The sequence below is a fragment of the Engystomops pustulosus genome, chromosome 11 (assembly GCF_040894005.1).
Source record: "Engystomops pustulosus chromosome 11, aEngPut4.maternal, whole genome shotgun sequence".
Classification (NCBI taxonomy): Eukaryota; Metazoa; Chordata; class Amphibia; order Anura; family Leptodactylidae; genus Engystomops; species Engystomops pustulosus.
Genome location: NC_092421.1, coordinates 3,077,735 through 3,342,335, shown reverse-complemented (window position 1 = coordinate 3,342,335; position 264,601 = coordinate 3,077,735). Strand labels below are relative to the sequence as shown.

General features: G+C 45.3%; 2 protein-coding genes and 1 long non-coding RNA gene across 6 annotated transcripts; 2 read left to right on the top strand and 1 right to left on the bottom strand.

Moving 5' to 3' along the window:
- Positions 1–23,027: 23,027 nt before the first annotated feature.
- On the bottom strand, positions 23,028–208,996 carry RASGEF1A (RasGEF domain family member 1A). Of its 4 annotated transcripts, none has more exons than XR_011850763.1 (14): positions 52,552–52,762; positions 39,386–39,565; positions 37,403–37,531; positions 34,876–35,013; positions 33,102–33,323; positions 32,906–32,980; positions 32,395–32,487; positions 30,017–30,119; positions 29,235–29,314; positions 27,566–27,757; positions 26,770–26,893; positions 26,553–26,625; positions 24,166–25,367; positions 23,028–24,119 (listed from the first exon to the last, which is right to left on the bottom strand). XR_011850763.1 is itself a non-coding variant. In XM_072130740.1 (14 exons), the coding sequence occupies exons 3-14, from the start codon at positions 39,557–39,559 to the stop codon at positions 25,343–25,345; spliced, it is 1,428 nt and encodes a 475-aa protein (XP_071986841.1). In that variant the 5' UTR covers positions 39,560–39,565; positions 126,086–126,179; positions 208,686–208,996; the 3' UTR covers positions 23,028–25,342. The 4 variants fall into 4 exon arrangements, 2 of the variants coding, with proteins under 2 accessions (XP_071986841.1, XP_071986840.1); XR_011850764.1 differs by having other exon boundaries at positions 23,028–24,351; positions 24,383–25,367; XM_072130740.1 differs by lacking the exon at positions 52,552–52,762 and adding exons at positions 126,086–126,179; positions 208,686–208,996 and having other exon boundaries at positions 23,028–25,367.
- Positions 136,054–138,132, top strand: LOC140106281 (uncharacterized). Its single transcript, XR_011850758.1, has 2 exons — positions 136,054–136,390; positions 138,046–138,132. It is a non-coding gene; the product is annotated as an uncharacterized lncRNA (long non-coding RNA).
- A 45,805-nt stretch (positions 208,997–254,801) lies between the features above and the next one.
- Positions 254,802–262,204, top strand: LOC140105907 (mannose-binding protein A-like). Its single transcript, XM_072130036.1, has 5 exons — positions 254,802–254,829; positions 254,904–255,175; positions 256,587–256,685; positions 259,470–259,553; positions 261,695–262,204. Exons 2-5 carry the CDS (start codon positions 254,917–254,919, stop codon positions 262,039–262,041), a joined length of 789 nt encoding a protein of 262 aa, XP_071986137.1. The 5' UTR covers positions 254,802–254,829; positions 254,904–254,916; the 3' UTR covers positions 262,042–262,204.
- Positions 262,205–264,601: the final 2,397 nt, after the last annotated feature.

Below are 264,601 nucleotides of genomic sequence, written 5' to 3'. Positions count from 1 at the left end.
GCGAGGTGCAGCGCAGTCTGTGGGTGCGGGCGGACTCCGGCACGCCTCCGATCCGAAGTGGAGGCGTGTGTGTGGAAGGGCGGCTGAGCGCTGGCCTCTTCCTCTGCGATGGTCTTCCCCAAAATGGCGCCGACTCCACTTCCGGTGAGGACCGGAAGTGACGCGCCGCCCAGCGTCCACATGGGAGATGACGTCAGACGCGGTGATTTTAAAAGGAGATCCCACACAGGAGTCCTGTGTGTTGTTTCTAGCACCCACAGCCAGCCACAGGAGTTGCTCCAGTCGTGGATGGAAACGGAGCTGTATCCTCACCACTGAATAGGATGAGTTCCAATGAAGGTGGTAGAGAGTCGGTGGACACCGCTACGGTAAAGTTTGAGTAGGGGGATGGTCCGCTGATTGGTGAGTGTGGCCTTACCATGCCTTTAAACTGGTTCTGATGATGTCTTATGTGATTCTTATTTTAGAGGGAAGAATCTCGTAAGGGGAAAGCCACTGTAAAGTCTAAACATCATGCATGTAGAATCTGTGGAGATAATCTGCCTGACTCTTATTTAAAACCTAACTGTGACCAGTGTGTTCAGCGCCTGTTAGCACAAGAGCAGTCTACCTTGTTTGAATCCATGCGTATGCTAATCCAGCAGGAGGTGCGTAGTTCTGTGCAAGAAATAAGGAGGTCCCTCAGGTCAGAGAATTCCCCAGGCACTTCCAGGCAACTTGAAGATTCTGGCCCTAGTTCGGGAGAATCATCTGAGTCAGAGGAGGAGGACAGGTCAGGCAGACCCCTATTTCCTATAGAGGATATTGATCATCTAATAAAATTAGTAAGATCAACTATGGAATTAGAAGATGAAAAAGAAGAACGCTCTGTAACAGACGTTATGTTCCAGGGTCTAGGAGAAAAGAAGAGAAAGGTTTTTCCTATCCATGAGAATATTTCCTCCCTTATCCAGGCAGAATGGCGCAAGGCAGACAAGAAGGTTTTTATCCCTAGAGCTATGAAGCGGAAGTATCCCTTTCCTGAGAAGGAGACAGAGATTTGGGACAAGGCGCCAAAGGTAGATGTTGCCGTGTCTAAAGTGTCTAGAAAGAGTGCGCTTCCAGTGGAGGATTCAGGTGTGCTTAAAGATCCTATGGATAAGAAGGCAGATGGCTTCTTAAGGCGTTCCTGGGAGGCAGCAGCGGGCGCATTCAAACCCAATGTCGCAGCTACATGCGTTTCTAGGTCTCTTTTTGTGTGGCTTTCCCAGCTAGAGGAGAAGATTAAGGCTGGTGCATCCAGGTCACATCTCATCTCGGAGGTTACCACTGCACAGAAGGCCTCTGCCTTCTTAGCCGATGCCTCGGTGGACGCCTTAAGGTTATCGGCAAGATCGGTAGCCTTATCTAATTCTGCCAGAAGAGCCTTATGGCTGAAGAACTGGACAGGTGACCTCCCATCTAAAAGTCATCTATGTAGTATTCCTTGTGAAGGGGAATTCTTGTTTGGGTCTGCACTAGACAACATCTTGGAAAAGGCAGCTGACAGGAAGAGAGGTTTTCCTAGTACAAGGCCTCAAGAGAGGAAGTTTTTTCGCCCCTCACGACGATTTAGATCTCCTCAGAGATCCGGAGACAAGAAGGAGGGGTGGCGACCCTCTAGGAGGTCTAAGGGATTCATGTTTTCCCGGCCTCAGGATTCCAGTAAACGTCCCGGTCAGCAATGACGCCAGGGGTCCTGTGGGGGGAAGGCTCTCCCTGTTCAAGGCGGAGTGGAGCAAGATTTCAGGGAGCAAGTGGATTTTGGGGATCATACAAGATGGCCTAAAATTACCTTTTCTATCCCCTCCCCCACAGCGTTTCAAGATAACCTCAGTGGCCGGAAGAGCAGAAAGACAGGCTCTAGAGACCGAAGTAAGATCCCTATTGGAAAAGGAGGTGCTACGGCAGGTGCCACTGCAGGATCGAGGGACAGGATTTTATTCAACCCTGTTCCTTATAAAGAAACCGGACGGAACATTCCGGACCATTATAAATTTAAAACCACTAAACTGCTACCTAAAAGTGGAAAAGTTCAAGATGGAATCGATAAGGTCAACCGTAAACCTGCTCTTTCAAGATTGTTTTATGGCTTCCATAGACTTAGCGGATGCCTATTACCACGTCCCTATTCATCCGGACAGTCAGAGATTCCTGAGAGTGGCGGTGAGGATGGACGGCAAGATAGAGCACTTCCAATTCAGGGCTCTGCCCTTTGGAGTGGCGATAGCACCGAGAGTTTTCACAAAACTAATATCGGAGGTAGGAGCCTACATACGGAAATATCAGGGCATCTTTGTGCCATATCTGGACGACTTCCTGCTGATAGCAGGTTCGGCAGAAGAGTTGCAGATCTTAATAAAGGTGGTGATGAAGATCCTACATCGCCTGGGCTGGATGGTAAATCTGAAAAAGTCCTCCCTCACTCCGGCCAGATCAAAGATATTTCTCGGCATCACATTAGATTCCACTCAGCAGAGATCTTTCCTTCCTCAGGACAAGGTGGTGAAGATAGTAACCTCGGTGGAGAGGCTGTACAGACAGCCATCCCCTACCATAAGGGACATTATGAGGACTCTGGGTCTCTTTACAGCGGCAATCCCAGCGGTGTCTTGGGCGATGTATCACGCAAGGCCCTTACAGCTCTTCATGTTGGAGAACTGGAGGGGGGACCAGTCCTCCTTGGACCAGAGGATTACACTTCCTCAACAGATCCTGGATTCCCTGAGATGGTGGCTAAGAGAGGAGAACCTCCAGGCAGGCCGGCCTTGGAGAGAGGAGAACCCTCTATCCATGATTACGGATGCAAGCTCTACGGGTTGGGGAGCCCAGGTCAGGGGCCTCTTATTCCAGGGATCATGGAACGAAGATTCCAGGAAAAAGTCCTCAAATCACAGAGAACTAGAGGCCATCCTGCAGGCGATCAGACAAGCTCTGCCGATGATTCGGGGGACAGACCTGAAGATTGCCTCGGACAATGTCACAGCGGTGGCGTTCGTGAATCGCCAGGGAGGTACCCGAAGCGGGTCCTTAATGAACCTCTCGCATCAGATTCTAGAACTAGCGGAAGCCAATCTAAGATCAATATCGGCGGTTCATATAAGGGGCAAGGACAACCTGCAGGCAGACTTCCTAAGTCGTCATCTCTTACGTCAAGGAGAGTGGTCCCTGAATCAGAGGGTGTTCTCCAAGATAACCAGGCTTTGGGGTCAACCAGAAGTGGATTTATTCGCCACAAGAAAGAACAGACAGGTCAGGCTCTTCTGCTCCCTAGACCCGAGAGACCGATCTTTAAGTCTGGATGCCTTCTCAATCAGGTGGAACTTCAGCCTAGCATATGCATTTCCACCCCTGTCTATTCTTCCAAGGGTTCTGAAGAAGATACGGCAAGACCAAGCCAGAGTTATTCTTATAGCCCCCTTCTGGCCCAGGAGGGCATGGTTCTCGGTACTGAGAGAGCTATCGATATCAGACCCTTGGATCCTCCCAGAGAGTCACGATCTCCTCTCCCAGGGCCCAGTATTCCACCCGCAGATTACGAACCTCCATCTGACGGCCTGGAATTTGAGAGGCGCATCTTGAGGGAAAAAGGCCTCTCGGACAAGGTAATTACAACCCTGCAGCAGAGTAGAAAAGTAGTTACCTCTAAAATCTATTTCAGGGTCTGGAGAGTATTCTCAGATTTTTGTGCCCCAGATAAAATAGACTTAGCTCATCCAAATATAGCTAAGATATTAGATTTCCTGCAAGCAGGATTAGATAAGGGCCTAAAACCTGCCACCCTTAAAGTTCAGATCTCTGCTCTTAGCTCCCTGTTTGAGTCTCCTTTAGCCTCTCATCCCTGGATAGCTCGGTTCATAAAAGCGGCATCTCGTATGACCCCCTTTAGGAGATGTACGGTGCCCCCCTGGGACCTCACTCTGGTATTAAATTATCTGATAAGAGACCCTTTTGAGCCCCTGGAGTCTTGTTCACTAAAATGGCTGACCATTAAAGTTGTATTTTTGGTAGCTATCACTTCAACCCGTAGGGTTGGAGAGATATCGTCTCTGTCATGTAGAGCGCCTTTTCTCAGGATCTTGGATGACAGGGTAGTTCTGATGACAGACCCGGCCTTTTTACCAAAGGTAGTCTCTAGATTCCATAGATCCCAGGAGATCAGGCTCCCATCCTTCTGTAGTAACCCTTCTACGGATAGGGAGAGAGAGTTTAACAAGTTGGATGTTAAGAGGGCCATTGAGCTTTATTTGGATAGGACTAGAGATTGGAGAAAATCTGATAGTCTTTTTGTTCTTTTTGGTGGCAAGAACAGGGGGCAGAAGGCCTCAGCGGTAGTTATAGCTAGATGGATTAGGCAAGCCATTAGCTCCGCTTATTTAGCAGCCGGTCAGCCGATACCAGAAGGTCTAAAAGCCCATTCCACTAGAGCAGTTTCTTCCTCATGGGCAGAATTTAGAGAGGTGTCGGTTAATCAGATTTGTCAGGCTGCCACCTGGTCTTCTCCACACACTTTCTATAGGCACTATAGGCTAAATGTAGCAGGTGCACAGGAGCTTTCCTTTGGGCGAAGGGTTCTTTCTTCGGTTATCCCTCCCTAAGGATTTCATCTATGTTATTCTCTCTGGTTGGGTGCTGTCGTGGTGAGAGGGGGAAACCGGTAATTACTCACCGGTAATTGTGTTTCCTTGAACCACGACAGCACCCTGGTTATTCCCTCCCTTGTAAATTCTTTTTTCACACTTGGGTGTTCAGTGTTATGTGTGTGTCACAGAGGTGTGAGATTCTCTCATTGAAAGTGATACTGAATGACACGGTGGTCAGAATTAATCAAGAACATTAAGTCCCATACAGTCTCTGTAATCCACTGAAGGAGATGGGGCGTACCGCAGAATTTGAAGTCTGGGTTTCCTGTCCCTGGGGGCGGATCCCTCTCTCTGGTTGGGTGCTGTCGTGGTTCAAGGAAACACAATTACCGGTGAGTAATTACCGGTTTTTACTATGTGAATTTAGATAATTTTGGTAAAACTTCAAAGCAGGGATTATCTACAGCAATATAGTATCCTGCACTGATGAGGTTAATATTCCCCGCTGTCAGCATTAGGATAAGGACATATCGTCATAATTTATCGTCCATGGACATTGAACATGACATAAACCAGCGCAGAAAAGGGAACTAAACGGTACTTTGAGGCTCGGTAGCATAAAGCTCCTTTGTGCCTTAACTTGGAGGGTGCAGAGAGTCTGACTCCCTGCGGTACAATGTAAGTCCTGTAGATACTGTAGGTACACGCACATCACGTCTCTGTGTCTCCAGTGCACAATCTTTTTGTATTCTTTATATGATTTTTATTTTATTTTTGCTTTATGCTGCACATTCCCCTTGCTTAGGGTACCAAGGATACTGAATTGCCTGCCCCTTGCCCAAATCTTTAGCTGCAAAATGTGAACATTTGTAAGTCACACAAGTAAAGCACATCGGCAATGGCTGTGTGGCACGGGTACCATCGGCAATGGCTGTGTGGCACGGGTACCATCGGCAATGGCTGCGTGGCACGGGTACCATCGGCAATGGCTGCGTGGCACGGGTACCATCGGCAATGGCTGCGTGGCACGGGTACCATCGGCAATGGCTGCGTGGCACGGGTACCATCGGCAATGGCTGCTTGGCACGGGTACCATTGGCAATGGCTGCTTGGCACGGGTACCATTGGCAATGGCTGCTTGGCACGGGTACCATCAACAATGGCTACATGGCACAGGTACCGTCGGCAATGGCTGCGTGGCACAGGTACCGTCGGCAATGGCTGCGTGGCACAGGTACCGTCGGCAATGGCTGCGTGGCACAGGTACCGTCGGCAATGGCTGCGTGGCACAGGTACCGTCGGCAATGGCTGCGTGGCACAGGTACCGTCGGCAATGGCTGCGTGGCACAGGTACCGTCGGCAATGGCTGCGTGGCACAGGTACCGTCGGCAATGGCTGCGTGGCACAGGTACCGTCGGCAATGGCTGGGTGGCACGGGTACCGTCGGCAATGGCTGCGTGGCACGTGTATTATAAATATCGCAATCATCGTGAAAACAAGTGAAGGATTTTATAAGAAAACAATGAGGTTGCAGTGTATATTTTTAGTACTCGCTGGAAAATGCAGCAGAAAGCAATAAGTGACATCTCGCAGTATTAAGTAACACAATGTGGAGGAACTTCATGTATTGGATTGATTCATATTGCGCCTGATATGAGGCTTTGATAAAAGAAGATCCGTCTCCTGGGTATTTTAATATTTCTCTTAAATGTTTTTGTTTCTTATTTGGCATAAATATTCTTATGTTTTTTGTTTTTTAAATAAATGGGTAAAATGTATTCCCAGGTAACTAATTCCCTCTTTAAGATATTGATGGCTTGACCAAGGACGGACAAAACTTGGATAGACAACGAATGGCAGATGTGATAAAATCTTGTTGTTTTATGAAATAGTTTTGGGTGTGAATTAATGTCAATCACTAAATCATGGTAAATGGGGAGGGGGCGACACTGAAGATGGATAAGGGGGCAAATTTACCAGGTTCCTGGTGGACAACCCCTGAAATAGGCAAAATTCACTGCACCTATTTGCCCTAATGCCACCTCCTCACCGGGTACATATAAAGGGGATCTGCCGGGTGATGATGTGACCTAGTGGAGCGCAATTCAGCCCACGCCGGGAGGCCGACGACTTGTGAATAAACCTGCTGCGTGCGGGGGAGTGGGGGACCAACCTAATATACACCCCCCCCCCTATGGTGTCATATTTACACAGACCTAGCTCAGAGCCCGGGAAATGAATTGGGATGTCCGAGTGTTTGGGGGTCATAGACCTGGGGGGTCTTCTGCTCACTGAGTTACAATGTATTTTCTATAGACCGGCACAATTCTCCATCAAGGGATCGCGTTGCTTTACTGTTCCACCATCTTTCTCTCAGTATTAAGGTAAAGACAATGAAGACTGGAAGGATGTGAAGTTTTTTGTTTTGTACTTTCTTGTATTTTTGGATTTGTTGTTTTTTTACTTGTCTTGGACGAACTGTTCTAAAACATTTACCAAAGAGCTTCAGCTTTTTAGTAAATGCCTGTAGTAGACGCCTGTAGAGACTCTGCAGACATGACAAGACTTCTTTTGTTCTGTGTCGCCAGAAGTACATGAAGAAGTAAAATTATTTTTTGCTATGGACTGAGTGTTGTTACTTCATGAACAGTAAGACTTATTCATTTTCTATTGGTCACACATCTGCTGGTGATCTAATCAAAGGGAATCTGTTCGCTCTATAAAAGTATTGCCCCAGTACCGTATTTTTCTGACTATAAGGCGCACAAAAAATCCTTTTGATTTTTCTCAGAATTTAAAGGTGCGCTTTATAATCCGGTGCGCTTTATAATCCGGTGCGCCTTATAATCCGGTGCGCCTTATATATGATCCGTACTTACAGACAACAGCTGCCTTGTACTGTGCACAGGTCTGCCACCTGCTGGTCATTCATCCTTATACGCAGGTGCACCTTATAATCTGGTGCGCCCTATGTATGAATCTAGACATTTAAGCAGGCATTTATTGATAGTGAGCCTTATAGTCCAGTGCCCCTTATATATGAACCATACTTACAGACAACAGCTGCCTTGTACTGTGCACAGGTCTGCCACCTGCTGGTCATTCATCCTTATAATCAGGTGCGCCTTGTAATCAGGTGCGCCTTATATATGACCCATACTTACAGACAACAGCTGCCTTGTACTGTGCACAGGTCTGCCACCTGCTGGTCATTCATCCTTATAATCAGGTGCGCCTTATAATCAGGTGCGCCTTATATATGACCCATACTTACAGACAACAGCTGCCTTGTACTGTGCACAGGTCTGCCACCTGCTGGTCATTCATCCTTATAATCAGGTGCGCCTTATAATCCGATGCGCCTTATATATGAACCGTACTTACAGACAACAGCTGCTTTGAACTGTGCACAGGTCTGCCACCTGCTGGTCATTCATCCTTATAATCAGGTGCGCCTTATAATCCAGTGCGCCTTATATATGAACCGCACTTACAGACAACAGCTGCCTTGTACTGTGCACAGGTCTGCCACCTGCTGGTCATTCATCCTTATAATCTGGTGCGCCGTATAAATGAACTTAGACGTTTTTGCAGGCATTCATTGATGGTGCGCCTTATAGTCTGAAAAATACGGTAGTACAAACCTTAGACCAGTGATGGTAGACCTTTTAGAGCCCGAGTGCCCAAACTTCAACCAAAAGCCACTTATTTATTGCAAAGTGCCAACACAGCAATTTATTTCTCCTTGTTCATTGACAACTTTCAATCGTTCAGCCTCCTAAAGACACCAATGCAGTGTCTTCTTGAAAGGAGAAGGGCAAATTCGCCTATCATTGTAGGAAGATTCTTTGAGTCCTGTTTGGTGAACTTCATTCTGGGGTGATGGCCTGAGTGCCCACAGAGAGGGCTCCGAGTGCCGCCTCTGGCACCAGTGCCATAGGTTAGCCATCACTGCCTTAGACTGTATTCACAAGTTCATGTTCAATGCTGCAGTTTTCAAAGCCACAAAGGGATGGGCCTCACTGCACTGGTTGTGTCCCCCATTTGTAGGGTAAGTCATGTGCGGCAGGATATACTCACACCAGAATATTGGAAATAAAGAAGGAAATAAAAGTAGCAAAATACATTTTTTTTTTTTTTTACATGTTTGGTAAATCCAAGAATCCAATCAGAAGATCCGCAGAATGTGTCTGGTGGTTGTAGCTTTGTCCTGTTATGCTCACATGACTTCTCCCTACAGATCCCTATAGTGTGAGATGTTCTGTACATTACTAATTATTTCTGATAACGAAACATGTTTGCCAGGGAAATAATCTCCCTCTGATGGTTCTCGGCCGGTGACTCGCTCCCATTTTGCTTTTCAGATCACAGATTTTATAGTTAGCTCTGCTAGTTTCTAAGCTTCTCCTACAACAGGAGAAGCTGCATGTGAGTGCTGATCTTGCGACACAAATTCTTTTTTTAAATTCCTCGGTTTTTCCGAATGCGTCGGCTTGTTCCGACGGCCACGTCCCCCGATTTCTGTCAAGCCGGCGCCGATGCGCCAAAATCCCGGGGCAATTCGGTGCAAACCGGTAATCGTCAGGAAACCCGGCGAAAGTGCGCGATTCGTGCCCTTAGTAAATGAGCCCCAATCTGTTGGCAAGTGACGGAAAAGAAAAGTAGAGTTGGGAAAAGTTGCAAAAAAGGTGCAAATCGACAGATGCAACAATTGTGAAACAAAGTGATGGAGAATCGTGATGACCGGAGATACTGTGTGGATTAGGGCTAGTTTTGGAGAAGGGGGCAGTTAGCATTTCCTTGGTTCTATCCCTAAAATATAATTCTGGATACACCCCAGCTAATGGCTCTTTCAGACTAATGTGCTATTGCTTTTTTCATGAGCCTGTTGACGTTTATGGTCTGCAGGTGAGAAAAATATGGGGATTATTTTTGTGCCCTTGCACCTATGATAAAGGCCACACCCATCTGTCCTGCCAAATACTTCAAGAGACTTAGGCCTCTTGAATCGGTCAGGGGGCAACTACTACCGTAACTACGGCCTTAGCAGATGTAGCAGTTGCTATGGGGCCTGGCAGGATCATGGGCCAGTACTTGGCCATTTGTCCCGGGCTCCTCTTGGCTGTAGTTACGCCCCTGTAATGGGCAGCACAGCGGTACCGCAGAGATGCAGGGCTGGATTTAGGGGCGGGCACCATCCTTCTGCTCCGTGTAGCCTGCGGAGGATCTTGCTATCAGGACGGAGAGAGCGAGGGAGGAGCCCACCTGCAGCCAATCCCTGCGCTGCCTGTCAGCAGTCCGGGGGACTCAGCTTGAGGGAAAAGTCGTCACCTGAAGAAGATGCAGCAGCCTCCTCCATAGCAGCCAGAGCCAAGCAGTCAGTAATAAAAGTGATGCAGTCAGTAATAAATGTGATGCAGTCAGTAATAAATGTGGTGCAGTCAGTAATAAATGTGATGCAGTCAGTAATAAATGTGATGTAGTCAGTAATAAAAGTGATGCAGTCAGTAATAAATGTGATGCAGTCAGTAATAAATGTGATGCAGTCAGTAATAAATGTGATGCAGTCAGTAATAAATGTGGAGCAGTCAGTAATAAATGTGATACAGTCAGTAATAAATGTGGTGCAGTCAGTAATAAATGTGGTGCAGTCAGTAATAAATGTGATGCAGTCAGTAATAAATGTGGTACAGTCAGTAATAAATGTGATGCAGTCAGTAATAAATGTGGTGCAGTCAGTAATAAATGTGGTGCAGTCAGTAATAAATGTGGTGCAGTCAGTAATAAATGTGGTGCAGTCAGTAATAAATGTGATGCAGTCAGTAATAAATGTGATACAGTCAGTAATAAATGTGGTGCAGTCAGTAATAAATGTGGTGCAGTCAGTAATAAATGTGATGCAGTCAGTAATAAATGTGGTGCAGTCAGTAATAAATGTGGTGCAGTCAGTAATAAATGTGATGCAGTCAGTAATAAATGTGATGCAGTCAGTAATAAATGTGATGCAGTCAGTAATAAATGTGATGCAGTCAGTAATAAATGTGATGCAGTCAGTAATAAATGTGATGCAGTCAGTAATAAATGTGATGTAGTCAGTAATAAATGTGATGCAGTCAGTAATAAATGTGATGCAGTCAGTAATAAATGTGGAGCAGTCAGTAATAAATGTGATGCAGTCAGTAATAAATGTGGTGCAGTCAGTAATAAATGTGGTGCAGTCAGTAATAAATGTGATGCAGTCAGTAATAAATGTGGTACAGTCAGTAATAAATGTGGTGCAGTCAGTAATAAATGTGGTGCAGTCAGTAATAAATGTGGTGCAGTCAGTAATAAATGTGATACAGTCAGTAATAAATGTGGTGCAGTCAGTAATAAATGTGGTGCAGTCAGTAATAAATGTGGAGCAGTCAGTAATAAATGTGGTGCAGTCAGTAATAAATGTGGAGCAGTCAGTAATAAATGTGGAGCAGTCAGTAATAAATGTGATACAGTCAGTAATAAATGTGGTGCAGTCAGTAATAAATGTGGTGCAGTCAGTAATAAATGTGGTGCAGTCAGTAATAAATGTGATGCAGTCAGTAATAAATGTGATGCAGTCAGTAATAAATGTGATGCAGTCAGTAATAAATGTGATGCAGTCAGTAATAAATGTGGTGCAGTCAGTAATAAATGTGGTGCAGTCAGTAATAAATGTGATGCAGTCAGTAATAAATGTGATGTAGTCAGTAATAAATGTGGAGCAGTCAGTAATAAATGTGATGCAGTCAGTAATAAATGTGGTGCAGTCAGTAATAAATGTGATGCAGTCAGTAATAAATGTGATGCAGTCAGTAATAAATGTGGAGCAGTCAGTAATAAATGTGATGTAGTCAGTAATAAATGTGATGCAGTCAGTAATAAATGTGGTGCAGTCAGTAATAAATGTGGAACAGTCAGTAATAAATGTGATGCAGTGAGTAATAAATGTGGAGCAGTCAGTAATAAATGTGGAACAGTCAGTAATAAATGTGGTGCAGTCAGTAATAAATGTGATACAGTCAGTAATAAATGTGATGTAGTCAGTAATAAATGTGATGCAGTCAGTAATAAATGTGGTGCAGTCAGTAATAAATGTGGAACAGTCAGTAATAAATGTGATACAGTCAGTAATAAATGTGATGTAGTCAGTAATAAATGTGATGCAGTCAGTAATAAATGTGGTGCAGTCAGTAATAAATGTGGAACAGTCAGTAATAAATGTGGTGCAGTCAGTAATAAATGTGGAGCAGTCAGTAATAAATGTGAAGCAGTCAGTAATAAATGTGATGCAGTCAGTAATAAATGTGGAGCAGTCAGTAATAAATGTGGAGCAGTCAGTAATAAATGTGATGCAGTCAGTAATAAATGTGGTGCAGTCAGTAATAAATGTGGTGCAGTCAGTAATAAATGTGATACAGTCAGTAATAAATGTGGAGCAGTCAGTAATAAATGTGATGCAGTCAGTAATAAATGTGGAGCAGTCAGTAATAAATGTGGTGCAGTCAGTAATAAATGTGGAGCAGTCAGTAATAAATGTGATGCAGTCAGTAATAAATGTGGAGCAGTCAGTAATAAATGTGGAGCAGTCAGTAATAAATGTGGAGCAGTCAGTAATAAATGTGGTGCAGTCAGTAATAAATGTGGAGCAGTCAGTAATAAATGTGGTGCAGTCAGTAATAAATGTGATACAGTCAGTAATAAATGTGGAGCAGTCAGTAATAAATGTGGAGCAGTCAGTAATAAATGTGGAGCAGTCAGTAATAAATGTGATGCAGTCAGTAATAAATGTGATGCAGTCAGTAATAAATGTGGAGCAGTCAGTAATAAATATGATGCAGTCAGTAATAAATGTGGCGCAGTCAGTAATAAATGTGGTGCAGTCAGTAATAAATGTGGAGCAGTCAGTAATAAATGTGGTACAGTCAGTAATAAATGTGGAGCAGTCGGTGATAAATTTGGAGCAGTCAGTAATAAATATGGAGCAGACGGTGTTAAATGTGGAGCAGTCAGTAATAGATATGGAGCAGTCAGTAATAAATTTGGAGCAGACGGGGATAAATCTGGAGCAGTCGGTGATAAATGTGGAGCAGTCAGTAATAAATATGGAGCAGTCGGTGTTAAATGTGGAGCAGTCAGTAATAAATGTGGAGCAGTCAGTAATAGATATGGAGCAGTCAGTAATAAATATGGAGCAGACGGTGATAAATCTGGAGCAGTCGTTGATAAATGTGGAGCAGTCAGTAATAAATATGGAGCAGTCGGTGATAAATTTGGAGCAGTCAGTAATAAATAAGGAGCAGTCAGTAATAAATATGGAGCAGTCAGTAATAAATGTGGTGCAGTCAGTAATAAATGTGGAGCAGTCAGTAATAAATGTGATACAGTCAGTAATAAATGTGGAGCAGTCCGTAATAAATGTGATGCAGTCAGTAATAAATGTGGTGCAGTCAGTAATAAATGTGGAGCAGTCAGTAATAAATGTGATACAGTCAGTAATAAATGTGGAGCAGTCAGTAATAAATGTGATGCAGTCAGTAATAAATGTGGAGCAGTCAGTAATAAATGTGATACAGTCAGTAATAAATGTGGAGCAGTCAGTAATAAATGTGATGCAGTCAGTAATAAATGTGGAGCAGTCAGTAAGAAATGTGATACAGTCAGTAATAAATGTGGAGCAGTCAGTAATAAATGTGATGCAGTCAGTAATAAATGTGGAGCAGTCAGTAATAAATGTGATGCAGTCAGTAATAAATGTGGAGCAGTCAGTAATAAATGTGATACAGTCAGTAATAAATGTGGAGCAGTCAGTAATAAATGTGATGCAGTCAGTAATAAATGTGGAGCAGTCAGTAATAAATGTGGTGCCGTCAGTAATAAATGTGATGCAGTCAGTAATAAATGTGGAGCAGTCAGTAATAAATGTGGTGCCGTCAGTAATAAATGTGGTGCCGTCAGTAATAAATGTGGAGCAGTCAGTAATAAATGTGGAGCAGTCAGTAATAAATGTGGTGCCGTCAGTAATAAATGTGGAGCAGTCAGTAATAAATGTGGAGCAGTCAGTAATAAATGTGATGCAGTCAGTAATAAATGTGATGCAGTCAGTAATAAATGTGGAGCAGTCAGTAATAAATGTGGAGCAGTCAGTAATAAATGTGATACAGTCAGTAATAAATGTGGAGCAGTCAGTAATAAATGTGATGTAGTCAGTAATAAATGTGGTGCAGTCAGTAATAAATGTGGAGCAGTCAGTAATAAATGTGGAGCAGTCAGTAATAAATGTGATGCAGTCAGTAATAAATGTGGAGCAGTCAGTAATAAATGTGGAGCAGTCAGTAATAAATGTGGAGCAGTCAGTAATAAATGTGGAGCAGTCAGTAATAAATGTGATGCAGTCAGTAATAAATGTGGAGCAGTCAGTAATAAATGTGATGCAGTCAGTAATAAATGTGGAGCAGTCAGTAATAAATGTGGAGCAGTCAGTAATAAATGTGATGCAGTCAGTAATAAATGTGATGCAGTCAGTAATAAATGTGGAGCAGTCAGTAATAAATGTGGAGCAGTCAGTAATAAATGTGGTGCCGTCAGTAATAAATGTGGTGCCGTCAGTAATAAATGTGGAGCCGTCAGTAATAAATGTGATGCAGTCAGTAATAAATGTGGAGCAGTCAGTAATAAATGTGATGCAGTCAGTAATAAATGTGGAGCAGTCAGTAATAAATGTGATGCAGTCAGTAATAAATGTGGAGCAGTCAGTAATAAATGTGGAGCAGTCAGTAATAAATGTGATGCAGTCAGTAATAAATGTGATGCAGTCAGTAATAAATGTGGAGCAGTCAGTAATAAATGTGGAGCAGTCAGTAATAAATGTGGTGCCGTCAGTAATAAATGTGGTGCCGTCAGTAATAAATGTGGAGCCGTCAGTAATAAATGTGATGCAGTCAGTAATAAATGTGGAGCAGTCAGTAATAAATGTGATGCAGTCAGTAATAAATGTGGAGCAGTCAGTAATAAATGTGGTGCCGTCAGTAATAAATGTGATGCAGTCAGTAATAAATGTGGAGCAGTCAGTAATAAATGTGGAGCAGTCAGTAATAAATGTGGTGCCGTCAGTAAAAAATGTGGAGCAGTCAGTAATAAATGTGGAGCAGTCAGTAATAAATGTGATGCAGTCAGTAATAAATGTGATGCAGTCAATAATAAATGTGATGCAGTCAGTAATAAATGTGGAGCAGTCGGTGATAAATTTGGAGCAGTCAGTAATAAATATGGAGCAGACGGTGTTAAATGTGGAGCAGTCAGTAATAGATATGGAGCAGTCAGTAATAAATTTGGAGCAGACGGGGATAAATCTGGAGCAGTCGGTGATAAATGTGGAGCAGTCAGTAATAAATATGGAGCAGTCGGTGTTAAATGTGGAGCAGTCAGTAATAAATGTGGAGCAGTCAGTAATAGATATGGAGCAGTCAGTAATAAATATGGAGCAGTCGGTGTTAAATGTGGAGCAGTCAGTAATAAATGTGGAGCAGTCAGTAATAGATATGGAGCAGTCAGTAATAAATATGGAGCAGACGGTGATAAATCTGGAGCAGTCGTTGATAAATGTGGAGCAGTCAGTAATAAATATGGAGCAGTCGGTGATAAATTTGGAGCAGTCAGTAATAAATAAGGAGCAGTCAGTAATAAATATGGAGCAGTCAGTAATAAATGTGGTGCAGTCAGTAATAAATGTGGAGCAGTCAGTAATAAATGTGATACAGTCAGTAATAAATGTGGAGCAGTCCGTAATAAATGTGATGCAGTCAGTAATAAATGTGGAGCAGTCAGTAATAAATGTGATACAGTCAGTAATAAATGTGGAGCAGTCAGTAATAAATGTGATGCAGTCAGTAATAAATGTGGAGCAGTCAGTAATAAATGTGATACAGTCAGTAATAAATGTGGAGCAGTCAGTAATAAATGTGATGCAGTCAGTAATAAATGTGGAGCAGTCAGTAAGAAATGTGATACAGTCAGTAATAAATGTGGAGCAGTCAGTAATAAATGTGATGCAGTCAGTAATAAATGTGGAGCAGTCAGTAATAAATGTGATGCAGTCAGTAATAAATGTGGAGCAGTCAGTAATAAATGTGATACAGTCAGTAATAAATGTGGAGCAGTCAGTAATAAATGTGATGCAGTCAGTAATAAATGTGGAGCAGTCAGTAATAAATGTGGTGCCGTCAGTAATAAATGTGATGCAGTCAGTAAAAAATGTGGAGCAGTCAGTAATAAATGTGGAGCAGTCAGTAATAAATGTGGTGCCGTCAGTAATAAATGTGGAGCAGTCAGTAATAAATGTGGAGCAGTCAGTAATAAATGTGGTGCCGTCAGTAATAAATGTGGAGCAGTCAGTAATAAATGTGGAGCAGTCAGTAATAAATGTGATGCAGTCAGTAATAAATGTGATGCAGTCAGTAATAAATGTGGAGCAGTCAGTAATAAATGTGGAGCAGTCAGTAATAAATGTGATACAGTCAGTAATAAATGTGGAGCAGTCAGTAATAAATGTGATGTAGTCAGTAATAAATGTGGTGCAGTCAGTAATAAATGTGGAGCAGTCAGTAATAAATGTGGAGCAGTCAGTAATAAATGTGATGCAGTCAGTAATAAATGTGGAGCAGTCAGTAATAAATGTGGAGCAGTCAGTAATAAATGTGGAGCAGTCAGTAATAAATGTGATGCAGTCAGTAATAAATGTGGAGCAGTCAGTAATAAATGTGATGCAGTCAGTAATAAATGTGGAGCAGTCAGTAATAAATGTGGAGCAGTCAGTAATAAATGTGGAGCAGTCAGTAATAAATGTGATATAGTCAGTAATAAATGTGATGTAGTCAGTAATAAATGTGATACAGTCAGTAATAAATGTGGTGCAGTCAGTAATAAATGTGGTGCAGTCAGTAATAAATGTGATGCAGTCAGTAATAAATGTGGAGCAGTCAGTAATAAATGTGGTACAGTCAGTAATAAATGTGGAGCAGTCAGTAATAAATGTGATGCAGTCAGTAATAAATGTGGAGCAGTCGGTGTTAAATGTGGAGCAGTCAGTAATAAATGTGGAGCAGTCAGTAATAGATATGGAGCAGTCAGTAATAAATATGGAGCAGTCGGTGATAAATGTGGAGCAGTCAGTAATAAATATGGAGCAGTCGGTGTTAAATGTGGAGCAGTCAGTAATAAATGTGGAGCAGTCAGTAATAAATATGGAGCAGACGGTGATAAATCTGGAGCAGTCGTTGATAAATGTGGAGCAGTCAGTAATAAATATGGAGCAGTCGGTGATAAATTTGGAGCAGTCAGTAATAAATATGGAGCAGTCGGTGATAAATTTGGAGCAGTCAGTAATAAATATGGAGCAGTCGGTGTTAAATGTGGAGCAGTCAGTAATAAATATGGAGCAGTCAGTAATAAATGTGGTGCAGTCAGTAATAAATGTGGAGCAGTCAGTAATAAATGTGATACAGTCAGTAATAAATGTGGAGCAGTCAGTAATAAATGTGATGCAGTCAGTAATAAATGTGATGCAGTCAGTAATAAATGTGGAGCAGTCAGTAATAAATGTGATACAGTCAGTAATAAATGTGGAGCAGTCAGTAATAAATGTGATGCAGTCAGTAATAAATGTGGAGCAGTCAGTAATAAATGTGATGCAGTCAGTAATAAATGTGGAGCAGTCAGTAATAAATGTGATACAGTCAGTAATAAATGTGGAGCAGTCAGTAATAAATGTGATACAGTCAGTAATTAATGTGATGCAGTCAGTAATAAATGTGGAGCAGTCAGTAATAAATGTGATGCAGTCAGTAATAAATGTGGAGCAGTCAGTAATAAATGTGGTGCCGTCAGTAATAAATGTGATGCAGTCAGTAATAAATGTGGAGCAGTCAGTAATAAATGTGGAGCAGTCAGTAATAAATGTGGTGCCGTCAGTAATAAATGTGGTGCCGTCAGTAATAAATGTGGAGCAGTCAGTAATAAATGTGGAGCAGTCAGTAATAAATGTGGTGCCGTCAGTAATAAATGTGGAGCAGTCAGTAATAAATGTGGAGCAGTCAGTAATAAATGTGATGCAGTCAGTAATAAATGTGATGCAGTCAATAATAAATGTGATGCAGTCAGTAATAAATATGGAGCAGTCGGTGCTAAATTTGGAGCAGTCAGTAATAAATATGGAGCAGTCGGTGTTAAATGTGGAGCAGTCAGTAATAAATATGGAGCAGTCAGTAATAAATGTGGTGCAGTCAGTAATAAATGTGGAGCAGTCAGTAATAAATGTGATACAGTCAGTAATTAATGTGGAGCAGTCAGTAATAAATGTGGAGCAGTCAGTAATAAATGTGATGCAGTCAGTAATAAATGTGGAGCAGTCAGTAATAAATGTGATACAGTCAGTAATAAATGTGATGCAGTCAGTAATAAATGTGATGCAGTCAGTAATAAATGTGGAGCAGTCAGTAATAAATGTGATGCAGTCAGTAATAAATGTGGAGCAGTCAGTAAGAAATGTGATACAGTCAGTAATAAATGTGGAGCAGTCAGTAATAAATGTGATACAGTCAGTAATAAATGTGGAGCAGTCAGTAATAAATGTGATGCAGTCAGTAATAAATGTGGAGCAGTCAGTAATAAATGTGATGCAGTCAGTAATAAATGTGGAGCAGTCAGTAATAAATGTGGTGCCGTCAGTAATAAATGTGATGCAGTCAGTAATAAATGTGGAGCAGTCAGTAATAAATGTGGAGCAGTCAGTAATAAATGTGGTGCCGTCAGTAAAAAATGTGGAGCAGTCAGTAATAAATGTGGAGCAGTCAGTAATAAATGTGATGCAGTCAGTAATAAATGTGATGCAGTCAATAATAAATGTGATGCAGTCAGTAATAAATGTGGAGCAGTCGGTGATAAATTTGGAGCAGTCAGTAATAAATATGGAGCAGACGGTGTTAAATGTGGAGCAGTCAGTAATAGATATGGAGCAGTCAGTAATAAATTTGGAGCAGACGGGGATAAATCTGGAGCAGTCGGTGATAAATGTGGAGCAGTCAGTAATAAATATGGAGCAGTCGGTGTTAAATGTGGAGCAGTCAGTAATAAATGTGGAGCAGTCAGTAATAGATATGGAGCAGTCAGTAATAAATATGGAGCAGTCGGTGTTAAATGTGGAGCAGTCAGTAATAAATGTGGAGCAGTCAGTAATAGATATGGAGCAGTCAGTAATAAATATGGAGCAGACGGTGATAAATCTGGAGCAGTCGTTGATAAATGTGGAGCAGTCAGTAATAAATATGGAGCAGTCGGTGATAAATTTGGAGCAGTCAGTAATAAATAAGGAGCAGTCAGTAATAAATATGGAGCAGTCAGTAATAAATGTGGTGCAGTCAGTAATAAATGTGGAGCAGTCAGTAATAAATGTGATACAGTCAGTAATAAATGTGGAGCAGTCCGTAATAAATGTGATGCAGTCAGTAATAAATGTGGTGCAGTCAGTAATAAATGTGGAGCAGTCAGTAATAAATGTGATACAGTCAGTAATAAATGTGGAGCAGTCAGTAATAAATGTGATGCAGTCAGTAATAAATGTGGAGCAGTCAGTAATAAATGTGATACAGTCAGTAATAAATGTGGAGCAGTCAGTAATAAATGTGATGCAGTCAGTAATAAATGTGGAGCAGTCAGTAAGAAATGTGATACAGTCAGTAATAAATGTGGAGCAGTCAGTAATAAATGTGATGCAGTCAGTAATAAATGTGGAGCAGTCAGTAATAAATGTGATGCAGTCAGTAATAAATGTGGAGCAGTCAGTAATAAATGTGATACAGTCAGTAATAAATGTGGAGCAGTCAGTAATAAATGTGGAGCAGTCAGTAATAAATGTGATGCAGTCAGTAATAAATGTGGAGCAGTCAGTAATAAATGTGGTGCCGTCAGTAATAAATGTGATGCCGTCAGTAATAAATGTGGAGCAGTCAGTAATAAATGTGGAGCAGTCAGTAATAAATGTGGAGCAGTCAGTAATAAATGTGGAGCAGTCAGTAATAAATGTGGTGCCGTCAGTAATAAATGTGGAGCAGTCAGTAATAAATGTGGAGCAGTCAGTAATAAATGTGGTGCCGTCAGTAATAAATGTGGAGCAGTCAGTAATAAATGTGGAGCAGTCAGTAATAAATGTGATGCAGTCAGTAATAAATGTGATGCAGTCAGTAATAAATGTGGAGCAGTCAGTAATAAATGTGGAGCAGTCAGTAATAAATGTGATGTAGTCAGTAATAAATGTGGTGCAGTCAGTAATAAATGTGGAGCAGTCAGTAATAAATGTGGAGCAGTCAGTAATAAATGTGATGCAGTCAGTAATAAATGTGGAGCAGTCAGTAATAAATGTGGAGCAGTCAGTAATAAATGTGGAGCAGTCAGTAATAAATGTGATGCAGTCAGTAATAAATGTGGAGCAGTCAGTAATAAATGTGATGCAGTCAGTAATAAATGTGGCGCAGTCAGTAATAAATGTGATGTAGTCAGTAATAAATGTGGTGCAGTCAGTAATAAATGTGGAGCAGTCAGTAATAAATGTGATGCAGTCAGTAATAAATGTGGAGCAGTCAGTAATAAATGTGGAGCAGTCAGTAATAAATGTGATGCAGTCAGTAATAAATGTGGAGCAGTCAGTAATAAATGTGGAGCAGTCAGTAATAAATGTGATGTAGTCAGTAATAAATGTGGCGCAGTCAGTAATAAATGTGATGTAGTCAGTAATAAATGTGGTGCAGTCAGTAATAAATGTGGAGCAGTCAGTAATAAATGTGATGCAGTCAGTAATAAATGTGGAGCAGTCAGTAATAAATGTGGAGCAGTCAGTAATAAATGTGATGCAGTCAGTAATAAATGTGGAGCAGTCAGTAATAAATGTGGAGCAGTCAGTAATAAATGTGATGTAGTCAGTAATAAATGTGATGTAGTCAGTAATAAATATGGAGCAGTCAGTAATAAATGTGATGTAGTCAGTAATAAATGTGGTGCAGTCAGTAATAAATGTGGAGCAGTCAGTAATAAATGTGATGCAGTCAGTAATAAATGTGGAGCAGTCAGTAATAAATGTGATACAGTCAGTAATAAATGTGGAGCAGTCAGTAATAAATGTGATGCAGTCAGTAATAAATGTGATGCAGTCAGTAATAAATGTGGTGCAGTCAGTAATAAATGTGATACAGTCAGTAATAAATGTGGAGCAGTCAGTAATAAATGTGATGCAGTCAGTAATAAATGTGATGTAGTCAGTAATAAATGTGGAGCAGTCAGTAATAAGTGTGGTGCAGTCAGTAATAAATGTGGTGCAGTCAGTAATAAATGTGGAGCAGTCAGTAATAAATGTGGTGCAGTCAGTAATAAATGTGGTGCAGTCAGTAATAAATGTGGAGCAGTCAGTAATAAATGTGGTGCAGTCAGTAATAAATGTGGAGCAGTCAGTAATAAATGTGATGCAGTCAGTAATAAATGTGATACAGTCAGTAATAAATGTGATGCAGTCAGTAATAAATGTGATGCAGTCAGTAATAAATGTGATACAGTCAGTAATAAATGTGATGCAGTCAGTAATAAATGTGATACAGTCAGTAATAAATGTGATGCAGTCAGTAATAAATGTGATGCAGTCAGTAATAAATGTGATGCAGTCAGTAATAAATGTGATGCAGTCAGTAATAAATGTGATACAGTCAGTAATAAATGTGATGCAGTCAGTAATAAATGTGATGCAGTCAGTAATAAATGTGATACAGTCAGTAATAAATGTGGAGCAGTCAGTAATAAATGTGATGCAGTCAGTAATAAATGTGATGCAGTCAGTAATAAATGTGATACAGTCAGTAATAAATGTGATGCAGTCAATGATATATGTGGAGCAGTCAGTAATAAATGTGATGCAGTCAGTAATAAATGTGATGCAGTCAGTAATAAATGTGGAGCAGTCAGTAATAAATGTGATGCAGTCAGTAATAAATGTGGTGCAGTCAGTAATAAATGTGATGTAGTCAGTAATAAATGTGGAGCAGTCAGTAATAAATGTGATACAGTCAGTAATAAATGTGGTGCAGTCAGTAATAAATGTGATGCAGTCAGTAATAAATGTGATGTAGTCAGTAATAAATGTGGTGCAGTCAGTAATAAATGTGGTGCAGTCAGTAATAAATGTGGTGCAGTCAGTAATAAATGTGATGCAGTCAGTAATAAATGTGATGCAGTCAGTAATAAATGTGATGCAGTCAGTAATAAATGTGGAGCAGTCAGTAATAAATGTGATGCAGTCAGTAATAAATGTGATGCAGTCAGTAATAAATGTGATGTAGTCAGTAATAAATGTGATGCAGTCAGTAATAAATGTGGAGCAGTCAGTGATAAATGTGATGTAGTCAGTAATAAATGTGGAGCAGTCAGTAATAAATGTGGAGCAGCCAGTAATAAATGTGGCGCATGTTCAGACTAGGCAGTAACTGCCTCTTCAGGTGACTTTTTTTTCTCTCTTGTCGGACACAGATCAGCTGTGACACAACACTGGTGCAGACACTTTATAAATGTGGTCTCTGAGTTGTGTATTATAATGTTCTGCAACAGCTGGCGCTTGTATTAGGAGGTTCTGCAGCAGCTTAAGTGTAAATAGGGAGGTTCTGCAGCAGCTGGTGCTTGTAATAGGAGGTTCTGCAGCAGCTAAAGTGTAAATAGGCAGGTTCTGCAGCAGCCGGTGCTTGTATTAGGGGGTTCTGCTGCTCCTGTTCCTGCTTCTTAGTTAATTTATTAAAATGATGCAAGGAGTCCGGAGATGTGACTCTTCCCCTGCTTTCTTGCGGCTAATGGCTCTTCAGACAAGCAGTGTAAGGGTTAAACCTCCGGACTAGTCGGTGCTGAGGACACACGGCCCATTTACTGGTTCTGAGCAGGAGCCGCCATACTGATGGTTCTCACCACTATCAATGGTTTCCATTATCTTCTTCCATTATGGAGAATATCAGGGACCGGCAGTAAATAGAAGCCCCTCCCCCAGCGCCAGAACTTCTACCGCTACTTATAACAGAGGAACATGCGCAGCCGCCGGCGTTATTATACAGGAGAAGGAAACCTCCTGCAGGGCTTCATCCACTGCTGCTCTATGTTATTCTCCTCCATAATAGGAAAAGATAATGGAAACCCCCCATGTAACACTGAGGACCTGTGGGGGGAGGGGGCCCCGGACAAAACTTTGCTATGGGGCCCCTCACTCCTAGTAACGCCTTTGTTCATGTTACAAATTGACACATTTTTATTATGGACAAATAATTGTGAAGCAGAAAAATGTTCCTTCAGTTGTTGCGTGAACTTCTCAAGAAATAAAAACCCGAGACTCTTCCGTTCATTTTGTAGCAATTCTGTATTTATTTCTGCAAGCACATTGGGTCACACACAGAATCCCGGCGTCACGGTACAGGTCCGATGGGAAGAGAACATGGTAACCAAATAATACAGATACAGACTGAGTGTAAGAGGTGTGGATGAGAAAAGGCTCACGGAGCAGTTTACTAGGACTGAGGAACAGAAGCTAAAGGAGCACCCCGCCCTGACCGAGACCCCATCACTCCGGTGATACAGAAGCCCCCGTACACATGGATACACAGCACACAAGCTCCATCCATTTGTCTTGTTGCATGAAATGGCCGTGGTTTTAGGATGTGCGGTCTCCAGGCCTCTCCGTTGTCCAGCGAGTGTCTGCATGCGGCGGCTCAGTGTAGTATGGATCACACTACGGTCACTTACGGTACTTACTAGCTCTAGAAAAGCAGCGAAAGGCAGATACTAATACTTCAACCACAATGATGCCAAATGTGTCTCAGCCCTGACACCGAGCACTGAAACCAAATGGGTTTTCTGTCTCAATGACTTGGGTATCAAAGAGACACCGAAAAAAAAGGAAACCTGATAAAATGATGAAGTTTTCTTTGACTTATAAACCGATGCAATGTTAATCCCCAGGAGATGCAAAATGTGCAGATAATAGATGTTCCAAAACTAAAAGGAATTGGCCAGTTTTGGTGGCTTGATGCAGATTCTATGTCAGGTGGAGGCAGCAGTGTGGATGGATGAGGAGGAACATCTTATATAGGCCTAATACACACGACCGCTACGGGAGCCGCGACCGGGCCGCACAAGTGCACTGGTCTATGGCACCTGGCCGCACCAGTCCATCGGTCTATGGCACCTGGCCGCACCAGTCCATCGGTCTATGGCACCTGGCCGCACCAGTCCATCGGTCTATGGCACCTGGCCGCACCAGTCCATCGGTCTATGGCACCTGGCCGCACCAGTCCATCGGTCTATGGCACCTGGCCGCACCAGTCCATCGGTCTATGGCACCTGGACGCACCAGTTCACCAGTCTATGGCACCTGGTCGCACCAGTCCATCGGTCTATGGCACCTGGCCGCACCAGTCCATCGGTCTATGGCACCTGGCCGCACCAGTCTACGGCACCTGGCCGCACCAGTCTACGGCACCTGGCCGCACCAGTCCACCGGTCTACGGCACCTGGCCGCACCAGTCCACCGATCTACGGCATCTGGACGCACCAGTTCACCGGTCTATGGCACCTGGCCGCACCAGTGCACTGGTCTATGGTACCTGGCCGCACCAGGCCACCGGTCTATGGCACCTGGCCGCACCAGTGCACTGGTCTATGGTACCTGGCTGCACCAGTCCATCGGTCTATGGTACCTGGCCGGGTGGCCGTCTCCTATATTTTGGACATGTTCTATACCTTGCTCAGCTACACCTGGGTTACGGGGGGGGGAGGGGGAGCATACCCGGGCATAGCATACCGCCGGCTGGAGAAGGGGAGGGTTATTTCTTGAAGCTTCTCCTCTCCATCGGGAGCCGTACACCATACCGTGCCGCACACAATACACTTCTACGCTAGCTTCCCTTCATATGGCCCGCATACAGCTGCCATTTACGTTCCTGCGCATGGGGCCTTAAGGTTTCCAAGTCAGAGAAAACGTGTCGGATTGGCTTTTGTTTAGTGTAATTCTATATTCCAAGGCACCTTCAATGCATCTGACTCACATCAGACTAAGATACGTGGGTTTCAATGTCTCTAGAAATGGTCGATGTTGCTTCTACATCTTTCATATTAATGAAATGAAACAAACTACTTATTTCTTTGTTCTTTAATTTTTGCTTTCGGCATGACCTGGCGTCGCGCTCACTTAAGCAACCAGCACTTTGTGCCCAAGAAAAAACCCACATTTATAAACCCCCTTCAATTAGAGAAATCAGGGCCCTGCCCTTGTCTTCTTTTCAGTAGCACAGACCCCCCCGGGGGGGGGGGGACCCTCATGTTGTATAATTCTGTGATTTGGTGGCCATTCCAGCAGCATAAGAGTCTTTAATATAATAAACCATAAAAAATAAGCAAACACGTCTCCCTTTATGATTTCTTTCTTTCGTAAGTGCTTATAGCATGAAATATATATTTATATCATTAGATTTATATACTAATAAGTCTTCCTTTTTTTTTTTTTAAGTCTTGCAAAAGATTTTATGTACAAAAATCAGCAGACCCCCCCAACCAGCGAGGACTGTCTACCGGACCGGAACATTCTGCACAATACAAGAAAAAACAAACATAAAAAACGCAAAGACACCGTGTGCTTCGGGCATCCGGAGAAGCTTCTCTCAGGCTCGGTTTAAAAGTGTCGACCTGTGGGAAGAGAAAAGATGTGAGGATGCGTCTGGCGTGACAATAAATGGCGCCCTGTCCTTATTCCCCAATATCTGGGAGTCTAGCTTATCCGAGGGGGGCGGGTCTGTATTTGTCATTTCTGCTGCTACTGCTTTAGGCTACATTCACACGACCATTGGGGGGACCTCTATACGGCCGCAAGACCTCTAAACGGTTCCCCATAGGTCGGCAATGGGCGCACGGAGTGGTACGGAACAACACACGTGCAGCACCGTACCCAGGGAATAGATAGGGCACATCCATCTTTCCCCGTATTACGGCACCGTCCTCTATGTGTCTCTATGGAGAGGGGCGAGCAGCGATCACCACCTCCTCCTCTCCCGTGTGCCATCGCATGCCCGCCGTGCCGCACACGTTAGTGTGAATGTAGCCTTAGACAGTTTTCTTACAGCCAGACAGAGGACTGTAGGGGGAAATAAAGTTGATGTCTTGCTATACAGTTAAAATTTCTAAGACAGGAAGGCAAAGAAGGTTCTCAGGATTAAATGAAATCTTCCACCAGGATGAAGGATTGTAAACCAAGCATACCGGTGTGTGCCCCCCTCTAGCAGGATCCGCTCTTCTTTGAGATTTTAATGCTCTCAGGGTAATTTGCATAGTTTTTAAAAACCAGGACATAAGAACCTAAAAGAAGAACAGATCCCGTCAGATGGGACACACACCAGTATGTCATTGTGCTTGATTTACAATTCTTCATCCTGGCGGTAAATTTCCTTTAAATAACCAAAAGATGCCAAAGATATTTCTGTATGTGCTATCATAGGACATGGGTCATGTACAGGCAGTTCCCAGGTTACGTACAGGATAGGTTCCATAGGTTTGTACTTAAGTTGAATTTGTATGTAAGTGGAAACTATATTTCATAATTGTAGATCCAGACAAAATTTTTTTTGCCCCAGTGACAATTGGAGTTTAAAATTTTTTTGCTGTAATGGGACCAAGGATTATCAATAAATCTTCATTACAGACACCTTACAGCTGATCATTGCAGTCTGGGACTATAGTAACATCCAGAGAGGTCACCAGAGGTCACAGGGGGCAGAGGGGGCCGTCTGTAACTAGGGGTCGTCTGGAAGTTGGGTGTCCTTAAGTAGGGGACTGCCTGTATTGTTATCTGCATAAAAGCGAAGGCATTGCATGTACCTGAGAGTCTTCCAGCTGTCCTTTTCCATGTGATTATCTGGACCCTCATTTTCAAAGGAAGCCACAAAAAGAGCTAAAAAAGGAGTAAAGATCAGAGAACATAAATACAATACAGTGTCGTGGGAAAGGTCATTTAGGAGTTTATATAGGAAATAGCAAAAAATATGGCAGCATAAAAAAACCCCCATGTGACCATGTTCTGAGTTTGGGTACCTACCTTCTTCAGTGTAGATTGGAGAGGTAAGAAGGTAGGTGTGAATCTTCTTATCCTTTTCAAATGGACATTCCACCTGTTTCCAGGTCAGGAAATCGTGGATTTGCCGGGAGATTTCCATAAACTTCTGCAAAATACAAACACATGGATTATATTCTGGAGATGATGGAGATACCTAATAATCAGGGGCGAGACGGTTTATTTCCCTGAATGTCCATTCCTCATTTTTATTACTTTATTTCTTTTTATACTATATATAAGATATTTTTAGTAGAAACTAATTTTTAATAAAGAAATGGATTGATTTGGCCTCCGGCGCATCTTTGTGAACCACCAGCAGAGGGAGCAAGAAGCCCATGGAGACTCCACAGACCGGGAATAGTCAGTATTTATAAAGGAGTTGGAAAATTTAGAAAATCCATTCCTTTTGGTTTTCTTTTATTTATTTATTTAAAGGAAATCCACCACCAGGATGAAGGATTGTAAACCAAGCACCCCTGTTGTGTGCCCCGTCTGGCAGGATCCCCTCTTCTTGTAGCTCCTTATGTCCTTGTTTTTAAGAAATAAAGGTTTTAAAAATTATGCAAATGAACCTGAGGGGCTTTTGGATCCATTGATGTCAATGGAGCCCAAAGCCCCTCAGGTTCATTTACATAATTTAGTTTTCTTAAAACAAGAGCATACGGAGCGACAAGAAGCGCAGATCCTGCCAGAGGGGCCACACACCAGGAGGTAATTGTGTTTGGTTTACAATCTTTCATCCTGGTGGTAGATTTCCTTTAAAATAATCAGAATTTACCTTAAAATTAATGTGTCCATTTGGTAATCGATTGGCGTGGATCTTATGAAGGAAGAAGATGTCTTTGATGAAGAGGTTGAACACTGGGATAACGATCTTCTCCCGGCTGCTGTTGGCGCTCTGGGACCTTTGCGTCGCTCCTTGAAGTGCGGTGCGGTAATTGCAGAAGTTGCTGGATGGGTCCATGTGGTGCTGGAAGGAAGGTAGGAAAAACATTTGGTAAAAGTGAAGCGATGGCTCCCTGCTCCTCCCGGGTCACAGGTCACGGGTCTTATCACAGGATTTAGGGACATTGTCTTGTATAAACGTAGCTTCCCATTCAGTGCTGACTCATGTGTCCCCATAAGGGGCGCTATAGAGCCCGTCATTGGCCTAAAGATGTCATTGAAGAATAGGTGAAAGGTCACCATCCCTTCATAACCATAAATGATGAAAAGGTCAGGGGTCACATTTCCTTCATCTGGAAACAAAAGTCGTGTGCGCCGCTGCCTTGTGCGATTCCTCGGACCTTCCTATTAGGAAACCAGTTACACTACGGAGGAGTTTAGTAATGGACTATTGTATGGTTCCGACATCAAAACTGAACGGAACTTCCCAGAATTCCCTGTACTTCTCTTAGGCTATGACTTCCCAGAATTCCTTGTCCTTCTCTTAGGCTATAACTCCCCAGAATTCCTGGTTCTTCTCTTAGGCTATGACTTCCCAGAATTCCTTGTCCTTCTCTTAGGCTATAACTCCCCAGAATTCCTGGTTCTTCTCTTTGGCTATGACTTCCCAGAATTCCTGGTTCTTCTCTTAGGCTATGACTTCCCAGAATTCCTGGTTCTTCTCTTAGGCTATGACTTCCCAGAATTCCTTGTCCTTCTCTTAGGCTATGACTTCCCAGAATTCCTTGTCCTTCTCCTTGGCTATAACTTCCCAGAATTCCCTGTACTTCTCTTAGGCTATAACTTCCCAGAATTCCTTGTCCTTCTCTTTGGCTATAACTTCCCAGAATTCCCTGTACTTCTCTTTGGCTATGACTTCCCAGAATTCCTTGTCCTTCTCTTAGGCTATAACTTCCCAGAATTCCTTGTCCTTCTCTTTGGCTATAACTTCCCAGAATTCCTTGTCCTTCTCTTTGGCTATGACTTCCCAGAATTCCTTGTCCTTCTCTTAGGCTATAACTTCCATTTGCTGAGGGAGAGTTTGAAGACCTCTTGACATATTTCTTGGTTGGCTCCTCCCAGTTGACTAATGGGATTAAGCTCACATGAATCCCTGTGTATTGCTTCCTTTATGCTATATGAAAGGGTTTGGCCACTTTACATCATGTTATTTGTGATGTCTTTTACCTCATCAATCAAACATTCCTGATCATAAAATGGCAGCAGGTCATGTGATCTCTATCTGTCCATGAGCAATCACCCTGCCAGGACCTTAGGATAGTAATCATGAATATAAGATCACGGTCCTGGCAGGGTGATTGCTCATGGACAGATAAGATCACATGACCCTCCATAAATGATGGACCTCAGATATGACGGACTGAGCACAGCGCCGGATCTATGAGCATTGTGATACACAATGCGAGGAGTGATGTATATCACAGTACAATCAGGTCCATGATTCAGGACTGACCACACTTTGACCTTCTATCCTTAGACCTTTAAGTTTTCTATATACCAACCTCCAAGACATCAAACTTGGCAGTTTTGACTTTTGACCATGTTTTCTTCAGCCGAGCCACCGGACTGAGGTTCATTCCAGCTGAAATACATCACAGAATGATTTCTCTTCATTATGTTGTACAATGTATCAGGGATTTTATACTTGATAAAGTGCAAAAGATACTTTTTCATCAAATCAAACCGTATGACAGTGAGAATTCACAGCCCCAAATCTGACGGGTCACATATATTCCCGAAACAGCGGCCTATTCTAGAATTCTAGAAATAATTGCACAGTATTCAGAGAAAATTCATTGATGTCTCATGAATGGGCAGTATAACGTCTCGTTTCAGGGAGTTTTTATCTTCTGGTTCTAACAGTGAATGATCCCCATCTGGAAAAATGCTGAAACCCATTTTTTACACAAGTAATGACTTTTACCCTTTTGTCCTGCCCCCATACAGCCTAAGGGCGCATTCACACTGCCGTTGCCCGCCGTACCATAGCACGGCGGCGCCGGGGAGAGGAGGAGGAGGAGGTGAGCGCCGCTGACCCCAGCCCCTCTCTATAGGGATATATGGCACATGGCGCTGTATGCAGAGAAGAGATAGGACATGTCCTATCATTTCACAAGGTACGGAATGGCACATGGGCGGCACCATACGCCTCCTGTACGGCGCCAAGCGCTATTGCCGGCCTGTGGGGGACGTATATGCGACCGCCGTGTGATTGAGGCCTAACAGTGCACTGTGGGTAAGGAGGTAAACATGGCAGACACATCCCATGCTGCAAAAAACTTACAGATAATGGCCATCATAGAGTTGAAATTTCCAATATTGAAACATTCCCGGGCAACATCTATGAAGAATTCCATGACTCTTGTCCTCTGCTTCTTTTTCACCACCTGTAAGATATTAGATAATACACGTTTACTGGAAAACTAGAGGGACCACCATGAGAGCATGTGATGGGCATGATGAAATGTGTTATCCTTTCCCAATACCATGTGCTGGGGCTGAGAGGATCCCATCCAGTGACTGCATGTGATGGGCATGATGATATGTGTTATCCTTTCCCAATACCATGTGCTGGGGCTGAGAGGATCCCATCCAGTGACTGCATGTGGTGAGGGGCATTGTATCCCATCAGACACTTCTGTCCCTCATATGGCTACAATCATGTGCAGCAAACAGGGAAGGTCATGTATCTGTTTTTCCTTCCCTGAGCTCTTTTTGTGCCTCATTTATCTTTTGTAGTCTCAGTTTTTTGGCAAATTCAATTTTTTTTTAGAGACTTTAAAGGTGCAAATTTTCACCCAACCCTTACCATTGCCCTTCCTACCCATGGTCAGGAATGGAGAGTTTTTACTCAATTATTTGCATCTTTTCAGGCGCAAAACCATGTTAAATCATCACAAACATCAGAGAACCGGGCAAATTAGGCACAGACCACACACTGATCCCCGGGGCACTGCCTGAAGAAATTGTGCAAAAACCCCGATGTGCCCAAAAAGTCACTAAAATACAACCAAAAAAGACAAGATCAAACTAAGATAAATCTGCCCCATAATCATCTCAAGAGTTAGGAATCACAATCTGACACAATGACAAATGTTATAAAGCTCTGGAGGACAAGTCGTAATCCTGGTAGATGGGTGAAGGACAAGGAGAGGACGGGACTACTTCCAAGGAGGTTACTGTTTGCAGTCAAGAAGACATTGGGGGGGGGGAGATTTATAATTTTTATTTTCCTGAAAACTGTGATTTAGCCCTCTACATGGGTTGGGCAGGAGGGGTGGGTGGCAGGCTGTGCAGTGGGCCGGCGGGGGGCATTCCTGACCTACCTATAGCCTGCGCAGTCCTACCAGGCATAGAAGTGCCCCTCCAGCGCATCCGGAGGCCGGAACCTCAGGCGGGTGCCGTACAGTGGGGCAATTATTGCCAGTTTATGGTAAGTGCACCCCATTGAGAGATCTGCCTAAAACATCCATCAACTGAACTTCATATAGAAGAGAGAGAATGAAGAACAATTTAGAATTTCACCTGTGGATAAATGAAGCCTCTTACAACCATGATGTGTGCGTTTTATCACCAAAGGCGCAATTTACAGCAAGTTTTAGCTAATATCTACAGAACATATATTCTGCAGACTGGTGGTTGACATTAGTGTTAGCGCTGAGCTGCAGGTATTCTAAGAAAATGTACGAGGAGGAAGTTCAAGGCTCGTCTATTTGTCAAACCGCGAGAACTGAGGTCCTGATGGTACAGGAAGCTTGTGCTAGAGCAGGAGGCCGGAATATACTTTATAGGTAACTCAACATATTAAGTATTGTATATGCAGAATGAGAAAATACAAGTACAGGCAGTCCATGGGTTACATACAGAATAGGTTCCATAGGTTTGTTCTGAAAGGGAACCTGTCAGCACATTTGCACATATACAGTCAATGACAGGTTCCTATAGAGCTCTAATAACTGACTGACCCCCTTCTTTTAGCTAATAATTGTTTCGCTTACATTCACATAAATCAACTTTATCTTTTATTACCTGGCATCAGAGGGGGCGTGTCCTGCTTGTCCAGTCCCTCCCATCTACTCCTCCCCATGAATTATGCCTCCTTACTGGTCACAGTTCATGTCATGTGACCAGAGTGACATCATCTCAGGTCCTTTAGACTCTTAACAATAGCAAACTGTACCCCATGGACTTCTACAGCTCTCCATCCTACATGGAGGCTGCTGTGATTTCATATGATCAGATACATGGTGTACAGTTTGCTATTCTTAGAAGTCAGAAGGACCTGCGATGAGGTCACTGGTCACATGTCATGAATGTAACCCATCTGTACCTAGAGCTTTATATATCTGTAGTTGTATATTAGCAGATGGTCCCTAAGTACAAGGAGGCAGAGCAGAGATGTGTACAAGTGAAGAATTGTAACCCTGCTGATCATTGCAGCCTGGGACTATAGAAACATCCAGAGAGGTCACCAGAGGTCACAGCGTCCTTAAGTAGGGGGCCGTATGTATTCCAGGATGGTTGTACTAAAATCTTGCAGACTTGTCCCCTCCACCACATAATGTTGATGTATATTGATCCCTCAACAGATGAAAGCACTGAATCTCACAAAGAACGCCCCAAATAGTATCACGATGAATGCACATTCCTCCCGGATCTCACCTTGCAGATCTCTGTAGCCACCAGCATGCTCAGGCAGTTAAACCAGTTATCGTAGGCTTCTAGGTTATAGGTCTTAGTGACATCACTTCGGCACTGAGGAATAATAGGACACGAGAGGATTGTGAGCAGGAAGGAGACATGACATGAAAAAGACAGTGGGGACATGTATCCATCTGATCGAGCAGGAAGGAGACATGACATGAAAAAGACAGTGGGGACATGTATCCATCTGATCGAGCCGGAATACTTCAGGGATTTGCCATGAGCCACATCTATTAAGGGTTTTAGACAATTTTTAGTGGCGTTTCCCAACTTGTCCAGAAAAGGGGATGATGTTTTGGGCTTCAAAAAATACATTATTGTGGCACAGGAAACCTGACCAACTAATAGGAGGTGCAAACCACGAGTCGCCCGTCTTGTACTGCGCCACATTAACCATCCGGAATCAGACCATTGACGTATTCGTTGTACCATGCGGTCCAGTCTAGGCGGATCTCTATCAGTTACCTACCTTATGGTTGTCCAGAGAGTCCATGTGACTGATTATCTGCATCAGATCTTCAGGGTAAATGTTTCCTAGACGCTCCTGTTGCAGAACAAACAGGTAAAGAGATATCAATCTGTTCTTACATTATGAGGGCGTCTACACAAGGCAAACAATAGCTTTACACAAGGTCAACTGATGAGTGATGGAGCCAAGTACTCACTAGTTCGATTGTCGTGAGCTGCTGGGCCAAGATGAGTGGGTCTCCACATACACTCAGGATATCTTTCTGTGCGGACTGGGGCTTGGCTTTGAGAATGGTTCCTTTGTCTGTAACTGGCTGTCGGATCTTCTCTCGAATCTCCTGGTACTGTCCCCTTGTCGAGAGGACAAGCAGCACATTTTGGGTCATCTGACTAATGCTCTTCTTGATTGTACCATTCTCCTACATGAAGTAATAAATCAATATCATGATGCAAATGAGGATTGAACTATTGATTTTTAGATGTAGAATCTTATAGAATGAATAGAACTTCAGAAATGATTATGTTATAGGCACATACAGTGGGTATGGAAAGTATTCAGACCCCTTTCAATGTTTCTCTTTGTTTCATTGCAGCCAATTGGTAAGATCTAAAAAATGGGTTTTCTTTGCTCATTAGTTTGTTCCGGATTCCAGAGATGTAAATATTTTTGGTTAATTATTAAACAAGAAAAAACGGAAATATCACATGGTCATCAGTATTCAGCCCCTTTGGGAGCAGATGATGTGGGGTACAGCACAGATATGTCCACCACAAAGAATTGCGTCCGCTCACCTGGAGCGTAGACTTAATCCCATGTGGATCACGGATCCTCCAGCTTTCTTTAGAGTTAGGCAACCACATACAAAGTATCCAGTATGTATAAATTCAAGACACAGCTGATAGTATGTATTTGGTTACAGCACAGATGTTACAATTCACAAGAGATGAGCCACCGTTAGACCACGTGTGTATAGGGATGGCGGTCAAGAGCATCAGCTGTCGGCCAAACCAACTGGATCCAGAGTTTACATAGGATTGCACATTGATGGAGGAGGCCACAGCACACAGAAGATTCCAAAGAATGAAGGCTTTATTCACATAGAAGGCATAAAATTCACGACGTTTTGATTTGCAATGAATCTTTCTCAAGCATGCGAATCGAAACGTCGCAAATTTTATGCCTTCTATGTGAATAAAGCCTTCATTCTTTGGAATCTTCTGTGTGCTGTGGCCTCCTCCATCGATGTCCCGTCTCTCAGGTTTGTGTACCAGAACCTCTGGCTGCGAGCACCACACCTTATGAACCATCGTGCAGGACTCTGATTGCTGTCTCTCCTCTTCTTTTTTTACATAGGATTGCAAACACTATAATATCAGGGTCACAACACCTACTGCTTGGCCATCTAAAGACCATTACCATTACGGTAGAAGCCACAGGTCGCCCATCTCTGCTGTGAATGCCGTTTTACATAGCGAGGTCATGGCTAACTATATAAAGCATATTGTTTAGTGAATTGCAGAAATCCGCCTGTGAATACAAATGACGGGATTGTTTTCCAGTGGCCTGCGTGCATTATGCTTCGCGGCTGGAGCACTAGAAGGGGCAGATGGTACAATGATGATGTCCACGGACAGCGCTCTGCCTGTAGGAGCTCCGAAGCCCAGAACAAAAGCCCCTTTCTTATTGCTTGGCTCATGCAGGCAGCAGGAAGAGCAAATGATGGATGAAATGGAGACTAATTGCGGGAAATTATCTGTCTTTCTTCATCTGAAGCCGCGCAGTTCTCTCATTTCTCCGAGTGATAGAGCTGCTAACCCACCACCGCCATCTTCTCTAGATTATCGTCATTAAAAACAATCAACTGGATTAACCCCCTCAGTGATTCTTATAATAGACCCGGTTATGAAATTAGAAAGTCACCAGGCGGCAAAGAACATCCGAAAATAACTTGTGTCTTATCACCTTCTCACCTCATCACATTGTGTGATCCTTTGTGCAATCTCCTTCAGCTCCTTCCTCGCCCTCTCATCCTGGAAGTCAAAAGGAAACGTCTCCGTCCATTCCCTCAGCAACTGGATGATCTTAGCAGCAAAAGACTTCAGTTTCGCCTAGATAGAGGTAAAGTATATACAGGTATGTAAGAAAATATACTGTGCGATGGACACCTGGAGTATCATAAGTAACACACATTGGGGCAGATTTATCAAGTGTCTGAAAGTCAGAATATTTCCAGTTGCCCGTGGCAACCAATCACCGCTCAGCTTTCATTTTACCAGTGCTCATGAATATTTTAAAGGGGAGTTGTGATTGGTTGCCATGGGCAACTAGAAATATTCTGACTTTCAGACACTTGATAAATCTTCCCCATTGCATTATAGTCTGTAATGGATACATTAAAGGGGTTTTCCCACAAACTAAAGTTAGGCTCTATCCACGGGTTGGCCCTAACTTGCTGATCAGTTGGGGTCTCAGTGCTGAGATCCCCACAAATTGGGAAAACGAGGGGTACATCAGACGGCTGCGCATAACCGTTCTCCATTAATCTCTACGGAGCTGACGGAAATTACCAAGCGCCACGCTCACCGATTTCTGTCAGCTGCATGGAGATTATTGGAGCAGAACAATCATGTGAAGGTCCAACAGACCCCTTGTTTTCGCGATCTGTGGAGGTCTCAGCAATAAGACCCCCACTGATCAGCACGTTAGGCCCCATCCCATGGATAGAGCCTAACTTTAGTTTGTGGGAAAACCCCTATAAGGTTCACTGGTTCTCGATGAAGAGACACAGAAAATATGTAAATGTGCACATGCAAAGCTTCATGGGAATTTGCTAATGTCGGCACAACTAGAGGCTTCACAAGATTAAATGCCCCTCCGGTTTGGGTGAGCTCTTAATAAGGAATAAGGATTGACCTCTAGTAAGGGTCTAGTATGGAATTGTCCATAGACTCATTCTTTGGTTAAAAAGTAGCTGGTTCAGAGAACGGGGCAGGATACGGATCCTCAGCTGGGTGATCTAAACTAATGGCATCACAAGGAGCAGATGGGACTCTGGGTTTGGCATACTCTCAGTGGCCGCTATGTCTAGCAGCCACGTTACTTATGACAGACAATGGCGGGTGGGTACAATATCCATTATCAGTAATGGGGATAGTCCGTGCCTGGTGAGAATTAGAGAACTGACTTTCCCCGGAATTTCCCTTTAATAAATCCGTAGAGAAGTGATGTATAACCTCCAGCGTATGGCACTCGGTACAGAACTAGAGATACAGATAAGGCAGAATGAAGGAAGTTGTGTGGAGGCAGCTGAACAAGTATAATATCTGCTCTGCTTCCTGTGGAGCGACACTTGTCACACGACGTAAGCCACATCATCGGTCACCCCCTCAATCCCCCGCCGCCTGTACGTCATATAGCACAGAGCACAAAATAATCAAAAGGGGCGAACGGGAAATCCACACAAAACTTTCACTTCTGCAGGTGGGAAACTCCCGAGTATTGTCATTATAGTGTCACCTATGAGCCACGTAGAAGATCGTGTGGAAAGTCGTGGGCTGCCTACGTAGTGTAGCCATGAGAATGTGACGGAGCTGTCCTGCTATAGACGATCCTTCCCCAAATCTGTCAGTATAGCACTATTCACCTGGGCTCACAAATAAGATCAGGACTACAATGTAAAGCGATCTACAAAAGGGAGTGCAAATCCATTTGCCATACAGAGTCTACGGAAAGCTGGATAATAACTGGTATTAGCACTGATTATTTCCTCATACACTATGGGTAACATTTATCAGGGCTTGTACGCCTCAAATGATAATTTCCCCCATTATGTCACCTCCACACCAAGTGGGCGTGGGGATGATGGATCAGTGGGCCGTGCGCACTGCCTCTAGCCTGCGTTCAGCCCTGGTGTACATGAGCCCTCCAGGTGCAGCACTGAAGCCAGCGGCACCCTCATATCATAAATGTGCTCCTATATGTTGTGGGGGAAACTAATAAAGCAATGAGATATAGGAGACAGTAGATAAGGGTTTCAGTACAAGTAGTGGAGCTCGTTATACATATCACCGATCATTTGATGTCTATAAAAGCCAATTTTGGTGGCAATGGGAAAATTTGTAATATAAAAGGTGCTGTCCTGACTTTCTCCTGGAGACAAATGTTGGGGTAAGGATAGATGAGGCTGTGGGATTTAGGGCATGCCCCACTTTTTTCCCCAAGGGAGGTAAACAGTGTCAGACGACCCCCTACCCCCTGACGAGCTTTCCTGGATGAATATGTATGGGAGGGTGGACAGGAATAGCAGCTGGCGAGCATCGGAAGCTTGGTAATTATACTGTATGGCACGTGTGACTGACCCGTCATGGATGAGGGATTCATCGTACCTGAAGAGAAAGGGGTGGCTTTGCTTGCTCTAGTTTTGCTCCGGCGTGACCCAGTGGCCCAGAAGACTAATGGCCCCCATGGTTCCCGTAGACCTGCTCGGAGCCTCCTTACCTTGTCGGCCTCTGTTCCAGCTTCCAGCTGTTGTTTCTGTTTGATGCAGATCTGTCCCACTTTTGCGAGAATCTCATGGGGGTGGATGAAGACGCGCGCGCTCAGCAGGAAGGTGAAGATGTAGGTTCTCTGTGGGGAAGAAGAAGAACAGGTTTCATTACCTTGATATACGATGACATGAATACACAAATGTGTAGATTACTCTTAGTCGGCAGGTTTCATGGGTTATTCCAGAATTTTTTATCAATCACCTTTGGATAGGGGATTAACGTCAGGTTAACATCAGATCGGGGGGATCCTGCCACCATTTAGGTTTTATAAGAGACAAGCGCTGTGGCTTCTTCAGTGTTTATGAGCCTACAAAACCTGCTAGTACTCAGGGCCGCTCGGTATCAGACCTTTACATTTCTGATATAGAAGACCGATCCTAAGGACACATCATAATAAACCAAGTCATAAGAGAGAATATGGCTGAACCTGTCAATGAAGTAAGGACAGGGGCGTAACTTCCGGGAGTGCAGAGGTCACAACTGGGCCCAAGGCGACTGGGGGGCCCATGTGGGTTACCTTTACCATACGGGAAGACTAGTACATTATACAATATATTATAATTGGGAACCCGGCAGCTTCAATTAACTGCTAAGGACTAACAATACCAATAGCGTATACAATACTATATACAGGAAACGTATCACTTGTACCAATGACCACATGTGTTGTCACCCAAGAGGACGATTCAAGGACATGATTTTTACACACAGCACAAAACACGTAGTGCGAATTTGCCGGGTAAAGTGAGTAACCTTCAATGTTTTGCTGAATGTATTCCTTTTTGTAGACAGGAGAGCATTCGGGTATTTCGGCAGCCCTGGGGGGAGTTGCTCTACAGCATGGGATTATTGATAAAGGGCACAGTGAAGGATTCTGGGTAAAATGCTAATGTTTGCGTTACACCTGTAACGTGCCCTGAGGGTGCAGGTCCTGTAAATGTGTGGGATTGCAGATCAGCCGGCATGAGACGGCCTTGTGTCTGCTCGGCTTCTGTCTGAATTTGTCTTGGCTCCTCTCCGCGCTGTGTGTTTGCTTCCAGTTTGTTTGCTTTAAAATGCTTTTTTCCCACAGTCAGCGTAACAAACCCTTGGCCGCGTTTGGTTCCCCTGTGATTTGAATGGGTTTCTCACTGCTGCGGGCTGCTCGGTTTTTCAGCATAAAAATGACTTTTTATTCTCGATGCTATTTCATTATTTATCGGAGCCGTTCCATCTACTAATGAGCAGTCAGCCATGTGCCTATGGGACACCGACGCTCCTTCTATTTGTCAGTCTTCACTATAGTTCTAGCATTATATTCACAACAATCACATTGCTTATTATAGTTATTCCACGCTCGGATATTTGGAGAATGGGAGTAAGACTTCTCGGGAGCAGATACTCCTCCCCACTTGTTGCCAGGTCCTTGTTTTGCAGTGTTAATGAAGCGACGAGATCCTTAAGAACCATAAATCGCAATGTTTCCTGGCAACATAATCAATCACATGTGATAAAAGAGGGAGACGTTAGACAATTTGGAACAGGCCTATTGCTGTACGTGGGCAGGAATTCGATGGTGTCTTAGAGAAAGCATCGCTGACCTTTCACATCCATAGGATATTTGCAGAACGGGTTCAGAGACGGCACATTCTGTTCTGAGAAGAACAAGGGACAAACAGAGTCCCGATAAACAAAGAGGCCGTTCAAAGGGTCACAGAGCAAAATATGGGGTTATCCGAAGGATGAGCAATTGGAGGAAATTATAATAGACTTTGCACACATCAATATTTCTAGGACACGGAAGATGAAACAGAAGTAACAGCCGGGGAGCAATATGCAAAAAACATCTGCTTTGGCCTTCAAAAAACGGAATTCAATCGTACGGAAGACACATAGAACAGATCAAAACACAAAAATGTGATATTATATGTAGCAAACAAAGAACACGACTTACATCGGGATAGTAATCCAGCGTAGGCACCAAGCGCTCAATCAGGGCTTCCAAGGACCCAGATACCAGACAGCCATCTTGAAATACAGGGTCTCCACATTGCTCCCCCATTTCTGGCTGAACCTGTCCACTACAGGCAGAGCCGAGCATGCTGGGGAATATCGGTGTCTGTGGCATGCTTTCCTAGGAGACAAGAAAAAAAAACGCTAATTAAAACAAATTGAATTTTAGGTTGTTGCTGGTTATTCTTGAAAATCTGATCATCTGACATGTATGGGGTCCCCCAAGATGTCAGTGGTAGCTAGTGGTGGCCTATGGGATGGATGGTGCGGATAGTGTGTGGCTATTTACCATACATATTTAGCTGCTGCCCTATAGAGCCTAAATCTATTAGTATCACATTAAAATTACCAATATTTATGTCTCACAACCTTGGAAAATAATGAGGACAATCTTCCCCTACATTATAAAAATCTTAATTTTATTACAGGATATCAGCTTTTCCATTACATAAAATTTGTTTTTGGTTAAAAATTATTGTTAAAAAAATAATGAAAACGATAATTTTCTCCCGTTGCTTGTGTAGTGGGTCCTAGGAAATCAGGTTCCATCGCAAAATCCAGGGAAATAACAATCTTTGTTGCTCCCTAAAAATGGTTCCTAGGGTCTGAAGTCAGATTGACTACCCCAACGATGGGACGAAATGCACTATATGGAATGCAAAAACCTGTATCAGTGATGGCGAACCTATGGCACGGGTGGCAGAGGTGGCACTCTGAGCCCTTTCTGTGGGCACTCAGGCCTTCACCCCAACACAGTGTTTGCCAGATAGGACTCAAGGCTTTCTCCTGCCATCCAATACAGCCCAGGACGTGATATTTGGCTGTAAGGATCACAGGAGGAGCGAGAAGGTGTGGATAGACATGATTGTCATTGGAGCTCCTGCTCTGGGTCTCCTGATTCTTCCTCTTCAGGGGACCCTTGAGGGAAGCTACAATCGAAATTTCTCCATCATATTTCTATTGTATTGGTGAACTCAGGACGCCAATACGATTAAAACCTGTGATACAGCAGGGATCAATAAGTTACTGCTTATATTGTCATGTTGGCACTTTGCAAAATATAAGTGGGTTTTGGTTGTAGTTTGGGCACTCTGTCTCCAAAAGGATCACCATCACTGATCTATGATAGTCTAAGTATCTACTGAGCTGAAGCACAAGGAACAGAATGTCCTTAATATCTGAGGGAACGTATTTGTCCCAATATCACAAATACTTTGAAGATCTCGTTGAGTGTTACAGAGAATATTTTACTTGTGATGTCTGAGAACTTCTTGTCCCACCACATTCCATCTTCCATCTATGGCGCTAGAACAAGACCTGAGATGTCGGGACATTCATTACCGTCTTGTTTAGTGATGAGATCCTGCGTCTGACACTGACTCCACATGTGACATATAACCCGATTCTTACGCTGAAGGAATTCATTCTGTTTTCATTGAGGAGGTTGGAATGTAGACTGGTTACGGTAAATAATAAGCCTTCAAAGGCCAAGGTCAGGAGCACAGTTTTGTTTATGAGCACCATGGCACGTTGCTATTTACAGCCCAGGAACACAACAGCTTGTCCTCTCCACCAAAACTGGTCCGGAGAATTCCACCTCGGCGACCAGCAATTGGTTATGTAACGCTGATTTTATAAAGCGTTACATAACAAAACTTACACATTCACTTTGTAGCATCTTCTGTGCAATGTATAATAACTTATAATAAATGTATCCAATGTTCCTATTCCATGTAATGACACATTAGAAACAATAACATTTTGACCTTCTGTTATAGGTGAACCTTTCAAAAGCGCTAAAAAGTGATGGACACCAAGATCTCCCCATTAGACCACATGAAGAATAGTATCACTATCAATAGTTTAGTATTGGAATAGAATGAGCATGAACCAAATATCCCTCAGCGTTCTAATCTAATGGGTTACATAGGGGTATATATAATAGGGGTATAATATAACAGGGGTATAATATAATAGGGGTATAATATAACAGGGGTATAATATAATAGGGGTGTAACTGGACCAAGGACTCTTCAAAGTTACAACTTCTTGGCTTGATGGACAGAAGACTTGACCTTTAGTGGTCAGATGATGATACTGCTCCCTGCACACAATAGTGACTCAGACGCAGTAATATATTCCATTCTCCTACTCGTCTGCCTACATTATGTCTCGAGACAATTGCATATTTATAGTACAGCTATAAATAACTTCCTCCGGGATTGAAACAGGTACTTTAAAATAGCTTCAGGCTGCAGCAAAGCAAAAAAGTCAAACATTTGGAAAACCAAAAAAAAAAAGAAAAAAGAAATTGAATTATATTCCATTTTTTTGTTTTTAATTTAGAGGGATTATCATATTCTGTGCAATTCTGTATGATATCACTTGTATACTTACTTTAATGCCACATTTGGTTTTATGATGACCCTTTGGCTTGTAAAGATAAAGCGCCCTGAATATGCTATTAGGCAATTATAAAGGGGTTCTCCAGTGACTACAAGTTATTCTGTGGATAGGGGCAAACTATCGGATTGGTGAGACCCCACTGTTCTTGTGATCCATGGGGGTCCCATCACTGAGCCCCCCAACGTTTAGCACGATAGCATCAGTGGATAAACGTTGTCTCCGGAGAACCCCTCTACTCATTTCTATAAGAGAATTATTAGCTCAGTTCATAATCATTACCTCTTGGCCAACATTTGCCCTGGAGGACCTGTATTCTTCTGCATTATACAAAGAGCCTACTAACCTGGATGTGCTGGATGTAATACTTTGCTTCACCTGAGGAGGTGCTGCAGGGAAGTTAAATACTTTGTCAGGTTTCCCTATAGATTAAATCTGATCATTGCGAGATTATTTGTCAACTCGTAGTCAATGGGGCTTATTTACTAAGGGTCCGAACGCCGCAGTTTCGTTGGGTTTCCCGACAATTTCCGTTTTGCGCCAAATTGCCTCGGGATTGTGTCGCATCGGGGCTGACTTGCACGCAACAAAATCAGGGGGAGAGGGGAGTCGGACAACCCAACGGATTTGGACAACGCGTGGGATTTAACATTTAAAATTGCGTCGCAAGACACGCACTTACATGCACCGGGAAGAAGAAGGTGAACTCCGGCGGACCTCGGGGCAGAAGCGACGGATGCAGGAACTCGGGCGCACAAGCCTGGTGAATCGCACCGGATCCGAATTCTCGTCGGACAACGCACCGTGGGATCGCGACAGGAGCGGGTAAGTAAATCTGCCCCAATGTAGTCACACAAATCTGTTTTCCTCTGATCTTGCACTTGTCTACCCTGACACCTCAAGTCCATTGGGTTTACCACTCAGACGGGAACAATTAAGGTTATGTAATCAGCATCCTCTTTATTACATATTAGACGTACAAGGTGTGTCAAAGCTTTAGACTCTTGGCTGGAATCCTGATTGTATATTAAGAACATGTGTTCTGTACGTCTAGGCAGATGCACCTTCAGGATCTGGGGAACATCCTGTGTCTCTGGGGAAAGGTTGCAGGTACCTGCCCGGGGATGTTCTCTGGAGACAGACGATCCCAACAAGACTCGGCACATTAAGCCCTTTCCACTAAAACCTAAACTCTAATTGGAGGTTTAGAGTTGAGTGAAGCAGCAACAATGTGTCCAGGAAGAACGGCTTGTATCTGGGTGTGTGAGGCTATTAAGTAATTTTCGTAAAGCCCATGGAGTGAGGACTTAAAATCGAGGACTTCATGTGCTTGTTATTGTCAGAGGCAGAACACTCCATTCACTTACTAACGTCCTCACAGACCGACACGTACAGAAGCCACTTATCCAGTGTTTCAGCCGACGCACGCGGCGCTGCTCAACAATACAGGAAAATTACGTACCGCTACGGAAAAAGTAAGAATAATAATACAAAGGAGACATTGACAAATCCTGCGAGTCTCAGGCTCAATGTGATGAATTGTCAATATAAAATAGTTAGGAGCCTCGTATCCTCATATTCCTCCTGTGGGGGTTCCAGTGACTTTGGATCTGATCGATTCCAACTTTAACAATTTTCAGCAGTTAAGAAAAGGCAGAAAGTAAGAAATGAAGAAATGAAACCACATGACATGTTTGGTCCTTAGGTCGGTCACCACAAGACGTTTGATCCCTCCAACTTGCAGCAAGTGTTGGCCCAAACGCTGAGCCATCAGAACTGAACTCAGGCTGCTCAGCATTCGGGCCGGACGATCCGGACAACACACGAGCGGATTTAACTCATTTGTGTGTAACTAACCCTAATGGCTAACAATGTGACACGTATGTACATGTTACTGCTGTAGCCAATCACTGGCCTCAGAAGTCACGGGAGGCCAGGGATTGGCTACACTGGTCATGTTTCCATGTATAGTATGTCATAACTACAGACCAGTAAACCAAAATCATTCGGTACCAGTGAAGATGTGGGATTTTAATTATTTATTTTTTGAGTTTTTAATATATTACCGTATTTTTCGGACTATAAGGCGCACCATCAATAAATGCTAAAACGTCTAGGTTCATATTTAAGGCGCACCGGATTATAAGGCGCACCGGATTTTAAGGATGAATGACCAGCAGGTGGCAGACCTGTGCACAGTTCAAGGCAGCTGTTGTCTGTAAGTACTGTTCATATATAAGGCGCACCGGATTATAAGGCGCACCTGATTATAAGGATGAATGACCAGCAGGTGGCAGACCTGTGCACAGTACAAGGCAGCTGTTGTCTGTATGTACGGTTCATATATAAGGTGCACTGGACTATAAGGCGCACCTGATTATAAGGATGAATGACCAGCAGGGGGCAGACCTGTGCACAGTACAAGGCAGCTGCTGTCTGTAAGTATGGTTCATATATAAGGCGCACTGGACTATAAGGCGCACCTGATTATAAGGATGAATGACCAGCAGGTGGCAGATCTGAGCACAGTACAAGGCAGCTGTTGTCTATAAGTACAGTTCATATATAAGGCGCACCTCTAATCTCTGAGAAAATCAAAGGATGTTTTGTGTGCCTTATAGTCTATGGTACCTTTTCTGGAGGTAATATGACAGTAATGGACGGGTAGTTGTGAATGGAGGATCATTCTGCAATGATAAAATCCATACTAGGGGCAGAGTGATCCTTGGAGCCAACCATCAATATCAAAGGAGAAGCATAGAGCGTGCACCCTGCAGAATAAGGATCTCAAGCACACAGGGTGCCTGAAGGTATTAACCACTATGAAGATGAAGACATCCCTGATAATTGCTCGTAGCGAACGCCTCGTTTTACATGTCCTATAATCATTAGTAACACAAAGAGAAGTCTGTATTTCCCACATTTTGTATTTACCATCGGAGGATAATAGAACAAGGATTGTGGTTTTGAACAACTTCCAAAGACATCAGAGAAGATGTGAACCCTCCCGGATGAACCACTAAGACGTCTCCTGCTCAAGTTCCCACACAAATCTCTTACATGTGTTTACGGTACAAGCAGCTCCGACTGTCGGGTCTGATGTAGAATAACTGGACCTGTTATGTACTGGACATAAACACTTGATATCACGCGGCTACGTCAGGCGTATGTGATACAAGGACAATCCTTCTATGACCCCTAAGGTCAAATCTGCTCATGGAGTCTCCGACTTTTGGGACACATTGTTGGAAAATGAGGATATTTAGTTACAACACGGGGGATTTTTTGATGTGGGGCATCAGTTTCCCTGTGCTAGAGCTTTACCGCATGAAGCTGGAGGAGAAGGGTAAAGCGGGGGATGGTATCCTAAGTAAATACTCGTTACCATCCATGTATTCTCATCGTTCTAATGGGCTAAGTAACTTGGACGTACTGAAAATCCGCGGCTTAATCTCAGCAGATGAGCTAATCCCCTCTGTAGAGCTTTTGTGTAAACCTGTGGAAACGCTAATAAAGTGCAGCACAATGATGGGACATGGGAGACAGATATTACATGACAAGGACGCGCTGGCAGGATTTGGGTTTTTCCTTCCTAGGAATGTGCCGTTTCATCTCAGGAATTCCAAGCTACTTATAGCCGAGAAGACGAGGACTCGATGTAAAACATGTAAAACATGCCTGGAATGGTAACGCGGGATTCCTGATGATTGTCTGTGTTATGACATAGGGAAGGGTTACGTAAGCCGCGGCTCGGGACACGGTGCAGAACCTCTTGTGTTCATTAATCATTTACTATGCAGGTTTCATAGAACAACGTTGCCAAAGACGCCCTGGTGACAGTATCTGGTGCCAATGCATTTTGTAACCTTCTATATATAACATTTCAATGGGAGATGGCGAAAACATGGAAAACGAATAGCACTTTGGTCTATTGTATAGTGTTCCAGAAACATATACAGAGTCCCGCGGTTACTCAACACCAATGTGGTCTGGTAATGGGGTTATATATATATAGATTGTCATGACTACTGTGATGGGTGCTATACATGACAACCCATTCCTTCTGGTCATGTATATCTGGGGTCTATTCTGAGATGAGGTAGTTAGGTTGTATCCTAAAGCAGTGATGGGCAACCTTTTAGAGGTCGAGTGCCCAAATTGCAAACCCAAACCTGCATATTTTTTGCAAAGTGCCAACACAATAATCCAAGCAGTAACTTATTACAATCTTCTTGCTCCGTCCTGTACCACAGCTTTCCATGGGCCTAAGGGCACCGATATCTTTGGCAGATGGAGAGGAAATTTGGGTTGTCACTGGAGCTTCCCTTGACAGCCCCCTGAACAGGAAGGTTCAGGGGTCACACAAAAGGAGCTCCGGTGATAACCTGACCCTGTCTACACCTTCTCTCTCTTCCTGCAGTCTCAGGTAGACCGCGATGCTTCACATTAAAGGAAACCTACCACTTCTGATGGTAGGTATTAGCTGTAAACACCGGGCACATGCTCAGGGTGAGATCAGGGTGAGCTGGTGCCGGAGCTTACCTTTGCTAGTGTTTTAAATCGCTATATCGCGGTTTAAACACATTTTGATGAACAGACCCGAAGCAGCCTCGGCGCTGCGCGCGGCCGTGCGCGCATGATGCCTCTGACACTTCCTATGGAGGCGTGCGCATCAAGCCCCGAAGCTGCTTCGGGTCTGTTCATCAAAATGTGTTTAAACCGCGATATAGCGGTTTAAAACACTAGCAAAGGTAAGCTCCGGCACCAGCTCACCCTGAGCTCACCCTGAGCATGTGCCCGGTGTTTACAGCTAATACCTACCATCAGAAGTGGTAGGTTTCCTTTAAGCTTGGCCATGGGGCAACAGCCTGAGTGCCCACTGAGAGGGCTCTGAGTGCCTGTCCTAAAGTGGTGTCTGTAATGAAGTTTTATGGATAATCCTTGGTCCCATTAAAGCCAAAAATTTGAAAATTTTGAAACTCCAGTTGTCCCTGGGGCAGAAAAATTTTTTTGTCCGGAACTACAACTATAAAATATACAGTTTCAACTTACATACAAATTCAACTTAAGTACAAACCAATGGAACCTATCCTGTACGTAACCCGGGGACTGTATGTATGTATATATTTTTTTTAAAGGACTAATAAATATCATTGCTAATATAGAACTATTATAAGAGAGCAGTCATAAGAGTTACGTGAAAACTTGACAACTAAAACATCTGCTGGCATTTACAAAGTATCTATTCACACTATAAAGACACTTCATAACCATAAAATGGGAATATGTCAATGCAATGAATGTTTGATGATGAAATTCCAAGGATTCTTAGCACATCGGCATTTCTTTGTTGTAATAAGCAAATCATTCCTACTCTTGGGCCGGCGCTGTGTGTGAGATGACAGCTCGCTGGCGCCAGGTGGATTACAGCAAATATGCTCCATTTCAGTAAGCAAATGTCTGCTGAATGCCTTGTGATAAGCCTCTGCCCAACTGCAAGGCATCTCGAATAGTGGTGGCATGTGGAAACAATGGCATCGTTCTGTTACCAATACTCAGGCGGCCCCACCCTCCATACACAGGGGCGGCAGGGTCTGTATATATGGAGGAAGTGCCTTATCTCTCCCTAAGAGATAAAAGACTATACATTTATTATACTGGGGAGCTATGAATATCAACCTCAACCCACCCTACAAGTTTCCCTGCACAACCACTTTCCGAAATCCCAAATACAGAGAATGGACTGAAGTTGTAAAATGTTGGGTTTGAGTGTTTCATGCTGATATATAACGCACACACTTCCCGTACAACATGATGCTCCAGTTCAGTGAATTCAGAAATCTGTAAATTATTTACTAAGGGGAAAGCAGGAGGGATAAATAATGTAAAATTATTTGAGAAGAAGAGACAGATGAGAGAAGTGAAGAGAACTACTAAGTGCAATAGACGTGGAGAAACAATGTCACACAACGTCTGGGGATACCGGAGGCTCTGGAGCTGGAGTGTTCATGAAACATCAGTGTTATTTCAGCATCTGGGGTTCAGATTATTGTCTTACTAATGTTTGATTGGTCCAGTGGATATTTTGGCACCAGAGCCATCGGAGCTTCATGTTCAACACTTCAGTCCGGATTCACACAACCGTTTCTCAGTCAGTGATCCAGCCACACAATCCACAGCCAGATCACACTCCCCATAGAGGTCTAGGGCACCTGGTAGTGTGCGCACCACTAAATAAGGTCACGGTCCGGCCAAGTCCCCGACATCAAGCATCTTGATTGGGTAAAAGCACTGACAACAAACCATGGAAGTACAAAAGCGTCAACGCGTTTCAAGCTGAACTGCATTCATGATTAAGGGCGGACGTTCCGCTTGAAACGCGTTGACGCTTTTGTACTTCCATAGTTTGTTGTAGGTGATTTTACCCAATAAAGGGCTCATTCACATGGCCGTCTGCGGGGATGTACATGCGGCAGCAAATTTGCGGCCACATGTACATCCCCATAGACAGCTATAGCGGCATGGCGCTGATACGTCGCCACACATGTGTGGCACCGATCTGGGCCGCACACCGCTAAAAGATAGAGCATGCTCTATCTTTTGGCGTGTGAGCGGCCGTGCGCCGCTATTCTCTATGGAGGGAGGAGGGGCCGCCTCCTCCTCCTTTCCAGCACGGCCGGCATACCGCATGTGAATGTACCCAAAGATGCATGATGTTGGGAACTTGGCTGGACCGTGACCTTATTCCGTCTTTCCTGAGCAGAAAGGTGGCCCATGCCTCATCCGATTAGATTATAGGAAGTGGAGCTGGTGTTCCAATATATAGAGTGCGCACCACACCATGACCAAGCCGGGCGCAGACTCTCAGCTTTCAATGGAGAGGGGAGACCTCCTCCCCAAGATCCGGTCTAGGTGAGAACACGGCCGTTTGAATAAGGTCTTAGTCATTGTGCACAATATTCCCCCACTGTGACATCAGTGTATGTATAAATATATATATATCTCACTACTGTGACATCACTGTGCCTGGGCAAGTGGAATCCTACTCTTGGTTTGGCTGTGGAGTACAATAGTTCCATCCACACTATATAATAATAATAATATATAATAGATGTTGTACTCCACACCTATTGTGTGTGTAACCCAATCACTTTCAATCACAATTTGATGAAAACCCCTTTTCAAGACCAACATCAAAGCAAGTTCTAAAGTAAGAAAGTTAAAGAAGATCTTCCCTTCCTCCAGCAAAACAAGTGAAAGGAGCAAAGGTCAGCGGCACTTAAACCCCGTGTGAGAACAAAACACCTTGAATGGCTTCCGACCCCACAGGACGCCCAGGACAATAATCCCACGCTTTCCATGGAGCCTCGGAGAACAAGGCAAAGCAGCTGAATATAACACAAAGCGACAAAGGTCAACGTGACCCTAAGCAGACCGGAACAAAAGTTCTACATCAGCGTCGCGAACCCTAATCTCGGGTCTACATTCACAATTTAGAATCAATGACATTCGGAATATTGTGTTATATGACGTCTATTGAGTATTTTTGTCTAAAATACGGATTGACATCCCTATTATATCCCTATTATTTTTGGAATGAGGAGTCCGGTGGGGGGTCCATCTCACCGCCTGTCAGTTATCTATAGATGATGGAGGGCGGCTGTCAATCACAGCTGAGGATACTCCCAGAAAAATACACGTTACAGAACTTTCTCCTATATCCTTATCCTGCCTCTCCAATGTGACAGGTCCCCTCCAGGCCTCTGACCTATATTCCATGGTCATGAAGACGTCTAGACTATACAGCGAGCGATTATGGAATAAACGAGTAAAAACGCTGCTTATAATCAAATATTGAAGATGTTCTCCATCTAATGAGCAGAATATACGCTGCTCCTCGAGAACAGACACTTAACAGCATCAGACAGACAATTACAACATCTTCGCCAGACTCAGGAAGTCATGTTCACCCGTCAGCATTAACCCTTTGCAAGCGAAGCCTCGATATTCGGGCCATTTATTTGCAGCAAGTATAATATACACAATTTAGCCATATGTGTGGTTATCTAACACAACAGCCTGTCAGCTACATTCAGCATCAGGTCCACATCATTATCTCCTGGAACGAGGGAACGTGCATTGCGGACAATGGGGGTCATGTTCACAGTTGTCAGCACTTATTCGCTTTATTGCTCCTGTGACTGACCCAGTGGTCTCTACAATGCGACAGAACGTGAAAATGTGTTACTACAGGGATCAAGTAGTAGCCAGAATTTGGAAAACATACAACTGCCACCAAAGCAGTACATAATAGTGACCCCATACAGGCAGCAGAAAGCATGGTCCCTTATAAGATTGGGACATATAGGACTCTATGCAATGTATTGTACAGTAGCTGAATGCTGCAAAGAAGGACTGCGGCAAAGGGACAGATGATGGGGTTCACCACTTAAGTTGTCAGTGTCATCCAGGGTCGGATTAAGACCACCATAGGCCAAGGGCTGTATGATTATTATAGCCCCTACAAGCCTTGAATTCACTTCTTACATAGGAAGGTCCTGCAAAAGGTCCTGAAATGGCTCTTTTAAATGTGTATTTAGAGATGTAAGATTTAATGGGTGAAGGTCCTTCACAGTATAGAATTTGAGGGGTGGTTTGGATGTTCATGGGCCCCCTAGAAGACTTGGGCCCATGGCTACCACCTATATCATAATCCACTACTGGTGCCCCCCATCGCCATGATCCCAGCAGGTCACTTCACCTTGTACTACGTACGATGTGACTAGGTCCAGTCTAACCCATTTGGACTCTACACAGCACATCTCTGCTGCCATATCCACCTAAAATCAGCTTTATTTTGGCAGATCCCAAAAGATAATTCATTGCTTTCAACCTACGTGAAGATGAAAAACTACATGAAAACTTACATCATAAATAAAAACACATTTGTACATGAAGCAGATGACACTTTCCATCAACTCTTCATTAAAACACGTCCTGATATCACAACAGGTTAATGCCAAGAAACTCGTTTAGTCTGCTACATCTAATGCACTCGCTATATTGTAAAGACAGATTCATTTCCCAATCCCTTCTTGCAGTAAAAACAGGATTCTCTGGAAAAGTCCATCAAAACAAGAAGACAGACGTATTGTCTGTGTGTAGGTGGAAAACAAGGGAGTCGGAGGAAGAATGGGGAAATTCCTGTCGTGTTTGCTATGGGACTGGATGTGAAAAACAGAGAAGAGGCAGCACCTGCTCCCTGCATCATCATCATCAGCTCAAGTGTAAGGCACAAGGACAGTAAACAAGCCCCTGCTATGGGGGTCTGTATTCTGCACCTGCTACCAACATTTCAGGAATACCAGGAGATCCTCCTCTGTGCCTTCACTTTATTACACAAGACACAATTGTAGCTGAGTTGTAATTATTCAGTTCAATCACTGGAACATGCATGAGATCTACACCAATGACACAAGAGCCATCACTGATATCATGTGACAATACTAAGGTAAAGTCAGGGTTTGGTAAATGTCATATGAGGAATTAGAGAAGGATACATTAGACATCACCTTCTACATCTGTACAAAACTAAATATTAGTATAGACAAAGATTCTAACAGGGGAATGACAGTCCTGCCTATACAACATCACCGGCCTCCTCGTATTTACTAACATCAAGTGCAAAGAGCAACACAACTTTCCAAAAACACTGGGACCTGACAACACACATCATACAACCATAGCTCCCATCATGGGGACTGAGATACATAGTGGATACATACTTAGATACTTTAGAGAGATATGATGATAGATACTTAAGATAGAAAGATAGAACGTAGAAATGACAGATACTTGGGTGAGAGATATTAGATCACAAATAGATTCTTTAGATAGATGAAATGATAGATAAATAGTCATGACAGATAATAGATACTGGATCATATATAGATACTTAGATGATAGATAGGAGATAGATAGATAGATAGATAGATAGATAGATAGATAGATAGATAGGAGATAGATAGATAGATAGATAGATAGATAGGAGATAGATAGATAGATAGATAGATAGATAGATGATAGATAGATAGATAGATAGATAGGAGATAGATAGATAGATAGATAGATAGGAGATAGATAGATAGATAGATAGAGATAGATAGATAGATAGGAGATAGATAGATAGATAGATAGATAGATAGATAGATAGATAGATAGATGATAGATAGGAGATAGATAGATAGATAGATAGATAGATAGGAGATAGATAGATAGATAGATAGATAGATAGATAGATAGGAGATAGATAGATAGATAGATAGGAGATAGATAGATAGATAGATAGATAGGAGATAGATAGATAGATAGATAGGAGATAGATAGATAGATAGATAGATAGATAGATAGATAGATAGATAGAGATAGATAGATAGATAGGAGATAGATAGCAGTGTGTCTCCAGGGCTCTCCTGCTCCTCCTCATCCGTGCACAATCCATCCATGAGATTTCCTTGGAGCATGGACATTTGGCTGGGATGGATCCTGCTGTAAGATCTCACACATCACAGAAAAGACAATTCTCTCCATGGATTCTTCAAGATTCCCTCAGCAAAATTCCCTGTTAATCCCTGATCCTAGTGAAATCCGAGACAATCCTCCTCTCCGGGCAGGGATCGCTCACCACAAGCTGCTGCTGCTTACCCGCATTTTTGGCACCATGCGCATCAGGGTCGCTGGAGTGTGTTCAGATTAGCAGGGTGGGAGATGCGTTTCCCTGGCAGAGGACCCCTACACGGTCACCATTATTCCAGAAGTGTTAGAATAATAACCCAGGAGGGACAGAGCCTTGTCCTGCCGGTGTGACAGCTCGGATGCGTGTGGCTGCTGGTTCTGTAGCTGCTGCTCTATATCCTCCCCTGTCCCTCCTCCTGCCGTATATGGAAGCTCCTCCGCTCGTACAACAGGTTACACCAGACCTCCCCCTGCTGTGTGCAGAGGATGGGAGGCACAGGCACAGCAGTGACAGACATCCCGGGACCTCCCAGACCTCCAGCATCATCATCATCATAATTATTTATATAGCGCACACAGCTTGTCAAATTGCATCTATCATCTTGTATCTATGTTGTATCTATCTTTTATCCGTCTTGTATCTATGTTGTATCCATCTTTTATCCATCTTGTATCTATGTTGTATCCATCTTTTATCCATCTTGTATCTATGTTGTATCCATCTTTTATCCATCTTGTATCTATGTTGTATCTATCTTTTATCCATCTTGTATCTATGTTGTATCCATCTTTTATCCATCTTGTATCTATGTTGTATCTATCTTTCATCCATCTTGTATCTATGTTGTATCTATGTTGTATCTATGTTGTATCTATCTTTTATCCATCTTGTATCTATGTTGTTTCCATCTTTTATCCATCTTGTATCTATGTTGTATCCATCTTTTATCCATCTTGTATCTATGTTGTATCCATCTTTTATCCATCTTGTATCTATGTTGTATCTATCTTTTATCCATCTTGTATCTATGTTGTATCCATCTTTTATCCATCTTGTATCTATGTTGTATCTATCTTTCATCCATCTTGTATCTATGTTGTATCCATCTTTTATCCATCTTGTATCTATGTTGTATCCATCTTTTATCCATCTTGTATCTATGTTGTATCTATCTTTTATCCATCTTCTATCTATGTTGTATCCATCTTTTATCCATCTTGTATCTATGTTGTATCCATCTTTTATCCATCTTGTATCTATGTTGTATCCATCTTTTATCCATCTTGTATCTATGTTGTATCTATCTTTCATCCATCTTGTATCTATGTTGTATCCATCTTTTATCCATCTTGTATCTATGTTGTTTCCATCTTTTATCCATCTTGTATCTATGTTGTATCCATCTTTTATCCATCTTGTATCTATGTTGTATCCATCTTTTATCCATCTTGTATCTATGTTGTATCCATCTTTTATCCATCTTGTATCTATGTTGTATCCATCTTTTATCCATCTTGTATCCATCTTGTATCTATGTTGTATCCATCTTTTATCCATCTTGTATCCATCTTGTATCTATGTTGTATCCATCTTTTATCCATCTTGTATCTATGTTGTTTCCATCTTTTATCCATCTTGTATCTATGTTGTATCCATCTTTTATCCATCTTGTATCTATGTTGTATCTATCTTTTATCCATCTTGTATCTATGTTGTTTCCATCTTTTATCCATCTTGTATCTATGTTGTATCCATCTTTTATCCATCTTGTATCTATGTTGTATCTATCTTTTATCCATCTTGTATCTATGTTGTTTCCATCTTTTATCCATCTTGTATCTATGTTGTTTCCATCTTTTATCCATCTTGTATCTATGTTGTTTACATCTTTTATCCATCTTGTATCTATGTTGTATCTATCTTTTGTCCATCTTGTATCTATGTTGTATCCATCTTTTATCCATCTTGTATCTATGTTGTTTCCATCTTTTATCCATCTTGTATCTATGTTGTATCCATCTTTTATCCATCTTGTATCTATGTTGTTTCCATCTTTTATCCATCTTGTATCTATCTTGTATCAAATTCAAAGAAGCTTTATTGGCAGGACCAAATACAATTTAGCATTGCCAAAGCATTTATAAAATATTGTATGAAGGGGGACATGGGGTTTGGGGAATATTATAGTCTATGGCAGGCAGTGACATATTGGGGGGGGGGATGTATTAAAGTAGTGCAGGGCTGTAGGTAATTAATCAGTCGGGCACCATAAAAATGCAGACACAAATGAGATGTGCTTCAAAATCTTACATGGACTGCACCTTATTATTTATTTATTTTTTTACAACTTAGATTTCAGACCATTTTTTTCCTGGTCTGTGTCAATTCCACATGAGATGAGTCAGATTTAGTTGTGTCATTCAGGGACCCCTATCTTTGGTTCTATAGTACCTATAATCTTTTGGTTTCATATTAACCCATTCCCGCTCTGCGTGGATATATCCGCCGCTGAGCGCAGTGACTTAGCTGCTGCCGGCTCAGCTCTGGATCCGAGCCGAAGCTGCATCGGGATACATGGGGTGCCAGCTGTAACTAACAGCCGACACCCCAGTGTAACACCCGCAGTCGGAGTGGGCTCCAATCGTGGGTGTTCAACCTGTCAAATGCCGTGGTCAGAATGATGCCGGTGCAAAGTACAACATGTCCCGCAAAAAACAAGCCATGAACCAGCTCTGTAGCAATAAAAGTAAAAATGTTCTGCCACTTGGAAGACGGCAATGCAAAAATTATAGATTTTTCCCACATTAGGGATTTATTTGGCAAATTTAGTAAAACATAAGAAAAAAATATTCATGTCTGGTATCACCGTAATCGTATCGACCCATAGAATAAAGATAAGATGATTATTAAAAATTAACAGATAGAACACTATATACAATCTTCTCTGCTCCTCCTGCTGTATAACATGCCGCATACAGATAGAACACTATATACAATTTTCTCTGCTCCTCCTGCTGTATAACATGCCGCATACAGATAGAACACTATATACAATCTTCTCTGCTCCTCCTGCTGTATAACATGCCGCATACAGATAGAACACTATATACAATTTTCTCTGCTCCTCCTGCTGTATAACATGCCGCATACAGATAGAACACTATATACAATCTTCTCTGCTCCTCCTGCTGTATAACATGCTGCATACAGATAGAACACTATATACAATCTTCTCTGCTCCTCCTGCTGTATAACATGCTGCATACAGATAGAACACTATATACAATCTTCTCTGCTCCTCCTGCTGTACAACATGCCGCATACAGATAGAACACTATATACAATCTTCTCTTCTCCTCCTGCTGTATAACATGCCGCATACAGATAGAACACTATATACAATCTTCTCTGCTCCTCCTGCTGTATAACATGCTGCCTACAGATAGAACACTATATACAATCTTCTCTGTTCCTCCTGCTGTATAACATGCCGCATACAGATAGAACACTATATACAATCTTCTCTGCTCCTCCTGCTGTATAACATGCCGCATACAGATAGAACACTATATACAATCTTCTCTGCTCCTCCTGCTGTATAACATGCCGCATACAGATAGAACACTATATACAATCTTCTCTGCTCCTCCTGCTGTATAACATGCCGCCTACAGATAGAACACTATATACAATCTTCTCTGCTCCTCCTGCTGTACAACATGCCGCATACAGATAGAACACTATATACAATCTTCTCTTCTCCTCCTGCTGTATAACATGCCGCATACAGATAGAACACTATATACAATCTTCTCTGCTCCTCCTGCTGTATAACATGCCGCATACAGATAGAACACTATATACAATCTTCTCTGCTCCTCCTGCTGTATAACATGCTGCCTACAGATAGAACACTATATACAATCTTCTCTGCTCCTCCTGCTGTATAACATGCCGCATACAGATAGAACACTATATACAATCTTCTCTGCTCCTCCTGCTGTATAACATGCCGCATACAGATAGAACACTATATACAATCTTCTCTGCTCCTCCTGCTGTATAACATGCCGCATACAGATAGAACACTATATACAATCTTCTCTGCTCCTCCTGCTGTATAACATGCCGCCTACAGATAGAACACTATATACAATCTTCTCTGCTCCTCCTGCTGTATAACATGCCGCATACAGATAGAACACTATATACAATCTTCTGGCTAAGCTTTGCTGCTGTAATATAGAGGTGTATCCCCTGTATCAGTACCTTGCTCCCCAGTTTGTGCCGCCTGCGTCTGAATCACAAGTCACTAATGATGATTCATAAGTAGATGCAGAAAAACATCTGGATATATGGGATAAATGAGGAAAACGTGGTTATTTTTGATATGCTGCTAGTTTGGTGTTTAGTCGCAAAACTGGCGCAAAAGTGCTACGAAAAAATAAAAAGTCGCTAGAACAACAACAAAATCAAGTGATACATTTGGCCCTATGTATCATCTGCTCTGCCCCCCCGCTCTATAACATGCCGCCTACAGACACAGTATACACAATGCTATAGCTGTGGTCCCTGGAGCTGTGCAGTGATTGTGGTGCTGGAATGATGGAAATGCCGGGGCTGATATAAATGTTGCCTTATAGATACTTTTGTTTTCATAGGGAAGTGCTGAAATTACCACCACCGAGATCTGGACGAGGGCGATAACGTGACTCATATTGTTGGCAACGAGGTTCTGCTTTCCCCCCCCTGAAGCTGAGTCACCAGAGGTTCTTACTGTCACAGCTTCTGGGGTGGAGATTTGGGGGCCAGAGACAGAGCCCAGTGAATGCACATGAGCCCCACTGATACCTTTCTGCTCCGTATAGCTGTCCATACTGTCCCATGGCCGCTATATGGGCCAATACATGGGAGGTTTGCAGGACTTTCTCTCTCCAGAAGAGGCAGGACAGGGTGAAAATGACCTAATACTCTAATCAAGTATGTAAATGGGAGTACAGGCAGTCCCCTACTTAAGGACACCCGACTTACAGACAACCCCTAGTTACAGACGGACCCCTCTGCCCCCTGTGACCTCTGGTGACCTCTCTAGATGTTACTATAGTCCCAGACTGCAATGATCAGCTGTAAGGTGTCTGTAATGAAGTTTTATTGACACCCATTTTCACTGGGGCAAAAAAAAAAATTTGTCTAGTACTACAATTATAAAATATACAGTTTCCACTTACATAAAATTCAACTTAAGAACAAACCTATGGAACCTATCTTGTATGTAACCCGGGGACTGCCTGATCTGCATTGTCCCCATAGACTACACAGTGCAAAACTAATATTATTTACCCCAGTAGCGTCTCTGTAACAGGCTAAAAATAATTACACACACGATCCCCACAGAAAATCCGAAACAAGTTCTGGTGCGTTCTGCAGCAGAAATGAACAAGCAGTAGATTTTGTAGATTTTGGAGGTTGCACGTGTCGGTTTCTCTGTGGAAATAACCCACTCTATGTGCATAAGATTTTTTCAACTTTGCTGAATCGGTTTGGGGATTTTCCAGCTATACCACAGTTCAATAGAATGAAAGGTGGGGGGGGGGGGGCACTATCGCCTCGACTCCTATTCACTTTTTTGGATCGGGCAGGTGTTAGATTACTGAGGTTAAAGGAAACCTACCATGTGATGTGATGCAGTATGAAGCAAACATACCCTGAGACTGCTGTAGCTGCACTGATGCAGGATCAGATCTTGGTTAATCCCTGAGCTGAGTGGTTTTGCTTAAAAAACTATTATAACATTCAAGACCTTGGGAAAGCTGGGTCAGCATGGCTGCCAAAATAAGCACAACATTACACGGGAGCTTGGAATTACAAATGGAGATTAGTCAAGACATGACTAATCAACCTGAGCTGGATCACCCATACACAGCAGCTGGGGGATGGTGCAGTAATTAATTATTCTGTCTGGCAGGGAGAAAAGTGATTGCATCATCATCTCCTGCGGAGAAAAACTCACAGGCTAGGAGAAGCGCGGAAGCAAGTGCTGGAGCAGCCATAGAAGGGACAAAGCTTCATTATCATAATGCAATATGTGTTTTATCAGCAAAATCTCTCAGCTCAGGGCTTAACCAAGATCTGATCCTGCATCAGTGTAGCTACAGCAGTCTCAGGATATGTTTGCTTCATACTGCATCACATCACATGGTAGGTTTCCTTTAAAGATGTGCACAGCTACAAAATATCATAGCAATAGCAAGATACTCAACCCAGTTAGAGATAGGTGCAGCACTCACCGTTTAGAAGACGTCCGTTTTATTTCATCAAACAGTAAAAAGTGTGTAACATACCGGGCAGGACTAGAGCCCAGAGAAAGTGCCGGACTGTCGCTGCTCAGCCTCTGTGCTGCCCAGTTTGTTACAGACTTTTTACTGTTTGATGAAATAAAATAAATGGCGCACCAGGATTTTACAGCAACATATATGACTGCCGAATCTGCAACATTTCTATCCCTTGTGGACTTTAAACCAAATTGAGTAAAAGAAAGTATCTGCCCCCATCTGCCCTGCGCTTACTGGTTTTTAAGTTAAATCGTAACAATTCCATTGAAGAACCAATAATGTAATAGAAAATGTATCAGGTGAATAATGAATAATCCCTTGGAATCCCCCGATACTTTATGGTGATTACACTTCCCAGGCCATATAAGGGTTTAGCATCGTACACCTATTACTACGCTCATTAGGGAACATTGGTGACATCACTGGGGCCCCTGTAACTGACAAGCAGCACAATAGCGCAGCATCCACCGTACATTGGTGAGAGTCATTATTTCAGCGCTTTATTCCCAGTTATTGAATTCATTCCAGAGAGCCGAGGATTTCACAGGGGGAGCTTCAGCCCACAGACACATGTGGGAAGGCGATGTGGGGGCGAGAATGAGACCAGGCTCTGTAAAGACGCCGTAGTGGAAAGAGGAACTGCAGATTACCATGCAATGGAAACGCCCTCAGAAGGCAGAAAGGGGATTTCTCATCTGTACTCGTTGCTTCGTTTCTGGAATCGCAACATTTTCAAAAAATTCCAGAGCAGAATCGTTAATTGAATAACTAAATATTTGTGTCGAAATTGTGAAGTGAGAATCTCGGCTTCTTTCGTTCTTTTTCGAGTATTGAGCTCTAGAGAGAAGTCTTATGCTTATAATTAACAAGGGAATGGAAATGATAGTCTATGACAGTGATGGCAAACCTTTTAGAGACCGAGTGCCCAAACTACAACAAGACCCACTTATATATCGCAAAGTGCCAAAACAGAAATTTAATTTGTGATTTATACTCCCTTCTCTGTCACAGTTTTCATTGATACCAGCACCTGAGGCACCAATAAAGCAGAAAATAGCCCCAGGTAGAGCTGTCACTTTAAAATATGTCTGTGCACAGCAAGTCCTGGGATGTCTGGGACTGCAGGAAGATACCTGGAGTCATCTCTGGTGATGGCCCTGAGTGCCCACAGAAAGGGCTCCGAGTGCCACCTCTGGCACCAGTGCCATAGGTTAGCCATCACTGGTCTATGAGAATTGTAGCCAATGTCACTACGCAATGCTGGGATGTAACAATGTTACACGTTGGGAGATGTTATAACATGTATTATTCTCTAGCTGCCTCCTACTCTCGTATTTATTCAATGGACAATGGGCAATGGACCCGCTGTGCCATCTGACTGGTCTGACCTAAGGCACATCCCAAAGGTTTTATCAAGGTTACCCTGTAATTTTGTCTCCCTTCAACCCCTGTACAGATAACTGGTCCTTACAAGGTCACAAGCCGCCAGTTGTCATAGTAGTAACGTTACAGATAGTAGCTGGCCCATGGCGATACAGGGGCTACCGGTGGAAAGCTAAGGATAGGTCATGACCGGCCAATGTCTGGGTAGAGATCAAGAACGAGTACAAACCAAGGGTCAGGATGGGTCACAGGAGTCATGTCAAGCGCAAGGCGTAAGCAGATCAGGATTCTACATGAATTATTGAAATAATAGCATCAAGTACAAGAATAAGGGGAATGGAGGGTCTCAGTTATGAGGAAATATTAAAAGAATTACATTTATTTAGTCTGGTAGAGAGACAACTACGAGGGGACATGATAAATGTATATAAATATATGAATGGTCCATACAAAGAATATGGTGGAAAGTTGTTCCAGATTAAATCAAATCAAAAGACGAGGGGGCACTGTCTCCGTCTGGAGAAAACAAGGTTTAATCACCAGAGGCGACAGGGATTTTTTACTATGAGAAGTGTGGAATAGCCAAGCTCAGGCGCTGGTCACAGCAGGGACAGCAGAGAGCTCAGGCGCTGGTCACAGCAGGGACAGCAGAGAGCTCAGGCGCTGGTCACAGCAGGGACAGCAGAGAGCTCAGGCGCTGGTCACAGCAGGGACAGCAGAGAGCTCAGGCGCTGGTCACAGCAGGGGCAGCAGAGAGCTCAGGCGCTGGTCACAGCAGGGACAGCAGAGAGCTCAGGCGCTGGTCACAGCAGGGACAGCAGAGAGCTCAGGCGCTGGTCACAGCAGGGACAGCAGAGAGCTCAGGCGCTGGTCACAGCAGGGACAGCAGAGAGCTCAGGCGCTGGTCACAGCAGGGACAGCAGAGAGCTCAGGCGCTGGTCACAGCAGGGACAGCAGAGAGCTCAGGCGCTGGTCACAGCAGGGACAGCAGAGAGCTCAGGCGCTAATCACAGCAGGGACAGCAGAGAGCTCAGGCGCTGGTCACAGCAGGGACAGCAGAGAGCTCAGGCGCTGGTCACAGCAGGGACAGCAGAGAGCTCAGGCGCTGGTCACAGCAGGGACAGCAGAGAGCTCAGGCGCTGGTCACAGCAGGGACAGCAGAGAGCTCAGGCGCTGGTCACAGCAGGGACAGCAGAGAGCTCAGGCGCTGGTCACAGCAGGGACAGCAGAGAGCTCAGGAGCAGAGCACAGCAGGGACAGCAGAGAGCTCAGGCGCTGGTCACAGCAGGGACAGCAGAGAGCTCAGGCGCTGGTCACAGCAGGGTGAGCAGAGAGCTCAGGCGCTGGTAACAGCAGGGACAGCAGAGAGCTCAGGCGCTGGTCACAGCAGGGACAGCGGAGAGCTCAGGCGCTGGTCACAGCAGTGACAGCAGAGAGCTCAGGCGCTGGTCACAGCAGGGACAGCGGAGAGCTCAGGCGCTGGTCACAGCAGGGACAGCAGAGAGCTCAGGCGCTGGTCACAGCAGGGACAGCAGAGAGCTCAGGCGCTGGTCACATCAGGGACAGCAGAGAGCTCAGGCGCTGGTCACAGCAGGGACAGCAGAGAGCTCAGGCGCTGGTCACAGCAGGGACAGCAGAGAGCTCAGGCGCTGGTCACAGCAGGGACAGCAGAGAGCTCAGGCGCTGGTCACAGCAGGGACAGCAGAGAGCTCAGGCGCTGGTCACAGCAGGGACAGCAGAGAGCTCAGGCGCTGGTCACAGCAGGGACAGCAGAGAGCTCAGGAGCAAAGCACAGCAGGGACAGCAGAGAGCTCAGGCGTTGGTCACAGCAGGGACAGCAGAGAGCTCAGGCGCTGGTCACAGCAGGGACAGCAGAGAGCTCAGGCGCTGGTCACAGCAGGGACAGCAGAGAGCTCAGGCGCTGGTCACAGCAGGGACAGCAGAGAGCTCAGGCGCTGGTCACAGCAGGGACAGCAGAGAGCTCAGGCGCTGGTCACAGCAGGGACAGCAGAGAGCTCAGGCGCTGGTCACAGCAGGGACAGCAGAGAGCTCAGGCGCTGGTCACATCAGGGACAGCAGAGAGCTCAGGCGCTGGTCACAGCAGGGACAGCAGAGAGCTCAGGCGCTGGTCACAGCAGGGACAGCAGAGAGCTCAGGCGCTGGTCACAGCAGGGACAGCAGAGAGCTCAGGCGCTGGTCACAGCAGGGACAGCAGAGAGCTCAGGCGCTGGTCACAGCAGGGACAGCAGAGAGCTCAGGCGCTGGTCACAGCAGGGACAGCAGAGAGCTCAGGCGCTGGTCACATCAGGGACAGCGGAGAGCTTCAAGAAGGGTCTAGATGCCTTTTTATACCTAAATAACATTATTATATTATGGTTATGTTATAACATAGAATCGTTTCCCCTAAATCTCATTCCCATCCTTGGTTGAACTTGATGGACAAGTGTATTTTCTTTAGTAATCATGTAAATATCCAACCTGATACAAGTCATATGTCAGACATACACAACACAGTGGGGCTTATTTACTAAGGGTCCGCAGATTGCATTTCCGTTGAACTACCCGACATTTTCAGGACAGGTATTTAGCAGAGGATTTTGGTGCAGCTTTAATGCTACAGAAATCAGGGGCGGGCCCAGCACATTATACACAGACAATGCAGTTACATGCACCAGGAAGAAGAAGGTGAACTCCGGGGACCTGAGTGGGGAAGTGACACATGCAGGATATCGGGCGCACGATCCTAATGACTCCCCGCACAGCGCATTATACACAAACAATGCACTTACATGCACCAGGAAGAAGAAGGTGAACCCCAGGGACCTGAGCGGGGAAGTGACACATGCAGGATACCGGGCGCACGATCTTAGTGACTCCTCGCACAGCGCATTATACACGGACAATGCACTTACATGCACCAGGAAGAAGAAGGTGAACTCCGGGGACCTGAGCGGGGAAGCGGCACATGCAGGATATTGGGCGCACGATCTTAGTGACTCCCCGCACAGCGCATTATACACGGACAATGCACTTACATGCACCAGGAAGAAGAAGGTGAACTCCGGGGACCTGAGCGGGGAAGCGGCACATGCAGGATATCGGGTGCAGGATCTTAGTGACTCCCCGCACAGCGCATTATACACGGACAATGCACTTACATGCACCAGGAAGAAGAAGGTGAACTCCGGGGACCTGAGCGGGGAAGTGACACATGCAGGATATCGGGAGCAGGATCTTAGTGACTGCCCACACAGCACATTATACACAGACAATGCACTTACATGCACCAGGAAGAAGAAGGTGAACTCCGGGGACCTGAGCGGGGAAGCGACACATGCAGGATATCGGGCGCAGGATCTTAGTGACTCCCCGCACAGCGCATTATACATAGACAATGCACTTACATGCACCAGGAAGAAGAAGGTGAACTCCGGGGACCTGAGCGGGGAAGCGGCACATGCAGGATATTGGGCGCACGATCTTAGTGACTCCCCGCACAGTGCATTATACACGGACAATGCACTTACATGCACCAGGAAGAAGAAGGTGAACTCCGGGGACCTGATTGGGGAAGCGACACATGCAGGATATCCGGCGCAGGATCTTAGTGACTTCCCGCAAAGCGTATTATACACGGACAATGCACTTACATGCACTGGGAAGAAGAAGGTGAACTCCGGGGACCTGAGCGGGGAAGTGACACATGCAGGATATCGGGCGCACGATCTTAGTGACTCCCCGCACAGTGCATTATACACGGACAATGCACTTACATGCACCAGGAAGAAGAAGGTGAACTCCGGGGACCTGAGCGGGGAAGCGACACATGCAGGATATCGGGTGCAGGATCTTAGTGACTCCCCGCACAGTGCATTATACACGGACAATGCACTTACATGCACCAGGAAGAAGAAGGTGAACTCCGGGGACCTGAGCGGGGAAGCGGCACATGCAGGATATGTGTGGTAATACAGCAATACAAGAGCGGAGAAAACAAATCCAGTCTTGGTAAATAAGAGCGGGGAGAGCGATGTCAGCAGCACTTTCGATTTTCAGCAACTAGTGATGTCTGCATGCACAGTTTCCATGGAAACAGCATCTTGACAGCGTAGGTTGGCCATATACTTGGGTAAGTACGTTTCTCCTTGCTTATTTTTAACCTCTCGGAGTTGAGCCGTTCTGCAATTATATCCTGAAAATGACAGGGTAACAAGCTGCGCCTTTGTGTTTGCTGCTGTTTGGGAGATGGGAGAGCGCAGGTTTCCACCACACGGATCATCCGCATGGAGTACGCCAGGTGCCGGAGAGAATTTCTCTTGTTCCGGCTTATGGATTCTGTTTTATAGGTTTTCTACAAATACTTCTCAGTAGGTGACAGATGCTGGAAAATCTGAGCGTTTTTCAGTTTGGAGCAGAATATCGGATCTTCCCCGATGTCACCGGCACCAACCATCCTACTAGTATTACCGCTGCGTATTCCGGAATAATGATACTAATGACTTATCCACAAGATGTGTCATCAGAGCAGTAAGGCTCCAACACTCCGGACGCCCGTGGTTTATCTGATACCGGCGCCTGCTGTGCTCCCATTTATTTCAGTAGAGACTCCTGGTCCCTAGTCAGGTAACAGAGCTGGACCTCCAGGTAACAGTCTCTTCTAAGTGACATATCTATACATATTGTGAGTATGCTCAGCGGAGGCAGACAATGGATTCCATTACAGTTGCATCTGTCCCCCATAGTCTCTAATGGCCTATGCTGAGTACAAGCCACTTTTTGCACTTTCTCATCCAGCAAAAAGATGTCTGACACTACGGGGCTTATTCACTAAGGGATTTGCGCTACTGTGACAGGTATTTAGAAAGGGATTGTGTCGCATGCGATAGGATTGCGGCCCGTCGGGCTACAGCTACATAACAGTTAAATATGAGTTACAGCCTGTATAATGCTGGATTTGCGAACTGATGACTTAAGGGCTGACGCTCCAACCACACCTCACTAAAATGGTTAGTAAATTGTATCACGTGTGGTATTTCTGAGGTTAGTTTGGATTTTGGGACCCAAGGGATAGAAACTAAAGGGATAGGGCCTAACTTGTCTTCATGGGAAAACCCATTTAAGTCACAGGGGTTGGGCTCTGGTTTGGATACATTTCAAAAAACAACATGTGACTTGTCTATGATACTCACTCCTCATCTCTCAGCCCCCTTCCTTTGTGCTCCTGTAAAGCTCCTCCCTCCTGCTCCTTCACGGAGGTCACAGTCTGGGGGAGAGAGGAGCTGTACAAGAGCACAGAGGTGGGGGCTGAGAGCTGAGGAGTCTGCAGCACAGACAAGTCACATGTTGTTTTTTTTAAATGCATTCAAACCAAAGCCCAACCCCTGTGACTTAAATTGGTTTTCCCATGAAGACAAGTTGGGCCCTATCCCTTTAGTTTCTATCCCTTTGGTCCCAAAATCCAAACTAACTTCAGAAATCCCACACGTGACACAATTGACTAACCATTTTAGTGAGGTGTGGTTGGAGCGTCAGCCCTTAAGTCATCAGTTAGCAAATCCAGCATTATACAGGCTGCAGCTCATATTCAACTGTTATGTAGCTGTAGTCATATTCAGCTGGAGTAAAATATTTAAAGGTGACAATAAAACCAAAGTGTTACAGCTTATATGTTACATGGGAACCTCATCTATGACAGGATGGCATTGTACATCATGAATTGCTACGAGATCTTTTCTGTCATTTTGCCTTCTTCACCCCCCATTTTTGAGCAAATGAGCGACTATTAAGGCTCCTTCCACACTCGCGTTGCAGATCACGTCAGAGTCTGATCAGGGTGCGATCAGGGTCTGGTCAGTGACTGACGTTTTGCATCAGAGTTCAATCAGTTTTCAGTCAGAGTTTGTTCAGTGTTCAGTGTTTTTCACTCGCGTTTTTGATGCAATTTCAATGCGTTTTTTACTCACAGAAAATGCGCATGAAATGGACTCAGGACTGATCTCTATCTTTTCTATGGCAAATGATGCGTGAAAAACGCATTGCACTTGCCTGTGTCTCAGAGTGCGATGCGTTTTTGATGCGTCTCCATAGACTTGTATGGTGCGTTTTTCACGCGTGTGACTTGCAAAAGTAGAACATGTCGAGATTTAAACGCGCGATAAAAAAAAACGCGCATGTGTGCATGAAAAAAAAATGCAAGTCTGAAAAATCCCATTGATTACAATGGGTCGGAGTGCAGTGCAAGTTCTGCACGTCAAAAGCACGAGCAGAACACGCACGTGAAAAACGCAAGTGTGGAAGGGGCCTTAGGCTCAACTCTATACTGCCCCAGGCATCATCCAATTCCAACTCAGCACAATCTCAGCACAATCTCAGCACACGGAGTCTGCAGTTGTTGCAAAAAAGAGACAAATGAGCCAAGGATACACACTGTCCAAAAAAAGGGTGGAAAACTTTCATACAAGAAAAACCAAAGATACATTTGCCCCAATGAGCAACAGAGTCACTGATACAACAATTTTGTCTTTACGTGGATAAACCTCAATTCATTTTGGTGGAATTCTGCTTTAAAAACATCTAAAATCTCAACAAATGCATAAGACGCTCTCTGTCCGTGACCATGGATGACGTTCTGATAAGAGGGAGTGTGAATATTCTTAGCTGTGATGATTTATTCTTCACACCCCGGACGCAGCGTCCTCACAGCGGCTCAGGTGATTCTCTGCTTACGTACCAGTCACTTGCTATAGCACCCGATTGTTGTGACGAGGAGCTAAATATACACCCGGTGCCTTGGGTGACCGTTATGTAACACAAAGCTTGTTGATAAACAAAGTAACAAATTCATTAAACCTTGTCAATCTTAAAGGAGAAGGAATGACCACAAACTCCTCATTCTAACATTGGTAACCTCTAAGGATCGGTGTTTATCAAGATTTCTGGAATATCCTTCTGGAAAATAAATAGGCAGTCAACAACCTGATTGCGGATTTACAACGTTTGCTTGACACAATTTTTTGTATCCTCTTATCTAATTTAGTCTTTATCATATTACATGAAGCATTTGAGCCTTCGAGTGTCCCGGCAACTACAGGACCTTTATCACGAATCACCTCCTGATCACCCGGCTGTGGAGAAGACCCGGCTGTGGAGATGGCCCGGCTGTGGAGATGACCCGGCTGTGGAGATGACCCGGCTGTGGAGATCGCCCGGCTGTGGAGATGACCCGGCTGTGGAGATGACCCGGCTGTGGAGATCGCCCGGCTGTGGAGATGGCCCGGCTGTGGAGATGGCCCGGCTGTGGAGATGACCCGGCTGTGGAGATGACCCGGCTGTGGAGATCGCCCGGCTCTGGAGATGACCCGGCTCTGGAGATGACCCGGCTCTGGAGATGACCCGGCTCTGGAGATGACCCGGCTGTGGAGATGGCCCGGCTGTGGAGATGGCCCGGCTGTGGAGATGACCCGGCTGTGGAGATGACCCGGCTGTGGAGATGGCCCGGCTGTGGAGATGGCCCGGCTGTGGAGATGGCCCGGCTGTGGAGATGACCCGGCTGTGGAGATGGCCCGGCTGTGGAGATGACCCGGCTGTGGAGATGGCCCGGCTGTGGAGATCGCCCGGCTGTGGAGATCGCACGGCTGTGGAGATGACCCGGCTGTGGAGATGACCTGGCTGTGGAGATCGCACGGCTGTGGAGAAGGCCCGGCTGTGGAGATGGCCCGGCTGTGGAGATGGCCCGGCTGTGGAGATGGCCCGGCTGTGGAGATGGCTCGGCTGTGGAGATGGCCCGGCTGTGGAGATGGCCCGGCTGTGGAGATGGCCCGGCTGTGGAGATGGCCCGGCTGTGGAGATGGCTTGGCTGTGGAGATCGCACGGCTGTGGAGATGGCCCGGCTGTGGAGATGGCCCGGCTGTGGAGATGGCCCGGCTGTGGAGATGGCCCGGCTGTGGAGATGGCCCGGCTGTGGAGATGGCTTGGCTGTGGAGATGACCCGGCTGTGGAGATGACCCGGCTGTGGAGATGACCCGGCTGTGGAGATGACCCGGCTGTGGAGATGGCCCGGCTGTGGAGATGACCCGGCTGTGGAGATGGCCCGGCTGTGGAGATGGCCCGGCTGTGGAGATGGCCCGGCTGTGGAGATGGCCCGGCTGTGGAGATCGCCCGGCTGTGGAGATCGCCCGGCTGTGGAGATGACCCGGCTGTGGAGATCGCCCGGCTGTGGAGATGACCCGGCTCTGGAGATGGCCCGGCTGTGGAGATGGCCCGGCTGTGGAGATCGCCCGGCTGTGGAGATGACCCGGCTCTGGAGATGGCCCGGCTGTGGAGATCGCACGGCTGTGGAGATGACCTGGCTGTGGAGATCGCCCGGCTGTGGAGATGGCCCGGCTGTGGAGATGACCCGGCTGTGGAGATGGCCCGGCTGTGGAGATGGCCCGGCTGTGGAGATGGCCCGGCTGTGGAGATGGCCCGGCTGTGGAGATGACCCGGCTGTGGAGATGCCCCGGCTGTGGAGATGACCCGGCTGTGGAGATGACCCGGCTGTGGAGATGACCCGGCTGTGGAGATGACCCGGCTGTGGAGATGACCCGGCTGTGGAGATGACCCGGCTGTGGAGATGACCCGGCTGTGAAGATGACCCGGCTGTGGAGATCACCCGGCTGTGGAGATCATCTGGCTGTGGAGATGACCCGGCTGTGGAGATGACCCGGCTGTGGAGATGACTCGGCTGTGGAGATGACCCGGCTGTGGCTCTGATGTGTAGTTAGTAGGTTCATAATTTTGAAAAAAACAAGAATATTTATTTGTCTTACACTGAGGCACAACTGTCTTGATGGTTGTAGTCACGTTAAAGGAAACCTAACAGCACAGATCTAAGCATTAAGGTAGATCCGGTGGCAGGTTCCTCTAATGTAGAGTAGAAGAGGGTTTTTGTGGCCCAGAACTTCTATAAATTTTAATTCCCCCAATATTCAAATTTCCTAAAGAGCCTACTGGGGTGTTGGAGCAGCCGGAGCTGAAGCTACATGCGGCGGCTATTCTACGCTCCAGGAGCCTCTTGCGTTCCGCCTTCCAATACATCTTCAGCGTTCAGCCCCTGGTAGCTGCGTACTTGTCTGAGAAGCTGGGTACTGCGCATGCGTAGAACGCAGGACACCGGCGGCGCAGTCTCGGCTCGGCAAATCATAGGGGACATATGCAAACAAAATACTACATTGAGCCTTATTTATATTCATTTCATAAAAATTGCAAGATGGAAAGCAAATTCTACACCCCCTTATATCGAAACAGCTCATGTGGGAAAGGAGTGAGGAAGACTATGAGCCTAAGATCCAGGTACTTAGGACACTTTGGCCGCTATCATTGATGTGACGCCTATTACACTTCAGTCCTGACATCAGAAACAAGCAAATCAAAGCCTATGATGACAGGGCTGAGAGGTGATACACCAGGTCCTGGCGCATAGCTATCCGCTGTGTCTGTGAGCATCACAACTCTACAATGTTCTTGCCTTCAAGGCTCTAATGAACTTTGCCGGAGTAGGACGTCGCTCAGTGCGGCTTCTTACGCATCTGATTCTATACATAGAACTGGAGACACTTCTCTACAAGGCAGCAAGTCTCCATTATTATGTCTCCATTATTATATGTCTCCACATGCTAGTAGCTAATTATATGCTTTTAGTTGAAGTTTCTGTTCCCTTTAATTGAGACACGTTTTTTCCTACTATCAGGGACTGATTATTAATGTAATCGCAACCACTACTGGTAACTAACCACTAGACCTGTCCTCCCCCTCCGAGCGGGGAAGCGACACATGCAGGAAATCGGGGGCAGGATCTTAGAGACTCCCCGCACAGCGCATTATACACGGACAATGCACTTACATGCACCAGGAAGAAGAAGGTGAACTCCAGGGACCTGAGCGGGGAAGCAACACATGCACCAGGAAGAAGAAGGTGAACTCCAGGGACCTGAGCGGGGAAGCAACACATGCACCAGGAAGAAGAAGGTGAACTCCGGGGACCTGAGCGGGGAAGTGACACATGCAGGATATCGGGCGCACGATCTTAGTGACTCCCTGCACAGCGCATTATACACGGACAATGCACTTACATGCACCAGGAAGAAGAAGGTGAACTCCAGGGACCTGAGCGGGGAAGTGACACATGCAGGATATCGGGTGCAGGATCTTAGTGCATGTGTCCTGCATGTGTCGCTCCCCGCTCAGGTCCCCGGAGTTCACCTTCTTCTTCCTGGTGCATGTAAGTGCATTTACCGTGTATAATGTGCTGTGCGGGGAGTCACTAAGATCCTGCGCCCGATATCCTGCATGTATTGTTTCCCCGCTCAGGTCCCCGGAGTTCACCTTCTTCTTCCTGGTGCATGTAAGTGCATTGTCAGTGTATAATGCGCTGTGCGGGGAGTCACTAAGATCCTGCACCCGATATCCTGCATGTGTCACTTCCCCGCTCAGGTCCCCGGAGTTCACCTTCTTCTTCCTGGTGCATGTAAGTGCATTGTCCGTGTATAATGCGCTGTACGGGGAGTCACTAAGATTGTGCGCCCGATATCCTGCATGTGTCGCTTCCCCGCTCAGGTCCCCGGAGTTCGCCTTCTTCTACCTGGTGCATGTAGACGCATTGGATGCCACAAAATTTGAATATTAAATCAGTCTGAATCAGTCAGATTGTCCAACGGCACCTCCCCCAATTTCTGTTGCATGAAAGCATTAATCCCCTTCTAAAACCCTGTCACAGCGGCGCAAATCCCAAAAAACATGGTCTGACGGAAATGTGATCGGCAAACCCTTAGTAAATGAGCCCCATTGTCGATCATCAGGTAAGGGAGGTACAATGTAGTAAAGTAACTAATGACGTTTATCATGTAGAAGAATAAGAAATAGTTAAAGGCAATGGGGGTGACCTGCTCTTCAATAATAACACATGATGCCGTCTATGGTTCGGATTGTGCCACTGATGTCACCCTACATCTAGACAGACAGGATGACTTCACCGAATTTGGCAAGGGGCCGGGAGGTGGGGTGGTAACATCATTCCCATTATACTGATGATGATGCCATGGAATTTTCTATCCTCATTATGGAGTCTGTTTTTTTTATGTCATCTTTTAACTAAAATCTCATGATTACTGCAATTATCTGTAGAACTGTCAAGACGGATGTAATGGGGGAAAAAGAGAACTTATCTAAAGTGAAGGAAGGAGCGTTGATTAGGCTTCGGGGAAAGTGTTGATGAGGTGAACGGTTCCTCCTTAATTTATCTTCATGCACCTCGCTAAGAGCCTGTCTGGGAACCATCCAGATGAGGAACGCCGGATAATATTCCCGAAAAAAAAAAAAACAATAAAAACGAAATCTGTGAAGTAAGCGATTCCGCAGCGAGCAATGAGCGGCTTCTTAATTGCCCTCTGAAGATTTGTTAAGCAGTTGCTGCAATCGCTTAAATGTAAAAACCCCGTTTGGCAGGCGTCAGCTCAAAGAGCGTTAACCCCTTCAAGCCATAAATTGCGCGGGCGTCTGGTTTGGCCGGGGGAGTATGAATTGACCACTTGTGTGAGCAGTAGGAGCTTTATTGATCTGTGAGAAGGTTCTCCTTGGTTTTGGGGGCTGATGGTCTTCCAGCGATTGCAGGGAGAGAAGTGAGACGATTTTATAACGCGTCCAATTGTTACATTCAATTATGTAAAGGAAATGTAATTCAATAAAAGTCCTTATTCATGGAGAGGCCACTTGGCACCGGCTGCAGGGGAGTGCATTGGCTCTAGATCTCACGACTCAGCATTATTTTTACATTTTTACTATATCCTAAATTATACATCAACTGTTACATGGGACAAAGCTGGAGATGAATGGGTCTAAGTAAAAAAAAATCTGTGGTCGCGAGCTATAAAGGATGATCCTTGGTTGTCTCCGGCAGTTAAGAAGTAAATTTAATAGGAACATGTCACCAGATTTTCACTCATAAACTCAGTGACAGGATTCAATGACACCATAGTAAAAATTACCCACACAGTTTTTAGCTAAAGCTGCATAGTTCCAATCCCCAGAAATTGAACTTTATAAGCCTACCTGGCACCATGCCAAAGGGAGCAGGAAGCCCCTCTGATAACTGATACATTGGGGCAGATTTACTTACCCGGTCCATTCGCGATCCAGCGGCGCGTTCTCTGCGGTGGATTCGGGTCTTCCGGCGATTCACTAATGCAGTTCCTCCGACGTCCACCAGGTGGCGCTGCTGCGCTGAAGAGCATCGGAACGCACTGGAATACACCGAGCCGGCCTGAGTGAAGGTAAGTGCAAGCTCCACGACAGATTATTTTTTTAAAATTTTTCCGGTTTTGCGGTTTTTCCGAATCTGTCGGGTTTTCGTTCGGCCACGCCCCCCGATTTCCATCGCGTGCATGCCAGCGCTGATGCACCACAATCCGATCGCGTGCGCCAAAATCCCGTGGCAATAGAGGGAAAATCAGCGCAAATCGGAAATATTCGGGTAACACGTTGGGAAACCGCGAATCGGGCCCTTAGTAAATGACCCCCAGTGTCTCTCATGAATAGCACACATCCTCGCTGTTCCCTCTGGCAGTATGCCAGGTAGACTAACAAAGTTTATTTTCTGGGCATAGGAACTATGCCCCCTAATTTATGTGAAGATTTGCTTATAGTTTTGTATCAGTACTTATTTTGTGTTACATTCAAATCATTTGATCACTTCTATTATTTTTTGGGGGGAGGAAACTGCTTGAATGCTATGATCAGCAATGTTTAAAGGGGTTGTCTGGAGGTTGAAAATGATGGATGTTTTCTTTCAAGAACAGCTCTACACTTGTCAAACTGTAATACAAGCGTCCTAAGGTCCTAAGCTGATCAGGCTTGATCTTCATTTTCAGGATGAAGACACCTCCACACTATGACCATGGTTTGTAGCTTAAATGTTTAGAGTTGAGCGAAGATTTGATGCAACACTACAGCGGTTATGGAAAGTATATAGGCCCCTTTACATTTTTTACTCTTTGTTTCATTGCAGCCAATTGGTAAGATCAAAAAAGTTCTGTTTTTTGCTCCTTAACCCCTTAACCCCTGCAGCTATTTTGTAGATTAAGGCTCAACCCCATTTTCTGTATTCTGTCATGCCAGGGGCATAACTACAGCGGTAGCAGCTGCTATGGGGCCCACAGTGTCAGGGGGCCCCGTCATCCGACCTGACACAATAAAGAATGAAGGATGTGCACCATTATATCTATATTGTACTGCACATGTCCAGCATGATATGTATATAACATGTACTGTGATGTATATATGCAGTATCTGTGATATATGGTGTCTGTATACACTGTATGTGAGTACGTTGCACATGGCACTGCATATATGTGTGTGTATGAGTGTATTTATATGTGTGAGTATACTAATATGTATATTTTGCAAGGGGGCCCTGTCTCTCCTAGTTACGCCACTGTGTCATCTGTTGCTTTATGTTTGGATACAGCTCTGAACATGACCTGCTCAGTGACAGAATGGTGCTGTGCTTATTTGGAACAGAAAAAAAATCCAATTACAATGGAGCTGTATGGTCTCCATCAGCACTCTATATATAAAGAGGAACTCTCCTTAAATTAACGTAATACACAAAGAGTTTGTATGTTCTCTCCGTGTTTGTGTGGGTTTCCTCCGGGTCCTCCGGTTTCCTCCCACACTCCAAACCATACTGGTAGGTGATTAGATTGTGAGCCCCATTGGGGACAGCGACTGATGTGACGAGCTCTGTGCAGCGCTGCGTCATCGGTGTGCGCTATATAAATGAAGGATTATTATTATACCAGTGGAACATGACATAGTAAGAACTTGGAGGCTTGAAGAAATCCCTGCTTTGATAGTAGTTCACGAGGGGATAGAGTTGGTTTGGATATCGGTGTCACTGACTTGTCATCACATTACACTATACTGTATCATTTATTGCAGATTTGTTTCCGGTGGGTTAGGAGTCCATAGAAATGTAACCGCTTTGCAGTAAGAGTAACAATGTTCCCTGAAATCGCTGCAGAATAGTGTTATTAGCTGCTAAGTGCACCAGACCGAATAACTCATAATTGCAAAAAATTAACAAAACGGAAATGACTCACATGGTGGAGCATTGTAGAAGCGCCAATATATATCTGGGAGCAGGTCTCTAGTAACCACGTACGACGCCATCATCCTGCATCAGGGGCTTTGTGCCAAATGGGAACATGTTGTGTGTAATTGATTATAGGTAGGAGGCTCCGATGAAGAATGTGAAACGCCATATGGAAGGAATGAATCATTTTCCTACTATGGAATTATATGGAATTTACATGAAAAAATGGAAATTTTGCCCCCCCATTTATAAAATGGTGAAAAGAAAACGGAACCAAATGAATCAGATATTTCATGTTAGTTTTCTAGTTTTAGTAGAATTCATCCTGTATTCATAATACATTGTAAAGGGGGAAAAAGAAATCGAATCAGGTCCATATTGTTAATTCAGCCCAAACTCTCCTAATTATTTGTGTCATTCATGATATACACATGGTCTGGAGAAACGGCGCAGGATATCTGGACTCCCGTCCGCCCGCTGTAACCACTTGCTGGAGAACTTCTTTTTGGTAGGAAGTTGCAGCCCTCCAGATGCATCCTATTTCCACACAGATTAACGAGCAAGTGTCCTCTAGGATGTCACTTATTAATCGGGATCCAGCACCTCCCAAATCATAGAATTTTCCTCTGACCTGCACAGTTTACTCTTAGCTAAGCAGTAGATTTATTGTAAGGCTTCAATTCTACATTGTTACCCACCAGTGATTGGGGCCCCTATATACCTCAACTCTCGCTGCCGCCCTTATCCCACACATTACATTTGAGATACATGCTACACAGACACATATTCACAGCACCATACTCATATACCAGCCTCGCTTCATTTATGGAATTTCTAGCAGCCTCCGTTATCCATGAAATGTCCAGTGGCCTCCCCTCACCAATGAAGTGCCCGGCAGCCTCCCCTCACCAATGAAGTGTCCAGCAGCCTCCCCTCACCAATGAAGTGCCCGGCCGCCTCCCCTCACCAATGAAGTGTCCGACAGCCTCCCCTCACCAATGAAGTGCCCGGCAGCCTCCCCTCACCAATGAAGTGCCCGGCCGCCTCCCCTCACCAATGAAGTGTCCGACAGCCTCCCCTCACCAATGAAGTGTCGGCAGCCTCCCCACACCAATGAAGTGTCCGACAGCCTCCCCTCACCAATGAAGTGCCCGGCAGCCTCCCCGCACCAATGAAGTGTCCGACAGCCTCCCCTCACCAATGAAGTGCCCGGCCGCCTCCCCTCACCAATGAAGTGTCCGACAGCCTCCCCTCACCAATGAAGTGCCCGGCAGCCTCCCCTCACCAATGAAGTGCCCGGCAGCCTCCCCTCACCAATGAAGTGCCCGGCCGCCTCCCCTCACCAATGAAGTGTCCGACAGCCTCCCCTCACCAATGAAGTGCCCGGCAGCCTCCCCTCACCAATGAAGTGCCCGGCAGCCTCCCCTCACCAATGAAGTGCCCGGCAGCCTCCCCTCACCAATGAAGTGCCCGGCAGCCTCCCCTCACCAATGAAGTGTCTGGCAGCCTCCCCTCACCAATGAAGTGTCTGGCAGCCTCCCCTCACCAATGAAGTGCCCGGCAGCCTCCCCTCACCAATGAAGTGTCCATCAGCCTCCCCTCACCAATGAAGTGTCCAGCAGCCTCCCCTCACCAATGAAGTGTCCGGCAGCCTCCCCTCACCTAGATTCGTGGTGGTAGGTTCCCTTTAATAGGTTCCTGTAGTTATTACATGGACTGCGATCCATTTAAGGCTTAAATTAACATGTACTTTTGAACAAAGACAGCAAACACATTCAGAGACGGAGGATCAATGTGTTTGTACAATATTAGCTTTTCTTCTCTGTGTATAGAGGAGGCTTTTCCTTCAAGAAAATGAAGCATTTATATGCAAAGTGATTTGCATATTAATGCAAATTAAAGTTGTTCTCCATTATTGCCTAATCAGGTAGTGAGGAACGCAGATTCATTAGAGGCGCCTTTCATTTACTATAACAACTGCAAATGAGGTTTACAACTTGTAACACATGTCTGATGTATTCCAGCCTTACAGTCCAGCCTATACGAGCCAGGACTCCCACTATGCGCCCCCATTTCCCAGAACAACAAATTACAAGTTCATGGATTTATCTGATTGTATTCATTTGTTTCTATGGGGTAGAACATGTGAATGAAGACAATGACCAGTACCAAAGCCCCTGCCAAAATATTAATATTGATTATCTAATTCTTATTAATGATGTGTTCAGTGGAGTATCCGGGGTGTCAGCACAGAGGAGGCGAACACATCTTAGTGGCCCCCAACCAAATGTTTTATCTGCCAAGGCACATACTAGTATCTGAGCGCTGCTACCAGTCGGCAGGTCCTGGGCTGAAGCAGAAGAACACAGCATCTTTGTATCACGCCCATCACCTGGGGCTCCCATTGCACCCAGGACCTGCCCTCTGCCAGCAGCGCTCACAGTGCACGGCCTGGGATGCTTTTATGAATGGTCAATAGAGTAACTTAGTGGCCCCAGCAGGGCCAGGACAAGGTATTTTCGGTGCCTAAGGACGGCAAGCAAAGTTGCACCCCCCCCCCCCCCTCCTGTAAAATTGTAAATAAAGGAACATTAAAATACCCCCCATTAAAAAAAAAATCATAAGAATAAAATCCAAAAGGCCTACTGCTAAATACTAAATACAAAAATATGTCCCTACACATATAAATATACACCTGAAGTCCATATACCACAAATATCACTATAAATATATTCCAGCAGTGAATATACCAAACACATAGATCCCAATGACTGCGCCGCACATATAAATATTTACCAGCAACAGCACATAATAATCTCCTGTATATCCTGTAAATAGTGTATAGGAACCCCCCACATGTGCCAAGCACTATACAGGTAGCCCCCACAAGTGTCCAGCAGTATATAGGTAGCCCCCACACATTCCCAGCAGTATACAGGTAGCCCCCACAAGAGCGCAGCAGTATACATGTAGCCCCCACACATTCCCAGCAGTATACAGGTAGCCCCCACAAGAGCGCAGCAGTATACATGTAGCCCCCACACATTCCCAGCAGTATATATCTAGCCCCCACACATGCCCAGCAATATACAGGTAGCCCCCACAAGTGCACAGCAGTATATAGGTAGCCCCCACATGTTCCCAGCAGTATACAGGTAGCCCCCACATGTTCCCAGCAGTATACAGGTAGCCCCCACACTTACTAAGAGGTATACAGGTAGCCCCCGCACGTGCACAGCAGTATACAGGTAGCCCCTATACATACCAAGCAGTATACAGGTAGTTCCCCCACGTGTCCTTGATAGCCCCTAGGCGCATAGCCGTTGGGCTAATGACTGATCAAAGGTGGCTAGCAGTCCGAATACAATAAAAGATGTGTGGCCCCTTTAATTGGAGGTTGCTCTACCCTCTCTCATCTTTATTCATCAGAGGGATGTGCTGGGGGCGTGGCTAGTAATGTGGGCGGTACAGGAGGTGAGCACATGCTCAAATACTCTGAGTAGCAGAGACTCAGCCTCTTTTTCATCGGTTTTCCCGCGTGTTCTGTGCTGTCTGAGGATGCGCCGTCGTCTGCAGGCCGAGGGTTCAGCATGGCTGCGTCACTCCTGATGGAATCCACCATGGCTGCTTCCCCCTGCTGTACTGGCTCCTACAACCCTGCTCCAGGCTCTGGTAGGAAGTCACCGCCGAGTCCTCTCTCCTGGCAGAGCACACAGGCTCTGCACCCCCCCAGCCCTGCTCCTGCCTGGCCCCCCTGCACCTCTGCCTGCTGTAGCTGTGGTGCAGGGACCAGGCAGGACATTGTCCCACCACCTCCCCTGCAGAGACCAGCCATGGCCTGCTCAGTCACTCCAGGTATGGCTGTCTCCTGCCACCTCTCCCCTATCATCAGGGCCGTCTGGCAGTAGCTGTAATGAGCCTGTCCCCTGCCCCAGGAGCTGCTTGTACTCCTGTACATGCACCCACCACATGGTCCCTATAGTGCTGCCAGGCATTGAGTAGCTCTAGTGCATCCCCAGCAGCTGCTTGTACTACTGTACATGCATACACCACATGGTCCCTATAGTGCTGCCATACAGGGAGTAGCTCTAGTGCATCCCCAGCAGCTGCTTGTACTACTGTACATGCACACACCACATGGTCCCTATAGTGCTGCCAGGCATTGAGTAGCTCTAGTGCATCCCCAGCAGCTGCTTGTACTACTGTACATGCATACACCACATGGTCCCTATAGTGCTGCCATACAGGGAGTAGCTCTAGTGCATCCCCAGCAGCTGCTTGTACTACTGTACATGCACACACCACATGGTCCCTATAGTGCTGCCAGGCATTGAGTAGCTCTAGTGCATCCCCAGCAGCTGCTTGTACTACTGTACATGCATACACCACATGGTCCCTATAGTGCTGCCATACAGGGAGTAGCTCTAGTGCATCCCCAGCAGCTGCTTGTACTACTGTACATGCACACACCACATGGTCCTGATAGTCCTGCCAGGGCTTATCTATAGTACATCTCCTGCCCTGGCACCATCACTTACAGTGCCCTGAGCAGCACACTGCCCCTTCCCCACCCTCACTGCCCTCTGCTTCTAGCAGCATATTTAACCCTTGCAGTGCTGCAGTGCAGAGGCTTAGCTGCAGTTATGAATTCCCAGCTACCTACTCTGGCTGCTGGATCCTTCCCTCACATGTGGTGCCCCAGGGCAGGGGCTTCTGCTGCTGTTAGGAGTCTCTAGCCCCCTGCCACAGCTATGAGTAACACCCCACCCCCCATCATACCCTATAGAATTTGAGGTCCCGGATGAAGACCTGCTCCCCCCCCCTTCCTATGGGCAGCTTATGCTCCCCAACTTCCTCCATCCCAGGGTGCACCATGCTAACTGGTGATGTGGGGCTCTGTTATATACTATTTTAGGATGTGTACTGCAACCCACTCCTACTGGCTATGCCAGTCTGGGGATTGGCGCAGCTCTTCCACATCCAGGTCGCCAGGTCTTTACAATCCCATGACCTGGGACTCGGTTATATCCTCCCGCGTTTTCCTGGAAGTGCACTGCAACCCACTCCTACTGGCGATGCCAGTCTGGGGATTGGCGCAGCTCTTCCATATCTAGGTCTTTAAAATCCGATGGCAGCGCTCCGTCCCGCTGTCATTCCCTCAGCCTCCATAGCCTCCGATCTCGCAGCAGCTCCTCTAGGTCATCATGCGGCGTTCCGATACCTCCAGCGCCTCTCGTAGTCCACACGGCTGTGATCAGAGCACCAGTAGCTCCTGCACCTGTGGGTGAGTTCCTCTGCTGCAGGATTGGGGGTCTTTGTCTTAATCTGCAATTTTGTGTCTTGTAGTTCACCTTTGGGGATGGCATTTGGGCGAACGCTTTCAAAAGAGAGGTAGTTTGCTGAAGCGTCACATATATTATCACCCCTACCAGTCGTAGCGTTAGTGATACTTATTTCTGTGATGTTTCTCCTCTCAGCGCTCACCTGACTGATGACACCAGGTCTAGATCCTACAGAACCAGCATGTGGACATTTGGTCCTTGTTGTCTGTAGATTTGGTGATTGCTTACAAGCGGCGCCATTCTGAGTGCAGTGTCATTAATTAAATCAAAACACTCAAAATTATGGCCATAATTATATTCAAGTTTTACCAGATTTTGGTTGCGATATTACACGGAAAATGTCCTGATCAGTTTCTCCCCTTCCCACGGAGATTTGACTGGCTGAGATGTGATTTAGGAGGAGGTGAAAGTCCTGGTGTTGGTTGGGACAATAGTACTAATAATAAATCTGTAGTTATATATTCCGTCATATTCCATAGCGCTGTACAACTCATGGCGCCTATATACAAGTTCTCAATAATACGTATTTATAGAGCGCATTGTCATATTCCACAGCGTCTTACAGATCATTACCTACCTATGCGGACAAAATAAGACGTTGCAGGGTCAGAAGGACCAATAGGAATAAGGACCCTGCGCACAGGAGCTTACAGTCTTTCTAATACACTTCATAGATTGTATTTTCTACCCTTCATTTAGTAGCCTTACAAATAAAATAAGACATAACAGTGACATATCGTAGCCACGTAATACAATGAGTGAGGGCTTGCCCCCCCCAAGAACTTAGTCTATGAGGAGAAGGGGTGATGAAGATTGTGATGGGGCTGGTACAATAATCACAAGAGCTTACAATCTATGAGGAGTAGGACACAGGAGGTGGCAGCACTGGTACAATGGACCAGCCATTCATTAATGAGATCACATAATTGAAGTACATTATTCTGTATTATGAGGTGACTGATGTGTGGCTTTGTGCCACGATTACCACTATGCCCTTAGTTGGGGCATCTTCCTTTTGGTTTTCCACCTTGGGGTTTCTCAGGTGGCAGTGCGGAGGTCTGCTCCATGCTGTACAGCGGCCACTGTCTAATTTATGGTGCCTGTAAGTCTGGCGTGTATAGTCCAACTGTTGGGGCAATAATTGCACCATCAGTGTCCTTGTCCTGTGGCTGCCCCTTCCTGCCCTCAGAGTGGGTTACCCAAAAAAGCTGAGTAATTCATACATAGGGCAGGTTTCTCTTAGACTCATTTGTTCCTTGTGTATTTCTCAGTTTTTTCATAATTTTTGAAGGTTGCTCTCAGGATTTGTAGAGCATTTCAGGTTGAGCCACAAACCCTCACCGGTGCGGGTCCTAAAAGCATTATGAAGGATCTGGTATTGGTATCTTATGTCTCCCTTGTTAGAGTGTAGAGTGGGTTTACAAGGTGAGTCTGGGGCCCTTATGGCAATTTGGACGCTGAATCTGTCTTATACTTATTATCTGTTCCTGAAGTGTCCAATAATTGGGTTGCCAGCTGGATGATGTCTTATTAGATCGTGTTTACCGGTGGGGGCGGCTTCATTTCATTGTTAAGTGGTTTTAGTACCTTTTTGTTGTGGATCTGGTGGGATAGGGGTCCTCTTCTCTGGTTACTGGTTACTCTCATAATTTTCTGTTGGTCCTTGTGACTCTCCTCATTGAAGTTACCTGCTTATTTTCTTTTGTTTCCTTCACTGTCTTTAGGTTGTCGCCTCTTCAGCTGAATCCTATTTTAGTCATATTGAAAATTTATTTTGGGGACTGTATTTTGCCTAAGAGAGGGGGAAGCAGTTACAATGCCTTGCGTTGTCTTGTCCTGGTTGTGCGAGTCGCTTTAGCAGCGTGGTCAGTCCTGGGCCTTCTGGTTTCTGTATGTCAGGTTATGACGATGGGTGGGTTTTTTGCTAGTAGGGGCTCCATGTCCGCAATGGGGGTTCTCCCCCCTGCATCAAAGGGTTTGGATAATTAGCGCCATTGAGGTTTTTAGAGCTGTTTTTGTTGATCATAGCGGACAGATGTGTTGTAGGGATGCTGATGGCTGTTCCTGGCCCTGGCTTTATGTAGATGACATTGTGTCAAGTAACTTGATAAGGGTATTGGGCTGGCCTCATGGCATTTTTTGGGGTGAGACTTGTCATATAATTGAGGTTTCCTTGTATTTCAAAGTTTGTGTGCGTGGGTTTTGCTCCTGCAAATCAGTTTCCTGCGAGTTGTTTACAATTTGCTGCTGTTTTATGAAGGGTTTTAGTGAATTTGGACTCCTTCTAAGGAATATAGTTCACTCTCTTAAAATTGGCGCTGCACTTACAGCTAGTGTGTAAGGTCTTTTTAGTTTCAGGGGTGGGATGGATAAGGTGCTGGCGTTCTAATTGTTTTGCAGGTTATATCACTTTAATTTTGCTTCTTTGCTAATGCATTATCTTTTTCAGGTTTTCACTCCAGCATGTGAATGCTAGGACACTTGTGTGACTATTGGGCAGATCAGCGCGTGAATATCCGTCTGGGTGGTGGAACTTTGGGCTTCTATGGTACCAACATCTGTGGGTGAGGTCTCCGGGTCCTGCACTGCTTGCAAAAAACAGCTTGAGGTTACGATAATCGGCCATTATTCAGTAGTCGTCATTTAAGGGGCGTCGTCATCTGCTACATTCACCTTAGGTGACAGATTACACTAATCCAGTCCGACCTGGAGCGATTCCCGTCTTTCTTCTGCTACCCCGAGTTGGCGTAGTAGGACATAATCATGAGGGCTGTATGGTACGAGGCTAGCAATGCAGCAATAGTGGATGTGACAATACCTGGGTGTCGCAATTTGTTTGCGCCAGAGGAAAAGTGGTGTATCGCATCAGCTGGTGGGCACCAGTGATGGTTTGCTGTTACCTGTTGGTGTCCATCTTTGGACGGATATGGATATGGTGTGGTTTTTGGTTGGCTGGGGGTCGGAGGGTCATGTAGTTATGGATACATGACCTCCTCCGTGGCGGTTTTTTAGGGGTAACACTGCCCTACATGCCCTTACATATGGCAGGCATACAGGGTGTTATCTGGTGTTATGTAAAGTGGAATGGTTAAAAGTGTCTATATATTCAAACAAAGAAATGGTTAAATTATCAATGGTTTCAATAAAGCTGTGGCCGACCCGGAGTCACCCCACTATTGAGAATGGTTAAACAATGGTTTCTGTGTGGTTATTTATATTTGGGGTATGTGGTATTAAAGGGGCCAGTCCGGCTCCGGGTTAGTACGTGTTTTTTATTTGAGCAGTCAGCAGAATACAGGTAGAAAAGGTTAGAAACAATCAGAGACAGTTAAAGCGAGAGAGAGACAGTCAGAGCAAGAGAGACAGTCAGAGAGACACAAAGATAGATACATATAAAATATATTTTGTTACAGCTAAGTGCAGTTATTTAGTATCCCAGGTAACGCCGGGATCTCCAGCGAGTATAATATATACCGTCCTGCACAGGACTCCTCACAATGGCTCATCCTGAAGCTGGGTCAATATTCTATCCATTTGAATCAATAGAAGGACATATGCTACATCCCCATAGGCCATAAACATGCTAAATCCAATATTCAAGTCAGGAAGCTGCAGCGCCACTTGTGATGCCGTCAGCTGTCCGTCCCTTTAACTACCGAATACTAAGGGATCAGCAGAACATTTCAGTCCTTCACATGAGACTTAACAACAGGAAAGTTCAAAGCTTCTCAGTGTACGGCACCAAAGCCTGCGGACGGGGGAGAGGAGGACAAACCTGCGCTGACGCTGGGACACAGCTGCACGGATTATACTGGTAATAAAACAAGCTGGCGCGTTATACATAATCCTCTCAGCGCTTGTATATGGGAAATGTATAAGGTTTCCTGCGCTACAATAAAACATTTGCCGTCTAATGCTCCAGGCTCCTACTCTGTATCCGTGATGACGTCTTTAATGGATTTTTGTATTCTTTGCATTTCCCATACTATGCATTATACTTAAGAACAACCGACTTACAGACGACCCCTAGTTACAGACGGCCCTCTGGATGTTGGTAATTTCCTGTACTTTAGCCTTAGGCTACAATAATCAGCTGTAACAGTTATCACAGGCGTCTGTAATGAAGATTTATTGTTACTCCTGGTTCTTCTGACAACCCAACATTTTTAAAGTCCAATTGTCACAGAGACCCAAAAATTTTTTTAGAGCTACAATTATAGAGGACCGGATGCTGGAATCTATCACCCCCCATAGAGGAGAGGATTGTCAGGACATTTCTGATTGTTTACGGAGACAGATCGATTAAAGAAAGGAGAAGTTGCCAAATCCCTAGTGTGGAGATATCTGAAAGATGGACGTGTCCTGCCATGGCATAAAAACGATCTCACCCACGAATGTGACAACGTATTCACACATGGCATAAAAATGATCTCACCCACGAAAGTGACAACGTATTCATACATGGCATAAGCAGGAAATGATCAGTACCATGGAATGACTACAGAGCTCACATCATAAACTAAGAATAATCCGCCTACAGGTCCCATCCGTCCAGAGGCTGTAGTCACCGCACGCTTCCCCATAGCTGATGGCTGTGCTGGTGACATGCAGGGGTCCGCTATGGGAGCGTGGTCTACCAGGAGGTGTGCACAGCACCCAAAGACCTAAACTATCTGATACAGGTCCTGCATTGGCATCAATAAACTTAAGATTTAAAATGATGAAATGTGCCCCAGGGATATGTGACGATGTAGCAGCTGCTCCAGTCTGAGGACTGGGTGCTGGTATTTAGGACTGGGTGCTTGTATTGAGGACTGGGTTCTGGTACTGAGGACTGGATGCTGGTACTGTGGACTGAATGCTGGTACTGAGGACTGGGTGCTGGTACTGAGGACTGGGTGTTGGTACTGAGGACTGGGTGCTGCTACTGAGGACTGGGTGCAGATACTGAGGACTGGGTGTTGGTACTGAGGACTGGGTGCTGGCACTGAGGACTGGGTGCTGGTACTGAGGACTGGGTGCTGGTGCTGGTGCTGAGGACTTGGTGCTGGTGCTGAGGACTGGGTGCTGGTACTGAGGACTGGGTGCTGGTACTGTGGACTGGGTGCTGGTACTGAGGCCTGGATGCTGGTACTGAGGACTTGATGCTGGTACTGTGGACTGGGTGCTGGTACTGAGGACTGGGTGCTGGTACTGAGGACTTGGTGCTGGTACTGAGGACTGGGTGCTGGTACTGAGGACTGGGTGCCGGTACTGAGGACTGGGTGCTGGTACTGAGGACTGGGTGCTGGTGCTGAGGACTGGGTGCTGGTACTGAGTACTAGATGCTGGTACTGTGGACTGGGTGCTGGTACTGAGGACTGGGTGCTGGTACTGAGGACTGGGTGCCGGTACTGAGGACTGGGTGCTGGTACTGAGGACTGGGTGCTGGTGCTGAGGACTGGGTGCTGGTACTGAGTACTAGATGCTGGTACTGTGGACTGGGTGCTGGTACTGAGGACTGGGTGCTGGTACTGAGGACTGGGTGCTGGTACTGAGGACTGGGTGCTGGTACTGAGGACTGGATGCTGGTACTGAGGACTGGGTGCTGGTGCTGAGGACTGGGTGCTGGTGCTGAGGACTGGGTGCTGGTGCTGAGGACTGGGTGCTGGTACTGAGGACTGGGTTCTGGTACTGAGGACTGAATGCTGGTACTGTGGACTGAATGTTGGTACTGAGGACTGGGTGCTGGTACTGAGGACTGGGTGCTGGTGCTGAGGACTGGGTGCTGGTGCTGAGGACTGGGTGCTGGTGCTGAGGACTGGGTGCTGGTGCTGAGGACTGGGTGCTGGTGCTGAGGACTGGGTGCTGGTACTGAGGACTGGGTGCTGGTGCTGAGGACTGGGTGCTGGTACTGAGGACTGGGTGCTGGTGCTGAGGACTGGGTGCTGGTACTTAGTACTAGATGCTGGTACTGAGGACTGGGTGCTGGTACTGAGGACTGGGTGCTGGTACTGAGGACTGGATGCTGGTGCTGAAGACTGGGTGCTGGTACTGAGGACTGGGTGCTGGTACTGAGGACTGGATGCTGGTACTGAGGACTGGATGCTGGTACTGAGGACTGCGTGCTGGTACTGAGGACTGGGTGCTGGTACTGAGGACTGGATGCTGGTACTGAGTACTTGGTGCTGGTACTGAGGACTGGGTGCTGGTACTGAGGACTGGGTGCTGGTACTGAGGACTGGATGCTGGTACTGAGGACTGGATGCTGGTACTGAGGACTGCGTGCTGGTACTGAGGACTGGGTGCTGGTACTGAGGACTGGGTGCTGGTACTGAGGACTGGATGCTGGTACTGAGGACTGGATGCTGGTACTGAGGACTGGATGCTGGTACTGAGGACTGGGTGCTGGTGCTGAGGACTGGGTGCTGGTACTGAGGACTGGGTGCTGGTGCTGAGGACTGGGTGCTGGTACTGTGGACTGGGTGCTGGTGCTGAGGACTGGGTGCCGGTGCTGAGGACTGGGTGCCGGTGCTGAGGACTGGGTGCTGGTGCTGAGGACTGGGTGCTGGTACTGTGGACTGGGTGCTGGTACTGAGGACTGGGTGCTGGTGTGGATGCCTCGTGCCTCTATTCCTACATTTGCTTTGCTTGAGGAGTGAAGTCTTCTCTAAACCTTTGCATTTAGGGGACTGGAATGTTTCTACCTCCTCCCTCTTAATCCCTATTCACACTGCACTGACAAAGGCTCAGGTTTCCCTTGTGTAGCGGAGAGCAATTTATTTCTGTAAGATGAGAGCTGCTTATTCAGTGTAACATGGAAGCGTCCGGGGATGTGGCAATCCTCCGCGTACAGACACCGGGGGGCACCGGGGCCGCCCATCAGCTCGTAGGCTGTGCCAGGTGCCAAGCCCATCACACGACATACATTGTATACAGTATGGGCTTCAGTGGCCATTATAAAGGTGCAATAATCCATAATGACCACGATGGGGCTCATTTACTAAGGGTCCGTGGCCGCACCTTCTCTGATTTCCGCAGTTTTCGGGATTTGCGCTGCTGTGACAGGTAATTGTGGATTGTGTTGCACGTGACCGGATTGTGATTCGGACTGAATTAGTCTCTTACAGTGAGGAATCCATGTCTACAACAAGGCCTAGAGGATGTCCCTTGTCTGTGCTGGAGACGGATCTCTATGCTCTCCATTCCAGTATTTGTACGATTTTATTAGATTTAATTAGTGTGATGTCAACACATAATTGTCAAAATCTGGGTATTACAGGAGACATTTATCAGCAGTGTCTGTTCTGGCTGCTCGTGGCGACCAACCAGAGCCCAGCTCTCATTTTATAAACAGCTGTGGGAAAATGAAAGCTGATCCCTGATTGGTTTCCCTGAGCATCTAAAACAGTTTTGCTCTCGGACAATTCTGATAAATCTTCACCTTATTTGTCTCCACCTGTTGGTCAGTTCATAAATCTAATAAATCTAATGCGAGACATTTATCAGGGCTTGTAGGTCAGATTCATCGCAAACTGCCAGGAATTGTGATTATTCTTCATTTTACACCACTTCCTCCGCAAGTGGGCACGGAGGGGTGTGATAGGGGAGTGGCTGGCAGCAGAGTGGGCACGGAGGGGTGTGATAGGGGAGTGGCTGGCAGCAGAGTGGGCACGGAGGGGTGTGATAGGGGAGTGGCTGGCAGCAGAGTGGGAATGGAGGGGCGTGAAAGGGGAGTGGCTGGCAGCAGAGTGGGCGTGGAGGGGCGTGAACAGGGAGTGGCTGGCAGCAGAGTGGGCGTGGAGGGGCGTGAACGGGGAGTGGCTGGCAGCAGAGTGGGTGCGGAGGCGTGTAAACAGGGAGTGGCTGGCAGCAGAGTGGGCGTGGAGGGGCATGAACTGCGAGTGGCTGGCAGCAGAGTGGGCGTGGAGGGGCGTGAATGGGGAGTGGCTGGCAGCAGAGTGGGTGTGGAGGGGTGTGAACAGGGAGTGGCTGGCAGCAGAGTGGGCGTGGAGGGGTGTGAATGGGGAGTGGCTGGCAGCAGAGTGGGTGTGGAGGGGTGTGAACGGGGAGTGGCTGGCAGCAGAGTGGGCGTGGAGGGGCGTGAACGGGGAGTGGCTGGCAGCAGAGTGGGTGTGGAGGGGTGTGAACAGGGAGTGGCTGGCAGCAGAGTGGGCGTGGAGGGGCGTGAATGGGGAGTGGCTGGCAGCAGAGTGGGTGTGGAGGGGTGTGAACAGGGAGTCGCTGGCAGCAGAGTGGGTGTGGAGGGGCGTGAACGGGGAGTGGCTGGCAGCAGAGTGGGCGTGGAGGGGCGTAAACTGCGAGTGGCTGGCAGCAGAGTGGGCATGAATGGGGAGTGGCTGGCAGCAGAGTGGGTGTGGAGGGGTGTGAACAGGGAGTGGCTGGCAGCAGAGTGGGCGTGGAGGGGCGTGAACAGGGAGTCGCTGGCAGTATAGTGGGCGTGGAGGGGCGTGTTGGCCGCTCCCCTCATGAATACAGCCGACTGCCAGATACGAGGATCCGACCTCTTATTTGGTAAGAGGTTGGATCGATTAAAACTGACTTTGCCAACCTACATTTTTTTTAAGAATGTAATCGCTAGAATAGGGCTGGGGGAGGTTATGGGGGACATATTTGGCGGGGTCTTTTGGGGGGGGGGGTGACAGGTCCTCTTTAACACTGAGGTCAAACTTTTCCTGCATTAAATGACTTCACAGTAATTGATGGTTGTGCGTCCAGGGACATCAGTGATCAGATCTTCTGACGTCCGGCACATGATGTCACATGGAAGAGGCGTTCAAAGTCAGGGAGAACTTTACTGCAATGTAAAACTTTCCACTTCCCTGACTTCAAAGTTGACTTTTCGGATGATACCACAAAGCTGGGTCATCAAAGGAACATGATGTATAAGCTGTTCAACTGCTGACAACATACTGGTAGTGGTTTATTAGGCTGATTTCTGATGAGAGGTTCCCTCTAAGTGTATAGTGATACAAACAGTTGGTTTACAATCTTTGAGGCAGAAATATTCTCCGACTGTGCCATAACTGACCCCATTAAGTGCAGCAATGGGGTGGGATGTGCTTTCTATAGTGACACGGGGTCCTCTGATACCTGTGCAGTCAGTGGTTATACATGTAACGTGGGGCATTTCTAGTTATATATGACGTGAGATCATGAGAACAGGATTCATATATTTCCTTTAGACTTTCATGATCCTGTGTCTCCAGGCTTCTTATGTGACTGACAGGAAAAGGAAATTCAGCTACACCTCGTTTATTACATTATCTTAATCATTCTTGGCAGAAAAATCTGCTTATAGCTGGGATCTCTACAAATGGAGTCACTTTAAATTATAACAAAATTGGGCACATGATCTAGGAAATGTTTATCCAACGCCTGTAAAACCATCCCAGGCCAGACATAAAGGATATCCACTGATGGGTGTGAGGAGCTGCTATGGGGCGTTTTCATTCATTGAAAGTCTCCTGCCTTATTGCTGACAGTTCAAACATACATCTGCAACACCCCCCACGGGGCCTAGCCTTCTCTTGGGGCCTGGAGGCAGCCGGGGCCCAGAATACCAGAGTGGCTGGCGGTTGCGGCCTAGGCACGCTGTGGTCCCGGTGCTTGGTATGGGGACCGGAGGACTGTCCTACAGCCTGGCAGCTCTCCAGCAGGTGGTGTGTGCAAGAAATATGGAGGGAGAGGCTGATGTACTGGTTCTCCCTGAGGCAACCCCTGAGTGTCTGTAATATATGCCCCTGGGTAATGAATGGGGAAGCCCGTGGTGGTAACGGCCGTATCCAGGGATCAGACAGAGGCAACGTTGTGCAAAATAACTCAATGTTCTTTGTTGGAACAACTGCAGGCAATGGGCCAAAACGATCTCAGAACAAATGCCGGATTGTTAGAGATTCCGGATTACAGGAGTTTTCATGCAAAGTGGTCCTCAGGAGTAGATTCACCAGCCTGGTAGTAGATACAGGCTGGGATGGAGGCTGTGTCCAGATGTGAAGGCTGCAGCCCTTGTCCTGGGTTTTGCTGTGTGTCTGTGCTAGAGGTGCACAGACACTCTCTCTTCCTCTTAGTGTGTGTTCTGGAAGATGGGCTCTCTAGGAGAGCTGGGGCCTAAGAGCTGCTCATGTGGTGAGAGCATGTGCTCAGAAGCAAGGCTCAGGCCTAAGACCTTTTGCTGCTCCTTGTCCAGGGGTTTCGTTAACTCCTGGTCAGGTGGTGGCTCACTCTCCAATCACACTCCAGTTCACATAACGGAATACAATTGGATGACATATCACACATCTACTTAACCCTTGGCTGCACAGGCAGGATGTACAACTGCTGATGCCTCAGAATGACTCCATTATCCCTAGGGCGAGTTGCGCAGGCTCACGTGCTGGGGAGATACAGATTAAGGGCCTCATTCGCAAACACTCCTCAGCCCATGCGTTGGCAGGGGTGTTGCATACACCCTAGGCAACTGAAAGAGCCGCCCATGGCCCGGCTATGGACCTGATGGGTGATGGATAACCAACGCTGACCAGCAGCAGATGGCCCCCAGAGGGTCCATGCACATTACAGCAGGTAGGGATGTGGATTATAAAGGTTGAACTTACTGGAAGTGCTAACTATGTGCAGTGTAGGGGACAAACCGGCCACGGTCCTGGCTACAGGCACCATGGTTGGTTTTCGGACTGGGTACACAAAATACAATGAAAGTATTACAGTTGATAGCTAACGCCTTTGCACCAACTGTTGGTATGGGAAAGTAGTGGTGTCATGTCCTGTAGTCCACTACTTGCATCAAGGCCTGACAATTTGTACGCAAACTCTTCATCCTTGGCGACAAAGTACATGCAGTACATACAATACATTTTACCTGCCGTCTGACGGTCTTAGGGTCTTAGCCTGGTGTATGGCATCTAGGTGCTTCTATGTGAACACCCCAGTCCCCTAAGGACCTGAAGTTTACAGAAGCCACACTATGACTGAGCTCAGGTTCTAGGCGTAAGTCTGCAGTCAGGATTTACATACAAAGGACGGTCCGACAGCCTTAACTACAATCCTGCAAAGCCTCTGAAAATGTTATATGCAAACTTACTGACAATACTAGACAGTTGTGCAAACATAAGAAACGCACATTGGTTTAGGCAGCCCAATGGGTAAATGACTTTAAACGTTACAAACGTTACTTAGGGTAGCAAGGCAACAAAATGCAAATGTCCATTTCCTGTAAAGAAAAAGGCATATATAGAAAACATCTCAATAGCAACTTTTCCTCTTTAGCATAAGAGACTCTCAGAAGGTTCTGATAGTAAGAGTCCATATTATGGCCCTCGATGTGGGGGAATGAAAGTAAAAGGTCTCCTATTTAGGTGGAAGGACAGAGTCCTTTGAAGAGATCTCTGCTTCAGCAGAGGTTAGTGCTAACATAGCACATATTACAGTTCCAAGGAAAGTCTTTTGACTGGAAATAAATAAGGGGGAAGAGTCCCAGGAAAGTCACAGGGTATATGGGCACAGCCCAACTGGGAGAAATATAGCAGCAATAACATATGTACAATATACAAAGTACCTGTTAAGGGCTGCAGCCCATCAGGGAATCATTCTGTATCACATTCTACAACAGGATCCCGGATCAATTCAGGATCCTGTGGAGAAGTGACAGCCGGCTGGGGACACCCGGTGGCAGATTCAGGAACTGCAGGTTCCTCGACATCCTCATGGTTTCCCTGACATCCAGGGGGAGGGGCGCTGTTCTCGGGGATATCGGCCTCTCCAGCAGGTGGCTCAACAGAGCCTGAGACCATTGATGGGTCCAAGAACAGTGGGGAACAGTTCAAAGCACACGGGGAGGAATGCAAGTAAGGATCCCACAAATAGTCCATGGGAACTGGCTGCATCCTACCACTGTGTTGGGCCTCTCTGACCCCTGGGTTGCCTGGGTTGCTTTATGGGTAAATCTGCCACTGGACACTTAGGAATGAAACAAAAGTAGGTTTGGGATATGAGTAGAACCAGATAAGCCAGCATCCATGGACATCTTTACATTTTTTGGGGGGTAGGAGACAATAACTGTTAAAATGTTGAGAAGTCACCCCTAATAACTGTGAAGTCCATGAGATATATCTGCTAGTCACATGTATTATTTTGTGTGATCATTATTATTATTACTATATATACATCATCTATAACTATATCATATCTCAGGTTTCCTGATATTCTATGACGCGTGGCGCGGGCTCGTCTACTAGGACACCGGTTTGCTTCATCTTTGCCGTTGCTAATGTTACAATCATTAGGTCAAAGATCACGTAGTAAATCCTCAACCTTGGAGGAAGTCCGGGATGATAAAAGGTGGAGAGGTCAGGGAAAAGTTTTTTTGGTGATGTTTACGCTGCTCAGGTTTCTGCAGATGGTGAATGGTCCATGCAGTATTGATGTGACAGCAGATTGGATTGTGGATTTACGCTGAGGTTTTACGTTGTTTTAGGTTTTTATGTTGTCTTTGAATCCAATTATTCTTCATTATTGCTAAATGATTGTGCAGTAAAAAGGTCCTTGACTTGAAAATAGATCTAATATCAGAATATTTCTTAATATGTCTGAGTTTTTCATTAAATGTCAACATCTCTGTCCTGGTCGTCATTTTCAAGAACCTGCATCAACCGGGTCACAGTAACCTCCAGGTCCTCCAGTAACTAATATTCTTGGAGGTGGCACATTTATCACCCGCTGGCGCTACCTGCCCCGCCCCCTTGTACATACTGTATCTCTGGCCTCCTGAAATATACCTGGGGGCAGCAGGTCTGTACTTCGCTGGCAAGGTTCTTCTATGCCAGGTGTGAGGGGTGTAGGCAGTGTGTAGGTGTGGGGAAGGGGTACCCCATGCAGACCACCTCTGACGCCGGCCATGACCCCTTCACATACCTCCAAGCCCACTTGGCATGGAGGAAATAGATAAACAGGCAGAAATGATGCCTACTTCAATGCTTGGACGCCAGCTTTCAGGTGTACAAACCCTGATAAGTGTGGCCCCTATATGGGCATTTTGGGAAGATTTATAGAACATTTCTCAAATGAAGCCAAACCACATGTGCAGATCTGTGGGGCCACAGACAATGGTCCCGACTATCGCCGGTGATTGGTAGCAACAGAAAAAGACTAGGCCAAGGGCATGAGCCCATAGAAGTGAATGGGGACATGTGTCAGCTGATGAGAAAAAATGTAATTTCACAATTCTGGGGGTTTTTTTTAGGTCCCTTGCAAATGGGGTCTTACACTAGACAATCTTAGGCTTCATCAGATTTATCAAAGATTTTTGGGTCTTATCTTGTGTGTGTTCATCAGACTATGGAGAAGCAATTGGCATGCTACATATATATATATATGTATATATACAGGCAGTCCCCGGGTTACATACAGGATAGGTTCCGTAGGTTTGTTCATAAGGTGAATTTGTATGTAAATCGAAACTGTATACTTTATCATTGTAGATCCAGACCAAAAAAATTTTTTGCCCCAGTGACAATTGGAGTTTAGAAATTTTTTGCTGTAATTGGACCAAGGATTATGAATAAATCTTCATTACAGACTCCTTACAGCTGATCATTGCAGCCTGGGACTATAGTAACATCCAGAGAAGTCACCAGAGGTCACAGGGGGCAGAGGGGTCACCAGAGGTCACAGGGGGCAGAGGGGTCTGTCTGTAACTAGGGGTCGTCTGTAAGTCGGGTGTCCTTAAGTAGGGGACCGCCTGTATATATATAATATATTTGAAAAGAAATAGGCAAAGAATTTAGCGAAACCAACAAAAGAGAAGAGCACATGGGACGGAATGTTTTAGATATTTTATGCACTTCTAGAAAGAAATACAGAAGATGAATGGACGGAAGGACAATGGGAGCTTCTATGGCAAATGCTCCAACACAAACGTTAAAAAAGGAAGTTCATGTGTAAACCAATCATTTTTTGGAGTCTCACCTGTTTGGCATATGGTGGCGTCTACACTGGTGCAAACCTGTTTATACAGCCGCAGCGCCCCCTGTTGGATTATGGGGATGGCTGGGACTGGTCTGAAGCCCCCTGGGCTGTTTCTGAACCTTGTGTGAAGCCTCACCGCACTTTCCTGCAGGAGCTGACAAGACGTCATTCAGGTCCGGTGCCCGGGAGGATACGACTAAAATATCTGAGGTGGGGGGCAGTCTGTGAGGAGAGATGGGGGGGTCAAATATAAAGGGGGCGGACTAAGATGGGGAAAACTGTGAGTATAGGAAGATTATTCTGGAGGGGCTAAATGTAAGGAGAGGGGGCAAATATAAAGGGTCATTGGGACTGAATGTGAGGAGAAGGGGCACATATGAAAGGGGGCTTACTGTGAGCAGAGGGGTTAATATAAAGGGTAGGGGGGCCAAATATGAATGGGGGCTGACTGACATTGGGGACAAATGAAGGGGGGCTGACTGTGAGCAGAGGGGGTAGATATGAAGAATGGTTGAGAAAATACAATGGCCTCGGGGCTGACTAACCTGGGGAAGAGGGGGGATATGAAGTGGAGGGGGGGTGAGTAAATGGGACTTCCAGGTGCCATCTTTCTATAGTTCGCCTGTAGAGAGGCTGGTGCCATCTTTCTATAGTTCGCCTCTAGAGACTCTGCAGAGAGGTTGGGCTCACCCCCAGGTTGCTTCCACCTCAGTTTTAACTCACTTCTAGGGATAAGTAGACACTTCAGGTTTGAGTTGGCGAGATCAGCTGAATTCAGGTACCAGAACACTCACCCCCAGCAGTAACACCCGGCACCGATCGGGGGAGCTAAACGTTACAGGTCTTTAAATGGGAATTAAATACTGACGGCGCATGCGCAGCAAATATTTTCTTTCTGATACTTGTTTTGCTAAAACGCAGAGTGGTGTCAGCGACAACTACTTGTTTCTGTCATTAGAAGAAAAGAGAAACCATTGGAGCAGAACTTGTGTAGGTAACGGGTCCGAGTCTACAATAGCGGATGATCCAGGCGCATCAAAAGTAGCGACGCAGCGCTCCTTAAAAAAGTATACTGCTTCCCCAGTGCATTTTCCTGGTGTTTCTGTTATTAATTAATGTAAGTAAATCATATGATATTTTAAAACTATATATTAAACAGGACTATATGCCATGAATGTTCATGTATACAGTAAGTGGTCGGACAGGAAGCTCCAAGGCCTCATTGACAACATCTCATGGAAAGCCGTGACTTCAGCTGACTAATCCTGAGACTCTCTGTCTATTACAATTTCTATCTTTAGTCACAACGTCCGTTTAATGTACAATTTTCCATGGACAATGTTTGTCAATGTTTTTGTGACACTCCTTAAAGGGGTTTTAACACTAAGACAAGTTAGGCCCTATTAAGGTAGATCTGGTCGAAGGCGCATCTAACGGCTCCTACCCAGACATCTTCAGCACACAGCTACAAGGTTCTGTCCTTGTCCACTTGTCCTTGAAGCCGGAGTTACTGCGCATGGAGCTGAGACCGTTCAGCCGCTGGCCTGTGTTCTGTGCATGCGCAGTAACTCCGGCTTTGGAGCTGAGACCGCTCAGATGCTGGCCTGTGTTCTGTGCATGCGCAGTAACTCCGGCTTTGGAGCTGAGACCGTTCAGATGCTGGCCTGTGTTCTGTGCATGCGCAGACTTCCGGCTTCATGGACGAGTGTGTGCAGCTCCTTGTAGCTGCGCGCTGAAGATGTCTGGGTAGGAGGATGAAAGAGGCTTCTGGGGCGTGGAGTAGCTGCGCCGTGTAGCCTCAGCTCCAGCTACTCCACGCCCCAGTAGCCTCTTTAGAAAATGTGCATATTACCCTGATTAAAGATTAGAAAAGATAGAGGGGAGTAAAGGATTAGCCCTAGAAATGGCCATCCTTACATAGGTTACACGCACCTACCACCGGATCTACCTTAATAGCTAGATCCGTAAGGGTAGGTTTCCTTTAAGTGTCTTTGCAGATACTGAAAAGTGCTTTCACATATATCTAGTAAGTTTCCACTCCATGCATGTGACTGTTGTTGAGGAAGTCATCGACTGAACTGAAACATCACATGATAAACTAGAGATGACCCAAGTAGCTAAAAATCTTTTATTTCACATATTTTCTCGTGGTAAAATGGAATGTTGTGTTGCCTAAAAAAATTGATTGCTCACCCAACAAAAACTGAACATAAAGAGGCCATCACCAGCACTGGGAGATGAAGTTCAATGTCTGATTCCATTGCTATGTACAGTCCTGGCCTAAGTCCTGAGAATGACACAAATCTCCTCTTGTCACATGATCTGTTCCCTCTGGTTTGTCAGATGTTTATCACATACAGAGATACAAGTGCAATCATATTATGGGGACAGAAGCTTTTATTGTCAGGTAGGAGGAGTTACTGCAGCGAGTCAGTATCTGCAGGACCTCTCCTTCTTCTTCAGGACCTCTGCAATTCTCCCTGGCAGCTCCCCCCCCCCCCCCCACATGAATGGCTGCAGGAGGCTTTACAGGTGCAGGAGACAGGACTGGGGGCATCGCTCACCTTGTCTCCTCCCAACAATCGGAAAAGGGATTCATCAGAGACAATGCCTTTCCCCCAGTCCTCAGCGTCCACTCCCTGCACCTCCTGCAGAATATCCGTCTGTCCCCCAGTCCTCAGCGTCCACTCCCTGCACCTCCTGCAGAATATCCGTCTGTCCCTGGTGGTTTCTGGAGAGAAGCGGCTTCTGTGCTGCCCTCCTGGACACCAGGCCTTGCTCCAGGAGTCTCCGCAGTGTCACAGTGCGTGCAGATGCCTCACACCTGCTGCTGCCATTCCTGAGCTCTGCGATGCTGGGAGCCCCATCCCCAAGCTGAGACACTTGTAAAAGACGCTCCTGGCGCTTGCTGGTCCTTCTTGGGCTCCTGGAGCCTTTTTGGTAACAATGGAGCCTCTCTCTGTGAATCCCTTGATGATAGATTGGTAACTGAGGTGCAATCTTTCTCGCTGCGATACTCTTCCCTGTGGCCAGTTTTGTGCAGTGCAATGATGACTGCATGTGTTTCTTTAGAGATAACCATGGGTAACAGAAGAGAAACAATGATGCCAAGCACCAGCCTCCTTGTAAAGTGTCCAGGGGTGTGATTGTTACTTAATTCTGACAGATTGATCTCCAGCCCTGTCCCCATCAGCCCCCGCACCTGTGTTACTGGAGACATCACTGACACCATGGCCGCTGCTCCGCCTAAGGCGCCTGCAATGAAGGGGAAATGTGTTTTGGGGGGAAAAGTTCATTTTCTAGGCAAATATTGACTTTACAATGAATTGCTGTTAAGCTGATCACTCTTTATAACATTCTAGAGAATATGCAAATTACCATTATAACACCTGATGCAGGAGACTTTGTAAAAATTAACATTTGTGTCATTCTCAGAACTTATGGCCATGACTGTACATTCAGACAACTGTATGGGTAACGTATATACGGCCGATATACACTCACCGGCCACTTTATTAGGTCCACCATGCTAGTAACGGGTTGGACCCCCTTTTGCCTTCAGAACTGCCTCAATTCTTCGTGGCATAGATACAACAAGGTGCTGGAAGCTCCTGAGAGATTTTGCTCCATAGTGACATGATGGCATCACACAGTTGCCGCAGATTTGTCGGCTGCACATCCATGATGCGAATCTCCCGTTCCACCACATCCCAAAGATGCTCTATTGGATTGAGATCTGGTGACTGTGGAGGCCATTTGTGTCCAGTGACCTCATTGTCATGTTCAAGAAACCAGTCTGAGATGATTCCAGCTTTATGACATGGCGCATTATCCTGCTGAAAGTAGCCATCAGATGTTACAGGGGACATTGTGCGCATAAAGGGAGGGACATGGTCAGCAACAATACTCAGGTAGGCTGTGGCGTTGTACCAAGGGGCCCACACCATGACACCACCACCACCAGCCTGACCCGCTGATACAAGGCAGGATGGATCCATGACACCACCACCACCAGCCTGAGCCGCTGATACAAGGCAGGATGGATCCATGACACCACCACCACCAGCCTGAGCCGCTGATACAAGGCAGGATGGATCCATGACACCACCACCACCAGCCTGAGCCGCTGATACAAGGCAGGATGGATCCATGACACCACCACCACCAGCCTGACCCGCTGATACAAGGCAGGATGGATCCGTGACACCACCACCACAAGCCTGACCCGCTGATACAAGGCAGGATGGATCCATGCTTTCATGTTGTTGACGCCAAATTCTGACCCTACCATCCGAATGTCGCAGCAGAAATCGAGACTCATCAGACCAGGCAACGTTTTTCCAATCTTCTACTGTCCAATTTCGATGAGCTTGTGCAAATTGTAGCCTCAGTTTCCTGTTCTTAGCTGAAAGGAGTGGCACCCGGTGTGGTCTTCTGCTGCTGTAGCCCATCTGCCTCATAGTTGGACGTACTGTGCGTTCAGAGATGCTCTTCTGCCTACCTTGGTTGTAACGGGGGGCGATTTGAGTCACTGTTGCCTTTCTATCAGCTCGAACCAGTCTGCCCATTCTCCTCTGACCTCTGGCATCAACAAGGCATTTCCGCCCACAGAACTGCCGCTCACTAGATGTTTTTTCTTTTTCGGACCATTCTCTGTAAACCCTAGAGATGGTTGTGTGTGAAAATCCCAGTAGATCAGCAGTTTCTGAAATACTCAGACCAGCCCTTCTGGCACCAACAACCATGCCACGTTCACAGGCCACAAATCACCTTTCTTCCCCATACTGATGCTCGGGAGAACTGCAGGAGATTGTCTTGACCATGTCTACATGCCTAAATGCACTGAGTTGCCGCCATGTGATTGGCTGATTAGAAATTAAGTGTTAACGAGCAGTTGGACAGGTGGACCTAATAAAGTGGCCGATGAGTTTATGTCCACTATAGACGGCAGTGGGCGCACAGCGCCCTACAGGAGCGGTACGGTGCAGCACAGGTGTGTCACCGTACCGCTCCGTACCCCGTGAAATGATAGAACATGTCCTATCTTTCCACGGCATACGGTCCTGTGCACCATATATCCCTATGGAGAGGGGCGGGGGTGAGCAGCACTCCTCCTCCTCCCCCTCCGCGCTGCCGTGTGCCCACCATGCTACGGTAGTGTGCATGTAGCCTTATACTGTATTTATAAATTACTGAATGTTAAGACTTGTCCACACGTCGGAATTCAAGTTGGAGACGGAATGTTTTTTGTTTTTTTTTTAAATCCAGGCCAAATGAGTTGCACTGGAGACCTTTGTGAATCCTGAATGCCCGGCCCTTGTATTATACACAATACAAACCTCAGGACATTGTTCTACATATTGATGACTCACAAAATGCCTTTACGCTGCGCCCACAAGGAAAGACATAAAATGAAGCTTCTATTCTCCACTTGTGACGGCTGTAAAAACAATATGACAATAGAAAACATTTTGAAGTGATCGCAGATTAACAATGCCGACCAAACAAGAGAACAAAGAAAGGATGATAACTACGGGAACAGCTCAGTGGTTTAAGGCCGACAAAGATCTGTATGGATTGTATTCCTGTCCTGTTTGTATGTACACAATGGGGCTTATTTACTAAGGGTCCCGCTGATCGCACTTTCGTTGGATTTTAGAAATCTTTTCGATTTACGATCTTAGTGACTCCCCGCAAAGCGCATTATCCACGGACAATGCACTTACATGCACCAGGAAGAAGAAGGTGAACTCCAGGGACCTGAGCGGGGAGGCGACACATGCAGGATATCGGGCGCAGGATCTTAGTGACTCCCCGCACAGCGCATTATACACAGACAATGCACTTACATGCACCAGGAAGAAGAAGGTGAACTCCGGGGACCTGAGCGGGGAAGGGACACATGCAGGATATCGGGCGCATGATCTTAGTGACTCCCCGCACAGCGCATTATACACGGACAATGCACTTACATGCACCAGGAAGAAGAAGGTGAACTCCAGGGACCTGAGCGGGGAGGCGACACATGCAGGATATCGGGCGCAGGATCTTAGTGACTCCCCGCACAGCGCATTATACACAGACAATGCACTTACATGCACCAGGAAGAAGAAGGTGAACTCCGGGGACCTGAGCGGGGAAGTGACACATGCAGGATATCGGGCGCATGATCTTAGTGACTCCCCGCACAGCGCATTATACACGGACAATGCACTTACATGCACCAGGAAGAAGAAGGTGAACTCCGGGGACCTGAGCGGGGAAGCGACACATGCAGGATATCGGGCGCAGGATCTTAGTGACTCCCCGCACAGCGCATTATACATGGACAATGCACTTACATGCACCAGGAAGAAGAAGGTGAACTCCGGGGACCTGAGCGAGGAAGCGACACACGCAGGATATCAGACGCAGGATCTTAGTGACTCCCCGCACAGCGCATTATACACGGACAATGCACTTACATGCACCAGGAAGAAGAAGGTGAACTCCAGGGACCTGAGCGGGGAAGCGACACATGCAGGATATCGGGCGCAGGATCTTAGTGACTCCCCGCACAGCACATTATACACGGACAATGCACTTACATGCACCGGGAAGAAGAAGGTGAACTCAGGGGACCTGAGCGGGGAAGTGACACATGCAGGACATCGGCTGCACAATCTTATTATTACACACAATTAGATTGTAATGCAAATGCTTAGAGATGTGCACTCCGGGTGTCATGGGCTTTTACAAGCTGTCTTTAGTGAGAATGAGGTCCCTGGTGACAGGTTCCCTTTAATATTAGATTTTCTGCATTACCCACAGTACAATATTCCAGTGACCTGTTTTATATCCTGTAAATCTCTGATGGACACTGTGTCACACACGTTACAGACCTGAATTGTCAGAGGATTTATTACTGTTTTTCTTCTGGTGACGGCTGCTCTACCAGATTTTTCAGTAGAACGAGACATGTTTGTATCACATAGAGGTAGGTGGGTGCTGAGCGTCGCTGTATGATGTCACCTTTATTCTGGGCGTTAATATTTCCTGAGGTGTTATGTCAGGTATTTGTCATGCTACACAGAATTCATAGCCGTGTTTACAAGGTATAACATAGAGAATGGCGCGTTTTACAGGTCAGGTAAATCCGAAAACAAAAACACGCCCACGTCAGAACCTTCCAAGAGGAAAGAATGTTGTTTATTTCACAGCGAGCGATTATTTCTGTGATTGTGATTTTTGTAGCTTTTTCTGTGTCACCGGTTGCACGCAGTTTATTTGGTGCAGAGGGATTATTGCCAACATTTTATTTTACTTCCTGGAGCGGACAGTGGGAGGACCCGTTGTGTCACCTGACCGGTTTGATTTAGGGCTACTCATGAGGGTATTAACTATCAAAATAAATTATCCAAAAATGATGAAAATGTAAAGTAGACAAATGGGAAATGTTATTCAGCAACTTATTTAGGTGGTAAATCTTCTGCCTGAAAACGCGATGATTTCGGATTTAGAAAATGTAAAATTTTTCAAAAAATTCCAAATTTTTTCTTTTTTTTTTGTAAATAAACGCAAAACTTATCAGCCAAAATTTACCACTAAAATGAAGCACAACATGTGGGGAAAAAAAAATCTCAGAATCACTTTGATAAGTAACAGAGTTCAAAAGTTATAACCATATAAAGAGACGCAGGTCAGAATCCAAAAAATGCGGCTGAGCCTTAATCTACAAACTGGCTGCATCGTTAAGGGGTCACCTTACGCCCCTGCTCATTGGACTCACATCTAGCTAAGTATAAACACCCCATAGTATAAGGGCCCTGTGGGGGGGTTTAGTGTCCGAAAAATTCACCTGACAAGTTCTCTTTAACAAATCCACGAATCGCTCTGGTAGAAGTGAGACGGAAGAGACAGGACGTGTGTATAGCACAGAGATGTCACTCCATTGTTATACACTGTGATTATTAATAAGGAGGCCTGGGGAAAACCAGTATCTCCCACTATATGGTCACTGTATGCTGGAATACTGCTACACCTGGGCTGGGGTCCCACTTGGGTAGGTTGTGCCCCCCCTTATGCTGATCCCCCAGCTACGCCCCTACACAACAGACCTGCCCTAAATTACAGCAATTTACTTTGCCAGTGTAGAAGATTAGATGTATCCAAACCCCTTCCGGGGAGACTGAATAAAAACCTGCAGCATATTATTGACAAAGTGGGAGCAATCATTAGCGCACACATGACTCCGGATTCAGGAATGTAAAATAGAACTTGGTAGTTTCTGCTGTTGGTCTTAGTGGGGCAGATTTACTTACCTGGTCCGTTCGCGATCCAGTGGCGCGTTCTCTGCGCTGGATTCAGGTCCGTCCGGGATTCATCAAAGCAGTTCCTCCGACGTCCACAAGGTGGCGCTGCTGCGCTGAAGTTCCTTGAAATGCACTGAAGTTCACGATCCTATCCTGGATGAAGGTGAGTGCAAGCTCCGCGGCACAATGACCTTTTTTAAATGCAGCGGTTTTTCCGAATCCGTCAGGTTTTCGTTCGGCCACGCCCCCTGATTTCCGTCGTGTGCATGCCGGTGCCGATGCGTCACAATCCGATCGCGTGCGCCAAAATCCCGGGGCAATTCAGGTACAATCGGAGCAAATCAGAAATATTCGGGTAACACGTCGGGAAAACGCGGATCGGGCCCTTAGTAAATGACCCCCATTATGTTGCAAAATAAAATGCATGAAAAGTGTTAGGATTGAAGAGCGGCGCCTAAATTGAACTACAAAAAAATTAAATTGCGAGTGTCGGAGAAACAGCTAAATAGTAGCAGTGACCCGTGATAAATGAGGTGCATAAGGTGGAAAAAAAGCCAATAATAAATGCCCCAAATGTGTTTAACATCCACAATTTGGGGGATATTTATCATACACTTGTGTGAATGTGGCGGAGCGGGGGACAGTAACACCCCACACCGGCCCACTTTCTGGCCACACCCTCCGCTCAGCAGGCCCCTCCCCCCTTACGCCCCACTGGTGTGAAGGTGGCAGATTGGGCTAAATAATCACAAGTGCTAGCAATAAGCTATAAGCATTTGCAAGTCCCTGATAAATACGCCCCCATGTCTTATACTATGGCGGATTCTCGGTCCCGATGTTGAACTTTACCCCCCTAATGAAAAAATAAATAAATCAGATCTGAAAGTCGCGGTAGAAACCGTCCAGTCTGAGGTTTCACATATAAACAAGCAGGGAAAACGGGAAGCACATTCTGCTGAAGGGTGATGACACTTTCCTCTTATTAAATATGTTACAAAATTTCATACATTCCCCTGTATAACTGAAATGTGCAAAAATTTACCAATACAGGCGGCCCCCTACTTAACACCCGACTTACAGGCGACCCCTAGTTACAAACGGACCTCTGGATGTTGGTAATTTCCTGTACTTTATCCTTAGGCTACAATAATCAGCTGTAACAGTTATCACAGGCGTCTGTAATGAAGCTTTAGTGTTACTCCTGGTTCTTATGACAACCCAACATTTTTAAATATCCAATTGTCACAGAAAGCAAAAATATTTTGGCTGGGATTACAATTATAAAATATACAGTTCCGACTTACATACAAATTCAACTTAAGAACAAACCTACAGACCCGATCTTGTATGTAACCCGGGGACTGCCTGTGTACTCACTGAATTTTAATGAGCTATTAAACAAAACAAAAAATTCATTGACACATTTGTTTCTCTCCGTTCTGTATATCTGCACGTATATATCTATAGGTATTTCCTATCTATCAGACCCATATACAATGTACACAGTTTTATTCTAGTTATTTATAAAACCATTGAAACGAAAAATGATATCAGATATTCGGCATCCGATCGAGTTGCCATTGAGGTTTTGTTATATTTCCTGATGGTGTGAACAAGGCTAATCTGATAACAAGAATTATTGGCCATTGCCTAAAGGGGCCACAGATCATACAAATCCTATAGACCTCATGTCCCGGATGATAGAGAGGGGCAGGGAGGTGACACATAGAGGGATATTTCTGGTAGAAGACGGGGTTAATCTGCTTTAGGACTCTGTTCTTACAGAAACATGGATTCCCTTAAGTCAATGAAAAGAACTGCTCCGTCTAAAATTCAATTAAAGGTCTCCCACCGAAAGACAAATTGTTCTTCCAGGACTGGTCCCGGTTGGAGCCGTCCATCAGGATTAGCTGAAGTTACGTATGGACAAGTCCTGATCATGAGTGATGGCATCTTCTCCAGATACTACGGGAGGAGGTTATTTCACCCCGGGGTCTTTCTGATACATTTATAACTATTATTTCTACAAAGGTGATACAAATACCGGAGTTACCGCGACAACTCTCATGATATACTGTTATTTCTACCAAATCTTATTACATCGATACCTTATGCTTTGTAGTGGATAGAGATAAAGGAATAAAAAAGAAGTCTTACTTTTGAATAATCTTGGCAAGTGATTGCTGCTACAAATTGAAAAGTAAAGATAACAAAATAGGTAAATAAAATAAATATTTTTTTGCTTTTATTGCTCATATCAATACCCATAAGCAGAAACCAACTCATTGAAGTCTAAAGAGCATCATCTATTGTCAGTAGTGATGTAATGATGGGTCAGTGTTATCTATATAGAGGTCATTGTACAGGGAGGGGGGAGGGGATAAGCTGTGACATCATCTATTGTCAGTAGTGATGTAATGTTGGGTCAGTGTTATCTATATAGAGGTGATTGTACAGGAAGGGGGAGGTGATAAGCTGTGACATCATCTATTGTCAGTAGTGATGTAATGTTGGGTCAGTGTTATCTATATAGAGGTCATTGTACAGGGAGGGGGAGGAGATAAACTGTGACATCATCTATTGTCAGTAGTGATGTAATGATGGGTCAGTGTTATCTATATAGAGGTCATTGTACAGGGAGGGGGAGGAGATAAGCTGTGACATAATCTATTGTCAGTAGTGATGTAATGATGGGTCAGTGTTATCTATATAGAGGACATTGTACAGGGAGGGGGAGGAGATAAGCTATGACATCATCTATTGTCAGTAGTGATGTAGTGATGGGTCAGTGTTATCTATATAGAGGTCATTGTACAGGGAGTTGGGGAGGAGATAAGCTGTGACATCATCTATTGTCAGTAGTGATGTAATGATGGGTCAGTATTATCTATATAGAGGTCATTGTACAGGGGGGAGGAGATAAGCTGTGACATCATCTATTGTCAGTAGTGATGTAATGATGGGCCAGTGTTATCTATATAGAGGTCATTGTACAGGGAGGGGGAGGAGATAAGCTGTGACATCATCTATTGTCAGTAGTGATGTAATGTTGGGTCAGTGTTATCTATATAGAGGTCATTGTACAGGGAGGGGGAGGGGATAAGCTGTGACATCATCTATTGTCAGTAGTGATGTAATGATGGGTCAGTGTTATCTATATAAAGGTCATTGTACAGGGAGGGGGAGGAGATAAGCTGTGACATCATCTATTGTCAGTAGTGATGTAATGATGGGTCAGTGTTATCTATATAGAGGTCATTGTACAGGGAGGGGGAGGAGATAAGCTGTGACATCATCTATTGTCAGTAGTGATGTAATGATGGGTCAGTGTTATCTATATAGAGGGAATTGTACAGGGAGGAGGAGGAGGAGATAAGCTGTGACATCATCTATTGTCGGTAGTGATGTAATGATGGGTCAGTGTTATCTATATACAGGACATTGTACAGGGAGGGGGAGGAGATAAGCTGTGACATCATCTATTGTCAGTAGTGATGTAATGATGGGTCAGTGTTATCTATATAGAGGACATTGTACAGGGAGGGGGGGAGATAAGCTGTGACATCATCTATTGTCAGTAGTGATGTAATGATGGGTCAGTATTATCTATATACAGGTCATTGTACAGGGAGGGGGAGGAGATAAGCTGTGACATCATCTATTGTCAGTAGTGATGTAATGATGGGTCAGTGTTATCTATATAGAGGTCATTGTACAGGGAGGAGGAGATAAGCTGTGACATCATCTATTGTCAGTAGTGATGTAATGATGGGTCAGTGTTATCTATATAGAGGACATTGTACAGGGAGGGGGGAGGAGATAAGCTGTGACATCATCTATTGTCAGTAGTTATGTAATGATGGGTCAGTGTTATCTATATGGAGGTCATTATACAGGAGGGGGAGGAGATAAGCTGTGACAACATCTATTGTCATTAGTGATGTAATGATGGGTCAGTGTTATCTATATAGAGGTCATTGTACAGGGAGGAGGAGATAAGCTGTGACATCATCTATTGTCAGTAGTGATGTAATGATGGGTCAGTGTTATCTATATAGAGGTCATTGTACAGGGAGGAGGAGGAGATAAGCTGTGACATCATCTATTGTCAGTAGTGATGTAATGATGGGTCAGTGTTATCTATATAGAGGTCATTGTACAGGGAGGGGTAAGCTGTGACATCATCTATTGTCAGTAGTGATGTAGTGATGGGTCAGTGTTATCTATATACAGGACATTGTACAGGGAGGGGGAGGAGATAAGCTGTGACATCATCTATTGTCAGTAGTGATGTAATGATGGGTCAGTGTTATCTATATAGAGGTCATTGTACAGGGAGGGGGAGGAGATAAGCTGTGACATCATCTATTGTCAGTAGTGATGTAATGATGGGTCAGTGTTATCTATATAGAGGTCATTGTACAGGGAGGGGGGAGGGGATAAGCTATGACATCATCTATTGTCAGTAGTGATGTAATGATGGATTAGTGTTATCTATATAGAGGTCATTGTACAGGGAGGGGGAGGAGATAAGCTGTGACATCATCTATTGTCAGTAGTGATGTAATGATGGGTCAGGGTTATCTATATAGAGGTCATTGTACAGGGAGGGGGGAGGAGATAAGCTGTGACATCATCTATTGTCATTAGTGATGTAATGATGGGTCACTGTTATCTATATAGAGGTCATTGTACAGGGAGGCGGAGGAGATAAGCTGTGACATCATCTATTGTCAGTAGTGATGTAATGATGGGTCAGTGTTATCTATATAGAGGACATTGTACAGGGAGGGGGAGGAGATAAGCTGTGACATCATCTATTGTCAGTAGTGATGTAATGATGGGTCAGTGTTATCTATATAGAGGTCATTGTACAGGGAGGGGGAGGAGATAAGCTGTGACATCATCTATTGTCAGTAGTGATGTAATGATAGGTCAGTGTTATCTATATAGAGGTCATTGTACAGGGAGGGGGAGGAGATAAGCTGTGACATCATCTATTGTCAGTAGTGATGTAATGATGGGTCAGTGTTATCTATATAGAGGTCATTGTACAGGGAGGGGGAGGGGATAAGCTGTGACATCATCTATTGCCAGTAGTGATGTAATGATGGGTCAGTGTTATCTATATAGAGGTCATTGTACAGGGAGCAGGAGATAAGCTGTGACATCATCTATTGTCAGTAGTGATGTAATGATGGGTCAGTGTTATCTATATAGAGGTCATTGTACAGGGAGGGGGAGGAGATAAGCTGTGACATCATCTATTGTCAGTAGTGATGTAATGATGGGTCAGTGTTATCTATATAGAGGACATTGTACAGGGATTGGGAGGAGATAAGCTGTGACATCATCTATTGTCAGTAGTGATGTAATGATGGGTCAGTGTTATCTATATAGAGGACATTGTACAGGGATGGGGAGGGGATAAGCTGTGACATCATGTATTGTCAGTAGTGATGTAATGATGGGTCAGTGTTATCTATATAGAGGACATTGTACAGGAGGGGGAGGAGATAAGCTGTGACATCATCTATTGTCAGTAGTGATGTAATGATGGGTCAGTGTTATCTATATAGAGGTCATTGTACAGGGAGGGGGAGGAGATAAGCTGTGACATCATCTATTGTCAGTAGTGATGTAATGATGGGTCAGTGTTATCTATATAGAGGACATTGTACAGGAGGGGGAGGAGATAAGCTGTGACATCATCTATTGTCAGTAGTGATGTAATGATGGGTCAGTGTTATCTATATAGAGGTCATTGTACAGGAGGGGGAGGAGATAAGCTGTGACATCATCTATTGTCAGTAGTGATGTAATGATGGGTCAGTGTTATCTATATAGAGGTCATTGTACAGGGAGGGGGAGGAGATAAGCTGTGACGTCATCTATTGTCAGTAGTGATGTAATGATGTGTCAGTGTTATCTATATAGAGGTCATTGTACAGGGAGGGGGAGGAGATAAGCTGTGACATCATCTATTGTCAGTAGTGATGTAATGATGGGTCAGTGTTATCTATATAGAGGTCATTGTACAGGGAGGGGGAGGGGATAAGCTGTGACATCATCTATTGTCAGTAGTGATGTAATGATGGGTCAGTGTTATCTATATAGAGGTCATTGTACAGGGAGGAGGAGGTGATAAGCTGTGACATCATCTATTGTCAGTAGTGATGTAATGATGGGTCAGTGTTATCTATATAGAGGTCACTGTACAGGGAGGAGGAGATAAGCTGTGACATCATCTATTGTCAGTAGTGATGTAATGATGGGTCAGTGTTATCTATATAGAGGTCATTGTACAGGGAGGGGGAGGAGATAAGCTGTGACATCATCTATTGTCAGTAGTGATGTAATGATGGGTCAGTGTTATCTATATAGAGGTCATTGTACAGGGAGGAGGAGGTGATAAGCTGTGACATCATCTATTGTCAGTAGTGATGTAATGATGGGTCAGTGTTATCTATATAGAGGTCATTGTACAGGGAGGAGGAGGAGATAAGCTGTGACATCATCTATTGTCAGTAGTGATGTAATGATGGGTCAGTGTTATCTATATAGATGTCATTGTACAGGAGGGGGAGGGGATAAGCTGTGACATCATCTATTGTCAGTAGTGATGTAATGATGGGTCAGTGTTATCTATATAGAGGTTATTGTACAGGAGCCCTTTCTGTGGGCACCCAGGCCTTCACCCCACCACAGAGTTTGCCAGATACTACTCAAGGCTTTCTCCTGTGGTCCAATACACTCAGCTTTATTTTAAAGCCACATCCTTGGCTGCCAGGACTACAGGAGGAGCGGGAAGGTGTGGATAGAGATGGATTGGCATTGGAGCTCCTGCTCTGGGCCCCCTGATTCTTCCTCCTCTCTGGAGGGAAGCTACAATCCAAATTTCTCCACCATATTTCCACTGTATTGGTGAACTCAGGACACCAATGCGATTAAAACCTGTGACACAGCAGGGATCAATAAGTTACTTAAATTGTCATGTTGGCACTTTGCGACATATAAGTGGGTTCTGGTTGTAGCTTGGGCACTCTATCTCCAAAAGGTTCACCATCACTGATCTAGAAAGAATAGATAGAATACTTATTTATTGGAATTTTTTGAAATTTTTTACTTCATTTGTATTTTTTTAATTATTGAAACTTTTCACTCCAAAATATTGTAGTAAACTTCTGCTGCCTCACACGACGAAGATATTGTTCAGAATTCTAGGTCACAGAAAAGACAAGATGTGCACGAGCTGCGCTTACATGGACATCTTCAGGACTGCCCAAGGGCTGAGTAACTTGTCCCTCCTGAGAATACAGCAGAAAAATTCTAAGTATCCTGAAATATGAGTAGGTTTCAGTGAGTTACAAGAAAAGTGATTAAACCCCATGGCTTGAATTGACGGGAAAAGAAAGGGGACACCGGAGCTGCTGTGCATTTGGCAAGGAAAAAAATGACTAAACTGGTCGATAGGCGTATAAAATAATTCAATGGAAAAAGGAAACATTGATTAAGGTTGAAAATGTTTTGTCTTTAATGTTAAAAGCTTAAAAGAATAATGCATGACATATACTCTAGGGCGGGGTGGGGAACCTATGGCTCGGGATGTGGCTCTTTTATTGGCTGCACCTGGCTCTCAGATTAATAAATGGTGATGGCTGCTGTGTGTGTCTAAGGGTGAAGACACACGTGGCGTTTTTAGGCCGTTTTTGGGCCGTTTTTAGTTAGTGCGTTTTCAGATCGTAAAAAACGTGCGCGTTTTTTGAAAACGCATGCGTTTTTGACCAGTTTGAATTACGATAATTGGTCAAACCTGTCAAAAACGCATGCGTTTTCAAAAAACGCACACGTTTTTTACGATCTGAAAACGCACTAACTAAAAACGGCCCAAAAACGGCCTAAAAACGCCACGTGTGTCTTCACCCTAAGACTGATCACTGGACACAGGCAGCGATGTTACCGCTGCCTACGTCCTTTGTACGACCCAGGTGCCATCACTGCCATCGTCTACGGCTGGGTCAAAGAGAAGAGTGTGGGAGCAATGAGGAGCTGGCTGCAGGGAGAGCTGGTAAGTTTATATTATTATTATTTTATTTTTTTTGCTGTGGCTACTGTTGAGGGGTGGGTGGGGAACTGTTTGTCTGTCTGTCTGTGTGTTTGTACCTTTTCTTCTTTTTCTCCTCCTGCTGGCCAGCAAACCTTTGTCTCTGTCCACTATTGTTTCACCAGACAAACCAGTTCAGCAGTCACCACTCGGCATTACCTGATCTTACCTGTGTGTGCAAAACCTGAGCAGAGGGTGAGCTGGGGTTATATAGCTGCACCTGATTACTGCCAGGTGATGCAGAGCTGAAGCCATGCGGTTTATGTTTGTGTTTCTAACTTTGGTTACTTTATGTATATTGTAAACTCCCCTTTATTTTTATATTGTGTATTATATTGCATAGTGGCATTATGTATATTAAGTAAGAAATATATCTTTGTGTGATGTTTGTTGTTAACCCCTTAGCGCTCTGCACCGTAGCTGTACTGCGCTGAGTCCCGCGAATAGCGCTCAGCGCAGTACAGCTACTGCGCAGAGACGATGCCGGTTCAGTGCTGCACAGCAGCCGAACCGCCATCATTAGCCGCGGGATTTCAACGGTAATCTACCGCTGACATCCCCGGCTAACACCCGCGGTCAGAGTGGGCTCCAATCGCGGGCGTTTAACCCGTTAAATGCCGCGGTCAACGCGACCGCGTCATTTAACATGCCTTCTGGGGGTCTTTACCCCACGATCGCCCCCCCCCCCCCGCGCCGTTTTCGGGGGGGCCGTTCGCTGCTATGGCACCTGTGGGGTCCGATCAGGGCCCCAGAGAAGCCTGAAGGCAGTGCCTTCAAGATGGCGTCTGTGGAGTCATCTTAAAGGCAAAGTGTCAGCCTATGCATCTGCATAGGCTGGCACTGCTAATACCCTGCAATACATGAGTATTGCAGAGTATTATAATGAACAAGCAATCAGATGATTGCTTGTTCATATCCCATGGTGGATCATGTAAAAAAATGTACAAAATAATGTTTTTCAATAAAAAATTACTTTATAAATCACTAAAAATGCCCATAAGCCCCAAAACATATAAAGAGACATATAACGCTCAAAAAAGTCTAAATCATAACACAAACCCCACATATATAGTATCACCGCGTCCGTAACAATCCATAGAATAAAACTAAATAACTATTGAACCCATATGATGAACGCGGTAAAAAAAAAACGTTAAAAACCCGCCAAAAATTATGATTTTTACCTATTATATCCCACTAAAAATGCAATAAAAAGTGATCAACAAAACATATGTACTCCAGAATGAAACTGTTGCAAAGAACAACATGTCCCGCAAAACACAAGCCATCAACCAGCTCTGTAGCCAAAAACGTAACAATGTTATGCCACTTGGAAGACGGCGATGCAAAAATGATAGATTTTTCCCCACATTAGGGTTTTATTTGGCAAATTTAGTAAAACATAAGAAAAGATATTCATGTCTGGTATCCCCGTAATCGTATCGACCCATAGAATAAAGATAACAGGATTATTAGGATATACGGTGAACACGAAAAAAAAAAGCAAAAAATCCAGTACAGAATTGATGCTTTTCTACTCATGACCTCAAAAAAAGTTCCTAAATTTTCAACAATAGGTAAAACCAACCCAAAATGGTAACACTGGAAAAAGCATCTCATCCCGCAAAAAAATGCCGTCACATGACCCCAATAACGGAAAAAAAAATAAAAAATGTTATAGCTTTCAAAAGGGGGCAACCAGAAAACTAAAATCCTGGCAGCTGCAGCGCCCTCCTTCCCTTCTGCGCCTCGCTGTGCCCCCATAACACAAGTAACGGCCACATGTGGGGGGTCGCTGCACTCAGGAGAAATTGTAGAACAAATTTTATGGTGGGTTTTCTCTTTTTATCTTTTGGAAATGTGTAAATTTTAGGGCTAAATGAACGTATAACCGACAAAATTTGACCATTCTAAATTTCACCGCCATTTTGATTCAATTACTATGAAGATCTCAAGGGGTTAACAATTTTTGTAAATGCTGTTTCTGATAGTTTGAGGGGTGCAGATTTGAAAATGGGTTGGTTATATAGGGGGGGGTTGATGCTAAATATGTAAAATTTAATTTCAAACAGTATTTATCCCCAAAATAGTCAATTCTGAAAATACGGAAAATCGCTATTCGATTTGTAGCCGCGTGACGTCAGAATAAATTATCCAAACATTTCAAAAGTTATGAAAATGTAAAGTGAACAAATGGGAAATGTTATTCAGCAGGTTATTTAGGTGGTAAATCGATCTGCCTGAAAACGCAATGATTTTGAATTTCGAAAATGGCAAATTTTTCTAAAAATTCATCATTTTTTTTCTTTTTTTTGTAAATAAACGCAAAACTTATCAGCCAAAATTTACCACTAAAATGAAGCACAACATGTGGGGAAAAAACAATCTCAGAATCGCTTTGATAAGTAACAGTGTTCAAAAGTTATAACCATATAAAGAGACGCAAGTCAGAATCCAAAAAATGGGACTGAGCCTTAAGCTGTAAAATGGCTGCGTCCTTAAGGGGTTAACCCAGGGGTGTATCCTTTTCAAACTCAAGGGAAATAGTTGGGTATTTAATGACACCTGTGTGTACATGGATGGTCTCTAGGTCAGAGTGTCTGGTCTGACCACAGGGGAGCTGCTTGTTCCAAGGTAGCTGCAATCTATCCCCTGAATTATCTGCATTTTTGTTCTGTACATTTTATTTTTGTGCAAATAAATGCAAGCCTTTTCTTTGGACCTGAAGCCTGAGTAAAGATTTATTTTTTTTAACGGCCAGAAGACCCCACATCTCAACAGCTACCTATCTACTGGGGGCATGTGCTGTGGCTACCTATCTACTGGGGGCATGTGCTGTGGCTACCTACATACTGGGGGCATGTGCTGTGGCTACCTATCTACTGGGGACATGTACTGGGGCTACCTATCTACTGGGGGCATGTGCTGTGGTTACCTATCTACTGGGGGCATGTGCTGTGGTTACCCATCTACTGGGGGGCATGTGCTGTGGCTACCTATCTACTGGGGGCATGTGCTGTGGCTACCTATCTACTGGGGGCATGTGCTGTGGCTACCTATCTACTGGGGGCATGTGCTGTGGCTACCTACATACTGGGGGCATGTGCTGTGGCTACCTATCTACTGGGGGCATGTTCTGTGGCTACCTATCTACTGGGGGCATGTGCTGTGGTTACCTATCTACTGGGGGCATGTGCTGTGGTTACCCATCTACTGGGGGGCATGTGCTGTGGCTACCTATCTACTGGGGGCATGTGCTGTGGCTACCTATCTACTGGGGGCATGTGCTGTGGCTACCTATCTACTGGGAGGCATGTGCTGTGACTACCTATCTACTGGGAGACATGTGCTGTGGTTATCCATCTACTGGGAGGCATGTGCTGTGGCTACCTATCTACTGGGGGCATGTGCTGTGGCTACCTATCTACTGGGGGACATGTGCTGTGGTTATCCATCTACTGGGAGGCATGTGCTGTGGCTACCTATCTACTGGGGGCATGTGCTGTGGCTACCTATCTACTGGGGGACATGTGCTGTGGTTATCCATCTACTGGGAGGCATGTGCTGTGGCTACCTATCTACTGGGGGACATGTGCTGTGGCTACCTATCTACTGGGGGCATGTGCTGTGGCTATCTATATACTTGGAGGCGTGTGCTGTGGCTACCTATCTACTTGGATGCCCCCAAGTAGATAGGTAGCCACAGCACACGCCTCCCAGTAGATGGATAACCACAGCACATGTCCCCCAGTAGATAGGTAGCCACAGCACATGCCCCCAGTAGATAGGTAGCCACAGCACATGCCTCCCAGTAGATGGATAACCACAGCACATGTCATGTGGCATGTGCTGTGGCTACCTATCTACTGGCAGGCATGTGGTGGGTGTCCAGATTTGGAGTAGTGAACCCCCTGGACCACCGCAGACTATGATGTAAGCAGACACCTGGGAGCGGAATCTAAGTGGCACCTGGTCTTCACCAGAGCCCGCCGCATGGTCTTGCTGAAGCGTGGTACCACCAGGTCATTCCACAGGCGCGACTTGTCCATGGTGGCAGCCAAGGTCGAGGTACAGGATCTCGTGGTCAGGAACAGGCAGACGGTCAAGGCAGGCGGCAATGATGCGAGGTCGGGGACAGAGCAAACGGTCAGGGCTGGCAGCGAAGGTGGTAGATGTCCTTTAAATGGTCCTACCCAAGAAAATTCTGAACACATCTCTTTCTACTTCTCTAAAGTTCTCTCAGAATGTGTCATTGATCTCCAGACGCTCAGTAAATCAGTCTGTTTGGTTTGTAGCTCAATGAAAAGTCATGTTGTTCATTTGTTTTCCGGTGTTTTATACCTGCATGGATTATATTTAGGTATTTGTCACCTGATATTCATCAATTATTGGGTCACAATGAAGTTGGTAATCCTTGAATTGCTCCAGTCTGTCTCGTTTTTATTTTGGAGACTATTTTTGGTTATTATTTCTGTAACACCCAAAGTAATGAGCACAGAGGGGAGCGGCTGATGTATGTCATACAAATACCAAAGTAAGGTCAAAAGAACAAATGACGATAAAAATAATCTGATTGAGTAAATATAGATATTAAATCCTCAATTGTAACTCTCAATCCATTGTTCTACAGGATTTGTAAGTAAATATCATTATTCCTTACAAGGATCAGGGACTTCACCAGGGACATTCACAAAAGCAAATTGAGAGAAAAATGTTTGCTTGAAAATTTTTTTAAAAATTACAAAAAGTTACTGTTGATCTATTGATTGAATCTGAGAGCAGGGTGTGATAGGGCAGGAGAGCTCTGTAATAAATAGAACTAATGAGGATTCATCTAAATTAAGTCACAAAAAACTTCAGTTCTATAGCAGAAAAAAGCATTTAAAGAGTCACCCTAAAAAAAAAAAAAAAAATTGCACAAGGAGCTGCTTATTAAAATAAACAGCTCCTAGCGCTACCGTTATCAGCAGTGTCACACTAATAGCTTTAGCAACTTCCGATAAAGCTGACGAACACTGCACTGCCATACCCTTACAACGGTCCGGCGTATTCATGAGGGGGCGGTCGTGGCGCCGCATCTTCCCCAGACCACCCCTCCCACGGTACTAGTCCCGCCCACTCATGAATACGCCGAACCACTGTAAGCTCGGCAGGCATGGCACTGCCGTGTTCACTAGCTCCAGATCCCCTGGGTTCACCTTCTTCTTCATCCTGGTGCATGTAAGTGCATTGTCTGTGTATAACGTGCAGTGCGGGGAGTCACTAAGATCCTGCGCCTGATATCCTGCATGTGTCGCTTCCCCGCTCAGGTCCCCGGAGTTCACCTTCTTCTTCCTGGTGCATGTAAGTACATTGTCCGTGTAAAATGCGCTGTGTGGGGAGTCACTAAGATCCTGCGCCCGATATCCTGCATGTGTTGCTTCCCCGCTCAGGTCCCCGGAGTTCACCTTCTTCTTCCTGGTGCACGTAAGTGCATAGTCCGTGTTTAATGCGCTGTGCGGGGAGTCACTAAGATCGTGTGCCTGATATCCTGCATGTGTCACTTCCCCGCTCAGGTCCCCGGAGTTCACCTCCTTCTTCCTGGTGCATGTAAGTGCATTGTCCGTGTATAATGCGCTGTGCGGGGAGTCACTAAGATCATGCACCCGATATCCTGCATGTGTCGCTTCCCCGCTCAGGTCCCTGGAGTTCACCTTCTTCTTCCTGGTGCATGTAAGTGCATTGTCTGTGTATAATGCGCTGTGCGGGGAGTCACTAAGATCCTGCATCCGATATCCTGCATGTGTCGCTTCCCCGCTCCGGTCCCTAGAGTTCATCTTCTTCTTCCTGGTGCATGTAAGTGCATTGTCCGTGTATAATGTGCTGTGCGGGGAGTCACTAAGATCGTGCACCCGATATCCTGCATGTGTCGCTTCCCCGCTCAGGTCCCAGGAGTTCACCTTCTTCTTCATCCTGGTGCATGTAAGTGCATTGTCCTTATATAATGCGCTGTGCGGGGAGTCACTAAGATCCTGCGTCCGATATCCTGCATGTGTCGCTTCCCCGCTCAGGTCCCTGGAGTTCACCTTCTTCTTCCTGGTGCATGTAAGTGCATTGTCCGTGTATAATGCGCTGTGTGGGGAGTCACTAAGATCCTGCGCCCGATATCCTGCATGTGTCGCTTCCCCGCTCAGGTCCCCGGAGTTCACCTTCTTCTTCCTGGTGCATGTAAGTGCATTGTCCGTGTATAATGCGCTATGCGGGGAGTCACTAAGATCCTGCGTCTGATATCCTGCATGTGTCGCTTCCCCGCTCAGGAACCTGGAGTTCACCTTCTTCTTCCTGGTGCATGTAAGTACATTGTCCGTGTATAATGCGCTGTGCGGGGAGTCACTAAGATCCTGCGCCCGATATCCTGCATGTGTCACTTCCCCGCTCAGGTCCCCGGAGTTCACCTTCTTCTTCCTGGTGCATGTAAGTACATTGTCCGTGTATAATGCGCTGTGCGGGGAGTCACTAAGATCATGCGCCTGATATCCTGCATATGTCACTTCCCCGCTCAGGTCCCTGGAGTTCACCTTCTTCTTCCTGGTGCATGTAAGTGCATTGTCCGTGTATAATGCGCTGTGCGTGGAGTCACTAAGATCCTGCGCCCGATATCCCGCATGTGTCGCTCCCCGCTCAGGTCCCCGGAGTTCACCTTCTTCTTCATCCTGGTGCATGTAAGTGCATTGTCCGTGTATAATGCGCTGTGTGGGGAGTCACTAAGATCCTGCGCCCGATATCCTGCATGTGTCGCTTCCCCGCTCAGGTCCCCGGAGTTCACCTTCTTCTTCCTGGTGCATGTAAGTGCATTGTCCGTGTATAATGCGCTATGCGGGGAGTCACTAAGATCCTGCGTCTGATATCCTGCATGTGTCGCTTCCCCGCTCAGGAACCTGGAGTTCACCTTCTTCTTCCTGGTGCATGTAAGTGCATTGTCCGTGTATAATGCGCTGTGTGGGGAGTCACTAAGATCCTGCGCCCGATATCCTGCATGTATCGCTGCCCCGCTCAGGTCCCCGGAGTTCACCTTCTTCTTCCTGGTGCATGTAAGTGCATTGTCCGTGTATAATGCGCTGTGCGGGGAGTCACTAAGATCCTGAGCCTGATATCCTGCATATGTCACTTCCCCGCTCAGGTCCCCGGAGTTCACCTTCTTCTTCCTGGTGCATGTAGGTGCATTGTCCGTGTATAATGCGCTGTGCGGGGAGTCACTAAGATCGTGCATCCGATATCCTGCATGTGTCACTTCCCCGCTCAGGTCCCCGGAGTTCACCTTCTTCTTCCTGGTGCATGTAAGTACATTGTCCGTGTATAATGCGCTGTGCGGGGAGTCACTAAGATCCTGAGCCTGATATCCTGCATATGTCACTTCCCCGCTCAGGTCCCCGGAGTTCACCTTCTTCTTCCTGGTGCATGTAGGTGCATTGTCCGTGTATAATGCGCTGTGCGGGGAGTCACTAAGATCATGCGCCTGATATCCTGCATATGTCACTTCCCCGCTCAGGTCCCTGGAGTTCACCTTCTTCTTCCTGGTGCATGTAAGTGCATTGTCCATGTATAATGCGCTGTGCGTGGAGTCACTAAGATCCTGCGCCCGATATCCCGCATGTGTCGCTCCCCGCTCAGGTCCCCGGAGTTCACCTTCTTCTTTCTGGTGCATGTAAGTGCATTGTCCTTGTATAATGCGCTGTACGGGGAGTCACTAGGATCCTGCGCCCGATATCCTGCATGTGTCACTTCCCCGCTCAGGTCCCTGGAGTTCACCTTCTTCTTTCTGGTGCATGTAAGTGCATTGTCCATGTATAATGCGCTGTGCGTGGAGTCACTAAGATCCTGCGCCCGATATCCCGCATGTGTCGCTCCCCGCTCAGGTCCCCGGAGTTCACCTTCTTCTTTCTGGTGCATGTAAGTGCATTGTCCTTGTATAATGCGCTGTACGGGGAGTCACTAGGATCCTGCGCCCGATATCCTGCATGTGTCACTTCCCCGCTCAGGTCCCTGGAGTTCACCTTCTTCTTTCTGGTGCATGTAAGTGTTTGATCCTGCTTTCAGTCTGAATCAGTCGGATCGTCCAGTGATACACCCCCCAATTTCTGTCGCATGAAAGTTGCACCAAAACACAATCCCCAGTGAAATACCTGTTACAGTGGCGCAAATCCCAAAAAACGTCAGAAAATCCGACGAAAGTGCGAAATGTGGACCCTTAGTAAATGAGCTTCAATGTGTTAATATCAATTCCTTTATGGAAGGGACAAATACAAAGACTTGGCCGTGCAGATTAAACCAAATAGAAATGTAAATCAGAGGTGAAATGACAGACATATTTACAGGTGTCATTTATTCCATGTGGGAATTGTTCTTCAAGGAATTGCATCAGAAGATATTTGCCAATCCATTTCCTTAAGAAATATTCATTGTTATATACATTGTTGATCTCAAACTTAAGACGTTCAGACAAATTTGTGACCCCCTGCTGGATTTTTGTGTATGAAGAAGACAATTGGAGAAAAAAGTGACTTCCTTTCCAAGAAATATTTCAGGAATGCATTTGTGAAACTGCAGGATATTTATTAATGAGCGAGGATTTCCCTTAGCAAGAGTCAGCTGTGCCTTACAGAACGACAGAAATAGCTTCTCCATCTCCATTCATAGTCCTGGAGGTTTGTGTGTACATGTAGTATAAGGCACCAGCAGGGCCGCCACTAGAGATTTTGGAGCCCCTGAGTGACAAGACACCCCCCCCCACTTTAGTTTCCATCTTATACTATTATCCAAAATCGCATATAAGTGCTTCATAAATTCATTCTCCCATATAAAGTTCCCTGGAATGAATTCTAGGGCGTACAGCACCCCCAATTTATTATACATACTGCACCCCCTGATTACATTCAGCACCCCCTAATTAATTAATCGTGTGTACATAAAACATAAAGCGCAAAATGCCTTAGCAATGCATATACAATATATACTGTATGTATCCCTGCATACGCCCCCCAGTAAATGATAGCCCCCCACATGCAAGTGATTACAGACTGAACAGATTGAAGGAGGGTGAGAGCCGCAGGAGCGGGACCAAGCTGGTGGAGAGAGAGGGGACACAGGGGCCCCGGGAACAATGAGAACCAGGAAACATCAGCTGCCGCTGCACAGCCGGATCCCTGCACCCGGGGAGGGAGGAGGGTTTTCTATAATTGGGGGCCGCCTTGAACACAGCCACACTAAACCTCCCCTGATGGCGGCCCGAGCAACCAGTCCATGAATGGACGATTTACATCAGTCATGAATTTTTTGTGGATGCTCAAAAAACTTTGGTCTAGGAGTGATCAATAAAAAACATTCTGACTAGGATATGCTCCAACCCTTAACCCCTTTGGGACGCATGCGCAGACAGTTTACTGCCAAGAACATCGGGCAGCCCCAGGGCACTTGGCAGACCTCAGGGCTGCCCAGAAGTGGAATGGATCTCCAAAGTAAGCGGCACAGGGGATACGATTCATAGGGGGAAGACCCTTACACGTGGCTGTCATGCTTGACCACAGCGTGTAAGGGGTTCACATTCGTGATCGGAGCGCGGTGTCAGCTGTAATATACAGTTTACAGCTGCTGCTTCTGGCGCCGGCTCCGTTTGTGAGCCGGTGCCAGAATCTGGACGTTATAGAATGTCCCGGTGTGGGAAGTATCTTCCAGCAGGGACGTACTATAACGTCCTGTTGCACGGAAGGGTGAACAGATCTGTAGCATTTTCCTTGGGTAATGATCCATTAAAAAGCGATTGCATTTAGTGCCACATGCGCTTCCTGTCTTCACTGTATTGCGCTTCTGCCCGGAGGCCATGTTCACACGGGACATTTTGATTGTGTTTGGAGATTCAACCCAAAGACTCCACTTGTGATCACACGTTGAGGTTACATGGTGTATCCGTAATGTTTCATAAATGCAACGTGATCACAAGTGGAGCCTTTGGATTTGTCTCAAGACGCTACACGTGAGGAGTACGATATACTGAAGGCTCCTGCGAGTCAGGCCCGGACTACTCGTGTGTCATCTATTTTATTGCTTCGTTATGTCTTATTTGGTTTGTATCTGCACCTCAGGATCTGTAAAGTGTTGCTGTATATGATGGCCCCATACAATGAAGATGTATTATTAGGAGTGCAGCGCCTCATGGGTGACAAGCCTCATTCCGTATTAATAGCTCTGATTTTCTATAATGGTTTTCCTTGGGGGAAATCTCATTTGTCTCGCACTAATCTGTCCATAGTCGTAGAGTAATTAACACCTCTGATCCTCATAATTACCACCAGTCATATCCCCTCCCATGTCCTTCTACATTAACTCACGCATTTGGTTTGACAAAATGGTCATGGGGAATCACATGAGACAAAGGGAAAAGGATCAAATTATAATTTGTTTTGATGGAGGGTCATGTAATCCTAAGGCCTTTAGCTCTAACTCCCAATAACTTGCATTGCGTGCCTGCTGGGACAGCCGGCCTGAACACTCTGCAACTTGATATGAACTTACATGCTGAGTGTCAGGGTTCAGGTCTTTGGACCCCCTGGACCACCCTGGGAGATGGTACTAGCCCAAACCTGGGACCGGAGTCTAAGTGGCACCTGGTCTTCACCAGAGCAAAGCGGGATGGACTTGCTGCGGCAGGGCACCACCAGGTCATTCCACAGCGCCTGAGCTCAGCTATTCCACAGATTGACAGTTCTCATAGTAAGAAATCCCTGTCCCCTCTGGTTTGTTTTTATTTGGTTTCATGCTTTCCTTCCTCCAGGGGATGGCTGGATGGATCAGTGTTAGGTCGCCATATGGATATATATATAAACATGGTATATAATAGTTTAGTAAGCAATATACATATAATAACCCAATAAGTTCCTGTGCCTTAGGCTTTATGCTGTAGACTTATCAGTGTAGAAGTGACTGAGCAGGCCGCATACAATATGCTAATTACATTCATTTCTCAATTACCAGACATTTTATCTTATTTATAGAAATGCTGCTGGGAAGACGAGCAGAAGAAATCCCCGAGAACTTTCTCATCACAGGGAGCAAGATCAAAAGGGATGTAATAATCAAAGCCGGAGGATGACACTGTGGCTAAAAGGATGTCCCCTCGAAATAAGATTATCATTCCTAATGAACCTAAACACACTGCGCTCCTCAGCTACAATACTTACACCCATTATTCACAAACTGTAATCACACAATTTGGCTGCGGTTCTACTTGCACTTTGATCCAATGAAAATTGGGCTTCTAAGAAATGAATGAGCTCTTGGGTAATGACCCGTCCACAGAACAGGTTATTAATGTCAGACTGGTTGGGTTCCAATGATCAATGGTCCCTCTGATACTACACACAAGAGTGCGTCAGCCCAACCTGGACCATCAGTTACTAGACCCATTACTCTGAGATGTGGAAACATGGTGTAAAAACTAAAGGACCATTTAGATAATAAGTCTAAAAATTACGAGCTGCTCAACTCCTTCCATAGATACGATCAAAGTTTTCACTTTATCTCATGAGGACTAAATATTTCTCATTTACATAATAATAATAAAGCCCCAACCACATGTGTTCATCTCTATACTGGATCCAAACCAGCTCTCCTAATCAGGAATTGCTTCTGTCTCATCGGTTTTCTTCTTCGGGCTCTTTCACGTTGACGTTGGCGTTGGTGTTGCGCTTCTGTTTGGTTTTGTCTCCATCCGTTTTGCTTCCACTTTGTCAAAAATCCTCAAGGATTAACATTGCTCTGAAAACATAACACCCGGTGTAACGTCCCTGCCAAGGCGACGCATAATCTGCAGTTGGCAGAATAGGTGGCGTTAATTTGTGTGTGAACTGTGGTTTGGATAAACTGAGCCACACCCTGCTCCTTGCATTTCAGCCCGGCCCAGCAAGGGTTACTATCCTGATAGACAGATCCCCCAGTGCTGCTGGAGGCGTGTCCGGGAACTGCCTTATATACCTGCCTATTCCCATCATACCTTGCTGGTTATTTCAGTCTCCTGTGTATCTAGTGTTCCTGCTATTCTGTGTAGTGACTTCTGCTTTGCTACTGACCATTCTATTTGCTATACGATTCTGTACATTTGCCGCCATCTTGGTTTTGACCCGGTTTGTTTGACTCCGCTTGTCTGTCTTATCTGTGGTTTGTCCTCAGTGTTGTTGTCTCTCCCTGTGTGACCTGTCTTAGACCTGTGTTAGTATTCTGTGCACCAGTGTGAACACTGGTCTATTCCTGTATTCCCGTTACCTGTCCGCTCCACCATCCAGCAGCTGCCAGATGAAGTAAGTTTCCCTGTCACCTTGTAGGGTCACTCAGGGACCGTCAGTTAGGTTCCTGATAGTGGGTTAGCCCTTGTCAGGGCGGTTTACCTGCTTTAGGCCGGGCCTTAGCCCGCCGGGACGTTGCAGGGTGAGTTCGCCACCACTTACCTAGTCTGACAGCGAGCGTCAAGCCTGGTTGTGGTTGCGCGGTTGCTGGACAGGTGCTGACGTCTGGCCTCTCAGTCTCCTCAGTGGAAAAATATTGACTTTTTTTTCAGCTTTTTTGTGCAAAAAATAGCTCATGTTTTTATAATTTTTTTCCAGGAACAACGGATCAGTGAAAAAAATAAAGCCAATGTGAAAACACCCATTAAAAACAATGGCATCCGTGGAGATCACTGAACCACGGATGTGAAAGAGCCCTGACTCTGGAAAAGGATTAAAGGTTGAACATAGGGAATTTATTTATATTTTTAAACTTTTATGCTACTTTATTAACAGAAGATCGCCTGTAGTTACACGACCAAGCCGTAAAAAAAAAATGACATTTTCATGTTTTCCGTGGCAGTGATTATTGATCCATTAAGAACTTTTGCATTCAGTAAAGCCTTACGTCACGTGGATGTATTATTCACATATGAAAAAATCAAAAATACTTTATAATAATAAATAATCCACTAGTCGTATGAATAATATCCGCCGTTACCTTGCCGCCGCTGCTGTTTGCTCTTACCTCGTTTTTTATGTCTTACTGCAATGTTAACTAAATGTGGCGGCCACTTCCCGGAGACGTCAGTACATATCACTACAGTCTGATGTGACTGCTGGATCCTCCTTATAGAAATATCACACAGGAAGAGAAGCAAACTTCTATGTTACATTAAAGAGGAGCGGTCAGCCTAAATTATGCCCCCGTTCATACACAGTCACCTAATCCAAGCCCAGCCCCTTTCTATTGATGTTAAATTTATCCTCTTGTCTTCAGGAAAAGATTAGGAAAATGGACCTTGATTTTCCAACCTCTTACCAAATGGGGTTGGATCCAGGGACCTGTGTGCCTGCAGTCGGGTATATTCATAAGGGGGTGTGCCGACTCTCCTCTGTGTATTGCAGCCACCAACCCTCAGTTCCAGTTCTCCCGCTTTTGCACTGGATGCCGGCGATGATGGCATCCAGTGCACAAGCGCTATGCTCGGAGTCATGTCAATCACTTAGGCCGGCAGCATCCCTTGTATTGGTCAAGCACAGCCGGCTCTATGATGCGGCCTGCGCGCTCCCTCATCTGCTTGGCTGCGCTCGCAGGGGGATCTACTGCACATGCGCCGCCCAGAAGTCACCGGAGGCGCCGGCATCCAGTGCACATGTGCGAGAACTGGAACCCGGGGGGGTGATGGTTGCAATACATAGAGGAGTGCCGGCACACCCCCTTATGAATATACCTGACCGCATTTGGTAAAAGGTCGGAAAATCAAGGTCCATTTTGCTAATCTTTTCCTGAAGACAGGAGGATAAATTTAACATCAATAGAAAGGGAATGGGGAGTGGATTAGGTGATTATGTATGAACGGGGGCATAATTTAGGCTGACCGCTCCTCTTTAAGGGAAATGATAAATATCTAGAATGTACCAGTAGCGCTGGATTCACCATGGTTTTGGCTGCCGCTGAGTAATGCCTGAAAATCACTGGAAAACTCTGTTTACAGCAAAATGAAAAGATGGAAATGAAGGCTAAAAAGACGGAGAGATGCCGAGCGGCTTTCATGTGCCGCACTATTGCAGTTGCCATGGAGAAAGAGAGAAAGAAAAGCCCGAGCAGAGTTTTTTCTCTAGAGATCCGGCAGCCGCTCGTTTAACCTGTTCATCGCGACATGAGCCAACATGTAATGGCTATGACTTGCCTATATCTAAATGAAGATATTTGGGCTCGACAACCCCTTCACCAAGACCATGAACAATGTGTACGACGGGTGTTCTAGTAGCCGAGGCATAAAATTAAAATCTAGCACCTTACATGGAGAAGCCCCGTCATACTATTTTATATTTCACATTAGTTTTTAGTAAAAAAAAAAGCTGAAAAGTGCGATATGAGGGCTTATTATATATGAGAGAAGTTGTACTTTCTAGTGTTACTATTTAATATTCTGTGCCATGTGCTGGGAAGTTGGGAAAAATTCCAAATTCCAATTAGCAAAAATAAAAACACACAGTTATGCCATATTCCGATGGTCAAAATGATACCTCCATTTTATTAATTGGGTCAGTATGACCAAATTTATATACAGGCAGTCCCCTACTTAAGAACACCCGACTTACAGATGACCCCAAGTTACAAACAGACCTCTGGATTTTGTTAATTTGCTGTACTTTAGCCCTAGGATACAATAAACAGCTGTAACAGGTATCACAGGCGTCTGTAATGAAGATTTATTGTTACTCCTGGTTCTTATGACAATACAACAGTTTAAAATTCCAATTGTCACAAAGACCAAAATAAATTTGGCTGGAATTACAATAAAAATTATACAGTTCTGACAAATTCAATTTAAGAACAAACCTATGTAGTTTAGTTATGACTTAATACCTTAAGAATATATTCACAAACCTTAAAAAAAAGTAACAAAAGTATCAAAAAACATAGAAACACATCAACATGACCATTTTCTAAAAGAAGTTGCACTTGTTCTGAGTGTCCTTGTGCCGTATTTGCTGACCTGAACCAACCACAGCTTAAAGGGGTATTCCGGGAATATGAACGTCTGATACAAACAAACATGACGCTATAAATAAATGAATGTAACAAATTTCAATGTCATTAGTTACAAAATGCAGCTTAAATAGTTTGGTTTTATTATTTACAAAATTTTATAGGCTTTCTAAAGTAGGCGGAGTTATCACCAAGATGGCCACCGTGGAAACTACAAGTCCCGTGATCTTTAGTTCTCAGTAACTCCTCCCACCTCTTAGGCTCTGCCCCCAGTGATGATATAACAGACTGTCCTGCTCTGTTACCATAGTAATGATGTGTAACTGCCATCACCACACACCGGCCATACTGGATGCTCTGCAACCAACCGACTACAGCCAAACGTAGTGGTGATCACATGACCTGCCCAGGGTCTGCTCCGGCGGAGGAAATTATTGGACTGATAAAGGGCCGGGAGCATTATAATTCTCCATCACAGTCTATGTCACAGCATTTTCTGCTAACGGGAGCAACATTCTAAATAACAACTAATTACATATCAGCTTCTATTTTACTGACCCATTTGTATATGAATTATACTGATTCCTGGAACACCCCTTTAACTCAACATCATGTTGTTATAGTTCAGCTGTTCTGTAAATGCAGCCGAGACATGGGCCGATATTTTTGGAATCTCACTAACATGTATCTGTCCTAAAATAATTCTTAGTATAAAAAATTGAAATCATGAAATCTGACCTTAATTAATTGGATATTTGTATCAGTTCTCATCATTATTTTGCTCCCTGTTTTATTTTGAAAAAGCAAAAAAATGGAAAGCAATTGAAGAATAAGGTCAAAATGATGGGTTTTTCGCAAACAGAGGTTTTCTGAAACTTTTTTTTAATAATTTAGTTGCGCTCTGTACAGTATCCAAATGAGCAGATGAGTGTAATTCAGGAAGATGCAGGCACCAATAGGCAGCCAATCAACACTTGCGAAATGCAAACATTTTTTTGGCATTTTTGGTGAATTCTTATACGAACTGTTATATTTTTATTTTTATATTATACAGTTATACATTATTTGGCAATTTTCTACTTATAGGCACAAAGTGCAATGTCATGAACTATGTTTTGGTTCAAGGAAAATTTCGAATAGTTGATGATAATCTGAAATAAAAGTAACTCACCCATAGCTGCTTCCACGGACACTCGCACGCTCCGTCGTCTGGGATTTCTGAAGCCGTAGTAAACAGTAGGCGAGACCAAACCAGAGAATGTCACCTGTGGACCAATAGAAAAGAAGTTTATAATCGAGTACAAAAATGTAGATACTGTAATATCTTTCAGAATGTTGAGCTAATATATCTGTAGCAATGATAGATTCCGGAATATAAACCTGATTGTCCCATTATAAGTCCAGAAGGATTGGTCTCTGGAGTTGGTCACATGATGTCAGTTTTTTAAGTTTTTGGCTTAAAGGACATTACCACCAGGATTATGGATTATAAACCAAGTACACTTACAAGCTGGTGGGGGCCCCCTTTCTCAGGATCAGATCTTCTTTAAGCTTTTAATGCCTTTGTTTTTATCAAAAAAAGGCTCCAAAATGAGCCTGAGGGGCTCCACGCTCCATAGAAGTTAATAAAGCCTGGAGCCCCTCAGGCTCATTTGCATAGTTTTAAAAACAAATTTTCTTAAAAATCGAGGGTATAAGAAGTAAAAAAAAGAGCAGATACTGATAAACGGGGCGCACACCAGTATGTCAGTGTACTTGGTTTATAATCCATGATCCTGATGGTAGATTCCTTTAAAGGACATCTACCACCAGGATGAAGGATTGTAAACCCAGCACACTGACATACTGGTGTGCGCCCCCTTTATCAGTATCTGCTCTTTTTTTTACTTCTTATACCCTCGATTTTTAAGAAAATATGCTTTAAAATGCAAATGTTTCTCTTCATCCCCTTTGGGGCAGGACCCACATCAGCCAGGTATTCATGGCACTCGCCTCATAGGGGGATACTCCGTCATCCCGTAAAAAGTCTTCTCTGGTCTGTTCATTGCACAACTACCCAACAGCTCCATGAATACATCAGATAATAAATGCTGATGATCACAGCTCGGAGCTGGGACTTATTGTGATACAGAATAATCGCATTAGTGCAGAATGTTAGTTTCTGCGAATATTCCAGCTGTTATAATCACCATAATTGTAAATGACACTAATTTCCCGGTGTTGCAGATACTTCCAGAATGATTTCCAGCAGAACAATGTCTCACTGCTGCGGAGAAATGCGTCTTAATCTGCAGAATATCTACCACCTCATCTGGTCTGCAGCTCATCAAAATAAATCAAATTGTTCAACCAAGTGTATGGATCCCAATTCAGGTTTGGAAACTTACAGAAGGCTCATAAAGCAGTAACTATGTTTGTCCATTCTAATTTACCGTATATACTCGAGTATAAGCCAAGTTTTTCAGCACAAAACTTATACTAGAGTCAATGTAAAAAAACTCTATACTCACCTTTCCCGTGCCCCCGCAGGTCCTCTTCGATCTTCAGCTCCGATTTTGTGCGCCGCCATCAGCACACACTATGATGTCAGCAAGCGGCTGACGTCATGTTGTATGCGATGGGACCCTGCTGGGAGCCGAAGAGAGAGCTGGAGCTGAAGACAGAAGAGGATGCGGGGGGCATCGGAAGGTGAGTATAGAGTTTTTTTTTTAATTTTTAGGCTGGACAGTGGGCTGCTGACTATGTATGGAGTGGGGGAAGCACTGACTATATACAGTGTGGCAGGCACTGGCTATATATTGGGGGGCAGGCACTGGCTATATACAGTGTGGCAGGCACTGTCTATATACTGGGGGGCAGGCACTGGCTATATACTGACTTGTTGCTACGTCCCCGACTTTGAACCTGTGCTGCCCGTCCTGACCTCCTGCCTGTCCCCGACTATGATATTGCCTGTCGTTTCGGTAGCTCGCCTTGGCTGCCTCTGCGTACAAGTCACGCCTGTGGAGCGACTTGGTGGTACCACGGCAAAGCAAGACCATCCTGCTCTGCGGCGGCTCTGGTGAAGACCAGGTAACACTCCGTCCCCAGGTGACAGCTTACTTCATCGTCCGTGGTGGCTCAGTGGGTCCACTACCCCTGAGCCGGACACACTAGCAGCGCTTCTGTGTTTTAGCCACTATTTCTAAGCGGCAGGAGAAGGCCCTTGACCTTTTGGCTCATGACAATTTTTTGGCCACCTTTTAAAACCCAAATGTAAATGATAAATGACCCCCAATCTCTTTATGAACGGTTCACAGTGAATAATTGAAGCCCGGCTTCTGGTATTTACATCCAAACTGAAGCCACTCGTCTCCACAATATGAAACAACAACCATTATCATTCCGTGTTTGGATCTGCAGTTGAATTGTTCTGTTCCTTTTCAATGTAAACCACTGTGACTTTCATGGCTGCTCGGCTCACGCGACAGGCGGCAGGTTACGTGCCAGGAGGATCCGCTTTACTACACGTCTGTGGTTATAAGTGACCCTGATGGTATTTGAGTAGATAAAATGCAGGGAATGTTCCTAAGAATAATGAAGCTGTTTCTCTCTATTATCCTCTAGTGTATGGTGATGGTAGGAAGATGTACAGTAGCGCAGAGGTATGTGGCTATTGTGAGCAGGAACATACATAGGGGCTACTTGTGGTCAGGGATGGTGTTGCCCACATATAAATCCTCCACACAATGGTGGGATGCGGCTTCTTATCCCCCTCCATTATTAGAAATGGGATTCAGGACCCCATATAATAACTGTATCAGCATCTGGAGCATGATAGCTTACAACTATATCAGGCGGAAGGAGAATTTCAGCTATTAGGAATTTTTTCTTTACATAAGGCTACATTCAGACGGCCGGTATACATCCCCCATAGACGGCAATAGGTGCACGGGACCCTACGGGAGTGCTACAGTGCAGCACACATGCGGTGCCATTGAACCACGCCCCATTATTGGGACTGACAGCTCTGTGTCTCTTCAAATCACTGCTCTGCCTCCTTGTACTTGGGGACCGTCTGTTAATATTCAACTACAGACACATAAAGCTCTATGTACAGATGGGAAATAATGGGGGTCATTTACTAAGGGCCCGAATCGCGTTTTTCCGTCCGTTTACCCGAATTTTTCCGCTTCACGACGATTTTCCCTGAATTTCCCCGGGGTTTTGGCACACACGTTCGGATTGTGGCGCACACGATGGTAATCGGGGGCGTGGCCGTACGAAAACCCGATGGATTCGGAAAAACCGCCGCATTTTTTTTTTTAAAAGTGTCGCTTGACACGCACTTACCTTTACCCGGCCAGGCTTGGTGAACTTCAGTGCATTCCGATGAACTTCAGCGCAGCAGCGACACCTGGTGGACATCGGGGGCACTGCCTTAGTGAATCGCCGGAAGACCCGAATCCTCCACACAGAACGCGCCGCTGGATCGCGAATGGACCAGGTAAGTAAATCTGCCCCATAGTGTCGATCTTTTTACACGGTGCCTTGAGTTACATTCATGACATGTTACCAGAGTGACAACATCGCAGGTCCTTTAGGCTTATTAGAATAGCAAACTGTACACCATGTATGTGATTACATGAAATCACAGCAGCCTCCATTGAGAATTGAGAGGAGTAGAAGTCCATGGAGGCTGCTGTGACGTCATGTGGCCAGATACATGCATGGGGTACAGTTTGCTATTATTAAGAGTCTAAAGGACCTGAGATGATGTCACTTTGGTCACATGACATAAACTGGGACCAGTAGGTAGGCATAAGGCATGGGGAGGAGTAAATGGTGGGGGCCGGGTGAGCAGGGTACGCCCCCTCTGATGCCAGGTAATATAAGATAAAAGGTTATTTATGTGGCGAAGCAATTATTAGCTAAAAGAAGGGGGTCAGTCAGTCATTAGTGCTCTATAGGAACCTGTCACTGGCTGCATATGTGCAAATGTGCTGACAAGTTCCCTTTAAATGCAAAGTGTAGTGTTCTGATGACATAGGGAGGACGCTATGGAGCTCTATGGGATGTCATGTGGGGTCATGTCTGGTGTTTTATTAAATGGCAAATAACTGTTCACCTCTAGAAGTGTTGATACGAATATAACAGATGACCTGCCTGTAACTCTAATGACACATGAAAGAAAATAAAGTGGCTTCTGTTAACATCTAGAGACGTCTTATCATTGTAATTACAAGGTTAATGGATGGATTGCCGGAGTGTGTGACAGCCATTCTCCATAAATAATTAGAACTCGCTGCAAATATTTAGCAATGAAAAGCCGATAGAGATAAAAGCTCAGCTGTTGTTTTTCCCCGGCGTCCATTGAACGCGATACCAAATGTTTTGTTTTTTTATTTCATTGTTTTTTTAGTACTTTATTAGAAATGTAAAAGGAAATGATAGGGTTTAGGGGACTTTTACTTTATTTAATTAATTATTGTTATTTAACCCCTTCCTGCACCCTGATGTAACTGTACGTCATACGGTGCGAGTAGTTACATGACAGTTCTAGTGATTGTCCGGACTATTGCGATCCCGGCTGTTTAACCCTATAGACGCTGCTGTAATATACAACGGACAATCGCAGCTTGTACCATCGCCTCCATTCGGCAGACGTCATACTACAACACTGGTCGGCAAATCACTGTCATCCGTGCCGTACTATGACGTCCTCTGTCGTAATAGTACGTTTAATATAGTAGGTTTCTTACACTTGTGCACTGTGACTGTCATAACTATGCTGATTATAAGAGCAGAACTAGTAGTGGATTATAATGCAGGGCCACAGCCTTCCAGGGGGCCCATGGCCAACCAAAACCAATCACCAAATTTTAGACTGAGAATGACCTTCGCCTATGAAATATTCGTACATCTGTTCATTTAAAGGGATATTCCTCCCATGAAGACAAGTTTTTTATATGTACTCAGCCCATCAAAATAACACAGTCTCTAATACACTGTTATTAACAAATTGCAGCATTTCATAGGTACAGATATAATCCCACCCTGTCTCTATCAGTCCTGCTGTACACAACTTCAGTTGGGCGCCATCTTGGATTTCTGTGTGAGATTGTGCAGATGACATTTGTGTCTTGTCCCTGTAGCACCACCCCCTGCAGTCCTTGCACTTCGTGGCTTGGTCCTTAAGGGGTTAAGGACTTTTGACGGTCCTCCAAAGGTCCTGAAATTCCAAATTGAAGGCAGGCAGAAGGGACTCCATTCTCCAAGAAGCTTGATTCTAGGAAAGGAATAGGGGCTATAATATAGCCCCAGACCCATTGAAGTCTTAATCGGCGCCTGAGCGGAACACCAACAATTATGTTGTTCCCACAGCGCCCCAAATATACCACTGAGCCACCAGAGAGACAGAGTGATAAGGTTAATGTGTAAATGCTCTACTGTACTTGTAACTTGTTACTATGTAACACGTTATCTCATTTGCATCACAAAGAGTCTATGTATGTGCTGACGCAGCAATAAACGCCTCAAACATGGGGATCAATAACAAGTGAAACACTACGAAGACCTTGGACAGCAATAAACACGTCGGCTTTCTCCTGGGTACTTAGCCTCAATCAATAATTCATTTACTGTGGGTGCTCCCAATTCCTAATCTTTGGCCTCTTTTGGACCTTTCTTACTAATCAATTTCGCACTGAACTTTCTTTCTCCTATTTTGAGTTTCCAAGAAACTGCAAATTAAAGTTTTACTCGTAACTTCCTGAATTATAGGAATATATTGTAGAAGAGTAGAAGGATTCTCTACAGATAATCTATGTTCCAGGCTCAAACAAGTTGATAACAATAAAGTTGGAATGGATTGTCCAGACTTAAAGGGGTATTCTCGTCTGGGCAGTCACATTCAGTTTCACTAATCTTCCATTTATAAACATTTCTTCAATTGGATGTTATTAAAAAAAAATGTTCCTGTGTGAAGATAATTTCCTATAAGCATAGCCATGTTGTCCCTTAGAAACGAGATGGCTTCCTCGGTTACGACCACGTGACACTCTGGCAGCAGTGGCCAGACATGCGCTATTGAGTCCTGCCTGACCTCCTGGATTCAGTGATCATTACCACAGGACGGCTGTGGGTCATGTAGTAACTCCTGGACATTTCATATACAAAACCTTTTTTGTTTATTTGTGCAATCTCTCAGGCAAAGGTGGCCGTATCCGAGGAAGCTATCTCGTTTCTAAGGGACAACATGGCTACATTTATGATAAATTATCTTCACACAGGAACATTTTTTTTAATAACATCTAATTGAAGAAATGTTTATATATGGCAGATTTATCAAACTGAATGATAAAAGGACGTCTACTCCATTTTCTCAGTAGTAGACGGTCCCATAACGCACCTCATTACCTGTAGGAGAGGTAAGAGCGAGAAAATACGCTTCTAAAAATATTCAAATGAGCCAGAGGCTTTTGGGTCCAGTCCCACAAGCGCCTCCCGGCTCCTCCGATACCTAATTTATGCACGCCCCCCGCCTCATTGTCATGCACCGCCCCCATGGCTCTCCGCGGTCACACAACCATTGATGGACCAGTATAGACAATCCTGATGTACAAATTTTAGCCAACGGCAACCAATAACTATTCAATAACCCATAAACCCAATTCGATTCATTGGAGGGAATATATCACTGTAGATACATCGGCTTTCTAGCATATAAATGTTGCATGAATGTCGCAATTACTGATTTGCACCATATTTGTGGCTTTTTCTCAGCTTTATATTTATTAGGGTTTTTTAAAAGACAATTTTAATTGACAATTTATATAAATTCTGCTATTTTTCATATGCTGGGAATACATGTACACTGCATATAATTGCAATCCACCAATATTAGAATATATATATATATATTGGTATATAATAGTGAACTGGTATTAAAGAAACTAATTTAGTCTAAACCATCATCATTATTAATGAAACGTGGGCGTGTTACACGATCTGCAAAGGCGAATGATCTCCGGAGCCAAGTAACGCCAGGAACACGAAACGGCTACAAATAATTCAAGACGACTACAAGTGCCCATGAAACATTATAACATTGTCTTGTATCTACACGTAACATAATCTTATTCTTCTTCCAGTCGCCTGTAGTAACAAACCAACATCCCCCTATCCTCCCCTTATCTGCACATTTACAGAGACTATGGGGCAGATTTATCAAGTGTCTGAAAGTCAGAATATTTCTAGTTGCCCATGGCAACCAATCACAGCTCCCCTTTAAAATATTCATGAGCACTGGTAAAATGAGCTGTGATTGGTTGCCATGGGCAACTAGAAATATTCTGACTTTCAGACACTTGATAAATCTGCCCCTATTTCTTATTATAGGGACCTGGAAGTGGTTGAAATATGTCATTCTGTTTGGATCTCCGTTCACTTTGCTTATAACATGGAATGAATATCGGACCTGGGTTTTAAATAAAAGATTGACTTTTTCCATACAAACAATCTGTGTTATAGTTCTTAGCACCGTATAAAATACTAAGAAGGAATATTGAATACAGATCCTGGGGGTCGGGGTGAAGTTGTCCACTGACTTTTTACATTTGCGTAAGAGAATTTATAAAGTTACTATCTTGATCCAGAGGAAGACATTCCATGAAGGTAATAGTCAATCTAGTGGTCCAAATACGTCAACCATGGACCCCAAACAGTCCGATTGTGGAGCAGCACAGTGAGTATAATGGATCAAGTCCAATGGTGGGTGCCACCTCCAACAAACCCCATCCACCATGCTTGATAATGGCTCTAAGGATGAGCGGAAACGTTGCACCTTATTTTGCCTTATCCTTATCCCCTTTATACTTCCCGGAGTGCTGCCGCATTGCATTTTTTTGGATATTCAACCACGGATCCCTATTTACAGTATTCTCCAAACATCTTTGACTTATATAGCAGCCTTGTGACACCTACGTGGACCACAGCTGCCAGGTCCATGAGGCCTAACATGTCAGGTGATATCTGCTAGTAGAGGTGACACTATTCTGTAGTCCTCAGCCACACTCTCGGGCAGGAATAGGACCACTAATATAGTTTGGGTAGTAAAGCTCACACATCGGGTCATAAAACGACAGGGCCTTGTGTGAGCCCATAGAAAAAACATTGTCTGTGTGCTATCCATTGAATTATAGAACAAAGTTCTAAGTTCCTGTGCAAATCTTGACTGCGTAAAGGCCCAAAGAGACAGAGGGCAGGATTTCCTCTTTAGTCATGAGAGTTTAAAAAAAAGTGGATCACTTAGTGTGACATCTCCTCTTAAAGGGGTTTTCCCATATGGGGATTTACATTTAATTTAATTCATTTGCCATATGTAAACATTTCTTCAGTTGGATGTTATTAAAAAATGTGTGAAGATAATTTCTCATAAATGTAGCCATGTTGTCCCTTAGAATCGAGATGGTTTCCTTGGATACAACCACCTCACATTTTGGCAGCAGTGGCCAGACATGCGCTATAGAGCCCTGCCTGACCTCCTGGATTCAGCGATCATTACCACAGGACGAATGTGGGACCCGCAGTAACTCCCGGACCTTTCATATACAAAAACAATTTGTTTCTTTGTGCAATCCCTCCAGCAGAGGTGGTCGTATCCAAGGACACAGTCTTGTTTCAAAGGGACCATATGATTACATTTATGAGAAATAATCTTGACACAGGGACATTTTTTTAAAAATAGCATCTAATTAAAGAAATGTTTATATACGGCAGATTAATGACGCTGAATGTGACTGCCCAGATGAGAATAACCCTTTAATTCACTGAAGCACAAAGGACACCAGGCACATATATATATTACATTGTGATACTTTTGTGCATTAAGATCCTGGGTGCATGTCCCTAGGTATGAATTATATTAAAGTCGGAGTGGACAGGGTGTTATACGGCTGCTGTATATATTTGCTTATTGGGATTATTGCTGACTGGGCGAGATTCCCGTATGTGTCCTCCCTCCGGGCGCAGCTGCTTAGGGCTGTAATCATACAGAGGCTTAGACGCTCCCGAACACCAAGTAACGTTTCACAGCAGTGAGAGATTTCCCCTGAGCTCTCGTCTTGGCATCTCGCACATTTGTTCTGTCAGTTTAAGTTTAATGCTCAGACAATACTGTGCGATCATAGTGAGCGAGGCCCCGGCCGTGCCGAGGTGTTATCCACCAAGTAAAGGGGCGACTACTGAGCGAGTCATTGGTCATTAGTCATTTATCTGAATTTCACAATTGCTGCAACATAATTAATACATTTGCCTAACGCTTTATTGTGAGAAATACTTTGTATCTCTGGGATCAAAGAAGAACATTGCAGAAAAAACATTTAATTGTGGGAAGACTTTTGTTTTAAAAAGCAAAGCTACAAAAAACTAAAAACTCAGATGGAGAAAATTTCAGATCTTAGTGATTTTATTGCTTGATATGTGGATTTCAGGTGCAGGTGATTTCTTCTATCGCTGGAGCGTTTGCTGTGCAGTCATCCTGCTGGAGTCATCTCCCTGGGTAGTAGGGATTATTCCATCACCTGCTCCCATTACATGATACCATCATCACTTGTGTTTCCTGCAGCATCCTCTGACTCCTTGACAATAAGGACAGAATGTATATAATTACAAAAATGGACGAAATTCCTAAGAAAATGGTGTTTATGCCTCACTTTGCATCTAAATTGCAGATATCGGGCACACGATCTTTGTGAATCGCACCGGAGTGGATGATCGTCGGACATTCCGTATTTCGGGAACTCCGTTGGCCGGGTAAGTAAATGTGCCCCATTATGTGCTATTTATGCCCCATCAGTAAATAGAATATGCTTCCGATATTGATATAGGAGTCAAATGGCTTCCTGAAATCTGTAATAGAAACGTCATGTCTCATAGACAAGGATTCATAGAAGTGATAAACAGAAGTAAATGGAAAATCCAATATTTGTCGCTGAAAACAAGATGACATCTAATCCTCCAACATCAGCCATTCACACAATCAATAGTGAAGTGTTCATCGGTAACATGATCCCTATTAATGTCCATGCAGATCCCTCCACCAGAGTCTTGCTGTTACAATGTTGTCACACTAAGAGCATAGAATCCGGTGATGTCACAATGGCCGGACACAATGTATCCTCTGCGCTGTTATTGGCTTTCCAAAGTATCTGGAGACAAAACCTGATATTGGAATTTTTCTGCTCACACAATAAGCGATGGGAATGAAGACTTGTATAATGGTCCTGCTGCTATACGTATTCCCCTTGTCTCCAGTTCTTAAGGACATGTCCATTCCAGACGCTTCGATGCTTCATTTTTCTTCTGCAGACATTGAAGTGTTTTTCAACAATACGGAAGCTCAGACCAGGATTTGCTACTGGGACCTTCAGGTCATATATACACTGCTGAAGCTTCTATCCATTTTCTATTATGAAGCCACTTCTCTGATTTACAGGTATTAGCGGATTGTATTTTTAAACAGAGATGTTTTTTTGGAAGTTACATTTTTAATCAATCCAATATGGAAATCCAGGGAACACCAATGCTACATACAGTAAAACACATGGCTATGCATATGGTGGTCCCTAAGGACCCCCTATAAAGCTGTCGACAAGTTTGATGTGAATGAGTGTGGAGTATTGATTGTCAGCTCCGGTCTATGTATAGAGGGCATTAACACAATTAGATCAAAAGCCAATAAGATGGTGAATGCGATACATTGTATATAGTATGGTGTATAAGTACCTGGTGTCTAATAAAACAAATCAAGTAATTGAATGTTTAAACTGCTCCCTGTCCATAAAACATGGGGTCACTTGTAACAGCTCACAAATGTAAAGGGGTTTTCAGTGACAGGGTCGGCGTCAGCACTGGGCATACCAGGGCAAGTCCCAGGGTCCCAGGGTTCCTGGGGGGCCCACATGCGGCTGTGCATAAGTAATCCATGGGGGCTAGGGGGGCTTTATATAAAATAACTAAGAGGGGGCTGTTTGGGATGATAAACTAGGGAACAGGTGACTGTTTTATTTCTGAATTTTTAATGCCGCCACATAAGTTCACTGGAAAGGGGCCCCCTGAGGCTCCGTCGCCCAGGGGCCTACTGACACCTGGAGCCGAAACTGGTCAGTGAGTAGTAAAATGAAGAGAACTTATGAAAGTTCTGTGGTCTCTAAGCTCCTTCCTAACCAGAACCCGAGGTACAAACAACCTTTAGGAATATATTGTGATTGAGCACGTGTCCTGTGATGTAGGAGCAGCAGTGCTGTGGTCCCGCTGAGCAGCAAGAAATGATCAGCAAACCACCTGAAGAATTGCATATTGTTCTTCATGTGCAACAAAAGATGAATAAAATACAACAACCAACAAGTTTTGGCAGAGGAGTCTTATCCCAGGTCTAGATGAAAAAAATTAAAGGAAACCTACCATGAGGAATCTACTATCAGAAGGAGATATGATGTTAGATTCCTCCTGCCTCTGCCCTAATCTGTAATTTAATAATCCTGGAACCTAATCTAACTTGCTATAAACGTTATTTTAGTAATATGTAAATTAACTGCAGAGGCTACTGGGGCATAGTGGACAGTGGCTTAGTGGTAAGCATTACAGCCTTGCAGCGCTGGGGACCTGGGCTCATGTCCCAGAGTCATCATCTGCAAAAAGTTTGTATGTTCTCTCCGTGTTTGCGTTGGTTTCCTCCAGGTCCTCCGGTATCCTCCCACACTCCAAACATACTGGTAGTTTGAATAGATTGTGAGCCGCATTGGGTACAGGGACTGATGTGGCAGCTCTGTGCAGCTCTGCGCTATCTGTGTGCGCTATATACATAAAGAATTATTATCAACCAGGCTATTACACACCCAAGTAGCCTCTACAGTTCTCTTACATATTACTAAAATAAAGTCTTTTTTTAAACTTTTCTATGATTAAGGAGCAAAGTGAAAAGAAAGTTCCCATGCAGTATGTATCAGGTGATCAGTGTCACTACCCCTAGAGATTGTCACATCAATGTATTTACCCCACAGTATACCATGTAACATGTGTAGTATATACTGCATTCTATAATTCCATACTTATGTTAATTTATTCATATTTTTATTTTTTTTTCCCCAGAAATCACCACTTTTGATACAGGTCCGGGAGGCAGAGAAGAATCACCAGGGAGATTATAAATCTATTAAAATGGTTATTGCTTCCTTACTTAATGACTGTTTAGAAGAAAGGCAACTAAATCTAGAATAGACGGGTAACACTAGTACAAATGTCGCGTACACACAGTGACATGATATGAGGCTTCTCACCGATAGTTATATCACTCTCAGCATTGATATCTAGTGTCCCGGGCTCTCCAGGTTTCATTTCTAGTCTTATCCTGAAGTTAAGGTTAAGGCCCCTTCTACACTAGCGAGTGTGATGCGATGAACTCGCATCACACTCGCAACGCAAGCTGCCGGGAACGCACGGCCCGAACGCTGCACCGCGGGAGTGAACTCAGCATGTCAGTTCACTCCCGCGGTGCAGCGTTCGGGCCGTGCGTTCCCGGCAGCTTGCGTTGCGAGTGTGATGCGAGTTCATCGCATCACACTCGCTAGTGTAGAAGGGGCCTAAGACTTAGTCTTTTCTCATTACTTGTAGTTGTTATGTCTGATGTCTGGTTCTTACATTCACCTTATGGTTAGAAAATGTTCCTTGACTTGTAATTTCACGAGCGTCAAAAGAAGTTTATCCAGTTTTCTAATTGTATCTATAAAATTCTGAGAAAAACATCCAGTGCACTCGTATTGGAAGATCCTAGGTTTTCCTTCGGCCTCTTTCCTTCCATGTGACTTCCACAATGGTCAGGATTCGGCAGCTCCCGTCACTGTATTCCCACTTCCAGTAGGATTTTATGTTCATTATTTTGGCACCAAACTTCTACCACTATCATTTCTCCAGACTGTTGTAGCCAACGATGCAATCTGACATCTAAACCTCCCAAGCTGAAAAATGTACAAGTATAAACCAGCAGCACAACAAATAAATCACTAAGAAGCCTCTCCGAAAATCATCTGGTCCATCAAGTACCATGCAAAGGATACACTTTTGTGCGATATAGAAGAGAACATCTAACATATTGGGGCTTATTTTTGAAATTTCTGGGATTTGCGCAGCTGTGACAGGTATTTAACTGGGGATTGTGTTGCACGCGAATGGATTGTGGCGCAGCGGCGCCGGCTTTCATGCGACAGAAAACGGGGGCGGGCTGTCGGACAGCTAATTCGGACTGAGTGCGGACTGGAGTCGGACAATGCACATCAGGGAACACGCCAGGGACAGGTAAGTAAATGTCCCCCATTGTATATGACAGTGGTGGCAAACCTATGGCACGGGTGCCAGAAGGTGGCACTCGGAGCCCTCTCTGTGGGCACTCAGGCCATCACCCAGCACACAGTTCACCACGTGTTGAAGTACAGGAGAAGCGAGGAGGTGAGGACAGAGCTGGATTATCATTGTAGACCCTTCTCCGGGCCTGTGCTTCAGTCTGAGGGAAACTACAATAATAATCCAAATTTCTTCTTTCTTCTGTGTTGGTTATTAAGTTTTTACTCATTTTTATAATAGAATGAATTGATCTTTATATACGCCCCCGATACGGTCATGTGAATGTACAGTAGCAATCACAGTGCAGACAATGTATCTTTATCTTGTGCTTCCAATCCGCTTCTTTCAGGATGCAGCAGTTTTGTGCATTGGGGGCAGTGATATGTTTAGCCCATTTGCTTGGTGACCCGGTGGCCATAGCTCAGCGCCTCTTCTTGTAAATGATTCCTCGCTGTCATTTATCACCAGAATGTAGAATACAATAATTTGATCCCAGGTGACAGAACATATTATGGCAATAATTACATTTGACATAAAGGAAAAAAAAATCTATATCACTAATGTCCGTTGTGGTGGCAGTAAAGTGATCTTGCTGTGTTGGTGCCGGCTGCTCAGGGAGCGGGATGTGATCTCAGCGTATGGTGATAGTTAGGCACATATGTCATCCTATAGCCTTATGCTGGAGCCGTATCGCTCTCCGCTTACAATACAATATATAGCAGTGGTAGCAGCGCCAGCTGCGCATCCTGCTACACGTGTTTGACAAATCAGCTCTTGTTATTCATCAAGCTCTTTAACAAGCCGACTGCAAAGTCCTGATTAATTACCGGAGCCTCGGCTCTCCACCAAATGACACTCACTCTGAGCCATTGACAGGAACACATGGAGGCGGATTGTGCTCCTAATGGACTGGATGAATCAGTAGATTAACATTCAAATGGAAAGCAGGAAATGCAGCGGCTCTGGGCTGCAAATGACCTCACATGTCAACGCCTGCACCTATAATGTTAACCCCTTAACGACGTGGCCCTTTTTTGTTTTGTCATATCCATTTTTCACTCCCCAACTTCAAAAACCTATAACTTTTTTATTTTTCCACGTACAGAGCTGCGTGGCGGCTTTTTTTTTCGTAACAAATTACACTTCATAGTGACGGTATTTATTATTCCATGCCGTGTACTGGAAAGCAGGCAAAAGATTCAATTTTCCAAATTTTTATAGTTTTTTTTATAATTTTCATAATGGCAAAATAGTGCCATTTTCGACTTTGGGCGCTACTTTCCTTTACGGTGTTAAATGCAGTGAAAAAATGTTATTATATTTTGATATATATCGGTCCTTTTCGGATGCGGCAATACCTAATGTATTTATGATTTTTATCGGTTATATATATCAGTTCTAGGGAAAGGGGGGGATTTGAATTTTTAGGTTTTTTTATTATAATTTTGTAATTGTAATTTTATTATAATTATAAAGCCATGATCTTTGGCAAGATGGCAGCGCCCATGTGCCGCCATTCTTTTGAAGCCACCGGCAGCGTTGCTGGCACAGGTCTTGTGTGGTACCGGTAAGTCTTTGGTGCAATATGTACAAGAGCACAAAGGTGGGGGCCAAGAGCTGAGCAGTCTGCAGCACAGACAAGTCATATATTGTTTTTGAAATGCATCCAAACCACAGCCCAACCCCTAGGACTACACAGAGGATTCTGTAAGGGTGCAAGGTGAGTTATAACACACTTTTTTTAATGCAGATGCTTAGAAAAAGCAGAAAGACATATTTGCACTGCAGATGTGATGGGCTGAGGTCCCTGGTGACAGGTTCCTTTTAAATTGTAAGCTGTGGCATTGTAAAGGGAAGTTGGTCAATTCTGATTAGTTGTATCTAGAACCTCAAATGAGTTTTCCAGAAGGGAATTTTCTCACTTTTTTCTTTTTTACAAATTATGGTATAAAAAAAAAAATCACTCCTCAGACATTGCAACACAATGAAGGAATATCTTACAATTATTGATAAAACAGGATAGATAGACCTGCTAATGATAAGCAAATTATGATAATAGGAAATAGCATTTCAAAACAAATGTTACATCTGTTCCAAGTTTCTTTTTACTCCATTCTGACCTCGGTAGTCTGAACACTGGTGTACTCCTTTCTTAGCAGCTTCCATTTCTTTTCACCACAACTATCTGTCTCCAGTGAACCCTGCTTTAGTTTACTAATAGTCAATCCACTTTGATAGAAATATTCTCTCTCCACTGTCATCGCTGCCCTGTCTGATGTCAGAGAACTGATCCAATCACTGCTGCTCTTTGCCTGCTGTGATCTTGCTGGTGTTTATTCTGTCTTCTTGAATCTTTTGCCTGATTCTCTGACTATCCGTTTTCCTAGTGACTTTGTATTGTATTGTCCTTTTGTTTGCGATCCATAGTTTGTGTCTATCCCTCGCTGTATTTTCCTTTGTCTCTGTGTTTGCACTGTGGCACAGATGTTTTATTATGCTTATTGTAGCTATGGCATTTATTATGCATCAAGTATGTGCACCATGCAAAGAAATACACACATATCCATGCCAATGGAATATTATCAATTCATGTTCAGTGTAATTCAATGCAGAGGTTGAAAAGTGTCATGAAACAAAATATCAGCCCAATTTGTCAATTTTTGGTTGCAGTAATTTTGCAGTTGCATACACAATGTACCGTCACTGCGGACATTTCACTGCATTTTTTCGTTGTATATCCCCAGACTGTTCTAGGTTTGTGTCACAATGTGATTTAGGACACTTTTATGTATAATGGAAACGCTGTAAGAGTTAGAGCTTTGATGACAAATGATCCTCTCTCTACATCTTCTCTGTATTATCTACCTATAAATAATGATGCGGAGGCGGCCTATGGGCTGGAGGGGTTTCAGCTTTCACACTGTGAGGTGTTCTCTAACCTTGACACAAATTCCTGGCTGAACATTAGGCTGGCTGCATCTTGGTTATCCCACCAGCTTAAGCAATCTGGTTCTTCTACTGGCTATTGTCACGGGTGTCCCTGCGATCCATCCCTCTCCGTGGCGCTGCCCACCCCGGGCCTCTCTTACCTCACCACGCTCTTGCTCCTGTTCCTGTCTAGGCAGCCGCCAATCCCCGCTCTCTATGGCGCATGCGCATCGGCATTCGTAGATTTAAACCCCTTCCCGACATTTGACGTAATAGTACTGCATGGCGGGAGGTGCGTTCCCGCAAAATGCAGTAATAGTACGTCAAGCTATATATTATAGCCGACACCTGCCTCTAACACCCGCAATTGGAGATTTCTCCGATTGCGGGTGTTAACCCCTAACACGCCGCGGTCGCGCTGACCGCGGCGTGTCAGGGGCATTTATCTGGAATCGGACCCCCCCGCGGCGCTTACCCGGGGGGTCAGCTGCTCCGATCGCAGCCCCGGGACTGCCGGTGCCCGGGGCTGTGCGATCCTCCTGCCGGGAGCCGGGTCCTGCCTTCTGGATTAGGTGAAGAATAGCTTGAACAAGTGATCAATGGATCACTTGTTCAAGCTAACCTGTAAAAGTAAAGAAAAAAGGTAAAAAAACATTAATAACACACTTTTGAATAAAAATAATTAATTAAATAAAGTTAAAGTCCCCTAAACACAAACATTCCCTATACACATCTAATAAAGTGAAAAAACCTGAAAATTTCCAAAATACCCCACATATTTGGTATCGCCGCGTCCGTAACAATCTGTACAATAAGTCAGAAACATTATTGGACCCGTATGGTGAACGCCGTAATAACAAAATGCGAAAAACTCGCCAAAAATGTAAATTTTCATAAAATCCCTTCACAAAAATGTTCCAGAAAGTGATCAAAAAAAAGTTATGTGCACCAAAATGTTACCACTGAAAAGGACAACTCAACACGTAAAAAATAAGCCCTAAACTAGCTCTGTCAACCAAAAAATATTAAAGTTATATCCTGGAAAGATGGCGATGCAAAAACAAATGACATTTTCTTTTTATTGTTTTTTTTCCTGTAAAATATATAAAAAACTATATAAATGAGGTATCACCGTAATCATAGTGAGCTAGAGAATAAAAATATTATAGTATTTTTAGTGTACGACCCCCAAAATATACCAAAAAAAGAACCCAAAAGTGACAATTTTCTTTTCCTCCATACATTAAAGAGTTAATAAAATCTCATCAAAAAGCTACAGACCCACTAAAATGAAGTATTTGTAAAGTGCATCTCATGTCGCAAAAAATAAGCCCTTATATGTCCAAATTGCCAAAAAAATAAAGATTGTATTGTATTCAGTGCATAATCTGCTCTGAATGGCGCAGCTCCCTTCGATGCCCTGGAGTGTGCCCATACAGCAGGTTACCACTACATATGGGGGATTGTTATACGCGGGAGGGATTGGGTATCAAATTTTGTGGATCTTTTTGGTATTTTATCCACTGAGAATTTGTACATTTTATGAAAAACACATTAATTTAGTAAAAAAAAAAAAAAAAAATTCATAATTGCATCCGATTTTGTTTTAACCCCTGTAAACCAATTAAAGGGTTAACAAACTTCATAAAAAGTTGTTTTACGTACGTTGAGGGGTGTAGTTTCTATAATGGGGTAATTTATGGGGTTTTACTTTTATTTAGGCCTCGTAAAGTGACTGAAACCTGAGCAGGTCCCTCAATAGCAGGATTTAGCTTTTTTTATGAAAATGTGAAAAATCGCTCCTAACGTTCAAAGCCCCATAACATCCTACAAAAATGATAGTATGTATAAAAAACCACGGAGGTATAAAGTAGACATTGGTGAATGTTGGTTATTATGTTTTCTGGTGTTATGACTCATGTGTGGAAAAAGTAGAACATTTTGAATTTTGAAAATTGAGAATTTTTCCAAATTTTCACCAAATATCTGATTTTCTCATAAATAAATGCAAAACATACCACCAAAATTTTGTAACTAACATGAAGTACAATGTGTCACGAGAAAACAATTTCAAAATCACTTGGATATGTTAAAGCGTTTCGAAGTTATAACCACTTATAGTGACACAGGGCAGATTTGAAAAAATGGGCCGTGTCAGGAAGGTGAAAAGTGGCTTCAGCGTTAGGGGGTTAAAGGACCAGCACACGTCTGATTGGAGCTGGCACTTCCAGGTTTCGCATAAAGACCGGCTGCTCCCATCAACCCCATGCGCCTTAGAGAAAGCTTCCTAGCGATTGCTGTTCCTGTTTCCCTTCCTGCTCCACTTGGTCTCCTGTTGTTGATTGCAGACCTGACCTTTGACTTAGCATTTCGGCCACCTGCCTTGACTACCTGCCTGTCCTTGACCTCGAGCCCGGATTGTGATTCTGTACTTCTACCTTAGCTGCCTCCGCGGGCAAGTCGCACCTGTGGAACAACCTGTTGGTACCCTGCCTCAGCAAGTCCATCCTGCTTTGCGGCGGCTCTGGTGAAGACCAGGTGCCACTTAGACTCCGGTCCCATCTCTCATGGTGGTCCAGAGGGTCCACTGACCCCTAACCCTGACAGCTATAACAAGCACTTGTTAACATAAATAGGACGCAATTTGTATGATGCTTCTCCTCCAACCACCATAAATAGACAGGTAGATTAGGTAAGTTCTCACACAACTCACAATAACATTTATAGCTGCCGTTTGAGCTTTTGACATTTCAGAAAGTTCTGTCTCCGATCAATGGGTTTTCTGATGACCTATCCTTAACATTCAGGCTGTTTTATTCTGTGCTTGTGAGTTCATATCGTGCGGCCTGTAGAACTGCTATCTTATGTTTCCAAAACCATTTTATGCCACGGAGGTGTTAGGACGTGAACTATATGAAGCTAGCAAGATGGAATTCAACAGAAATGTCCAAATACGGATCAGATCAGGAGGAAATAAGGGAAGATAATGAGAGCCAATAACATGGAGAAATGGCTACTTTACACTCATAACTTATATTACAAAGTTGTATTTGCTCATATACACCTTGTCAGGTGTCTGGGATGGGAGTCTGGGAGTTGGGTCTCTGGACCATCGTGGGAGATGGTACCAGCCGACACCTGGTCTTCACCAGAGCCCGCCGCAAAGCGGGATGGTCTTGCTGCGATGGGTTTTCCACCAGGTTGTTCCACAGGTGCGACTAGCCCACGATGGCAGCCAAGATAGTACAGCAGGAAACAGTCTGAGCCCGGGATGATGGCAGGAGAGCACTGGAAGGAACCCTGGAACACATACAAGGAACACCTGAGAAGGAGCAGGAACACAGGAACGGGAAACACAGAGGAACACTGGTAACACAGGAACACTAGAGGGCTTTCACTTCACAGGAAATGGTTGAAGATCCGGCCGGGAATGATGGGAGCTGCCAGGTTATGTAGCAGAGCCGGAATTGACCAGCGCCAATCAGGAGGACGCTGGCCCTTTAATTCCTGAAGATCCGGTGTGCGCTCCCTAAGGAGCAAGGACGTGTGCGCGGCCTAGGCCGACGGGAAGCAGGCTTGTGGAAAGGCAAGTCCGGGCCTGGAGACGGAGCAGCAGGGACAGAGAAACAGAGAAGGGCACGGGTGACACACCTGTATTATGCATTTATGCAAAGGTTCTTAAAGTTACTGACCATTTAAGGCTACATTCACATTGTCGTGTGCACCGCCGTACCGTAGTCAGGCGGGCACACGACGGCACCGGGGAGAGGAGGAGGCGGTAAGTCCCGCTCACCCCGTGCCTCTCCATAGGGGACTATGGTGCACGGCGCTGTATTGGGGGAAAAGTTGGACATGTCTTTTCACGGGGTACGGAACGGTACGGTGCAGCACAAGTGCTGCTCCCTACGGCCCCATGAGGCCATTGCCGTCTAAGGGAGACGTATATAAATCCCCCATACGGCAGTGTGAATGCAGCCCAAAAGGGGGATTCCATCATTTCCTTCATATTCAGTGCTTCCGCTTTCTTGGCTTCCCGATCTTCAAACAACATAAACCATTTTTGAACATTTTTTTTATGCGGTCTTAAAATTTTTTTGTATCATGAATGTGCGTCTTGTTTTTGCTACAAGGTAAAAGATCCGTGTGAGAATATGTGAGGTTTGTTGGGCTGGTGTGCACCTGGCGCTCTGACCTCGTACGGCCGGACACTCAGATAAGCAGCGCTGCACATTTTATCTCTGCCCCGACAATGCAACATGCTATTCTGAGTGCAGGGGCTACAGAGTTAGGGAAAATGTACAATGTAGATTTCAGAATCCTCCATATTTTGCCCTCGCTGTGAGAATTATTTACAGATGGACTATTTGGCTTTATTCCAGGTTGTAGCCTTTATTTTATCGAGCGTGATTGGTTATTGTAAGCGTCCGGGCAGGTGCTGGACAAGCGGAGGCTTCCAGGATTTTGGTTGCGGGGTGAGTCATGGCTGCCAAGGTCTCATCCTAGACATTTGGTCTAAAATGTGATTGTGAGATTCTTTGTTACCATTACTGGAAGCAGATGACGTCATTAACTCATCCCGGCCGGGCCCAACGCATTGCAGAATATCACTCAGAAATATATGAGCCCTTTTTAGTTTTTTCTCTTTCATTTTTCACTCCCCACCTTCAAAAATCTATAACTCTGGGACGCTTGTTTTCTGCATAACAAATTTGAAGGGGGGTGATTTGAATTTGTAGGTTTTTTATCATTTTATCTTTTTTTTATCAAGTTCTCTTTTTAAACGTTTTTTTTTTTTAATTTTTACTATTTTTCAGACCTCCTAGGGTACTTTAACCCTTGGTTGTCTTATCGATCCTATCATATACTGCCATACTACAGTATGTGTTACCAGTGAGTCTGTGTGAGAGGCAGGAAAGACTTACCGGCTATGGAGAGGGCTCAGCCCATGAACCCTCTCCATGCGCCCAGCGTGTGACGTACTATTAAGTCACATGTCAGTTAGCGGTTTTAAGTGCCATCTTGGATCCAGCCGGCGCTGGAGCTTCATAGGAACCTGATATCTCTTTTACAGATTAACCCCTGTTTTTCCTAAAATTGATATAAAAATGAACATTTCAAATCCTAAACATGTTAGGTTTTGCCACGTCCCAGATGTACCGATCTATCAATATGTAAATGTCACAGGTGCTCCCGCGATCCATGAAGGTCCACTGGTCCACAGGCTCCTCCCTCCAGACTCTTCCCATAGAGACTTTTAGTTCTGTTGTCTGTGTTACCCGTTACAGTAAAAATGGTTTTCGCTGCGTTGAGCCCAGTAACGGAAAATAGCGCCCAAATGTCTGAACTTTTATGTCATTTTGCAACACATCAAAATTTGAATAAAAAGTTATCAAAAGATTGTACAGTCCCCACAATGGGTCGCACTGGAGCATTGCGTGGCTTATCATATATATATATGTACACCTGTATTACATATAATATAAAGGTGTCAGGAAAAGGCAAATTACAATCAATCAGGTTCAGCTTTGTAACCGTATGTAACACATGTTGATGGAAAATGCATTAACGATAAGGCGCTGAGATGCATTCAAAGTGTCTCCTGATGTACAAGCATTTAGCTCCTAGCAAATCTGAAATAGTCTTCCTGCTTGTATTACTTGTGGAAAGAGGTATTTTTTAATATCTTTTTATATCACATAATTACTAGAGATGAGCGGACCTGAACTGAAAGTTGGGGAACATACCGTGCGACCCGGACATATTGCCAAATTGGCGCCAGTGTAGCCAATCCTGCAAATTGATGGAGTCAAATTGCCAGCAATATCTCTGGGTCACGTGGGACGCACCCCCGATGCTGGATTGAAAGTTTGGTTTCGCTCATCTCTAGTGGTTGCCTGTTCAAGATCACCATTTGCCATCTGTGACATCTGAGCCGTGACTTCTATCCAGTGGCTCCTACAAACACTTGACCATCAAAGCATCTCCTCAGACCCTGCAGCATCTCCTCAGACCCTGCATCCGGCCTCTCAGTCTGCATTTTCCCCCGAATCTTAGTTGGAAAAGCTGATTTTTCAATCCATCACCACTTCAAAGAGTGAACAAATATGCTGTGCCCTGGCTTCAGCTCACTCCACATTTTCACGTCTGAGAATACCATTTCAATTGTCTTTTCCTTCTTTAGAATAGGAACAGTATATGGAAGAGTGTCCCAAGGGATTCACAATAGATCCACTCTAGTCGAATCTCCTACAGCCACTATAGACACCACCAGTCAGGAACATGAGTCCTACTCCTCACACCCAGACATACCCCACACACATCATAATCTTAATCTATCCTACTCACATCTCTGAGCATAATATAATCTTGAAATATTCTGGCAAAGTAAGTAGAGACTGATCCAAATATAAGAAGAATTTACAGAGATTTTGGAAACCTGATCCAGATATTTCACTAGGCCCAACTGAGCCCAAAGTCCCCAGACCACTTAACCTCCCATTCCCCCAAAAAATCCATGTAGGAACCAGCACCCAGACCTCCCAAATTAATGTTCACTAAGTGTCAGGTCAAAGAAAGGCTTTTCCTGAACAAGAATTATTCACTCCACACATGGCTCCCCCAAAGATCCCTCACAAATCTGCAGGGAGAAGCCTAGACTCGTCCCCAGGCTTGGCGACAGCACCCAGCTCACCCGGGCAAGTGCCGGGGCCCCGAGGAACCGGAGGGGCCCACTTTGGCCCCCGGATCAATTATACCAGTGTCGCTTTAAGACACCGGTACAAATGATCCCCTTCCGGCTTGTGTTGTTTTCTGCGTCTATACATCTCTCATCTGGAGCGCAGCATAGAGGCAGAGTCCGAAACTCACCTGTCCTGGTTCCCCCGAAGCTTATCCATATGCGGCGGCTCTGAAGCTGGCGCACATGATGATGCACCAGGGGTCACCTACCTAAACCCTGAAGTACTACCAGAATCCCAAATTACGAATATCACTCTATCTCTATCCAGCAGCCTTATTCCTTGTACTCCTCCCTCCTTGACCCCAAGTGGGGCCTCACTCACAGAGTACAGAAGACACAATAGTTACTATACTAAAGAGCCCGAAAACCATGTTCTCAATCTTTTCCCAATTGCACATAGGAGTAAAAAAGAAAAGAAGGACCAGAGGGAAGAGAAGAAGTAAACACAACAAAAAAAAGAAAAATTCCCAATAGGCTCCGTAGAACAGGCAGAATTTGTCATTTGTCCACACGTCAGTCTTTTGAGTAAAGGCCTCTCCAAAAACTAAGCAGAAGAAAAATCTGCTCTGAAATTTCAATTTTCCAGAAATAATCACAAGTTTTGTGAAAAGGGTTATCCAAAGAACATCCTGAAGGACTCTTATCAGAAAACAAAACGACTCTCAGAAAGATTGCCCAGCACCTCAAAGCACAACGGAGATAGAAACAAATATCGGTCACAATTGTATCACAACCTTTACATCTGATCACAGAATAATCCAATAACATTTTTATTTGGGGTTAAAAGTGGAAAAAAGGCTTTTTTTTACATTTTCAAATCAACTCAGAATGAACATTATCAATGAATTCCCTATTCTGTTTTGGTCACTTTGATATATAATATGTATATTCTTGGGTAAATGGGGTGACTATGGCGGTGACTTTTTGTAGTGTAGGGTTTTTTTATTATATGGGGAAATGTCATTGTATTTTTATGGATATTTATGAATATTTTGTGTGTGTTTTTACTTCATGTGTCCCCCATGAGGGTCATGCCCCTTGGGGACATTTTCACTTTTTTTTTTAATTTCCTTTTTTTTTTCTCTTACAAGTTTTCCCTTGTAACTGAGGCATCTATAAGAGCGTCACCTGTCAGTGGTGGTGCTGATCAGAGCTGGATGGGTCTAACTGGATAATGTAATTAGGCAAATTTCCCCTCGTTATCTGTTGTTATACATTTGAAAACGCATGCGTTAATGCAACCTGTGAATGCAGCCTTGGATCTCTTGATGTATCTGTCAGGTGGCTTCTGGGCAAAATTATGGCAGGCTGACCCGGGCTAGTTTAATATAAAAATCTGTGTACATTCAGCAGTGAAACTGAAGTAGAATACTAATTTCCTGGCTGGAAACAAGTAGTGCAGATCCCTCATTCCATCATATGTTTTAGGACTGGCCTGATCATTACCTGCACCTGCAGCCTGTAGTGCAGTAGCGTCTGAGGTCAGATCTCCGCTAATGTGTTGTGTCTACACAGGTCACAGCCCCCACATGGGGGAATCACAATGTATGATGTGAGAAAATCAGCTCAGACCTGCTATAGATAGGAGCACTTCTGGGGAGTGGAGAATTTATTGTAAAATGCCACAAGTAAGAAGCTTTTGCTACATTTCTTATTTCTACATCTCGTAAATGCACAAATCTCAACCCTCCGAGGGGCTTTTACATGAGCTTTGCAGAAATCGGCAGAGTTTCAGCAGAGTCTGGTCAGTAAAAACCTAAGGATTTTCAGTTACTTTTCTGTTCAGTGTCAGTATTTACACATGATGACGATCGTGGTCTATAGATCTTTTTAGTAGCAATTCATTTTGAGTTTATTCTCATGAACTTGAATGACAAGTTTTTATTCATCTGTTGCAGAAATAGAACTTGCTGCAGGTTTTGTGCACATTAAAAAATTGGACAATGACTGATTTCACTGCCGACTGGTGTGAACAGGCCCAAACCTGGCAAACAATCTGCAATTTAAAAAATTTTCAAAGACCTGATAAAAATTGTTACATTTCATGTTTGTATATAATTTTTTGAGTATTTTTTCATAAAACCTAATTCCCACGTCATTAACAGTTTCATTTTTGGCTTGTAAATAACTTTGGTACATACGTTTCAGAACTGCTGTGTAGATCATATCCACTAGCAAAACTTCTGTGGCAAACCCAGTGAGGGCTGCAATCCATCTGTCAGTTGCCAAATGTCAGGGTTCAGGGTCAGTGGACCCCCCGGACCACCGCGGGAGATGGTTCTAGCTGACACCTGGTACCAGAGTCTAAGTGGCACCAGGTCTACACCAGAGCCCAGCGCAGATACGATTCCACAGGTGCGACTAGCCCACGGTGGCAGCCAAGGCCGCAGTACAGGAACGTGATCCAAGCTCAACGCCAGGAACAGGCACGGAGTCAGGGCTGGCGGCAGAGATGCAGAGGTCAGGTCCGAGGTCACAACAGGAATTCAGCAGAGCAGGGAACACAGGAACAGACTGGGAAGCTTTCACTATGGCAAAAATGCGGCAGGGAATCCTGGGAACAGTCGGCCTTTAAGGAAACCTGGGAGTGCCAGCACCAATCAGGTGCCGGCGCACACACTAGGGAGCGGGGACACTCTCGTGGACCAGACCGGATGGGATCAGGAGCGCGGAGAGGTGAGTTTGATGCTGGGGCCGGAGGGCAGTGCCACGGAGAGGGGAACGGTGTGCCTGCGATCTGAGACATGGATTGCACCCGTGACACCTAATGACCGCAGCCGCTTTGTAACTCTAAGCTGTTGATCTTTAAACAGAAGTAACCGAAAACAAGTTCTTTTACAAGCGGTAAAGGAAAAAACCCAAATCCAGCCATAAAAAAAAGATCAATAACTCTTTGAAGTGTGTGATTAGAAGTGCGAGTGACTGGTTAAGGGATGAGCCTGGTCTTGAAGCTTTCTATATTCAGGTCTTTTATAGTAAAATCGTTCTTCTGCTCCAAACTTGGATTTCATTTGGTAGATTCATAAAGGCTCATTGACAGGACCATCAATCGTCAATATGGAGCATTACAGTTACTTTTGGACTTCTTGATCCTGTATGGAGGGAAAATAGGGCTGATGGCACAAGCAGGATCGGTAATTAAATCTGAGAACTTGGACTTGAAGGGCGCGGTCACACGTGGCAGTTACAGCCACATCGCAATCAGCTTTAACCCTTTCACGACCCGTGACGTAATAGCACGTCACGGGTCGGCCGCGGGTGCATGGAGAGGGCTCACGCGCTGAGCCCTCTCCATAGCCGGTAAGTCTTTGCTGCATATTGCAGCAAAGGCTTACCGGTAACACCCGCGATCGGTGCTAGCACCGATCGCGGGTGTTTTCACCTCGATCGCCGCCGGCAATGCTGCCGGCGGCTTCAAAAGCATGGCGGCGCGTGGGCGCCGCCATCTTTTCGAGGATCGCCGCTCCCCGTGACGTCATCGGGGAGCGGTGATCCGTCGCCATGGTAACCTCGGGTCTCGCGAAGACCCGAGGCTACTTCTGGTTAAAACCCTAAAAACTCAAATCACCTCCCTTTCCCTAGAACTGATATAAATATAAATAGACAGTAAAAATCATAAACACATTAGGTATCGCCGCGTCCGAAAATGCTCGATCTATCAAAATATGATAACGGTTTTTCACTGCGTTTAATCCCGTAATGGAAAATCGCGTCCAAATTCGAAAATGGCACTTTTTTTGTCATTTAAAAAAATTAAAAAATTCTATAAAAAGTGATTACAAGGTCGTACAGTCCTAAAATTGATAACATTGTAAACATCATCAAAATCCGCAAAAAATTACACCACCCACATCTCCGTACACCAAAGTATAAAAAAGTTATTAGCGCCAGAAGATGGCAAAATCCCCCAAAAAATTTTTGTACAGGAGGTTTTAATTTTTGTAAATGTATGAAAACATTATAAAACCTATACAAATTTGGTATCCCCGTAATCGTACCGACCCAAAGAATAAAGTAGACATGTCATTTGGGGCGCACAGTGAAATCCGTAAGATCCAAGCCCACAAGAAGGCGGCACAAATGCGTTTTTTTACCAATTTCACTGCATTTGGAATTTTTTTCCCGCTTCCTAGTACACGGCATGGAATATTCAATACCATCACTATGAAGTGCAATTTGTTACGCAGAAAATAAGCCGTCACACAGCTCTGTACATGGAAAAATAAAAAAGTTATGGATTTTTGATCATGGGGAGTAAAAAATGAAAATGAAAAAACAAAAAAGGGCCAGGTCCTGAAAGGGTTAAGGTGGTTTCAGGTGCAGTTTTGTTCATTTAACAGGTGAAAGACATTCTGACACCTGTTAAATTAACAAAACTGCACCTAAAACTGAGTGTGTGTAAGTAGTGGGGGGCAGGATATTAGGTAATTCACCAATCTACTAAATGTTCTGCTCCACTTTCTTCACATGTAAAGGAAAGCCTCCTGTCTGTTACCTCATCCTCTGCTATTCCGGTAAGTAGATTGGCCGGTGTTGGTGGGTTATGTCATCTGTCCATGGCCAATCTACCTTCCAGGACCTTAGTATTCATGAATGACCTAGCATAAGGTCCTGGAAGGCAGATTGGTCATGGACAGTGAGAGATCACATGACCCTCCATCCTTGACCATTTTGTTTACAGGAATGTCCGGCTGATGAGGTCAAAGACATTTCGGGACAAGGACTTTCTGTTGCATTTCATGAATCATAATCCTTCCCCACACACATTACAAAAGAATCAAGTAAATTGGCCATCCCCTTTAAGTAAACTTTTTCAGCCAGGTCTTCTCATTTTTACCTATGGTATTGTATCAAACATTGAATTTAATTACTTGGAGCTAAGACTTATTTTAGTTACATTAATATCACCGTCACTTCTATAGGTCACCTAAACTCCATGATCATTACTAATAATGAATCTCTTTCTCTTTAAGGACACCCGACTTACACACGACCCCTAGTTACAGACAGACCCCTCTGCCCCTGTGACCTCTGGTGACCCCTCTGCCCCCTGTGACCTCTGGTGACCCCTCTGCCCCCTGTGACCTCTGGTGACCCCTCTGCCCCCTGTGACCTCTGGTGACCTCTCTGGATGTTACTATAGTCCCAGGCTGCAATGATCAGCTGTAAGGTGTCTGTAATGAAGCTTTATGGATAATCCTTGGTCCAATTACAGCTAAAAGTTTAGAAACTCCAATTGTCACTGGGGCAAAAAAAGATTTGTCTGGATCTACAATTATTAAATATACAGTTTCCACTTACATACAAATTCAAGTTGAGAACAAACCTATGGAACCTGTATGTATGTAACCTGTAGGCGACAGAAACTAAAGCAGTCTCCTGTTCTCTACAATATTCCCTAGAACAGTGATTTTCAACCTTTTTTGAGCCGCGGCACACTTTTTATACTTAGAAAGTCCTGGGGCACACCACCAACCAAAATAGCACAAAATGACACTAAAACAGTCATATTATACATCTAGTTAATAATATAGATTCTACATTTATTTTACTCACTCAGTGAGCCTGGGCCTGTTTCGATAAACACAAAAGGGATATCCTGGCAGGAATGGTGGAAAGACGCACATGAAGCTCTTCCCCAACAGTTTCTCCCCGCTTTTAGTATATGGTGCTGATTATTATGTGGCTCATATACTGCAGAATAAAGAGGTACAATGAGAGGTACTATGACCATGAGGCCAAAGTACAAGTGCCAGCTCGTATACTCAGCACATGAGCTGGTACTTGTAGTTCTCCAGCCTCATGACTATAGTTTTCTCATTGTTATATGCAGTATACTGCTGGAGTACTACAAGTACCAGCTCATATGCTGAGTATTCTGCCAACAGTTCATATACTCAGGCAAAAGCTCATATAGTCAGCATTATTGGTGGGCATTACCTTGGCGGTGGGCAAATGCGATAGTCTCTCCGCTCTCAGGATGATGCGCCGGCCTCGGTGACATCAATTTGTCGCGCGAGGTTCAAAGCTTGTGCATGTGTTATTGTACACAAGTCCTACATTGTAAGAAGCCGTGACTGCGCATCGCTGCACATTGCCGGGAAACAAAACACAGGGGGCACCATAGTTTGGGGAACTTTCCATGCGGCACACCCGACCATGTGTCGCGGCACACTGGTTGAAAATCACTGCCCTATGTTATCCTCCCAAACAGCCCCCTCATGGGTATTTTATATAAAGCCCCACATTGGCTTCCAGGGACTGAGATTGGGCCATGTGGGCCCCTCCAGCAGCTCTGGGCCCTAGCACTTGACCAGGTATGTCAGGTGCTGGTGCTGGCCCTGTGTATAGACAGATCAGACTGCAGACTTGTTAAAGATTTTGGTACAGATATTGAAGGTTTTCAGAGTATATTTTTCCGGTATCTTGAACATGACTGCATATGGTGGACTTGAACCAGTTGCCCAAATTGCAGCTATCTTGTGGCCGCCATTGACTACTATTGCACATTGGCATAGTTTAAAAGTTGACTTTGGAAGGAAGAAGAGTACGGATTACAAATATAAGAAGATTAAGGCCGGCGGCACACATGGTGTTTTGAACCCATTTTTGGGCCGTTTTTAAGCAGTACGTTAAAAAACACATCCGTTTTTTCAGTTTTTTTCTCCGCTTTTCCCAATTGCCACAATTATCATAATTAGGGAAAAATGGACAAAAACTGAAAAAAATGCATGCGTTATTTAACGGACTGCTTAAAAAACGGCCCAAAGACGGGTTTAAAACGCCACGTGTGCCGCCGGCCTAACATGGTCAGATTCACTAAGATCGCGCTCGCAATATCCTGCATGTGTTGCTGCCCTGCTCAGGTCCCCGGAGTTCACCCCCAGCGCAGACACCTGTTAAACACCTGTCCAAGCCGTGCAATCCCCGAAAAAGACGAACAGTCCGACAAAAGTGTGATCCGCGACCCTTAGTAAATGAGCCCCACTGTGTCTGGATCTATGAGTACGGGCCCCTGGTTTATAATTTTTGATTTTGATGGTAGATTTTCACTTTTCATGCCACAGACTACATACACTTTTGGTAAAAACCAATGGATCCCCTGTACACAACAGCTGATTGGTGCTCAGACGTCTAATCTGTACTAATCTGTTCTTTATCTCCTCCCTTATTTCATCAGACCCTTGAAATCTCTACCAGCCTGTGATCATTCAATGGAAAGTTTTCGGCTGCCCAAATTGGGATCTCAGCTTTACCTTTACTATGTCTAACGTAATTCTGTCCCTTAACTCTTGTTTTACTGTAACTTTGCACCTGACTGTTGGGTAGCAGGAAATAATCCCTGTAGACACAACAAAAGAAAGACTTACATTCAGAGGCCTGGAAATCGTTATACAGGATAATACTTCCAGGTGGCTTTTCTGGATGAGCTGCCATATGTGTATACACGAGGAGTAACAGTATTTCTGACCATTGGATGTTGCAATTTTCACAGTTTTCCCCTCTACAATGTGCGGATACATTCACACAGGTTTGAATTGCATTTTGAAACACTAGTTAAAATGCAACTGGGATGAGCTCGACCCGATTGCACCCCATGTATTTAGCATTGTTTATATTAAAAATATAAAACAATAACATGTTTTTTAGTGGAAAACTAAAACACACTGGGGCAGATTTACTTACCCGGTCCATGCGCGATCCAGCAGCGCGTTCTCCGACGCTGATTCGGGTTCTGCCGGGATTCACTAAGGATGTCCACTAGGTGTCGCTGCTGTGCTGAAGTCCGCCGAGTTCACTGGAATTCACCTCCTTCGTTCCGATGTATGCGAGTGCTATTTTTGCGACACATTTTTTTTTTTTAAATTCCGCAGTTTTTCCAAATCCGTCAGGTTTTCCGACTGCCACACCCCCTGATTTCTGCTGTGTGAAAGCCGGCGCCGATGCGCCACAATCCGATCGCGTGTGCCAAAATCCAGGGGCAATTCTGCGCAAAACGTAAATATTCGGGAAACCCGGCGTAAGTGCGGCGTTCGAACCCTTAGTAAATGAGCCCCATATTTGTTAATATACTTAATTAACAAAAAATGTTCCTGTGTCCTTTTTTTCCCACATTTCTTTCTTGTTTATAGGAAATCCACTGATTAAATTAACCTCTACAAAGCACCTGGAATAGTCGAAACATTAAAGGAAATATTATCTAGGTATAAAAAGTGTTGATCTTTAGCCTCTTTATTTGAGTCGACTGGCCAACTGCTCACCGCAGGAGAAAGAGCAGATAAGAAGATTCAAGCCAGCCAAATGCATAGTAACACATTCATTTTAAAAGCATCTGTTTTACAATTTGCATTTGAAGGGAACTTTATGTTGCCAACACCTTCCAGATCCAGATGGTGCTGGCATCATCCAGAAAATCAACTTTGATGTGAGATGATTGTGTAAAGTCAAGGAGGCGGAGATTTTAACACTGAAGTCAAGCTCTCTCGTCCTCAGAAAGCCCAGAGACATCACTAACCAGAAGACCAATGCACAATGTCAATCACAGAGGAGGAGGCGATCAGAGCTCCTCACCTTGACTTCAATGTTAAATTCTCCTCCTCCATGACTTTATAACCAATTTACTTCAAAATTGATTTTCTGGATGATGTCACCATCATGGGCCAAGAAAGAAACTAGAAGTTGTTATGCTGCATGATAACATAGTGGTAGTGGTTTATTAGGCCATTTGCTGACAGGTTCCCTTTAAAGACACATTGAAAACGCAGCGTGTGGCCGCACCCTTAGGCTTTAGAATATCAGTAGTAAGTAGAATTTGGCAGCAGAAAACTTTGGCTGCGGTTGTCATATAGAGTTGATTTGTTTGGATAAGAGACGCTTACAATATTTGTGAAGAATATGGGAACGGATTTTGTTTTTCTGTCTGGATCTCACTAGTATCCAATAAACAGGCGCCGTGAATGGAGCTTTCATCCAGCGGCCGCTGCTGTAAACACATTGACATTTTTACTATCCCACCCAATCTCATTAATTGTACAGAGGGAACTTGTTATCATCCGAGCTGGATGTTCCTCTGCTTCCACCTACACATTGGCAGGAGGACCCCCAGCGCAGGCCAGGAGGCGGCTTACACATCGTTCCCATTAATGTTTCCAAGGCTAAACCCTGTTGGTTCCAAAGCTTAGTGAAAGCAGTTTGATCTACAATTACATTGCAACATGTGATGCAGGGTGTTAACTACTAATCATTTGTCTCAGTAACATTTTACCAGCCCAAAAATGTCTCGCTTAGCTGTTAAATATCCTGTTGTTTCCCTTCTTCTTGTATTCTGTGAGATAAACAGCTCCAGACTCTGCTCACTGTTGAGTACAACTACAAAGTCTCCATTCTTGTTACAAAGAATTTTTATGACATATTAAGGCGCCCATCACACTGGCCCCATGCGGCCATAGACGGCTATGGTGCCCGGCAGCGTTACGGTGACCACATCGGTCCATGCACAGGAAGAGGATGGGGCATTCTTCATCTTTACCCGCGTTTATGCCCAGGCGTCGTTCAACCACTATGGAGAGCTGCCAACCCTCCACCATAAGTTTAGTGTGAATTTAGCCTAAGAAGAAATATCTGTGTTTATATGAAAATCTGCAGCGTCATTAGTGACCAAGTTTGAGCTTCCTGAACCACAAATTTCGAGGACATGCCTAACTGAGGGTTCAGGATCTCATACCCAACCCATCTCTGTTCCCTGATGATGTCACAAGGTGCAATGATCCCCCCCCCCTCAAAAAAAATGGCTGTGCCCACATACTGCTGGGATTCAAATGCCGTTACCAATGAGGGAGGGGGGGGGGTCAAGTTTGACACCCAAAGATGGACCCGAACAGACTTAAGTGCCTATTTGATGGCAGTGTATAATAGAGCAAGAGAAGCAGAGCAGATAGTACGTCTCATCTGCGGGTAGCAATCTATAGAGCACAAGGAACTATGGAGATTGTATAGTATCTTATCTGCAGAGAGCATAATAGGGAGCTGGAGGAACTATGCAAATAATATATAGGGGCTTATTTACTAAGGGTCTGCGGATCGCATTTCGTTGGAGTTCCCGACGTTTTCGGGATTTGCGACGCTTAGACAGGTATTTAGAAGGGGATTGTGTCGCACGCGATCGGATTGTGGCACAGCGGTGCCTGCTTTCATGCGACAGAATTCAGACTGAGCGCGGGATTTAAGATTAAAATTGTGTTGCAAGCCCAAGCACTTACATGCACCAGGAAGAATAAGGTGAACTCCGGGGACCTGAGCGGGGAAGTGACACATGCAGGATATCGGGGGCAGGATCTTAGTGACTCCCCGCACAGCACATTATACACGGACAATGCACTTACATGCACCAGGAAGAATAAGGTGAACTCCGGGGACCTGAGCGGGGAAGTGACACATGCAGGATATCGGGGGCAGGATCTTAGTGACTCCCCGCACAGCACATTATACACGGACAATGCACTTACATGCACCAGGAAGAAGAAGGTGAACTCCAGGGACCTGAGCGGGGAAGCGGCACATGCAGGATATCGGGGGCACGATCTTAGTGACTCTCCGCACACCGTATTATACATGGACAATGCACTTACATGCACCAGGAAGAAGAAGGGGAACTCCGGGGACCTGAGCGGGGAAGCGACACATGCAGGATATCGGGCGCAGGATCTTAGTGACTCCCCGCACAGCGCATTATACACGGACAATGCACTTACATGCACCAGGAAGAAGAAGGTGAACTCCGGGGACCTGAGCGGGGAAGTGACACATGCAGGATATCGGGGGCAGGATCTTAGTGACTCCCCGCACAGCGCAGTATACACGGACAATGCACTTTTGGGATCTCCTCCGGATGGGTAAGTAAATGTGCCCCACCTGTAGGCAGCATGTTATAGACAAGGAAGCCAATTAATTTATACTTGTGTATTTGTTTATATGAATTCAACATTTTGTATATTTGTGTTGACAACAAGATAAATAGATATAAAAATAAGATAAAGATGCAATTGGATAGATGCAGTAGACTTACAGGGCAGATAGATAGGACAAAAGAAAATGAGACTTTAAGATAATTGGCTCGTTATAAAGGGGAAGCGACTGTTCTCTACAGCTGTGGTTGTCTGACAGTGAGGTCCCTGGAGCCCCCACCTTGGGATTTCTGAGTTGTTGCTTCTGTATGTGAAGATTAGCGGATTTTCTCTTCCTTCCCCATTGGTGGTCGGTCAGCGCTCTGTTAGGTGCGCGTCTAACACACTTAATTCCTGTGATTAAAATTGGGCGCCAGGTGCTGTAGCACCTTAATCCCTTCTCAGAAGAGAGCGCCGCCAGGGAAATGGCTGAATCCTTTTGGTTATAGTTTAAAAATATAATATACAAATAAAATGGCAATTTTCTCACCAGACAACTCTGTGCTGTGCATACGGAATACACACACATGGACTGACTGTAAGATGGACCGGTTATTCCTTATGGCTGGGTACATCATACACATCATACACGCACTTTGAGGATATTAATCATGCAGCAGAACATAATATGGTGAATAATCTCTTGGGTGGGAGGCTATATACTACAGGGGGCTGGCTGGCTATATACTACAGGGAGCTGGCAGGCTATATACTACAGGGGACTGGCAGGCTGTATACTACAGGGGCTGGCAGGCTATATACTACAGGGGGCTGGCAGGCTATATACTACAGGGGGCTGGCTGGCTATATACTACAGGGAGCTGGCAGGCTATATACTACAGGGGACTGGCAGGCTGTATACTACAGGGGCTGGCAGGCTATATACTACAGGGGGCTGGCAGGCTATATACTACAGGGGGCTGGCAGGCTATATACTACAGGGGGCTGGCCGGCTATATACTACAGGGGGGCTGGCAGGCTATATACTACAGGGGGGCTGGCAGGCTATATACTACAGGGGACTGGCAGGCTGTATACTACAGGGGCTGGCAGGCTATATACTACAGGGGGCTGGCAGGCTATATACTACAGGGGGCTGGCAGGCTGTATACTACAGGGGGCTGGCAGGCTGTATATTACAGGGGGCTGGCAGGCTATATACTACAGGGGGCTGGCAGGCTGTATACTACAGGAGGATGGCTGGCTATATACTACTGGGAGCTGGCGGGCTATATACTACAGGGGACTGGCAGGCTGTATACTACAGGGGCTGGCAGGCTATATACTACAGGGGCTGGCAGGCTATATACTACATGGGGCTGGCCGGCTATATACTACAGGGGGCTGGCGGGCTATATACTACAGGGGGCTGGCGGGCTATATACTACTGGGGGGCTGGCAGGCTATATACTACAGGGGGCTGGCGGGCTATATACTACAGGGGGCTGGCAGGCTATATACTACAGGGGGCTGGCGGGCTATATACTACAGGGGGCTGGCGGGCTATATACTACAGGGGGCTGGCGGGCTATATACTACAGGGGGCTGGTAGGCTATATATTACAGGGGGCTGGCAGGCTATATACTACAGGGACTGGCTGGCTATACACTACAGGGGCTGGCTATATGCTACAGGGGGCTGGCAGGCCATATACTACAGGGGGCTGGCAGGCTATATACTACAGGGGGCTGGCAGGCTATATACTACAGGGACTGGCTGGCTATATACTAAAGGGGACTGGCTGGCTATATACTAAAAGGGTCTGGCTAGCTATATACTACAGGGGGCAAGCTATATACTACAGGGGGCTGGCTATTAATACAGGGGCCTAGCTATATTCTACAGGGGGCTAGCTATATTCTACAGGGGGCTAGCTATATTCTACAGGGGGCTAGCTATATTCTACAGGGGGCTGGTATGCTATATACTAAAGGGATCTGGCAGGCTATACACTACAGGGGGCTCGTTGGCTATATACTACAACGGCTGGCTATATACTACAGGGGGAAGGATATATACTACAGGGGGCTGGTTATTAATACAGGGGGCTGGCTATATGCTACAGGGTGATGGCTGGCTAAATACTACAGGGGGAAGGCTATATATTACAGGGGGCTGGCTATATACTACAGGAAGGTGACTATACACTACAGGGGGCTGGCAGGCTGTATACTACAGGGGGCTGGCTGGCTATATATTGGGAGGCTGTAACCAATGGATTTCCCACCCTCGGCTTATACTCGAGTCAACACTTCCTTCAGTGTATGTATTTATGGCACATTTATGTACTTAGATACTTATACAGGCAGTCCCCAGGTTATGTACAGGATAGGTTATTTAGGTTTGTTCTTAAGTTGGATTTGTATGTAAGTTGGAACTGCAGACAAAATTTTTCCTTGTCCCAGTGATAATTGGATTTTGTATATTTTTTTGCCTTAATGGGAACAAAGATTATCGATAAAATTTCATTACAAACACCTTCCAGCTGATCATTGCAGCCAGAGAGCTTGACCAGAGGTCACAATAGGCCGAGGGGTTTGTCTGTAACTAAGAGCGGTCTGTAAGTCGGGTGTCCTTAAGCAGGGGACCGCCTTTAATTGGCTTCCGTTGGATATCATAGTTTCATAGTAAATTCATTGCAAATGCTCTTTATTCACTTTGAAACAAAATATACTTTATGTAACATTTTAATATTAAGCTAGAAATCAAAGACATAAATTATTCTCATTTACAAAACAACTTAATATGTAATTGTTGGAACAACCAGTTGTGTATCTTAAGCTGAGCAAGGCCCCCTACTGGAGAAGAGAACTATAGCACATAACAGCAAACATGCATTTATATGTAGGACTGTTCTGGAAGGAGGTCCACAGCACAAGTCCTAGCCAAAGCAGAGATGGAAGGAGCCCATGGAAGGGACTATAGACCACAGCTCAGAAACCTGAAGAAGCTTCTAGAGGAGGAAAGAAGTGTAGCTGAGTAATAAGACCAATAATATGCCAGGCTAAAGTTATAGAACAGGGAGGTAGGTAAAAGAATTATAAAAGAAGAGGTTGGACTTGTGCAAATTGAGTAGTTGAACCCAAAAGTGGCCAAAAAATTAAAAAGCGTAAAAAGAAACCAGCAGGTAATGGGGCACATATGCTAACAACAGTGCAAACTAAATGCAGTTTTACAGTGTATACTGCAGGGGGCACTGCTCCGACAGTGGGCAACACTTTTTTTGGCGTACCTTTAACATGAAGCCCCCCAATTTGTGTCACATGAAGCCTACAAAAGGGTCATCTGCAACACAATTGTGGTGCAGCCACTTCTTACCTGTGCAAGCAGTTTACACGAAAAAGAATGTGCAAAGTCTAACAGAAAACTGGCGCAGGGCCCTTCATAAATGTGCCCCATTGCGTTAGGGCAGGCAAAGTCAATAATGTTGGGTATCCTGTGAATTTGGAATCTGCCAACACATTGGGCATATTACGAAACTAGTAAACAGTAAGTTCTTAGAGTTCATTTGTTAAAAAGCAAGAAGACAAAGATCAAAACAACATAATGGGGCAAATTTAGCAGGGTCTCTGCGCCACGTCTGAGACAAGTACCTGACATGTTCTACTATACACTTGTGTGAGACACAGACATCAGCTACACAAGTACCTGACATGTTCTGCTATACACATGTGAGACACAGACATCAGCTACACAGGTACCTGACATGTTCTGCTATACACATGTGTGAGACACAGACATCAACTACACAGGTACCTGACATATTCTGCTATACACATGTGTGAGACACAGACATCAGCTACACAAGTACCTGACATGTTCTGCTATACACATGTGTGAGACACAGACATCAGCTACACAAGTATCTGACATGTTCTCTCCTCCTATACACATGTGATAGACACAGACATCAGCTACACAAATACCTGACATGTTCTCTCCTCCTGTACACATGTGATAGACACAGACATCAGCTACACAAGTACCTGACATGTTCTCTCCTCCTATACAAGTGATAGACACAGACATCAGCTACACAAGTACCTGACATGTTCTGCTATACACATGTGTGAGACACAGACATCAACTACACAAGTACCTGACATATTCTTTCCTCCTATACACATGTGATAGACATAGACATCAGCTACACAAGTACCTGACATGTTTTCTCCTCCTATACACATGTGAGACACAGACATCAGCTACACAAGTACCTGACATGTTCTCTCATCTTATACACATGTGATAGACACAGACATCAGCTACACAAGTACCTGACATGTTCTGCTATACACATGTGTAAGACACAGACATCAGCTACACAAGTACCTGACATGTTCTCTCCTCCTATACACATGTGATAGACACAGACATCAGCTACACAAGTACCTGACATGTTCTGCTATACACATGTGTAAGACACAGACATCAGCTACACAAGTACCTGACATGTTCTCTCCTCCTATACACATGTGATAGATACAGACATCAACTACACAAGTACCTGACATGTTCTCTACTCCTATACACATGTGAGACACAGACATCAGCTACACAAGTACCTGACAGGTTCTGCTATACACATGTGTGAGACACAGACATCAGCTACACAAGTACCTGACATGTTCTGATATACACATGTGTGAGACACAGACATCAACTACACAAGTACCTGACATTTTCTCTCCTCCTATACACATGTTAGACACAGACATCAGCTACACAAGTACCTGACATGTTCTCTCCTCCTATACACATGTGATAGAAACAGACATCAGCTACACAAGTACCTGACATGTTCTCTCCTCCTATACACATGTGATAGACACAGACATCAGCTACACAAGTACCTGACATGTTCTCTCCTCCTATACACATGTGATAGACAGACATCAGCTACACAAGTACCTGACATGTTCTCTCCTCCTATACACATGTGTGAGACACAGACATCAGCTACACAAGTACCTGACATGTTCTCTCCTCCTATACACATGTAAGACACAGACATCAGCTACACAAGTACCTGACATGTTCTCTCCTCCTATACACATGTGATAGACAGACATCAGCTACACAAGTACCTGACATGTTCTCTCCTCCTATACACATGTGTGAGACACAGACATCAGCTACACAAGTACCTGACATGTTCCCTCCTCCTATACACATGTGATAGACACAGACATCAGCTACACAAGTACCTGACATGTTCTCTCCTCATATACACATGTGACAGACACAGACATCAGCTACACAAGTACCTGACATGTTCTCTCCTCCTATACACATGTGATAGACAGACATCAGCTACACAAGTACCTGACATGTTCTCTCCTCCTATACACATGTGATAGACAGACATCAGCTACACAAGTACCTGACATGTTCTAGTATACACATGTGTGAGACACAGACATCAGCTACACAAGTACCTGACATGTTCTAGTATACACATGTGAGACACAGACATCAGCTACACAAGTACCTGACATGTTCTGCTATACACATGTGTGAGACACAGACATCAGCTAGTACATAGATACCAATCCACCAGAAACCACTTACTATTATGAACCTGGCATTTGGTGACATGTTACTCTGTACTCCTTCTATATTTGGACCAAAGGGCTGTGAATAAATGAATAGTGTCCACGCTTAACATGCTGCGGGTAGAGGAAAGGCCTCACAAGTTCATTCTATTGTCCAGAGTAATTGAAATGAAGCTTCTGGCTAATCTAAGACAACCTGGTCAATATCTAATTACCTTTCATGGTGTCCCTTTGTTTATTGCCATGAACCAGGGATTCCTCATTAGTGAATGTACCTAAGTAGTTGAGCACTTAATAAAAGCTGAAACCCAACACCACGGAGACAAATCTATTTTTCATGGCTACATTCCAAAATTTTGTATATATTTAGATACATGGTTAAACATAAAATCCCAATATAAAACATAGACAGGAACAATGAACTTTTTCTAAGTATATTCCCTTAGGCACAATTTGTCCTCCTTCCCCACTCTTTACATATGGTCCATTCATGTAGAGAAGGTCCCAGGCAATGCTCTGGGCAAACTCTTTCGACAGCAGATTTATTAACTCTCTGAGGCCCAGGCACTTAACGCCATTCAGATGCCACCAGTATAGCGATCCACAGGCAGGATCAGGGTAACAACTGGGAGCACTGGGAGCAATGGATATTACAGCGCATCCAACAATATTAGAAGTCACATGAAAAAAAATTACTGTGACCCCCGGCATTGGACCCCCTGTACATGAACAATACATCTCTCGGCTTGTCCATTGTGTCCCATCCATACCTCACTACCAAGGTGCTCCTGTCAGCCTCCTCAATGTACAGACCTAGTTAAGAACCATGGACAGTATGCGATGAGTCTAGAGATGAGCGAACATACTCGTCCGAGCTTGATGCTGGTTGGAGCATTAGCGTACTCGTAACTGCTCGTTGCTCGGACGAGTATTTCGCCCGCTCGAGAAAATGGCAGCTCCCGCCGTTTTGCTTTTTGGCGGCCAGAAACAGAGCCAATCACAAGCCAGGAGACTCTGCACTCCACCCAGCATGACGTGGTACCCTTACACGTAGATAGCAGTGGTTGGCTGGCCAGATCAGGTGACCCTGGGATAGACTAGCCGCTGCCCGCGCTGCTCGGATCATTCTCTGTCTGGATGCCGCTAGGGAGAGAGCTGCTGCTGCTCAGGGAAAGCGTTAGGCTGTTCTATTAGAATAGTGTTAGGCAGGAGTGATTCTACAAGAACCCAACAGCCCTTCTTAGGGCTACAATAACGTTATAATTTTTTTTTTTTTTTATTTGCAGCTAGTACCATATTGTGAGGAATTAGCAGGGGGACTTGCTACCGTTGTGTTTAGCTCTTAGTGACACACATATCCACCTCAAACACCAAAGTGGGAAAATTTATTAGGGGTTTGAGTAGAATTAGGCACAGTCTGCCAGTTTCTTTTTATTTTACGTTTATTTTTTTCCTAACTCAGTGTCATCTCATCTGGCATAGTAGTGTGCTGTAATACTTGGCTAGAAAATAGCCATAGGAGAATACAAACGTCTTAATTACGCCTACAGTAGCGTTATATATATTTGATTTCTGGTTGATCTGCTGGTGGCTGTACTTGCTGCAGTGCATCTACTATCAAATTGGGAGCAATTTGGAGTCAGACTTGCGACCACTGTGTTTTAGTGACGCACATATCCATCGCAAAGACCGAAGTGGGAAAATTTATTAGGGCCCGGGGTTGTATTTCAACTAGGCACAGTCTGCCATTTCCTTTTTTATTTTACGTTTATTTTTTTCATAACTCAGCGTCATCTCATCTGGCATAGTAGTGTGCTGTAATACTTGGCTAGAAAATAGCCATAGCAATAGGATAGCATCGTTTGGTTTTAAAAACTAAAAAACACAAAAAAAAAAAAAAAAAAAAAAAAAAAAATTAAAAAAAAAATACAAGTTATAACTCTCATTTTCAAAATGTTTAACCCGAGGGCTAGGGGTAGAGGACGAGGGCGGGGACGTGGGCGTCCAACTACTGCAGGGGTCAGAGGCCGTGGTCCTGGGCGGGGTGAGACACCACCTGCTTATGAGGGAGCAGGGGAACGCCGCAGAGCTACACTCCCTAGGTTCATGTCTGAAGTTACTGGGACTCGTGGTAGAGCACTGTTGAGGCCAGAACAGTGCGAACAGGTGATGTCGTGGATTGCCGACAATGCTTCGAGCAATTTGTCCACCAGTCAGTCTTCCACGCAGTCCACCCATGTCACCGAAATCGGCACTCCTCCAGCTCCTGCACCTCAGCCTCCTCCCCCCCAGTCTGCCCCCTCCCAGCAAAATTTGCCATTTGAACCGGCATACTCTGAGGAACTGTTTTCTGGACCCTTCCCACAGTCACAAACCACTTGTCCGGTTGCTGATGAGCAATTTTCTGATGCCCAGGTTTTCCACCAGTCGCAGTCTGTGGGTGATGATGACCTTGTTGACGTAGTGGAAGAAGTGTGTAAAGAGGTGTCCGACGATGATGAGACACGGTTGTCAGACAGTGGGGAAGTTGTTGTCAGGGCAGGAAGTCCGAGGGGGGAGCAGACTGAGGGATCGGAGGATGATGAGGTGACAGACCCAAGCTGGGTTGAGAGGCCGGGTGAACACAGTGCTTCTGAGACGGAGGAGAGTCCTCGACCAGAACAGGTTGGAAGAGGCAGTGGTGGGGCCAGACGGAGAGGCAGGGCCAGAGCTGGTGCATCAGCGCCAAATGTGTCAACTAGTGAAGCTCCCGTGGCGAGGGCTCCTGCGGCGAGGGCTAGATTTTCAGAAGTCTGGAGGTTCTTTAAGGAAACACCGGATGACCGACGGACTGTGGTGTGCAACATTTGCCAAACCAGGATCAGCAGGGGTTCCACCACTACTAGCTTAACTACCACCAGTATGCGCAGGCATATGAATGCTAAACACCCCACTCAGTGGCAACAAGCGCGTTCACCTCCGGCCGTGCACACCACTGCTCCTTCCCCTGTGTCAGCTGATAGTCAGCCCCCTGCCCAGGACCCTGCCACAAAAACCCCATCGTCACCTCCACAATCCTCCACAGCATCCACCAGCGTTCAGCTCTCCATACCCCAGACGCTGGAGCGGAAACGCAAATATAGTGCAACCCACCCGCACGCCCAAGCCCTTAATGTGCACATTTCCAGATTGCTAAGCCTGGAGATGCTGCCCTATAGGCTAGTAGAGACCGAGGCCTTTCGCAGCCTCATGGCGGCGGCCGCCCCTCGGTATTCGGTCCCCAGCCGCCACTACTTTTCCCGATGTGCCGTCCCAGCCCTGCACCAGCACGTGTCAGACAACATAATCCGTGCCCTGACCAACGCCGTTTCTGACAAGGTCCACCTGACCACGGACACGTGGACGAGTGCTGCCGGGCAGGGCCACTATATATCTCTGACGGCACATTGGGTTAACTTGGTGGAGGCTGGGACCGAGTGTGACCCTGCGGCTGGTCATATACTGCCGACGCCGAGGATTGCGGGGCCTACCTCGGTCCAGGTGTTTGAGGCCTACTATGCCTCCTCCTCCTCCCACCCCTCCTCCACCTCCTCCTCCGAACGACCATCCGTGGGCATGGCGCCATCAGTCGGTAGCTCTAGGCACAGCAGCAGTGCCGTCGCTAAGCGACAGCAGGCGGTGCTCAAACTGCTGAGCCTAGGCGATAAAAGGCACACCGCCCAAGAACTATTACAGGGCATCACGGCGCAGACTGATCTGTGGCTGGCACCGCTGAACCTGAAGCCAGGCATGGTTGTGTGTGACAACGGCCGTAACCTGGTGGCGGCTCTGCAACTCGGCAGACTGACACATGTGCCATGCCTGGCCCATGTGTTAAATCTGATAGTTCAGCGTTTCCTCAAGACATACCCCAATCTGTCTGATTTGCTCACGAAGGTGCGCCGCATCTGTGCGCATTTCAGGAAGTCCAGCACAGATGCTGCCACTCTCAGGGCAGCGCAGCGCCGCCTCCAACTGCCCGCTCACCGACTGTTGTGCGACGTGCCCACGAGGTGGAATTCAACACTGACCATGTTATCCAGAGTTTACCAGCAGCGCCGAGCGATTGTAGACTGCCAGATGTCAACTTCCACCAGAACTGGTAGTCAGGTCAGTCAGCTTCCTCAAGTCTACAATGAGGAGTGGACGTGGATGTCTGATATCTGTCAGGTGCTGAGTAACTTTGAGGAGTCAACACAGATGGTCAGTGGCGATGCCGCCATCATCAGCCTCACCATCCCGCTGCTTGGCCTGTTGAAAAACTCTCTGGTCAGCATGAAGTCGGAAGCTTTGCGCTCCTCACAAGAGACAGGGGAAGAAGATTCCCTTGTTGATAGCCAAAGCACCCTTAGGTCTGTTTCTCAGCGCATATCGGAGGAGGTGGAGGTGGAGGAGGATGAGGAGGAAGAGGAGGAGAATGTTGGCGAGACACAAGAGGGGACCATTGTTGAGTCCTACACTGTTGAGCGTGTATGGGCAGAAGAAGAGGAGTTGGAGGAGTTGGAGGAGGAGGAAATGGACAGTCAGGCCAGTGAATTCTTACGCGTTGGTACTCTGGCGCATATGGCAGATTTCATGCTAGGCTGCCTATCCCGTGACCCTCGCGTTCAAAGAATTTATTCCAGCACCGATTACTGGGTGTTCACTCTCCTGGACCCACGGTACAAGCAAAATCTTTCCACTCTCATCCCTGGAGAGGAAAGGAGTGTGAGAATGCATGAATACCAGCAGGCCCTGGTGCACAAGCTGAAACAGTATTTCCCTTCTGACAGCGCTAGCGGCAGAGTGCGTAGTTCTGCGGGACAAGTAGCGAGGGAGAGTAGGCGAGCAGGCAGCTTGTCCAGCACTGGCAAGGGTACGCTTTACAAGGCTTTTGCCAGCTTTATGTCACCCCAGCAAGACACTGTCACCTGTCCCCAGTCTCGGCAGAGTAGGGCTGATCTTTACAGAAAGATGGTGAGGGAGTACGTAGCTGACCATACCATCGTCCTAAATGATCACACAGCTCCCTACAACTACTGGGTTTCAAAGCTGGACATGTGGCACGAACTGGCGCTCTACGCCTTGGAGGTTCTTGCCTGCCCTGCCGCTAGCGTCTTGTCAGAGCGGGTTTTCAGTGCAGCTGGTGGCATCATCACCGATAAGCGTACACGCCTGTCGACTGACAGCGCTGACAGGCTGACGCTTATCAAGATGAATAAAGCATGGATTTCTCCTAATTTCAAATCTCCAGCAGGTGAAGGAAGCTCAACCTGAATAATTTATCCACTCCTCCTCCTCCTCATTTTCCTCCTTCTCCTCCTCTTTCTACAGTAAAGCAGAGGAAACTGGCTGTTTTTTGACAGGGCCCACTGGCTCTAGGTATAGTACTTTATGCATTTAATTTTTCTGGAGGGCCACCGACACGGTCCTCTGTTTTAAACAATTTTCTGGGAGTGCCACATACAGGCACTCAATCTATTCCATTTTTCTGGAGGGCCACCTACCTGCTCCTCTGGTTTGAAAAATTTTTTGGACTGCCACATACAGGCACTCAATCTATTCCATTTTTCTGGAGGGCCACCTACCTGCTCCTCTGGTTTGAAAAATTTTTTGGACTGCCACATACAGGCACTATCCAAATTGAATTGTCTCCATAGCAGCCTCCACACGTTGTCTCCATTGCTACCTCCAAAAGTCGTCCATATAGCTGCCTCCATACATCGTCCCTTTATCAAACGAGGTTTGTCAGGCCGAAATTTGGGTTGTTTTCATGGATTCCACATCAAAGTTGTTAACTTTGTCGCCACCCTGCTGTGTTATCCACAAAATACACTGGCAAACTTTTACCATTTACGGATATTATTTCAGCGCTTCTTGCGCATCTGTTTACATTCCCCTCACCCGCCATATCCTAAACTTATAAGAACGCTACTACACTTGATCTTATACAAAAGGTTCTTAGAAGTGCTGTTTGGGGAGTAGCCTAGAGACAGGGGCTTGGATTGGCGAAAGCTCGCCTAGCAGCGGAGCGCCAGCTCCATGCGCATCATGCGCTTCTTGCGCATCTGTTTACATTCCCCTCACCCGCCATATCCTAAACTTATAAGAACGCTACTACACTTGATCTTATACAAAAGGTTCTTAGAAGTGCTGTTTGGGGAGTAGCCTAGAGACAGGGGCTTGGATTGGCGAAAGCTCGCCTAGCAGCGGAGCGCCAGCTCCATGCGCATCATGCGCTTCTTGCGCATCTGTTTACATTCCCCTCACCCACCATATCCCAAACTTATAAGAACGCTACTACAGTTAACTTGGTGCAGGCTGGGACCGAGTCTGACCCTGGGGCTGGTCATATACTGCCGACGCAGAGGATTGCGGGGCCTACCTCGGTCCAGGTCTCAAAGGCCTACTATACCTCCAAATCCTCCCACCCCTCCTCCACCTCCTCCTCCTCCGAATTACCATTCGTGGGCATGGCACCATCAGTCGGTAGCTCTAGGCACAGCAGCAGTGCCGTTGCTAAGCGACAGCAGGCGGTGCTCAAACTGCTGAGCCTAGGTGATAAAAGGCACACCGCCCAAGAGCTATTGCAGGGCATTCCACATCAAACTTGTTAACTTTGTCGCCACCCTGCTGTGTAAGCCACAAAATATACTGGAAAACTTTTTTCATTTACGGATATTATTTCAGCGCTTCTTGCGCAGATGTTTACATTCCCCTCACCCGCCATATCCCAAACTTATAAGAACGCTACTACACTTGATCTTATCCGAAAGGTTCTTAGAAGTGCTGTTTGGGGAGTAGCCTAGAGACAGGGGCTTGGATTGGCGAAAGCTCGCCTGGCAGCGGAGCGCCAGCTCCATCCCAAGATCCAACTAACATAGTTTTAACTGCAGCACCTTTAATCTACTACTAGTTCACTGCCTCCATACATCGTCCCCTTATCAAACGAGCTGTGTCAGGCAGAATTTTGGATTGTTTTCATGGCTTCCATGTTAACTTTGTCGCCACCCTGCTGTGTAATCCACAAAATATACTGGCAAACTTTTATCATGTACCAATATTATTTGAGCGCTTCTTGCTCACCTTCTTTGGTTCCTCTCTGCCACCCATTGGTTTGAAGCCTGAGTCCATTTAGGGTATGTCGCCATGCCACTCTCTAGCCTGCCGCTGCTGCCGCTGCCTCTGCATGCCGTACCCTATAGTGTCAGGGTCAATTATTGCATGTTTTACATGCTATCTAGCTTCATTCTGTCACTCTGTCATGGCCATGCTGTTGCCCATAATTTTGGCATAATGGTGCGATTAAGCAGCCTCATAGGCATCCATGCATGCTGCCCCTGCTGTTTCCTGTCCATTTCCGTGGTGTTTCCATCCTTTTCTGAGGTTCCCAGGTGTTTGGCCAAGCTTCCCTGTGCAGAGCCTTGGTCCCCTTGAAAAATGCTCGAGTCTCCCATTGACTTCAATGGGGCTCGTTACTCGAAGCATCGGGAAAAGTTCGTCTCGAATAACGAGTACCCGAGCATTTTAGTGCTCGCTCATCTCTAGATGAGTCCCAATGTTAAAAACCTTTTTGTCCCCAGTAGCAGAAAGTTTTTCTTATTCTTTTAGAACATAAAGGGGCAGATTTATCAAGCTGTCTGAAAGTCAGAATATTCCTAGTTGCCCATGGCAACCAATCACAGCTCAGCTTTCATTTTACCAGCGTTCATGAATATTTTAGAGGGGAGCTGTGATTGGTTGCCATGGGCAACTAGGAATATTCTGACTTGCACAGCTTGATAAATCTGTTCCATAGTGATTGAAGTGGGATTGTAGACAGTCATTTCTAGTAGTTTCCAAAAGCAAGTCAGCACCAAGGACAGCACCTCACTTTTATTCAAGTGGTAGGAAAATATTTGTCATGTCCTGAAGTTATTCTGTGAATTATACATTAAGAGGGTTTAAGGCTTCAACCGCTGTTGCAAATCCCCAAATCTATAGTCTCGTCATACATGACACTAACTCAAGGAATGAGTAAAGATATTGGGGCACATTTACTCACCTGTCCGGGGAGTTCCGACGATAATGCGCTGTGCCGCGATTCACTAAGATCCTGCGCCCGATATCCTGCATGTGTCGCTTCCCCGCTCAGGTCCCTGGAGTTCACCTTCTTCTTCCTGGTGCATGTAAGTGCATTGTCCGTGTATAATGCGCTGTGCGGGGAGTCACTAAGATCATGCACCCGATATCCTGCATGTGTCGCTTCCCCGCTCAGGTCCCTGGAGTTCACCTTCTTCTTCCTGGTGCATGTAAGTGCATTGTCTGTGTATAATGCGCTGTGCGGGGAGTCACTAAGATCCTGTGCCCGATATCCTGCATGTGTCGCTTCCCTGCTCAGGTCCCCGGAGTTCACCTTCTTCTTCCTGGTGCATGTAAGTGCATTGTCCGTGTATAATGCGCTGTGCGGGGAGTCACTAAGATCCTGCGTCCGATATCCTGCATGTGTCACTTCCTCGCTCAGGTCCCCAGAGTTCACCTTCTTCTTCCTGGTGCATGTAAGTGCATTGTTCGTGTATAATGCGCTTTGCGAGGAGTCACTAAGATCCTGCGCCCCAAAATATCCTGCATGTCTCGCTTCCCCGCTCAGGTCCCCGGAGTTCACCTTCACCTTCCTGGTGCATGCAAATGCTTGATCTTGCAACACAATTCAAATCTTAAATCCCGCGCTCAGTCCGAATCAGTCAGATCGATTGACGGCCCACCTCCGATTTCCCGACACAATCAACAGTTAAATGCCTGTCCCAGGGATGCAAATCCTGACTGAAAATCTGACGGAAGTGTGGCCGCGGCACCTTAGTAAATGAGCCCCAGTGTAAGACCCAACTGCATGTTGTTGCATTCAGTACCCAAAAGCATCACTAATGTTCCCTGTACGTCAGACGTGTTGTTTTCTCCGTGCCCCGGGTGCAGCATGTCTGGACAATCACTTTAAGTCAGTCCTAAGGTTACTCCTAGAGCAGTGGTGGCAAACCTATGGCACGGGTGCCAGGGGTTGGACTCAGAGACCTCCCTGCGGGCACGTGGGCTGTTCTCCAAGCACAGAGTTTGCCAGACATGGCATCTTTCTTCAGTCTGTGTTATTTTAAAGAGACCCTGCCTGGGACTGTAGGAATAGTGAGAAGGTGCGATTAGGGTCAGTTTAGATCTATTAGAGAACTTTATCCAGGCCCCCACGATTCTTCCTGTTCAGGGGGGTGGGGCTACCGTCTTTGAACAGTATTGGGGCACTCAGGCAGTTATGTTACTTCTATGGTATGTTGACACTTTTAGAAAAGTTAGTGGGTTTTGGGACACATTTAGGACACTTGATCTCGAAAAGTTTTGTTATAACTGCGGGGGCCCCAAGGTGCTGGAGGGGCCCACTCGGGCCCCCGGATCAATTGTACCAGTGTTACTTTAAGACACTGGTACAAATGATCACCATCCGGCTTGTGCACTTTTCAGCCTCTTGTCGGGAGCGCAGCATAAAGGCAGAATCCAAAACTCACCTTTCCTCATTCCCCCGAAGCCGCGCACCGTATGCGACGGCTCTGAAAGCTGTGCACATAATGATGTCATCAGATCACATGTGCCGGCTTCAGAGCCGGCACGTACGGCAGGCACATGCCGAAGAAAGAAGACGGCTGCAGGCGCTGCTCCAGGGGAATGAGGAAAGGTGAGTTATTTTTCTTTCCCGGCGGGGGGGCAATGTAGTTGGAGGGGGGCAGTGTGTCCACAGGGGGAGGGGGGCAGTGTGTTTACAGGGGGAACGGAGCAGTGTGGCTAGGCTGGGTAGGGGGGCAGCGTGGTTACTGGAGGGTGACTCACGAAGGGCCCACTATGGCTCTGTCGCCCAGGGGCCCAGTGAAACCTGGAGCCGGCCCTGACTGTCCTAGAGTATGCACAGTTGGTAGTGGATTCAGAATATAGGAGCTCTGATCCCTAGTGATGACCAAAACGTCTTCATCCACCACTAAAAATGGGAGAATGGCCAAGCAGGACACACTCAGGACACACTCAGGACACACTCAGGACACACTCAGGACACACTCAGGACACACTCAGGACACACTCCGGTATAGATGATTAGATTACATTTTCATCAGGGGTTGAGGACCAATGCTGTGCACTGGAAGATATTTGTTGCTGACTTACAGAACTAATGACTATAAAGCGGTGATATATTCTACTGACAGCGCTCAGTCATTGACACCATTAATTGATGTCAAGAGTAAAGCATGAAACGATCCCAGCAGTAAACGAAAGTGGGTAAAACGCTGCTGAAGGCAACAAATATGGTACTTAAATAAATTTGGTGATCTTTTCTGTGCCCGGGGTCACTCACTAGGAGATTTTGATAAATGGGGGCGATTAGTATTCTTCTTCCACCATATCTCTTATCCCAGACACCACTCAGCAATCTGCTCGCTGCTCCCCTGGCTCTGAAATCATCTCGGCTGACATCAGATCCGTCTGCAGAGCTTTACAGGCTTTTTCTTCGCACATTTTTGCTTTCTAATTTATTCTTTGCTAGATTAATTAGCAAAGTCATCATATTGTGCGGAGTGTGACTGCCTCCTTCACCAGCGCATACTAATGTGGCGAGGGCGAAGTGCCAGCTTTCAACGCATCCAATGATCACATGAGATATCAGAGCATTTATAAGCCGAATTCTGTGGTCAGAGCACACTGGATACAATTTGCACTTCCTTATTTTTTTTAAACATTTTTAATTTGGTTTTAACAATAAGTGAGAGGCAGAAATACAAAGAAAAAAAATCATTTTACTATATAGTGGAGGAAATGATTTGTCAGCTAATGAATTCCCAAAAGCAAAAAATGGAAGCACAGAGAGAGGAAAAAATATCATGTCTACCCTGAAGAGCACTTGCTCAGTCTGTGGCTGTAAAAGTTACTGCTTTTTATATATTGTGATACTTTGTTTTACACTGAGACTTAGCTTAAAAAAAGTAACAAAATTATGGTATAAGTTGTTCTTACCAAAGTATGCCAAATCTTTTTACCTATACAGGTGCTCCCCTACTTAAGGACACCCGACTTACAGACGACCCCTAGTTACAGACAGACACCTCAGCCCCCTGTGACCTCTGGTGACCTCTCTGGATGTTACTATAGTCCCAGGCTGCACTGATCAGCTGTAAGGTGTCTGTAATGAAGCTTTATTCATAATCATTGGTCAAATTACAGCAAAAAATTTTGAAACTCCAATTGTTACTGGGGCCAATTTTTTTTCTGGATCTACAGTTATAAAATATACAGTTTTGACTTACATACAAATTCAATTTAAGAACAAACCTATGGACCCCATCTTGTATGTAACCCAGGGACTGCCTGTATGTAATATATTTATTGAGAGTGATAAACAAAACAATATAAAATGAAGAACTTTAGGATCAGAAAAGGGGATGATATTCTGATCAGATGACCTTTAGGACCCCCGCTGATCATAAATATGGGCTCCTTTTTTTTGATAATGCAGCAGGACAATCTTGCATTATGTAAGTGTCTATGAATGTGCTGAAAAGGGGAGCACTCAGTGCTTGGATGTCCACTAAGAATGGCCAACTGCACCATGAACAGTCAAGAAGTTTACATTTTTGGATAAAAAATGTAAAATGGGTGATAACTGATATTGTTCCGGTGCAAAATTGTGAGCTAAAAAAGATTTGTTTGTTTTGTTCGCCTTTTGAAATGGCACCTTACCCTATTGTTCCACTGAAGTAAACGCTATTTTATTGGATCCTCCATCAATGGTAAGTTTAAGTGGGCCAGGGAGTGGGGCAATTAGGAGCGGGGGCGATTCATATCAAGTCAGGTGATCGGAGAACTTGGCTACTACACAATGAACTTAGTTTTTCTTTTGGCTCCATACTTGCTCTGACATCAGAGGCAGCCAGGTAATTAGTGACTATTCTGAGTGCCAGATACATGGATGGTCTTCACCTTCACATGGCTACATGTCCTCTGTAGTCACACCGGGCCTGAAGAGGGCACCAGCCAGTTCTGTAAGAACCCGGCCCTGAAAGTGTAGTCTATGGTGCAGGTGGGAAGATGATGTCCACAGGAGTTTGCCCACAGGAGGACCACAAGCTGGATGACATTAAATAGGGAATATTCTAGGGTGACCTGACGCCAAATGAGGATTCTGCATCTAAAATATTGATAATATATTTATAAACCAGACAGTCATCTCTTTAAATTACCGTAATTATCAAAATATGTGATATCATTTTCAGAATTTTAGTGATCCAGAATAGTCCGGTGTATTCTGACCCTATTGGACCCGTCGCTGAGGACACTTGTTCTGCTTCTCCAGGCTGCAGATCGGAGGTAAATGTTTGTTTCTGCGTTTAATTAGATGGAATGATTTACTTTGTATTTGAGAGCCTTTTCCTCTTTGTGGTGGAGCACAGAGCTCTGTAGTGAGAAGTCGCGTCCAATTTACATCTATTCCAGGCGTTTGGGTCACTGTTAATTCTAATTATTGGAACAGCTTTACACTAGAGACATGAAGTTATCAGCAGACCTTCACCGGGGAGTTGTGGGAATATAATGGTATCAAGTAGAGAGACAAGTTAATTTGCCTCCTGACTGTTCTCCCATCGACAAAGAAGTTTGTCGAATTAAATGTAATAATTAAAATAATTTAACATTAGTTCAATTGCATGTTAAAAGAATAAAAAAAAAAGTCATGTGGTGCATAGGACTACAGTATATATGTGTGTGTGTGTGTGTGTAATGTAGCCTGATGTGTAGGTAGTATGTTATAGAGCAGTAGATCAGATGTATGAGGGCGGCTCAATAAGTCCCCGTGTTTGACGACAGGGGGTGTTCCTGAGGGAAGTTGGTGATATCATCGTGTGCCGCCATCTATCAAACAACGGCAAAACAAATTCCAGGCTGATTGGTTAGTTTGGATTTGGCAGCTATTGACGTGTTTTGTGATTTTCGCTAAGATGGAAAATGAGCCGTATCGTTCGGGAATTCGCTTTTTGCTTTTGGATGGGAAAAAACGCGAGGAGAAAAAAGCAAGTTGGATGCAGTTTATGGGGGACACTTCCCCATCTAGGAGCACAGTTATATATTGGTTCAACACCCATCACTCCCCGTGAGATTAAATATAAAACCCGGAAGTGCCAGTGCCAATCAGCGGTGTGCCGGCCCTTCAAACCATCGAGTGCTGGCGTGCGCCCTAGGGAGTGCGGACGTGCGCGCGGCCTAGAGCCAGGATGGGAGCAGGAGCGTGGAGAGGTGAGTGCGGGCCGGCGGATGGGACAGTGCCACCACGGAGAGGGTCACAGTGTGTCTGCGATTCAGGGCATGGATTGCAGGGACACACGTGACACTTTGCCAAATAAATCTTGCTGGGTGATGTATCTGGAGTAGTCTGATACTAGCAGATATTAGTTGGTCTAATTAAGAAATTTTCTGGCGCACATGCCAGGCCATGCCCGCTTTCCCAAGGCCATGCCCCTTTCTGGAGTATCAAAACACTACCTAAAAATGGTCTAAAATCCCTAACAAATGTGGCTCAAGGCATTTCTGCTGCAATTTATTCCAGAATTTTTAGGAAGACAAATTGATAAATCTCCCCGACTCATTGTGCCATGATACACTTCAGTCTGACCTATGGTGATAGATTTCAGTCCAGAAAATGAATATAATAATAAACAGAACCTTTGAGAAACACATTTTCTCGCTCCGGTCCTCCCGCTGTCATCGGCTTTGTCAAACCCACGCTTTCATTTGTTAAGGAGAATTACCATGGAAACGGAAGCCTTGGGAACTACATGTAGATTAGTCAGAGGTACGATTGGGTAGAGCGAGGCGGCCGAGCTCCCCCGCGCACCACGTCAGGGAGGCTCCTTGTAGCTGCCATGCTGCGTGGGCACCGACTGTTACTCTGCCAAATGTCATTCCTAAAATTTATTAACCCCTTATTCTGCGGGACTTTTATTTTGAAGCGACACAAGTAAATATCTGCCAGATCTTTATTGAGTGGTTGTTGTGTCCCTTGAAGCATTTATAAGCTGTGAAAATCAATGATTATTATCCCGTCTGCTGATTATTTGCAGTTCAACCCAAAGAATAAATCTATAATTCCATCATCTGGTAACCTGGTTCATTAGAAGGGTTAGAAGTGATTAGAAAAAGTTTCTGTTTTTATCAAAAATAATGACAACAATTTTCCAATCCAATTGGTAACTTGATGAGAAAAGCAGACGGAGAATCTCCAGCAGATCAATAGTGGGGCCCCTTGTATTCTATCTACTAAACAGCGGGGGCGCTATTGTTTCTATATAGAACTAGTGAGGAGTTTCTCTTTGTCCTAAAGACTATTTAAATAGAGTTTAGTAGAACTCGCTCTCACCCCCGGACATGGGCTCTTCCTACTCTGTTCCTTCTCGATGAAGCAGGCGTCACTCTTATTTTTTTCAAAGATGGACATAAAATCAAAGTGACCTAAGAGTAAAAAGTCTACACAGAAGATTGACCTCCTTCCTATAAATCCTCCTGTAAAGATTTCAACTTTACGATGTACCTACAGTATGAAAGCAAAAACAATGCATATCCTTGAAGATATTGTTAACTTCTAGAATTTACTGTCTTCATCTCCCCACTACACCCCTAAAAGTTCTATCAACTGTATATTGTCTTCTGGATGATAGTAGATTTATGACATTGGAGTAGATTTACTTACCCGCACACTGGAGTTCACTATGTACGGAGTGTCCGACGATTATGCACTGTGCCGCGAATAATATCCTGCGTGTGTCGCTTCCCCGCTCAGGTCCCCGGAGTTCACCTTCATCTCTCCTTTTTTTACCGCAAAGTGAGAGGAGGAATGTGTAGAAAAACAGGCGCGCGGCTGCGCGCTGATTATGTCTAGGTAGGAGGATCAAAGAGGCTACTGGGGCGTGGAGAAGCAGCACCGTGTAGCCTCAGCTCCGCCTACTCCACGCCCCAGTAGTGTCTTTAGAAAATCTGCATATTAGGGAAATAAAAGTTCTAAAAATATTGCGGGAACGTGAGGATCAGCACTTAAAAGGTACAATAGATGCACCTACCACCCGTCCACCTTTATAGGGACATCCGTGGTGGTAGGTTTCCTTTAAATACGCTTTAAATATAATTCAGAGAATTAGGAGAAAACCTTTCTATCTAAGGAATTACATTTCGGTAGAGATACGCAGCAGCGCAGTTTTTGCCAATGATTTACTTTTCAGTCTGAATGTGACCTTCTGACATTTACAATATTTCTTAAGAAATCAGACAGATCTATGACTGGAAAATGAATCAAGGAAAATCTAAACCCAACTTCCTTGCACATAGTGGAGCAGCGTCACCCCCACACCGGCTACACGGGGCTTCCCTGCCAATGGCATCTCCAGGAATTCCGGTCCCAAGTGATTTATATCAACTATAGATACAGTATATTCAAAACAACTGGAAAACTTCCAGATTATTGCAAAGCGACCTCCATCATATATATTCCCCAAAAGCTTAACCCCTTAACGACTTGGCCAGTTTGCACCTTCCTGACACGGCCCAAATCTTCCCTGTGTCACTATATGAGGTCAAAACTTTGGAGCGTTTTAAGTATCCAGGGGATGCTGAGATTGCTTTTTTCGTGACACATTGGGGGGGATTTATCAGTGTGTCTCGAGTTCCGTCAGTTTAGTGCACAAAATTAATCTCTGTGTTATTGAATCTGGTGCAGGATAAGACTGTCGGTTTCCAGTTTAGACCGACTTTAAAGTGGTCTAAACTCTGCGGCACAATTTTTGGAACATGGAACATTCAAATGGATCACGCCCCTTCTAGACAAGACACGCCCCCTTTCCAAAGACCACGCCCTCTCAGTCGGACAAGTCAGAAAATGGCTAAAAACAGGTCTAAAAAGTCTTGATAAATGTGGTGTAAGGCTTTTCACGCTGTGTTCTAAGCACAAAACCACCAGAATTGTTAATACATCCCCCCCCCAGTGAACATCATGGTGGTTGAGTAATTTAAGCAATATGTTTACTATTTATTTATGAAAAAACTGAAGTTTTGCAAAAATTTGAAAAAAACAATGTTTTAAAAATCTTAAAATTTCAACTTTTTAGTCATATTACCAAAATAACCGGATAACTAGCATTTTCCATATGTCTGCTTTAACTTGGCATCATTTTTCAAACATCCTTGACTTTTTTATGATGTTAGGAGGTTTATAACTTTCACTATATACAGCCCCCCCCCCAGCATTTACTACATACAGCGCCCAGTATTCACTATATACAGCCCCCAAGTAATCACTATATACAGCTCCCCCAGCAATCGCTATATACAGCCCCCCCAGCAATCACTATATACAGCTCCCCCAGCAATCACTATATACAGACCCCCCAGCAATCACTATATACAGCTCCCCAGCAATCACTATATACAGCTCCCCCAGCAATCACTATATACAGCTCCCCCAGCAATCACTATATACAGCACCCAACAATCACTATATACAGCTCCCCAGCAATCACTATATACAGCTCCCCAGCAATCACTATATACAGCTCCCCCAGCAATCACTATATACAGCTCCCCCAGCAATCACTATATACAGCTCCCCCAGCAATCACTATATACAGCTCCCCCAGCAATCACTGTATACAGCTCCCCCAGCAATCACTGTATACAGCTCCCCAGCAATCACTATATACAGCTCCCCCAGCAATCACTATATACAGCTCCCCCAGCAACCACTATATACAGCTCCCCCAGCAATCACTATATACAGCTCCCCAGCAATCACTATATACAGCTCCCCCAGCAATCACTATATACAGCTGCCCCAGCAATCACTATATACAGCTCCCCCAGCAATCACTATATACAGCTCCCCCAGCAATCACTGTATACAGCTCCCCCAGCAATCACTGTATACAGCTCCCCAGCAATCACTATATACAGCTCCCCCAGCAATCACTATATACAGCTCCCCCAGCAATCACTATATACAGCTCCCCCAGCAATCACTATATACAGCTCCCCCAGCAATAACTATATACAGCTCCACCAGTAATCACTATATACAGCCTGCGCAGCAATCATTATATACAGCTCCCCCAGCAATCACTATATACAGCTCCCCCAGCAATCACTATATACAGCTCCCCCAGCAATCACTATATACAGCTCCCCCAGCCATCACTTTATACAGCTCCCCAGCAATCACTATATACAGCTCCCCCAGCAATCACTATATACAGCTCCCCCAGTAATCACTATATACAGCTCCCCCAGCAATCACTATATACAGCTCCCCCAGCAATCACTATATACAGCTCCCCCAGCAATCACTATATACAGCTCCCCCAGCAATCACTATATACAGCTCCCCAGCAATCACTATATACAGCCCCCCCAGCAATCACTATATACAGCCCCCAGCAATCACTATATACAGCTCCCCCAGCAATCACTGTATACAGCCTGCCCAGCAATCACTATATACAGCTCCCCCAGTAATCACTATATACAGCTCCCCCAGCAATCACTATATACAGCTCCCCCAGCAATCACTATATACAGCTCCCCCAGCAATCACTATATACAGCTCCCCCAGTAATCACTATATACAGCTCCCCCAGCAATCACTATATACAGCTTCCCCAGCAATCACTGTATACAGCTCCCCCAGCAATCACTATATACAGCCCGAAGTAATCACTATATACAGCCCCCCCCCAGCATTTACTACATACAGCTCCCCCAGCAATCACTAAATACAGCTCCCCCAGCAATCACTATATACAGCCCCCCAGCAATCACTGTGTACAGCTCCCCCAGTAATCACTGTATACAGCTCCCCCAGCAATCACTATATACAGCTCCCCCAGAAATCACTGTATACAGCCCCCCCCCCAGAAATCACTGTGTACAGCTCCCCCAGCATTCACTATATACAGCCCGAAGTAATCACTATATACAGCCCCCCCCAGCATTTACTACATACAGCTCCCCCAGCAATCACTATATACAGCCCGAAGTAATCACTATTTACAGCCCCCCCCCAGCATTTACTACATACAGCGCCCAGTATTCACTATATACAGCCCCCAAGAAATCACTATATACAGCTCCCCCAGCAATCACTATATACAGCTCCCCCAGCAATCACTATATACAGCTCCCCACAGCTATCACTATATACAGATCCCCCAGCAATCACTATATACAGCTCCCAGCAATCACTGTATACAGCTCCCCCAGCAATCACTGTATACAGCTCCCCCAGCAATCACTATATACAGCTCCCCCAGCAATCACTATATACAGCTCCCACAGCAATCACTATATACAGCTCCCCCAGCAATCACTATATACAGCTCCCCCAGCAATCACTGTATACAGCTCCCCCAGTAATCACTATATACAGCTCCCACAGCAATCACTATATACAGCTCCCCCAGCAATCACTATATACAGCTCACAGTAATCACTATATACAGCTCCCCCAGCAATCACTATATACAGCCCGAAGTAATCACTATATACAGCCCGAAGTAATCACTATATACAGCCCCCCAGCATTAACTACATACAGCGCCCAGTATTCACTATATACAGCCCCCAAGTAATCACTATATACAGCTCCCCCAGCAACCACTGTATACAGCTCCCCCAGCAATCACTATATACAGCTCCCGCAGCAACCACTGTATACAGCTCCCCCAGCAATCTCTGTATACAGATCCACCAGCAATCACTATATACAGCTCCACCAGCAATCACTATATACAGCTCCCCCAGCAATCACTATATACAGCTCATCCAGAAATCACTGTATACAGCTCCCCCAGCAATCACTATATACAGCTCCCCAGCAATCACTATATACAGCTCCACCAGCAATCACTATATACAGCTCCACCAGCAATCACTGTATACAGCTGCCTCAGCAATTACTGTATACAGTTCCCCCAGTAATCACTATATACAGCTCCCCCAGCAATCACTATATACAGCTCCCCCAGCAATCACTGATATACAGCCCCCCCAGCAATCACTATATACAGCTCCCCAGTAATCACTATATACAGCTCCCCCAGCAATCACTGTATACAGCTCCCCCAGCAATCACTGTATACAGCTCCCCCAGCAATCACTAAATACAGCTCCCCCAGCAATCACTATATACAGCCCCCCAGCAATCACTGTGTACAGCTCCCCCAGTAATCACTGTATACAGCTCCCCCAGCAATCACTATATACAGCTCCCCCAGAAATCACTGTATACAGCCCCCCCCCCCCAGAAATCACTGTGTACAGCTCCCCCAGCATTCACTATATACAGCCCGAAGTAATCACTATATACAGCCCCCCCCCAGCATTTACTACATACAGCTCCCCCAGCAATCACTATATACAGCCCGAAGTAATCACTATATACAGCCCCCCCCCAGCATTTACTACATACAGCGCCCAGTATTCACTATATACAGCCCCCAAGAAATCACTATATACAGCTCCCCCAGCAATCACTATATACAGCTCCCCCAGCAATCACTATATACAGCTCCCCCCAGCTATCACTATATACAGATCCCCCAGCAATCACTGTATACAGCTCCCAGCAATCACTATATACAGCTCCCCCAGCAATCACTATATACAGCTCCCCCAGCAATCACTATATACAGCCCGAAGTAATCACTATATACAGCTCCCCCCCAGCATTTACTACATACAGCGCCCAGTATTCACTATATACAGCCCCCAAGTAATCACTATATACAGCTCCCCCAGCAACCACTGTATACAGCTCCCCCAGCAATCACTATATACAGCTCCCGCAGCAACCACTGTATACAGCTCCCCCAGCAATCACTGTATACAGATCCACCAGCAATCACTATATACAGCTCCACCAGCAATCACTATATACAGCTCCCCCAGCAATCACTATATACAGCTCCCCAGTAATCACTATATACAGCTCCCCCAGCAATCACTGTATACAGCTCCCCCAGCAATCACTGTATACAGCTCCCCCAGCAATCACTGTATACAGCTCCCCCAGCAATCACTGTATACAGCTCCCCCAGCAATCACTAAATACAGCTCCCCCAGCAATCACTATATACAGCCCCCCAGCAATCACTGTGTACAGCTCCCCCAGTAATCACTGTATACAGCTCCCCCAGCAATCACTATATACAGCTCCCCCAGAAATCACTGTATACAGCCCCCCCCCCAGAAATCACTGTGTACAGCTCCCCCAGCATTCACTATATACAGCTCCCCCAGCAATCACTGTATACAGCTCCCAGTAATCACAATATACAGCTCCCCCAGCAATCACTGTATACAGCTCCCCCAGCAATCACTGTATACAGCTCCCCCAGCAATCACTATATACAGCTCCCCCAGCAATCACTATATACAGCTCCCCAGCAATCACTATATACAGCCCCCAGTAATCACAATATACAGCCCTCAGTAATCACTTTATACAGCTCCCCCAGCAATCACTGTATACAGCTCCCCCAGCAATCACTATATACAGCTCCCCCAGAAATCACTGTATACAGCCCCCCCCCAGAAATCACTGTGTACAGCTCCCCCAGCATTCACTATATACAGCTCCCCCAGCAATCACTGTATACAGCTCCCAGTAATCACTGTATACAGCTCCCAGTAATCACAATATACAGCTCCCCCAGCAATCACTGTATACAGCTCCCCCAGCAATCACTGTATACAGCTCCCCCAGCAATCACTATATACAGCTCCCCCAGCAATCACTATATACAGCTCCCCAGCAATCACTATATACAGCCCCCAGTAATCACAATATACAGCCCTCAGTAATCACTTTATACAGCTCCCCCAGCAATCACTGTATACAGCTCCCCCAGCAATCACTATATACAGCTCACAGTAATCACTATATACAGCTCCCCCAGCAATCACTATATACAGCCCCCCCCAGCATTTACTACATACAGCTCCCCCAGCAATCACTATATACAGCCCTCAGTAATCACTATATACAGCTCCCACAGCAATCACTATATACAGCTCCCCCAGCAATCACTATATACAGCTCACAGTAATCACTATATACAGCTCCCCCAGCAATCACTATATACAGCCCCCCCCAGCATTTACTACATACAGCTCCCCCAGCAATCACTATATACAGCCCGAAGTAATCACTATATACAGCCTGAAGTAATCACTATATACAGCCCCCCAGCATTTACTACATACAGCGCCCAGTATTCACTATATACAGCCCCCAAGTAATCACTATATACAGCTCCCCCAGCAACCACTGTATACAGCTCCCCCAGCAAGAACTGTATACAGCTCCCCCAGCAACCACTGTATACAGCTCCCCCAGCAATCACTGTATACAGATCCACCAGCAATCACTATATACAGCTCCACCAGCAATCACTATATACAGCTCCACCAGCAATCACTGTATACAGCTGCCTCAGCAATTACTGTATACAGTTCCCCCAGTAATCACTATATACAGCTCCCCCAGCAATCACTATATACAGCTCCCCCAGCAATCACTGATATACAGCCCCCCCAGCAATCACTATATACAGCTCCCCCAGCAATCACTATATACAGCTCCACCAGCAATCACTGTATACAGCTCCCCCAGCAATCACTATATACAGCTCCCCCAGCAATCACTGTATACAGCTCCCCCAGTAATCACTGTATACAGCTCCCCCAGCAATCACTATATACAGCTCCCCCAGAAATCACTGTATACAGCCCCCCCCCCCAGAAATCACTGTGTACAGCTCCCCCAGCATTGACTATATACAGCTCCCCCAGCAATCACTGTATACAGCTCCCAGTAATCACTGTATACAGCTCCCAGTAATCACAATATACAGCCCCCAGTAATCACAATATACAGCTCCCCAGCAATAACTATATACAGCTCCCCCAGCAATCACTATATACAGCTCCCCCAGCAATCACTGTATACAGCCCCCAGTAATCACAATATACAGCCCCCAGTAATCACAATATACAGCCCTCAGTAATCACTTTATACAGCTCCCCCAGCAATCACTGTATACAGCCATAGTAATAAATACAGTATATACAGCCCGAAGTAATCACTATATACAGCCCCCCAGTAATCATTATATACAGCTCCCAGCCATCACTATATACAGCCCCCTAGTATTCACTATGTACAGCTTCCCAAGCAATCACTATATACAGCTCCACCAGCAATAACTATATACAGCTCCCCCTGCAATCAAAATATTCAGCTCCTCCAGCAATATATACAGCCCCCCAGTAATCACTAGATACAGTGCCCCACCAATAACTATATACAGTCCCCAGTATTCACTATATACCTCCCCCAGTAATCACTACATACAGCCCCCAGCAATAACTATATACAGCCGCCAATAATCACTATATACAGCCCCCTGTAATAAATATATACAGCCCCCCAATCACTGTATACAGTCCTCCAGAAATAACTATATACAGCTCTCACCAATAAATATATACAGCCCCCAGTAATCACTATATATAGCTCCCCCAGCAATCACTGTATACAGCCACCTGTAATCACTATATACACCCCCCTATAATAACTATATACAGCTCCCTAGTAATCACTATATACAGCCACCAGCAATAACTATATACAGCCCCCAAGTTATCACTATGTACAGCCCCCCGCAATAACTATATACAGCCCCTAGTCATCACTATATGCACCACCCAGCATTAACTATATACAGCCCCTCCCCAGCATTAACTATAAACAGCTCCCAGTATATACACAACTATATACAGCCCCCCAGGATATCCAAGACAGGGAGGCAGCACTCTGTATCGTTCAATTCAGTATCGTTCAATATCGTTCAGAATTGAGTCGGACCTTGCAAGCTTGCACCCAGATTGGATTATAATCCTAGCATATACACTGTGCCGCCCTTTACGTTTTGTATTATATACAGCCTCTATTTAATAACTATACATAATAACTATATACAATCCCCCTGTAATGACTATATACAGTCCTATGTAAATTAATAAAATTGTATTCACCTTCCATCATTCTCCTGATGTGCACCGATCTCCTTCCATTGCCTCACGGTGTCAGGATAGTGGATATCATCGGTATGTCAAGATGGCGGCGCCCTGCCGATGCTGTGACGTCACACATTGCGCCACCAGCTGCAGGTTGCCGCCATCTTTGTATACATCCGATCGTTTATGGCAGAGCAGGGAACTTATTGTTCCCTCGCTCTGCCGTAGACTGAAGTCGGGCACATCTGCTGGATATGGCCCGGGGAACCTGGACCCAAATACACTGTGGCCGATTTAGGCGGTCATGTGACCTGGGCACCCCCTGCTTATAATCCAGCCCAGGCAGTAACAATCATGCTGCTTTATGCCTCTGTGTGAGAAATATGAATATTTGACTTTAGATCCTTCAATATTCTAGGAACCCCTGATATAACTTCTTATAGGACATATAGAATGGATTGCAGATACTACTTTCGCAGTTATTATACTAAATAAAATACAATGTGATATAGCAGTCTATGCAGCTATATTTTTAAGCAATTGGACTCAAGCTGCATTCACACGCTGCATTTTCTCTGTGTTTTGAAATGCAATACAACAGCTGAGGAGAGATTTTCCTAATGACCTTGGGGCACATGTACTAAGGGCTCTGCGCCAGTTTTCTGTCAGACTTTGCACATTCTTTCTAGTGGAAACCGCTTGCACAGGTATTTAAGAAGTGTCTGCTCCACTTTTGTGTCGCACTTGACCGTTGTGTGGCACGGCTGCACTTGTCATCATGCAACACAAATTAGGTGCTCATTCGGACCGTGCCCCAGATTTAACATAAAAAGTCTTTTGCACGCCCTTTGTTAAAGATGCACCGCAAAAAAGTTGGTGAACTCTGTCTGTCGGCCAGTGCTGGGAAGCGCCAGATTCATGATTTCTGGCGCACGATCCTAACGAATCTGGCGCACCGAGCATTATACACAGACAGAGAACTTTTAGTGCAGTTTCCTACATTCTTAGTAAATGTGCCCCAATGTGTTTACATTTGCATTTACAAAAAGCAATGTTAACAATGTTTACAAATGGTAATATCCCACTGACATATTTTGTAAACATTATGTTAACCCTAAGTAAACATGTTGTGGGAGATTAAGCACTACCTTTCTTCTAAATCTTAGAACAAAAAAGTTGCAGATTATTGAGCGATTCTGTTTTTGCGCACTTTTTTGCGACTTTTCCACATTTGTACCAAAACTCATGTTGCACTGTTTTTCAACGGATTTGTTGTATTTATCTAAGAAATCCTGATGTTTAGACTAAAGTTAGATGACTTTTTGAAAAGTCGCAAAAAAGTTGCAAATGCTAGACAGCACTGGTCTGTCGGACTTCACTAGCTTGCAAAAAATTTAAGGTTAAAAAAATGATTTTTGTAAAACAACTCGTTGCAAAAAAAAACATTTTGGATCTAAAATTATTTAATTAAAAACATCAACATTTTTGCAAATGTTGACAAACGAACAAAACTGCTGTCTGCTGTCTTTTATTTTTTTTGTACAAACCTTTTTATTATTAAACAAAAAAACCTGCCGGTGAACTTTCTTTCAGCTGCCATATTCAGACAATATAACCAAAAGCATAAAAAGAAAGGGGGACATTGATTGGACAACCGACTGGGAGACTTTTCTTGCACAAAATTCAAAATTTTGCAGCATGGAAGCAGCGCAGCTGCGCCACAATCCGATCGCATGGGACACAATTCCAGTACAGACACCTGTTAAATATCTATCCAAGTTGTGCAATCCCCAAAAACGGTGCAATGTGCAACCCTTAGTAAATAAGCCCCAATAGGTGCAATTTAACACGAGGAGAAATTTAACACAAGAAGACAACTTAGACTAAGAAACTAGAAAAAAAAGGAACTAGACAACTAGAAAGAGGATAAAGGATAAATCTCCCCACAATCTAAACGCAATGTAATCAGGAAAAGCTCCTTTCCTCTACCCTTGTATTACGTTTCACAACACAATGTGAACGCCACGTGGAAACACAACGGAGCTTATTTACTATGGATCGCACTTTCCTCGGACTGTTCGCCGGTTTCGGATTTGCACGGCTTTGACAGGTATTTAACAGGGGTTTGCACTGGGATTGTGTCTCACATGATCCCGATTGTGGCACGGCTGCGCTGCTTTCATGTGACAGAAATCAGGGGGGCAAGCCATGGGACTGAGCGCGGGATTTAACTTTCAAATTGTGTCGCAAGGCAAGCACTTACATGCACCAGGAAGGAGAAGGTGAACTCCGGGGACCTGAGCGGGGAAGAGACACATGCAGGATATCAGGCGCACGATCTTAGTGACTCCCCGCACAGCGCACTATACACGGACAATGCACTTACATGCACCGGGAAGAAGAAGGTGAACTCCAGGGACCTGAGCGGGGAAGCGACACATGCAGGATATCGGGCACACAATTAGTGACTCCCCGCACAGCACATTATACACGGACAATGCACTTACATGCACCAGGAAGGAGAAGGTGAACTCCGGGGACCTGAGCGGGGAAGAGACACATGCAGGATATCGGGTACACGATCTTAGTGACTCCCCGCACAGCGCATTATACACGGACAATGCACTTACATGCACCAGGAAGAAGAAGGTGAACTCCAGGGACCTGAGCGGGGAAGCGACACATGCAGGATATCGGGCGCAGGATCTTAGTGACTCCCCGCACAGCGCATTATACACAGACAATGCACTTACATGCACCAGGAAGAAGAAGGTGAACTCCAGGGACCTGAGCGGGGAAGCGACACATGCAGGATATCGGGCACAGGATCTTAGTGACTCCCCGCACAGCACATTATACACGGACAATGCACTTACATGCACCAGGAAGAAGAAGGTGAACTCCAGGGACCTGAGCGGGGAAGCGACACATGCAGGATATCGGGCACAGGATCTTAGTGACAACCCGCACAGCACATTATACACGGACAATGCACTTACATGCACCAGGAAGAAGGTGAACTCCAGGGACCTGAGCAGGGAAGCGGCACATGCAGGATATCGGGGCATGATCTTAGTGACTCCCCGCACAGCGCATTATAAACGGACAATGCACTTACATGCACCAGGAAGGAGAAGGTGAACTCTGGGGACCTGAGCAGGAAAGCAACACTTGCAGGATATCAGGGCATGAACTTAGTGACTCCCCGCACAGCGCATTATAAACGGACAATGCACTTACATGCACCAGGAAGAAGAAGGTGAACTCCAGGGACCTGAGCGGGGAAGCGACACATGCAGGATATCGGGTGCATGATCTTAGTGACTCCCCGCACAGCGCATTATACACGGACAATGCACTTACATGCACCAGGAAGAAGAAGGTGAACTCCGGGGACCTGAGCAGGAAAGCAACACTTGCAGGATATCGGGTGCAGGATCTTAGTGACTCCCCGCACAGCGCATTATACACGGACAATGCACTTACATGCACCAGGAAGAAGAGGGTGAACTCCAGGGACCTGAGCAGGGAAGCGGCACATGCAGGATATCGGGGCATGATCTTAATGACTCCCCGCACAGCGCATTATAAACGGACAATGCACTTACATGCACCAGGAAGAAGAAGGTGAACTCCGGGGACCTGAGCAGGGAAGTGACACATGCAGGATATCGGGCGCATGATCTCAGTGACTCCCCGCACAGCACATTATACACGGACAATGCACTTACATGCACCAGGAAGAAGAAGGTGAACTCCGGGGACCTGAGCAGGGAAGTGACACATGCAGGATATCGGGCGCAGGATCTTAGTGACTCCCTGCACAGCGCATTATAAACGGACAATGCACTTACATGCACCAGGAAGGAGAAGGTGAACTCCGGGGACCTGAGCGGGGAGCGACACATGCAGAATATCGGGTGCACGATCTTAGTGACTCCCCGCACAGCGCATTATACACGGACAATGCACTTACATGCACCAGGAAGAAGAAGGTGAACTCCAGGGACCTGAGCGGGAAAGCAACACTTGCAGGATATCGGGTGCAGGATCTTAGTGACTCCCCGCACAGTGCATTATACACGGACAATGCACTTACATGCACCAGGAAGAAGAAGGTGAACTCCAGGGACCTGAGCGGGGAAGCGACACATGCAGGATATCGGGGGCAGGATCTTAGTGACTCCCCGCACAGCGCATTATACACGGACAATGCACTTACATGCACCAGGAAGAAGGTGAACTCCGGGGACCTGAGCAGGGAAGCGACGCATGCAGGACATCGGGAGCATGATCTTAGTGACTCCCTGCACAGCGCATTATACACGGACAATGCACTTACATGCACCAGGAAGAAGAAGGTGAACTTCGGGGACCTGAGCGGGAAAGCAACACTTGCAGGATATCGGGCGCAGGATCTTAGTGACTCCCCGCACAGCGCATTATACACGGACAATGCACTTACATGCACCAGGAAGAAGAAGGTGAACTCCGGGGACCTGAGCGGGGAAGTGACACATGCAGGATATCGGGGCACGATCTTAGTGACTCCCCACACAGAGCATTATACAAGGACAATGCACTTACATGCACCAGGAAGAAGAAGGTGAACCCCGGGGACCTGAGCGGGAAAGCGAACCATGCAGGATATCGACGCACGACCTTAGTGACTCCCCGCACAGCGCATTATACACGGACAATGCACTTACATGCACCAGGAAGAAGAAGGTGAACTCCAGGGACCTGAGCGGGGAAGTGACACATGCAGGATATCGGGTGCAGGATCTTAGTGACTCCCCGCACAGCGCATTATACACGGACAATGCACTTACATGCACCAGGAAGAAGGTGAACTCCGGGGACCTGAGCAGGGAAGCGACGCATGCAGGACATCGGGAGCATGATCTTAGTGACTCCCTGCACAGCACATTATACACGGACAATGCACTTACATGCACCAGGAAGAAGAAGGTGAACTCCGGGGACCTGAGCGGGAAAGCAACACTTGCAGGATATCGGGCGCACGATCTTAGTGACTCCCCGCACAGCGCATTATACACGGACAATGCACTTACATGCACCAGGAAGAAGAAGGTGAACTCCAGGGACCTGAGCGGGGAAGTGACACATGCAGGATATCGGGTGCAGGATCTTAGTGACTCCCCGCACAGCGCATTATACACGGACAATGCACTTATATGCACCAGGAAGAAGAAGGTGAACTCCGGGGACCTGAGCGGGGAAGAGACACATGCAGGATATCGAAGACACAATCTTAGTGACTCCCCGCACAGGGCATTATACACGGACAATGCACAATCTTAGTGACTCCCCGCACAGCGCATTATACACGGACAATGCACTTACATGCACCAGGAAGAAGAAGGTGAACTCCAGGGACCTGAGCGGGGAAGCGACATATGCAGGATTTCAGGCGCACAATCTTAGTGAATTGCGGCACAGTACATTGTCGTCGGACAATGCACTCCGGGTGAACTCCGTCGGTCGGGTAAGTAATTGTGCCCCAATGTGAATGCCAAGTGGGAACACAATTTGACCAATATGTAGTCATTGTTATCTAGTGGGCAGTATACAATATACTTTGATTTTCTATGAGCCTCTGACGAATATATGGACAATTGACCTATTATCATTCATTCTGGAAAACTTGATTATGTAGAGATGACACAACACGCTGTAACCCTAGAAATGATTGTTACATACGATGGGAAAAGCACATTTTACCTTGAGAGCTGCAATTGTCGTCTGCACCGGGAATTTCATCTCAATGCAGCTCTTCCTGGCCACCAACAGGCAGACAGCTATAATAGTGGAGATGTAAATCTCCCATGATGAAATGTTACTAAAGTAATCAAAAAATATTCTGCCGTGAATGAAAAGCTTTATCCAGTAATAAACTGCAATTCTCCAGCCGCCGGAGCCACGGATACACATAGAACAGTTCTGCCTGATTACATAGGAGATTGCGGCTGTGCAAAGCCAGAGATGAAGAGGAGTGATGCACGATTTATACTGGTAATAGGCCACTTCTTAGCAGTGATTAGATTTCCCCCATGGGCATCATACAGTGTGCAGACATTTATTAGGACGGGTTTCCTCGCCTACTAATAGAATCTAGGAGTATGGCAGGTGCATCGCTGCCCATGTGGTTTGTCAGAACATTATTGTAACGTTCAGGTATGAAATTCTGGTTTCACTATGAAGTCACTAGGGCAGAGGTGACGAACCTTCTATAGAGCGAGTGCCCAAACTACATAAAACCTCACTTATTTATTTCAAAGTGCCAACACGACGATTTAAGCAATAACTTGTTGCTCGCTGCTTTGTCAAAGCTTTCAATCGCATTGGTGTCTTGAGGACATAAATACAGCAGAAAGAGGACAAATTCAGATTATTCTTGTAGTTTCCCCCCAGGGTCCCCTGTACAAGAAGAATTTCCGGGCCCATGGCAGGAGCTCAAAGTATAATCCAGCTCTGTCCACATCTTCCCTGGCAGCCAAGGATGTACCGAGTGCACAATGTCCTGTGTGGCCTGGGACCATGGAGGAGGCCGTGGGTCCTGTCTTATGAACTGTATGCTGAGGACCTGGGTGCCCACAGAGCCAGCCCCCTGCCCCCCAGTATATAGCCAGCCCCCTGCCCCCCATTATACAGCCAGCCCACTGCCCCCCATTATACAGCCAGCCAGCCCCCTGCCCCCCAGTATATAGCCAGCCAGTCCACTGCCCCCCATTATACAGCCAGCCAGTGCCCAGGCCCCTTAGAATATAGCCAACACCTGCCATCTTCCCTCCAGTATTTAGCCAGCCAGCCCATGCCCCCCAGGATAAAGCCAGCCAGCCCATGCCCCCCAGGATAAAGCCAGCCAGCCCCTGCCCCCAGTATGCTCAGCATATGAGAAAAAAAATTAACTCAGCACTCACTATTCCAAAACCCCGGCTGTCCTCTTCTTGATTCAGGCGGCCGACAACATAGCGCGTGCCCCAGCGCGCAGTCCTGTTGGAAAGCTGAGTTTATTTTTTTTATGTGCTGGACATACTGGGGTCAAGGAGCGGGCTGCATATATACTGGGGGGCATGGGCACAAGCCACTATGAGAAAAACTATAAAATTATAGACAGTCTAAAAAGTCTGCATAATGACGTCTACCTCCTCCCATGGGTTCTTGTTGTTGTTATACAATATCACTTTGCCATTATTTTTTTCAAAATGCGAAAATAATTTTTCCCCCGTAAGTTATAGTTGTCTCAGCATTGCTCAGATTGCACAGAACATAGAGCTCCTTCCTATTGTTAGTTAATTATTATTAGATGAGCAGCTGGAAGCATAAATTACCTGTAATTAGTAATGAATACACGGGTAATGAGAAGGAACAGGGGCAATTTATCAGCTTAGCACTAAGGGCTCTTTTACATTGGTGCTCAGCTTCAGTTGCGCATCCGTTGCGTTTTGTCTCCGTTTTTCTTCCGTTTTGTATCCGTGTGCGCAAAAAAAGCAGAAGGTCTTTGCTTTTAAAACCTCAAGCCTGTTTTTTTCAGCCTTGGATGTTTCATAGTTTTTTTGCAGATCCATAGACTTCTATTGCTTTTTGTGATCCGCATCAATGGAAAAATAGGACGTTTCCTATTTTTCCCACGGACAAAAGATAAGTAAAAATACAAGTCAAAGTGAAAACACCCATAAAAAACAAAGGCTTTGTGAGGCATCCGAGGAAATCCCTGAACCACGGATGTGAAGAACAACGCCAATGTGAAAGAGCCATCACTAGCAGGAAGATACATAAATAAATGGAAATCTGCAGGACAGAGGGGCTTTGGTAGCACCCACTAGAGCCCTTCAGGCTCATTACCGTAATTTTAAAAGTTGATTTTAGAATGAAGAAGGCCATGGATAACAAATTTTGGCACATTACCCTGCCTTGCTGCCTGGATCTATGAGTAAGTGTCCCTGGTTTATCCATGCTTGATTTTGATGGTAGATTTCCTTTAACAAGTGAAATGCAGCTCAATAGGGTTGAGATCTGGCGACAGTCTTGGCCGCTCAAGAATATTCCACTTCTTTGCTTTAATAAACTCCTCGGTTGTCCATAAAACATTTAGTCAATTGTCCAATTTTTTTTGTGCCCGTTAAAAACCAGGTGGCACATGTTAACCCCTTCACGAACCAGGACATGCTATTACATCCTGGTGCTGCTGGAGGTGTATGGAGAGAGCTCTCTGGCTGAGCTCTCTCCATACACAGTGGGTGTCAGCTGTGTTATACAGCCCACACCCATCATGTATGGAGAGAGCTCAGCCAGCTTCTGCGGTCAGTGCTGGCACCTATCACAGCAGTTGACCTGTTAAGTGCCTAAGAGGTAGCATAGCTGCTTCACCATGGCGCCACCATCATGGACAACCAATCGCCACCCCCGTGATGTCATCGAAGGGTGGCGTTCAGTTGGCATGACAGCCTACAGTCTCATAGGTTTGCCATGTATAATAATCTCCAATAGCCTGCCAATGGTAGGCTGAGATCGGCAGTAAAATTCATACTGCAATACAGTAGAGTTGCAGTCTATAATATGATCAATTAGGCCCCGCAGGGTTAAAGTACCCTAAAGGGTATTAAATATAAGTATTAAAAAATTTAAAAAGTAAAAGTTTAATCACCCCTTTTCCCTAGGACACATATATAAATAATAAATAATCAGTAAAAATCATAAACATTTTAGGTACTGGCACCTCCCAAAATACCTGTCCTATCATTTTTCTATTCATTTAGGTCCCAGATTAATATAAATTAAAACGCAAGAACGCACTGCAAAAAATGTCACCTTACATATATCCGTAAACCAAAGTGTGAATAAAGAGGAAGTGTCAATAAGAGGTCACAAGAAAACGCCCCCTCCCCCCCCCCCCCCGGATCTCATCTGTCTGTCTCTTCCCTCTTTCTTTGTGTCAGAAACCTGAGAATATCCGGACACTAAAAGTGTATATCCACCTGTACCCTGATAGTGTAACCACACTGACCCCCACAGAACTAGATGGATAATACAGTAATGTGTCTGCTCAGAGAGGCCCCGCCCACACTCTGGGATATTGCACTGAGCAGCCTAGGGAATGATAGGAGCTAAAACAGCAATAACACAGAGTAACATTGTAAAGTAAAAGTAAAGTAAGAGGGTAAAAATGATCTTCATTGTGTAAACATCACTAGGGGATTGAAATTTGAGAATTTTGTTTCATGGGCAAACACCTGTAACCCCTTCAGGACGCAGCCATTTTATAGCTTAAGGCTCAGCCCCATTTTTTGGTTTCTAACTTACGTCTCTTTATGTGGTTATAACTTTTGAACTCTGTTACTTATCAAAGCGATTCTGAGATTGTTTCTTCCCCACATGTTGTGCTTCATCTTAGTGGTAAATGTCGGCTGATAAGCTTTGAAAAATTGCATAGGCTGACACTGTGCCTGTAAGACATCACTGACCACATCTTACAGGCAGCTCTGGGGTCCAGATCAGACTCTGATTGCGGGTGTTACACTGGGGTGTCGGCTGTATGTTACAGCCGGCACCCTGTGTATCCCCATGCCGGTTCGGCTCAGATTTTGAGCTGAATTGGCATCAGCTCTGCATCCAATATATCGGACGCAGAGCGGGAAGGGGTTAAAGGGAACCTGTCACCACGTTTTTCACAGGTTTCTATAGAGCTCTAGTAACCATCTGCCCCCCTGCTCTGGGGTCTATGTCACTATACAAATGCAGTATTATGCACCAGTGGCTTCTGGGGGGAGGGGGGCATTCACTCTGTTCTATGGTTTTTGGTGCATCTAGGGTTTTGGTTAATAGTTTTGCCCCCTGAAGGGCAGCGATATGACAATGCAGCCCTTGGGCCGAAAAAGGTTGTGCACCCCTGGTCGTTACTGTGAGCCAGAATTTTTGGCGCATTGACGTTTTCAACTGGCCACACTCCCTTAATCTATCACCAGATCACGGATAGTAAACCAAGCACACCGACATGTTTTAGCTTCTTATACAAAACAAGGGAGCTAAAAGTTATGCAAATGAGCCTAAGGGGCTTTATTCTCTATTTTTTTCATAAAAACAAGGACATAAGAGGCATAAAAGAAGAGCGGATCCGACCAGAAGGAGCACAGACCAGAATGTAAGTGTATTTGGTTTACAATCCTTGACCCTGATGGTAAATTTCCTTTTACTCCCCTCAAACATGACCCCTTCCCATCCAGGCAGTTCCGGTCCCTCTTTGTAATTTAACCGGTTCGCGACCGCCCGCCGTGTATTCACGGTGGCGGTCGCGTCGCGCTGCATGGAGAGGGCTCACGGGCTGAGCCCTCTCCATAGCCGGTAAGTCTTTGCTGCATATTGCAGCAAAGGCTTACCGGTAACATACGCGATCGGTGCTAGCACCGATCACGGGTGTTTTTACAGCGTGGGCTGCCGGCAAAGCTGCCGGCAGCCTCAATCAGATAGCGGCGCATGGGCGCCGCCATCTTACCTGGGATCGCCGCTCCCCGTGACGTCATTGGGGGGCGGCGATCCGTCTCCATGGTAGCCTCGGGTCTTCCGAAGACCCGAGGCTATTTCGTTTTAACCCCTTCATTACAATGTGCTGATAGCACATTGTAATGAATGAGGAAGAAAATCCCATATACTGCCATACTGTAGTATGGCAGTATATGATAGGATCGATCAGACAACCTAGGGTTAAAGTACCCTAGGGAGTCTGAAAAATAGTATAAATAAAAATAAAAAAAAGTTAAAAAAAAAAAAATTATAATAAAAAAACCTAAAATTTCAAATCACCCCCCTTTCCCTAGAACTGATATTAATATTAATAAACAGTAAAAATCATAAACACATCAGGTATCGACGCGTCCGAAAATGCCCGATCTATCAAAATATGATAACGGTTTTTCAATGCGTTTAACCCCGTAACGGAAAATAGCGCCCAAAGTCGAAAATGGCACTTTTTTGCCATTTTGAAAAATCAAAAAAAATCTATAAAAAGTGATCAAAAGGTCGTACAGTCCTAAAAATGATATAATTGAAAATATTATCAAATTTCGCAAAAAATGACACCACCCACTGCTCCGTACACCAAAGTATAAAAAAGTTATTAGCGCCAGAAGTTGGCAAAATCAAAAAAATTATTTTTGTACAGGAGGTTTTAATTTTTGTAAATGTATGAAAACATTATAAAACCTATACAAATTTGGTATCCCCTTAATCGTACCGACCCAAAGAATAAAGTAGACATGTCATTTGGGGCGCTCAGTGAAAGACGTAATATCCAAGCCCACAAGAAAATGGCGCAAATGCGTTTTTTCACCATGTTCATTGCATTTGGAATTTTTTTCCCACTTCCGAGTACATGGCATGGAATATTTAATACCATCACTATGAAGTGCAATTTGTTACGCAGAAAAAAAGCCGTCACACAGCTCTTTACGTGTAAAAATAAAAAAGTTATAGATTTTTGAAGGTGGGGAGTGAAAAATGGACATGAAAAAACAGGAAAGGGCCCGGTCCTTAACCGATTAATAAAAAGCCTTTTACATTACTCTGTATTTTTACCAAAAGCAAATGTTATGTATAAGCTGAGAATGCAGAACGCCGATGAATAGATGCTAATGGCTCCACCCGTAAGAGCAGCACTATGTAACGGGGGGATTCAGGGTCCATGCTCTGTACAGAGGCTGTTACCATTGGTTACAGTTCATGTGGAAGCTGTTACAGATGATTATGTATAAGTAAGGAGCGAGCTGTAAGCGCACATTATATTTACTGCCTCGTCTGCTTCCAGAGCAACATAATTGTAACTGCTCCATTGTACGATAGCGGATTCGTGCTTATTTATAAATCTGAAGGTGGATGTACATATTTATGGACCAAAATATCGTTAGAATATTGGGGCCAATGTATTAAGACTGGTACCAGTGGCGTAACTACAGCGGCTGCTACGGGGCCCGCAAGGTCTAGGGGCCTGTGGCGCACGGGTGATTTAAAATAAATCATGGCCGTGCTCCCGAGCTGACTGTGGCGTTACTTCATTACAGGGACAGGAGATGGGAGTGCGGCTTAATAATTTTATGCTCCCCCCCACCAGATGGCGCAGACTTGTTCTGAAATTTTTTTTTTTGAGCTGTTCGCTCACTCACGTGGGCCGCTGAAGGTGGGGAAGTAAAATCCTCTGCGTAATCCATGGAAAAAGTAGAATATGACCGGCACTCAAACCTGCTAAAAAATTCTTCCTTTATTACGTATCCATTAAAAAGAGAAGATTACATTGTATATCCCAGAGGACCTACGCGTTTCGAATGTAGACATTTAGTTCTTATCTATGAAACGCGTAGGTCCTCTGGGATATACAATGTAATCTTCTCTTTTTAATGGATACGTAATAAAGGAAGAATTTTTTAGCAGGTTTGAGTGCCGGTCATATTCTACTTTTTCCGCAGACTTGTTCTACTGTAGCCAGACTCTGATATCACATTTCTGCGCCGCCTCCAGCCGGACACGTAGTCCCGTAGGGAGTGGTGGAGGAGGTGCTGGTCCGACAATGAGTAGCACTGCAGGTGCCTGGTGCTGTTAAAGGTGATGAGGCCACCGAGTCTGTGCGCTGGAAGTCCGCCCTGAGCCCTCAGCTAGCGCTCCTCCTCCCTGGAGCACGGGCCCTCCAGGATCCTCACACAGAAGCAGCAGGGATCCCTGGGCCATGTTCTGCTGCACCGACTGAAAGCAGCGATGCTGAGCGGCCATGGCCTCGGGAATCCCCTGCGACACAGCACGGCAATACAGACGGCCAGGGAGCTGCACTATCCCCGGAACTGGGTCCTAGGAGGAGGAGCCCGAGTACAGCAACAGTCAGCCAGCAGATTCTCTGCAGAGTTTTAACAGACCTCTGCTTGTTGTCAAGTAATTGAACTCCCCCTCCTCAGGACAGTACCCTGACAGCAAGCCCCATGGCAGGTGGGATGCAACGGTCACAATTACAATCTTAGTAAATTGACAGACACACTCCGGCATCACTAAGGGTAATACTGGAGCAGCACTTGTACGCCAGAATTGAAACTGAAAGTCTTCATCGATAGCACGCACTTTTTGGAGCCGTCATAGTAAATGTAGCTTGCTTTTTAAAATGGACGCTTGTTAGTGAAAAAGAGATAAGTTGCAAAAATCCGTGGCGCCTGCTGCAGTAAAATGGTAACATTTGCCTCCTATTACTTTTTAAGCACGTTTTTCAGATATATATATATATATATTTTAAAGCTTGAGATACTGTAAAAAACATTAAGAAAAACAAAGATATAATACTTACCACACCTCAAGGTTCCACTGTAGTTCCCCTCCCCCCTTAAAATGTACAAAAAAAAATTCCCACAAATCAATAGCTCTTGGTACGTGAACAACTTTGCCTATTATCTTTGTTGCCTATATGGGCAGCACGGTGGCTCAGTGGTTAGCACTTCTGCCTTGCAGCGCTGGAGTCCTGGGTTCAATTCCCACCCAAGTCAACATCTGCAAAGAGTTTGTATGTTCTCTCTGCGTTTGTGTGGGTTTCCTCCCACACTACAAATCATACTGGTAGGATGATTAGATAGTGAGCCACATGGGGACAGGGGCCAATTTGGCCGCTCTGTACAGCGCTGCGTAAGCTGTAGACGCTATATAAATAAATAATAATTATTATAATTAATTATATCCAGCAGTTTCTTTGCTGTATCCCTCAGAGTAATGGCTGCTTCTTCTCCTTCCCAAGCCAACAAGTCTGTAAAAATAAACAAACTTTACAAACCGGACCACTTCATGGAAAGGGAGGGGCTGCTGCTCACAGAGGAGGTCATGTGACAGAGCTCTCTCTGTGTATGTAGCAGAGTGCGATGTGTTCACTATTCTGTGCAGGAGACATCTGTATCCACAGTTCTGAAGTACAAGATCTCATTCTTCCCTCCCTACCAGTCCCTCCATCCCAGTCTGTGATTATACAGAACTTTCTCTGTCTCTCTCTCTGCACCTCATGCTTGTCATGGGCAGATAAGCTATTAACCCTTAGCGCTCACACAGCACAGGCTATAGACTTCATGTACTTATGATTTCTCCCACTTTTTCCATGTTCCCTGCTCCTCCATGTGATGGAAGCTGCCAGGCTGTCACCATATACATCCTGTATGTGCACTGTGGAGATACGCTATTATCCCTTAGTGCTCACATAGCACAGACTATAGACTTCTGCCAGGCTAGTCACTTTATGCATCCTGTATGTCCACTGTGCAGTGTTCAGTGTATTTACTTATGGGGAACTAAATGGATTTAATGCTAAATTACTTTTCAGAAAGAACACAAGGCATCTGGGATTTGTGGGCAAACTAACTGGCCTCAGCTTGAGGGCACAGACAGGCATAGACAGACCAGCTGGAAAGAGACACATGAAAGATGCAAACTCCGATCTCTTCTTAAACTAGAAGATGTGCCAATCAAAATTTTAATACATGTCCTAGAAGAACATAAACTGCTAAACATGTGTGTATTCCCTGGAATATGCATTAATTCAATATTCCTGGTGTTTCTCCAACTTAAAGCTAAAACATAATTTGAATTCTCTCCCCAGGCCAAATGTGATTTCAAACTAGTTTCTCTTTACACACATTTATCCAACAATTTGATCTTCTACACATCTTATTTGTTTGGACAATGGGAAGGGAAGTTGAAAGAGCAATTCCCAGATGAATAATGGATTGTAGCGTTGGAGGTAACAAATAATCCTCTTAAACGTAGCATGAAAATTGAAAATGATCTAAAAATCCATCTTAAAGGGTTTCACATTGTTATTGGTCACATGTTATTACATCTAGAGCTACACTCCTAACACATACTGTATATACTCGAGTATAAGCCGACCCGAGTATAAGCCGAGACCCCTAATTTTGACACAAAAAAACTGGAAAAACCTATTGACTTGATTATAAGCCGAGGGTAGGAAATGCATTGGTCACAGCCTCCCCAGTATATAGCCAGCCAACCCCTGTAGTATATAGCCTGCCCGCCCCCTGGAGTATATAGCCTGCCCGCCCCCTGGAGTTTATAGCCTGCCAGCCCCCTGGAGTATATAGCCTGCCAGCCCCCTGGAGTATATAGCCTGCCAGCCCCCTGGAGTATATAGCCTGCCAGCCCCCTGGAGTATATAGCCTGCCAGCCCCCTGGAGTATATAGCCTGCCAGCCCCCTGGAGTATATAGCCTGCCAGCCCCCTGGAGTATATAGCCTGCCAGCCCCCTGGAGTATATAGCCTGCCAGCCCCCTGGAGTATATAGCCTGCCACCCCCTGTAGTATACAGCCTGCCAGCCCCCTGGAGTATATAGCCTTCCAGCCCCCTGGAGTATATAGCCTGCCAGCCCCCTGGAGTATATAGCATGCAAGCCCCCTGGAGTATATAGCATGCAAGCCCCTGTAGTATATAGCCTGCCTACCTGCCCCCTCGAGTATATAGACTGCCAGCCCCTCCCGGTCCGTCACAGGCACCATGACGTCAGCCGCAAGCTGACATCATAGTGTGTGCCGACGTGGCTGACGTCATGAAGACTGTGACGGACCAGGACCCGATGTCGGAGCCGTGATGGATGCCGGGGAGTGTCAAAAGGTGAGTTCACTTTTTGTTTTATTTCCTAGTTTTTCCTGAAAAACTAGGCTTATACTAGAGTATATATGATATATATTTATATATGTTGGCTATTATATAAATTATCTGTCATAGCGAGGAATCTTATCCCCAAACATTGGAAAACTCCTATACCCCCCACAAGAGACAGGAGCTATGTGAAGAGATGAATATCACTTATGGATGTGAGTGGCCAATAGCTTATGGTATACCAAATTTGCTGATTTGGCAAAATTTCACACCCAGATTGTGACACTTGTGACACAGAGGGGGACATCGTTATTTCTGCTGCTCAAATTGTCTCATTTTTGCGACTTTTGTTGTTTTTGCAACTTTTTTTCTCTGTTGTTTTTCAAGTCTGCCTTGGTGTGCACCTTGTGTCGTATGTATCTTTGTTTCCCAGATGTTCCGTGCGACTTCTCACTTTTGTATCACTTTTTTTGCGACTTTTCAGGTGCATATCTGCACCTGGTCCAGGGCAGGTACAAAGGAATGAATTTTTTCATGGCTCCTATTTTAATATGTAAATTGGAATTATTCCACATGCTGCAAATGTTTGACATTTTGCACAGTGACCTGTTTTTTGAAATTTCCAAAATGTTTGCATTTACATTTTTTTATTAATTTATTGGTTGCTTCTGAGGGTGCAATCACACGTTGCATTTAACACATTGCAACAGCTGAGATTTGCCTAATTAAACAGCTGTTAACATTTGAGTTAACACATATGTTAACCTTGTGTCAACAAACACATGCCGTAATGCGATGTTAACGCACATGTTCACATCACATTTACTATGTGTTTTGTAAATGCAAATGTTAACAGTAATGTAATTAGGCAAATCACCTCCTCAGCTGTTGTAATAGGTTTCAAACCGCAATCAAAACGCAACGTGTGACCGCACCCTTAACAGCCCATGTGACCGCAGCCTCATATGTCTTCATCTCCCTGGGGTGTGACTACAGGGCTTAAAAGTGCAGGATACAGCCTCAAATCCAAAATTTACAGTAGTGTCCACTCCTGCATATAAGCCCCCACGTGGCTTTTGTCCATGTGGATTTGAGACATTTGCAACAAAAAGTCTCAAAAAGAAGCCAAATTTGCGCCTGCCAGGATAGGAAAAACTGAACATGTATCACAAGTAAATACTCATGTATCATGTGATTTGTAACTGTTGATGGTTGCTTTGTTGCTTATCCTCATTCTTGTGTGTTAGATACTTGCTATGTAATGAAACATATAGGACAGTAATGTAAGGATTGTTCTGTTTATTTTACTCTTATTTTAAAAATATTTTTTTTTAATTACAAAAATACAGAAGGCATAAGGTCATATTTATCAATGTTCACCTGCCAATAATTGTGCATAAATGCATTGCAGAAATTTAGCATTGAAGAGCATTTCATGTTTAAGAAATCAATGGGGGATATTTTCCACAGACTTTTTGGCATAAAAAAGTGGCAAAAAAAAAATCACAAAAGGGTTTTTGGAGATTTTTTACAAAGGGCTTTTCCTGTTCTTTACATGTAGAACCACTGCTAGTGTGACAGCGTGCAAAGCCAGATTTAGGAATTGCAAATGTGTTTAGCAAACATGTCAGGTACTTGTGTAGCTGATGTATGTGTCTCACATGTGTATAGCAGAACATGTCAGGTACTTGTGTAGCTGATGTCTGTGTCTCACATGTGTATAGCAGAACATGTCAGGTACTTGTGTAGCTGATGTCTGTGTCTCACACATGTGTATAGCAGGACATGTCAAGTACTTGTGTAGCTGATGTCTGTGTGTCACATGTGTATAGGAGGAGAGAACATGTCAGGTACTTGTGTAGCTGATGTCTGTGTCTCACACATGTGTATAGCAGAACATGTCATGTACTTGTGTAGCTGATGTCTGTGTCTCTCACATGTGTATAGGAGGAGATAACATGTCAGGCACTTGTGTAGCTGATGTCTTTGTCTCACATGTGTATAGCAGAACATGTCAGGTATTTGTGTAGCTGATGTCTGTGTCTCACATGTGTATAGCAGAACATGTCAGGTATTTGTGTAGCTGATGTCTGTGTCTCACATTTGTATAGCAGAACATGTCAGGTATTTGTGTAGCTGATGTCTGTGTCTCACATGTGTATAGGAGGAGAGAACATGTCAGGTACTTGTGTAGCTGATGTCTGTGTCTCACACGTGTATAGCAGAACATGTCAGGTACTTGTGTAGCTGATGTCTGTGTCTCTCACATGTGTATAGGAGGAGAGAACATGTCAGGTACTTGTGTAGCTGAGGTCTGTGTCTCACACATGTGTATAGCAGAACATGTCAGCAGATAAAGCACAGACACTAGCAATACTTTACACATAGACATTAGCAGAGGGGGCGGTCAGGGGAGGGGTAACAGGGGTGACATCACTCTCTCTACATGTGCCAAGCCTCATTTGCATAATGAAGAAAATATGATTTTAGTATGATTACTATATGAATTGACTGGATAAAGAACTGATGGTTTCAGCATACAAGTGACCGCTCTCAAGGCTGTACACATTGTCAAATGACACATCAAGAAGAATTTGTTGGAATCAATTGAAACTGTAAATGCAATGATGCTAAAGGGATATGGAATCAATTACAACATTAGTAACTGTACAGAAGAAGGTGTGCTACAGTACCGCGTGTATCCTTGATACAAGATAATAAAGGGTTGGGCACAGGTTCTGTATGGATCTGTGTTCACATTTGCTTACAGATTTTGGCTTGCCTTGTAGATCCTACACACATTAGCAGGTCGTTAAATGGCACTTGGTGCCAAAAATGTTTAATTGGTGATAAATCTAGTGAATACACAAGGCCTTGACAGGATCTGAGCGTAAATTTTCTGTCTTCTATGGTAGGGCAGATTTTTCTCATGAATAGCTTCTCCGCTCTGCCTGCAGCATCTCCTCCCTCCATTACACACACAGACACTTCCTGCCTGCAAGCAGCAGTGTGCAGACTTGCTCTACAAGCTACAGACAAGATAAGCGCAGATGTAGCAGTTCTGACAGTGTTTGTTATAGCTCAGATGTAGCAGAACTGCAGTGTGTCATTGTGTGGTATATGCATCTCATGGATCTCATCATCTCTGATGTGTCTCATCTCTCTTTTTCTCTGTGTCAGATACTAGTAGAATGTTCAGAAGCTAAATAAAAGTGTAGATAAACCTGTACCCTGATACTGTAACCACATTGTCATCACAGAGGGATCATCAAGTGTCTGCTTAGAGAGTCCCTGTCCACACTATGGAGTAGAATTGTAAAGTAAGTGGTTAAAAATCAATCAGTTTTCTGTCAGAGTTTTGTTCAGTGTCTCAGCGTGAATAGTGATCAGCAGATACTCTGAACTCCCAGCTGGAGCAAGTGGAAGTGGCGCCAAAAAAAATTCCAATCCGTAGTACAGTATTAAGATAAATACGGATTTATTAGTAGCTACGCTTTTCGGTCTGGGACGCGGACCTTCGTCAGGCATCAGCGTGAAACGGACTCAGGACTGAGCTCTGTCTTTTCTATGGCAATTGATGCGTGAAAAACGTATTGGACTTGCATTGCACTTGCCTGTGTCTCGGAGTGCGATGCCTCTCCATAGACTTGTATGGTGCATTTTTCATACGCGTGACTTGCAAAATTGAGATTTAAACGTGCGTTAAAAAAAAAATTTTTTATGTGCGTAAGAAAAAAAGCAAGTCTGAAAAAGCCCCTTGATAACATTGGGTCAGAGTGCGATGCAAGTTCTGCACGTCAAAAACGCAAGTGTAGAAGGGGCCTAACAGCGTGCTATCATAGGTGTGGAATTTCTCGTCTACACTTGTTGTGGTCCATTCACCTTTTGAAGAGACTATTCTTATTCCCAATGTTATGTGACAAGACAGATACAGTAGAACTTTCCGAAGACAAATAGAATATATTTCTCATCACATCATGTGAGTAACTATACGCAGCCAGTCCTAGTATACAAGTCCATCTAGTAATCCATCTAAAAACAACAAAACTGCTGGGAGGTGACTTTCCACCCCTCCGTACCCAAAAGCAAAGATGTGTCCATTGTCAGGGCAGATTTTTACCCTCGGCTTTGATAAATAAGAATACTGGGTGCATTTAGGTGTTTGCTATGGCAATATCTGCTGCCTGGCAACAAAACATGATTGGCAGCGAACTGCATATCCGTCACTCGCTACAATGTGAGAGAGAACAGCATGACAGCTAAAAATGGTAACAATGGTGATTGTTGCGGATGAACGCTGAAATAGACAATATATACAGATCTGAGCAATATACACGGATCCTATGTCTCCAGGAGATACCGCAGGGGGTTTGGGCACTTCTGTGCATTTATTTCCAGGTATGAAAACTCCCAGCTGTGGGAATGAGAAGAACATGGCTCCTCCAAGCATCGGTGGTTATCATTTCCCTACCTGATGCAGGTCTAGGATGTCGGATCTCGCTCCCACAAAGGCAGGATAAATAAATCGGAGAGGTTGTAAGATGCTGATCCGTTATTCGCTTGGCACCGGCTCTCCACAATCTGCTACAGGAGCCGGTATTGCATTGAGAGTCTCATTCCTTGTGTTACTGCAGGGGGAGCATGTGGCTGTATGAGGGAGGGAGAGACGGATTCATCTGGAGGCAATCTGGAAGACGTGGAGAGACTGCAGCGAGAACCGGCACAGCAACAGTTGGGAACTTTTCAGATGAGAATATTGGAGAATATAGAACATGATACAATGTGATCATAGAGGACATAAAACCATCATTGTGACAGTCTATAGCGCTGGTTTCTTTAGAATTTGCCAGTACATGTCTAAAGACGGGTCAAGCAAAGCTCTCACGGCTCTGAATTCTAGGAAACCTAATCTAAAGAGGGTAAACTAAATCAGCTGAGTGATTAACCATTACCATCTAGCATGATGAACCAGGAACACTAAGGCCCCTTCCACATTTGCGTTGCAGATCACGTCAGAGATTGATCAGGGGGCGATCAGGGTTTGGTCAGTAAAAAACGCACATTTTGCATCAGAGTCTAATCAGTTTTCAGTCAGAGTTTGTTCAGTGTCTCAGTTTTTCATGCGCGTTTTCAATGAAATTTCAATGCGTTTTTCATGCGCAGAAAATGCGCGTGAAATGGACTCAGGACTGATCTCTGTCTTTTCTATGGCAATTGATGCGGGAAAAACGCATTGCACTTGCCTGTGTCTCAGATTGCGATGCGTTTTTGATGCGTCTCCATAGACTTGTATGGTGCGTTTTCCACGCGTGTGACTTGCAAAAGTAGAGAATGCTGAGATTTAAATGCATATTAAAACAAACGCGCGTGTGCGCGTGAAAAAAAATGCAAGTCTGAAAAGACCCATTGATTACAATGGGTCAGAGTGCAATACAAGTTCTGCGTGTCAAAAGCACACGCAGAAAACGCATGTGAAAAACAAAAGCGTGAAAGGGGCCTTACTCATATATCCGGGCACTGTGACTGTGGTAATCAAATAGCAAATTATGCTAATGAGACTGAAGGGCTCTGAGAGGTACTACCAGAGCCCCTCTGGGGCTGTTACAGTGTGCAACCTATAATCCCCTACTGAAACTTACTTAGAGGGAGGGGGTAGTGCTGAGGGAGTAGTAGGGAGAGGAGACAATGGGGCAGATTTACTTACCCGGTCCTGTCACGATCCAGCAGCGCGTTCTCCGACGCTGATTCGAGTTCTGCCGGGATTCACAAAGGTCGTGCGTCCGATGTCCACTAGGTGTCGCTGCTGCACGGAGATCACCTCCTACGTCTCGGTGTATGTGCGTGCTATTTTTGCAACACAAATTCCACAACTTGTCCATATCCGTCGGATTTTCCGACGGCAACGCCCCCGATTTCTGTCGCGTGAAAGCCGGCGCCGATGCGCCACAACCCGATTGCCAAAATTCTGGGGCGATAAGCCGCAAATCGGAAAAATTCGGGAAACCTGCCGGAAAAACGCAATTCAGACCCTTAGCAAATGTGTTAGAAGGAAGGAGATTGTGTAAAACAAATATAAGAAAATGACCACAGTGACGGTTCCTTAATCTTTGAGCTTGGCTTTGATGGTGGATTTCCTTTACATACAGGTTGGTTTGTTCTGAAATATAGATTCCCCATCATCCAAGTTCCTATGGATTGCAATGTTTGAATGCCGTCTGCTGGAGGCACATGGAGGCGCTATGGCCCCACCTGCATTCATTTACTACTCTACCTTAGGGACTTAGGGAACCCAAAAATTCTTCTACCTGGGTCCAGGGGAAACCATATGTTCCACGTTGTATCACATAAATCAGTGGTGGCGAACCTATGGCACGTGTGCCAGAGGTGGCACTCAGAGCCCTTTCTGTGGGCACTCAGGCAATGCAGGACAGAGTTCACCAAACAGGGCTAAGTCCACAAAATCTTTCTGCAGTCGCAGGCAACTTAAGAGACGCTGCAATCAGCGCTATTTTAAAGCGACACTTCATTGGCTGTTTGGAACTGTGGGAAAAGTGAGAAGGTGTTGACAGAACTGCATTATCTGTGAAGCTCATCCTGCTGGACCCTCCATTCTTCCTGTACAGAGAGACCCTGGAGAAAAGCTATCTGCCCTCTTTCTTTCAACTGTATTAGTGGCATTAGGCGGCCGATACAATTGAAAGATGTGGAAGAACAAGTAGCAGTAAGTTACTGCTTAAAATGCCACGTTGGCACTTCACGGTAAGTAAGTAAATTTTGGTTGTAGTTTGGGCACTCGGTCTCTGAAAGGTTCGCCATCACTGACATAAATGAATCTATTTTGCATAAGAAGATACAAATCTATGGAGACTCAGTCCATTCTATCACAACTTCTTCTATTTTAACCAGTGTCAAAAATTGTGTGAGTTTTCCCATTAAGACAAACAGAAGCGGAAGACGCTGAACCCGGTCCAATGTCTTTCTATCGGTGAATGAATAACTTGCTCTTCTGTGATTAGTTGCTAGGTAACAGTGATTTGCGAGAAGCGGACGGCAGATAAAACCTTCACCATTATGAATGCATAAAAGATCCATAATTAATCTCTAATGAAAAGGAAAGGTGACTACAAATTTCTTATTAGATTTAGTAGAAATAATGTGAGGATCTATATGTCAGAGTAAAAGCCTAGAATATTGTACAACACACTAAACGGAAGCTGTAAGTAGTACTGTACACAGTGGGGCTTATTTACTAACGGTCTGCGGCCAAACTTTCATCAGACTTTCCAACGTTTTCGGATTTTGTGCGGCTCTGACAGTTATTTAATAGGGGATTGTATCGGGTGCACGATCTTAGTGACTCCCCGCACAGCGCATTATACACGGACAATGCACTTACATGCACCAGGAAGAAGAAGGTGAACTCCGGGGACCTGAGCGGGGAAGCGACACATGCAGGATATCGGGTGCAGGATCTTAGTGACTCCCCGCACAGCGCATTATACACGGACAATGCACTTACATGCACCAGGAAGAAGAAGGTGAACTCCGGGGACCTGAGCAGGGAAGTGACACATGCAGGATATCGGACACATGATCTTAGTGACTCCACGCACAGCGCATTATACACGGACAATGCACTTACATGCACCAGGAAGAAGAAGGTGAACTACAGGGACCTGAGTGGGGAAGCGACACATGCAGGATATCGGATGCATGATCTTAGTGACTCCCCGCACAGCGCATTATACACGGACAATGCATCTTACATGCACCAGGAAGAAGAAGGTGAACTTCGGGGACCTGAGCGGGGAAGAGACACATGCAGGATATCGGGCGCAGGATCTTAGTGACTCCCCGCACAGCACATTATACATGGACAATGCACTTACATGCACCAGGAAGAAGAAGATGAACTCCGGGGACCTGAGCGGGGAAGTGACACATGCAGGATATCAGGCGCAGGATCTTAGTGACTCCCCGCACAGCGCATTATAAACGGACAATGCACTTACATGCACCAGGAAGAAGAAGGTGAACTCAAGGGACCTGAGCGGGGAAGCGACACATGCAGGATATCGGGGGCGCGATCTTAGTGACTCCCCGCACAGCGCATTATACACAGACAATGCACTTACATGCACCAGGAAGAAGAAGGTGAACTCCGGGGACCTGAGCGGGGAAGCGACACATGCAGGATATCGGGCGCACGATCTTAGTGACTCCCCGCACAGTGCATTATACACGGACAATGCACTTACATGCACCGGGAAGAAGAAGGTGAACTCCGGGGACCTGAGCGGGGAAGCGACACATGCAGGATATCGGGTGCAGGATCTTAGTGACTCCCAGCACAGCGCATTATACACAGACAATGCACATACATGCACCAGGAAGAAGGTGAACTCCGGGGACCTGAGCAGGGAAGCGATACATGCAGGATATCGGACGCGCGATCTTAGTGACTCCCCACACAGCGCATTATACACAGACAATGCACTTACATGCACCAGGAAGAAGAAGGTGAACTCCGGGGACCTGAGCGGGGAAGCGACACATGCAGGATATCGGGGCAGGATCTTAGTGACTCCCCGCACAGCACATTATACATGGACAATGCACTTACATGCACCAGGAAGAAGAAGGTGAACTCCAGGGACCTGAGCGGGGAAGTGACACATGCAGGATATCAGGCGCAGGATCTTAGTGACTCCCCGCACAGCGCATTATACACGGACAATGCACTTACATGCACCAGGAAGAAGAAGGTGAACTCCGGGGACCTGAGCGGGGAAGCGACACATGCAGGATATCGGGCACACGATCTTAGTGACTCCCTGCACAGCGCATTATACACGGACAATGCACTTACATGCACCAGGAAGAAGAAGGTGAACTCCGGGACCTGAGCGGGGAAGCGACACAGGCAGGATATCGGGGGCACGATCTTAGTGACTCCTTAGTGACTTCGGTGAACTCCTCTGGATGGGTAAGTAAATGTTTGGTGGTCAAACCAACACCTGGTGATCAACAGAGAGAGGACCTTTAAACCATTTATCCGGCAGGGTTCTAGAAGACTTCATACCATAACACCTCAGGAGAGTCTTGTTTCCAAGAAAATCATTTCTGATCCCACTGTGCAAATGTGGATCTCTGGGAGACGAGGCTTTTCGATGCGTTGTATCAGATGAATAATAATAATTATTATGTATATAGCGCACACAGATTACGCAGCGCTGCACAGAGCTTGTCACATGGGGTTCACAATCTAATCCACCAGCAGTATGTTTTGGAGTGTGGGAGGAAACCGGAGGAAACCCATGCAAACACAAGAGAACATACAAACTCTTTGCAGATGTTGACCTTGATGGGACTTGAACCCAGGTCCGCAGCGCTGCAAGGCTATAGTGAGACCGATTAGTTCTGGCTATTTAAGAGACTTCTTACCCTGAAAATGTGCAGCAGTAGATCGGTTTGTACCTCTAGAATAGAACGAGGGTTCATCACAGAGGAAGGATTGTTGTACTACTGTAAGTAGGGGGCCAGAAGTATTGGTACTTGGGGTAATAGTTTTTCATGGAGCATTTAGCAGGTCCCAGCATAGTACAACTTGTATGTGTTTGCGAAGCTGTGGAAATGCTGTATAGAAAGTTTGGCCAAGTAAAGCATCAGCCATCGCTGATACCTGCACATGCGCAGACGGCCGGTGACGTCACAAAGGACAGGATCGGGCTGCATGGGACATAGTGGGGGCGTGCACAATAAAGGCATTACTATCCCTAAGGCCCCTTTCACACTTACGTTTTTCACGCACGTTTTCTGCGCGTGCTTTTGACGCGCAGAACTTGCCTTGCACTCTGACCCATTGTAACCAATGGTTCTTTTCAGACTTGCATTTTTTTTCAAGAACACACGTGCGTTTTTTTTAACGCGCATTTAAATCTCGACATGTTCTACTTTTGCAAGTCACGCGCGTGAAAAACGCACCATACAAGTCTATGGAGACGCATCAAATACGCATCGCACTCCGAGACACTGGCAAGTGCAAAGCGTTTGTCACACATCACTTGCCATAGAAAAGACAGAGCTCAGTCCTGAGTCCTTATCCCGTGCGTTATCTGCGCGTGAAAAACACATTGAAATTGCATTGAAAACGCGAGTGAAAAACTGAGACACTGAAGAAACTCTGACTGAAAACTGATTGAACAAGTGTGGGAGGGGCCTTAGGGTAAAGAATAAGAAAATAAGTTTAATGCTGATTGTAGATGTCTTTTAAAGGGAACCTGGCAGCACATTTGCACATATACAGCCAGTGACAGGTTCCTATAGAGACCTATTAATGGACCCCCTTCTTTTAGCTAAAAATAGTTTCCTTTACATCCCCATAAATCACCTTTTATCTTATATTTCCTGGCATCAGAGGGGGCGTGTCCTGCTCCGCCAGCCCCTCCTATCTACTCCTCCCCATGCCTTATGCCTTCTTACTATTTAGCAGTTCATGTCATGTGACCAGGGTGACATAATCTCAGGTCCTATAGACTCTTAATAATAGCAAACTGTACCCCATGCACGTATCTGACCACATGAAGTCTCAGCCTCCATGAACTTCTACTCCTCTCCATCCTCTATGGAGGCTGCTGTGTAATCATATACATGGTGTGCAGTTTGCTACTGTTAGAAGGCTAAAGGACCTGAGATGATGTCACTCTGGTCACATGACATGAATGTAACACAAGGCACTGTGTAAATAAATTGACCAAATATTTTCCATCTGTACATAAAGCTTTATATGTCTGTAGTCGAATATTAACAGACGGTCCCTAAGTACAAGGAGGAAGAGCAGAGATCTGAAGAGACACAGAGCTGTCAGTCACAACAATGGGGCGTGGCTCACTGGCAGCCTGAGAGAGAGAAGAGTCACAGACACCAGAGATGAGTCAGAAAAGCTAATTTGCATATCAGTAAAATGGCTGTATTCACTGGCAGCTAATTAAGGCGCTGTACATTAATTACAAGGTGGGGGGGGGGGGCTTGTAACCTGTTATTAGCAGGCATTGTTAGTCAGGGTGGTCAAAATCTGGTGACAGGTCCCCCTTTAAGTAAACATGTAGAAAAATTTACTTTGATTCACAATATGGGATATTTTCATCTTCATTTACTGCAGACAAGTTAATAAGAGATACGAAAACTGTTCATGTAACCATCAGATCACTAGTAGCAGGTTACAGAGTTGGTCTCAGGTTCTCTACTGGGCTAAAATAACTCAACTGTGAGACACTTCATCTATTGTGTAAATTTTTTTGGGTTAGGGTTATAATGCACTGTGCGGGGAGTCACTAAGATCCTGCACCCGATATCCTGCATGTGTCGCTTCCCCGCTCAGGTCCCTGGAGTTCACCTTCTTCTTCCTGGTGCATGTAAGTGCATTGTCCGTGTATAATGCGCTGTGCGGGGAGTCACTAAGATCCTGCACCTGATATCCTGCATGTGTCTCTTCCCCGCTCAGATCCCCGGAGTTCACCTTCTTCTTCCTGGTGCATGTAAGTGCATTGTCCGTGTATAATGCGCTGTGCGGGGAGTCACTAAGATCCTGCACCCGATATCCTGCATGTGTCGCTTCCCCGCTCAGGTCCCTGGAGTTCACCTTCTTCTTCCTGGTGCATGTAAGTGCATTGTCCGTGTATAATGTGCTGCGCGGGGAGTCACTAAGATCCTGCGCCCGATATCCTGCATGTGTCACTTCCCCGCTCAGGTCCCTGGAGTTCACCTTCTTCTTCCTGGTGCATGTAAGTGCATTGTCCGTGTATAATGCGCTGTGCGGGGAGTCACTAAGATCCTGCGTCCGATATCCTGCATGTATCGCTTCCCCGCTCAGGTCCCCGGAGTTCACCTTCTTCTTCCTGGTGCATGTAAGTGCATTGTCCGTGTATAATGTGCTGTGCGGGGAGTCACTAAGATCCTGCGCCCGATATCCTGCATGTGTCACTTCCCCGCTCAGGTCCCTGGAGTTCACCTTCTTCTTCCTGGTGCATGTAAGTGCATTGTCCGTGTATAATGTGCTGCGCGGGGAGTCACTAAGATCCTGCGCCCGATATCCTGCATGTGTCACTTCCCCGCTCAGGTCCCTGGAGTTCACCTTCTTCTTCCTGGTGCATGTAAGTGCATTGTCCGTGTATAATGCGCTGTGCGGGGAGTCACTAAGATCCTGCGCCCGATATCCTGCATGTGTCGCTTCCCCGCTCAGGTCCCGGGAGTTCACCTTCTTCTTCCTGGTGCATGTAAGTGCATTGTCCGTGTATAATGCGCTGTGCGGGGAGTCACTAAGATCCAGCGCCCGATATCCTGCATGTGTCGCTTCCCCGCTCAGGTCCCTGGAGTTCACCTTCTTCTTCCTGGTGCATGTAAGTGCATTGTCCGTGTATAATGCGCTGTGCGAGGAGTCACTAAGATCATGCGCCCGATATCCTGCATGTGACGCTTCCCCGCTCAGGTGCCTGGAGTTCACCTTCTTCTTCCTGGTGCATGTAAGTGCATTGTCCGTGTATAATGCGCTGTGCGAGGAGTCACAAAGATCATGCGCCCGATATCCTGCATGTGACGCTTCCCCGCTCAGGTGCCTGGAGTTCACCTTCTTCCTGGTGCATGTAAGTGCATTGTCCGTGTATAATGCGCTGTGCAGGGAGTCACTAAGATCCTGCGCCCGATATCCTGCATGTGTCGCTTCCCCGCTCAGGTCCCCGGAGTTCACCTTCTTCTTCCTGGTGCATGTAAGTGCATTGTCCGTGTATAATGCGCTGTGCGAGGAGTCACAAAGATCCTGCCCCCGATATCCTGCATGTGTCGCTTCCCCGCTCAGGTCCCCGGAGTTCACCTTCTTCTTCCTGGTGCATGTAAGTGCATTGTCCATGTATAATGCGCTGTGCGGGGAGTCACTAAGATCCTGCACCCGATATCCTGCATGTGTCGCTTCCCCACTCAGGTCCCTGGAGTTCACTTTCTTCTTCCTGGTGCATGTAAGTGCATTGTCCGTGTATAATGCGCTGTGCAGGGAGTCACTAAGATCCTGCGCCCGATATCCTGCATGTGTCGCTTCCCTGCTCAGGTCCCCGGAGTTCACCTTCTTCTTCCTGGTGCATGTAAGTGCATTGTCCGTGTATAATGCGCTGTGCGGGGAGTCACTAAGATCCTGCACCCGATATCCTGCATGTGTCGCTTCCCCGCTCAGGTCCCTGGAGTTCACCTTCTTCTTCCTGGTGCATGTAAGTGCATTGTCCGTGTATAATGTGCTGTGCAGGGAGTCACTAAGATCCTGCGCCCGATATCCTGCATGTGTCGCTTCCCTGCTCAGGTCCCCGGAGTTCACCTTCTTCTTCCTGGTGCATGTAAGTGCATTGTCCGTGTATAATGCGCTGTGCGGGGAGTCACTAAGATCCTGCGCCCGATATCCTGCATGTGTCGCTTCCCCGCTCAGGTCCCCGGAGTTCACCTTCTTCTTCCTGGTGCATGTAAGTGCATTGTCCGTGTATAATGTGCTGTGCGGGGAGTCACTAAGATCGTGCGCCCGATATCCTGCATGTGTCGCTTCCCCGCTCAGGTCCTCAGGTGCATGCAAGTTCTTGGGCTTGACGCACAATTTGAATGTTTAATCCCGCGCTCAGTCCGAATTTGTCAGATCATCCGACAGCACACCCCTAACCTGTGTCGCAAGAAAGCAGTGCAGCTGCGCCAAAAATCGATCATGTGCAACAAAATCCTGGCACAGACATCTGTTAAATACATTTCCATATTTGCATACCTGAAAACGGTGCACCGTCCGACAAAAGTGCGATCCACGACCCTTAGTAAATTTACTAAGGGCCCGAATCGCGTTTTTACGGCGATTTACCCGAATTTTTCGGTTTCGCATAGATTTTCCCTGAATTGCCCGGAGTTTTGGCGCATGTGATCGGATTGTGGCGCATCAGCGCTGGCATGCACGCGACGGAAATCGGGGGGCGTGGCCGAACGAAAACCCGTCAGAGAAACTGCCGCATTTTTTTTTAAAAATGTATCGCTGGACACGCGGCCGGCTTGGTGAACTTCAGTGCATTTCGATGAAGTTCAGTGCAGCATCGACACCTGGTGGACGTCGGAGGAACTACCTTAATGAATCCTGGCTGGACCAGAATCCACCGCAGAGAACGCGCCGCTGGATCGCGAATGGACCGGGTATAGAATAGTCAAATCTGCCCATTGGGGCAGATTTACTTACCTGGTCCATTCGCGATCCAGCGGCGAGTTCTCTCCGGTGGATTCTGGTCCAGCCAGGATTCATTAAGGTAGTTCCTCCGACGTCCACCAGGTGGCGCTGCTGCGCTGAAGTTTCCGGAACGCTCTGGAGTACACCGAGCCGGGCTGAGTGAAGGTAAGTGCAAGCTCCGCGACACATTTTTTTTTTTTATGCGGCGGTTTTTCCGAATCCGTCGGGTTTTCGTTCAGCCACGCCCCCTATTCCTGTCGCGTGCATGCCAGCGCCGATGCACCACAATCTGATCGTGTGCGCCGAAATCCCAGGGCAATACAGGGGAAATCGGCGCAAATCGGAAATATTCGGGTAACACATCGGGAAAACGCGAATCGGGCCCTTAGTAAATGACCCCCAATGTGTTATTATGCAGTATTATTACAACAACTTTATTCTATAACCTTTTTTTTTTTTTCATTTTTTGTTGAATGGAAAAACCTTATTAAATTGTAAGTTGAAAAACAATATAAAAACAACTATTCTGATTTGTATTTCGAAAGGTCAAATCGATTTTTCTTCTGATAATGGGAGATTACAGATTTACTTTTGAAGTCTCTTTTGTTCTGTGATAGTAAAACCCTTTGCTCGCTGCCGGTGCCTTGGGAATGACAGCTCCAGAATATTCATTTTCTCTTAGGTCTGAATAGTCACGAGAGTTTGAATTCGGCAGATTCTACTGATGGCCATGGGCAGCGCAGACATTGCACGATTTTTTGGTTAGGCAGACACCATGGTCGGGCTGCAGGAAATGGAAAGCATTCAACCTATTAATAGAAATCTCTATTCTTCTGAAAATAGCTCAAGCGTCTTCCAATGGCACGGATTTATTCATGTTTCTATGGGACCCTGGGCTCTGGAAATCTACCACCGGTATATGAGGTTTTTCAGCTAAAGCCACTTACTGGTGGGTTCTGTGCTGCTGATCCTGGAACATAAAACCCGTTGGTTTTGTCAAAAAATCTACTTCAGATGATGTTGAAATGAAGCTCAGCGCTTCCTCCCCGTCATAGCTTACAATCAGCGGGCTGCCGAATGATAATTGTGCACACCTCCTCCATCGCCGGCCTCCTCCCCTCCCTCCGAGAGCCGCTGACGCCACCCAGCTCTCAGCACTTCTCGCGCATGCGTGTTATATACTACACTCGTGCGGCCGGCTGTTCCGGGCCAGCTGTACTTCAATGCACCATCCAGCATGATAAACCCGGGACACTTACCCATAGATCCAGGCACTGTGACTGTGGGATCTTCTTATATTTGTTATCCATGGCCTCCTTCCTTCTAAAATCAACTTTTTCAATTATGCTAATGAGCCGTAGGAGTGTTGGAGGTCACTACCAGAGCCTCTCTGTGCTGCAGCTTCACAGGCTGTTACACTCACCTTCCCCCTCTGCACCCCAGCACTTGCTCCCCCCCCCTCTGCCTGATGTAATCTCACTGCAACAGTAACGCCCCCCAGAGCCCCTCAGGTCCTGTATCAGGAAGAATGTGGACAGATGCTGCAGATCACCAAGGATAAGGGTAAAATGAATTTTATTCCAGCATTCCAACTCACAAACAGAATATTAAAAGCGTTCACATCACAATGGTTAAAAAACGCCAGAGGACCTCATGCCCGACCTAGGTTTCGCCTTTCAGCTTCATCTGGGGCCGGTGCTGTGATCGCGTGCACCAGAGTGTAGCGTGGTCTCCCACAGGATCCAGTATAGAGAAATGAACATGGTGACAGGAGGAATTACTGAGGACATTTTTTCAATCTTCGATCTATAAGGCATGGAAGAATACATTGCTTCGTTGCATACCGGATGTTATGTTTCTATTTTGACAATTCTATGCAGATTTCATTGTGTTTGCAGGTGACATTAGTAGAGCTCGATCATTTTGTTTAGCCGTGGAGTATAACAATCTGTCGATCCTTGGACTCGCGGCTCCTGGCAGCATTATAGCCAGACATGAGCTGGTACAAGCAGATGCTGGATGTAATCCGTCTGATCCATGATCCGCATTCTCACCCGCTAATCCTGATGTCATTCAGCTAATTTACATGTCATAAACAATCGATCAGAAATGACAGTTTTGCGCTGAAACCTGCATCCACTTCTCCGCCTTCCCCTTACATGTTGTCGCCAGTGATGGATTGATAGTAACCATAGCAATTTCTACAGAGGGAGACGAGGTGCGCCATAGATTCCTCCAGCCTCGTCAATTATTCGCAAATTCAATGCCAGCGGCTGATCTTTTAACCCTTTTTATTCATAATTGTCATCACATTGTATAATAGACAGTGGTAGTAAATATCAAGGAGGGATATAATCCAGCGCGGCGCAATGTATCCAGAACGTGATCTAATGCAGACGGTAGATGAGCTCTCCAACTCCGAAATCCAGATTGTAAAATACTAGTAATTTGATTATAGGAAGATTAGATATCTGTGTGATAATGACAATCTGAATTGGCTGGCATGGAATCACATACGCTGGGGCTTATTTACTAAGTGTCCGCGGATCACATTTCCGTCAGACTTCCCAACGTTTTCGGGGATTGCACAGCTGGGACAGATATTTAGAAATGGATTTTGTTGCACGTGATCGGATTTTGGCGCATCGGCGTCGACTTTCATGTGACAGAAATCGGGGGCAACCGTCAGAAGATCCAATGGATTCGGACTGAGCGCGGGATTTAACTTTCAAATTGTGTAGCAAGACCAAGCACTTACTTGCACCAGGAAGAAGAAAGTAAACCCCAGGGACCTGAGCGGGGAAGCAACACATGCAGGATATCGGGTGCAGGATCTTAGTGACTCCCCGCACAGCACATTATACACGGACAATGCACTTACATGCACCAGGAAGAAGAAGGTGAACTCCGGGGACCTGAGCGGGGAAGCAACACATGCAGGATATCGGGTGCAGGATCTTAGTGACTCCCTGCACAGCGCATTATACACAGACAATGCACTTACATGCACCAGGAAGAAGAAGGTGAACTCCGGGGACCTGAGCGGGGAAGTGACACATGCAGGATATCGGGGGCACGATCTTAGTGACTCCCCGCACAGCACATTATACACGGACAATGCACTTACATACACCAGGAAGAAGAAGATGAACTCCGGGGACCTGAGAAGGGAAGCGACACATGCAGGATATCGGGCGCAGGATCTTAGTGACTCCCCGCACAGAGCATTATACACAGACAATGCACTTACATGCACCAGGAAGAAGAAGGTGAACTCCGGGGACCTGAGCGGGGAAGCGACACATGCACCAGGAAGAAGAAGGTGAACTCCGAGGACCTGAGCGGGGAAGCGACACATGCAGGATATCGGGGCACGATCTTAGTGACTCCCCGCACAGCGCATTATACACGGACAATGCACTTACATGCACCAGGAAGAAGAAGATGAACTCCGGGGACCTGAGTGGGGAAGCGACACATGCAGGATATCGGGGCACGATCTTAGTGACTCCCCGCACAGCGCATTATACACGGACAATGCACTTACATGCACCAGGAAGAAGAAGGTGAACTCCAGGGACCTGAGCGGGGAAGTGACAAATGCAGGATATCGGACACATGATCTTAGTGACTCCCCGCACAGCGCATTATACACGGACAATGCACTTACATGCACCAGGAAGAAGAAGGTGAACTCCAGGGACCTGAGCGGGGAAGCGACACATGCAGGATATCAGGCACACGATCTTAGTGACTCCCTGCACAGCGCATTATACACGGACAATGCACTTACATGCACCAGGAAGAAGAAGGTGAACTCCAGGGACCTGAGCGGGGAAGCAACACATGCAGGATATCGGGTGCAGGATCTTAGTGACTCCCTGCACAGCGCATTATACACAGACAATGCACTTACATGCACCAGGAAGAAGAAGGTGAACTCCGGGGACCTGAGCGGGGAAGTGACACATGCAGGATATCGGGGGCACGATCTTAGTGACTCCCCGCACAGCACATTATACACGGACAATGCACTTACATACACCAGGAAGAAGAAGATGAACTCCGGGGACCTGAGAAGGGAAGCGACACATGCAGGATATCGGGCGCAGGATCTTAGTGACTCCCCGCACAGAGCATTATACACAGACAATGCACTTACATGCACCAGGAAGAAGAAGGTGAACTCCGGGGACCTGAGCGGGGAAGCGACACATGCACCAGGAAGAAGAAGGTGAACTCCGAGGACCTGAGCGGGGAAGCGACACATGCAGGATATCGGGGCACGATCTTAGTGACTCCCCGCACAGCGCATTATACACGGACAATGCACTTACATGCACCAGGAAGAAGAAGATGAACTCCGGGGACCTGAGTGGGGAAGCGACACATGCAGGATATCGGGGCACGATCTTAGTGACTCCCCGCACAGCGCATTATACACGGACAATGCACTTACATGCACCAGGAAGAAGAAGGTGAACTCCGGGGACCTGAGCGGGGAAGCGACACATGCAGGATATCGGGAGCATGATCTTAGTGACTCCCCGCACAGAACATTATACACGGACAATGAACTTACATGCACCAGGAAGAAGAAGGTGAACTCCGGGGACCTGAGCGGGGAAGTGACAAATGCAGGATATCGGACACATGATCTTAGTGACTCCCCGCACAGCGCATTATACACGGACAATGCACTTACATGCACCAGGAAGAAGAAGGTGAACCCCAGGGACCTGAGCGGGGAAGTGACACATACAGGATATCGGGTACATGATCTTAGTGACTCCCCGCACAGTGCATTATACACGGACAATGCACTTACATGCACCAGGAAGAAGAAGATGAACTCCAGGGACCTGAGCGGGGAAGTGACACATGCAGGATATCGGGGCACGATCTTAGTGACTCCCCGCACAGCGCATTATACACGGACAATGCACTTACATGCACCAGGAAGAAGAAGATGAACTCCGGGGACCTGAGTGGGGAAGCGACACATGCAGGATATCGGGGCACGATCTTAGTGACTCCCCGCACAGCGCATTATACACGGACAATGCACTTACATGCACCAGGAAGAAGAAGGTGAACTCCAGGGACCTGAGCGGGGAAGTGACAAATGCAGGATATCGGACACATGATCTTAGTGACTCCCCGCACAGCGCATTATACACGGACAATGCACTTACATGCACCAGGAAGAAGAAGGTGAACTCCAGGGACCTGAGCGGGGAAGCGACACATGCAGGATATCAGGCACACGATCTTAGTGACTCCCTGCACAGCGCATTATACACGGACAATGCACTTACATGCACCAGGAAGAAGAAGGTGAACTCCAGGGACCTGAGCGGGGAAGCAACACATGCAGGATATCGGGTGCAGGATCTTAGTGACTCCCTGCACAGCGCATTATACACAGACAATGCACTTACATGCACCAGGAAGAAGAAGGTGAACTCCGGGGACCTGAGCGGGGAAGTGACACATGCAGGATATCGGGGGCACGATCTTAGTGACTCCCCGCACAGCACATTATACACGGACAATGCACTTACATACACCAGGAAGAAGAAGATGAACTCCGGGGACCTGAGAAGGGAAGCGACACATGCAGGATATCGGGCGCAGGATCTTAGTGACTCCCCGCACAGAGCATTATACACAGACAATGCACTTACATGCACCAGGAAGAAGAAGGTGAACTCCGGGGACCTGAGCGGGGAAGCGACACATGCACCAGGAAGAAGAAGGTGAACTCCGAGGACCTGAGCGGGGAAGCGACACATGCAGGATATCGGGGCACGATCTTAGTGACTCCCCGCACAGCGCATTATACACGGACAATGCACTTACATGCACCAGGAAGAAGAAGATGAACTCCGGGGACCTGAGTGGGGAAGCGACACATGCAGGATATCGGGGCACGATCTTAGTGACTCCCCGCACAGCGCATTATACACGGACAATGCACTTACATGCACCAGGAAGAAGAAGGTGAACTCCGGGGACCTGAGCGGGGAAGCGACACATGCAGGATATCGGGAGCATGATCTTAGTGACTCCCCGCACAGAACATTATACACGGACAATGAACTTACATGCACCAGGAAGAAGAAGGTGAACTCCGGGGACCTGAGCGGGGAAGTGACAAATGCAGGATATCGGACACATGATCTTAGTGACTCCCCGCACAGCGCATTATACACGGACAATGCACTTACATGCACCAGGAAGAAGAAGGTGAACCCCAGGGACCTGAGCGGGGAAGTGACACATACAGGATATCGGGTACATGATCTTAGTGACTCCCCGCACAGTGCATTATACACGGACAATGCACTTACATGCACCAGGAAGAAGAAGATGAACTCCAGGGACCTGAGCGGGGAAGCGACACATGCAGGATATCGGGTGTATGATCTTAGTGACTCCCTGCACAGCGCATTATACATGGACAATGCACTTACATGCACCAGGAAGAAGAAGGTGAACTCCAGGGACCTGAGCGGGGAAGTGACACATGCAGGATATCGAGCGCACAATCTAAGTGACTCCCCGCACAGCGCATTATACACGGACAATGCACTTACAAGCACCAGGAAGAAGAAGGTGAACTCCGGGGACCTGAGCGGGGAAGCGACACATGCAGGATATCGGGCACACAATCTTAGTCACTCCCCGCACAGTGCATTATACACGGACAATGAACTTACATGCACCAGGAAGAAGAAGGTGAACTCCGGGGACCTGAGCGGGGAAGTGACACATGCAGGATATCGGACGCAGGATCTTAGTGACTCCCCGCACAGCGCATTATACACGGACAATGCACTTACATGCACCAGGAAGAAGAAGGTGAACTCCAGGGACCTGAGCGGGGAAGTGACACATGCAGGATATCGGGCACAGGATCTTAGTGACTCCCTGCACAGCGCATTATACACGGACAATGCACTTACATGCACCAGGAAGAAGAAGGTGAACTCCGGGGACCTGAGCGGGGAAGCGACACATGCAGGATATCGGGCGCAGGATCTTAGTGACTCCCCGCACAGCGCATTATACACGGACAATGAACTTACATGCACCAGGAAGAAGAAGGTGAACTCCAGGGACCTGAGCGGGGAAGCGACACATGCAGGATATCGGGCGCACGATCTTAGTGAATGGCGGCACAGCGCATTATACACAGACAATGTACTTACATGCACCAGGAAGAAGAAGGTGAACTCCAGGGACCTGAGCGGGGAAGTGACACATGCAGGATATCGGGCGCACGATCTTAGTGAATGGCGGCACAGTGCATTATCATCAGACAATTCACTTTCGGTGAACTCCTCTGGATGGGTAAGTAAATGTTTGGTTGTTAAACCAACACCTGGTGATCAGCAGAAAGAGGACCTTTAAATTATCTATCCGGCAGGGTTCTAGAAGACTTCATACCATTACACCTCAGGAGAGTCTGGTTTCCAACAAAATCATTTCTGATCCCACTGTGCAAATGTGGATCTCTGGGAGACGAGGCTTCACCACAGATTTCTCCACCTCAATGATTTTCGATGCGTTGTATCAGATGAATAATAATAATTCTTTATTTATATAGCGCACACAGATTACGCAGCACAGAACTAGAAATATTCTGACTTTCAGACATCTTGATAAATCTGCCCCAATGTGTTCTGCTTCCAGACCCGACTGTCTCAACAGAGAAGAGGTACGGCGATGGGTACTTGATCCGCACCCAGTTACACCGATATATTTATGGGCGAATTCAGATTCATTCCAGATTCATCTCTAATAACCCAATTTATGTTGCCAAAATTAAGTTATTTAAGAGATAAATGGACGACCTCTTCATCGTCTGGCAAGGGAGCGCACAGGAAGCACAGGAATTTTTAGATACCATCAGCAAACACTCGAAAGAGTTTCATTGTAGTTTCATTACCATCAACATTTCATTTCATCACCTTCAACATATCCACAATACTATACAGATTGGGGCAGATTTACTTACCCGGCCCATTCGCGATCCAGCGGCGCGTTCTCTGAACAGGATTCGGGTCCGGACGGGATTTATGAAGGTAGTTCCTCCGCCGTCCACCAGGTGGCGCTGCTTAACTGAAATGCATCTGAATGCGCCGGAATACACCGAGCCGGACCAGGTGAAGGTAAGCGCTTCCCAAGCGACACATTTTCGGTTATTAAATGCGGCGGTTTTTCCGAATACGTCGGGTTTTTGTTCGGCCACGCCCCCCGATTTCCGTCGCGTGCATGCCAGCGCCGATGCGCCACAATCCGATCGCGTGCGGCAAAATCCCGGGGCAATTTAGGTACAATCGGCGCAAATCGGAAATATTCGGGTAACACGTTGGGAAAACGCGAATCGGGCCCTTAGTAAATGACCCCCATTATGTTGTGACGCTACTACCAGTCTGGAATCTACTTTTACTGTGAACCGATCGCACATCATTATCACCCAAGGACCCCCCCTGCCCCCCCTTAGGGACATATATATTTTTCTCCCAATTGTTTATATATTTTTAATTAGATACATCCCGTCCCATCCACCGTTACTTTTGTTCTTAATTATAAAGAGACGAAAAAGACGGAAAAAAGAGAAAAGAAAAAAAGGGAAAGAGAAAAAAAATAAAGAAAGAAAATACATTTTTCTTTTTTGATTTAATCCAACAGACAGCGGAAGGCGCGCGTACGGCACTGCCGCAGCTCCTCTCCTACAATGTTATATCCCTCGATCCATGCAGGTTACAGATTGTCTTCAACAGGGTCAGTAAATTGAAAATGTATTATTTATTATTCATCTATTCAATGATTGTGCTTTTACCATTCTTATTTTATCCGGTTACAATCCATCATCTAATGTGTTTTTTAATGTCATTTATTCCGTCACATGTCGCATGTATTTTTTATACTATCACTAAGGTTTACATGAATTTCCTAAATATGCAGTAATGATACACTCTGATTCCCGTATAATTACTTATGTTTCTTAATTACCGATACAACTGGCTGTCAATATATTTGTGAATCCATGTGGATATGATTTATGCAATTTCATCATATGTTCCCCAAAGATTCCCTTTCCTGCATTCATTTATTTATTCTTTGTTAGAACACTGCGCCCATTTATTTGGACCTGAATAAGGGAGCGGTACGCCCCGAAACGCGATGTCCACCTTGTATTGTCCTCTAAAATAAAAATACAGTTTTTATGAGAAGCGCGGTCAGAATCCTGTCTCTTTTCTTCACAATACTGATCAGCCTATGCAGATGTATAGGCTGACACAGAGACTGTAAGATCCTGTCTGTATGACAGGATCTTATAGAGCAGGGCATCAGGCAGCATGTGTTTTATACCTTTCAGGGCGTGTTCCCCCTAACCAGAGAGAAGCCAGTGAGTGTACTGGAGATGGCGCCATGGTTCCACCAGTATCATGTAAGGATGCGGCCAAACAGCTGCGGCGGGTTTTTTATCCCCTTTACGTACAGGGAGGACGGGGGTTTTGCCAAAAATTTCAAATCTGCTGCTAAGAAACCGTCTGTGTTGAGAGATAAGATTCAAAAGGAGGTGGATCTGGGTAGGAGTGAGGGCCCCTTTCCTTCCCCGCCATTCCCAAACTTGAGGGTTTCTCCTTTGGGTGTCTGGGGAAGTTTCGCCTCATTCAGCACTTGTCCTTACCTTAGGATTCGTCAGTGAATGACGGGAATCTCCTGAGGAAGCGTCTGTCTCCTATGTGTCCTTTGACAGGGCAGTTTACCTTCTGCATAACGTGGGTTGGGGGGCTCCGATGGCCAAGTTGGACATTGAGTCCGCTTTTTGGCTTTTACCTGTTCATCCGGAGTGGTAGCACCTTCTAGGTTGTTGTGTTGATGATCAGTCTTGTCTTCCTATGGGGTGCTTGATTTCTTAGAGGTATTTTGAGCTATTTCTTTCCTGGAGTAAGTAGTACATTATGAAACTGGCTTTCGTTCCGTCACCCATTACCTGGATTATCTGCTTTTCATTGGTCCTGTGGATAGTGTAGACAGAGGGGCCTGCCACTGCTCTTTCCTTTTTGGGGATTGAGCTTGATTCTGTTGCAATGGTGTATCGGCTCCCATAGGACAACTTGGAGAGGTTGCTAGCAGTAGTTGCAGGTTTTTGTGAGGTTAAGTGGGTGACTCTTTGTCAGATGCAGTAGTTACTGGGTCTCTAGGTGTTTGCCTGTCACTTGCCTATTTTTGTACACTTCTTTCCCTTGCCACTAAAAGGGGTTTTTCACCCCTTGTAGGACTGCGGCGTTATACAGGAAGTCCCCGGGTTACGTACAAGATAGGGTCCGGAGGTTTGTTCTTAAGTTGAATTTGTATGTAAGTCGAAACTGTATATTTTATAATTGTAGATCCAGGCCAAAAAAATTTTGGCCCCAGTGACAATTTGAATTTAAACATTTTCTGCTGTAATTGGACCAAGGCTTATCAATAAAGCTTCATTACAGACACCTTACAGCTGATTATTGCAATCTGGGACTATAGTAACATCCAGAGAGGTCACAGGGGGCAGAGGGGTCCGTCTGTAACTAGGGGTCGTCTGTAAGTTGGGTGTCCTTAAGTAGGGGACTGCCTGTATATACATTTACTATAGCGGAAGCATTACCAAAGGTAACTTTTCATGCTTGCAAGCGAATTGTAAATGGGGGGGGGGCCTTGTCATAGATATTGCCCCGGGGCCCCCAGGACTCTAGTTGAGCCACTGTTCAAGAGCAAAATGAATGGTCTACAACAAAATTAGGAGTAAGTGCTAATCTCTAGTATGTTGTGTGTAGTGCAATAGCAGGTTTTATTATTTAATAGCCATTTTTTGCCGACCTTGAGCCGTTACCTATCAGCTTATACAGTACAATTCATAATGAATGGGGTATTATGTTTCATGAAGGCATCGCCTTGGTTACCATTATTACAGGAACACAGTTTCTATCTCTTAAGGTGAAATAAAAAGCATCTCCAGGCCCCTACAATGATAGATTAGGGCCACTTGAGAGGTCTTTGAGATGATTTTATGTAAGGGAAGGTGTGGTTACTTCAATGGACACTTCATTCCAGCTCGAAAAGATTGATTACAACAAACAGACTCCACCGGGTGAAGATTTATTTACTGCCTTATGGATTGGACACATTAATACGAGAAATGGAACCGTGGTCAAGATAAATAGAGGTGTCTGGTATCACCAAGTGTCCTGCACGGCTTTGCTTTTCCATCGAATTCATGGACTGAATGTATAATCCATGCTGAATACATGTAGCCGTAATATAAATTGTATGTATAAGTGATGAAGAGTAACAAAAACTATAAACTTTTGTGCCTCAAATCCTGTAAATAATCCCATAATATATGATGGCACCGAACACTGGGATCTGGTTCTTGGACTTGGACACTTGTCTGATTGTGTCCTTGACTCCGTGAACCTCTCTCCTGTTTTTATGCTTAGAAGGGGTTAGGGTGCATCACATAGTGAGGCCAGTGCATCTAATCAACGCATTGGGGGTCATTTACGAAGGGCCCGAATTGTTTTTTTTCGTCAGGTTTCCCAAATTTTTCTGATTTGCGCCAAATTGCCCCAGGTTTTTGGCGCAAGCGATCGGAATGTGGCGCATCCGCGTCGGCATGCACACAACGGAAATCAGGGGCGTGGCAGCTGGAAAACCTGATGGATTCGGAGAAACTGCGGAATTAAAAAAAAAAAGTGTCGCTTGACACGCACTTACCTGCACCCAGCAATGGATGGTGAACTCCAGTGAACTCCAGCGGACTTCAGCGCAGCAGCGACACCTGGTGGACATCTGGCGCACTGCCTTAGTGAATCGCCGGAAGACCCGAATCCTCCACATAGAACGCACCGCTGGATCGCAACAGGACCGGGTAAGTAAATCTGCTCCATTGTGCTGAAAGTTACTTATAAGATGATGATTTAGTGACTGTATTATGTGCTGTTAACATGAGGCAATCAGTAATAATAATTTTGTAATGAATTATCAGCAAAATGCTTTGATTCGAAGTGGCTGGCCACATCCCAACTGCACCGTGTATTTCCACCCCCCAATTCCCTGCAGCCTCTCTAGTTGATCAGAGAAGACCTCCATGACCCTCTCTTCTCCCGCCTAGAAAGGTCTTACTTACCATTCCCCCAGTGGGTACAGAAAGTTTTCAGACCCCTTTAAATGTTTCACTCTGTTTCATTGAAGCCAATCAGTAGGATCAAAAAAGTTATTTTTCTAATTAATGGACACTCTGCTCCCCGTCTTGACAAAAAAAATCTAGATATTTTTGTTAATTTATTAAACAAGAAAAACTGAAACATTACATGGTGATAAGTATTCAGCCCCCGGTGATAAGTATTCGGCCCCCGGTGATGAGTATTCGGCCCCCGGTGATGAGTATTCGGCCCCCGGTGATGAGTATGCGGCCCCCCGGTGATGAGTATTCGGCCCCCGGTGATGAGTATTCGGCCCCCGGTGATGAGTATTCAGCCCATGGTGATAAGTATTCAGCCCCCGGTGATAAGTATTCAGCCCCCGGTGATAAGTATTCAGCCCCCGGTGATAAGTATTCAGCTCCCGGTGATGATTATTCAGCTCCTGGTGATAAGTACTCAGCCCCCGGTGATAAGTATTCAGCCCCCGGTGATAAGTATTCAGCCCCCGGTGATAAGTATTCAGCCCCCGGTGATAAGTATTCAGCCCCCGGTGATAAGTATCCAGCCCCTGGTGATGAGTATTCGGCCCCCGGTGATGAGTATTCAGCCCCCGGTGATAAGTATTCGCCCCCCGGTGATAAGTATTCGCCCCTCGGTGATAAGTATTCGGCCCCCGGTGATAAGTATCCAGCCCCCGGTGATAAGTATTCTGCCCCCGGTGATAAGTATCCGGCCCCCGGTGATGAGTATTCGGCCCCCGGTGATAAGTATTCAGCCCCCGGTGATAAGTATCCAGCCCCCGGTGATAAGTATTCAGCCCCCGGTGATAAGTATCCAGCCCCTGGTGATGAGTATTCGGCCCCCGGTGATGAGTATTCGGCCCCCGGTGATGAGTATTCAGCCCCCGGTGATAAGTATTCAGCCCCCGGTGATGAGTATTCGCCCCCCGGTGATGAGTATTCGCCCCCCGGTGATGAGTATTCAGCCCCCGGTGATAAGTATCCAGCCCCCGGTGATAAGTATTCAGCCCCCGGTGATAAGTATTCGGCCCCCGGTGATGAGTATTCGGCCCCCGGTGATGAGTATTCGGCCCCCGGTGATAAGTATTCGGCCCCCGGTGATGAGTATTCGGCCCCCGGTGATGAGTATTCGGCCCCCGGTGATAAGTATTCAGCCCCCAGTGATGAGTATGCGGCCCCCGGTGATGAGTATTCGGCCCCCGGTGATGAGTATTCGGCCCCCGGTGATAAGTATTCGGCCCCCGGTGATGAGTATTCGGCCCCCGGTGATGAGTATTCGGCCCCCGGTGATAAGTATTCAGCCCCCAGTGATGAGTATGCGGCCCCCGGTGATGAGTATTCGGCCCCCGGTGATGAGTATTCGGCCCCCGGTGATAAGTATTCAGCCCCCAGTGATGAGTATGCGGCCCCCGGTGATGAGTATTCGGCCCCCGGTGATGAGTATTCGGCCCCCGGTGATGAGTATTCGGCCCCCGGTGATAAGTATTCAGCCCCCAGTGATGAGTATGCGGCCCCCGGTGATGAGTATTCGGCCCCCGGTGATGAGTATTCGGCCCCCGGTGATAAGTATTTGGCCCCCGGTGATAATTATTCTGCCCCCGGTGATGAGTATTCAGGCCCCTGGTGATGAGTATTCGGCCCCCGGTGATGAGTATTCAGCCCCCGGTGATGAGTATTCAGCCCCCGGTGATAAGTATTCTGCCCCCGGTGATGAGTATTTAGCCCCCGGTGATGAGTATTTAGCCCCCGGTGATGAGTATGCGGCCCCCGGTGATGAGTATGCGGCCCCCGGTGATGAGTATTCGGCCCCCGGTGATAAGTATTCGGCCCCCGGTGATGAGTATTCAGCCCCCGGTGATGAGTATTCGGTCCCTTTGCTCAGTGATAGGTAGAAGCTTTGGAGCTGGTGCAGCCCGGAGTCTTCCTGGGAAGATGTTACAAGTTCCTCTCCCCTGGATTTGGGGATCCTCGGCCTCTTCCTGGCAGATCCTCTGGAGTTCCCTCAGGTTGGATGGTGACGTTGGTGGAGACATTTTCCAGTCTCTCCAGAGATGCTCCATTGGGTTTAGGTCCGGGCTCTGGCTGGGCCGGTCAGGAATGGTCACAGAGATATTCCGAAGCCTCTGCTGTGTTATTTTAGCTTGTGCTTAGGGTCATTGTCTTGTTAGAAGGTTCGGCCCAGTCTGAGGTCCAGATCCCATAGAAGAGGAATACACGTCACTCCCACAGTAGCTCAAGTGCATCGAATAGGGTAACATCCCACATAAACAATGGATCTTCTTCAGACAGTAAAATATGAAGAACATGTGACATCATATATATCTATATTGACTTATATTGTTCTACATTTTGTATTATATTTTGCTTTGGATATTTAGTATATGATGTCACATGTTACTTTTGTTCTTCATATTTTAGTGTCTGAAGAAGATCCCTTGTTGGATCAAAAAGTTACACACTTTAAATGTTGGATCATTGGATTTTATCATAAATAAAAGATTTTCTTCTACTTTGCAAAAAACAGAGTTCCAAACTTTTATACAATAGAGGTCCAGATCACTCTGGGAAAGGTTCTCATGCAGGATATTTCTGTACTTGGCCACATTAATCTTTCCTTCAATTGTCCTGTCCCTGCCCCCGTAGCATGATACTACCACCACCATGTTTCAATGTTGGGATTGTATTTGGCAGGTGATGATCAGCGCCTGATTTTCTCCACAAATGCCGCTTAGTATTAACACCAAAAGATCAATCTTCATCTCATCAGACCACAGAATCTTATTTCTCATAGTCTGCAAGTACTTCGGGTGTTTTCTGAAAACTGTATGGGACTTTCTCCCATCTCTGGTGCTCAGACACAGTGATCTTGGGCTTCTTCTTACTTCTCTCACCAAGGCTCTTCTCCCACGATCGCTTGGTTTGGTTTGATGTCCAGGTCGTGGAAGTGTTGTGGTTCTTCCAAACTTGTTCCATGTAAGGATTATGGAGGCCACTGTGCTCTTAGGAACCTCAAGTGCTGAAGAAAATTCTTTTACAACCTTCGCCAGATCTGTGTCTCTGTCTCTGAGCTCCTTGGGCAGTCACTTATACCTCAGGATTCTCATGAATATAAGTGTCACAGCAAAGAGCCTGAATACTTATGACCATGTGATTTTCTGACCAGTTTTTCTTGTTTAATAAATAAGCAAAAATACCTACATTTCAGGGTTTTTTTGTCAAGATGAGGTGAAGAGTGGACTGTACATTAATGAGCAATTTTGCTGCAATGAAACAGAGAATTAGTATTTTAAAGGCAATGGGAACCTGTCATTAGGTGCAGAGGCCTTTCATGTTCCCTTTTATTTTTCTATATCTGAATTTTCGGTATTGTATGACTCCATCCAGTGCCAACACATCTCTACTACTACATTTACATTTTTTACAGATCCCCGGGCTGGTGTTTGAGCACGGCTGTAGCCTGCCAGTAATTTCCCATCCTTGAGGCCCCTACACTTTCTATATATATTTATTACCCAATTTTGCAGCCCTCTACTCACTACTACCCTCAATTTGCAGCTATTTTTGAGTCACACAGTTTGGGTTCCCATTGATTTCAATGTGGTTTGGCTGCAGTTCAGTGACCTGAACCAAACTTTTGTTTGAAGTTTATCCAAATTTCGGCGGGTTTGCTCAGCACTAAGTCTTCCTTTTTTCCATTTCATCCATTTCCAGGACATAGATAACAAACTGTGAAATCAGAAGACATTGTTTGTCCAGCTTTCCTGCATCTGTATATTTCTGATATGTGAGCGGGAAGTTTCTAATCAATCTTTTATCTTAAAATGCATTACTGCTTTTTAACAAAGTAAAACCCCCCTGTGATTCTGTGAGTCAACAATAAAGTCATTCCTGATGCATTGGTCACACTGTTTAAAGAGCTCAGCCTGCGGATTTGTGTTTCTCAATTAATCTGCTTCTGAGCGGTAATGAAAACCCAGCTCCCTGCTCCGTCACAGAGGGCCAGGGATTGTTCATCTCAAGTTTAAGAATGGAACATAACCTGTCACCTGGATGTCCCATCGCTACAATACAACGTTCTGTAATTGCATCTTACATTTTTTGGGCTGTTATTATGAAGAGCATTTAAACAGAAAATACTGAAAATAGTGGAATAATCTTCAGCTTGGCTTTCGCTTTACTTATAGTAAGTTACGTCCTCAGTAGCGCACCTGAAGAGAGGGGACTCATTGCAAGTTCTGCACCAATTTTTTATGGTGGTGTCATAGACAAAATTTAAATCTTAAAGCATCAGCACCATTTTCATGTCAGTCACTGCTTCTCAGCGATAATGCGAGTATATACGATAGTTTATATTTTAATCACCCTTTTGAATATAAATTATACTGATTCCTGGAATACCCCTTTCTCTGAATTATTTATAGCTTCAGTGTTTTTTTGAATATTTCATATTCAAGGACATCCTTTAATTTGGTTGACAGCCAACAATAATGGGGGTCATTTACTAAGGGCCCGATTCGCGTTTTCCTGACGTGTTACCCGAATATTTCCGATTTGCGGCGATTTCCCCTGAATTGCCCCGGGATTTTCGTGCACGCGATCGGATTGTGGCTCATTGGCGCTGGCATGCACGCGACAGAAATCGGGGGCGTGGCCGACCGAAAACCCGACGGATTCGGAAAAAACAACGCATTTTTTTCAAAAATCTGTCGCGGAGCTTGCACTTACCTTCACTCAGCCCGGCTCGGTGAACTCCAGTGCGTTCCGATGCTTTTCAGTGCACCTGGTGGACGACAGAGGAACTACCTTAATAAATCCCGTCCGGACCCGAATCCAGCGCAGAGAACGCGCCGCTGGATCGCGAATGGACCGGGTAAGTAAATCTGCCCCAATGTGTTGTGTGGAGTATAATCAAACTTATATAATCAAACTTTGGTCAAACATCCCTTGCAAACAGCTTCCTATGTAATAATGTTACACAAACCTGGAAGAGAAATATACAATGTTGCATCTAAAAAGCAGAGCCGCACAGATGTCTCCTTACCCTGCTCCTGTAATACTAACACATTACAGCATGAACTGGTGTTAATCGTTGTCCTAGTCATAGTTCACAGGTTCTACATCACACAAGAAAGGTGACAAGAACAATTTTATCAAGACCAAGCTGCTTTCTGCAATGTTGCCGCCTGATCTAATATTAGAGCTATTAAGAAAAGGCTTTTTATATCTCGGAATTTCATCCCTCGATAAATACAATGAATCTCTTCTTCCTTGTGAGAAGCAAGAACATATTTGCGAAGCCTGAGCATGTTATCCTGTTATTTGCTATAATGGCATTTGTGCTTTCTTTCTTCGTGATGACAATACGCGCAAATTGAAATTCCGTTTTATCTGATCCAAACGCCAGAAAACATTGAAATAACACAATCGCTGTCAAATCATCGGTGCAGTGACTTAGCGGCATTTGGTAAAAGAGCAATCATTTCTGTGGCTGCAAATTTATAAGGTGAAATAAATAGTTTACTGCAACACAAAAATTTAATAAAAATTCCCCAGTTTGTTGGAAATAACAGATTTTATATACTGCAAATGGAATGGGATGGCAGAAATTGCTTGTTGGCCCCAAATGCAGAAGTTTTCTAGAGAACCCAATATTATCTAGACAGACACTATACAACTTTTCATTATATCAAGTGTAGGCATGGTTATGTCCCGATGCCAAGAGAACCCTGTCAGGGTTCGGGATCAGCGGACCCTCTGGACCACCGCAGCAGATGCTCGTGCTGCGGCAGAGTGCAACCAGGCCGTTCCACAGGTGTGACTAGGCCCGCGGTGGCAGCCAAGATGGAGGTACCTTAACAGGAGACAGTCTCGTAGTCAGGCTCAATCGGGCAGTCAGGGCAGGCAGCAGAGATGCAAGGTCAAAGTCCAACCCGGGGTCAGCAATGGGAGGTCTATGCAGGTGGGAATGGGAACTCAGGAACACGGAGCCAGTGGAACAGGAACACGGGAACACTTGGAGCAGGAACACAGGAACGGACTGGAAACCGGGAACAGACTGGAACATGGGAAAAGGTTGGAACATGGGAACAGGCTGGAAAACGGGAACCTGGACACAGGAACGGAATACAGGAACAAGAACACAGGAACTCAGGAACACAGGGACAATCACAGAAGGGCTTTCACAATGGCATGAAGCGCAAAAATCAGGCAGGAAATCCTGGGAAACGAGTTTGTTGCGGGGAACTGGGCAGACCATGGAGAGGGGCACAGGTGTACCAGCAATCGGTGACGTGGATCGCCGGGGCACCCGTGAAAGATCCCTATACTTTTACACCGGTACAATTAAATTGTCTACTAACTGAAATGCAGATGTGACTATTAAGTTGACCCTTACCCAGAAAACTAAATATGTACTTCCAGTAAGAAGGAGTCAGCGTGTCTGGTGCGCACATATGGTTTAGGGCGGCTTTATTGTTGGTTCTGGACCTTTCCTAAAGTGTCTTCCGATGTCTACAGAACGATGGAGGGGGCCATGACTTACTGGCATTCTCCAGATTCTATCATAGGATTAGATTTGACAGGGGAGAGTATAAAGTGGTGAAAAAAAGAGGCGGAATCCAGCACACATCATTTCTTCTTAAAAACACTGAATAGTATTATATAAAGTTTAAAACTGCATGATCACGTCTAGCATATTATCCTGGAATAGAACTACACATTTAGGACTTTTCATATTCAGTCCTTATCAGATCATGAATAAGAACTGAATACGAAAAGTCTGAAACGCGTAGATCTATTCCAGGATAATATGCTAGACGGGACTTTATGGAATAAAATTCATCGTTTTTAAGAAGAAATGATGTGTGCTGGAATCCACCTCTTTTTGTTCATGTTAGGAGCTCTTTCTCTCTGTCACACAGAGGTAGCCCACTGGGGACCCTCTGGACCATCGCGGTGGTTGGTACTAGGCCCATGGTGGCAGCCAAGGTAACAAAGGCAGGAAACAGTCCGATCCTGAGATGATAGCAGGAACACGGACGAACACTGGTAACACACGAACACTGGTAACGCTGGCACGGACTGAAGACACCACTGGACTGGAACCCTGAAAGGCACAGCAGGAACATGGAGGCAGGCTGAAGACACAGGAACGCTGAAGACACAGGAGCATAGGGACGCTAGAGACACAGGAGCGTAGGAACGCTGAAGACACAGGAGCGTAGGGAAGCTGGAGACACAGGAGCATAGGGACGCTGGAGACACAGAAGCGTAGGACGCTGGAGACACAGGAGCGTAGGGACGCTGAAGACACAGGAGCGTAGGGACACTGGAGACACAGGAGCGTAGGGATGCTGGAGACACAGGAGCGTAGGGACGCTGAAGACACGGGAGCATAGGAACGCTGAAGACACGGGAGCGTAGGAACGCTGGAGACACAGGAGCGTAGGGACGCTGAAGACACGGGAGCGTAGGGATGCTGAAGACACAGGAGTGTAGGGACGCTGGAGACACAGGAGCGTAGGGACGCTGAAGACACAGGAGCGTAGGGACGCTGAAGACACGGAGCGTAGGAACGCTGAAGACACAGGAGCGTAAGAACACTGGAGACACAGGAGCGTAGGGACGCTGAAGACACAGGAGCGTAGGGACACTGGAGACACAGGAGCGCAGGAACGCTGGAGACACAGGAGCGTAGGGACGCTGGAGACACAAGAGCGTAGGAACTCTGGAGACACAGAAGCGTAGGAACGCTGAAGACACAGGAGCGTAGGGACACTGGAGACACAGGAACGTAGGAACTCTGGAGACACAGGAGCGTAGGAACTCTGGAGACACAGAAGCGTAGGAACGCTGAAGACACAGGAGCGTAGGGACGCTAGAGACACAGGAGTAAGGGACGCTGGAGACACAGGATCGTAGGAACGCTGGAGACACAGGAGCATAGGAACTCTGGAGACACAGGAGCGTAGGGACGCCGGAGACACAGGAACGTAGGAACTCTGGAGACACAGGAGCGTAGGAACGCTGGAGACACAGAAGCGTAGGAACGCTGAAGACACAGGAGCGTAGGGACGCTAGAGACACAGGAGTAAGGGACGCTGGAGACACAGGAGCGTAGGAACGCAGGAGACACAGGAGCGTAGGAACGCTGAAGACACAGGAGCGTATGAACGCTGGAGACGCAGGAGCGTAGGGACGCTGAAGACACAGGAGCGTAGGGATGCTGAAGACACAGGAGCGTAGGGACACTGGAGACACAGTAACGCTGGAGACACGGGAGCGTAGGGACGCTGAAGACACGGGAGCGTAGGAACGCTGAAGACACGGGAGCGTAGGAACGCTGGAGACACAGGAGCATAGGGACGCTGAAGACACGGGAGCGTAAGAACGCTGAAGACATGGGAGCGTAGGAACGCTGAAGACACGGGAGCGTAGCAACGCTGGAGACACAGGAGCGTAGGAACGCTGAAGACACGGGAGCATAGGAACGCTGGAGATACAGGAGCGTAGGGAAGCTGGAGACACAGGAGCGTAGGAACGCTGAAGACACGGGAGCATAGGAACGCTGGAGACACAGGAGCATAGGGACGCTGGAGACACAGGAGCGTAGGGACGCTGGAGACACAGGAGCGTAGGGATGCTGGAGACACAGGAGCGTAGGGATGCTGGAGACACAGGAGCGTAGGGATGCTGGAGACACAGGAGCATAGGGACGCTGGAGACACAGGAGCATAGGGACGCTGGAGACACAGGAGCGTAGGAACTCTGGAGACACAGGAGCGTAGGAACTCTGGAGACACAGGAGCGTAGGGACACTGGAGACACAGGAGCATAGGGACGCTAGAGACACAGGAGCGTAGGAACGCTGAAGACACAGGAGCGTAGGGATGCTGGAGACACAGGAGTGTAGGGATGCTGGAGACACAGGAGCGTAGGAACTCTGGAGACACAGGAGTAAGGGACGCTGGAGACACAGGATCGTAGGAACTCTGGAGACACAGGAGCATAGGAACTCTGGAGACACAGGAGCGTAGGAACGCTGTAGACACAGGAGCGTAGGGACGCTGAAGACACGGGAGCGTAGGAACGCTGGAGACACAGGAGCATAGGGACGCTGAAGACACGGGAGCGTAAGAACGCTGAAGACATGGGAGCGTAGGAACGCTGAAGACACGGGAGCGTAGCAACGCTGGAGACACAGGAGCGTAGGAACGCTGAAGACACGGGAGCATAGGAACGCTGGAGACACAGGAGCGTAGGGAAGCTGGAGACACAGGAGCGTAGGAACGCTGAAGATACGGGAGCATAGGAACGCTGGAGACACGGGAGCATAGGGACGCTGGAGACACAGGAGCGTAGGGATGCTGGAGACACAGGAGCGTAGGGATGCTGGAGAAACAGGAGCGTAGGGATGCTGGAGACACAGGAGCGTAGGGATGCTGGAGACACAGGAGCATAGGGACGCTGGAGACACAGGAGCATAGGGACGCTGGAGACACAGGAGCGTAGGAACGCTGGAGACACAGGAGCGTAGGAACTCTGGAGACACAGGAGCATAGGGACACTGGAGACACAGGAGCATAGGGACGCTAGAGACACAGGAGCGTAGGAACGCTGAAGACACAGGAGCGTAGGGATGCTGGAGACACAGGAGCGTAGGGATGCTGGAGACACAGGAGCGTAGGAACGCTGAAGACACAGGAGCGTAGGGATGCTGGAGACACAGGAGCGTAGGGATGCTGGAAACACAGGAGCGTAGGAATGCTACATTTATTCTAATAACAGGAATTAAAAATTTACGTTCAACTTGCAAAGTGAACAGATTAATATTTTGGATATTTGTTGCAGGTACTTCTGTGGTACAGATGTCTTCGTATGTTAAAGCCACAGCAACATATTCCATTTTGCAAGCTAATTCATGTCATCGGGGTCATGTGATAAAAAAAGGAAGTAATGGAAATCACTCGGACCCATTAGTTTATGAAAAAGAAAGAACGGAACTATGTACAAAGAAAGTATAGAAAATACCCAGAATGGATTTTATATAACTCACCACATTCCCACCACGCGTAGCAAAAAAGTCCCCCAATTTGGGCAATATACTGTCCCCTTAGTCTCTATCGAGATGATAAGACATGTAAGGATTGTTTGCTCACTATGAAGGGTTTTTTTTCATCGCTGTTGCTCTTTTGCCCTCCCTAGCAAAAATTTAGATCTAGTGATAAGCAATATTTTCTAAAACCATTGATTAATTTTAACATATGCCATGTAAAGGAGGCCCTGGAGCTGGAGAGGGTTCAACGAAGAGCCACAAAAATGATAAGGGGGATGGAAGGTCTCAGTTATGAGGAAAGATTAAAACAACTAGATTTATTTAGTCTGGAGAGGAGACAACTACGAGGGGAGATGATTAATTTATATAAATATATGAATGGTCCATATGATAAATATGATGGAAAGTTGTTTCAGATTAAATCAAATCAAAAGACGAGGGGGCACTGTCTCCGTCAGGAGAAAACAAGGTTTAATCACCGGAGGGGACAGGACTTTTTTACAATGAGAACTGTCAATCTGTGGAATAGCCAAGCTCAGGCGCTGGTCACAGCAGGGGCAGCAGAGAGCTCAGGCGCTGGTCACAACAGGGACAGCAGAGAGCTCAGGCGCTGGTCACAGCAGGGACAGCAGAGAGCTTCAAGAAGGGTCTAGATGCCTTTTTACACCGAATTAACATTGATGGTTTATTTGTATAGAATTGTTTACCCCAAATCCCTTGCTCATCCAATCCCTTCCCTTCCTTGGTTGAACTTGATGGACATTTGTCTTTTTTCAATCATTTAAACTAGAGATGGGCAAATCGATTTAAACGAAGTGGAATTCGACACGAAAATTTTATTTGTGACAATTCCAAAGATTACGCTGATTTGTGGGAACAAATCTCTTTTTAGCTAAATAACCCAAGAGTCCATGGGTTCCTCAGATACAACAATCAGTTGGCATGGCCCAGGAGCAGGTCAGCGGCCCTCACCTGTCCTCAACCAGCCTCTGTCCTGTTCATTTCCCTCAGCCAGAGAGCTACTAGGTGGTTTGGGCTCTGCGCCACTATTCAGTGAGGACAAAGTGTTTGTGGACAGTAAGCAGCTGCTTTGCAGTGAAGAGGTGGGGCAGACTTCCGCTGTTTCCTGCAGTAGGCAGGCTGTGCATAATGACACCGGTGAGGAGAGTAGCAGTGACCGGGAAATGACGTTGATGTAGCTGATTGCACTTGGGAGCCGGGTGTAGCAGGGGATTCATCATCGTCAGGCAATGAGAGTGTCAGCTTGCGGAGCAGGCAGCAAGTCACTACTGTGGCTGTGAGTCAGTAGGGTGGCAGCAGTGTGAGGACGGGAGCCAAATGGCCGCTGGGGTGCAAACCCCACTTCAGACGTCCAAGTAATCAGTGGCATAGGGGCATAGGGGCTCAGCGAGTCACTGGCGTTAGTAGTCGCTCAGTGCAGAGTGTTGGCAGTAAAATCGCCATCTTGGCGGTGTGGCAGTTTTTTGTTAAGACACCAGAGGAGCCGAGCGTGTGTATATGTAGAATCTGCAGGCAGAAAGTGAAGTGTGGCCAGGGGGCTAACGTTGACACAACGGCCTTGCGCCAACACATGCAGCGTCACCATCCAATGGCCTGGGAGAAACGTGGAACAGATGTGTAGGTCCATCCTGCCGGCGCAGCAACAGCGGCAGCACCTAGTGGCACACATGCTGTTTCAGCAAGTCAAGTCTCCAGCACCTCGGCACCCAGTCCTAACATTTTAACATTAACACTTCTATTATTGTGATATAATTATTATTATTGTAATGTAATTATTGTTTCTTCACACAAGCATCCTCCCCCCGCCCCATTTTAAGATTACCCTATATGTTCTCTGTCAGGCCAAATGTAACAAGTTTTTGGTAATGCCAGTAAAGTATCTAAATTATAATAAATTATTTAGCAGTTTAAGTTTTTAGAACTTTGCTAAATTTGCAATATTAAAGTTATTAATAATGTTATTAGCCTTGCCAGCAAAAAATAGATGAGGTGAAAGTTTGGAGCCTACGACTTTCCTCGAGATGCATCCCAGGCTCTTGTCAAAATGGGGTCAGACCTACATAAGGAAGGATTAATGTATATCTACTGTAGTGCTTCTCCCTCAGCTCCTACCGATGAGAACATATGTGAAAAGTGCTGACTAAGGGATTTAGGATGGAATTAGCAAATCTATTCTGGGGATTGTGAAGTGTTACAATTTATCTAAATTCCTAGAGAAGTAAAGCAGCCAAAATACATTCTAATTATTGGAATAACCAAAGCAAAACGTGAGTGTTTAAATGTAAATGTTATTATGTGTAAAACACTGTAATTATGAGTATTAGTTTATAAAGATCTATCGTGTTCCTTAACCCTATAAAGACCGGGCCCTTTTTTAAATTTTTCATTTTAAAAATTGCACTTCATAGTGATGGTATGTAATATTCCTGCCGTGTACTGGGAAGTGGGAAAAAAAATGCCAAAAGCAGTGAAATTGATGAAAAAACGCATTTGCGCCGTTTATTTTGGGCTTGGATTTTACGGCTTTCACTGTGCGCCCCAAATGACAGGTCTACTTTATTCTTTGTGCTGGTGTTATCACAGGGATAACAAATTTGTATAGGTTTTATAATGTTTTCATACATTTACAAAAATTAAAACCTTCTGTACAATTTTTTTTTTTAGATTTTGCCATCTTCTGGCGCCAATAACTTTTTCATACCTCATTGTACCAAGCCGTGGGTGGTGTCATTTTTTGCGACTTTTGATGAAGTTTACAATGCTAGCATTTTTAGGGCTGTACAACCTTCTGATCACTTTTATTGAATTTTTTAATATTTTTCAAAATGGCAAAAAAAAGTGCCAAATTTGGGCGTTATTTTCTGTTACAGTGAAAGACCAAAAAAAAAGGAAAAAAAGATTTTTCTCAGCTCACCCTTTAGCCACGAGTTGTAGATGCCGGTGCACGGATATACTGAGCCCGATCAGGAATGGATGCAGCAAGGAGGGAACAATTGAATCCAGCAACCAGGCAGGCAAAGGTTTAGACATACGTAGAATAAAACTTCACGTTTATTTCATCTGGATAAAAATTTTAAAAAAGGTACCAAAATGGGAAAAACTGACGCGTTTCGAGCTATAACGCGTTTCGAGCTATATATGCTCAGACTATGATTAAGAGCATGTTATAGCTCGAAACGTTTTCCCCATTTTGGTACCTTTTTTAAATTTTTATCCAGATGAAATAAACGTGAAGTTTTATTCTACGTATGTCTAAACCTTTGCCTGCCTGGTTGCTGGATTCAATTGTTCCCTCCTTGCTGCATACAGTGAAAGACCGTTATTATAATTTTATAGATCGGGCATTTTCGGACACGGCTATACTTGATGTGTTTATGATTTTTGCTGTTTATTTATATTTATGTCAGTTCTATGAAAAGGGGGGGATTTGAATTTTTAGGTTTTTTTATTATAATTTTTTTTTTTACTTTTTTTTTATTTTTACTATTTTTCCCAACCCACTAGGATACTTTAACCCTTGGTTGTCTGATTGATCCTACCATATACTGCCATACTACTGTATGACGGTACATGTGGATTTTCACCCTCATTCATTACAATGTGCAATTAGCACATAACAATGAATGGGTTAAATCCAGACAGCCTCAGGTCTTCTGAAGACCTGAGGCTGTCTTGGCAACCGATTGCCGCTCCCCGATGAAGTCACGGGTGCGCCATATTCCAAGAAAAGATAGGACATGTCCTGCACGTGTGCGGCACTGTACGGCTCCATATGGCGCAGCGTGCCCATTGCCGGCCTATGGGGGAAGTATATACGTCGCCGGATATACGAAGTCCAACGGCCGTGTGAATTACCACTGTAATACTGTTCATTGAGTAAAAAGAATTTACTAACAAACAAAGACAAAGTGTATGGATACAATGGTGATGACGATAGGACTCCATAGTCAAGCATTGAGTTTAAAACCGCAGTCTAAGGCCGTCTTCACATTAGATGGATGTGAGAAGAGCCGCCCCATGGACTGATCACAGACTAATGTGAATCCAGCCCAAGGGGTCTCTGCCATTAGCTTATTAACATAGTCTTCATGTCAACCAGGCAGCACTGGCCAAGAGGCTTTACTTTAATGTAAATCTGGTGGAAATGAGAAATCAAAAGCCGAGACAAATTCTTCCCACCTATCGTCAGATAAGAGATTCGCTCTGAATAGTAAAATCCCTTTGTAATTCACACATGGTTTCAAACAATGGTGGAGGACAATGGCTGGAAATTACATTTCTATGCACCACTGCTTCAATAACTTTGGCTTTTAGCTCCAGCTTATCAGCGCCCATTCTCTATCCCCTATATTATTGTCGCTAAGGCTTTGCAGAAACAAATGCGAGATAACAGCCCAATGTAGTTTACATTTTCCCCATCATCCGGCAGAGAACTCGTGCAGTCTCTATAACCAGGTCTAGACGGATCATACATTACCATACATTATCGGAGTGTAGATGGAGACGTAGATTGATGCTCTTGCACCGATTCAATTTGGAACCATAACTGTATGTGAAAAGGTTTCTAGAACTGATAACTTTCTGTATCATGATATCATTTTAGATGACTCAACAACAGTCATTGGGCAAGATGTATCACTCGTTTTTTCTGTTGTTTTTGCGCCTTTTCATACTGTTGCACAGTTTTTTTGCGGCGGTTTTGCGACTAAACACCAAACTAGCCATGTAGCAAAAATAACCACCTATTCCTCATTTATCCTGCTAATCCAGATGTTTTTCTGCGCCTAATAATATTCACCATTTGCAAATTTTCATTCAGGAGCAAAAGCACTCCAGCCCGAAGATGGTGTAAACTGAGAAGCAACAATGTTCTTTAATGCAGAGCAGCTCATCCCCAGCAGCAGAGCTCAGCAGACACTAGTACAGACACTGCAGACAATAGTACAGACACTGCAGACACTAGTACAGACACTGCAGACAATAGTACAGATAATACAGACACTGCAGACAATAGTACAGATAATACAGACACTTGTACAGACACTGCAGACACTAGTACAGACACTGCAGACTCTTGTACAGACACTGCAGACAATAGTACAGACACTGCAGACACTAGTACAGACACTGCAGACAATAGTACAGATAATACAGGCACTGCAGACACTTGTACAGACACTGCAGACACTAGTACAGACACTGCAGACACTTGTAAAGACACTGCAGACAATAGTACAGACACTGCAGACACTTGTAAAGACACTGCAGACAATAGTACAGATAATACAGACACTGCAGATACTTGTACAGACACTGCAGACACTAGTACAGACACTGCAGACAATAGTACAGATAATACAGACACTGCAGATACTTGTACAGACACTGCAGACACTAGTACAGACACTGCAGACACTAGTACAGACACTGCAGACACTAGTACAGATAATACAGACACTGCAGATACTTGTACAGAAACTGCAGACACTAGTACAGACACTGCAGACAATAGTACAGACACTGCAGACACTAGTACAGATAATACAGACACTGCAGATACTTGTACAGACACTGCAGACACTAGTACAGACACTGCAGACACTTGTACAGACACTGCAGACAATAGTACAGACACTGCAGACAATAGTACAGACACTGCAGACACTTGTACAGACACTGCAGACACTTGTACAGACACTGAAGACAATAGTACAGACACTGCAGACAATAGTACAGATAATACAGACAGGACCTGCAGCCTTCATTTACAGTTCATCACCTTCTATTTACTAAATATTCAGCAGAAGCCTCAACTCAGAGCAGGAGAGGAGAGAAGTGAGGAGGATTTTGCAGACAGCACAGATAAGTGTCCCCCGTGTAGCAGGATGACCCCACTGGTGTCTGAGGGGGATACTGGCCAGAATTACAGGGGTGCAGCAGAAGATCAGCACTGGGGGATCCCCTCCAGGAGAAGCCCCTGCTGAGGAGGTCACTGGGTGCAGGGTGTCACACACCTGAGCTCTACTGTGGGGGTCATTCTCATGCTGGGGTGCGGGAGAGAAGCAGAGAGGAGCTTGTAGAAGGATCACATGTAAGTGCCCAAATCTAACATAGTGCCTTAACTGCGCCTAAAGTAAAGTAATTAATAAGAGGCAGGAAATCAACTCATCACAGATGGTTGTAACTTGTAATAATTCAGACACAACATTGACGTTAACTTCCACCAACTATTTGTGGGTCATTTATCTTTACCTTCCTGTATTTTCTGTCTTTTTGAGAATTTTTTTTGGAGCATTGCAGTTTTTGCCGCTTTGCATACTTATACTGCATACAACAATGTACTTTATAATCACTTTGCTTGTGATATGTGGTCTTGGTATACAGCAGCTGCCATAACAGCAAACGAGAAAAACTTGGCTTTCTGCACCAGATACAAGTTAAAAACAATTCTTCATCCTCCTTCTTTCATCATATAAAAAGTTAAGAATAATTTTGACCTTCATTTTGTGCGGAAAGCCACATTTTTCTTGTATGCAAGTAAATTATTTGTTTCAATTTACTTTCATCCACTATGGGGCTTGTGCACTTGATCCTTTAAGCAATGCTGCAGCGTAAGCCATCTGTCAGGACTCGGGGTCAGTGAATCCTCTGGACCACCGCGGGAGATGGTACTGGCCGACACCTGGGACCGCTCTTCACCCGAGCCCGTCGCAAAGCGGAATGGTCTTGCTGCGGTATGGTACCACCAGGTCGTTCCACAGGTGCAACTAGCCTGCGGTGGCACCCAAGCTCGTAGTACAGAATCACAATCCAGGTTCGAAGTCAGAGACAGGCAGGTAGTCAGGGCCGGCGGCAGAGATGGTAGGTCACAGATCAGGTCCGAGGTCACAACAGGAATTCATGGCAGAGCAGGAACGGGAACTGGAACAAGGAACAACGCAGGGAGACTAAGGCAATGAGCTCAAAGATCTGGGGGGGGGGGGGCGATGGGAGCCGCAGGTTAAATAGGAACCCGAAAGTGACCAGCGCCAATCAGTAGTGCACTGAGCCTCTAAATCTTCGAGTGCCGGCGCACGCCCTAGGGAGCGTCCTCGCGGCCCAGCCGGGACGGGAACAGGAGCGTGGAGAGGTGAGTGAGGGCCTGATCCGAGGTTTGGATCGCAGGGACACCCGTGACACCATCGTTGTTGTCAAGAATCCTTACCACTGACCACAGAGAAAAGTTCAAAGGGTAAGATTATTAAAGTGATTATAATAATGTAGAAATACAGCAACTTATCTGGACATGATTTTACTTGCAATTATTACTGTAGATTCTGGATTATGCGGCGCTTGCAGTCACTACAGTCGTGTTCAATTAATTACTGTGTCTGAAGAAAGGTCTAATGTAAAGAGACATTGGATTAAATTCTTTAGACGCCGTGTATGATAATTATCTAATCCTTGGCGGAGTGTCAGGAACACTGGGGGTCATTTACTTCCATTGGTTTGATAAGGTTATGTTAAAGCGAAGCCTCATTAGCATTAACATTTCACTATCCTGGTAAAGACTGTGTACACAATGTGAAGAATTATTGGAATTTGAAGGGGGGGGGGGTTATCCATTTTCTCTATGTTGCGGTTTTAACACTATGGATGTCAGATGTTGCTCTAACTACAACTGGAAGGGAGAAGCAAAACTGAGCCCCTCACTATCTGCAGGAATAGAGGACTAGGGCACAAGCATGCAGGGGTGCACCACCATATGTTACTATGGTCCCAGACTGCACTGATCAGCTGTAAGGTGTCTGTAATGAAGATTTATGGATAATCCGTGGTCCCATTACAGCAAAAAAATGTGAAACTCCAATTGTCACTGGAGCAAAAAATTTTTTTTGTCTGGAACTACAATTATAAAATATACAGTTTCGACTTACATACAAATTCATCTTAAGAACAAACCTCCGGAACCTATCTTGCACATGACACGGGGACTGCCTGTATATGATAAATTCTATAACACTAGTAAAATGTTTTATACATATATCTCCAGTATATCCAGAATGAAAGCTTTAGCGCTTCTATCCTCAGAACTATATGACACCACAGCGCCTGCGCTCCATCATGTGGTTAATAGATTGAACAACTATTTATACGACGTTACCAATCCGCAGAGCTACAGATGAAACTCTTTATAAACCAACTGAAATCAATGAAGGTACTTACCTGTTATGCTTTATTGTAGGTGACCCTGGTGGCCTGGGAATCCTGAGTTGGATCCCTGATCTAACTCATATCGAGTAATTCGGAAACAAGTGAATTGTACTGGAACGGCACCAGGCAGGGCCGGATTAATCCGCTGTGACCCCTGGGGGTCTGTATGGATATTATGGCCCATGACCATGACCGTTCTGCTTCATTAATCTCTATGGAGCTGACGGAAATTGCAGAGCAACACTGGGCATACCTGGGCAAGTGCCGGGGCCCAGGGCTCATGGGGGACCCACATGAGGCTGTACATAAGGAATGCATGGGGTGAGGGGCTGTATCTTAGAATCCATAGGGGGTTAGTGGGGCTTTATATAAAATAACCATGAGGGGGCTGTTTGGGATGATAAACTAGGGAATATTTTAGGGAACAGGAGACTGTTATAGTTTTAGAATTTTTAATGCCACCACAAGAGTTCACTGTACAAGGGACAACTGAGGGTCTGTCGCCCAGGGGCCTACTGATACCTGGAGCCAACCCTGACTGTGCCTTGAGCGGGAAGAAGAGCCATCCGCCAGGCGGGTTGCAACAGGGCTTTCACTGTGCATTCTGGTGGGGGCAGGAATGGGCCAGACTGTGCGGTCCGGCAGGGGTGAGGGAGGGGGGGTCACCTGTGCTGGCTGGTGCATGGTTTGGGAGGTAGTTTCCAGACCTAGGAGAGCAGTAGGGACATAAAGGGAGGGGCCCTTACCTGCATGGGCCACGTAGCAGCCGTAACAGCCTCCTTCTGCACATAGCTGCAGGTATCTCTACTTTGGATGGCCATAAATAGCGGAGTAACATTGCCGGGCATTACCCCTTGATGAAGCCAACTTGCTGAAACACACGTCGGGGAGTTGTGGTCTTGCGTCCACTAGCTTCTATTCTTAATATTTTGTAACATTCTTCATTAGTTCTGAGGCATTTTTTGCATTGCTTACTAATGTGTATTTTGCTCTACTTATCCTTATTTATCTTATTTTCTTTGGGTTGATTTGTCATTTGTAGGGTTGTCTTCTATTAACTATATAGGATATTTCCATTAGTATGTGCAGGGCTTTGTGTGTACTCACCTATAGGGAAGACCTTTTATTCTCCTGGTATTATCTCTTTCATCCACCAACATTTTAATGTATATTTTATCACATTGTATGTCTTTTTCTAATCAGATATCAATAAAGATGAATTTGTTGTTACATAAAGTCTTTTCTTTAATTAGGGCTCATTCACATGGCCGTCTGCGGGGACGTACAAGCGGCCGCAAATTTGCGTCCGCCTGTACGTCCCCATAGACGGCAATAGTGGCGCGGTGCAGATACGGTGCCACACATGTGTGGCACCAATCTGGGCCGCACACTTCAAAAAGATAGAGCATGCTCTATCTTTTGGCGTGTGTGCGGCCGTGCGCCGCTATTCTCTATGGAGGCAGGAGGGGCCGCCTCCTCCTCCACTCCAGCACATGGCAGGCATACCGCGTGTGAATGGACCCTTAGGTGTTCTTTCTGTGAAAAGAAGATGCTGTTTTGCATTTGTACCTGTGCCCTTTAGGTGCGACTAATGATAACATTAAAGTCAAAGCCTGTAAATGGCACGGATACGTTTCTTTCACTGCATTAGGAATTTTTTCTGGACTATTTTGCAAGAGACAAGTCCTCATAAAAAAAATGAGGAAAAAATATAAATGCAAAAATAAAATAAAATTTGTGGTGATAAAATGGTTAATTTGTCAGTCCTCTAATTGTAAGAACGCCAGAATTTTTTCATGTTTTTTGAGCATTGCATTCGTACAAACCTCAATAAATCTGATTGAGTTTTTATTAGTGACTTTGTATTACGTGTAACCAGATAACAGATCATCTCGTTAAACTATGAACTTATTTGAACCCTGTAGCATTGATGTTGGCGAATAGTTTTGCAGCAATGGAAAGTTTTGAACCGCTTATAGTCTCTGTCTATTGGCTGTGATCACTTGATGTTTTCAGAAATATTTTTGTCTCTAGTGATTGACATTTGGGGTCACATTTTGGGGCATTAGAACAGTGTTTTACAAAATTACCAAAGTATATCAATAAAACCGACATTACCAAAGCAGCTCAGACCACAATGCGGACACTATGCCACCCATCAGTCCTTATTAGTCCAAATCGCCCTACATGAGAGCTGTCCCTGGCTGATTTTAACCCCTTGCCGCCAACCCACTCCAGGGCCTGGTGTTTGCTCATCTCTGTAATAGTCTGTCTACGACCGACAGATAGAGATTATGTGCAGACGGTGCGGGGGGGCATTGTGGGGGAAAGACCCCCTAAAGGCAGGTTAATTGCCGCGGTAACCCTGACCTCAGCATTTAACGGGTTGTCAGTGTCAAATAATCTGAGTCTAGCCCTCATTACGCCAAATCAGTTCATACACTGAAAGCTGAGTTTTTATTGGTTGCTATGAGCAACATGAACAGTTCTATTGTGTTTCACTTATGAGAAATCTCCCCATATGTTTCTATCTATGCCTGAAGATAGACCGCTGTCTATTTTCGCACACTGCACTCCTGTCCCACCTTCAGCCCATGATTGTTATTTATTTGGTGGCCCTGATGTTCTTCCTTCTTATACTTTGTATACTTCTTGCATTTTTTTTTCCGGTTTGGTACATCATTGTGTTCCGCCCAAATTGTAGATGCTGTTTCTTTGTAGCATCATGTTCCATCACCATAGAAACTGTGTCTATTGAAGAATATAAATTGTTCATTTTTCTTTTTTCTTTTAATTTTTAGTAAAGTCAGTACAGTATTGACTTGGTGGAGATCCTTCAGGGATCAATTTCGCTGTGAATTTGTTTCCAAAAATAGTGGCTCCGGGGGAACCAAAAACGCCTGTATGACGAAGATGTCATGGAGCCTGCCAAGTTTGGAAACACACTTTTACAAATTTGGGACAAGCCAATAACACCTGCTCCTCCATGCCTGCGAGCTATGGAACAACCACAGAAATGGCACCAAACAAATACAAAAAACTGTTCTCAACCAATCATGTATCATTACCTGGGGCGTTTATATCCATGACAGAGGAAGTCCAAGAAAATTGCCCTTTTTTTTGAGGATGATGTGAAAAAAAAACAGAAACAGAGACAAAATTGAAGGAAAAAATGGAAATGGAGACAAAAAGGAGACAAAACTGATCTGTGGACAATGCACACATGGCACCAACGCCAATGTGACCCCCCCTAACTCTCTCACAAAACAAAGGGAAATATAGTAAATAATCGTTGTCATATGAGGGGATCCATAAAACTAATATTTTGTGCATGTCACAGGTGCTCCATGGATCGTGGGCACACCCAAGCACCTCTCCATAGTGCTGCTCCGGGCTCCTCTCCTAACTTACCTCTCCACGCTCCTGTCCAGCCTGGGCCCCCTGCGCGTCCTCCCTCCCAAGGGCACACACCGGCACTTGGAGTTTTAAAGGGCCAGCGCACAGGTGATTGGCACTGGTCGCTTCCGGGTCTGCTATATAATCTTTAAGCCTTCCTCGTGAAGTGAAAGCCCCTCTCTGTTCCAGTGTTCCTGCGTTCCCTGCATTCCAGTTCCTGCTTCTGTGTTCTGTGGTCCTGTTCCTGAGTTCCTGTGCCTTGTTCCTGTGTTCTCGTGTTCCTGCGGTGAGTTCCAGTGTTCCTTCCTGCGCTGTTCTCCCGCTGTCACCCTGGGCTTGGATTGTGTCCTGCATTTCCTCCTCGGCTGTCACCGCGGGCTAGTGGAACGACCTGGTGGCCCTCCGTCTCAGCAATACCATCCTGCTTTGCTTCGTGCTCTGGTGAAGACCAGGTGCCACTCAGACTTCGGTCCCAGGCGTCGGCTATTACCATCTCCCGCGGTGGTCCAGAGGGTCAACATACCCAGAACCCTGACAGTGCAAAACCCAATTTTCACTCCCTGGAAAAATGGGAAGTGTAAATATATATATATACAATGGGGCTCATTTACTAAGGGTCCGAACGCCGCACTTTTGTCGAGGGGCGAACAAACCGCGGAATTTAAAAAAGTATTTGTGTCAAAAGATCAAGCACTTACATGCACCAGGAAGAAGCAGGTGAACTCCGGCGGATCTCAACGCATAAGCGACACATGCAGGGACTCGGGCACACGATTTTAGTGAATCGCGACGGACCCGAATCCTCGTAGGACAACGCACTGCGGGATCGCGACAGGACCAGGTAAGTAAATGTGCCCCAATATGTCAAATAGTGCAGATATACAATACAACAAAAATAGAAATAGAAGGCTGAATACTCGCCATTCATGTACAGTAACACGTGGACTGATGAGCTCAACCAAAGTGAAATATGCGCCCCCCCCCCCCATCCTGCTTATATAGTTGGGCCCCAAGAGCAAGAAATTCTAAGCATGAGCATGTTCCTATGTTCGAAAAGGGCGTGTAAAAAGCGATTATTGAGATTTTCCCCTTAGTAAAGGCGTTCTTAGAAACATTTAAAGGGGTTGTTAACAGTTCGGCTACTTCCTTTTAAGACGAGTGTCCCACCTCCCCCCGGCACGTGCTGGATTGCAGCTCAGTTGTATAGAAATGAATGGCGCTTATTTGTAACACCAGTATAGACCGGTATAGAGTTTTTTTGGAAGAAAGCAGCCATGTTTCAAAAACCCTGAACGACCCCCTTAATGTATGTGCTACATTTTATACAATATGCTACTGTAGTTTTTTTTTTTTACCGCTTCCCATATTGTACTGATAAGATGCAGACGACCCAAATAAAATGTTTGTCTTTCCATGAAATATAAATGAAAGGAAAGAAGTGTAAACATTTGAAAGGTTCTGGAAGTCGTGTGTCCTCCTGCCACTGACTCTCATAGAGCCCTGGTGCCCTATAATGAGCAGGAGTACACGTAACCCTTTGAGGGGCTCTGTACATTGTTGTAAACATTCATACTCTATATAAACTTATTTTCCAATAAAAACTCTTTTTTTCTGGCAGACTTCAGGGGTAGTGGACCCACCGGACCACCGCGGACGATGACGCAAGCCGACACCTGGGACTGGAGTCTAAGTGGTATATTACCAGAGCTTGTCGCATAGCGGGTTGGACTTGTTGCTGCGTGGTACCATCAGGTCTTTCCACAGATGTGACCTTGTCTTCGGTGGCAGCCAAGGCGAGGTAGAGTGACGTTGAGCAGAATCGTAGTCGGGGACAGGCAGGAGGTCAGGGCGGGCAGCACAGGATCAGAGTCGGGGACGTAGTAATAGGTCAGGGCAGGCGGCAGAGGAGCGAAGTCAGGAATGGAACCAGGGTCACAACGGGAAATCACAATAACAGCACAAGGCATGAGACAAAGCTTTCTCTAAGGCACAAAGATACAGCAGGGTGTGATGGGAAAGGCAGGTTAATCTAGAATGCTGGGAAATGGGCAGCGCCAACTAACAGTGTGCTGAACCTTTACATTTTCTGAAGCCGGCGCTTGCGCATGCCATAGCAGACCGGGATCAGGAGTAGGGGCCGGTAAGAAACCCGAGCGCTGCCCTAGCGTGTTTAGAGGGGCACAGGTGAGATATCGGGTCGCTGGAGCCCCCCTGACATTATCTTTTAAATAAAATGCCACTTGCGTCTTTCGTGGTAATAAACGGATGGGAATTTATTTTATTAGAATGTCGGATTTATTGGCTTTTCATTTCGGTATTTTTATTGTACTGAGATAATATCGGATTGTAATATATAAAGATATTGCAGATAAGAGTTACATAATAACTAAGAGTAAGCGGTCACATGACATGTGAGTATATAAATACACTTCTGATAATTATAATTATTCTCTATTGCCACCGCATCAAGTCGCCAATCGTGTGTCTCAGAGTCGGTAAGTGAAATTATTAAACCCTTGTGCACATAACATTGTATTTTCTAAATGTTATTTTGGATTCTTTTTTTCAGATACTCAGCAAAAATGCGCCATTTGTACGTTTTGCTCTCCCTAATAGCAGTCGCGACAGTCTTTGCTGATGATAAAGAAAAGGAAAAACGGAACAATAAAGTAATTGAAAAGCCAGACGGTTCTGATGACAATGATAACGACGAGCAGCCGCAATGTTCATGGAAGAACTCTCCGTGCGGAAATGGCCTCCTTGTACACGGTCTTCCTGGGAAAAATGGAAAACCGGGAAAAGATGGACAGTCCGGACCCAAAGGAGACAAAGGGGATGAAGGTACAGATATACACAAAACATATCAGTCTATGATATCTGTCTTATGCGGCGATGTCTTGTTTGTCCCAACGTCTCACCGGGAATCAGATGCCAAAGGGATACAAAAAAAACCTGATGCCACAGAACACTGAATTGGAACAACAAATGGCACTTGGTAACATGGGGCTCAGTTACTAATTATGTTTCAGATTTTAGAAGCTTCATGTTATATCTTTATTTTCAACAATACCTGCAGCACTTTGACTCCTCAACATGTCACAGGCATTTTGTGTTCCGCATCATGTAAAGCTTCCTGCGGTTTAATGGCAGCTTCACTAATGCAACTTAAAGTGACGTGTGAACGCGGCCGAACACAATTGTATATTCCAGCTTTCTATGTACATATTAGGGAAGACTTATGAGTTTCGGACAGAATTGTGTTATTTTTTGTTAAGGGTTTAAGAGAGTTTTTAGGTATTTTTATGATCGGGTCTCAGAAAGAGGTCTTGCTCCACAGGAAACGTCACGAACCCCACGGCTGCCATGAGTGAACCCCTATGAGGAGGTGTCAGAGTCCTGTCCTAATCGGCTGCCGGTCACATACAACTGACAGTTTATAATACATCTATATCTATAATATAGAAATGATCTAAGGATTTCAACGTGACATCCCGTGCACCAAAAATTATTAAAACGGTATTTAGTTAACTAAAGTTTGTTGTTAAAAAATCATTAAAAAATGGCAAAAATATATAAATAAATGTCCGTATACTGGACCTTGACACCCCTGTAACAACGCCTTAAATTTAAATAAAATGTCACCTAAGTCCTAACCCTTCGGTTTTTTTACCTTCCAAATCAGTTTTTTTCTAAATTAGCTAAAGATTACCCATAAGTCTCATGCCCCCATGAACAATATACATACGATCTCCATCTCATCGCACAAAAATTAAGCCGTACATCTAATGAGCACTAAAGATGTTATGAACCTTATAAAATATCATCCCAAAGTCACACAAAACAAGCGACTTCATCATCAAAAAGTTCTGCAAAATCTCTCCGTGATCATAACGACATAAAACAAAGGTAAACACTCAGCGATTGGTGCAACATTCGATGGCCAGAATGTTTCCCTCACACCCATAAGGTTTCCTGTATCTCATCCATGGAGCCATTCAGGACCAGAACTGGTCCCTCGTGCAGTCATGACTACAGAAAAGTGAAATAATTACTAAGGGAAATGAGATGACTGGTTGTGAAGGGGTTAATCAGGTAGATCACTGATAGATCTCAGGGTAGACCTGGGTCAGTCTAAGGCACAAATTCTTTAGGTTTTAGATTTTATCTTTAATATTTGCTTCATGGCTTTTTTTACTTTGACTTTGGTTTTCACATTTACAATGAATAAATCTTCCCTTTGTATTGTAACTAGGACAAGCTGGTCCTATAGGACCTCAGGGAGTCGCTGGACCTCCAGGACTGCAGGGGCTCAAAGGAGACAAGGGAGAGCGCGGCGAAAGTGCACGGCCAGGTACTGAGATGTGTGTAACACCGACTCCATGCATATAATATATTCACAATGTAACTTTATATTTTATTACATCCCCCGGAAATGAATTGTACAGCCAGTCCCCGGGTTACATACAAGATGGGGTTTGTTCTTAAGTTGAATTTGTATGTAAGTTGAATCTGTATATTTTATAATTGTAGCTGTAGGCAAAAAAAAAATTTTGTCCCAGTGACAATTGGATTTTCAAAATTTTTTCTGTAATGGGACCAAGGATTATCACTAAAGCTTCATTACAGACACCTTACAGCTGATCATTGCAGCCGGGGACTATAGTAACATCCAGAGAGGTCACGTAAGTGTAAGTCGGGTGTCCTTAAGTAGGGGACCACCTGTATATCACATATCAAAAAGTATTTTTGTGCCCCTACTAGAGCGCTCTCCCCCACCATCGGTACCTACCGCCATTCTCTTTACCCCACGCCACACTGCTTATATACGCAAACCTTCTTTTCCTTTACCTCCTTACAAACTGAGTCTGATGAAGGTCAATTGTCTGACCGAAACGTCACAACTTTGGTTGTTTGTATGTAATAAAAAAACCTTAATTTGCAACACAACAGTGTGACTGGAGTTTACAAAATTATATGCAACTCATCTGACGAGCTTCCAATCACACTGAGTGAGTCCAATGAGATGCAGTGGTTACTTGCACTGCCCCGCCTCCTTGTTCCTGATTGACAGATCTCAGTGCTATGATATGCTGCTGTATGGAACAAGAGCTCTGTCATTGGTTTTTATAAGTCATGTGACCAGGGTGATGTAATCTAAGGTCCTGTTAAATCTACAATGTCTTCCCCATGTATGTATCTGATCACATGAAATAACAGCATGCCTGGATCTCTACTCTGTAAAGCTGTAGGAGTAGACGGGGTGGTCAGCCAAGCAGGACACTCCATCTCTAACATCAGGTAATACAAGTTAAAGTTGATTTATGAGGATGTAAAGGGAACAGTTTTTAACTAAAAGAAGGGTGCTCTGTAGGAACCAGTCACCAGGTGTGTTTGTGCAAATGTGGAGACAAATTCCCTTCAATGACTGAGCATTCATAGTGCATTAAGGGCTTTTTTTTCATGCTTCCTTAAAAATTTTGGCAGTGTTTTTCTATGACACACAGCACTGTTACAGGATTTTATATTTTTCATTTTTAGTTTTTTGGGGGTTACATTCCTATAACTATCTGTAGCCCCCGGCCATGGAGAGTAAATAACTGCTCTCAGCTATAACAAAATAGAATGGGTTAACAAAAAAACAATTTTTTTATTTTTAGTCTGACCTGGAGGAAATCTCTGCTATAGTGAATATGACCGGCGTAGAAGGCATTGGTAACCTCCCTCAATGGCTCCTGTGGGTTAGCAGTTAGGTTGCTAAGTATATTTTCTGGCAAATACCTGGAAAGGGTGGGATGAAAATTTCCCCTCAAAACATAATGGGGGTCATTTACTAAGGGCCTGATTCGCGTTTTCCCGACGTGTTACCCGAATATTTCCGATTTGCGACGATTTTCCCTGTATTGCCCCGGGATTTTGGCGCACGCGATCGGATTGTGGTGCATCGGCTCCGGCATGCACGCGACGGAAATCGGGGGGCGTGGCCGAACGAAAACCCAACGGATTCGGGAAAACCGCCGCATTTAAAACAATAAAAGTGTCGCTTGGGACACGCTTACCTTCACTTGGTCCGGCCTGGTGAACTTGAGTGCGTTCAGATGCTTTTCAGCGCAGCAGCGCCACCTGGTGGACAGCGGAGGAACTACCTTGATGAATCCCGGCCGGACCCCAATCCACCGCAGAGAACGCACCGCTGGATCGCGAACGGACCGGGTAAGTACATCTGCCCCAATCTGTGACTTTACCTGAGTCACCGCAGTCATCTGTGCAAAATGTTGTGATGCACATTACCAATCATACGCATTATAGATCTACTGAGAGATGATTGCAGCACGGAATGTGACTGGAGTATCAGAGCTAATGGCGTATATCCATCTCTATTTATCTATATCTATCCCACTATATCTATCTATATCTCTCTATCCATTGAGACAAGGCAGAAGCGGTGCAGGCAAGGGACATCCTAGGGTCTCTGACTATCTCTGCCCTGCACCAGCTGACATCTTTTGTCAGTGGGAGGTTAAAGGGTTATTCCCGTCTGGGCAGTCACATTCAGTTTGATAAATCTGCCATATATAAACATTTCTTCAATTAGATGTTATTAAAAAAATGTTCCTGTGTGAAGATGATTTCTCATGTTTAGTGATATGGTCCCTTGGAAATAAGGCTGTGTTCTTGGATACGACCAGCTCTGCTGGAGGGATTGCACAAAGAAACAAAAGGTTTTGGTATATGAAATGTCCGGGAGTTACTGCAGGTCCCGCAGCCGTCCTGTGGTAATGATCGCTGGATACAGGAGGTCAGGAAGGACTCAATAGCGCATGTCATGCCAAAATGTGAAGTGGTCGTATCCAAGGAAGCCATCTCTTTTCTAAGGGACCATATGACTACATTTTTAGGAAATTATCTTCACACAGGAAAAAATTTTTAATAACATCTAATTGAAGAAATGTTTACATATGGAAAATGAATTAAATTGAATGTAAATCTCCAGATGGGAAAACCCCTTTAAGCTGAAGCCTAAATGACTACAGTAACATAATGTATGAATGTACAGTATCTTTATACAGCAACATTATACATTTCTGAGAAGAAAAGTCACCGCTAATTAGCAATAATCAAAACTTTTTTTGTCTAGAACTTGAAGAATTACAAGTTGTCGTTGCGAGTCTTGCTAAAGAAATCATAGATATAAATTTTACTGTGGAAGTGATGATAAAAGGTAAGATTCATCTAAAAGAATAACAATCAGAGTGCGGCTTTAATTTACGCTGTGATTAGTAACTTCCCGTAATGATCAAGTCATAAACTAATTCCACATTACTGGTTAAGAACATTTGGCTTTGACCAAAAACTGCAAAAAAAACCTCCCCGCAAGTTTCTGTAAACAAATCTGATACAATGTTATGTGACTGATATATAACATAAGAGTAACTTTAGGTTTAACTGTTACATCTACACAAGTCTTTGTAATTAAAGGACACCTACCATCAGTCCCACTAACCAGTCCCTGAGGACTTTTTATTAACATGCCTCTATGCACCGCAATATATAACTCAGCAATATTGTAACGCCCGTGCCAAAACCTCGCACTAACCGCAGTTTGCGGAATAGGTGGCGTTTATTTGTGTGTGAACTGTGGCTTAGTGTTTGTGTTTGGATTATCTGAGCCGCACCCTGATCCTTGTATTTCAGCCCGGCCCAGCGAGGGTTACTATCCTGATAGACAGATCCCCCAGTGCTGCTGGAGGCGTGTCCAGGAACTGCCTTATATACCTGCCTATTCCCATCATACCTTGCTGGTTATTCAGTCTCCTGTGTATCTAGTGTTCCTGCTATTCTGTGTAGTGACTTCTGCTTTGCTACTGACCATTCTATTTGCTATACGATTCTGCACATTTGCCGCCATCTTGGTTTTGACACGGTTTATTTGACGCTGCTTGTCTGTTTTATCTGTGGTTTGTCCTCAGTGTTGTTGTCTCTCCCTGTGTGACCTGTCTTAGACCTGTGTTAGTATTCTGTGCACCAGTGTGAACACTGCTCTATACCTGTATTCCCGTTACCTGTCCGCTCCACCATCCAGCAGCTGCCAAACGGAGTAAGTTTCCCTGTCATCTTGTAGGGTCACTCAGGGACTGTCAGTTAGGTTCCTGATAGTGGGTTCCCCCTTACCAGGGCGGTTTATCTGCTTTAGGCAGGGCCTTAGCCCGCAGATGGGTTGCAAAAATAACACTTGAACTATAACTACATTATAATAACTACACACCGTAAGATACTTAGGGAACCTGTCACCAGGAATGTCATTTCTAACTACTGACAGGTTCCAGTGACCTATGCTACGCATTTTTTCAAAATTCCTCAGTCAACATTCATAATATTACCACTACTTTTTAAAATATTATTTCACCCTACCCGTTTTTTTTGCAGAAGAATTTTTATACAAAAGGTTTTTTCAGATATTTTATTATTAACTCTTCTTTCATGGGGTGAAGAAACATATCATCGTCTGATCATATTGCAGTTTATGGATTTTTTTGCACTTAATCTTTCTGCAGAGGGAGCCTTGAGCTGGAACATTAATGGGTGATATTTTTGACAGCCCAAAAATATTTGCTGAGTGAAAATGTCACCTCCAGGGGCTAGAACAGTGGTGGCGAACCTATGGCACGGGTGCCAGATGTGTCACTCAGAGCCCTTTCTGTGGGCGCCCAGGACTTCCCCCCAACACAGAGTTTGCCAGCCAGGACTCAAGGCTTTCCCTGTGATCCAGGACGGGCCACGCTCAGCTTTATTTTAAAGCCACATCCTTGGCTGCCAGGACTACAGGAGGAACGAGAAAGTGTGGATAGAGATGGATTGTCATTGGAGCTCCTGCTCTGGGAACCCTGATTCCTCCTCTTCAGGGGACCCTGGAGGGAAGCTACGATCCAAATTTCTCCATCTTTCTATTGTATTGGTGAACTCAGGACGCCAATACGATTACAACCTGTGACACAGCAGGGAGCAATAAGTTACTGCTCAATTTGTCATGTTGGCACTTTGCGACATATAAATGGGTTTTGGTTGTAGCTTGGGCACTCTGTCTCCAAAAAGTTCACCAACACTGGACTAGAATAATCCCCTAAATATTGTAAACCCTTGTTGACTACCTGGGCACAGAGGCGAATGCCACATCTTTTCTTAGTTACTTGAATTGGACGTATTGCAATACCATAAATCCACAAATTTTCCTGGTCGGGTACCAGACACTTCATAAGTGTCCATCCATGGTATAGATCCCAATATCCTCAGCTCCTAAGTCACTTAGCGGATTGATACTAATGGGCTCATTGTTTCTTTATGTCTTGTGTCCTGTCATTTCAGTCTTCATTATTGCATTAGGAGCCACAGCTGGAAAGAAATTGTATGTTCCCAACATGACACCAGAAAACTTCCAAGATGCAAATGTTACCTGCAATAAATATGGCGGGCAGATTGCGACGCCACGGAACGCTGAGGAGAATGCTGCGATAGCGTCCATTGCTTCACGGAACAAGATTTCTGTATTTTTAGGAACATATGACCTACGATTATACAGTAACTGGGAGGATGGCGCCCCCAACAGCAAGAGAGCGGATGAGAACTGCGTCCAAATGTCATACAAAGGCAAATGGAAGTCTAGGAATTGTGAGGCCAAGATCCCCAATATCTGCGAATTACAATTCAAGTAAATGGTTATAATTTCCTACTCAAAATGTAACCAATATATAACAATGACTGGAATAAAACTAAAATCATCTTTATATCTCTGTCTACAATGTAGAGGTTTTGGTATAAGCCATTGGAAACTGATCATATATTTCTGCCGGATTCTGTAAAACTCTACAAAATATAAAAAAGCTAATAAATATCTGCTCTATTATTAAGCAACAACTTCAGGGTTTAAAAGGTTTGATTGAAAATGACATATAGTCAAAAGACTGCGGTGGATATCTTGTGTGCCGGTGTATGATAGCCCTGCCGCTGGAGTGTGATACATCAAGAGGCTGCAGCCTTCATGCATGTGGCAGGGTGCTGCGCAGCCTTTATACTATGCCAGGCCCTGCCTATTGTGGAAATAAGCGCAGCTGGCGACTTTCACATGTGAAAAATCGCCGTCAGCAGCGAGTGTGCAAGTGCGGGGACAGTAACTCCCCGCCTTGTCCCACTCCCAGCCAGCCACGCCCTCCACTTGGCGTGAAGGTAGCAGGTTGGGGCTAATAATCGCAAGTGCTAGCAATAAGAGGCCCTGATAAATATGCCCGAATGACTTCATAAACTACCATATATACTCGAGTATAAGCCTAGTTTTTCAGCACAAAAAATGTGCTGAAAACCCAAACTCGGCTTATACTCGAGTTAAAAAATTATCAAAACTCACCTCTCCAGCTTCCCCCGCTGCTGGCTATATACTGGGGCAGTGGCTGGCTATATACTGGGGGATATGGGCTGGCAGGCTATATACTGGGGGCAGGTGCGGCTATATACTATGGGGTAGGGTCAGGCAGTCTGTATAAATGGGGAGGCTGTGACCAATGCATTTCCCACCCTCGGCTTATACTCGAGTCAATAGGTTTTACCAGGTTTTTGTGGTAAAATTAGGGGCCCCGGCTTATACTTGGGTCGGCTTATACTCGAGTATATACGGTAACCTCACTTCAAATACATAAGAGGTGCATTACAAGCCTGAAGTGGACATGTCATCATTCATGTAAGGAACAAGCCTTCAAATCCAATTTGGCACAAAATCTCCCCTTTCTGTCGACGGTTGAAAAAAGACACATGTCCATCAAGCTCAACCAGGGAAGGGAAGGGATTGGATGAGGATGGTTCTGGGGGGAATATAATAGATAGAAAACATATAATAAATTGGACACATTGAAATTCATTACAAATAAAGACAGATACAAATGTAGCATTTCTATTATGATATTGCCATCCGGGGGTGAGTCTCAATATATACTATATTCATTTATTGGGAGATGAACTTCCCAATTTTTGGCACTAGATGGAGTGGAAGTACCTCTTATTCATCTGTGCATTTGAATGGGAGGTGGATTATCTTGATCCGGCCACTAGTTGGGGTTGAAGTGCAATTGTCATATAGGTTTCCTTGAAGGATTGAGCTATGGAAGCCGAGACGTGAAGCAAAGCTTAAATAGCTGTACAGCGGCATCCAACAATCTTAGGCTAAATAATCAGCATGTGTGTAGAAAGGTAAGTAACGATGAGGATCTTATGTAGCATCTATGGCCAGAGTCTACACACGTTTGCAGGTTTATTTTTAGTAAACAATAAAATGTTTTAATCTGGTCACTAGATAAGAGTAGAAGTCATTGAAGGTTTCAGTGCTACAGAAGCCAAAAATACAAAACATTTAGTGTTTTTTTTGTAATATTATGAATATGTGCTGCAAGAAGGGGCCAAAAAAGAAACAAATATTCAGTAAAAATCATTAGAAAGTGCGAGATTTCACCCCTGAATTTGATTCTTCTATATTTCTAACTGTAAAGATATTTAATATATAAAAAATGATGTCACAGCGGGTAAAGGCTCCGGGTGTCCAGACCCACTAATTCTCTGTGCATTAAAAGAAGCAATAGGAAAACTGCAAACCCTTTCTCTCACTGTGGTTAAGGTTTTCTAAGTGTTCAAACCAGATTATAACCAAATAACCTTCCTCTTACTGGGGCACATTTACTTATCCGTCCAGAGAAGTTCACAGAAAGTGCATTGTCCGATGATCATGCTCATCTACCGCGATTCACTAAGATCCTGAGCCCGATATCCTGTATGTGTCGCCTCCCCGCTCAGGTCCCCGGAGTTCTCCTTCTTCTTCCTGGTGCATGTAAGTGCATTGTCCGTGTATAATGCGCTGTGCGGGGAGTCACTAAGATCCTGCGCCAGATATCCTGCATGTGTCACTTCCCCGCTCAGGTCCCCGGAGTTCACCTTCTTCTTCCTGGTGCATGTAAGTGCATTGTCCGTGTATAATGCGCTGTGCGGGGAGTCACTAAGATCGTGCACCTGATATCCTGCATGTGTCACTTCCCCGCTCAGGTCCCCGGAGTTCACCTTCTTCTTCCTGGTGCATGTAAGTGCATTGTCTGTGTATAATGCGCTGTGCGGGGAGTCACTAAGATCGTGCGCCCGATATCCTGCATGTGTCGCTTCCCTGCTCAGGTCCCCGGAGTTGACCTTCTTCTTCCTGGTGCATGTAAGTGCATTGTCCGTGTATAATGTGCTGTGCGG

What these genes read in the sequence shown, in the direction of transcription:
- RASGEF1A (XM_072130739.1), bottom strand. Translation starts at nt 52,575, where the DNA reads ATGCGCATGGTGCCAAAAATGCGG. An exon ending in GCATGGTGCCAAAAATGCGG is followed by an intron (nt 39,566 to 52,551) that starts GTAAGCAGCAGC and finishes CTTGTCTCCTAG; the next exon opens with GAAAGCATGCCACAGACACC. An exon ending in CGCTGGATTACTATCCCGAT is followed by an intron (nt 37,532 to 39,385) that starts GTAAGTCGTGTT and finishes TCTTCCCCACAG; the next exon opens with AGAACCTACATCTTCACCTT.
- LOC140105907 (XM_072130036.1), top strand. Translation starts at nt 254,917, where the DNA reads ATGCGCCATTTGTACGTTTTGCTCTCCCTAATAGCAGTCGCGACAGTC. An exon ending in CGGCGAAAGTGCACGGCCAG is followed by an intron (nt 256,686 to 259,469) that starts GTACTGAGATGT and finishes TTTTTTGTCTAG; the next exon opens with AACTTGAAGAATTACAAGTT. An exon ending in TGTGGAAGTGATGATAAAAG is followed by an intron (nt 259,554 to 261,694) that starts GTAAGATTCATC and finishes CTGTCATTTCAG; the next exon opens with TCTTCATTATTGCATTAGGA.